This window comes from Diorhabda carinulata, chromosome 4, assembly GCF_026250575.1.
Source record: "Diorhabda carinulata isolate Delta chromosome 4, icDioCari1.1, whole genome shotgun sequence".
NCBI lineage: Eukaryota > Metazoa > Arthropoda > Insecta > Coleoptera > Chrysomelidae > Diorhabda > Diorhabda carinulata.
The window spans coordinates 6,605,196-6,893,553 of record NC_079463.1 but is presented as its reverse complement, the minus strand read 5'-3'; the positions used below and the strand labels follow the sequence as shown (position 1 = coordinate 6,893,553).

At 32.5% G+C, this 288,358-nt stretch overlaps 6 protein-coding genes across 20 annotated transcripts; 2 read left to right on the top strand and 4 right to left on the bottom strand.

Moving 5' to 3' along the window:
• Nucleotides 1-75,419: 75,419 nt before the first annotated feature.
• LOC130892425 (gustatory and odorant receptor 22-like) lies at nt 75,420-87,141 on the bottom strand. Its single transcript, XM_057797847.1, has 7 exons — nt 86,956-87,141; nt 83,083-83,395; nt 82,393-82,631; nt 78,704-78,853; nt 78,403-78,612; nt 77,275-77,364; nt 75,420-75,669 (listed from the first exon to the last, which is right to left on the bottom strand). Exons 1-7 carry the CDS (start codon nt 87,139-87,141, stop codon nt 75,589-75,591), a joined length of 1,269 nt encoding a protein of 422 aa, XP_057653830.1. The 3' UTR covers nt 75,420-75,588.
• A 4,599-nt stretch (nt 87,142-91,740) lies between these two features.
• On the bottom strand, nt 91,741-150,557 carry LOC130893488 (probable phospholipid-transporting ATPase IA). 11 transcript variants are annotated; one of them, XM_057799671.1, is made up of 20 exons: nt 150,341-150,498; nt 137,441-137,570; nt 127,861-128,017; nt 126,183-126,366; nt 125,914-126,074; nt 125,161-125,358; nt 124,342-124,619; nt 122,939-123,045; nt 122,564-122,785; nt 121,720-122,020; nt 121,335-121,559; nt 120,574-120,812; nt 119,775-119,972; nt 118,186-118,397; nt 117,721-118,117; nt 116,838-116,956; nt 115,909-116,043; nt 115,469-115,567; nt 102,412-102,497; nt 91,741-97,637 (listed from the first exon to the last, which is right to left on the bottom strand). In XM_057799671.1, exons 2-20 carry the CDS (start codon nt 137,538-137,540, stop codon nt 97,540-97,542), a joined length of 3,516 nt encoding a protein of 1,171 aa, XP_057655654.1. In that variant the 5' UTR covers nt 137,541-137,570; nt 150,341-150,498; the 3' UTR covers nt 91,741-97,539. The 11 variants fall into 11 exon arrangements, with proteins under 11 accessions (XP_057655654.1, XP_057655653.1, XP_057655658.1 ...); XM_057799670.1 differs by lacking the exon at nt 150,341-150,498 and adding an exon at nt 150,101-150,267; XM_057799675.1 differs by lacking the exons at nt 102,412-102,497; nt 150,341-150,498 and adding exons at nt 143,134-143,286; nt 150,101-150,260.
• Nucleotides 150,558-151,378: 821 nt separating this feature from the next.
• LOC130892290 (40S ribosomal protein S10-like) lies at nt 151,379-153,655 on the top strand. Its single transcript, XM_057797643.1, has 3 exons — nt 151,379-151,460; nt 151,658-151,858; nt 153,322-153,655. The coding sequence occupies exons 2-3, from the start codon at nt 151,659-151,661 to the stop codon at nt 153,593-153,595; spliced, it is 474 nt and encodes a 157-aa protein (XP_057653626.1). The 5' UTR covers nt 151,379-151,460; nt 151,658; the 3' UTR covers nt 153,596-153,655.
• A 1,400-nt stretch (nt 153,656-155,055) lies between these two features.
• On the bottom strand, nt 155,056-156,092 carry LOC130892576 (anaphase-promoting complex subunit 10). Of its 2 annotated transcripts, none has more exons than XM_057798046.1 (3): nt 155,888-156,092; nt 155,539-155,775; nt 155,056-155,386 (listed from the first exon to the last, which is right to left on the bottom strand). In XM_057798046.1, exons 1-3 carry the CDS (start codon nt 155,985-155,987, stop codon nt 155,175-155,177), a joined length of 549 nt encoding a protein of 182 aa, XP_057654029.1. In that variant the 5' UTR covers nt 155,988-156,092; the 3' UTR covers nt 155,056-155,174. The 2 variants fall into 2 exon arrangements, with proteins under 2 accessions (XP_057654029.1, XP_057654028.1); XM_057798045.1 differs by having other exon boundaries at nt 155,879-156,077.
• Nucleotides 156,093-157,877: 1,785 nt separating this feature from the next.
• On the top strand, nt 157,878-285,046 carry LOC130892452 (uncharacterized). Its single transcript, XM_057797880.1, has 25 exons — nt 157,878-158,086; nt 159,336-159,500; nt 175,892-176,031; nt 180,243-180,439; nt 183,507-183,712; nt 184,816-185,004; nt 202,037-202,158; nt 215,412-215,586; nt 219,525-219,682; nt 224,113-224,704; nt 225,206-225,442; nt 226,566-227,161; nt 228,632-228,831; nt 233,388-233,980; nt 235,071-235,313; nt 245,913-246,073; nt 249,141-249,390; nt 252,332-252,596; nt 258,590-258,773; nt 264,813-265,023; nt 265,138-265,317; nt 282,273-282,374; nt 283,025-283,254; nt 283,723-283,955; nt 284,560-285,046. The coding sequence occupies exons 1-25, from the start codon at nt 157,951-157,953 to the stop codon at nt 284,876-284,878; spliced, it is 6,084 nt and encodes a 2,027-aa protein (XP_057653863.1). The 5' UTR covers nt 157,878-157,950; the 3' UTR covers nt 284,879-285,046.
• On the bottom strand, nt 168,901-286,414 carry LOC130892454 (RWD domain-containing protein 2A). 4 transcript variants are annotated; one of them, XM_057797883.1, is made up of 3 exons: nt 286,139-286,414; nt 173,845-174,410; nt 168,901-169,267 (listed from the first exon to the last, which is right to left on the bottom strand). In XM_057797883.1, exons 2-3 carry the CDS (start codon nt 174,404-174,406, stop codon nt 168,975-168,977), a joined length of 855 nt encoding a protein of 284 aa, XP_057653866.1. In that variant the 5' UTR covers nt 174,407-174,410; nt 286,139-286,414; the 3' UTR covers nt 168,901-168,974. The 4 variants fall into 4 exon arrangements, with proteins under 4 accessions (XP_057653866.1, XP_057653864.1, XP_057653867.1 ...); XM_057797881.1 differs by lacking the exon at nt 286,139-286,414 and adding an exon at nt 239,162-239,207; XM_057797884.1 differs by lacking the exon at nt 286,139-286,414 and adding an exon at nt 210,131-210,181.
• Nucleotides 286,415-288,358: the final 1,944 nt, after the last annotated feature.

Genomic DNA, 288,358 nt, shown 5'->3' with positions numbered 1-288,358 from the left:
TTTTTAAGCAATTCGGTAACCTTCCTACAATGTTGCGAATCACTACAGATGTTATTACTTCAGAACTGGATTTTTTCCTCTGGTAGAGATTGCAGCTTTCTTTTTATCAACTGTACGTATGTTTCTGCTTCGAAACGCATTTCTGCGTTTTCACTGTAACACACACAAAGGCGTTAAAGATCCAATTGCTTCTGTTATTTTTAAGCTTGAAGTTAACTCAAAACAAATACTTACAATTTTAAGATATTTTCTGTCTTTTTGATCAACTTCAAAAGGTAGTTAATATCATAATACACATTATTGGACCCGCCAAAAAAGAGATCAAACCACCTTGGCAAGCATATAATTGCTTATCAAATGTGACAAATTTTTCTATGAATCATATAATCAAATAAATTATAGACATAGAAATAACTGAATAATTCTATTATTCAACGTGTTAATTTCAATCTATCTGGAAATTTACAACCGAATATACCTGCTAAGCCAAGCTAAGAAATTTCAGAAAATATTTTATTTGAAAAATGTAAAACTTGAAACTTTCTTGAAAACCAATCTTATGAGCACTGGAGTACCATTAAACTAAAGTGAAGCATTCTATCCAAACAGATTTTCACATCAACAGCTATTATCTGGAAGTATATCTAGATATATAAAGGTTACTATGCAAATATCTCTATCTAAATTCGCTATTTCTAGTCCTTTTGTATATCCAGTTATTGCTACCGATTTCACCAAACTCTCTGAGGAAAAAAAGGAGAAATACAAAGAGATATCGACGTGAATGCCACGGAGTTTCACCTATTTGTTTTGCCGGTAAACGCCTAAAGGGGAAACATTCATCTAGACGGATAAAGAAAAATCTTGATAGAAAAAAATAGCAAACAATGGCTGCCATTAAGTTTTATAGCGGTATACCCTCTCTTTTACGATTCTTGCCACCCGCAAATGAGGCACTTGAAGTGTTTTTAATGAAATGGCACTTCAGGGGTTTGTATAGTGTGTATGTGTGCGGTTCCGAGACAGCCTTGTTTTTAAAAATGTGCTTTTATTCAGGAACAGCAAACATAAACAATGGAATAGTTGATGATACTTTTTAAACGGGAAATTTTTATTTTAAATCATCACACCAGAATGTTTTACCGATGATATGTTGGAGTCCTCAATACAGAGCATGATGTTAGATCTGAGTATGCTCTTTAAGTTATTTCTGCATTGGTAGAGAAGATTTTTTTCATATGTAAAATATAATTTAAGGAGCTATACTTTATTTGAAGAGAATTCAAAACTGGAACATTTTTGGCGTGCATGGATTCTTTTAAAAAAAATTGTTATGAAGTTATTATTTGAAAATGACAAAAATTGAGAATAGAATTTCCTATTTCTCATAAAATAGTTATCAGACATTTCATCTATATTTCCAACATAAGTGTGAAATAAAGTTTCTTTGAGTTTGAATATCATGCAAGCATTTATTTTCAATTTTATATTCAATTATAAGCTCTGGGTTGTGAATAAGTTGCATTTCCGATTGTATATCTTTGTATTCGGATGCATGTAAATTGAGCGAAGATGCTTGGAGACACCTAACACTTCCATTAAATCTCGATATATCCACCTAAGCACAAGTTCTCTAATTTGTTTCCTCAGATGATTTTTACACGAGACATATAAACATGAAATTCTATTTGCAGTCGTTAACAAGCAACTTTCCTGATTTTTGTTGTTTAATTTTCGAAAAATACTCCTTGACAAATTCCAAATAATTACTTCTGGTCAGCACTTCTAGTCTTCCCAATTAATTTCTGGCAAATTCAATTCAATTATTATTAAATTTGCAGTTTTCAGGCTGTTTGCCTATTAGACCAGAAAATCCTTTAGGACCTGTACTCTGTCCATCATGTAACTCATTTGCTTGTACTAGACAAATTATCCATTGCAAGGGTGTTGTTGAAATTATTGTTGACCCCTCTCCAAAGTACGAATCCAAATAATGCCTACATATAAGATTATCGAGTTCAAAAACGTACAAAACGTTTATCGCTAGTGTTTGTCTTCTTCCAGTGATTACGAACGCTTCCGTAACTCAATTTCTACATAATATTAATACTACACTAGCTAATTTTTAAAAAATTGGATCATGCAGATTTCGAACCTTGCAATTGAAATGCAGCAACTGTTGAGTGATACAGCATTTTCAAATTAACTATAACAATTATATGTAAACCAAAAGACGTTATTTTGATTATGTGGCACGGAACTGATCCTGCCTGTATTATTACCAACAGCTGAGTTGCATTTATAATAAACATAAATGCATAAATGAGGTAAACCAAACTCGAAATTGAATATCGCGTACTGGAATTTATGCTAAACTAATAAGCTTGCATAATTGAAATGCATTTCAACTATTCTCATTAGCATGATTCACAACTTGACAATAAGCCGATGCGGATGGATATGATTCAGTATAAAAATTTAATATCCGTAATCGATTATTGAGTGAACAATTTTTTTTCTGAACAATCTTGACATAAAAGTGATGCATGATTTATCTTTACAAGATAAATGTCTAAAGTAGTACCAAAAGTGCATAAAAATTATCCACTTTCTTTACTACTAAAAACAATTATTCTACAAAAGAAAACAATGTGTAGAATATAGATTGGAAACAGACAAACTAATGATAGTATATTTTTACTTAGAGATTTAATTAGAAAAGACAATTGATTATTAATTTATCTCAGAGCAGCCTTCAACACAATAGAAAGAACAGAAATGTAGATTGGGATGCCTTATTTATGAATATCAATCTTTTCTAAAAGTTCGAGGTATGACATGGCTTCAGCTGTCATAGATCTCCATTTTCCATTTAAAACTCTCACTTGAGTTCCGTAGTTTCTCGCATTTCAAGAGAATGTCTTCTTCTTCTTCTTCTTATTTTAAGACTACGTCTTGTGTTTCAAAGAAGCAGCCTAAGTTGTGACTCCGAGAACCAGCTCTCATACCAGCGCTTTGGTGGTCTTCCAGGCGGTCTACTTGTATTGGGTCTCTCTTTCTTTGCGATTTTCGCCAGTCGATCGTCGTCCATTCTATTGATATGATCTCTCCATGCTCTTCTTCTAGTTCTGGCCCATCTCACTATATCCGGAACGTCACACATTCTTCTAATTTCATTGCTCCTTATTCTGTCTCTTAGTGTTTTCCCTGTAATTGAGCGTAATGTCTTCATCTCAGTCGTTCTAAGAATCCGCTTAGTAGTTGCAGTCTCTGTCCTCGTTTCTATGGCGTATATCATTACTGGTCTGACACAAGTTTTATATATCCGTGTTTTGCTTCCGATACTTAAAAATTTATTCCTCCATATCACGGTTCGAAGGAATCCTGATATCCTAGATGCTGCTGTTGTTAACCCCTAAATATTTAAAAGACATAACCTGCTCTACACTTTTATTATAAATTGCCAGTTTGCATCTTCTTGGTTCTCTCGCTATTGTCAAGGATTGTGTCTTTTGTGTCGATATGATCATTTTGAATTTTCCTGCAACTGTTTCAAATCTGTGTAGCAGTTTTTGCAGATTATCCTCATCTTCGGATTTCACAACCGCGTCATCAGCGTAGCAAACTATCTTAAACTCAAGAGAATGTGGATAGAAGTTTCGTCTTCTATATAGCACAATTTGCACATTGGATCTTCTACAAAACCTAGCGTCTTTAGGTGTAGAGTGAAGTGGTAATGCTCCTACAAGACTAATGTTATCAACTTGTTTAGGTATTCTCAAACTAACTAATGGCTGCTACGCTATAGAAAACGATTATAATCTCTTGATGAAGCAATCATTCTTCATTTGATTATTTTGTATAACCGAATATAATCCCATATGATCTTGATGTGGGGGTGAGATAGAAATGGCAGAATTGATAGTTTAGTTGGTACTCTCGATATCATCTGTTTTTCACGAGGATAACTATCAAGTAAGTTGAATACTGATGAACGTAAACACGTGTTTGCTGCTAAAAAACTTCAAACTAAAATATGACAACTCACTCTACTATTATATGAGCATAATTTGTACCCCTTTGTATGAAAAGAAGCGCCTGAAATTGAACTAATGTAATAATATACTTATTTTTCAACAGTTAGTTTGAAAATAACGCTGTTAACTCTGCATCAACTACTAAGAGACTTTACCAAACACTGGAATTGGGAGGTCTACTTTCTCGTATCTTATTAACTCACAAAAAGAAACTTTCGGTGTTTTTGGCTCTAAAAAAAGATTGCAATCTATGAGAACAAATTTGCATAAAAGTAGAGAGGGTGTATCACATGCATATCGAAGCAAACTGTGAATAGAGGCAGTAGAAACAATATAGCAGCGACGAAGCAGCTTTTAGAGGGAGCTTGAAGGGCTTTCACTAACTACCGCTTCACATTAATTGTTTGGAAATTATTCATATCTCTAATCTGTGGACTGATGGTATCGTTGTTTACTCAGCTTCTTCGTTTAATAGCCGCGTGAATTCATAGGATTTTACTTTGATAGCGAAATTAAAAATGAAATCAATTTTATGGTAACTAAAATAATCATTATTCCACTAATTATTTTGTTTAAAATTTATTATCAGATAGAAAGTTATAATTTTAGGAAAACTGAACAATCTATAGTATAATTTGTTCCATATTTGCACTAGGAATATGTCAAAAGGTTTGAACAAACATATTTGTGATAGTAGATAAGAGATAGTTTATTTTTTTCTCACTCAACCAAAACAGTTCATATCATTACAATAACTTTAGGTCTCACTTTAACTACACTATTCACTAATTTATGTGCATTTTTGCAATTAGAACCCTCGATGTACTAGTAGTTACAGCTACTACAAACTTTCTAGCCATCGAGAGCAAGAAATAAAATCAAGTACTCTCAAATCATAACGAGATATCCGAGGTTTTCCGTTTACTTGACGACGCCAAATACCCAGTTGATATTTTGATCTCATCAAGCCAGATTATATCTGATAATTAGATTTGGCACAGAAATCTAGCATCTCATTTAAATGGCCTTGAGCGAAAGGGTTGTACTAATGGCGACTCCATTTTCAAATTGCCTCTCTTAAAAATCAAATTGCCTCCCAGTGGAGCGTGGGTCCCACAATGGAAAACACTGATTCAAACACTAATGATAACTGGAGTTGATAATAATTGAAATGTTTTCTCAAGATTAGGTATAAGTTGAAGTTAGGACTCCTTGCAATAAATCAATTTTAAGATTTTTTCCAGCATCTGTAACAAAACTTTTAGTAGCTTATTTTGGATGATATTTTGTTGTTTTTACGTTATAACTGCTTGGTATTTGCTATGTTTTTTTGAAGATGCAGTTAATAAGAACTTTTTTTTATTTTTCCCTGCTTATTACCTTTCGGTAGTAAGAGGGGATCGTAATGGAGATATTTATGCTCTAAATCATTTACTCAATGACTATGAAACATTGAGATTATCGAAGATTTTCTCAGAATAAAATATTATTCGTGGGAATTATGTATTCGATAAATAATCATTATGTTTTGGGACATGGGACATCTAGAAATGATATATATATATATATATATATATATATATATATATATATATATATATATATATATATATATATATATATATATATATATAAATATTTCTAGAGCTTTTTTTTGAATAATTAGAAACAAGATAAACTGTGAGCTATACTTAAGATAAGCTAACAAAAAAATTAATGTTTGCAAATCAAAATAAACTTTAAATACTGAGAGAAATGACATTTCAACTAGAAAACATTTTTACCAATAGTCTTTATAAAATGTATATGTTTGAAAAAAAAAATTAATGCGTTTTCGCCAAAAATTGAAATGTATTTATACAAGGTGGAATATTTCGAACAAGTATTAACCTATCTTCCATGTTATCCATTTATTCTGTAAGTTCAATGAACAGCGTGCTATCAAAACCTGAACTCGTTTTTGATGTTTTAAAAATAATCGATCAAACTCCCGTCACTTGTACCTATTATGAAAATTAATTAACCGCAAAATGTGTATGACAGGTTTAACAATTAAATCAATTATCATGAACACTAAACATATCACCGAAGCACGTGAAAGAATTAGAATATATCGACATATTAACAAACCACTTATTCAGTAGAAATTTTTGGTGGTGACAGGTAGTCAGAAAATACCGGATAGCAACTTGTCGGTCAATTTGAAATTCATATTTGATTGACGCTGGATTTTCTTTTAGAGTAGATAGAAGTAGGTGGAATTCACGTACAACTGTCATTGACAGATATATTTAATAATGATTGTTGCATGACAGATGGATCAGAATGGGAAATGAATAATCAATTTATCGAATATAAACTTTTTTTTATTTATAATATTTGACAATTTATAGTATTTGAATCAAAATAATTCATCGAGTTACTACATATTACTACAAGTTGAAAATTATACTTAAAGAACATATCAAACAAGAGTTAGATATAAGTATCGATAAAGAACACGTTTTGTTTGTTGTATAAGTAAAATTAATTGTGAAGTTTGAACAACCATTAACGTTGCATATTAGTGCGAAAAAGTTAGGAAACTATCATCATTTTGTTATTTTGATTAAACTTGCTGCATATATAATCAAATTTCAAATTGCGACACAACATTGGTTAGAAATAAAAGCAATAAACCACTTAATGTTATGATAATTTTATGAAGGGAAAAACTTCTTTCCATATCAACTGATGCAGTGGAGGCATTTGGAAAATTGTTTCAATTGATTCAACATTTTCCCTTTTAAAATATTGTTGAAAAATTTGAACCATAATTAGATTTATGAATTTTCGAAAAATAATGCCTCCCATTTCACAATTGTTTAATAACAAATTAGAGTCCTCTATTTCTGTCACTGTTCTAGAAACAAAGCTAATTGGTTCAGTGAGTTGTTTTATTTCTGTTTTTCTCGAATAATTTATCAACATATGTGAGGGACTGGGAAAAGTCGTCGAACAATTCTGAAATTAAATCTTTTCACCAAAATTTTCTCAATGAAAACAAGCGGCTTTCCATGGGCATCTGTACAGATCTCTCTTTGTTTTTCAGTATTCTCTATACTTCTTCTTTGAAAACTGGCCTAGATATCATCCTTAATATTCTATTTTCTCATGTTATCAATTTCTTCCGGGCGTGTTTTGTATGCATGTCAGCTTCATACAATAAAACTGGCTGTATTATGACTGTATATATTCTTATTTTCGAATTTTTTGGCAGCAGTTTACTAGGCTTCAAAAACATCTACTGCATATACCCTCTTCTGTATTTCTTCTTCTATTTTATTGTTGCTCTTCAAAGTAAATCCTAGGTACTTAAATTCTTCAGTAATTTCAAAGCTGTATCACATAACGTCCAGCGTTGAATGATTGGACTTTGCAACTTTTCCCACTTTCATATATTCAGTCTTATCTTCATTTATCTCCAATTTTACTTTTGATGCTTCTTCGTCACTCTTACCGTCGGCTGTTAAAGCTACATCATCAGCAAAAGCTAAAATATTTATTTTCCCTCCAATATTTGCTCCTCTTGGAATTGCGTCAGCTGCTTTCAAAGCTTTTTCTAGAGCAATGATGAACAGGAGGAGGGACAACTCCATATCTCACTTCTGTGATGATATCAAAGATATCTGGGTATTCTTCTTCTAGTCTGACCTTGTAGTGACAATAAAGGCATATCCATTTATAAATATTTTTTTTATTTATATATCACAAAACATAAGTAGCAGCCCTCGTAATGTCCTGGTATGACAGAAAAATGTTGAAGAAAACAGTGATAATTTTTTCCATTGTGAACCATTTTGAAATCAATATCAAAATTATTGGTTTGTCGTAATTTATCACTTAGTCAACGAACACTATAAATTTTCCGAAGGAGCGCATCGGTAAGATAGTAATTTCCATCAAAATAATGACCAGAAACGATGAAACGACGCTAGATTAAGTGAAAAATTCAATATGAGGGAAATGGGGCATTGAAATCTGCCGGACGAGATCGTTACAGTTATGGATTTATACGTATTGTTATCTACCCTGATGTAATGTGAACCCCCACCACTACCGGAAAACGTTACTTTCATGGAAAAGTGATTGCCAGATAAACTGGTTGAACAAAATATAATTTTCATTGCTCGGATTATATTTATAAATGAGAAATATTAGTATTGATGAATTCCTCCCGAGAAAATAATGTGATAAATATATCATACACAATAATTTGGTAAAAGTGATACGAAATAATATTTTATTAGTTGATATTCTCGAGGTGAGGTTTATTAGCAAGTGAATTGAATCATTGAGTGAATAATAGCTGATTATATGCGAGTAGTGGAATGGATAGAATAAAAATTAACGGCAGGACATTAAACAACATACATTATATAGATGACACGGTTATCATTGCAGATAATCCAGAAGCCCTTCAACCCCTAATCAACAAAGTTGCTGAAGTGGGAGATCAACTAGGCATGAAAATTAATGTAATAAAAAACAAAAGTAATGGTCATAACAAGACATGTTCAGGAAAATATGATATGTTAAGAAATAGATATACGACTGGAGCATACCAAGTCGCTGATGGCTCAGTGAAGATGCTCCGTGTCCTCCAGGTCCCGTATTCGAATCTGGTCTTTTCAATATTAAGTACACATGATAAAATTTTCCGAATTGATTGAAATTTGTGTATCCAAATAATTTAATACAACTAAATCAAGGAGGTATCTGACAGCAGTTATAAATGGATTCATTGATCACTACCGTGAATAATTGGTATTATTAAGGTCAAGAGAACAGACATATTATGAGTACTTTATACAACAGTCGTAGATAAAGAGTATGAAGTGACAATATCATAGTGAGCTTATATAAAATGATCAAATCATCAATCTTATTATTCATTCTCTTTAAAAAACACGACCTATTTATCATATTTACATTTATACAGTTCTGTAGAATGGAATGTGGACAAACCAATACAATTTTCGAACTTCTTGAATGATATACAAAGAACCATTTGTATTCTTCACCAGTAGCATATTTTATATCGTTCTCTGGCGACGTAGATATCATTATATCGTTTCGGTTACGATTTGGGTTGACCACCGTGTTATTGCTTAGCTTGTTTGCCATAGGATGAATATAAGAATTACGGATTCCGGTCACGCAGTCACTACCAAAGATATTGTGCCGCCACGTTCAGCACTTCTCGCGCTTTTTTCCACAAATGAAGGGATTTCCAATGATTCAGAGCTGCAATTTTAAATGTACATGAAAGATTCCCGGGGGTAAAAAGGGGGTATACGAAAATTTATAGGTTTTCTTTGAATAGTTGGCGAGAGTAGATACGTGGGTTTATTGTTAAACTGGGCTATTGTGTTTTGTTGAGTTCAACTCAATATAAACAGCATTAGCATGAAATTTACTACAAAAAGATTCCTAACGTTTATTTTCATGTCAGCTGAATGAATAATTTCGATATATAAATTCTATTAGAATCAATTCAGTGTACAATAACTTCTTGTAGCGATATCATTTTGAATCGATTTGGAAATATACGAGGGCCGGTCATTATATATCATTAAAATTCCACGCCAACATTAAGAATAAGAAATTGAAAATAATTTAGAAAGTTACTTTTTTGTATTGGTTGAGTATAAAATTATAATATGGTTCCCATAGGCATCATACTGAATAATTTTCCAACATTGATAGATTAGGCAACGAACCGTCTACTTATCAGCTTCTTTCTGCGGATTTATATCCGATGACAATTCATGTATCCAGTCTTGAAAATATGGATTGGCAAAGAGAGACTTTAATAATGGAATAATCTTACAAAACAAAATGATTTTTGATCTTAAAGCGTGTGTTTCATTCATGTATATCATCCCGATCTTTGAATATCTTCTAGATATTTAATGTTCATTCCTATTTTATCCAAAAAAGTTTGATAGCATAGGGACAACATGTCATAAGTAGAGAATTCACATCCAAAAAGGGGTTCATTGATCAAACAGTTCATATACCAGCAGAATCGTGGGCATTTACTCCGAAACACGTCGATTTGAACGCTACTCAAAATCTAAGGACTAAATCGACGCGATAGAATCCTGAGGAAGGGATATTGAGTGGAATCAAACGGAGTCACGTGCTTTCAATTGGAGAAGTGGGTTGAGTAATTTGGTAGTAGCAACCCAATGTTAATTTTTGCTGAATCTGGAACAAACCTAGAACAATGTTTCAAATTTGTATGAAATCTATGGATCTTTGGAATATAATTTCTTAAAGAACAAACAAATGTCAAAAATTAACTTCTCAATGATCCATGGAAGGTTTATCTTATTCACTGAATATTTAAGTGAAATTTGAAAAATACATATTTCCTAGAATTTAAAGAGATATATTCGACTCCAAATTCAAGACAAGACTAATCAATAGAAATAAGATTCATAATTTGAAAATATTTATATCTCCTTATGAATTGTTAACAGCAAGCTTTGTTCTGATTTGTCGTTTAAATTTCAGGTTTTTACTCCACATCGCTTTTTTCCAGACACCTAATAATTTTCTGAAGAAAGTGAAGTGACCCAGAACCTTGAAAGGGGATGAATACGATACTATTTAGAGGCCTCTTTAAACAAAAAAAATCTAGAACCAAAATTCTTAGATCGGAGCAATTAAGATTTTTTCAGGCAAAAATATATGCAATTGAAAAATGTGTCTAGCTTAACTTGAAATGTGGTTATCGCCAAGAAGAGATTATTCTCTTAAAAAAACATTATTTACTAGGCAAATCTAGAGGAAACGAGACAGGAAAAAATACTACTGGGAATTTGTAATCATGGAAGATGTTATTAATGTATCAATTTAAGTGGTAACAGCTTACGAATACTAACCTTATTAGGAAATTGCAGCCTCAATGGACACCTGTAGACACTAGGTTTAGCAGAGGATAAAATTTGACATACAATACAATATTCAATAGCAAGGTGATAAATTAGTGATTTAGAAAAAATTGCCTGGAAAAATTAATTATAACATTGTCCCCGACAACTTTAATAAAATGGAAAATATATGACATGAAATGACTGTTAGGTTTTATATGCTCAATATAAAAACATCCAAAAGATATGGAGACCTTCTTCAAGATACCTACATCATAATAAAATATCCCACATTTTGGTTTGAAAAATATATATATGAACGAACATAAAAATATTAGGAGCATGTTTCAATTACTGGACAATATTGGAAAAAGTCTCTTCAACAAATATATTCAAATTATTCACAAACTGGGTATTAAAATGATACCAACTGTTTATTATTTAGTTTTAACATAAACGACTCGAATTTAAAAATCGATGCAGTACCTAGCAATATCGTCAACAGTTTGGTCAGTCGAAGTGAATCATCCGTTTGTTATATAATGAGCCAGAGCCATTTATCGGTGTTAAATAAACAACGTATTAGGGGCGTATGTGCAGCCCTTCTCGGGGCACAAAAGGGCAAATTACGCCACCTTGTAATTAATGATTCGCGCATAGTTCGGTCTGGTGATCAATTCGACTGTCTGGGAAATTGAAATTTAACTTGTTTTGAGGTAAAAGCTCCACACGCTACTAAAAGGAGAAATTGAGGGGTGGTTATTAAGCGAGGATTCTATTACACTGCAGTAGTCTGGCAGGATGAATTATACATATATTTTCAAATCTATACAAGGGTTTTCTCAAATAAATCCTACCTAATAAAAAAATACAACACTCTTTTTCATAATCATGTTTATTTTTAACATTGTTTCCTTCTAAGTCTTCTTCACACTTTTCCCAGCAATGCTCTAACTTTCTTAAACTTTCAAGTAAGGAAGCAAAAAAAAAGTCACTGGTGGTAACTCAAAATAATATTCGTGAATTATAGCCGACGTGTGGGAATTTGCCTCAATCTAATCGAAAAGTACTTACTTCCCTTACCTTATCAAGCAATTATGCGTAATATTCTCCTATTATTGTTCCATTTTTTTCCAAAAACGGTCATCACTTCAAACCCTCTTTACCTTTTTCACAACAGGTTCTTTTTGTGAAATCAATTATCTTGACTATTTTTTCATTTTAAAAGAGTAGTGTTATATCCAGGTTCCACCGACAGTTATACGTTGACGCAGAAAATTCGACATGATCTACTTCTTGGAAAAAGTTCATTTGAATGCGCTTTCGGTCCAAACTTATCAAAGGCGGCATAATTCTTCTTCAATTTCTTCAATCCTTTGAGGAACTCTCTCGATAATATCGTTGTTTGTCGTAGATCTTGGCTGTCTCGAACAATTGTCGTCAGTCCACTTGATATAGCCAAGTTTGAATTCAGCTGCTCAAAATTTTAGAGTCTCAAAAGTAGGTGCAGACTCTCCATACACACTGACTAATTCATCCTTCATTTGATGAATATATTGACTTGGTACTTGCTAAGAAACGGCAGAGACTTCTAGATCGACTCAGCATATTTTCTTAATGTTTTGAGTATAAACCGTACCAATTCTAAACTCTTACTAAAATATCTGAAACTTGTGGTGAACAAGGTCGCTTAACAAATTACTTGAGGACTCTACATTTATCAAAACATAATACATTACTGGTGACTGGACGCTTATTAATATGAGTCGAAACTTGCCAACAATCAAATTAAATTCGCTCCGAAAACGGGGCCGTAAAAAATTTTCGAAATTCAAGTTGGTACTCATCGTTTTTTTCAATTACTCTGGTGTGCTTTACCATAAATTCTTTCCAGAGGGTCAAACGGGAATAAGGAAAAATACTTAGTCATTTTGAGTCGTCGTCGTGAGGCAATTCGCCATAAACGATCAGATTTGTTAACAAAAAATTTTGACTTTCTGGCTAAACATGAAACACAATTAACATTCTTCAACAAACTTCAACTGCACCTACACCTACATAAAAAATTATTGTTCTACTGAAATGATTCGGAAGGTGTCATTTTTATTGATTGATTCAGGAAAATATTATGACTCTATCTCAACTGAACATTTGAACCAATACGATCAGTTAGGATTTCAAATGAACACGTCCAAGCTGTTTCATCTATATTCCATCCATTCACCTAAAAATCTGTATTTTGTGGTACGATCCTGTTCTAATTATAATTTTGCTGACAAATCTGAAACCCTCGCATTGGGATGCAGCCTCTGCGAAAATCGTGATGTTATCGTGTGAATTTTTCAAGTTGGTTGAAAATTCAAGCCAGTTAAAGATTGGAAGCGATTAATAAAAACGCGTTGAATATTCCTCATAAGCAGTTTGTCATTTTTGCGAGTCTCAGTATATTTCTGGTTAACGACAAATGCGATTTGTATGAAATTTGTATAATCATGAGACACTGAAAATCTTGTAACGACAATAATTCAATCACTTATCCAAGTGTCGATTTGAAGCGATAGAGCTAATATTTGAATGCATTTGTGGCAGAGGGCGGAAATATATTCTTATTGCATTTTATTTCAAATAAGATGAATGAAAAATTCGTTTTGGAAGATCCGACTATCAGATATTCCATTTAAATCTTTATTTACTGTATTTTATGATACAAAAAAAGCTGAAATTAAATTAGTTTCGTCAGAAGTTTGTATTTTCAATCAATGATGTAATCAGCTTCGTTTTTAAAAAACATTTTGCTATCTAGTGTTCATTTTCCGTGAACCAGAATATGTTTATTTCTAATAGTTGAATACTTGTCAAAAGAAGATTGCTCATAATAAAGATTTGCACTAAGAGTTTTATCCAGGTATTAATATTTCAAAATTAAGGATTCCATGTTTATTCTACCAAATACACTGAAGCGACTTCTTGGTATATAAACCCATCTTCGTTTCACTTCGAACTGATTCATTTGGAGAAATCTTCGGATAGATCATTAGAATCCTAAAACCTGTTCTGCTCATTCTTCCATTCTGCTGCAAATGTTTTTGGATGATTAACCAAGGTTCCTTAAGGGTGAGAGTTTCTCAACCATACCATGCTGTTGGTTTTAATGTTCAAAAGGAATTAGTGTTTCTCGTCACGTCTTAACTTGATGAGAACGCAGTGCATTTCACTTTTTTTCGTTATACTAGATCAGATGATTGTGATTTTTTCATTCATCTGCGTTGATTTGTTGCTGTGACCAAAATTTGGAGCGCCTCGGGGTTGTCATTTCCATGCAGCTGTTTCCCATGCCTTCATGCTACTCTCTTGATAACTGTCAAAGTAGCAGCTTCAATATTTCTGGATGTTGAGCTTTGGAATATACCATCTACGATATTTCGGAAATTTTTAAATTATGGTAATATTGTTTTTTTTTGTGCATCTACTTAACAGCTCCAAATAGGCTCCATATAGGCTCAAATATTTGCTACAGTGGTAATTCATTTTGTACAAATAACTGTAAGGAATTTTACTGTATTTAATATCTAGTTTCCCTCTTCTACTTCAAGTATTTTACCATCTTTAGGTTGCAGTCCATATTCATAGGCATGTATTTATCAGCTTTTTACGTGGAATATTCTATACACATTCTACTATATCCAATATATAATCCCACAATAATAATAGCAGTATCGTATACTTGAAGTTAACATTGGTACAAAATCATAATCAAATAAATAATGATTACAATTCATATAAAGTGATCATTTTGCCATATAGTTTTTTTGCCTCTTATATAGAGACTTGAACAGTCATTTGACTCCAACTAGCAATTTTGAGCTCGCTCGGTGAATAGATCCCATCATTGCAATTATAACATTTCTTATTGTCCTTGCGGTTAATTGTTGGCATCCAATTTGTCGTCAAAATGACATCAAGCCCCTGAAAAGGTCGATGCGGGCAACAGGTCATGCGAAAGGGACCGTATGAAAAATAAAAGTAACTCCATAAAACGTTCTGTCGGTAGAACAATGGCTTCATTTATTCATGGGATGTAATTTAGCGGTGGCGGGTTAGCTAATTCATAGAAGGTCACTCTCTTTCTCTCCGAGTGCAAATCGCCTGGTTTCCTATGCTATTTGGTCGTAATAAAATGTCTTTAAAGTCACCTGAATATCGGAGAGAATACGTTTGACCATGAACTGGATTATGGTGGAACAAAATGACATTTTTTATGCTATAGAGGAAAGAATATTGAAATAAGCAAAACATCCTTCTTAACAATGTTAACACGAGTTAACATGAGCACATTTAAATAACTAGGGACAGACAAATATTACTGAAAGAATCATAAAAGCCATAAATTTATATTATAACACAAACAACTGGTTAATCAGTAGAATAGGAGTCCTAATAAGGACAAAGCTAAATGTTCATAAAGTAATACATAAACCAATATTAACAATTAACAGAAAGTATCTTGAGCATGTGACTGGAAAGATTAGAAAGGATAGGTTAACAAATATCCAAATACGACAAGATCTGTCTATTATGAAACTTATGAAGTTCATTGAGCGAAGAGACTTAAGTTAATGGGACCATTTACAGAGAGCAGAAGATTCAAGACCAGTGAATAGCGTATGTGAGCCCAGAATAGACAAAGATAAAAAAGCAACATAATATAAAGTAGTTGATTCTTTACTTCAGAAAAGAGGCGCAAGCTTAAAAAAACGTATGCCTACATTTACTAACCAATAGTGTTTTTTTTTAGTCTTAAGTGTAGCTTAAATGACAAAATAAACCAAGTCATCCGTTCCAGAAATATGAACATTAGTTAAATTTCAACTAGAATGTTATTCTAGCTATTAACTTCTTTATCATCCTAAATATTTTCCACTATTTTTACCTCATTTTCAAAATTTATTTTAAAATTACTTTCTTTTTCCTTTTTGATAAGTAGAAAACTGAAATCGTTCAGATCATTCGTCATAGTAACAGGAAGAAATATTCGTACCGCTAACGTTCGCTATGAATGTATTCAAAATTTTCGTAAAAAAATATCTGAATATAAGAAACGTATTTCTATATATATATTTTTTCCTCAACAATTCAGTCGGGTGGTGTATGGAGATAGATCAAAACAATTTCCTATTGTTTGTGAGACACCCTACAAAACACATCAATTTGTACATTAGCCGTACATATTTTTTCCACAAAATACAACTGCTTTCTATTCATGTGCGCTCAGAAATTTTGATTCCCGGGGGAATTTCACTAGCTGTCGGCAATCGTTATTCCTGTTTTTTTTTTATTTGAAAGAAGAAAAATAGATTGTAATCGACGAGTTGAGGAAAGTGAAAAATTACACTGCATTTATTTCCGACCTCATCTGTTCCATGTTGAGTTTATTAACGATACCTCCCCAGCATAATACATCAATTCACACTAAGTGGCGTGTTGTGCTTATAATGTTCTATTACTATGATTGAACATTTTCTACTATTGAGTTATAATTTATTAATATTCAAAATAATTGGAATTAGGTCTACACGCTAAGTACGTTTATTATTGATAATAATACGAGTAAAATATGTTTTAAAACAAACATATTAACAATCAAAATAGTTATACATTATACAAGTTTTTTTAAGACACTAGCACGACGATCGCAGCGAGAAGTTTAGATCATTCATTTGTTAGCATTCCAAATATAAAATATTTCGAAATTTTTCTTAAAAATTCATGACAATTTCATCAGCAGAATACATCCAGACATACTGCATCCCGACATGACAATCTATTTAGCTATAAGGAAGATTTCAGTTACATTATTCCCCGGATCTATCGAAATATGTAACTTTTTGAAAAAGGATCAGCCAGATACACCCAGACATTGTGAACAATTGGGTACTGCATCTCTATAATGCATCTTGTCACTGAATGTTAAGTGTTTAGCTATAAAGAAGATTCCAGTTACCCTATTCGCCTTATCTATGACTTTTTCTTCTATCCAAATTAAAAAAAATGTGAAAAGAATGCATTAAAGGCATCCAAGTAACTGTGAAAAGGGTGCTGTCTTACCATTCATCAGAAATGCTAGTGGAAAACTTACTAGTTCCGATATAGTAATGCGAAAGAGAATTACTTTGGTTTTCACAGCATTTATCGCTTCGAGTTTCATGAATTATGAGCAGGAACCATAGCACAAATCTCATTTCCAAGCCTAATTTGCCAATCATTAATTGATTATTGGAGCACTTGGAGTGTTAAGAAATTTGATACATCGGATCTCTCAGGAACCTGATGATAAAAATTTCTACCTATTTAGAAGTACTTTCGATTCTAAAATATTAAAAATTGATGATGACGTAATATATTATAATCATATATTATTAAAAGCGATAGGAATCTTCTCAAAGCTCTAGTGGCTGAAAATTTTTCCCAGATTTCAAAAACTAGTATTTAGTCACTATAATATCTAGAGAAAAATGACACAACTGCTAAAACTGAAATTTTACAGGATACCAAAAAGAAGAAAAAAATCATTTAAAATAATTACTGTGAAAATTTTTTTCTCGAGTAAAAAGTAGAAAACATTTGAAACACTTACTGTGAAAATGTACACTCCATACAAATCCTATAAAATCAATTAATTTTAAATCATCTGATTTAAGACGACCAAGCAGTACAAAATTTTACTCACACAAATCCCATGGGCTATTTTCACAGTATCACGTTGCCATGGATATATATTGATTTATTTCGATTTTGATGTCTCAAATATTTAATATTGCAAAATGTCACGATTTGGTTGTAATACTGACGAGACAACGAGCAAAGACAACGATGTATGCGCTGTGAATATCTTCTCGAGAGTTTTCTTACAAGTTATAACAGAATAATTGAGCTCCTAATATGCAAAATTGGAGCAAAGTCCTATAAGTACACATACTGTTATTCTGGAGAACTTCACTTCTTGAAGGAATCACCAGATATATTAAAGAAGCATAATCATTTATATTTCGATTAAAATCTCGTCGCTGTTTGAAATAGAGTGGACATAACCTAAAAAAACTTTATTGATACTTCCAGCTCTGTCTGTAGGCTGCAGACTCAGCAATATCTAGTAACATTTCCGGTTGAAATCCGCTTAAACTTCCGGTCATCTAAACTTGAAGTGATTTCGTAGATTTAAAAGGATAAGTTTATTGAACCGATTGCGTTCTCTAATTGCTTTCGAATCTCCTAAATGATACAATTATGTTACATCCTCTGTTATATTCCAGTGGTTAACTGTTATTTTGTTTTAAACTCATTACAAATTTTTTCTGACGATTAAACAATTTAGGAATGAAAAGAGAACTAAAAGTCAATATCTGAACCTTACAGTTCATCAGCTTTTTCATCCATTTATCAATTTGTTTTCTCTATAGTCAACAGTTATGATTTTTCCAGATAAATTTTTTTGAAAAGGCAGAAATTACAGCATCGAGATTGAATTATATAAAATAATGGAATTCTAAGACATGACAATATTTTTTTCAGAAAATCGGTCAATGACATGTAATTTTTTGTGAAGTCGGCTTTGATGTCTGTTTCAACGGTGTTGTGGAATCAGACTCTTGTTTCCTAAAGCGATAAACGATTGTTTTATTGATTGCTTTAGATTGAATGAACTGATTGTTTATCACCAATAGATCTGTCCTCTGTTTTTTACGTGAGTTTCAAAGTGAAAGATAATATCCGATTGGCTGATGCCTGTAATTTTTGTTTTTGATTTTAGCTTTCATAAAACACAGGCTTCATATAAAATAATCTACGCTTTTTCTCTTGTCAAGAACAAAGATACATAAATGGTAATGGAGATTAATAACTAAATTAATTAAACGTGCAATCGTCTTCTATTATAGAATATGATATGAATTATTAATTTGACAATCAAACTAGAGAATTTCAAATTGCGTTTCAAAAATAATGGAAAAATTGTATGTTGTTATAAAATACGAGGGTTGCTACTTTTATAGTTTAAAATATTTGAACGCATCAACCGTTTCTTCGGGTGTAGAAAAACGTTGATTTGTGCTTTTTTTGATATGCGAGAATAAGAAGAAATCGTTAGGTGCCACACAAGTACTGTATAGCGGATGACACATAAAGACTTTTGTCAAACAAATGCTGGTGCACCATTTAGAATTGACCGTCAAACGTCACTCCAATGAAATCATTTGCATCGAAGTGCTTCGTGCGCAAACAACTTTGTTGGATTTGACTCCTCTTGAAAGAACCATAGAGTTGATTCTTTTTTAGTCCCGGGTTCATATGCCTAGATCCCTAACTTGTCGCTTCTGACATTTTTTAAAGCGCAGTTTTCGAATTTTTTTACAATTCCTTTGTACCAATCGAGTTTTTTGAGCGTTCATGAAACTTGTATGCGAGTGGAACTAATGCCCAAGTATGCCTCAATCTCAATGAAAATACGATTATATTTTTTGGTACTTGATCTATTTTTTACCGCCAGCGTTATGGCGGTTAACAAACGCTCAATCTGTAGGAAGTTTTTCGAATTTTTAGGCACTTAGCACATTTTTTATTTCAAGTCTTTAATGGTAACATCCGTCTAGCACAAAAATTGTAGTAGCCTAGCTTTTATTGGACTACAAGTTCCACTATTATTCTTGTTCAAGTTTCAGTCACAATACTCGGACATCCATTCTTCACTTCATCAGTTAACTTGACCTTTTTCCTCAATACTCACTCAATACACTATTTCCAGATAAAACGTTATTCATCTTTCTTTTTCTATGGATCTCATACATTTTTCGATCAATTTTCAGGTTTTTGATTAACATAGAGTACACTCCATTACTGGGTTTTAAATTGCAGCGCTGATTTTAAATTTGAATATCGAGAACAGCCAGGGAACGTTCCTGTTGTTATGGCAGCACGCCGACTGAGAATTAAAAGCGTTCCTTTCAGAATATACCTCATAAAAAGCTATAGAAATTGCCAATAGGTATGAGGTTTGGAAACAAAGATCTTTAATTCGTCATAACGAAACAAAATTTTAGGATGAAGTCTCTTAAGATGTGACTATATACTGAATTCATCAGGGACTAAAATGAATAGAATAAACTAACTAACAGAAACAAAAAATTGAGCCAATGTTTAATGGCATGTAACATGTGAAAATATTATTGTGGGGCTTTGAATACCAACTGTGGAAGAGGAGTGAGAATATAATGACTCATATAAACCCAAAGAATTTCCAATTTTCAGCTGTTGGCAATAAATATCATATCTGACTACGAAAGAGAGTCCAGTCATATGAACCAACGCATTATTTCATCCCTTTGGTAGATAATTCATCGATTAGATACAATAATAAATTTTATGAATAATAATATCGTGTTAAGTATTTACCTTCACGTTTATTGGATACTAATATGGATGGTTCAATCTCAAGGTTAGTTTCAAATACAGAAATATCAATTTTGTATATCCGAAATCAAACAATAAATTCTAATACGTGTAGAAATTATTCAAATCACTTTTTATAAAGGAGTTTTTTCTATAAATTATACTGACAGCTGCGCTGGTTTCGACGTCGGCATCGACATCGGCCTCGATGTATTCCACCATGTCTAATTCTCCTTGTATTAAAATATCATCAATCAAATCATCTATCATAAATCTTTTGAATTTTCTAATATGTTTTTCACAGAATAATAATGGGTGACTATGGTAATAAACTCTTTGAACAACTGCGAAATACTAGCGATTATCAATAAATGTCAGAAATATCCCTTTGATATAATCGATAATTTAAAGAAATTAGGAAATATTGATTCAAATGATGAACAGCTTTGATATATTTGTACTATTCTTAACTCAGTCAATCAGGAGTTTACCAAAGATTTTTGGTCCTGGCAACCAATTGATATCAACGTGTAAAATTAAGTCAAAATCAATGTAAGAATCGATTTTAAAAATATGCTTACACCTGGTATTTTCTATGGAGTTGATGCAAGTGCAACATTGGAAAAAAAGTAATTAATATAACTCAATATAACATTTATACTATTTATTATGTTATAGATACAAGGTTTGTTATAATTTTAATATCGCGTATCTAACGGTACGTGGTTATTAACCGAATCTTATATTACGTTTCTGATTTATCTAAACCTACAATTATTAACCTCACTATATTTTAACAACCTTCTGGTTTAACAACTGTTACATCATGGGTGTTATGGGAAACCCTACTAAGGACAGTCGAACGTAGTCAAAGAGAGTTAGTGTCATCGTGCAATGGAGCAGCTATTGATAATAAAGCTTCGTAACAATTTGAGAAAAACGGTTACAAAGACACATGAAATGTTGGTGAAAGTATATTGGACTGAAGCTGTTACTGGAACATATGTTTACGCCGTTATAACGAAGTCAACGGAGGGCCTGAGGCTGCGCATTGATCAGCTCGGTTGTCGACAAGCTGAACATCAAACATGATTGAGCGAGAATAGCAGACTTGTCGGCTATCCACGGACATTTGACATCAGAGATCGATTCCGAAAGAAACAGTTTTCAGAAGCTTTATGAGAGATTACTTTGAAGGCCAATAAATGTATTTTTTGTATCTCTTATTTCATTTTTTCCGCAAAACTTTTTATATACTACTTGTACTTATATACAATCATTACCACTCTGAAAATCTAGTATTTTATCCTTGAGATACGAATTTTTTCCGGGGGTTTTCTCGGTGGAGTTGTTTCCCAGGAGAAGACTCGCATTGGCACGAAAAATTTAGTATATAAAAGACAAACTAGGTAAGTTTAAGTTTATTTTGGGTCTTTGAAGACATTAATTAAATTATCGCCTATCATGTGATTATCAGTGTTGTGTGGTGGTTATAAACGATATGTTAGTATGATAATCACAATAGAAATTCCAACTCTCTAGTCGGTAAAACTGAAAAGAGTTGCAAACATAATATAACCTAAAATTTGATGCGATATAAAGTGACTTTTTAAAAGGTGCTGTAAAATCCGACTTATTAGTGTCATTTTAGAAGGTAACAACTTTATCGCGACAGGAAGAGTCATGAGGAACTTTCTATACTTCCCTCAGCGAAAATATCATGTGGCTAGTGAAAAGTGTCAACTCCTTTTGTTTATTAATTTACAGAATGATTTTTATTGATATATCGTTCTTAATGTTATGCTTTTTAATAATGATTTCAAAAAATAAACTCTAAATAGGCATTATTTTCATTATTACTTCTTAAGTAGAATTCAAATAATCACGTTATCATACATGGATACCCTCTCCTTCGTTTTATTTTAATTGTGAATAAATTTTTTATATTCTCACCATGTAAATTCCATAATTTCATTTTAAATTCAGCTAGCAGCTCTAACAGCGAAAATAACAATCTTTCCTTCCTTCATAGTGAGAAAGCGACGTCGTCATGAGGCGTTTCTAAGAATCGGTATCGGAAGCGTCGATCTTGTCATTCGTGTTTTTAGAACTCTGCAAACATATTGTCATGGAACGAAATAACGACATTAACTACATGAAAATTTAAGTCTGCCGTAGATCTCTTGTCATAAAATTTAACGAAGCTCTGTGTTACAGGGTTGGACTTCCATTGTGGAGTAAAATTTTCTTTTCAAAAAACATTTTAAGCGTAAAATAATAAAATTCTTTTTATTAATAAGATTAAGACAACTTCAGGTCAATATATTCCGAAATAAAGCAAATAAGGAGTCCAACACTTATGTTGGTTCGAGAAAGTAGATAAAAATTGGATAAAATGAAAGAGCACACAAATTTCTTGAAGTAGATAAGCCTTTGATACTGCCTATACCCTTTTACCGTACAATAAGAAAACTCTGTGATGCCATATCATATAATTTCCTCGATTTTTATGGAAATATTTAATGAGGCAACTTCAGTAGTTTCTCTAATTTCTGGTGATCTTAAATAAAAGTCACTCTCATTTTCAATATCCATTTCTAGCATTTTTTAACATAAAGTATTAAAACACTGAGAAATATAAACAAACAAAAATGTTGTCAGGTTAGTGTTAAATTTATGTCTAGGAAAATTAGATTTTCTCATTGTAATTTTTTATGTGTACAGAACTAAATATAAAATATTTAATCATGTTATACATGATTAAATTATAAAAATCGATTTATTATAGCAAAGGCATCTGACAGCAGTGATTAATAACTCATTAATCACTTTATCTTTGGTAAAAAGTAGTGATAGAAGTATATGAATAATATACTAACTTTGACAAATATATTGTTAAATTTCGGAGAAAACACTGATATTAGGTTTAACGCCTGTTCCTTCTCCGATTTCTTTCCTTATCCTGGCTCTTGATTTTAACTCCACCTGTCTCGTGGTCGACCTCTACTCCAAGTTCCACTTGGAGATTTATCCCTTTGCTATTTTATCGTGTGTCATTCGACTTGGTTGGTTTTTACGTTGTGATACTCATTCGTTAATTTTAACCACATCACATAATCGTCTGATGTTTTCGATTCTTTCTCGGTCTAATAGTGTTTTTCCTGGGATCCGCCTGAGAATTTTCATTTCTGTGGTCTCCAAGGATTGTTCCGTTTTTGATGTATAGCTCATTATAGGTCTAAATGTCACTTGCCTTAAGTATTTCTTTCGTCATACTACGTTCTGAGGACATCCCGCGACCTTATTTGCTCTAACTAACCATAACTGGTTATATCAATTCCAAGGTACTTGTATTTCATTTTTTGTTGTATTATTTGACTTTCTTGCTCTATTTTGTCTCTAATATTCCTTTTCAATGTTATCATGCATACGGTCTTCCCAGTATAGATTTAATCATCAGTCGCATCATTTTCATTGTCAGATACCCATATTGACAGGTATGGGTTTTGTTTGTTTACCATAAATACGAGAATGTTTGAGTATATGTATGGTATGAATTTCTATTGTACAATACACGAATAACATCTTCCACTTTGATACGATCGAAGGGTTTTGTTAGATCAATGAAGTATAGTGGTGCTGGTTTGTTATATGTCTCAACCAGTTGTCGTAGGATAAATACTAAATCTACGCAGGATCTTCTTGATTAAAATCCTTGCTGATCGTCTTCTAATGTTGTCGGTGATAATTTTTTTAACGAGTTTCCTCTGCATGCAGTGCTACTGGATGGACTGGTGCCCAAAAAAAAGAGGAAGGTTGAGAAGCCAAGTTAGCAGGCTACTTGAACTGATGTATATTTTATATTAGGTTGACGATATACAATTCAGAAGAGTCATTATATAATTAGAAAATATTCAATATTATATTAACTTTACTTTAGATTACTATAACATCAAATGATGGAGAACGTGTTGAAATAGACACAATATTGGAATAAAGACAATAACATTTTTGGTATTGAAATATAAACATATACGACTTTATTGGATTCACTTGATCTACCATGTTAACAAAATATCATAATTTTCCATGCGTGAGAATCGCTGAGTCTGAGATTAATAAAGATATATAGTTGACGGTTACTACGTGGTAAACAAAGTTGAGCTCATTTATCATCAAAACCAAAATTAAACTCATCTGAAACTCAGTCTAAAGCTTAACAAACTTCACCAAAATTGGTCTATATCCTCACAATATGATTTTCGATTAGTTATTCGAATAATTATAACAATCTAAGTTACAAACAGGAGTGTAATAGACAGTGAAATTTCTAATTGACAGGACGATGAAAACAAATATCCTCATGGAAATAGGGAAACGAATATATATATGAAATACTAGTAACTGTATACTCTCTGAGAGTATATCAACTATACAATATAATACAAATGAATTATTATTTGGGAGATGTATCTCTATTAATTGTTATGATATCAAACAACCCTTCAACCGTATAAACTAGCGACGCACATTGTTCATAGCTGAACTGTTCGCAGCATTATTTGTAGTTGGTGAGATTTCAATGTTGCCGAATCGCTCAAGTTAGCGTATGTTGCTTTCAAACAAAGAACTTTGTCAGTCTATTTAATCAGTCTTTAATTTTTTATCGTAGCTTGATCGAAATATGATGAGAGAAATGAATCTCACGCTAGACACTATATGATGCTTCACAAACACAACAGTGGAGGCTGAATATATTAGGCTGAGCTTATGTTGGAGCTGCGATAAACCAACGAAGCAAAAAAAATGATTACATTATTTTATAGGCAGGTATTTATATTAGATGGCCGGAAGGTTACTGTGAATGACGAGCGCTACCGTGTAATGATTTACTATTTTTTTGCCCAATATGGACGAACTGAACATGCCTGACATGTTTGAGGCCCGTCAATTGGCCGCCTAGACTGTAAGATTTAACGCCTTTGAATTGTTTCTTGTAGAGCCATGTTAAGGCTAATGTCTACAGGGATAAACGTACTGAAAGCCAAAGATTATATACACAGATAGATCTGTCACTCTGTATAAAAATTTGACGACATGTCTCCGACTGGCTCCGTACCAGTTATTCATTTGATACTTAGACAAGAAAAAAAGATTTCTATAATCAAAGATTTGATCTAAGGTTCATATCTATGCTTACGCTGTAGATGCGCGGACGTTTTGAAAATTGGCTTGCGCGGGATATTTGAAAATTGATTCACAATTTCGCGGGAAATTTGAAAATAACTCGAGTAATTTTAACTGCCTGAAGCTAGTTGTATTATGCAAAATACTTTCATTTTGCTAACATTTCAAATTCAAATATTGTTTTTTACAAGAAAATATAAATACCTGAATTTAAAATGCTGTTTAAATGGAGTATTCTGTAAAATATTTTGGTTTCATTTACAATTTATGTGACAGCCAGGTCCGACCATCTAAATTTCACTAAAATGGTTTATACAAGATATAGGTAGATGGAATATTGAAACACAGGATGATTATTATAAGTTTTATTTTGTTTTTGACATTTTATAACTATATCCACAAACAAAAAATTTTCCTTCACACTTTATCAGCAACAAATAATAACTTTTAAATGCACTTCTCCTATACCCTGCTGAAAGCCAATATTGGAGCATTTATTCGTGAAATACCGACCGATATGTTGGAGAGAGTGTGCCAAAATTAGACCTTGAGCATGGGTTATCTAAAGCAGAGCCGTGGCCAATATTTGCATGAAATCAACTTCGAACATTAAATTATACTGATCGTTCTATCGATTCCAAAGAAGATTTCATCAATTTTTTTCAAATTTTTTGTGATTTTTTTTCAAAATCAAATCATTTACCTTTCAAAAAATCACTGATAATAAGGTATAAAAAAAAACAATAATATATTCGTATACAATGAAAGCAATTTTTGCAAATATATTTAGGTGAAAAAATATTTTCAATAATAGAATGTGACTCAACAGATTATGAGTTGCCATTAGCAATATTTTAATTCTTTGTTTGAAAAATAACCAATGATATCATATCCAAGATACCAAAAATCTATACGAACATAAAACTAACTTAACAATGTCCGTATTATTCTAAGCTCAATATTTATAACGTTTATGTATAATCCCTTTTCGGCTTATAGATCAATTAGATTAAATAGAAATTAAGTAACCAAAAGGGTGAAAGGACAGAATAGGGACCAAAGTCAGTCGTATTGCTAAATCATAAAGTTAATTTCAAAAGCTTACAATGAATGGCGTCTTATCAGTGGGAAAGAGAGCCCTTTTTGGCCCTAAGCTTCTTGTTGAGAGGTCTACATATCTATCTGCCTCCACAGTTAATAACGAAGTTATCATTCGCGATAGCAGTGAGGTAATGAAACTGTCCCATTTTCGGAGCATCTCTACTCTCTAATATTGAGCACTAAATTATGCCCTACTGGTTACCTAGTTAACTTAAGACGTACAGGGCCGGAATGTAAATATAATAAAATACCTTATAGTTCCATATAATAAGTATAATATCAAAAATAGTATATTTATGATAACCAAAATATGTATAATTTATCTACATTTATAAAATCATCTTCGAAAATACCTTACCAATTGACACTACGGTTCTTGAAGAGCCTTGGCGATGTTTTACTTTTTCTGCCAGTTTTGGACGCCGAATCCTTTGAGGTCCTATTGGATCGTAAATACGCCACAATTTGACAGCAGTCATTGTCCAGGTTTTAGAAGAATATATTACAACTAGCCTTATTACTGTACGGTTCATCTTCATCTTTTGAACACGCCTAGTTTCCAGGTTTAACTCTCTCCTGTATCTTCAGTGCAGTCTCATTGTTTTCAGTTATGAGAAATCCAAGGTATTTGAAGTTGTTTACACGCTCAAATGTGTAGTTATTTACTGTAACGTAAAGAATATGCCTGAATAGGTTTTGTCTACCTTATGTTCATAATGAAAGCTAAAAATTGTCTTTTCTCCTGTGAAAGTCCTTAATATATTGAAATAGAAACGATTGCAATCAAAGAAAATATGGAAAATTGAAAGGAAAAACCTTTATATTCCCAAATGAACATGGAGGTTTCCATTCTTTATGATATTAAGTATTTTTTTTTGTTAATAAAGGGGAGTATGCGCACGCAATGTTTCCGAGACTACCACTAATTATTTGAGACTGTAAGGACCATGATTAAAATGTCAATATCACTAACTAACGAACAATCACTTTATTACAGTGAAGCTTTTTTGTATCATGTCTTCTTCAGTAATAAATCCACGTTGTTCCTATGTGGATATGTAGACACTAATAAAACATTTTGCATGCCATATTCCAATGAAAAGTTTGTCATTTCGTTTTTTGGTAAAGCAGCTGTAAATGGTGGTTCTTATCTTGATACTTCATATTTTCTTATTTGGAACAGAAATGACGGCGCCCCATTTCACTGACAAAACAAAGTACGTGATGGGTTGAACGTGTCTCAACCCAACCGCTGGATTAGCCGCGAGGGTTCTAATGACAGGGGTTGTTTTGTGATTTGTACTTTTGAGGTTCAAAATATATTGTGTATAAGAAACGGGATCGATGTAGCACTTAGAGACACTGTTCAACATTTGATAAGAACTCGCTGTATGGTTTGACGTGTGATAAATGTTACTTATATAGAACACTCGATATTGTATGTGAAGCTATCTGAGCTACTTTTTTTGTATCATTTATAACTGTGATTTTAATGTGATACATCCTATAAAGTTATCGATTTTCAAATACCTGATTCATCATCAAATATGTTGGACTACTCAAGCTGTTTTCAAGTACAAAAGTCCACAACAAATTTTATAAATGTCTATATTTTTACCATGAAATGTATCGTTTAAAACTCAGAGAATTTTCAATTTATTTCTGTTAATATTTGAGTAGCATCTAGCTTAACTATGAATGCACGAGTAGTATATTTTTCGCATGAGGCTATTCTCCATGGGAATTTTGTTTCAACTAACCACATACCTACTTTAAAATATGCTCTTATCCCCTATACACCGTCAGTAAAATCTCACCGAACCATTTCTATTCGTCTCGGGAAAGAGTGTCTATGCCGTTTGTGTGTTAATGTCGATTCCATGCCGGCCTGCAGCCAATTTTCCGGCTCGTTGTCTGCCAAAGCAATCGCAATGCTCTCCGACCAAAGCTACCGCACACACTACTACTACAGCTCCAACCTCCCTTATCTCCGTTTATATTCTTTCTCTATTTGTTTCATCACTTTTGTTACAAATAACTCAAACTCAACGAATTTTTGAAAGTTCTTAACATTTCATGTTCCAAAAAACGATAGATGAATAATACAATATAAAAAATTAATCATTCGTCTAATACGTCTATTAAATGAAGTAAATTCGCAATTATATACAACTCAACTGCGCAATTTATATCAAAAGTATTAGTTTACTGCGTTTTGTTTTCGTAGTTAATTGAAATTAATTCTAAATATATGATATTTATCAATTGTCAAATGTATAAGGCTTAATATCGAGCATCAAATAGTATGAACTTGTGCAAAGAATATCGATTTGCACATGGGAATAAAATAAGGTGTTGTACAATCTTTAAAAAAACTCTCTTTAAATCTCTTTAGTCGTTTTTATCAAAATTTCATCGAATTTTTCGACTTCTGTGATGAAATAATGGATTGCAGAAACTATTACCACACAAAAAAAAATATGAATCAGAGGTCTTCACTATACTTTGACTTTGACAAAGAATATTCGAACTGTGTCACTTTGAAAAACGTTCTTCAGTCAAAAATTTTGGGGTTGATTTATACACATACAATGTTTCTTTAGAAATATTTATGAAAACATTCAGAACATAATCTAAACACGTTACAAAAAGTAAGTAATCAGTAAATAAATACAAAAGTAGCCTTTAGCATCACGGTCTATATCAGTGGACGAGTTTGTAACAGTATGTCGAATTAACAACGATTTGAACTCGTAAAAAAGACTGATTTTCGTACAAGTAACATCGAAAGAGAGTGCAGAGCATGTTCGTGGATGCTAGTACTTCTTTCACAGCTTTTCATATATATACTACAAGGCGACTGAAAAGTGTTAAAAATTAATTTTCATATTAGTAATTGAAAATGTATTAATTTAGATGTTTAGATGCACTATCCCATCATCAATTATTGTGATTCAAGTAAGCTTTTCAATTAGAGCAGAATACTATGAACTAATAGTACATTCATCCATAATGAAAGTTTTCAATTTGGAAAGCATTTGAGGTGTTCGAGTACATCAACATTCAAATCAAAATTGTGACTCCATATTGCGTATTTCCTAGAAAATCAACAAACATATTAGCAAGAAAACTGAATAAAGAATGCAATTAACTATAAAACAGATCAATTTATATGTAATAATTTCATTCTGACAATTTTTTTGTATATCTTAATTCTTATATATTTGAAGTACTCCACTAATTCATAAGGAACATTATCATAAATATCTCAAAGCAACCTTGCGTTGGGAAATACGGAATCCTCGGTAAATAAACATCCACCATAAGCATCAGCTATATAGCTTTTACAGCTACAGCACCTAACCCCTAAATCACGGAATTGAATTTCATGAACCATAAAAATGTTTTAACGTTATAGGATCCCTAAATAATCCTTTTAAAAGTTTTCCTGGTTCGACTACGGCGGAATGTTTGGACGTTGATGCCGTTTCCAGCTTAAAACCTTCGATGGCGAACTAACTGAAATCATTAACAGAAATCCGTCCAGTGATAAAATGTGTTAAGCACACTTGTGTCCCTAAAATCGATATTAAACTGATTTAGAACCTGTTCAGGTTGAGTTACAAAATAAACGTATAAGAATTTAAGAAAGAATTATACGACGGGTTACTTTGATTTATACTAAATAAACTGAACAGAAAATATATGATATCTTGCATTTTTCGGTTTTTATCCTTTGGGATACATTTCCACTTCTCGTACTAGGGTTATTTGATGTTACTTTTACGAAGATTTTCCATAATTATTCTTATTTCTCAGTATTTCATCCATTTTCACGAAAATATGCATGTCAAATAGAAACTTAACGTTTAAAATGGCTGAGAATCTTTGAACGAATGGGTGAATATATTGCCATCTCATATTAAGTGCTGATATCTTCAGTTTGAAGCCTCAAACTTTTCAGACAATCCTCGTTTCTAAGTTTTGTCTATTTTATATCTTTTTCCGTCTTTTATATTGATTCAAAATTTGCTTGAAATTATAGTGTCAGTGTTCTTAGATGTATTTTGTTACCTGCCCTCTATTCAGGTAGATGAAGAATCTATATGGACCAATAGTTAGGGTTTATTAAAGTTTATACAAATTGTTTTGTTAGTGTATTCTGTTTTATTTCTTCTCTTCAAACGTTCATCGACCGATTTTATGTCGTATTGTGGTGTCTGGGATAGTTCATCTGTATTTCTGCCATTCGCAAGCTTCAACGCTAGAGATGCAGAATAATTAAGTTTTTACTTATGACTAAATTATATTATAGAACCTTTTTTCAATCCCTTTTTGAAAATTTTTAACTCTTAGAAATCTGTATTTTATGGTTATATCAGTTTTTTCACGTAAAATGAATGGTGCAGCTGATCACCATAGCCTATTTTGTCTTTCTTATTCCCAATTTTCTCCTTTCTACTCAAGTCCCCTATCCCAATTACCAATTATCACAGAATTCTCGTAAATATATATGATTCTGGTTGCTGTGAGGCTTCAGAACAGAAGAAACTAAATATTTTAGTGAGTAGTTTTTTCTCTCTTTCTTGTTCGTTGTATTGTTCTCATATTTGTTTAAAATAATGTGACGGCCGCAACAAGGAAATTTTTAATTCTTATTGAACAATAAATTCCATTTTCAAACTATTAGCAATAGTTTCAGTATAAAAATCTGCCCTCCACATTTATACAACTAAATTGTGACAAAATTGGAATACCTAACGATACTGACTTCAATAAAAAACTCTGTTTTTGGGATTGAATCAACCATATTATTCTTTTATCTGCTTTCTATATTCTATATTCCAGAAAAACCATGTCAATCAGAGCTAAAACTCAATCTTTCACCTCTAAAAGTCTATTCCACTAAAGTTACTTACAATGTGTTGGTTCGACAGTGTTGACCAACTAAACTTAATGAATATCCCAGATTGGGGTAGCTAAGAGCAGTGAAAGAATGTGATAATCCGTGATGTTGATAAGGGTGAGTGGTTTTAATTGATTTTCGAGAAAAAGCTAGACTGATAGATCGTGAGAAAGAAAAGAATTCCATGTGAGATTACAAACAAATGAAAGTTCAAATTAAAAACGTTTGGATTCTAAGTTGTACAATTAATCATTAGAAGTCACACTAATACAGTGACAATGGGCTTTTAATTATAGTCCAATCAATGACGGCAAAAAAAGTGTGAACTGTATATTTGTATGTAGTGCTGGTACCAGTTTTTCTTTGACCCAAAACTTGCAAAGGGTCGCTCCAATATCCTGGTGGTAATCTTAAGAACTAATTATAACATGCCTCCGTTTTACATTTCCAATTATTAATTTACGAACAGTACAATGTCTGTCAAATCCAAATTTTTGTTATGTATTCGTTTCTCCACTTTATGAAACGAATACTTTCCATCACTGCTTCCCTTTTAATCACTTTTTTATAACTGAAAACCATGTTTTCTCGAAAATCTTCTTAGTATTCGTACCGAACATAGCTCAAGGATACATTTCCTTTTCAGTTCTGTAACCATGAGTGTTTGATACGAACATACAGTAAATTGTTTCGTATATTGAAGTTAACTCATCAAGTTTGATTTTCAAAAAATATTCTGATACATTCCTTTTCCGTCTCATTGTTCATGCCTTACATTTTTGTAGAGTGTAGCCTGAGAAGTCAAAAACATTTTTTCCCGGATAGCATCTCACCTGGACATTTTTCTACAACAAAGTGTTTGTATGAAAGAAAATGGTTTGGAAGCAAATCCATCAGCCACAGAATTTTTCAATGATTTAATATCTTTGATAAAATTTACTAATAGATCTAGAGTGAGTCTCTTTTTGATCTAGGCTCTAGTAATACAGAATCTGTAAATTGGCATGTGTGGTTGATCTTAAGGCATCAGTTATCATATACATTATTATTCAGGAAACTTTTATTCAAAAATAATTTGTCCTTTAATGCACCGTCCACTTGAACGGCTCACAACTACTGTCCGTGAGGCGGAAAGCCTGCTAAAATTTTTTTAAAATAAATATGTGATATCGATTTTCAAAGGTGAATGTAAGTGTGCTATATTTTGACAACCAATATATATTTCCAGGTAACTAATCCGAATTATTAAGTAACATCTCAAGATTTTCCTCAGTGTGCAAGTTTTATTTAAATAAAATATTAGTTGAACTTTCAGAATTCATAATTACGAAGATATCTTGTTAGCGAACAATTTCGTCGTTATCTTACAGCAGTTGCTTCCATAGCATGTTTTTTCTATATAAAATGCAATTCTTTGAGAGTTTTCGAAAGTTTAATTTCTCCCCTGTCAGGTAAATTATAGCCTACTTGGTATCATGCAAAATATTCGCTTAGGTTAGAATTTCTTTTTTAAAACAAAGTTTATATTATTTTAGTCTCGTAGCGTATTCTTTCCTGGAAATTGAATTTTCTTCCTCCTTTCAAAAGATTGGGGATTTTTGTTCCAAAATATTATACAGCGTATATTATTCGAGTGGAATAAGCTACATATATACACGTATTTAATAAAAAAGATTATCCTCAGTATATCTAATGTGTGTAAATAATAATTAGAATCGAATGCAACGTATTAATATACGAGGTGTGGCTATATAATAACGAGACGAGAGAATATACCCCTCTTCTATCCCTACATCGATCCATGTGAATCTTTCATTGTTCGAACAGTGCAGGAAAGTATTTGTCAGTCAGTTCCTTCAGGACGCGTGTCGCCTTCTCTTTCTCAGCTTCAACAAACTCAAATCTTATTCCTTTTGATGCATATTTCACACCTTGAAAAAAAAAAGAGGTAGAAGTTGCACGATACAAGATCCGACGAATAAGGTGGATGATCCAGCACTGGAATGTTGTACTTGACTAGAAACCTCTTGACGGACAGTGCAGAATAAGGCACCAATTTTGCACACACTTTTTGAATATTAGAATTTCCATGTAGAATTTGCAACACGCGTTCTTTGTCAAATCAGCAATCGCACAATCGCTTAGCCGACGGACGGTCAGTGCGAACAAGATTACTGACTTTTTCGATATTTTCATCATTCGTTGACGCGGAAAATCGCTTAAACCACTTAAAAACACGTCTAGGTGACAATATTCAATGTCATACACTTTTTTTCGCGTGAAATTACACAATCCTTTGCTCAATTTTCACGTCGATCAATTTACGGCACTATAAAAAAGCAGCCCTTATACAAACGAAGGTTACTGCTACACCGGTTTGTCTACAGACACAGTAGACATTGCGTTCGATAGAGTAGGTTTCAGGCTAAGCAGATGATAGTAGCACCGCTTGTCTCAATACTTAATAGGCACATCTCGTATTGAATTGGTTCTCTAAGATAACATGGACAACAGTGTTTGTCGGTGGGTTTCTTATGTAGGTGATTGAAATATAAGCGCGGTATGTCTATGGGATAGCTCAACTGGTGCAGCTCCTAGCGCGTAACCATTAGAATTCATTAGATTAATAGATATATAGATAACCATTTCGGATCGCCCCAATTGTTTTTTCGTTACCGAATATTACTCACTAAGTAAATATTTATTTTCGTTTATTTTCCCTTCACCTAACGGTTATATCGAAATTTAGAAGTCGTTGGCACTTATTATAACTTTTTATTAGTTTCATTCCGACATTAATTTCCTCATTATGCCAAGGATAACAGGGTTTTGAAACTCTGTTTCGTCCTTTGGGTTATAGTTCAATTTCCTATGCCAAACCTGTTTTTAATATGTAGAAATTTGTTTGAATCTAATCAGGAAAATCAGATATTCTGATCGAATTATTACGTCAAACTTTGATAATTGTTATGTACGGCAAAATTGATACCAAAAAGTCAGTTATAAGCTCAACATCACCTAGCTGCAGAAGTGTTTGCTATTACTAGCTAATACAGGAGACCTTCTTGAAAGCCGTCTTATATATCAGATAATTAGAACTTCGGAACTGGATGGAAAATTATGAATGGAAACTGTTGTGATAGGGGAGCGGTTTGTACCATTTTCTCTTTGTATAATCCAAACCTAGAGACTCCAATAAATACTATGAATAAAGCATATTCAAATTTTGAGTCAACAGGATAGGTAACCAATTTTTTCCTATTTCTCTAGGAATCTAGGACACAATGATAAATATTAGCAGCAGGAATATGGTATTTTTTTACCCAAAGATCTATCACATTGAATTAGAACAAAATGAGAGCTGAATTATTAGTCATCTTGAAAATTTTTATAGAAATATATGAATGGCTGTTTCAGCTAAATCGGACTCAATCAGCATAAGAATAGATATACCGAAATATGCCGCTGCATGAAGAATACGCAGGAATAGCATAAATATACTATAAATGAATAATGTCATTTTCCTTCTCTATATTTTTATAACATATATTACTATTTTCAGTAACTAAATTGAAGATTGATAGAGTGAAAGGTGCGAGCGAAAATAAAGAGAAATAATTTGGTTAATTAAACATTATTGTGAATACTTTGCAATTGATTACCCTCAATCAAAATTGCAAATAAATTCTACTTTTCTTCGATTGCTTCAAACACTCTGGTAAAGAGCAAGGGTGATGTTTGAAGATAAACATACCAGCTAGTTCTGCGCAATTTGTATTGTTCATCAAATTTCCTCATAGCAAATCACAAATATAGATCATTATGTAGCTAATTATTAGGTTATAAGTTAACACATTCTAATAGAATCGTTTTCAAGATCACTTTAATACATAATCAGCTCTAAAAGGATTCACCTTTCGCTCTAAAATGTCTACAACATAACTGTGTAATTTCCCGAAAGCTTTATCTCAACAAGACCTTTTTCATCCTATTCTGCCCTTCCTTATTTAATCCATTGGGGACGTACAAAAATTAAGATAGTAAAGAGCTAATTGCACTCAAGCAAGACAAAGCGTGAATTTATTTTCTGTTGGCACCGCTAATGAATTCATTTCTTTTGTGCCCCTTACTCTCTCTTTAATGAATTCGAAATATTATTCTAGAACAATTGTCATTTCTTTAGCTAAGTGAGCCAATCGCTGCAAAACACAGAGAAAAATGAGTTGATTTATACAGAGGTTCAAATTTATTGTCCATAAACAATACCATCCTCATTTAAGAAAGTCAACTGATATACCCATTCTACATTTCACAAAAAAGAAAGAATATATTTACATATAAACGTTCTATCAACAAATTCCACAGTTATAGATGAGTTACTTACTATCTCTTAGAAGTCGTAATATATCAGCATAAAATTAGTATATAGAAATGTGGGGCGCTCAAGAACTCGATAGAGTTACTGAAGAGCGCATTCTAAGGTAAATACGATACATATTACATACATAAATTTGGTATTTTGTCATTTTTTGAAATTTCTAAACATCTTACATGTATAATCATATTTGGAAGAATGTGTGTTCGTGAATTAGGGAACAGAACCCTTCTGTGGTAATTACCGGGACAACCTATAGGGGCTGAAACAGGCACCCTCCTGGGAAACTATATCTTCTGAATGTATCAGCATAAGTAAGAGCAATCTACGTATACTAACAGGAGTCCTATCGGGGCAATGTTCACTCAATAGCCAACTAAAGATGCTTGAACTAGCAGATTGCAGATTCTGTTGCACATAGGACGAAGCCTCTGTCCACATTCTCTGAAGTGTGAGACACTAAGGAGCTCCAGAGCACCGTAACTGGGAACGTATGAAATAGAAGATGAAGATTTCTGACAGCTACAGCCATCCCATTCTGAACTGAGAAGTGGGATTAACACATCAGCTGTAAACACTGGGTTTCCCAGTATTGCAGCAAGAAAGGGGGAGAAAATGGATCCTGTCGGTTGATATCCCAATATATACAAAAAATTATAGGAAAAACAAATTCGAAATCAGAAAAGACCTAAAATCAAGAACATTTAGAAGTAGCACTTTTCGTAATAATACAAACAGCAGCAGCACGTTGTGAAGAATGCTTACTTAGTGTCTTAGTGCCTAGTGCCAGATTTAAAAAAGTATTCAGGGATTAAGAAAAATGTATATTTCAAATATTAATGCGTATTGTTTACCTACTTGACCTGAAATGATACAATAAAAAGCCACATATGGACTTTGGCGCGGTTTAGAAACTGATAAGTTTTAATACTTAAGAAGAAATTTACGCATTTTTAGTGAGATTTCTGAATAATTCGTAAATATTTCGATAGATTAAGATAGATTGAAAGTTTTGTTTGTGTTTCAGAACAATTCTCAAACGTTGACTCAATTAAATGATTACATTTTCTCTTTCATTTGTCTAATACAACATCATTCAGAAAACACTCATGTGTGTTCTCGAAACCGTCCGGAAATCCAATAAATTTCATATTCAAATGACGTTTATTTACATGTTTCTGTAATTAAGATGACCAGAGAAACTAGCGTTTGAAATACTGGATGCATAATACATTAACATATTCTAAAAACAATGTGCTTTGTGTGTATACAAGGGATACTCGTAATTTTATTTGTTTTGTCTTCCATAACACAACTTCTACAAAACGTGATATGTATAGTGAATATATCATGCAGATTTATAAATATGAAAAGCATTTTTCAGTTCATATGTAGAACAATATACTATTCAATATAATAATTTTCGAAGTAATGGGCTCAGTTATAACTGTAATAAATAGGATGTATTGCTCAATTTTAGAACAAGAAGCTAGTAAAGCAGCTTCATGCAAATCACTCCCATATGTTTTGAGATATTTTACTATTTGAATAACAAAATAAACATCATTAAACATAATATGGATGACTAATTTATATTAGAACTAAAAGGACACCAATTAATTTTTCGATTAATTTTACGAGGGCATTTTAAAAATCTTTTTTCAAATTGCTATAAAAATAAATCTAGTACATGTCGGAAAGAAATTATTCATATCCTACAGGAAGTCAATAATAATTGGAATAGCAACGCCATGGACAGAGCATTTGTTCCACTAGACTTTAGTTTAACTCATTTCCAGTACAGTGCCGTCTATGACGTGCGACATGGCTTGTTGTGTACGTCGGTAGCGTAACTTATCTCGATCCCAATTCCAAGTGAACAACCTTGTTTTCTATTTAGTGAAGATGCTGATAATACTATTCCAATATTGAAAACTCAAAGATACGAGTGTTGTGTCCAGTTTAAAAATGGCAAATGATAACAAACCGAATTGGGGATGCCAATCGTATATTGAAAAAATTCTAGATCTTTTGCTCTATTCACAGAATGTTAAGCCTCGGATTCTAGCTGAAATCAGTAGTACAAGTTTTGTAATCAATATTTAACTAATTTATCATTAACCAGTCAACTTGAAATCTACGAATTAAATGACGTATTAGTTGTAATTAAGTAGTTAATATTTTATATGGAGAAATTTGTTTATTTCACCAATAATTAAAATACCAATTTCGGTTATGAAGGAGCTCTAGAACAACGATGAGCCTTTCTGTAGAATTAATGTGCTACTGTTCAGAGATATGATGTAGTTACCACCCATCACAGGCAATCAAGTCTCTCAAATCCAAGACCACGACGTCTGGGAAAATTACTGGACTCAGTGCATTTGTATAAAAGACAACACTTTGATCAACTTATCACCGAATCGTTTTATAATTAATTAACAGACGTATGATTTTCAGATTCTTCTCGACGCTGATATCATTGTTTGATTTATTTTTTATTGATAAAACAATATATAAATATTGAAATCAAACTAATTGAAGTTTGTTTAATATTCTATTAGACCCGAAAATGTTACTTAACCTACCTCGTATATTCGAAGGTAGATAATAAATTAACATATCCTCCAAAAGAGTTTCTCCCGTAGAGGGAATAATTTATTTGCAGCGATAAGGAATTCATGCTGGGCACAAATTTACTGCATTGCCCAACTACCAACGATACAATAATTTTCTAACATGAAAAATATTTATCCGCATGGTGAAAACGACGTTACGTTGTTTGGTGCTGCACTTAATAGTACACTGATAAAAAATTGGAACGTTATATTCCCAAATAATGAGCAGGGAATAGACACAAATATGATTTTATTTCATCATTTTATATATCGCGCTCAGATTTGATATCAGCTCACTAATCATATAGAGAAAATTGATTATTATGAAATATCTACATTTTTCACTCATTTTCCTAAACTGTTTTGGCCCAAGGAAATGAAATTTGGAATCAGTCTTTTGGGAAACTTGAATAGTTGAAATTTTCTACATGGGGAAGAAAATACAGCTGATTTACCATCTCGTAGTTATTGCCCTATATTTCTATTGAATCCAGATGGTTGAAGGAATCGTTATTGTTTAAAAAATCACTCTCAAATTGGTGCATTAATATAATAGAAGATATTCTTTTTGATGAAGATGCTAAAAAGCAGAACAATCTGAAGAATGCATTTTGTGGTTAAAACTAGCATCTGGTTTCACATTGCATTCTAATGTTATCATAAAGTTGTGTGTTTTATTGGCTGGATAATTTTTTTTAAAACTGTAAATTCAGAGATAGAAATTTTCATGTTTGACGAATAGTCATTAGCAGAAAAGATTGAATCGATTCAGAAAGCCTTTAATTTAGAAAACTTTAGAAAACGATTATCAATCGGCTATGTTATGTACAATAGATGAATAGGGTTTGATCAGAGTAGAGACAAATATATCAGAAAGTGGAGATATCGGGATGTTTTTGTATCATTATGTACTATCATGTAAGCATGAAGTAGTCGAAAACCTAATTTATGAAACTCTCTGTAAGACTAATAATACTGGAAGTGTTATAATAACAATGAACCTTCTGAAACAACGGGTTTTCATTCCAATATATAAAAAAACACTTAAATCTACAATATCAAAATGTAAATTATACGAGGGTTATTATTAAGTTTTGAAATATGGCAACATCTGACATCGCCATTATAAAGTCTGACACTTTTAATGATGAATTTATCAGAACGTATTGACATACGAGTGTTATTTGAGTTGTTTACAGATACTTGAAACATTCATCTTGTTCAAAAAATGGAGTTATATCGCGAACATGTTAGTGCAATGATTTTCTATAACTTGGATTGACGTGGAATAAATCAATAGCAATGTAATGTGACCATCAATCCGCTTCGACTTTTGGTAATAAGTACCAACTCCAGCCACCGTATTTTGTATTCTACTTTAGCATTAATTCCATTCAAAAAAAGATTTTGTCGATTGGTGCAAAGAAATGCTAATCGCGAAGCTCCAAAAGACGTGACAAGCAAGGAATCATGGATCTGAGCATATGCAACTGTAGATATATGATCTAATGACAATCAAGAGAATGACGAGTACATAAGAGTTCTTCTAGAATTTGAAGAGACTCTTATTGGAAGCAGAAAAATCATTCAACTAATATTACTAATGCAGTTACAATCTATTTGGATTCTCTTTCTAGTTTTAGAATATTGGAAACTGTTTTTATAGATTCTGTGTTGCCGTTATTAAATTTTAATCATATAAACGTTTGTTCTGTATTATTTATCGATATACATGAGAAATTTTTTACTAAAATTTCTTCCCTGTCTGTGAAGTTTTTGGTAACAAAAGTTTCGTAGGTAGACTGTTAGACTTGCTAATTTTGTTCCAACCTCAATATATGAGAAAAAACAAACCCGATTTCACAGTTGGAGTGTTTCTATCTCTGTGCGTTTTTTGTCATTGTGTGAAACACAAAGGTTAAAATCCCAGTAAAAGCTAAGAGAATATGTACCGAGCTTGAATTTTCAACGTAAAACTACATTTTCAATGCAAAGTAGATACGTAAATTGTAAGCATTATTTCTATGGGTACAATTGTTAATGTTCTAAACAATTCATTAAGTGAGTTGTTTAGAAAGTAATGTAATAAATTATATATAAAAACCTAAAGTATTTGCTTTTAGCAATAATCAAATTGAAACGTAAAAATAATTCTTGTTATGAGAATTAAATTATTGATGAGAAAATGAATGTCATTGTATGCTTATGAGATGCCAAACACGTCGACTTCATAAACAAAATTAAGAAAAGAATGCTTTTACAGAACTGGAGAAAATATGTAACGTGTCAACTGCTCAAGTTGAGGTTGGCAAATATAAATTCGCAATACCTAAAGGAGAAACTTAATTATAAAAATGTGAAAAGCTTTGAGCAGCTTCGTCCTTTCGTCCTAAATAGGTAGTTTTTGCTAATGATAGATCCAATTAAACATAATACATTTTCAAAATCTATGCTTAATAGACACATTCTCTCTTTTATGCTTTAACAATGGCCTACTCCAAGATCGACGTTCACTTTTATTCTATAACTAACTCTAAAACCTGTTTCTCAGTTTTTTTAAACTCTATATTTTAAACTATGATTCATTTCTCACTTTTTAATATAACTAACTTCAAAAGCGTGTGTCTCAGTTTTCTTAACCTAAACTTTTTTTGGTTTTGCTATGCTATTTTCGTACAAACGATACAAAAAGAAATTCTTTAATCCTGGTGAATCTAAGTTTAGATTAAGTCAGAGAGCTTAAAGTAAGACAAAATGTCAGTTACAAGCATACAGCTGAAACAAATTAAAGCATGTGAAAAAAGAAGCGTATGGGATGTTGATTTGTATTGAAAGTCATTTGGAGAAATTATCCAAAAAAACAATTTTAAGACGTTGTTTTTCCAGCCCATACTCTCTACAATCCCATCTATGAATTAAACATACAATAAGCTCTAACTTAAGCCGAAGATTTATTTTCTGCTACTGACATCCCTTTGGATTCATCCTAAATTATATTTATCTCCCCTAAACTTTATCGCCAAAATCGATATGACCAATCTTTCATGAAATCCTCTCGATCCCCTTGTTTATATCTCTGTACCCGCTGTGTTGTCTAGACACATCCTATATACATGAATCCACACACACACACACACAAAAAAACAACTTCATCACAAATAATCTTGTCAAATGTATAATTGTTGTAAGTGTGATAGAGCAATTAACTGCATAGACCTGAGAACAGCATTCGACTCAATCCAAAAAAACAACATGTGTAAGATATTAATATTGCGTAAAATGAGAATAACTATTACAAACAGCTTATATAGAAGAGTAAAAGGGAAGGTATAACTGAATTGTTGAAGATCAGAAGGCTTTATGATAGTGATAAAACAAGAGGGCAGTCTATGTCCACTATTGTTCATATTAACAATGGATGAAATACTAAAACAATGGTAAGAAACGGATGAGACACCTATGAATAAATATAGGATACTTCAACATGACCTTAATAAACTCGGAAATATGGAAGAACTAAGAAAAAATGGAATAGAAGGGATAGAAAACTGCAATTAACAATTAACGTAGACAAAATCACAACTTTTGAATATCTTGGAACAGCAATGGAAGAGAACGGCAAAATAGAAGCCGAGGCTACAAACAGAGTAAAAGGAGCAATAAATATATACTATGCATTGAATAATAAAAAAGTGTTCTATTAGAAGGAGTTATCAAATAAAGTGAAACTCATGGAAGTGAAACGTGGTAACTCACATAAGATAGGTAGTAAATGGAATCGAGATAAAGTGCAGGAAAATATAAGGAAAAACCAGGATGAATAGAATAAGAAATGAAATTTTAAGGAACAATTCACAACAAGAAATAATCAAAAACAGAAGAAATAAGAGAAGCTTAAACTGGTTTGGGCATTTAACAAAATATATTAACAAAACAAATATTGAAAGCAAGAACTATAGTGAGAAAGAAAAGTGGCAGAAACCTAAACATGAAACGAACAAAAGGCAGATATAGGCAAGAAACAATAAATCAAATGATAAATAAAGATAGAGTTGGACATGACAGTGCTGAAAAATGGATGGAAACATAAAGGCATAACTCAACCTATTCCTTTTATCACTGGAGGCAGAGATATTTGTGCATTAATTGAGAGTCTCACTTAAACTTGTGCCATTTGGGGTGCTTAGTCTCTGTTTGACAATCGTATAGGAGGGAAAATGGAAAAAATAAAGTATCTAGCTGTCATTAAATATTTTAAAGGCAATACGACTACGCAAATGAGATAGGAATAAAACACTGTGTTCAGAGACTACACCATATTTTACAGGAAAAGTTTGGGCAGTTGAATTTAAACGTAACCATATCAGTTTGAATATGCCGAGCGTTCAGGACGGATGAAAACTCTAATAACACGCAATATCATTGATACTGGACGACTGTTAGTTTAAGGTTAGAGAAATAGAAGTAGTGAGGTTATCGTCAGGTTATTGAGCATGCGTAAACCATCCTTGCGTTGGGTAACGCATGGACTAAAAGAGCATTCGAATCAACATTTCCCAGATCTGATTGACGTGATTCAAGCAAAATTAGTCGAATTATTTGCAACTATTCCTATCTGTAGATATAACCTAGATCGACCACTCCTTTCTCAAACGAAAAAAGACAGTAGATTGCAAAGGGCTAGCCTACTCTAAAAAGGTAAATGTAGTTTCATCTGACTCAAAAGTGATAAAGACTTTTTATGGGATAATCATGGGATAAAATGCATTGATTGCACTTACTTGGTTGATGTCTTACCTTACTCCCAGGTTTGGTTCTTAGCGACTTTTTCCTGTTTCTCAGCAATAAACTTTTACTTGCAGTAGAAAGATTTTCATGAGATGAGGATGCAAACACCTATTTTGAGCAACTGTTACCTGTAAGAGCTTAAAAGCTTAGAGCAAAAGTGAATAAGTTATAATTTCATGAATTAACAAATTAGATATTTTGAATTAATTACATGAAATATATCATGAATAAGCAATTTGTTGAAAACTATTCTATTATAAATTTGTGTTTGGATATTCATTATGGTAAATCAGCACTTACAATGCGCAATATGGATCTAATTTAAATCGAAATTAGGTATTGTCTCACGGGAAATTATTTGTAGCGATTTGCTTCTATTCAATTACTGCAAATATCAGAAAATCCCATGTAATTACATCAATTTCAATTCTGTGTAAATACAAGGTGAAATCAAAACAAGTTTGAGAAATTTTTTTTATAAAAAGCAAGCATAAGAGGGTAAAAGCTTCTACACTTAAGTAATTCGCGTGGTGCCCGCCGTGGGGATATACCTGTGGATATTGATCTTGAAACATTTCGTTAAGAATTTAGAAGACTGGGGTATGACATACCCCAACTCGATTTAGGTGTCACGTGCAAGCTTCAGGGACAACCGGTCAGCTCGAAAAACACTGCGAGGGCAACAACGGGTTATTCTTAAAAGATATGTAGAGTGGAGGGAACAATAGATTACTTTAAACAGAGCTAGAATAGACAGTAGCTTGCCTGGGGTATATAACACCCCCATGGTTAATAAGAATTATGTAGTGTCATCTTTAATTAGGCGTACTAAATATTGTGTGTAATTATCTAGTTGTTTCTTCAAATACCAATGTAACATATTCCAAAGAAAAATTATAGCTAATCAGTATCGTGTATAATAACAATTATATAAGTGAGTGTTTTATTTATTGAACAATTTATTCCGCTCATGATAGTTTAATTGTGCGCCCATGATGGAATACATGTGAGGGAAAGTTGTTCTTTTCACACCAACAGTTTTGTGGATGTTTACATGGATTTATCGAAATTCAACCTAAACGTCCCTCACTCGAGTTCCCCTATTTACAGAGGAAACGCCGAGATTACTTATTTTACTTAAGGGAGAAATATTTTTAAGGATAATCTTGTAAGTGAAGTTTTTCCTCAATCCCCTTTTCGGCAATGTATTATGTTGGGGGAGGCACACTGAAAAAAATACAACATGAGACCTTTGGTTGCTATAAGCATTTAGGATTGAACGAAGGGTGTTTGGGTTGCAGATCGATTTGCCTAATGGATTTATACGATTTGTGTTTGTGAAATATTGGCTACAGTGGTTATATTATATAAACATCTTATGGGTGATGAAAAACAATTTTTGTTGACGATAAGATTAATAAGAATGTTTGAATACTTAAGTTTCGGAAAACATCTTTGTACGTGTTTAGCGTATAAAAAAAAACGGGATTATTAATCATACGAATATACTTCTCTCTAAGTATGTGGAATTATCTTAAAACAAAAGAGAAAAGATATGAAGTATATGATTAAGAGAACATATACATAGTATCCTCAAACTAATTATTATCTATTTAAGTGGCACTTAGTCCAAAGTGAAAAACATTCAAGTTCAAATAGCAAACAAAAGCGTTCAAAATACAAACATACCACGTAAACAAATATTCAACGTAAAACATATGTTCGAATTAGATCAGACTGAGATATTCACCACCCTTTCTCGCTAGTGAAATTTTGCCAGCCGTCGATGCCAGCGGCTTCGGAACGATTTATTTATTTTATTCATTAACTAATTTACACCATCCAATAGCCTAAGGGTTAATTAATGAGCACATACATAGAAGTTCATGAATAAAATAATTCTAATGATATTGATAAACAGTAATACATTAAGATGAAATGTCAATAATATAGTGATTTAATAGATTTGAAACACTAAGCCTAAGCTTTGCCAATCAAATTATGTTTTATAATCAATATACTGAATAAATAAATTTCATCATTTCTTGAAAAGATTTATTGTATTATATAAATCCATAAAACCATCAGATAAGAGCGTTTATAATTATTGGTTTGCAGAATTATGTCGTGATCGTGCGTCCGTCAGTGATGAGTGTCGAGAAGGTCGGCCAAAATAGATTGTCATTCAGAGAATCATCGATGGCGCTTCCTAGAAGATATCGCAGACTGCAAGACAATCGATTTTGCTTGAATATTTAGGTGTGATGTTCCAGATGTATTCCGCATGCCAGCTCTCATGAAGCACCTCAAATTAATGAATATTTTAAGAAAATAAACCTTACATTATACTTTTCTAAACACACCTTGTCTATATCGATTCTAACAGAGACATAAAGGTGTAAATTTGAAACCAGCGGACATATTTTTCCGCATGTTTTACATTGAGTAATTAACCAAAATGTGACTTTTCCTATATACAATTTTGTTTCTCATGTTTCGTTGCAGCTTAAAATCCTTTTTCCAACATGATTTTTTCACCTGTTTTTGCTTGCATGTATGAATCTGATTTCGCCGAGAATGCGACGACTTTTTTACTTGCTTCGATTTTCGTTTGAAGAATTCGTTAAGTTTCGCGTATTTGGAAATGTCAACACGTTTTCTAATAGTTATGATACTCCTCAGCATCGAGTACTGGAACCATAATCTTGATGGTTGTAAGTTTTTGATAACTTGGTTAAGGGCCAAATGATTTTGAGAAAAAAATCCACTTTAGCTTATATTTCATGAAATTGCAGTTCCGAAAGTTACCATAAGTGTATCATTTTATCTTGATGTGCTTGGTAGTAAATTATTGAAAGCATCGCATGCTTTTTAAGAATACCTGGGGGTGTATTTTTAAACTCTATATCTTGTTCTCTAGTATTATTGATATTCAACTAATATATCTTGCTCTAGAATAAACAACACTCATAAAACAATTTGGAAAGATGTTTTAGTCATATTGTTAAGGAAATGGCGGTAAAACTTGAAAGACGGAATACTTGCAGCTGTAGAAAAAATAACTTTCCTAATGAAAACAATAGAAAAACTTGTGATGTACGATTAAACTTAGCTTTTCTATATGTTTTCTCTATTTTTTTTAATATTACCGAGGTATATTTTGATTTTTTCCATTTAGTTCGTGTACATATTTGAAACCACAAAGTGTAATTTATCCGTGGTCGTAGTAAAAACAGACATGCGAGTTAAGTGGAAATAACCCGAGGCAGATTTTTACATTAACTCATTTCCCACCACAGTCCAGTTTCTCGTTAAGTGCTTCAAAATCGTTACAGCTCGAATTACTGCCAAAAGTATGGTTTGTTAACGATAATACTCTGATGTAACACTATACTCTCCTCCCACTGTTTACTTTGTTAGTCTGCGTTGTTTTCGTTCGAGAGCAATCTATTTTAGAGTTAAATCGATCAATATTCGAAACAGATATCTTTTTTGAAACTTTCTCCATGATGAGTCCGTAAAATATAAAAAAATTGGAATCGCCCTTTTGATTCAATTGTGTGATACTCTTCCAACTTTTTGGTTCTGCTTTTCCTTATTCAAACTACGTCACGCTTCAGTGTGTATCAGCCTCCAAGTTTCCAATAGCAACGACAACCCGAAAAACGTGAAATTTAGTCAAAATATCACTTTTCAAATGATCGATCTACAGGGGTGATATTTTGTAACGTCAATTAGAATTATCAACAAATATATCAAAAATTTTAATCAAATATTCAACAAACGAACATAAAAGTATTTTTCATCTTTTAGTCATTGTCAATTTGTAGATTCGATGTTGAATTGACAATCGAATAACTCCACTCCATCATGTATTTACAGAAGCATGTTGAAATCTAATCCAGAATAATCCCAACAAGGAAAGTATTCTCGACAAAAATCATTAAAATTTTTATTACTATCTTTTAGCATCTACTTAGTTTAGAATTAATTGAAAAAATCATACGTAGTTATGTATACTTAACATTCTTTTCGTGAACTACAATTGAAAGTAACCTCGTAGTTATAGGTATACGCACTAATTACAATCATTTGAAAAAATCCTAGAAAAAGCGACACTGGGGAAAAGAGAACAGGTAAAAAAGGATTAGAACTAAAAAAATTAAGATCAAATACACTATCAACGGAAAGAGATTAATAAAAAGGATGAGTAAAGAAATAGGAACAGTTTTGGAGGAGTGAACAGCTCCAAAAACTTATAAACGAAATAATCGATAGATCAGAAAATATATATATATATATATATATATATATATATATATATATATATATATATATATATATATATATATGAGCGAATACAATCTGAAAATAACAGCATCCTAAAAATAAGAAGAAAAAATAGATAATTTGATTATTAACGAGTGTTTGAACACAAACATGAAAGACATATAAATATTACATAACTTTAATACTATGCATTTTGAATCAGTTATACTATTCTCGTTATCACCCTGACTACCCATTACATTTTGTGAAGAGATGTAGTAAGTAAAATTGGTTTTTAGATTAATTTAGTTTCAGGGCTGATCCGGATAAGTAGAAGCAGAAGTCCTTAGAGAGATTCAAACTGCCTTAATACTGATATTATAAACTAGATTATGACTTCAACATCGGGCGAGGGTATTTATATCTATCTCATAACTAATGGCATATTGTATTGAAGTCAACAATAAACAACATGCTTAGGAAAGAATTCTATATTATATATTAGATACAGGATGTTTGAAAAAATGTATGAATTGGGTCTCCAGAAAATATACGCTTACATTTTTTAACAAAAAAATTAAGTCAACTTTAGTTTTCATATTCGTAGGTTTTACTGATCTTGAGGTATTCTTTTTCCTGCGAAAATGAACTTTATTAAATCCCGATGAACTGATTAAATTTGGACAAATGAAGTTTGCAACAATGAATTGATATACCTTGAACTATTAATCGTGATATTTGTTATTCCATTGTGTGTTCAAATGTCGAAGGTCACTTTGGTCAAATTCAAACCCTTTTATCACTTCAAATAAAACACCCTGTATATTTTTAATGTCCTTTTAGTTTTCTATCATAATGTACGATCCCTATTGACAGGGATATAGTGAATCGATCACAGCGCTCGAAGTGATCAGATTATCATAAAATTATCTTAATATAAAAAAACATGTGAACATTTAATGAAAAATAGTTCATAATAGACGTTGTACTGTTAAGTAAAAAATACAGATAAAGACAATAACTCTGAATTTTACATATTTCCAGTAGCTAAGTGGAAAGTTGAAATAATAAATAAAATACAATTTTTTGAGTTTATTGCAAATTATTGATAATGTTCACTGTAAAATTTTGCTTATCATAAGTTAATGATAAGAAGTGATTGAAATAAATTTTTTGTGAATTATTATAACATATATCATATTGTAGAAATCAAAAATTGATTAAATATAAGGGGCTATAAACAAAAAATCGTATTTTTCATTTGTTACACTATTGTTGGGACAACCCGTTTGGATGAAAATGACTTTGGATGATAAGCTTCATATTGTAGAAAATTAAATAACTTATAACCTATCAATCCATCACTCAAGAGCTATCGACGACTGGTTGAATAGAATAAATTATGTTACCTCTCATTTCAAATCTAAAGAAAACATTTGAAAAAATAACGTGAAAAATATGGATGTTGAGGAAGACAAGATTAATTTAACAAAAAAACCATTTTACAATTAACTGTGACAAAAACTAACCATGACTTCCCAATTTTCATTTATAAAATATCCGAAAGCTTTTAAATATTCTTTGAACCTCTGTTTTCATAGAGAACGGAATACAAACAAACTCTGTTACGACAAACAGTAGGTACATCGCACATTCATGGCTAATGTGTACACTTAATTTAATAGAAAGGGGCATAAAAAATTACATTACCTATTAAAACCATTTTATCAAAGGAAATTGGTAACATTAAAATTAAATTTGAATAGCTTTGGCCGTGGTTTTGAATCACATGACCTTTGCTTTTATGTTACTTATGTGACATTTAATTGATGTGAGAGCCTATACACATTTTTTATTTGTTCATTTGCTTAGGAAAATGAACCCTTTTTTATACCAAAGAGATTCTTTCACTGTGGCAGATATAAAGTGGAAATGATATTTTACATTTTATTTGGAGAAAAAATATCAGTCCAAAAGTATAAATACTAAAAGTATTCACAAACAAATTGTATTTACGTATATCTCAATTCTTCGTGAGTTATATTCAAAGTTTGAAGCGAATTCTATAACAATTTTCGTTTTTGCTACATTGATTGTGAAAATAGATCCTTGATATTCAAAATCTGTAATTTGCATACAGTGCAATTCTGCTATACCACAAGCACCCACATAACTCATTGTTTGAGCAGTTTAAAATAAATTATGTAATTGACTAAATGATATAAGCAATTGAATTATTATGTGCCAAATATATTATCTCATCAAGAACTTCGTTCTTTCAAACATCAAGTTGTTCTGAGAGAAAATTTTTTTCCTTTTCACCTACATTTTCTGTCAATTTGAAAACATAACTGAGACTGTCTCTATTAAACCAGTTCAGCTTTTTGGTAAAACAGTGATGCGAAGAGTTAAAACTATAAGCTCTGATGTTACTTAGAACTGGTTAAAATCGGTTCAACTATTTTTCCTTACAAATTTGACGTACCAACTGATATAATATAGCTCAATTGGCCATTATTCTAAGAATGACTTTCTATAATTTTGATACAAAAGTAGAAATGGTAAAATTGGTAGGGACAAAGATTTCATAGCCTTATGTTGTAAAGATAGTGACATACCAAACTTTGTGTCTCGCCATATACACCAACAGCAATTTTGTGAAAAGTTTTTAGTCTGAACAATATCACGAAAACAGTAGTCAAAGTAGTAAATAACATAAGAGCGTTTGCACTTCAAAGACAACTGTACAGAGAACGAACAGAGGTACCTTACTAATCTAGAAGTTTCCACATGGCTAAATGATTCTATATTTCTCATTGATATATCCGAATAGTTAATGATTTGCTTGCAGTTTCAAGGCAAAGATGAGATCATGGTTGGAACTTTCCAAAAAAGCTTGAGCTGCGAGAAAAAACTGTTATGAGCACTTACCTACTATAAAGATTGTTAACAAACAAAATCTTTCGCAATACGACAGGAATAACTAAGAATATGATTAGTGACAATTCGTCATCATGTGTCGATTTTTCAAATGAAATGTATTCAACAACCTTTCTACTATGGGCTTCTGTTTTACAAGGTAAAATCTACAATCGTAATTCAAGCTGCGTTGATTTTGGAAGCTAATTTTTCGTCTACTTTTTTCTGTAGGGGAACAGACATGGCGATGAAAATTTGGAAACCTGCATTGGAATAGCTGCTCCAAACTTCACTTTGTGGTAAAAGAGCTCCACTCTTCTTGAAATGTACTTTTCTCTGCACTAAGTATCAGATATGTAGTTTTTAATACTACAAATATATGTTTGTAGGCATATTGATTCCATTTTGACTAATTTAGTTCGTCCATTAGTCACTCGCTCTCTAGAAGATTTATATACGTTATGCCAGCTCACAGGCTACAAAGTTTAGCAGTCACTGCGTTAAGCCAAAGAATTTGTAAGTCAATTGATTGTACAAGAACGATCGTTTCCTTAATATATGTTTGTAATAAACAGTATTTATGGCTCTCGTAAGTTTTGATTACTTCCTACTGATTTAGTATCTGCATTTAGAAAAGAAATAGCTATACTAGCTGCTATATTCATGCTGGCAGGACAACTAATGGGATAGAGACAGTTATGTACTTCGTAGTACCATCCACTAGCAATTGAAAACCATATTCTACGTATTCAAAGATAGCTTTTAAAGCAATTCAGTCACTAGCAGCCATAATGACGCCAAGCTATTTTGATACCTAACAAGCCCACATATCAGCTAATAACAATTGGAACATTTAACTCCAATATTGTTTAGAATATTGCTCTGACCTAGCTATACTTCTTAATTTGAAGTAATAATACTTGGAAAAGGACGATAATTTGGCAACCAAATGGTATAAAAAACTTTCTCCAAATAGAAATTGTTGTTGTTGGTCTTTAAGAAAAACTCTACACGGTCAATCATCAGTCATAATCATCAACTGTCAATCCTAACTACAATCTTGAAGTTTCTATATAATATTTCCGCTCAGTTGATATTAAAGCACAACATTACGGATTCAAATGATGTCTAGTTAAATTTAATAAAGATAAGACTTGTTTGGTCATTGTTCTTGTATCGGACTCTAAGAAATCAATAAGATACAAAGTGTAGTTCAAGGAATCATTAAAAAAACGTAGGTATCTACTACAGCCATTCAACATTCATAGATATCAGTAGGCAATACTGAGGATAAAAATATTTCCAGCATATTATACTCCATCTGGACCCATACAATTATGAAAGATGTAATACTAGTTCGTGGTTTGCGACTAGATAAGAAATCTCCTGTCATATTTCTCAACAGCGGAAAATGTTCATAACTTGCTGACGACTCGTTAAGATCATCGGCAAGAGTCTTCCGTAACTGCATTATCACGACTGAAGAGAAGAACTATTGAGTCACTACATCACCATTCAGACTGTCGGTGAATCCAATGAACGTTATTGAAAGTCAAACTGCACGATATTTTGCAATTTGTCAGTTCATCTGTTCTGACCCTAGTCTTCCATGGGAGTATCAATTTTCGCTCTGAATGTTATTATGAAAAAACGTGGGAAGCCTACTTAATAATTATAATATCAACTGATCCTGATTCTTTTATTTTCGTCCTAAGATCGTTATCAGAAATATTCGATTTCCCGTTCGGTTCATTACGATTTTATCATTAGTGTTAGTAAAAATACCGAAGTTACATCAGGAATTAAAAAGAGATTTTCCTACCAACGTAACGTCATTACCATTATTTTTGAACCTTCTCTTTTACGAACACTAAAACAATATCGAACTTTTAATTAACGATTAAACTAATACAACATGCTCGTTAAATACAACCCTTTAATCACAGGGTTTATTTCTGATTGGAATATAAACCAAGTTGGAGAGTTCCGAATAGTATTAATTGAAGATCGATCCGAAATTACTTTTAAGTATACGAAACGAACGTGAAACTACAGAATGATTTTGATTGGATTCACCTGATATCATAATCGATCTATGGATGATACTTTATTCGCAAATTACGTGGAATAGAAAAAGAACGAAATGACCCTGAACATTTTCTATTGGTCAATTGTTAGAATAAAGGTATGAAAAAAAAATTACAGCAGTGTGTCATGCCCCACCCAAGACTTAAATTTGTTAACTAAATACGATGACAAATCTACATACAGATTGGAAATTATTTGTTTTAAATGAGCTCCAGATGATCCACAATGCGATACAGGGTGTCGATTTGTTTTATTATTTGATTAGAAGCAACCATGAATAACATGAAGGACAACTAGTATATTTCAGGGCTCAAAATGTGCACCTCCAGCCAAAATGTAATCTACTGGAATAGCCGAATATTATAGCCTTGTATGATCCGATGTTGAAGATCTTTAAAGTTTGATATCGGGGTTACATGAATGAGTTATTGTCTGGTACTTGTTTCAGGATGGTAGTCAATAATTTGAAATATCTGGTTTTCCATTTGTGGAATTCTCACATTTTTGAGTCGTCCAATAATATTTTTTTATTTAGGAAATGTTTCGGTCTCTTGTAAACAATTATGTGTCTTAGTGAACGGATCAGAACATAGTGAACGATTATTTGGATAACGCTGCGCATACATACGTCTAGCCTATAAGTCATTACCATTCTCTAAACCATACAAAAAGTACGTATTAGCCATTTCAGTATCAGTAAACGCAGACAAGACTTATCACACAAACACAAACTTTTCGTTTAAAATGGAATGACGAAGTGCCCACTAAAATATTCTAGATTACCTAGGAAACGCCTATGTTGTCACTCACTGACTACATCAAATCTCTAAGGTATTTCTAGCAGACAAAGAAGCTTTAGATCTAGAATACAATTAGTGCTTTTCCATATATATCAACTGTATAAATAACTTATATGAGTGATAAACAATCTAAAATATTCCAAAACAAGTGACGATCAGAATAGGTAATTTGAATAGGAAAGTTCTTGGTCATTCCTCGAAAAGCATTTAATATTGATCAAGCAAAAATGCAAAAATACAATTCGCTTTTATGGTTTGTACATTACGCCATATCACTGGTTTACCAAAAGGCATCGCTGAATATTGTCAATTGAACCAACCGGTCTCTGACATGAGATGTGCAGTACCCGATATTTATACTGGTTCCGAATATCCAGGTTGAAATATGCATAGCACTTCTTAATTATAGGTATAATAGCCTTTTTTGTGTATATTCACCGCAAATATAAGAAAATTGAGGAGAATTAACTTCCAAAGGTGGCAAATATAATTGATGATACTCTGAGCTACTTACAGAATTTTACTGAAAAGTGACAATTTGGTAAAAGAAATATTTAAACGATTTTTGACGGGAATGACAAGAAGGCGCTACCACTAAAATGCGCAACAAATTTGGTTCGAGTAACTTCGAATATGGCCCAATATTTTTGACCTCTTCTCTACAATTTTTTATTGATAAACCTTGATTTTAGGTGTCTTTCAATTGTATTGACTTTTTTCGATAAATTTACCTTCAGTTCTTATCGAAAGAGATACAAATATTAAAAGCTATTAATTTTGAAATATATCAGTTGATTACCGAACTTTTAGAGAAAGCAATGCTCAAAGTATTATCCATAGTATAGTTTTATATAAAGCATTGTCAACCAACGTCAAAATAAGGACTGTGAAATTAGACTATCTCAAAGTTTCAAATTAATAAGAATGAAAGGATTATTGCAAAGAAAAATTCTTTATAATTAAAATGATGACAAATTAAGCATTTAAATGGTAGCCACGTCCAAAACATACCGTATAAAAGAGGTATTCAAAAATTCAAGCAAGCTAATAAATGTAATGAACCTATTCGAAAACAAATTAATTGATATGAATATAGAACACACATCAAATAGTTAAGTGGAATCTTCGAATAATGAACTTATTTCTTATTTATGTTATACTCCATTAAAGTTTACGAGTCCGTTGAACAAAATACGATAAAGTGCATCAAGCTTCAAACTTGTATCCCTCTTATTGCATACATATTTTCTTTTTATAGATTTCATTTTGTTAGATCTAGTATGAGAGAGAATATTCACTGGAAATATAAATATCGAACAATATACGACTAAATTAGAGTTTATCTTCACAGAATATTATCAAGTAAATATCAAAGAATATTGGTTTTTGGATTTTTGCTATCAAACTCACAGTACATCACTCAGCTTGCGGCAGGCATAGCGAGTAGAAACATTTTTTAATAAATTCAACTTTATTCATAAACATAGACACGTTCTAGAATGGCATAATGTAGTTTGCTCTAGTAGAAACACGTAGACACCATATTAAAGAAGGCTAGCTTCGTACTCTAGTCATGCATAAGGGTTTTCGGTTGAACACAGGGTCTTTCGCTGCTCAGACAAGCGCGAAATTCGACAAGTGATTGATCTCTTAACACCTTCTTCATCCTAGAGGCATCACGAATGCTGGTGCTTGGAGAAAGAATGAACTGCAGATTACGTCATCGATGATACTCAACACATGGGAGGTTAAAACACAAACAAAACAGTTTGTTCGTGGGCTGTCTATAGAAGGCAATGCATTGGGGTGCTTCTGAGAAAATGATAAGTTTGATTTATACAATCTGAATATCTGAATCCAGAAATGTAGTTTACTGAATCAACGAATTAGATTTAAGGGAAACGTTTCGTTTTATGCTGTCATTCGTGAACTTGGCATAAATCCAAGTTGTTGGATACCTCCCTTCCAAAATATTTCAAAAGCATCTGAGGGGTGGTCAGCATACTTAACTCCCAATCAGATGATTCGGCTCGAAGGACCAATGTAGTCATAAATGTGAATATTAGAACTCGTATTCAAACTAATTTATTGCAATATTAACTTTATATAATTGACCAACATTGATAGAAAAGTAATTACAAAAATTTAATTACCGAGAAAATATTTGTGTGCATATAACACTCAACCTTTCAACCTCTAAACTTTTTTTGACGATCTGTTGAGCAATTCTGCTATATCTCACTTCGTTCACTCGTTCTTGGGCTGTCATTCATGTTTCGCTGTCTGTCGTTGCAGCAATGTATGAAGTAACTCGCGACGTAGCGTATGCAACCAAACTCCACCCGGCTGAGAAGGTTCTATCAGAATCTGAGAATTACAATTCACAATTGGTCTATGATATTCGTCCTTTTGAGTACGAACTTCTACTAATCGAAGCAGTTTATCTTCTCCTGGTTTCAGTTCCATTATACGCGTTAAATTACAAGCTATTGGAGGGATTCCATCTTCTTTCATTAACACTAAAACGTCCTTTTTAAGGTTAAAGGGTTTTTGAGACCGTTGATGTTGTAACCTCTTAAAAGATTCAGAAGATCTTTGCTTCCAGAAACGCTGTTTCTTATTCTGACAGTGTTGCTAAATCTAAAGTCGATTAATGGGAGTTGCAAGGTACTTAGGTCATGATTTATTTCAATTGAAAAATGACTAGGTAGGACATAGCTGAGATCATTGATATCAGATGATGTAGGAGAAATAGATCTTGAGTTAAGAATAGCCTCTATTTGGCACAGCAAGGTTGATATTTGTGTAAAGTTATAAGCCTGATTCAGAACAACCGTCTTCGAGTGTTCAAGAGTTTATTTGATTTAATTCCTACCTTTTAGAGACCGCCCTAGTGCGGACTGTCCATCCAGTCTGTAAAGGAAAGGATGGTGGAGAGGTATCATTCAACTTCTACTAAATACAGAATACTGACAGAGAGAGACATATATAAACTTATATTTTAGACATTTTTGCTCTACTGAAATCGATCAGGCGGTAGGTAAGTTTCATGTTGTATTCCAAGTCAAGTTTGCATTTCTAATATCTAGAATTGACCTTCAAACATTCAGATTTCCGATGAGTTTGCTCTGCAAAAAACTTTATCCATGAAAAGTTAGTGTACCAGCGTTAATATAATTTGCAATCCCACAAGTAGTCATGAGTATAATATGTTTCATTAATCTGTACGTACGGCGATAAACTTTTAGAATAAATACTTGAAAACCAAAAATATCCTTAGGTTGAAATGTTCTATAATTCTCTCATAACATTTCTCCTGTATTCTGCAACGTAATCAACAATTTATATTTGTAGCTCCCATTTTTTTTATTCTCCCTAAAATGAGTTCACTACTTATAATCCAGTAGCACTTGTAAGAACTTTATTGCCAGGCCGTTTTTCTGCTCCAGAATGGCAAGAAAAAGAAAGCTCGGCGTTTATTCAGGTGAAACAGTCAACGAAGTTCATTATTCCTCTCCTTAACAACCCTCTAGTCTGTTTGCGAAACCAATAAAAGAGTCGTTCAAATAATAAGAGAATTTTAGTAACCGTTGTTTTGTTCTTTTTATTCTAATTCGTTCAACCACGCGAGGTTACTTCAACAAGAACCTTAAGGTTTAATTTGCAATTCCTATGATTTTATTCTAATTATCGAATGTATCTGGATATCTTATCATGTTGTTCATCCTTCCAAAAAAGCTCAATTAACTCAACTTATCTGAATATGAAGGTATATTTGTAGCCAATTTTGGCAAAACAAATTCAAAATCTCACACAAGAAAAAGAATAATTAAAAAAATGATTTTGTTCATTGTGACGATTCTAAATTATTATAAAATACGGTTTTTGAACCCATGAAGCTCTTTTGAAAATTGCTTCGACTTGTTGGTAAGAATTTGCCACAGTGATCTTCTACGTACCATATTAAGACAATATTTTCACTTCCAAGCCTACTTTTTTAGCATGTATAAAGTAATAAAAAGTCAATATCTAATCGAGTATTTCGATTTAATTATTTCTATTAAGCAAATCATCCTCATATTATCTATTTGTCAATGACCTTAATGAATAAGAAACAATCAATTACTTGGAGCAATGACAGGAAAATATCGTATTCTCGTAATAATTATGAATACTTATACTTCTATATATTCTTGATTTTAGGTCTCTTCTGTTTTAAAATTAGTTTTTTTCGAAAATTTTTTAAAATAAAGATAAAAATTGACGTTTCGACTTATAATTTTAAAACAGAAGAGACCTAAAATCAAGAACATATATAAAAAGTGTAAGAAATAAGAAATTGAAGTAAAGTATGAATACTTATACATCTATTCAATTAAAAATGAACCTACATTTTAAAAACTCAATTTCTAAACTAAACAAAATTTAAATGTAACGAGAAACGACACAATTGATAAACTAATTGTTCCCGGTGAATCAGTATCCTGAATAGGTTCCTAATCAAGCATGCGCATTACATAGTTCCTAAAATGGTTACCGACTGATTCGAAAACGATTCTAAATCGACCCGCGAACAAAGTTGCCTCTAGCTGCCACGAACGAGTCTTTGTGATCAGCTGTGATGGCGTCATGGCAACAAAAACCAGAGTGGGGACGAAGTGAGAGATAGAGAAAGAATCAGAGAGGTATAGAAAAGCGTAGAGGAGATATATACAGATATATCGCGCAGCTGTACGCATTAAATTTTATCGACGGATTTTCGTTACTTCGGTTGGTGGAAATCGTCAGATTATATATTTTTCGTTATCTTTTCATACTTTTTTGTTTATAGATCTCCTCGTTTGACCATTTGTTTTTTGCCTAACCACGTATGTCACTGCCACCGAATCTTCACTGTTCTATCCATGTACAAATATTTGAGATCATGTTTGTTAGGAAGTCATATCTTCGATGATTATTGAATAAATTCAGAAAAAATCGGAATTCACTTATGCATGACGGAATTATCGAATTATACTGGTAAATGGTCGCAAGTTAAGTGAAATCAATGCTTCATATTTCCATATTTGAATTCCGTTGTTCATATCGCTCTTTATATTTTCAGTTCGGAGTAGTCCACAACATAATCCTGCATGTTGATGAATTCAGCGCGTCCGGATTTGAGCCTGCGGCGAGCTATGAATCATAAGATCAATTTAACACTCAATACGAACGTTGTAAATATGTGATAAATCCTGTGCGGCTCTGTAATAAAAATCTTATTAAATCGCGTTTGTTTGTATTTACCTTTTTATTTGGTTACATCAAATATTTATCCTTTGTATCTCTGGAATATACTTTATTAAAAAATGAATATTCCATTTGCTATATTGTGAAGCTTTTGAGATGTATATAGGTATACAGATTATCCTGAATCCATTCCATCAACTGGGATTATATATCACATTGAAGACAATAAGTAAACCTGGGGAAACAACAAAGTATATACCTTTGATTAATACGCAATATCCTACCACTCCTCAAACTCATTTGTCCGTAACTTTGGTGATTTTTAGATTCCTGCCGACTCCAACTTTTATTTCCTTGTCCCAACTACTCGTTATCTGTTTTTGCAATTACTGTAGTGATAATTGAATCACGTCATCAAAATTACTTTCAAAATGTCTGTTCGTTCTTGGTACAATATGTTTTACTACAGCACACAATACTACTTGCCTTCGGTCTCTGAAGATGTCAACTAGGTTATCGAAACACGCGTTCTAATGTAACGTTAATGCTAAATGGTTTATTCAATATTCAATCATACTTTGGCAATTTATCTTTCCCCATATTTTTAACCATTTTCATTTTGTCTTTCATGAAACTTACAAGTAACTGGTAGATAATCAATTTTCAGCAATCTATTCCTTTTACAGCAGTCTCAGCTTTGCTCTCTCTACACCTACATAAATTATTGATTCATTTGATGGAGGTGTACAATGAGTCACTTGCCATGTCATAACTCATGATGTTTGACATAAATATTCTTGAATGATTGTTGAAAATGAATTGCAGGTTGGAGTAACTTGCCATTCGAAAATCTAGACGCTTGCAACTGTAGTGTAACATCTAGTCATTTTCATGGGCAATGACTAAATAGTAGCTGTGACTGATAGAAACAAGCTCCCGAGGAGCAGTTTCTTACTGAAAACATCCGATTATTGTTACAGTATGGTCTGTCATAGCAGCTGAAGACATGGGGTGCTTCTACATTTTGGAAGAGACCATGACCCTCTCTGCGGGATTTGGCGCTATTCTTCAAAGCAAAAAGCATAACTGGCTGTAAACCGTAAAATCGGTGAAAACATACTAAACGAACCAACGACAAAGAATTGATCACCATCAAGGGACAGTTACTTATGGAATCACATTATAGAATTCCAATAACAAGCAAAGTTCGATATGAAGAACTTCTTCTGATTTGTGTTGATCGATATTTCTCAGAAGAAACTTTTTTGTTTTTGAACTAAAAATCTGCGTTCATTCGGCCCGTCATAGCAGAATTCTTGCCTTCTATACGGAGCATCTTCATTGAACTCCTGAACCAACTGAAAGTTGTAAGGGTGGTATTTTTCTTTATGCAAAACTCTCACAATAAATGATTTACTCTGATCATTGCTGGCGAAAAGTTCTCGAGTTGTGTTATATGGATTTTCCTCAATCTAACTTTTTTTCATCAGTAAATTGAACATTTCTACTTGGTTTTTCAATATTTTTTGCATTTCCAGTTTTTGCCAACTGCAGACTGCGAAACGTGTTGACCAGGGTATTTATTGTTAAAAATATCACAAATTGCATTTTGAGCTTTTGGTTTTCACCACAACCAATCCTAATTAAAATGTCTATAGTTTGAGTTTCGGACAAATGAGCCATAATTAAATTTAATACACTCATAAATATTATACTACATTAATAACGTGGGGAGCTGGAACAGCTTATATTCAAACACAACACTAGTTACAATTCTTTGATAATAGTTGGTAAAACCTTGAACTTTTCAGCAATTCATTTAAAAAGTTCTTCATAAAACTTCGCTCCATTTATTGGCACACTTGTAATCATAATGACATATTAACGATCTCGAAAACCATTAGCATTTCAATGACGAATATAATCGATAATAGGAGAGCTCCAATTTATTCCAGAGTGGCGAACATTTTTATCTTCTAGTAAATTTATCGTGCCTGGATCGGATACCTTGGCTATATATATCTTTTTTACAATTGCTTTTTAGATAGCCCAAACTCTACCCGATTCAATTGAGACTTTATTCCTTTAATTTATCTCTACGGGAAATACTTCTTTGATTTACGATTTGTCTCTTTTGGGACAAAAAATATTGTCGGTTTTTGATCTCAACAGAAAGAAAATATTATGGAAATGTTAGTTGATGAAAGAATAATTCTTTTGTTTGTGCAATTATGACAATAGCAAGTGAATTACGAAGGTTTTTAATAACACATTAATCACTGGAAATGGAAACATTCATTTATTAATTATTATGTGCTCCACATTTTTCTTTATTTTTCATGAAAATTAGTATACCTGGAAAACGCTATAGGAATATCAAAAAGGCTTTAGAATTAATAGATCAGGAATTAGATTTTTTCCCTTCAAAGAATCAAAAACTACTTCGTATATTCAAACTAAGTATACCAATAATAATGATAAGACAAGTAAGGATGATATTGAAAGAAAAAAGTGGAATAGGTATATCTAAGTCAGGTGTTGCCTTTCCACTATATTAATAATCTAATTCTGGTAATTGTGATTTGATAATCTCAATTAAATAACAATGGAAAAATTCTTAATAACGATTACAAATATCCAGCTTTTGGAAATGATATGACTCTAACGGTTAAATTCCAAAATAAAGTATTAATAAATTTTCAAGAAGAGACGAGGCAAACGTGATGGAATTGGAGATAAATCAATGAAAAACAAAATCTTTCTTAATAACAAAGAGGTAGAGGATTATCTATCCTTTATGTTAACAGAAGACAATCAATATAAGTTCGAGGAAGTTTGCATGTCTAAGCGTAGAAATGGATAAAGGATAAGTGAAAGAAGAGACAAACAGGAATGGATAAACATCTATTAGACAATTGAAAGCAAATTTTCAATTGCAAACTGTTATTCAGATTTAAAATTTGATAAAATAGAGCGTAGACATCGTAACTCGACTCGCTGACCCTTCGACCTATTGATCTATTGTGTACCGCCTAATATTTATCAGTGAGTAGGTAACTTCGGTGTTTCATTCATTTCCTTGCAGAAACGACGAGAGCTGTCAGGAGTTTCTAGTAGATTTGGTTGTTCAAATCTGTATCAAAGTAATTTTATTATTTGCTTACAATGAATTCACACACTGCAAGCTTTTCTTACTAGCTTTGAATCAATTTTACAATGGACTGGAAAATTTTTAACATGATTAGAGGTGTGGATATATTTTGTACCGCCCGTTCTTGAGACCCGTACCAAATAGGTGCTACGTCACCATGCCCGGATGGTGTAGAAGAGCGACCGGCTTGTTTGACGGAATGCTACTGGGTATTATGACAACAAAGAGTTGATTTGTTTATAAAAATGAACTAAGGTTTTGCTCATGGTCAATCAGAGCACTTTCTCCAAATAGATTCACTTTCAATGGCTAATTATTTTGCCACAAATAACGATTTCATGACTGCCGAAATCCGCGGCATATAAGCATCAGGTTATAAATTCAAACTGTATATCAGCAGTATCAGTGTTTTTTGATCGCAGAATTACTTCCTTGTTTGTGATATTATCAGTTTGCAATTATTTAGATCGTGAGAAGTCTTTTCTTGTAATTTTTATTATTTCATGTCTCATATACTCAGTACAGCAGTTGCGCTTGTACGAATAGCGTATGTTTTCGCCGGGAACATAGAAGGTTCTGGTTCTGAGCCCGATGACACAGCGTTCTTGATTCTTGAGCCATATATGTCTGCCCCTACTAGTTTATTTCTCATCCGCACACGGCCATTGCTATCAAATTGTTATCTTAACATGAAGCATAATTTGGAAAGAATTTCAACCGTGACCATATCTTTTAAAATGCTTAGATGCTCAGTTGTAAGGCATATTAATATATAAATGATAACCTCACAAATAGTGTCGATCAGTTTCAAATACTGGATATATTTTTTATGATTTTTGTTAGTGTAATTTCAAATTACATAAGAGAAAAAGATATGCCGCTGTACGTATACACGAAGTCGACATCGGCTGGCATTAAGAGATAAAAACTTTTCAAATAATTCATTTTTTATATAACTGTATTTAGGATGTTTGCCTTCAATATCATAAATAATTTTTTATCTGGACGTCTTTCCGTTTTTTAGACTACGCTAGAACGAGACGGAAAACTAGGAGAGCCGCTAATCTGTCGAAACGAGTAGCATCCCGTTTTCCCTCACTTTCAATTTCGATTTCCCCTATCTAAATCTCTTCAAACCCTCGGTATTAAACCATTTTTGAATTCATGGGTTAGAGAATAAATAATACAAGGGATATTCCAATTATACCAGTCATTGAATCAGAAACACAAATATAATTGTTGTCAATCCAATATATTGGGTGCGATCCCATATTTTTTTATCAGTGTTACTTAGCTGGAATCAGATATCTGTAAAATTTCATAAATTTTTAATAAAAGTATTGATACTAGATTAGAAATTAATTCAAAGAAGTTCATCATTCATAAATAAGTGAAGAAGTAACCTTAAAGTCCCCATTATTTGTCCAGTTTTTTCTCTAGAAATATATTAGTTGCTCACTTATTCATGAAATTATAAATTTAATGGACCCTCATGTATTTCTAGAATAGAAATAGCAATGCCTCATTTTAATATTGCACATTATTGTCAAAATATTGGCTTACTAGCATAGACTTAGCATGGCCTACTCGAATCATTATACGTTTATCCGGTTATCGGCGAGGATTTTGCAACTGGACACGTTTGGTAGACTCGTACAAAAACAATTTAATGATTAAGGGCTTCGGCGTTTTTTTAAAATGGCATTCTGCTTGACACATGAGATTTAGTTGAATAAAAAACAGGACAGTACAAAGTCAAAAAGAGCTAGTGAGGGAGAAAGTCGCAAAAATTGACCTGAAATATACAAATAATAGAGAATTGTACAATTTTCTCCTTGGCATTAGTATAATAAGGTGAACTGAAAATGAAGCCCGAACGCTCGATGATAGTTAGAAGTAAAACAAAGCGTGTCTGACTAATGTTTAGTTCAATATTATGCAATTACTGTTAATTGAATGCCACATATCTATTTTCCGGTATATATATTCTATTTAGATATTTGGCATATACCAGATCAAACATACCCTGATAGGTGGGTAGGACTTGAAAGTCCATTTATCTCGTCCCCAATAAGAGATTTCATGTAAAGAAAATGATGGACATTTTGAACATCCAGAACGACACTAGTTACATAGCTAGTTATCTAAGTTGTGTTAATTGTCAGATTTGTTACAAGGTTTATTTAATGATTTGTTTTCATTGCTAGTAATATTAGCTTTACATTTAGATAACGCCATTTCACGACAATAATATTTTTATGAGGACAGTTCAAATTACTACATGTAGGCAAATGTTAGAACTTTCCATTCGGAGTAAATTTTTGATATGCGGGACAAAAAAAGTTCGACATGCGGTTTACGCGACATATTTTTTATACAAGTTGTACCAAGCTGTCTCATAAAAAATTAAAAATTCATTTTTTATTTCTTAGATCAATAGCACATATATTTTCCTTAAATTCTTGCAAGGAATCAGTCTTCGAGTTTAATATAAGTTAAGTTACCAAATAATTTCTTAACTCTCACAAAAGTTCTCAAACCTCCCAGAAGTCGAGTGGTTTGTCACTTCTATGGAAGATTTGAGTAAAGTACTTAAAATAACACATATTCCTAAATAAATGAGGCTTTGGATACTTGCTTACACTCCTCAAAGCAGTCAACAAAATAAAGTTAAATAAAAATTAATACTTTCTAATAAAGGTTCGGCGTAAATTTGATAGTTGTTATGGCGTCTTTGTCCAACATAGTAATAGGAAAGTTTTTTGGTGTTCAATTTCACCAACACAATATTACTAACTTGAAGCTTCCGTCCAAAACAATAACATCATCTTCATCGACATATTCTTCTGAAAATGTAACGACTGTTTCATCAGAATGATAATCATTTTCAATTTGGTCATCGTTAATGATTTCCCTCCCATATTTTCGTCTCGATTCCAACTATTCATCAAGTTTATTTTTTCTTTTTTGTCATGAATTAGTGACTTTGTTTTGTTACGTTTTTTGATCATTTTTATTTGCCTCTCTTAGTCTTCCAATTCTATTAATCTCTTCTCTAAATCTGTTAATGGTATTTTCTCTTTTTCGTTTTATACCAATCAGTTTTCCGGAGCCAGCATTCTGATGTGGTCTTACGAAATCTGGAGTTGATTGTTTGCTTATTATTGATTTCATTTGTTAAGCTCCTGCTGCGGAGATTTAGTCTGGAAAGGCCCAGATGCTATCATATTGCTTAGAATTTTGAGATTTTCCCTGTGAATTTCTTTTAGTCGGAAGAAGTAGCTCATAAATTGCGATATAGTCTCTTTTGCAGTAGTACTCGTATTATCTGTTTCAGCCAATCATCGATCAGTGACAGAAGAGCCGATTCAATCTTCATCCCCAAAAATGTTCTATTTTATAAGTCATATGAGGTTTTCTGATTTTTCTGTTGCCCGAATGTATGTGGAACAGCAAGTGTATTAGTCTAAGTACCCCATAAGTTGTAACTGTTTTGTCTGACTTTCCTATTATACAGTTTGTTAAATCTATACTATAATAGTTGTTTTCTAAGGATTCCATACTTTTTGCACGACCTTGTATACTAATATTATGCACGCACTATTAATAAGAAGCTTATTCTATTAACCTTCGTTCGATATATTCCAGTGAGCGTCTCATATTCAATACAACTTCTTATCGTTTATTTTTTCTACTTTTTTTGCGTTAGTGAAGAGCAACACCTTAGTCATTCTTTAAAGCACATCATCCATTTATCGTTTGCTCCCAAACATTCTGTCAATAGAATATTTATCCCTTAAAGCTTCCTGTAATATTCAAAAAATTCCCGTCACGCGTGTACTGCATGTAGTTTCCAACGACAGAATACAAAATATGGAATCAGACTGAAAAGTGCCTCAAAATACCCACATTTAACGGCTTAAGCAGCATGTTCCTATCTCCCGTTGAATTTTTACGAAGGGGCGTATTAAACTTTTGTGAACATAAAAATATTTTCATATTATCGTACATAACAAAGGGAGGACTGAAATAAACAAACCGTTCTCATAATATTATTATAGAGTAACGATAATTTTTCATTTAGAAGGCTTTTATTTGTCACTAACTGTTCTTCATACTCTAGCGGAGTTTGCTGTTCATTTAATTTCACCGAGCTTCAAACCTCAAACTTTGAGTGATTTCCCACAGTTCACCCATTCAATTTACACGTTCTTCATCTCACTTCTACCTCTTAATCTCATTTTGACCTCTCAAGAGAGGTTTCTTAACTGCCACCTTTCCAAAAAGTCTTCTCTCAATCTTGTTTTCACTGTAGAACTACTCAAGTACAGATTTCTAGATTTCTGGGCCCGTGAGTCGTAAATCACGTTTACTGAGTATATCTTATGCGGTTGTGGTTTTGTGAGGCCGTCCTGAACGTTTTCTATCGTCAAAGCTCGTGGTAGATGCATATTTTTTCACGTTGTGGTCTGCGTTACGTCGAAGTCCTTTTGTCTAGACTATGAATATTGGCGATTGATGCAAGTTTCAACCGTTAATTCCTTACTCATTTTAAAACGTACAAATCTTCAGCACGTTCTGTCCACAATCATAACATTATTTTGCCTCATAATAAAGTTCTTATTGGTCTTGCAACTTTCTGTGTACTTCATGTTTATTTGGTTTGAAATCATACCATTTTCCAAGAAATTTCACGACTTTTTGGGGGTAGATGTATAATATTTCTATAATTCTGGTAAACTCATAACATATTCTGAGGTATAATATGTTTTCTTCTTTCTCATAAGAAGTAATTTGAGCATACGGGTGTTTTGAAAATTGCATTTTATTGTATACAAATACAATTATTTTCAAATGTTTTATTCTATTCTTCAGGGTTCACTACTAATACGTGCATTGCATGTTTACTCAGTAAAGGTTTCACAATATAAATAAGGAAGCAATTTTAAACCTCATATATATTTGAGCCAGAATTTCTGCAACCGTTGTTTATGTTCATACTAAATACACTCTTAGACCAATACTCACTATTACCCTCTATGACTCGTGTTTCGATAACCAAATTATCGTCTTCAGAGACCGAACGTGAACTTACACAGTTTGTCCTAAATATATACTAGAGTTTCCGCGCCAATGTTACTTTTCTCCTGGGAAAAATTCCAGAGGGAAAACCCACCCTAACGGGAGCACTTCACATTTAATTTTCATCTAATAAACTATGAAGTGGTCTATAAGGAATTTGTAGTTTTTCTCTATTTTAACTATTTCTACAACTAACTTGTAACTACTTTTCTTAACAAATGTTGAACAACTTAAGTTGATTGTCTTATTGTAACTGATTGTAACTAACAAGTTCAACAATACTCGACTAATATGTTTGTATGTTGAATGAACTTCATGCTCATAAAATTGACAGTGATATAAAATGTAACACATCTGCCCATAGTACCATTATCAAAATGAGTACCACTGTATTCTGGAAATTTATAATTGGTGTACAACATAATTGCAATTATTTATTTATTATTAAGATTTAATGTCAAAATTGTAAACTATTATTGCTGATCTAGTCGTCACCAATGATAATAATAGGAAATGTCCTCGCAATTCTTCTAGACGACATCGATTAGTATAAAAATTTGGAATTAAGCTTATCTTACCCTCTTCATCAAAATTTATATTTTTTTAGGAGTGAAAATTATACCTTCGCATATAAACGAAATTTTGACAAAATCTCATAACCATAACAATGAATATATATTATATCAAAGACACCTTTACGACCAATAAAACTTGTAATGATATGGCATCACAACAAAATTATATTCTCTTTGATTTAGATATGATATCAATTTTTAGTAATTTCACTTAAATACATGTCTAACAATTTAAGAACACAGCTTTATTACGTCAATAGAAATAGCAAACTTAATAAAGACTCTAATGGGCTCTTTAATATACTAGCAAATTATGTAATAGATTACATTATGTAAGTATGTAAGTGTGAAAAGTATGCAGATGATATAAGTCACTGACTTCTTCTGGCTTCACGAGTCTTTGGCGTTCAAAGAACCTGGTGATACTTCTTAACTGGAGCTGACTTCATGTCCTCGCCAAACTTTTCAATCACCTTAATCTCTTTCACTCCATCCACCAGCTTCTCTCCGAACAAGTAACTACCTGTAATTTTTGTATTGCTTCAAAATATTTGCCTTTTTTTGGAGCAGATTCTTTCATATTTACCGCCACCTTATCATTTAGAATCTATGGCTCGAATAGAAGCATACCTTTCTTAAGGTATTTTTCCATAAAGGAATCCCTCACCTCCTTCTTAAGACCCTCTGACAGCAAGGCGATAGTATAGTGTAAGATGAGCTCGGGCTCTTTTTGTGCAGGATTTTTCCCAAATATACAATATACAAATAGCATCCGCATCTAGTTTCGAAGAAATCTCGTCTGCAAGTAGTGTAACACAATCTTTCACATTTCTCGCAAAAGTATCACCTACTTCTGTAGATCCATCTTTGTGATTATTAGTTTCTTTGGTGAAAGGATTTAGATCTATGACCTGGAGTTTCTCTGAAACAACATGTTGTTTGCAGCAGGATTCTGGTCCTGCTCATTGGTCTCAGCAGACAAATTGAATCAAATTAATTTCGATGCCAATCGCCGTTAATCCGTTTAAGAAAAAACAAACACGGTTAGTTTGTTTACTGTACTCCAAACTTATCTCTCGGATAAGACAGAGGAATTTAATCTTTACTTAACCGTCCAGATGAAGTTTAATTACCATGTGAGAATTATTTTACCTCCTGGGAAAAACCAATCACTCATAGAAACATAAATAAACCATCCATACTGGAGCGTCTCTTATCAGAGCAAAACCCGTTGCGATTTCTTTTATCCTGTCGTCTAATTTTCAAAGTCCTTTAGACGTTCTTTCTCTCAACTGAACTCGGATTGTAGATCTAGTAACCTAGAGGTGATTGTATTTTTTAGCTTTGAACTTGTGCGAAAAATCCTTAACTTTTCTTGATACCAATAATTAATTTCACTCTTGTTTGAGTAGAAGAACCAAAAAAAGCACGAATTTTCCCATATTCTTGCTTATTAATTAGGTACTTTTATGCTTTTTGAGAGAGTCATTGGAAATACATGATTAATTTAAAAACTTTGTAAAAAATACAATAATACCTAGTTCATGAGACATTTTAACAAGCAAACAAAAACTTTTACTGTGGTCAATATAATTTTAAACGTTTACTACGGATGATTATTTTGGTTCCGTTTCCTTTTTCAAACAGTAAGCCGATTACTCCACGGTTTTCGTGAAGTTTTCTGTTCCAGCAACTTACAACTTTAAAATAACTTCAATATACATTGTTTGCCTACTTCTCGAATAAAGAGGATTGTATTCTGCAGAAGTTTACAATTTACAGAAATTAAAGGTCAACACCAAATAATCTAGTTGTGAGTTTCAACAGTATTTCTATGTAGTCCGGTTTTTTATCAAAGGTACAAATATAGTTCAAGGAACGATTTTAGAAAGTTTCTATTATAAACGGAAATGTTTTCTAATTACTGTTCATAATAACAAATCAATTTTGATTCACTTTGAACTTAAAACACCCGATAAACTCTTTTTTTATCGATTTATTAGCGTAAACTTTTGATTCAACATAACCCTGAAGTCTATATGTATTAAATCTGGACTGCACGAATGCCCTATTGGTCACCTCATCTAGAAAACAATTTGTCAGAAAAAATTCCTCGTGGTAGAGATCTATTAGACCTCTCGACCGACCTCGACTTGTGACTTATCCGCCACTACGGTTGATCCGATCATAGTAATATCGATATGAATAATTGAAAAATATAACGTAGATAAGCAAAACAACAACACACATGAAATCATCAAAGACCCACAAAGCGTACAACCAAATATCCCTGCAAGGGAAGTTGAGGTAGGCATAGAAACTAATGAGGAGCTCATTGACGACTAGATTATTCTGTTTTGAAAAACAGACACTGTGAACGAAGATTCGGATGATGATAATGATGAACTCCCTACTCGGATTGCACACACTGATACCTAATGGCGCGATTGATATTGCCGTTCAGTACTTAGATCAAAATTAAATTTCAACACCAATGAATATTTTATGGATCAAGAAATGGAGGAATTTTGCTGCTAAGTTTAGAATGTCATTTGCTACAGAAAAATCTATAGCCCACTTTTTTCTAAGTAAAGTAAAATATATTTCTAATGAATCTAAGTATGTAATATGTGTTTAAATTAAAAAGTTCTGTATATTCTGATAATCCGACATTTTTCGGGTTCCTACCATGCCCCTAGCCTTAAAGATGATGGATTAGAGACGTTTCGTCCTGTTAAAACCTTATTCTTTGATTATAATCATCAAAGCTCTGCAATTCAAGCACTAAGAAGTCGTCTAACATCTGTACATAACGCTCTGAATTGACTGTAACTGTGCGAGCCCTTTCACCTTGAAAAAAAGGAAGAGCCTATAATTCCTCTTGCTGATATCGCAGCCGTATGATCACTTTAGGCGAATTTAGGGATTTCTGATGTTTGAATTTTGGATTGGTTGCACTCCAGTAGCTGCAATTTTGATTGTTGACATTTCTATTAAGATGGAAATTAACTTTATCCGAAAACAAGAAAAGTAAGCGCTCAATCATCTGATTTACTAAGTCAAACCTCTTTTCAGCACCCTAATGCTTCTATTCTTCCAGTAACTGATTTTTGTAAGGGTACTACCCCAAATTTTTGTGTAAAATACGATATACCTTTAAAGTATCAGCATTCTTTTAAATAGACAAGTCAGTATCGTCACGGAAAGACCGAGTAACAGTATCATTTTTCGACAGCTTTAGAAGATCTTGGACGCTTATATTTTGATGTGTTCAGTGTTAATCCGATCTTTTCAAACTTCTCGAACCATGTTCCAACCAGTCGAGTGCCTGACGCATCATTTAAGTGAATGCAATATTGCAAATATTGCAGAATTTTCTATGCACAACAGTCGCCGAACTAATCAGAATCATAATCAAAAAGCAAACTTATAATCTATTCGATTATTGGCATAAAAAAAAATTGAATATTGAACGAGTGTTTGCTTTAAAATTAATCACTTTAAATTTAAACAGAAAATTAATGAACGCTTCTGCTGTGAAGGAAAATTTACCGACTGATTATAGTAGAAAATTTATTTTTCGGCGTTAACCTATTTACGAAAATTTTAAGTTACCAGCGACAGCGCTTCAAAATATAGTTAAAAGTGGTCGAAAGCAGGCTTTTCATCAAATGTTATATTTTAGGGTAGCGCCGATGATATGAAAAGGTCAGGTATTGATTATAAACTTTTTGGAGTATATATAGACTATGAAAAGTGTATGGAATTGAACTTAGTTATTATATCCACTAATAAGTTTCTGGTCACAAATATGTCACAACAAATAAAATAATTGGAATTATTTCACTTAGCACTTCATTTCATTATGTAAATAAAAACTTTATATCGGTTATTTCATTGGAAAAGTTTTTATTTGGATAAAGACGATACTTGTAACGACTATTCTAGCCTTTTGTTATACCAGTGATTTTCAAAATGGTGCAGAGGAACCATGAGAAGTTTTCGGAAGACTCGACAGAGGGGTCTATACAAATTTATATCGTTAATAAGTAATTCCTATAAAATCCTAGTGAGAGACACGACAGGGGTCTAAGCAATTTTCATTAGTATATTTTCACATTTGTTTACGAGCTTTGGGAATGTAATAGAAGTGTAGTGGCAAAGCGAAAAATAAGCTGGAGCACCTCTATTTATAGTACTAAGTACTTTATAGTACTTATATATAATAAGTCTAATTGCTATATATTTAATTTGACATTGATAGTTACACACTTAATGAGATTCTGTATAAAAATGATCTTTGATTCGACCTATTCATTCATACACATTTGTATTATTTAGTCATTGAAGGTTTAGGTAATTTTAAATAACTAATTTCGAAAATGACTGCCGTTTTACAACGGACGGATAATCATTGCTATCGTCGGAAACAGTTCTAGCTTTGGAAGCTCTTGTTTATCAAATAGATTCTGCCTTAACCGATAGTCTGGACATGCTAAAGGCTGGACCGATGCCTGTATGCATCGGTCGTTTGTGAAACAAGCCTTAAACGTCTTGACTTTTTTAATTTTTATCGATTAGTACTATCAGCGCTTCTACAGATGTTGGTTTTCTAGACAAAGAAGAGTCAGATACAGATTTCTCTATATTGCTATCAAATTATATCAATTAAAATCGATATCGTTATAAAATTGTCTTATATAGATTGCATAGTTTATCAAATCAGAGTGATATTTTTCTACTGTTCTTTACCGATGCTACTTTATACATCAAACGGCGTTACCTTTGAAAATATCGTCAACAATGTTGGAACTTAATTGAAGAACGAACCGACAGCGTGTCATAATTGGGAATTTGGCAAAAGCCTCAGATGAAGACAAACTGTGTAAACTGTGGGTATAACGAGACGGAAGAGAGGTAAGAAGTGAAACGCTTATTAGATTGTATCCCCTTCTTAATGAAATTAAATCACAAGTTAACGAGTACCAACAAAAACAATCGGGAAAGTTTTAAGGTCAACTTTTTCTTGACAAGTTAGGTTCTAGGGAGATTAAAGCATTTTCCCTAAGTCTTGAGGGAATCTCAAGTTTTATTTAATAGAGGTTTTTTAATAAGGATCGGTGGAAATTAACTTACTTCAATGTAGCAAGTTTATATTCGAATTTGGATGGCAATTTTCATCAAATATCAAGAAGACATATACCAAATCATATAAATAGCATACATATGACAAATCCACAAGACTCAAGTAGCAAATATAGCAGCCGAAGTTCCTGCTTCTTCGAACTCAATTAATTTATACAGTGTGAAACAGCCAAATGGAATAAAGACAATAAATAAATGAGAGCGTATTGGGAAAAATGGTTGGACACGTCTATTTGTATTTTCAGATGTGCATGTTTTTCAAAACAAAATATATAAGGTGTCTCATGTGACAATGGCCAGAGTAATTATTTATTTTTTTGGATCTCTTTGGAGAACGTATTTTTATTGACAAATGATGGCAATGTTACATAACAGTTAGGATATGTTTTGTTTTCTGTCATGTTCATATAGACGCAGACGCAGAACATACGCAGTATCCTGACAAAGACTCTCCATTTTCCAGGCAGAAAAACTCGGTTTTATTTCATGCACAGCTCGTTGCGCACAATATAACTACAGTAATGAAAAAAAAATAATTCTGTCATATAGCAAAGCATCTCTACAAGCACTTGGCTGTCAAGAAATCGGTTTCAAGCTAGTATGGGTCTGCATAAATCTTTGAACTCAATGGGAGCCAATAATAAAGTTAATCTTATGTGCGTACCTGGCCATACCGTACATGACAAAGAACTTGCCAATCATCAGGTGGAAAAAAGGGGCACAAATAATACCCCAGGTCTAAAATAAGATATTTTTTTCTATTCCACCAGCTGGTCACAAGAAACCCTTTCATTGAACAAAGAAGAGCTAAGGAGGGCTACTTTTGTGATTACTGGACACTGTCCGGTGAACTACCCTCTGAAGAACATCGGAAAAATTCCCGATAGTTTTTGTCATTTCTACAAGGAAACCGCCGAACACTTCTTTTGGAAGTGCCTGGCAATCCATAGAGAAAGACTACGGTAATTAAATTTAAACTTTTTAAATACAGATTAGGTTAGCCGCATAGCCCTCGGAGAGGTATCTAGCTTTGAAAGGTCGTTGCAATCAGACTAGTGAACACTCCGGGGTACACAATATATTAATAGCTCAAAGTATTAGCGAGGTAGATCTACGGCCTCTACGCACTAGCTCATCTGATCTAAGTAACTATAACCTAGAAAATGGAATTCAATTTTGAGAGGACAGTTTTAGGTTTGTCCCAAATAATAAGAGTTATATAAAATCGTGAATTTATTCAAAAAATATTATTACTGTTTATTTTCTATTCTGTTTATCAATTCATACATATAAAAAAGTGTCTGCGCTAAATCAGCGACAAAATCGAAACCAAAAAGATGTTTGGCGCCACGGTAAACGATTTATTGACATCCTCCAGTGGACTATAATATCAATAATGCATGAATTAATGGCACGATTACTCTGGAATATTCCAAGAAACCATCGGGTAAGCGAAATAGGATAACTGAATTGCCGCAAAAGGAGGAATCTCTTTTCTTAAAATATTTACAAGGTCTTGTTCACAGAAACGCAATTATATCATATTGAATAGGAGCATGCAATGTTTAGCATGAATTAATCAGAATTTCTTGGAAATCTATTTACGTAAAGCACAGAAAAATTATAAGTATCGCTGAAAGTATGAAATAATAGGTCAGTAAAACGATGTCACACGTATTATTTTTAATAGAACGAGTTTCAAAGAGATATTCATAATTCAAATTAGTCTAGTTTTTTTGTTTCTAAGAATAATTTGATTCAATTTTATGAGTGACTTGAAAAAATATATTAAGATAGCGATTTTCACAATTTTAATTAAGCAATCTGAACGTATAGTCTCTGGAGAGTGAGTGATGGAAAAAGGCTTTGTATATAGTCTATAGAATTATAACATTCAATGTCAACTAGAAGATGCAATTGACAGTATAAGAGAAGATGTATACCATATTCTAGTACAAAAAAGGGTGTATTTTTTGCCTCGGGGACACAATAAATACAAAGATTCTGTCTCGATATTAGAATCAAATAACGTGACATGCTGCCTCATTACAACCATCCACAAAAAGCTAATTGAAACCAAGATTCGATTAGATCATTGGGTTAGGAACAACTTGATCATTCTCTCTTCAGTCTAGATCTAGCTTCCAGTGATGAACCTAACAACATGTCTTTCTTTGAAAAAAACAATGAGGCCTTGAGCTTCACGACTAAGTTGATGTCTGTTTTGGGATGGTTATAAATTACTAGGGTGGCAGCTTTATTTGGAGACAAAATTTGAAAGCTAATTAGACGATAATGAAAAATATTGTACAGGCTTTCGTGTGAAAAAAATTAATCTAAAGTCTGACCTCGATGTTATTTTTTCAATTCTAAAACAGTACGTAGGTTCTTAAAAAATACGCATCGTATAATTTTAACAATATAACAAAGGAATTTTATATAGTAACTCAAAATAACACCATATGAAAATTAATTTCTAAACATTCTTCACTTTTATCTCAACGTACGTTAAATAAATTAAATTCACCTCAAAGTAAAATTAATCCCAAATATAGGATATACATTAGAAGCGAATGTAGAAGGCTTAATATGAAGCGTCAAAACTATGTATTCGTGCAAAAAATAATTTTTTATAGAAACTCAAAATTGGGGATTTACTCACAAACAAACAAACAAACAAAGTGAAGAATATAACGCAAAAAAGAAAAACCATTTATTCAATATATTATTAGTACATTCGAAGTTTTTCTTGAAAACATTAAAAATTCAATTATTTTCTTAGTGATATGTTCCAATAATAGAGAAAAACAGAACTATTGTATATAATATTCACAACCAATGGATTCTAAAACACCGGTATTTCATAGAAATTTGCTTTTACAAATTATTACTGTTTGAGGTTTTTTCATTTAAAAACTGAACATTAGACAACATACATTCAACTGCAACAAATTACTTCAATCAACTGACTTTGAATTTATAAGACTAATTTTGAACTGTAGCAGAACTATCAAATATATAGCTATTGTCGATACGCTCTGAAAAAGAACAAATTAGTATATGAAATTAATCCAAATGGTTAAAAATATCTAGCTCTACATATCAAAAATCAAATTAAGCTCATATTAATCGTATAATTACTATAAAATCTCCGTGATCTCTCAACCAACATGGTTGATTCGTACCCTAAGAAAATTACCTAGTACCTCGTTTTACTTATCAAAATCATGATTAAGCTCTAATTCTCCATTCTCTATTGGTTCCACATGAGTGTTACCAGGAGTGGGCGGCTATGAACTGTTGCAATCATGGGCATCTTGATTGATCTGTCGCGCCTCAACTGAGCCTGGTGTTCTTGGAAAAGCTAATCATGCATTTTGTCTTGATATCACTGAGCAAGCTGTGTGTGAAGCTCGCTTGGGTAAGTGCTGGGCCCTCACCGATGATATGGTTTCTAGTGTTTGCTTGAAATACCACTCAGTATAATTATTATGAGCCGTAGAGACTTACAAGAAGACTTCTCGAATTTGAATAATCACTTTTTTATCAGTTGTACAATTCATCTTGTGAGGTACAATGATTGTAAACAATTCAAGTGTATTAGCCAAAGGGTTTGATATTAGAATTGTCATCTTGCTTATACTATTGGCAGATATTGTCTGATATTTATTTATCGATTAAATATTGGTTTATTCGTTCCAATTGTTTGAAATAAGAATCGGCATCAATAGTTTCTCCATGTTTCAGCACAAAATGAACAATTCCACGTATACTTCACCAAATACACAAAAGCACATTTTTGGAAAGTAAACTCGACATTGCAGTCATATGGTAACTGCGTTTTGCGTTTTGGATTATCAATATTTCCTATTTTTCGTATTCATTGCTTCAGAAACGGCACCATTACAGTAATACATTACATGTATTGGTTAGGTTAGGTTAGGTTAGGACAGATTATGAGGAATTCAAACAGCTGCTCAGCTTATTTTTTAGGCTGCTGCAAATGATCTTAAATCGTCGACTTACATTGGATAAAGGTACTTAAGAGTTCTTCGGACATGTATTTGCTGCCATTCTTAACACATCGTTGTCTAATGTTATTGGTTAATGCTGATTAATAGGATTCAAAGAGATCACCAGATCTGAACTTGGAGAATCATCTTTGGCATTTACGAACGTTCAATCTACTTGTTGGTGATTGTTGCAACTGTTACTTCATTATTCTTACTAAATTAAGCGACATTAACCTCTAAATGTCGAATTAGGTACACAATGAGCTGATAAATGACGACATCACTTTTGACTCCATCATTATAATTCAATCTGTGCATTTTCTTTATACACCAACCGGATATTAGATAAAATACGAATTATTTTTAGTTTGGATATAGATACAGACTATAAATGGAACGAAGGATGAGATAATGAAATAATTATTATATTGTAATGAAACGAGATTAAACTGTAGACCAAGAAAAAAATAATTTGGTTGGTATCGATGTTATGGACACACGGACGTATACCAATTAAGTATTTTTAATGTTATCCCGATTACATTTGCCAGAATTTTAAGGTTAAGTTTCTGTTTAGACGTGGAGACGTACGAAATTTAATTAAAGCGCCTTGAAAATAATTATACTGACCGACGTAATTAATTTCCTGTCAACATCTGAATATCCTTTGAGAGATACCGTTGGTGGGTTTAAGCGTATCGCAGTCAAAAACAGATCAATCTACAAGAACAAATTATTCATTTAACATGTTTCGGTTTTATTGGTTCTGGTCAGGGGCGGATTTAAAGATTGGCCATCTGTAGATAATTTATCTTTTGCCGCCGCTACTGATTCGATATCTTAGCTCACAATTATTCGAATTATAATTTTTATCACATAATTTGCAACTTGCGGGATTTAAATTCACAAAATCATTAATTATAATGTCATATGTGAATTTGACCGTTAGATCTGATTCTATGCATAAAAGAGCTAAGGCGTTGAGCATTTCTTGACTTGAAGTTGATAGTAAATAGTTCTTAATTATTTTCAAGTAAGAAAAGCTACTCTCTTCTGAAAAATTTTTAACTAGTGCTCACAGGATGATTCGAAGAAAGATAGCTTTAAACTCCAACTCGATTCTAAATATTAGCGTCCAATCTTTCCAGGAAACTACCTTTTTCGTTAGAAACAATGATAACAATTCAATCAATTCTATAAGAAATGAAAATTTCAAGCTAAATCCGTTATAAGCCTCTTGCCGCTTTGCTTACTATGAATACTTATGATTCTATCTATGATAATGTGAAACGTGGTAGCTCCATCGCATTTTCTTCGAAATCCTCTTGGTTGGCAATGAAAAACTTGACTCATTAACATCAGCCAGATCTAAATCCAGATCTGTGAATCTAAATAAAATAATTTTGGACAAAATTTGCCGCTTTTGAAATCTGCCGCTCTAGGCTACAGACTACTCAGCCTACAGGTAAATCCACCACTGACTCTGGTTCTCAAAAAATTTTAAAAAAATTGTAAGCAAGTTTTATTTGATAGTCAGGAAGCCTGCAACACTTCGCTTCGTGACTTTAATCAGAAAATCTAATTATTTAACTGATCGATATCAATAATATTGACTATACAATTATTTTAAAACATAATATCGATTTGGAAACGCGAAAAGGTGCAAATAACTATGCAGAGCAATACAGAGACACACTTACATCCAATTGTACGTAATTAGGAGGTTTAGATATGTTGGTATGATCTATCATATCTTACCTCTTTAACAGTTGCCACATTGACGAAATTCAATTTGATTTCCATAAGAGAAGCTTGTACTTTACTAGCTATATTATCAGAAGCTTCATGAGAACAATTACAGTAAATGCAAAGCAATACCAAGCAATAAACGCTAGCCACTAATAAACCTACTTCTTTAAAAGAAAACGTTACACCATGTTCCATTATTTCCGAAATGAATCCATATGTCTGAAAAGTATATCACGTGTTGTGTTAAAATATTACCTATATTACAATTAAGGTAGAGGGTAACTCGTAGTCTACTTTCAAATTTACTTACAGCGATAGTAATATTAGTAATCATAAATAGGGAATACGTAGCATAAGTTCTCGCGTAAGCATTTCCAATAGCTTGCAAAAGTTCACTAAGCTCCAACCATAATACTCTATAATGTGAGATTATAGAACTCGTACAATGACTATCGATTTCCTGTAATATTAAGCAGTAAACTACTGTTTAGTTATTATGCTATATATTTTTAAAAAAGTCTGTTATATATTGAACAGTTTTTGTGTAAAGAAACACCCAGAATCGATCAATGAAACTAACTACCTACTAGTGGATTGCGAGCGTCTCCCAAGCGCGCAACGATCTTGCCGCGCACGAGCAGCGAATTCGTTGCGGACGCGCAACGAGATCGCTGCGAATAGCAGCGTGGACGTCATTTTATACTGTCGCGTACAAACGCCAAGCCCCGCCTCACTTCAGTCCGTAACGAGATACGAATGTGAGAGGACGTAGGTACTCACTCGTATCATCATATACAAAATTATTTATAAATGGAATTCAAAATTTTTACGTAATATGGACAAAGGATGGACAAGAGGATGAATAAAGAGAGAAAAAGTGGTGAAAATGAACACGAATACAACTCTGGTGGAAGATTTAAAATCAATTCATCCAAACTATAAAACGGATACCAAAATGAATATCATAGGAGTTTTGACAAAATACAAGCATATGTCGAACAGCTATGCTCCAAACTATCCAGGATATTCTACAAGTCCAGAGCCACTCTGGAAAAATTCATTGCAGCCAATTAATCCATCACCAAATATTTATGACGAGAACAGTAGCGCTGAAGATACAATTTATAATGATTTTTTTCCTGAATTTCCTAAAACCTGGTACTTACCACTATTTATCCATTCGTTAATGAGTGTATTGTGCGCTAAAAACACGCGAAAAAAACATTGCATTTCTGCCCCACGTTAGCGACGTCCTCGCGGCGTGTTCGTGACGAATTTGTTGCGAGCCCGCTCTGCCCGCAGCCGCTCGCAAACCGCTAGTATGATAAAACTATAAATGTATGTTTTTGTTGTTTCAATCTAGTGTGGATAGTTTCCTATCGTGCTAACTAATAATACCTCTTATCGAACATTACTGAAAGGAAAAGAAATCAGGAGAAAGCGTTGACTGTTTGTTGAAGTCATCCAGCTTTCGAATTTTTGCAGTGAAAAATTTTTACCCCAATTGAAATCCAATGAAATCAATTTTCAAGTCATCTGAGACAACCAATCAACTCATTATAGTGAAAACAGATCCCATGGGCGGTTTTTACGTTATCACGTTGCTAAGGATACATATTAGCATAAATATTTGTAATCCTGACGAGAATATTATAGAATCAAACATACTAAAAAAACCGTTCACAGTAGAAAATTTGTATGGAAAGCATTTATGGACTTTTGTATTGATAGAAACTATCAATTGGATGGAAATCGGATGGCGGAAGAATTGGCGTTGATTTTAAAGGATTGGGCTATGAACATGAGAAGAAACTATGGTACAGAGTTCAAAGAAACTACGATAGAAACCATGAGGAAGCGTTTAAAAGAAAAATTTTATAAAGAAGTGAAAGTTATTATTGACCATCCAAAAGTGTCGTATTTCAACAAGCGAGAGCTGTCCGACGAAAACTGCAATCAAATAATAATAAGAAACAAAGTTCGACAGCATCAAGTTCCGTAGCAATAACGAGAATGATAAATGTATGAAATTAGATATATATATATATATATATATATATATATATATATATATATATATATATATATATATATATATATAACAATATAGGACTGAGAACTCTGCGACAACTGTAAACCGGATAAAGTTTATTGAAATTGAAACTTGGAGTTCATGTGCAGACGTAGATTGAAGAAAAGTGTTATATCTAATAGTCCCAGAGCTGGCTACATAAAACTGTACCGATAAAGTACACGACGTTTGAGTTCGTAAACCCCTAGAAAATAGTTGTGATATTACCAAATGGCTGTTCTGCCTGTTCGGACAGGCCGCATATGAAAATACCAGTCGAGTTTCCACGTTGAACAAATGTGCCTAAAAAACCGATGGGGTACACGCGTGAGAAACACGTCACAACTATTTTCTAGGGGTTTACGAACTCAAACGTCGTGTACTTTATCGGTACAGTTTTATGTAGCCAGCTCCCCAACTATAATATTAGGAGAAAGATTTTTTAAACAGTGCAAATACCAGACGAAACTTTCATGGAACTGGATTTGTGGTCAAGAAAATATTATTGATTTCAAAACTGTTAGTGAATGAGTAAGCATCAAAAGATTAAGAAAGAAACTCTTCAGAATATCATGTTTTAACATTCAGCAACAAGAATATCATAATATACTGAGGCATAATATTAAAATAGTTTTTAGAGGTTTGAATTCGGAAGTCGAAAGCCTACAATTGAAAATTTTATTTTAGTTTAGAATTGTTCTTGCTCCACTTTAATGAATTTCCTCATTATGCGTTCCAACCAAAATTTGAATAGAGTACTAGACAGTATATCACCCCATCTTCATTCCGTGTTATTTCTTGAGAGTTTTCTTGTGTCCGAACTTTTGCTCCTGTACAATCCATTTTTTTCTCATTATTTTCCAGTTAATTAAAATTATATTAACTTTAATTCAACTCAATTTACATAATCGCATTTGACGATTCTGATACTAAAAATCTGATCAGTCGTAGACCTCCCAGTTCTGAATCCACACTGGTAGTCGGCTATTGTTTTTTTAGCATAGGGTTTTTATCTAATCATTATAATACTTGCGAGTACTTTGTAAGTGGTATTCAAAACTGTAATCACCAATTTTCACAATCACCATTTTCTTATGTAAAAGGCAAATAAGGCTATTTCGCGATCCACACAATTTTCAGAGAACGTTGAACGTTAAGATCTATCATAATACCGGTAACCTCAGTAGCATGGGGGCACATGAATGTATAGATTTATCGTTCCCTCGGCTCGGACCTCCCACTCTTAGGACCGCGAGGGAATGATCGTAAGACTCAAGTCAATATGCATCAAGTACCACCGAAAGAGTAACTCTGGAACTTCATAAGCAAGTGCCGAGTTATACGTCGAGGTCAATTATAGAGGAGGCGAAGGACTACTCGGATTCGCGCTTTTTTTGCCGAAGAAGATTAGATAGCTTTTAACTGGAACATGAAACATGTATAGACACCGAAGCTATCCCTTAATGGAACGAAAAAAACCTCTCGAAGCTTCCCGCATAATTAAAGAAATACAAAGAAAACCACGCGCTAACATCAATACACGAATTATGATAAGATGCTGTCGTAAAGACAACGGAAGATGGAATGTTTTATTTCACATACACTTGAGGGCATTTTCCAGGGGTGGAAGCTTAATGGGACGGGTTTTCTGCGTGCGGGTGTGTGTATAAGTTTTAGTTATGTTATAGAAGCGCGAGTCAGACAGTATTTATGTGAAATTGTGAATGTTGGTGTAGTGTTCAGTATCAAATCACTTAACAGAAAAATTTTACGGTATCACCGAAAAATATTATTGACAAGTAGTTCGTAATTTAAATACGAGCAATTACCTAAATCCATCTGTGTGAAACGTTTGGAAATAAAATTAATAATTGTTTTTTGATATTTGCAATTTATTATTTGGAAAAAACATTGGGAAATACACATACCATTTGAAAGCTTTTAGCCAACGCATAACTAGCGTTACCGATGGCCCTACAATTTATGTACCACAAAGCTGAGGACATGTTCAACATCGTTATAATGTGAAAGTAAGCCGTAGTGTGATATAACGTGAAGTCGTCCAAGAGTGCACTTAATATCAATAAAAATGCAACAGCAAGTACGAGACATCCTAAACTAATTATAACTATCAATGTGCTCAAATAGGGAAACTCCAAATTTCTTCCTGAAAAGAGAATTTGTATTGAAAAACTAGATTGTTATTTACAGTGAGGTGTAGCAGCCGTCTAGTCGATTATGTAATTGAGAAATAATAGAATCACATATTTATTAAATAAGAAGTTAAATACACTTTATAATACGGAAGTATAAAATTTTGGCAGGTAAACAGAAATAACAGTTAAGTAAGATTATTATAAATATATTCTCAAAACAAAAAGCGTAATAAATCTATCAATTGATCCAATTCCATAAACATAACAACAGGAATTCAAGAATTAATCGTTCCAATTTAATATCTGTATTATTGATATTTTAATATCAACCCATTTTCAAATACGTCTAAATGAGTTTTACATGGCGTTTCTTGATTATCCAATCAAAAGTGATAATTAGAAATTACTTTGTGTTGTTGGCACAGCTACCTGAAAAAGAAGGGTGAGATTTAAATAACTCACCCGTTATTTTGTAGTAGTGTAACTGGAAAGTACCCCATCCATTTTTATAGTCACAAACTTCTCTTGCAACCCCCCAACCTACGAACGGTATCCAAAAATGAGGGACAAGGAAAATTATGAATATTATGGAATATATATATTCATCGAATTTTTTACTCTTATTCAATAATATATCAACTCTTTCGCATCCCACAAAAATGACTATGACTGTAGTGACAGCGTAAAATACGTAAGCATACAACATAGGTACACTGAGCCAACCAAATGTTATTTTTCCAATTTTTCCACGTTGGATTGGCATCACAGCTAATATCTGAAACAAAAAAATTTCTTGATGATAATTCAAGCAATCAAATTTCCAATACTTTTCCAAGCAAGGTCCACTTAAAGTGTCGTAGGGAGTTTCTTCGCTAGGGTTTAATTTTATCTTTCAAATGTATTTTATAATTTTCCGCAACTTTAAATACATACACTTACATCCCTGTGATATTTTTCTTTTCTAAATAAATTTTATTATGCTAATAAACAGAGAAGGCTTCAATGTGACGGTTCTACATAAAATCGTCCAATCAGCTCGTAAACATCTATTTACAACCTTGTCGGTACTAAGTTTTCAATACTTACTCACCGAATTACATGGCTAGATGTGACCCTGCAATGTTCCAACTTCTTCGACCCATCTAAATATACGTTTTTTCGAAGTTTGCAAAGTAGAACTCAGAGTCAATAAAGACCTCCATACTCTGCACGTCTAGTTTGAAAAGAAAAGTCACGCAGAGCTAAACTTAGATTATCCATGTGAAAAAGTACATTTTTTCTTCGCAAATTAAGGCCGATTATTTCCTAAAATAGGCATTGAATCGGTTTAATAATTCGGCATAGTGCCTTTTTTGCCTTTCTACTAGTGATCGATGTTGATTACATCTTGTAAATCCCAAAAACCCGTGACTATCCCATCTCCGTACGATAGGAACATGTTCGCCAAGTACAGTCAGTCCTTTGTTTTGACTGTTCATTGTTGATTTTTCGTCTATTGTCTTAGATATTTTGCGTACCTTCAATCGACGAAACAAGATTGTGGATTTTTGTTACATTATCGTCACAATACACTGTATCGAAATGCTCTTTGATTTCCTTCCCAAATATCCACTTAAACGCCCATCAAAACAAAACTATAAGTCAGATCTAGCTGGAATTATGGCAGTAACCGTCTACGAGAATGTATTACACGAAAGTTAATTACTGGTGCAATCGGGCGAAAAGGCTATGTATTTATCAGAATACACTCGTACATTGGCACGAATGCCGAGACTGAGTGCACAGCTATATGTAAACACCCCAATAATTAAGGGCCGGATCCGGATGTTTATCTAATATTATGTAGCGTCTCTCATGTCCCATCAATTCTCTTATACAATGCTTAATTTGAGATTTTTTTCTGGTTTCATGAAATCTACCAAACCCTACTATTACATAAAAACTCATAATCCCCCCGTATGAATTGGGCCTGTAAAAACTTTTGATTCGATATAGTTTAATTTTTTTCGCCGCAAAATTTAATCTATGTATGTGGTTTTTTCCAAATCAGTGCATTCCTAACGTAGAGGAAAATTAACAGTTTTGATGTTTGGTTGAAAATTCCGGATACGTCAAAATTTGTTTCCACTTTATTCGACTTTCATAATTGGATTTAACCATGGTTAACCATATTTGTATGCGACACATCCTTTATAATAATTCCAAACAATTAGCACTAGTAAATACAGAAACCTTCTATCACGTCACATTTCTTTCTTTTATCAATTTAAGTTTAAAAATCCTCAGTTCTGACTCAACGACGAACATCTCATCTTCAATTACAAACAAAGTTCTGATTGTTTTTGTTATCTTTGTGGACACTCTGCTGAAAATGACAGAATTGCTTTGAAAAAATCAGGAGTATTGGAATTTTATTATTGTTACACTCCTAGAAACTAAGAAACATATAAAATATAGGTTGGTTTAATTTTCAGAAAAAGAATTAGAAGATATGTTAGTTGGATTTTGCTTGTTATCAGTTTTGGTTCGGCTCAGATTCCGAGTACACAGTTTATATGTTTTATTGAGCGTGTGAACAGAAAATTGATCTTATTTGAAGACGGGCGCAGTCAGAGGTACGTTAAGAATATATAACTACCCAAGACTCAATTAATTATCTGTCAATTGTGTCCCGGGTAGTCGCGAGATGGGTGATTCCGTTCTAACTGTGATTTTTTGTATTCAAAATTTCAAGATTTTAAAATTTAACTTTTCTAACTTTTTTATGCATATTATTCATCTATTTTACTGTAAAAATAAAACTCTAAGAGGAATTTACTACAACTTCAAAGTATCACGAGCAAGACACAAATGTCGGATTTTGAGTTCCACGGTACTGACTCATTTATCCACGGTACTGACATGGTAACTTAAGATATTAAACAACAAGTGCATCAATTTTCCTCAGTTTGATCATAAACATTAGAATTTATAAGGTAATTAGTTTAAATCATTTGTTACGACAAAAAAAATTAATAATTTATCGGTAAATTCTAGGAATGGACATGACACGGTACTGACATTCAAGTGATGTAGTATAAGTTTTCTTTAAGTGGCAAGTTATATTGTATAAAAATAATGTTTAAATATCTTAAGAATTATTCAATTAACACAAAATTTTTATTAATTGATTATTAATTAATGACTAGTACAAAAAAACAATACAGGACATTGAATATCACAGTTATAATGGAATCACCCAGATATCGAGAGACCGGAGGATATGATAGGGTTCGCCATCGGCTACTATACCTGCAGACAATAGATTTATAATACTACAAGATTTACGAAGAAGACATGTAATGGCAAGATAGCTTCAACAAGAGTTAGCTGGCGTTGGAAATGTAAGAGTAACTTTATAACCGTGAGAATTGTTTTGAAAAATGCTGAAATTAGAGCCAGAATAGCTGACACTTCTCTTCAACTGACCAGGGAACACCGTGCAGCTCTGTTAAGATTCGCTTGAGGACAAGCCAGCTGGATTTTTCATGATTGGCGTAATATGCTTTTCAGGAACGAGTCCAGATTTTGTTTATGTACTACAGATTGGAGAATACCTATGTATAGAAGAGATGGTGTATTTTATAAGACCTTCAACAAATTTTGGAGGATGGTATGTTTTGGGGTTTAATACACCCAAATTAACTGTTCATGGACGAATCAAGGATCTATGCATATGAACCCTAAACTAAGCCTCAATCAGCTAAACAACAATTGATGGTATAGGTCTTTCAAGACTAGCCAAATCCAATAAAACATTTCGCACACTAAGCACTTCGAAACAAATGGTCGCTTGTTTTTCCGGAATAACTGAACATGTCGTCAATGTTTCATTAGAGCAACTTAGAACCATCAGTATAACACAGTGTTCGAAAAAATCAGGAAAACCAATCGGACAAGACAAATCATTATCCAATGTGAGCTTTCAGGAGAATATTTTGAAACACAATATAGTCATATCCAATTATAAATATTTGTTTTATTTGTCTATCCCAAACTTGAGTAGTAGCTTTGTAATAATTCTGAAAAAATCGAGAATCCCGTTTTTAAAAAAGCAAATCGAGAATCTCCACTGGTTGATGTTTGTCCTAATAGATAGTTCGCCATTTTCCTTTTGATGAAAAAAATAGGAACAACTGTTTACAACAACACTGTTTACCATTCATATCTATCAACATTTCCTGTGCTAATATGTCAGATAACATCATATATTTGACACTAAACAAGTGGTGGTTGATATAGTGAAAACGGTTTAGTTGATTATAATTATTTATGAATTAACAATCAAGTACTCACTCTGAATAAAGTGAGAAGTAATTTATGGTCCTTATAAAATTGATCATGATCATCAATAGTTTGTCCATCAGAAGAATCCAATTTGGATCTTTGCGCTATAGCCAAAGACCTAGCAGAATTCTTCCTTATCATATTTTTCAATTGGAGTTCGTCTCCATATAAATCTGCCAAATCTTTGATTTCCATATTGTGAATAACCTGGAAAATATAATAAACGAATCTAACTTTCTGAATTTTTACTATAAATTATTGGATTTCAGGTAGTGACACCAGATCAAAACTTTGTGATACTTTATTTGGATTTACAGTCTTAAGCATCAATCACCAATTGAATATTTATGGTAACTAAATTGTAGAGAAAACATCTCACAACTATTTGTATTGTATTGTATTTCCAAATGTCAAGATGCTATTTATATAAAATCAATGCTTTTCATATAAGCCAGATTCATTCGAAAAGTAGCCCAGCAGATGAGTAATTCTTATATCAGGGCAAAACCCAAAAAATCCCTTCTCCAACAAGAAACATGTCCTCAACCAATCCAAAATAACCCAACGAACCTCCCTCTGTATTCAACTAAGTTAGTAGACATCCAGTGCTAGTTCTCTTCACATAATTATTGTTACAAGTGTAGAGTTTAAAATAGTAAAAATCTTTATCTCTTTTCTCTAGGAACACTGAAGTAACTAGTCTAAAAATCAGTTTATTTATAAATAAATTCTTGTTATCAGATGTTGTGAAACCTCGAACAACTGTATATAGTTCGAATCAAAGAAAATTTTCTCTCAGAACACCAGTATTATAAAGTACTCACCTAATATCCTGAAGATGTTATTACAAATTTAAGTTTCTGCTTTCTAATGTTTTATGAATATTGCACCCTGTTCTGCCTCTACACGAACACAAATTAAAACGGTAGGAGCCATTATATATTTTTGAAATATGAATTTAATTGAAGTAATATTGACTGAATTGAAATGTGTATAATTGAAAATCGATTTTAGATTGGCGGGTGTACTATGGTTGAAACGACAAAATTGATGTATTTAGGGTGAAAGGAGATTAATTACTGTAATTTATTGTACAAGAGTTCACGTGAATGGTGATTCGTTAGGGGTAAAGTGGTCATTACTTAGCATCATTTGTTCTCTTCATTTCAACTTTCTATATAACGGCAGTGCAAACATGACTGGAATTTTAATAACAGAATTATAAGTAGAAACTCTTTGATATTGGATGTCATTCGAAAATATTACTTTTTGACATTATACACTTAAAACTACAGTAACCACTCTAGACTATGAGAAATGTCCAGCCTTGTTTTTTATCAGCTTTTTTACATAATTTGTAAATGTTAAAAAAAATGAGCAGTGACTATACGCAAATAACTTCCAAAATACTTCTTATCTACCATATTCTTTCTCAATTTTTACTCTCGTATTACTTAGCACAGTGGTAGGATCATCATGGTAGTGGTGTGGTAGTTGTTAAGGGACACGTTTAAGGCATTAGTTTGGCAAACCAATGAAGGTCAACATAACTTCTCGACGAGGACTTGTTTGGCGTGCATGAAGCTATGATAACATGCCCAGCAAAAGCACTAAGCAATGAGAGTATTGAAAATAAGGGACCCTGGTTTCCCTCCATCAACTACATTTGACGGAATTCCCCAACAGTTTTTATCTGTCTCGTGTCCGTGTATATTATAGATACAAAAGAACAGTCTCTTTAATTTGGGTTATGAAGGAATCAAACCTTACGAAGTGGACAATGCACTCTCCAGAAAACGAATACGATTATCTATCATTTGCCCTTAGCTTTTCTTGGGCGTGGTAAAATGGTTTTGATAAATTGTTTATTGCACGTATTTACGAAAATAACTCACTTTAGAGACTTTGTAGACAAAATTTTGTATATACAACCTTCGCCAAAAAAATCAGTCTTCGAAAACTAGTTCACGAGAAGAACGCCACACAAAAGCTTCGCATACTATATAGCACATAGCTTTAGTATTGCCACTACGCACGGTGCTAGAATCTGTTACGACATAAAATTTATCATTTTGAAAAAAATATTAAGAATGTTGATAATTTGGTGGAAGAACTCAAATATTGTTTATAAAAAAATGGTGATTTTGAACCCTCAACTTGTCAATAATTTTATAACATTTTTCTCTGAAAATCTTTGAGCACATTTTTATAGTATGTAGGGATTTGATTATCTCCACGTGATTCTACACAGTTCAAAGCATCAAAATTTATTCTTACATGGTTTCTCTGAAAAATTTCCGACATAACAAAGAAACAAGATATTTTTTTTCATTATAATTTCTTTTTTCAACAGTCTCCTTCCAAGTTCAAGCTCTTCTCTAAGCTTCTTAAACCTTCCAAATTGCCGTCTTTCTCGTTTACATATGAGATGATTTCTTCATCTGAGGAAAATCTCTGCAAGGGAAACGTTGGAACAGAAAACTGTAGAGAGTCGCTAGGGATCTTATCTGTTTGATACAGTTAGTGATCAACTTTATCGAAGTGAAAATCGTGAATTATAACCATGACGATCATCGAAGTCGGAGTGATTCGTTTTCCCACTTTCAATTTCTTCAAATTAGGTCCCTTTTTGCAGTTTCATCCTTCATTTTATCTCCTAAAATACAGTCGCCATCACTTTTTCATCCGATGAAACCACCTTTGCCTCTTTCAAATCATGTTTGCCCTTTGCAACTGTCTTGACTGTTGTTTCGTTTCAGTCGGCATGTGGCAAATGCGTTCCTTTGGTATGCCGATAACCTATCTCTCTAAAATTAATCAAATAGAAGCTAAGCATGCAACATGGTTGACAATTTTGGCAAAATCTCTCAACGCATGCGCAAATGTAATTCCCAACTTATATTGATAACTGCTGACACCATTAGATTAAGGACAGAAACTTTTCAGATAATTCTCGTGAGTTTAGGGATACACTAGGTCTCTTTTCTTGGCGACAATCACACATATGTATTTCTATTATAAGTAGTGATATGATTTATTGAAAAATCCGCACTCTCCTTTTTAATCCATCAATCTAAAGTTCAATGTTTTTCTAACTTATAAGAGCTTTTACGATTTATTCTTATTTTACTTGTCAAACAAGAATAGTCGTCCTTCCTGTGAGACTGTCATGTCAGTGACAATGCACATTTAGCTAAATATATTAACGACCAGAGAATGACTAGAATAGTGAAAGTGAAAATTCGCAATATCATTGTAGGTACATGAAGAAAAATGAAATCATGGTTATTTACAACTCCAAAATAAAATTCAGTCTTTGAGTAAAAAATGAGCAACTATAAATAGGTAAGGAATGACTGAGACAAATATCAATTGATAAAACATGGTCCAGTCGCAAGAATTTCAAATTTTCAACTTTATAAGATGTCGATTCTCATTGGTTCTCAATTGTAAAGTCATAGGTTTAATAAAAACATTGAGTAGTTATCTGCTTGATGACCACCAGGTTATCGTTACCGGCAACATAGCATGTGCTATTATAATACAGTTTTTATTTATTAGTTACTTATAAATAGTACATTTTCCTATATATAAGTTAATAAACTTTTTATACTCGTAGGTCAATTTCTTACATTATTACATAATAACGTTAAAAATTAAAAACATAAAGAATCCTCAGTTTACTCAGAGATAAGAAGACAACAGCAAGTAGAGCAACAAAGTATAATGAGAGCAGCTGAAACTTCTCTTCAGGTAAGAGTTCAGACAGAAAAGCTACGCTGCAGGGAGCTAGAAAAGTGATGGAAAAGCTAGAATAATCGCGCACCGTCTAAATTTAATTGTAACTCTTGCTTTCAATGTTATTGATTCATTTCTATTGTAATGACCTCTAATATTTATTTAATGGCTTTAATGCCAGCGAAGTCGCGGGGAAAAGCTGAATCTCACTTACATTAAAATGATCCTGGCAACAAAAGTAAGTACATCTCGCGGGATCGTCAAAACGACCAACAGTTTCAAACCATTTGTGTTGTAGTATATTCAAATTTCTTGGCATCATAAAAAAACTTTATCTGGTGTTCTAGTCGTGGTATTTTTAAATTCTTGCACAAAACACAATTTATTTACCATTTTTCAGATCAATAATTAATTTCACGTAATACGGCGATCTTACTGAAATGTTTAAACTACTTACGAATTTTTTTGAATTTTCAATTTTTTCTCTATAAATATTGATCAAAGGATTAAAAAAATTATAATCAAAGTTTTATAAACTATTTTCTTCTCAAACCATGCAAAGACCCTATTTATCCAAAAGTTCTTTGAGATGGAAGTTGGTGATCAAATCACTAGGTAGTCACGCTTTTTATAACCATATGACAAATATTTATTTTGAATATTACGTCATATGTAAGTGAAATTTAGAAAACGTCGATGGTTGCCTGGAAAATTTCCAACCTAACAAAAAGACAAGACATTTGTTCTCTATAATATTTCCATCAGACGATGTCGTTATGCATACGTAAACAGCTATTTTGAGAAGAAATACTGCAACTATTATTTGGAATGATTGGAAAGGTTAAAACATCACTGGACTAAGTGTATAGCAAGAAAGAAGACTTGACGTTGACGTTGACAAATAAAAATGTGTATGAAAAATATGTCTTCTTTCTTTGTTAGGTCGAATACTTGTCAGACAAACCTCGTAATTGTAAACATGTAGACTATTGAAAAGAGTCGTTTTGATATTATCCTGGATACTAAATAGGAAAGGGAAAAATAAAAATACGATGATTGAATGTTTCACAACATTTATTAAAATTTTCAAATGTAATTTAAAGACATGTAATGCTGATATAAAAAATACTATGAAACAAAAACAGGTCTCAAGTAATTGCAGTCTATTCAATTACAATATTATTATTACCAATAATCCACTAATAATATTGGTGTCAATAACATACAGAGTGACAAAAATGTATTTTTAATCATAACTACAAAGTGTTTGTTTAAAAGAAACTGTGACATAGGCAACAAATGTTTTAATTTTGTTTTTTTTTGCAATCAATCAAGGTATTCATTGAGCAAGGCTCAACTTGAAATATGAATAACGATACTGAGTGCTACAGTTTATACCAGTTGTTCATCCTGTCGACTCTACGAATTCAATGTAAGTTGAGAAAGACAGAAAATGGTACCAAACTTTAAATTCAACTCATTATATGGTGGAGGAGCCCCCCTAGCATTTTCAAATCCTAAGTTTAAAAGGAATACACCAATCAGAAGTTGGTAGTGCTGGTAAAACTACTTGATGACGGAAGCATATCTTTTCCAACGGCGTTTTTCGACCATGTCTACCAAACTGGAGAACTTCCAAAAATCGATCTTCATCGACTTAACCATAAACAACAAAGCTAAAGGTTTCAATGACTTCCGTTGAACTAGCCTAATGAGTCACATTTTAAAATTACTCTTAAACATACTCCTCTATATAATTTATGCCAAATTTGGATAATATGGTTTTAGTAGTGGACTAGACACGCGCGAAGACCTTTTCTGCATAAGGGCATTAACTTTTATTTATATTTGGCGAGGTTTTATAAGGCAAGGCAGAGAGAGAATTATAAACAATGTAAGTTACGCAAATGATACTACGAACATAGCAGGAAACATGGAAGACTTGAAAATACTGCTGCACTGAGTGCATGTGGCTGGTCGAAGATGGGGTGTCAATATGAACATAAAAAAACGAAATGGATGACTGCGAGTAGAATAAACATAGAACCAATTCAGATTACAATTAACAACATTGAACTGACATCAAATATTTAGGTAGCTGGTTGCACAATGAGATAACGTACGATGAAGGGATAACAGCAAAGATTGAAATGGCACATTAAGCAAATTCTCACTAATAGAAACCTCACAGTTCAGAAGCGGTTAAGAACATTCTGCTGTTATGTATGCAGCATTTTTTAATGAATGGAATAGATTCGAGATGTAGTGTTATCGAGGAATCCTCAAGATTCCGTGGATCGCACATACCAGCAATGAAGAGGTACGCAGAGAGCTGAATAAGTATCGAGAACTTCTAAACACCGTAAATAAAACAAGTAAGGTCAGTTATTTTGGGTATATGATATAAGGTACTTAATATACCTCGCCGGATCATTCAGGAAAAGGATGAGGGATAGGTTGCAAAACTATTAGAAATTGGACTGCATTGAGAGTTAAACAATTATTTTGAGTGAATGACAGATGGAGACCAATTCAACCAAATTGTCATAGAGATAGTCCACGCTTGAAGACAGGCACGGTACCGAAAGAAGAAGAAAGTAATCTTCAAGCGTTTAAAGTGTATATTGTCCATAATTTCGAACATTATCTATGGAATGCGAGTTTAACATTAGTAACATGCCTGTTACATTTTTACCAAATATCTTTTCCATTTCGTTTAATATTGTGGCCCGTTAATTTAGAACTAAAAGAAATTGATTTGTCAATACCCCACTTAGACATTGTAAGTTGTTTGGAGAGTCGTTTAGGATTTTCTGCCATTTTGCACATATTTTTAGAAAAAAATTTTTACAAGATTCTACATCCCATTGTTTTATTTCCAAAATATATATTATCCTCCTAAAGAAGAATACACCCTACATAAATTTGGATCTATATAGCTGGCGAAGTTTCATTTTGAAATGATTTTCTTCACAGAAGTAACATAATCAATTTATTCAGATCTTACTGTGGAGAACTTATCCTTATAATGTTAGTAAATCATGTTTATTTCGTATAACTTTATTTGCGTTCGTTTGAAAACAATCTTGTTAGCAAAGTTTCTCTGTTTTAGTTTTTGTAATCAGTTTCATCTCGGAATGTACCAGATTTCTGCCTAGTTATGTATTAAAAACGTGAATCAGGAGAAAAATATTTATATATATAGCGGGGGTCCTACAACTACCTTTGTCGCATCCCGCATTTCGTACGCCACACTTTTCAATATATTCTTTCGTTTCCTTGGATAGCTGTGTTTCGTGGATCGCTTCTTTAGGTGTAGAAAAACGTTGATCTCGCAATTTATTTTTGATCTTCGGGAATAAGAAGAAATCATTGGGTACCAAACAAGGGCTGTACGGTGGATGACCTATCAATTTGATGTTTTGACTACTAAAACGTTTTTGTTTGAACTGATGTGTGAGAGCTCGCATTGTTGTGATGGAGTATGATGCGATTGGTTTCTTTGATTTTTTCAAACACTTCTGGCAAACAAATACTGGTGCAATACTCAAAATTGACTGTTCTACGTTGCTCTAATGGAACGATATGGCGACCATTTGCTTCGAAACGCTTCGTACGTGAACAATTTTGTTGGATTTAGCTCGTCTTGGAAGACCCACACAGTTGGTTGTCACGATCTTATCGACGTCTTTTGAAGCTTCGCTTTGATATTTGTCTAGAATTTCTTTGTTTCAATCGACACGAACTTTACGTGAGCGATGGTCAAATTATGCAGTATCCAACACGAACAAATCTTTTTTATAGTTAAGCTTCCAGGAAGCTTAGCTAAAGGAACTAATGTCCAAATATGCCTCAATATTACGGTATGTCATGGATTTGTCTTCTCTGAGTAATCTTAATATGTTTTACAGCATTTTTTTTAAGGTTTATAGAAAGATTTAATTTTCATATTTATTTTAGTCTTTAAAACCCTTGCAACCCTACTGCCAAAATTAAATCAATCTCATGCACATCATCGATATTTTCTGTCACAGCAACCCAATTTGGAACAACAAAATTGGTCCTATAGCGAAGTGCGACCCCGTTGGAATTTGGAAAACCAGCGAAGCACGGTGGTTCGAGATGGTGCTTCATCACTAAAAGTCGAAGAGAGTTGATTAGCACACTGTTGGTTTAATCCACGTCGAAAGTCATAGAAAATCATCGCGCGATTTAATTCCATTTTTTTTACCAAGATGAAGATTTCAAGAATCTGTAAACAACTCAAATAGTACTCTACGTTTGAGTAAGTTCTCCATTAAAAATATCAAACTTTGTGATGGCGATGACATATTGACATCAGTGTTGCCATATCTCATAAATTAAGTAGAAATCTTTAGTTGATACAAAAACACTTTTAACCAAGTTTAATCAAGAAAATACATGAAATTATATTTGTGATTTGATATTGTCAGCTAGGTGCAAAGCTAAACTAATACGGAAAGGCACGCTGATGTAAGTGAAAGTTTAATCTAAAAATATATTTAAAACATGTTATAGAAATTATTTGACACACTCGTTAATATCAGAAACCGTATTGTTGAGAAAATGATACATACATTTCATATTTTAGTTATACAAGTTTAAAGATCTTTTCGCTATAACAACGAGACTCATTTTTAAAGTCAATGTCATAAGCTCTGGTAATCAATTTTCAAGCTACTAGATTTTTTCAAATGATATGTACGATTTGAACGAGTTAATTTTGAGAAACAAAGTAGATGAATTTAATAAAAAAATGATATAAATAAATTCAAAATTAAAACGATTAGACCTATCTTGGAATTCAAGAAGTTTCTGCAATCTAAGAAGATTAATAAAAAATTCCATAGACAAATATTAAAAGCATAGAATTGTGATGAGTCCCTCACCAACAAACTGTGAAAAGTATATTGTCTATATCAGGAGGAAAACAGGGAGTTAACGCCCGAAAAGATGGATACAGTTTTAATTGAAAGATATATAATTGTAATCGATCAGGCTGCTTATGATTTTGTATTTTATATAAACTGAATAATAATCAGCATATAGGAAAAATTTTAATAAATTGGATATACTATTATTCTGAATTCTGAAAATAAGATATTAGTTTAAAAAAATTGAAAACTTGAAAATGTACATATATTTGGCTTGTATCAATTTCAGAACAATATGGGTACCAGAAATAAGCTACCTATTGTAACAAAAAAATAACAATTACATCAACAATAGAAAAATATTAAAGTCTATAAATAAAAACAAATTTAACGTTACACAATGTCAACAGATAATTAATTCAATGTTTATATTGAAATTTACATGTACATACATTGATAACTAAACAATAATTTGTCAAAAAACATTCAATCACAAATATCAAACAGAGAAACAGTTTCCTGAATACTACTAATTAAAAAGAGTAATCTCTGAATTAAACAGCGGCGAAGTCGTACGTAAGTTGATACCTTATAATGGAGAGTCACAATAAGATGAAACCGCTCGGTATATGACTCTTTTTAATTGTAGACAAAAGAAGACAATTTCCGGATAAACTAATTCAATAATCTTATGCTGAGGAGGCAAAAGAAGATGAAAGCGATCAGTAACTGATACTTTTCTCCTTTTAATTGCAAACAGAAGGGTACAATTACCTAGGAAACTGATTTTATAATAATTTTTGAATTGAAACGCTCTGCGATCATATTGCTTTTTGTTTAGCTTAAATCTTACTGAAAGAGAAAGTTGGAAATTTACAATGAGGAGTCAGAAGAAGTCTGAAACGATCGGTTATTGATGTAATTCTCTTTTTAATTGCAAACAAAAGCTCAAAGTTGAAACGCCCTGCAATCTTATTGCCTTTGGTTTAGGTGGAGTGTAGCTGAACGAGAAAGTTGAAGACGGAAACGATCGATATCTGATTTCTGAGGTGTTGAGGAGGCACAAGACGATGAAACGGATCGGTAATTGATGCATTTCTCTTTTCAATCGAAGATACAGATAGTTATTTTCGTGAGAAACTGATTTAGTGGTCATGTTTCAATTAGCACTCATATTGTTATTTTTTCGGTCTACGACACAGCTTATTTCTTATGCTGAGGAGGCACAAAAAGATGAAAGCGATCAGTTTTTGATGTTTTTTTTTCCTTTTAATTGAAAACAAGAGGGATCAGGGAAACTAATTTAATAGTCATCTTTGAATTCAAAAGCTTTAAAGTTTAGTTTAGTGTTCCTGGACAAAAAAGATTATATCTTGTACTGAGGAATCATGAGGCGACGAAAACGATCGGTAACTGATGCATTTCTTCTTTTAATTCTAAAAAATATTGATAGGAAAACGACTTTAAAATGTGGAAATTTTAAGCTACAAATATTCAAATATCGGTGATTCATAATAACTTAACAAGAGACTAGCTAAAAATCTAATTTTGTTAAGAAAAAACTTGAATTTTGTATAGTTATAATTTTGAAAATAGATTGTTGTTTATTATTTTGTGAATTGTTTCTTATTATGAATGTATTCAGAAAATTTTTCTTACTCTTTTATAACTGTGACTGAATGTTTCTGATAGTAACAAATGAAACTATTACTATTACTTTATATATAAAAAATGTACAAATTAATTTAAATCATTTAACAAACAAAAGAAACTTATTTATAAATTTTCTGTCCTAAATTGTTTACGCTACAATAAAAAACCGAGTTATTTTTTATAAAACAAAAAAGGAACACTCATTAACATGACATATTTTTATCTCCGCCACAACTACAAAATACAAAAATTGTAAGTACTCTTCTAATATATTTTTCATCTTGATATATTTTTCAGTTTTCATCAATTACATTCCATCTGGTTTTGGTTTGTTCGTGTCGTAAGCTCTTATAATAGCCGACTGGGAGACTGCTCCTCCTTCTTCTTGAGAAAAAGCGAAGCCGTCTGTCAAATATAAAATTGGTATTAACATAAATTGACAAAATCATTAAATAAATGGTTGTAGAGATTTTTACACTGGGATAAATTACTCATCAAATAGTTCTTAAGACGGTTATCATCCAAATTTGACATTAATTCTGGTAGATTTTAGGGTAATTGAAAAAAAAACAAGTACATTTCTAAATTGATCTAATCACACACTTTATTTATATATCTGTTCTTGTTTTAAAAATTTCCTTTTCTTCAGTACCACAGCAAGCAAATACCAGTAACCCATTTTTTGGTCAAGTTTTATTATGCCTTTAATTATCAGTATCAAATAAAATTGACCATTGATGGGGTATTCTGTTCTAGAAGCTTAAATTTTAGGAATTTTTGTAATTAAAGTTAAAAAAAATGGAAAACATTTTTAATATCCAGTTTTTTGATATGATATTCATTGATTGTTTAAGATGCACCCTGGTTGACATGATTCCAGCCCTTGTAGTGATCCGGAAATAAATAAATTTGAAAAATTTTTAATCTGTGCTACCGTATTGACATTAGCCAAAAAAAATCACAAATGGCGTCAGCAAGAAATATCATTTTTTTATCCATTTTTCACTTTTACGAATTTTTTAAAAATACTCGCAAATTGATATTTTTGAAAACCAAGGCAGACGTGATAGAGATATATAAAAAAGATATCCATCAAATTTCAAAGAAATCGGCAGGATAAAACTTAAGATATTATGTCATCCACTTCAAAAAAATGCATTTAAAGTTTTGTAAATGCTTTGAAAATATGTGAAAAAATCGATTTTTAAAAGTTTCTAGACCAGAATACACCCTTCAAGGTGTAATTAAATCATTAACAACATTGCAAAATCATTTGAAAAAAAATTAAAATACGATTTTTCCACATTTGTATACCGTTTATACGAAATTTTTTTTTCAAATTTATACCTCACTTTTTTTTATTCTGATGAGTAAGTAATAAGACTTTTTTTTATTTCAACGTTTGTGGTAAGTTTACTCTATTCGCACCAAATGATCCAAGAACTAAAAAGGTCGCATGTGCAAGTCGAAAATGGAAACGATGCTCATCTACGTCTTGCGACATCTGTAGCTTGATCCATAATCAGTATCTTGAAGTAATCGATAGACTTCGGACGAAAAAGGTGCGTCAACATGGTGCATGCAGACAATTCATCATGTGCTACATCATGACAATGCATCCTACCACTGCGCATTAAATGTAATGCAATTTTTAGCGTCCAATGGTACCACAACCAGACTATTCGTCGGATCTATAGCCAGACAACTTCTTTTTATTTTCCAAAATTAAAAACGTCGTAAAATAAACAAACTTAGAGTTGTTAAGAACATTCATATATCCGTAAAAAGAATATCCTCTGAGATTGCAGTCAAATACTTCCAAAATTGCTACCGCCCCTGGAAAAGTCGTTGAGAGGGATCATGTTTCCACCTAATAAATTTATAATAAATAATTTTGACAGTATTAGTCTCATTACTCAATCGTCAGAGTTCTTAAATAAAATGAACAATATAGTGCACCGTTTTTTTGGTTCATATCTTTACCAATAGTATGCCTTAATGTAAAAAAAAACGTGAAATAATTGTACTGTACTTGGCCCAATAATATATTTTAATAGTTCCGTCAAATCCTGCAATTGCATCTTTGAAAATAAATTTCTCTCAAATATATTGTTGGCTACCTGTTTTAAATTAAAAATGTCGGAATTTTACTTCAATAGAATATTCAATTATTAAATCAATTTGTTAGTAAACCATTCCTCCCACACTATTATTCACTTTCCATAAAAAAACTACACAAATGGTTACAAGAAGCAGACAGACAAAAAACTTATTCTATAAAAATTCATCTATAAGCAATATGCTTCCTATTCTTGTTAGTATATTACATAATTATTACAACGAATTTAATTATCAATCCAATAAATTTTTAAAACGGAAATTTGAATCTAATACAAATGATAAAATATATGAAAAGTAATTGATTTGTTAAAAGAGGAATTGAATTTAAAATTTATGTAATCTTTTTACATCTATTTGGGTCATTAAAACTGAAATTGAGAATTTCTCCATTGAAATCTAATTTGAAAAATGGTTATGTTTGTAAAAGTTGCTAGCCTATCTCTCTATGAAGCAAGATGGATAAAAATATATCTTATCATGCTTCTTTGAAGCCACTACATCACAAGTGTCTCTTATTAAGAAAAAAAATCATATTTCGCCAAAGTTCTGAGAGTTTTAATCATCATAACCTCCTAATAGAATGTGCAATGAGCAACCTGAGTGATTTTAGTGCCACGGTTAGTTTATAGAAAGGTTATGATAACTAGATAACCTATTGAATCATGTTTTTGGTATTTATTCATTTCCTCACAAAAAATAAATATTAGTTTACCTACAAATTAACACAAAATTGTTTTGTTCTAATATAAAAATCAAGTATTAATTGATATTATAAAACTAGTAACCAACACCTACATAAACATGATGAATCACCAAATTGGCTTACTCCTAATTACACAATTGAAGTTTTGGTAATTATCTAGATTAGGTTACACTCCTCCGATTTCGTTGAAATTTTAGTATGTTATAGAGAAAATTATGCTGAAAAATTGTAGGGCGCGGAAATCATCCCTTCACATAGTTTTTCAACTTTGAAGTTCCAGAAAAATAATTTATATATCATAGTTTAGCTTCGGATGTCTAACCTAACCTAACCACGAATTCTAACTAAGATAATTTAAAGAATACCAATCAATAAATAGCAATACACAAAAATTCATAGAATTTTGTCTTTTTTACGGTCAAACACGAATAAAAAAAACAAATATTGATAGATTCACTAACGATAGTTGTATGTAAACAAACTAGACTAAATTATCTGCAAATTTTAAGATACATGATGTCACCATTACTTCAAAGTTGAAAAACCATGTGAAGGGATGATTTCCGCGCCCTACATACCAACATCAAAATTTTCAGCATAATTTCCTCTATAACATACTAAAATTTTAACGAAATCGGAGGGGTGTAACCTAATCTAGATAATTACCGCAGTTGTTTTAATTATAACAAATTTTTATTAACAATCAGAATATTTTTTATATTCTCTGGGTTAATTTGCTTGCGAATGTTAGATAATATAACATCTATAATGTCTTGGTGAGGCTTATATCCAGTGATGCAACCTCTTATACCTCATATTAGGTCTATTGGTCAACTTTTTTTCAGTCTTTTCGCGTTTCGTGGCGTTAAACAACTCCTCTAGTAGTAGATTTGGGTGGGTATCTATAGTTTTCTGGTATTTGATGATCCTATTTTGGATAACTTCTTGTACAGTGGGCACTCCCTAGTTCACGTGAATGGTGTGATTTGTTACATACCATGGAGCATCACTAGTTTAGTTGAAAGAGTATCTAGATTAGGATCTCTGAATAATATTTTTAATAGATTTGGAAGCGCAACATCACAGCTCCATTCCATATGTCCATATAGGCTTGATGACAAATTTGTAGGTAAGGATTTTGTTTTCAAGTGAGCCTTTGTATTTTTTTCCTATCAACCAATGTAGTTCTCTTGCTGTAATATCAAGTTGTTTTCTTTTTTTTTATGATATGTTGTTTCCAGTTGAGTTTTTTGTCTAGGTGGATTCCTAAGTATTTAGCATTATCTCTTGTGGTATTTCCGTATTGCTTAACTTAACGTAGCGTGAATGTTACATTTATTGATTTGGTCTCATTAACTTTAATCCTCCATTTTTGTAGCCACTCCTGTAATTGGTCAAGATGAATCTCTGGACATTTTTAACTGCTGTTTTTGGTTCTTGATCAGTAGGCAGTCAGTCTGATGTATAAAGTATGTAGAATAGCGGGCCTAGTACGCTTCCCTGTAGCACCCTTGCTGCTATAGTAAAATTTTCGGACTTTTCCTCATCAATTTTTGTTTGGAAGGTTCTGTTGGTTAAGTAAGATTTTAGAAATGGGTAGTAGTTTGGAGAAATTTTTTATAGCAGCCCTTGATGCCACACTCTGTCAAATGCCTGTCCGACATCAAGGAAAACAACGGAGCAGTATTCTTTGTTTTCCAGTCAGTGGATTTGTTGTACTGTCGAAAGCTTTTGTCGGAATCCAAATTGATGGCAGGGGATCCAATCCTGTGTCTTCAGTTATTCTATGTAGGAGTAATTTTTTAAAGAGTTGGGACATTGTAGGTAGAAGGCTTATTGAACGGTAAGATGACACGTTGGTTGGTTCTTTGCCTGGTTTACCAATCAATATCATTTGTGCAACTTTATATGATTTTGGCCAGTATCCGAGTCTCAGAATTGCATTGTAAATGTATGTTCGTGTGACTACCCCTTTTTGTGGAAATTCTTTCAGCATTTTGGCGGTTATTAGGTCGGAGCCCAGTGCTTTTTTCGGGTTTAGTAATTTTATTTCATTTTGTACTTCTTCTGGAGTCAATGCTTTTATGGGGCGGGATATAAATTGTACATTCGAGGAGTTGCACTTCAAAATGTCCCTTTTCCATTGAAAATAGAAAATCATAATAATGTCACCGTAATCTAGAAATTTCAATAATATTTTTGAAACTATACACATTTTAATTTCGAGACACTTGTGAACCTGATACATATATTTTATCATTTTAGCAATTGATTTCAAACATCATAACAGTTCAGTTAACGAGAAACTGTTTATCATTAATTATATTATGTACAACAAATAGTGACGAAACTCACGTGACAGCTCCACATCCTGCTCTATCCTCGGAGCAGTACTTCTTCTGGTGAAGACGTTCCTCAGCAAACGGGCAGTTTCAGATAGTCTGTAACCATTTTTTTCATACTCTAGCGCTATCTAGCTCACATAAGCCTTATTTTCTCTCGCCATAACGGACGATTTTTATTTTATTATAGATAAATCGTATTAATATAAGCGCATGCGTACAAAGCAGTATACTGTGGAGGTGAATCAAGCTGGAAATATCGTTAGGTAATAATGGCGACGTATTGTTACTGTTAAAATTCTCATATTTCGATTGTAAGTCAGTTTTCGTACTTAATTCGATCAACTCTCGTCACTATTATATTATTTTATTTTTAAATGCGTCACCTGTAAAATGATATATTAAGTGAAATGAAAAAGGAAAAAACCCACAGCAAAAAAAATATACGTGACGCTGACTTATTTTATCTGTAAGTCATTCAATTCAATTTGGAATAAACAATGGAAAAGTGACTGAAGATTCTGCAGTTTGTATTCAGATCTGCAATTTGAAAGTGAAGTCCCATAAAATTTTCAAAAATGATTTCAATAACTTATCCTAGTGAAGTGAAAAAAGACATTGAAAAAAAAGTTAAATACATGGAAAATAAGTAAATGTAACAACGTATATGGAACTAAATAGTTTGCAACAATATAATCGCCATATTACGATAGTTAGTGACTCAGTGTGCGAACAAAAAAATACCCATCATGCCAGTAAAATATACTTACATATTGCAAATTGTTCCAACGCATGCAATGGTCTTGCAAAACAAACAAATTCATTACATTACACAAACTTATAAAAATTTATATACCGATGAATGTTATTAGATGGGAGTTTTGCATGAAATATATTAACTTATAATTTGTTTTTTTATAAAATAGAGGAAAACATATATTTTTCGGAATGCAGATAGTGGAATATTTTGCACCGTTAGATTGTTGGACACAATCCACTCGAATAGTACATAAAAAATAAATTAAGTGTCATCGTACAAGTGAAACGAAGGGATGAAAACTTATCGATTCCAATTTTTATTTTATATGAATATTATAATAACTACACACATAAAATTCTGATTTTTTAAATGAAAAACTCAATCCCTTAATTCATGACAATGGTTCTGCAGTAATGTTTTGTAAATAATTTGTGATGCTCTTTTAATAAGTACATTAAGTAGTTTTCAAAATTATAGGCAATTTAATTCAGTCTTCCCTATTATCTTGGATTTGGAATGGAATGATAGACCAAAAATGAATGATAGACGAAAAAAAAAAACGACTCAAGCGACACCTCTCCAATCGCAAGTAACTGACCAAAAAACTAAAGACGAAATTGTATTTAGTAAAATCTCGTTCTCACAGTCCGACAATATGATCAATATATTGTCAATAGTGATAATTGGGGGTAAATGAACTTCATAAAAGGTTATTTACCTGACCCTAATATCCGAAAGAGATGACCGATACATTCTCAGCACATCCCTGGAAAATTGAGTCCTCGCTGGTGTTAGAGTCCAACAAGAGCTCAGAGAAACGCGAGGAGTGGCTGGATAGTCATTAGAAGGCTTAAGACAGCTAACTTTGAGCCAATAATCCAGATAAGTGCCCCAAATTATTCTCAGCCCACCAAACAACCCGTCTAGGATTTGCCAGAAAACACGTTAATTGAATTGACAAACAATGGGATTCCGATCTCTTCTCAGACGAAAGCAGAGTGTGTCTGCATGGTAGTGATAGAAGAGGACGAGTCTACCGAAGACCTGGAGAAATATTCGCTCAGTGTTTCGGTCATTTCAATGGAAGCAGAAACCGAGTTGGTTTTTATTGAAACTGGCGATGAAGCGGGGGATTATTCGGCGAATCGATACATAGAAGACATTTTGATGAATCACGTCGTTTCCTATGTCAGTCTCCTGATGCAGGACAATGTCCATCCATATACTACAGAATAAGTTTGCTATTCTAATTACTCTGAGCAGTGATGAAATTGTAGAATCTCTAATTAAGTTTCTCATATTGTCTTTGTTTTTAATGGGATTTGAATATAACCAAAAAATCCCAAGGGATTATTAACTGGAGCTAAACGAGCCATTAGAAATAATTCACTGAAGATGCTGCACAGCAGCTGTTATTAAGATCTTCTTAAGAAAGCCAACGTGACCTTAGACAAAATGTTTATTTCAAAGGTTTAGAGATATATACAGGGAGGAAATTGATATGGAAAATGGTTAGCACATTAGCTAGTGATTATCAGTGTAATCTTATTTGTTAGTTGAATTAGAATGATAGACCAATAATATATGTTAGACAGTTTCATCAAGTATTTGATGACTCTACTAGTTTTCATTGAGCATTTTTTTAAATGAGTTATTTCATTCTAAAATATAGTACTTTTTTTAACAGATGCAAAATTTCAATATCTGCATTTTTTAAAAAATAATCGCTATTAAATCACCAAATTGTTTATTATAGCATGCTCCAGACATTGCAAGTTCAATATTTGATCATCTTATAAAAATAATTCCATTCTCATTTCATTTTAAATTGGTTTCTTATAATCAATTAAGGAAGTGTATTGAACAAACACAACTGAATGAATTCTATTTCCCTCCAAAACAAATATACAAATTACAAAGTTCTATATACTAAAAGACTTTTGTATGATAGAATGAAAATACCACAATCTAAGTAAAGTTTAACTAAACATTATTATTGATTTTTTGGAATATTTCGCCTCAAGAAACAATCTAGAATGGTACAAGGAAATATCCATCCTAAAGGAAACATCACAAATCAACACACTCTTTTACAACTATAGTTTTCGAATTTGTATACTTGTTCAGATTGACAAAATTTATCTTAATAATATATCAGATTTTTTATAAAACCACTCTCGAAGTGAGAAGACAACAAATATTATGAAAATAGTCTGTTTCAAAATTATTTTATGGAGTTATCATCGTCCACATTTGTTTCAAGTTGTAATTAGTGTTTCTACGTGTTTATCTATGATTATCTATGGGTCTTTTCGAAGCTGGATGACTACAATTGTACCATAATTAAAGTTCAGTATATAAGGATGTGAGACATGGTCGCTTAAAGCTGACATCATCAATAAAAAAGAATCGTTCGATGTATGGTGTTATCGGAGAATTGTCAAGATCCCTTGGACTCCACATATCAGTAATGAAGAGCAAAATATGGATCGAGAACTCCTGAACATCATAAAAAAATGGTCGTTATTTCGAACATGCGAGTTACCAAATATCATATCCCTCGCGTACTCATTCAGGGAAAGGTTAAGACCAGAAATATTAGAAATTGGACTGCATTGAGAGTAGAACAACTATTCCAAATGATGACAGATAGAGATCAATTCAACCAAATTATGATAGAGATAGCCCACGCTTGAAGACAGACACGCAACCGAAAGAAGAAGAAAATGCATTCTAAATAGACTTTCCTTTATTCGAGAGTTGCAGTATTCAAATGCTTTTTCAGCCATCATTATTGTGAGTTACAAAGAAATAATAAAATAGAAAGATACCAGCCTAATACTTTTTCAGATTCTTTTTAGCAAAAGATTTATTTGGAATTTGTTGTCTTTAATGTCTGACACATCTCTAGAATCAAATGATAAATCATATGCAACTAAAACCACAAATGATGTACAATAATAAACACTAATTTATGACGGGCAGTCGAAGTCATTAAAAAAGTCATGAACAATGATTATAATCAAATTTTTAGAGCAATATCCATTTCTTTGGTACGATAACTTGAAATATATTTACGTCTAAATTCCTTGTATCAAATTTAAAATACTTAAACTTGGAAATTTTGTCATTCTGTTTAGTAGAGAATTCATCAGAAATATATACTCGATCTATTGTGCATGATTTTGTGCGTATCACTTTGTAAATCTTTTGGTTGAATTCTATATTTTTTCTTAAAATTAATATCACATCATCAATTCAGTGAAATCACACGTGAATTTACAACTAAAAACACTCTAAATGTGACAATTTCTTGATTTGTTCAAATGTTCGAATAATAAATACACTTGTGACGAAAAAAAATTACTCAGGTGATACCCCTGCATTCGCAAGTCACTGACAAAAAAATCGAAGATAAAATTGTATTTAGTAAAATCTCGCTCTCACAGTTCTACAATATGATCGCTAACCACCCTTTTTATGCTTGTTATCAATAGTGATATTTAGGGTTACGTGACCCATAGGTTATATACTTGACCACCACTATCAGTTAGCTATTAAACGTCAACCATTAACAGCAAACAAGAATTCGACCTGAAAATGGACACAACAAGTAATAAAGATGCTCAAGCGGTCACTCGCTGGTGTTAAAGTACAACAAGAGCTCAGAAAAACGCAAGGAGTGGCTGTACAGTCAGTAGAAGACTTAAGACACCTAACCTTGAGCCAAAAAGGCCCGCTACTTTCGCCAAATTATTCCCAGCCCACCAAGCAACCCGTCTAGGATTTTCCAGAGAACGATATTGAACTGACGAACAATAGGATTCCGATCTCACACAGAGTGTGCCTGCATGGTAGCGATAGAAGAGGACGAGTCTACAGAAGACCTGGAGAAACATTCGCGCAGCGTTTCGGGTATTTCAATGGAAGCAAAAACCGAATTGGTTTTTATGGAAACTTGTGATTAAGCGGGGGGATTGACGTGTAACCGATACAAGGAATCACGTCGATTCTTATGCCAATTTCATCGGCGAATATTCATCCTGATGCAGAACAATGCCCATTCAAATACTACGGTATTTACAGGATGTGACTTGAATCCCATCGAGCATTTATGGGATGAACTTAGCGAGACAAGTTCTGGCTTTAAATCCTGCACCATCCACGAAATAGGATCTCTAAATGACGCTCATTGGAGAATGGAATAGTACGAACAAGAACGAGTAAAGAAACTTGTTCGATCCATAAAAAAGCGATTAAAAGCTTTTATTAGTGCCAACAAATATCGAAAGATTAATTTATGCTTGTTTTTTATGACTCTTTCCCATTGTTTAAGATTCCTTTTCAGTTAATTTTTTTTTATTTCCCAAAAAATAACTCAATAACAACATGGACCACTCATAAAGCTAAGACTATGTAAAATATGCCATTCGGCTTGCATTTTGAATATTCCTTTATTCACGTTTTGTGGTACAGTAGTCACTTCGGATTTCTTTATTCTAACATTTCAGTTTTTGAAGAAATTGATTTGATATCGACCTCCCACTCAATTTGTGAAATTCATTTAAGCGTCGAAATTGATTCGAGTTATTACTCTTTCTATCTACACCTTCAAATCAAAGTAAATTTTATTAAATTTGTGGTGATTTTATTCTTTATATGCGCTGGTAAGTTTTTCCTCATTTTTATCATTGTGCTCAAAAAAATTTGGGTTCTAAAAGAAGCACAAACTGAACATTTAATCACGTAGCTTTAATCTCAATTCTGTTCGGGGTAGGAACAACAATTTTCCAATTAGATAAGTGACTAGAAATTGGATTAGACGGGAAAATATGTTTTTACAAAATATTATTGTCAATCTCAAATGTAGGGTACGAATCAGCATTATGTGAGATCTTTTTTACCATAAAAGTATACCAAGTATCTCACAAAAATAATAGAAAGTTCGGAGAAAGAACGGGATAAAAAAGGATGGGACATGAGTCTCTGGTACAGTGATGGAGAAAGAAAGGTTCACGTTGGCAGGATCGCATAACCTGAAGTAGTAATTCTTGCTGGGGGTGAGAGGGATGGCGAAGAATAACTACCCGCTTCCATATGTGAACAAAGGAATATTCAAAATATTTGAAGACAAACGTAACGAGTCGAATGGCATGTTACAACTGATGGTTTTAAGATGCTAAAGTTAGCAACATGGAATCTACTGATTTTTTTTTTACTTTTGACCGCGAAAGTGCGACTTAAGTCGATTTTTTTGCTCACAAGTGTGAATTAAAATGATTATTCAATTACATTACTGATAAATTCAATCTGTCTCTTTCAATATTATTTGGTATGATAAATGTTATAGAGAAGAGTTATTCAATGATAGCTCTTCTAAATATCAACGTGAAAACATCAATTTACATGCATCAGCATTCATCTTGACATTGCCTTAATGCAATAATGAACTGTTCATTTTTATATTTATGAAAAATTTTGGAAAATATTGAACTCACAAGAAATGATCACTATATGTTAATGTGGTTTTCTTGTTGTATATTGAGAATAAATCACAACTAAGTATAATTTGAGACTAGATTGTCATATTTGTGTTGATAAATTGTCATGATTTTAATAAAAAGAAATAAAATATAGATATAAGATAAAAGAAGCTAAAGAAGATTATATAATTCGTTTATTTTTTAGTTCAACATTAGTAGATAGTAATTAATTCAAATGAAGAAATTTGTGAGAAATATCACAAAATGAAGAGAATGAGGCCAATTCATTATATTAATTTACTCCAGACGCAATGAACTATAGCTATTTACCCTCTGCAGAATTAAATGACTTGGTTAGATATTTGAACCTATCGGAAGAGGAATATTTAGACTCAAAATCTATGTCGAAATGAAAATAGATCTTCTTTAATCAGTTTTTCACGCTGATTTCAAAAACGCATTACGTTTTGTTATGCCACGTCTGGTTAACTTACAAATCGATACTTTCTATCGTGAGGATAAATTTACCCAAGCAGAAATAAATGATTTGGTTAGAGATTTAAACTTATCGAAAGAGGAATCTGAAGTTGTAGACTCAAAACTGAAATCAAGAAATCGCTCAGCACCAGGTACATTATTTTCAAAGGATCGCTATAGAGAACGAGATATACCACTTTCCTTGACGAAAAAAAATTCAAAAGTGTTCTGTTGTGTTGTGACATTCCTGATCTATTGAAATATTTTGGAATCTCTTACGAAACGTCTGAGTAAAGACTTTTTATTGATTTCTTTCAAAAAAGTTTCCACTTTCAGTTGCTCATACTGTTCACTTGAAGGAAACATATAAAAATGTAAGAGACCTGTTGGACAACATCAAATATGCGGTGCACCTCTGCTAGATCAACAGCTGGATTATACAAAAATACCATGCTTCTTATTTGAATAGGACAGTGGACAAACAAAAAATGAGGCCTAAACGACAAAAATTTGTATCTGGTATGAAAAATATCCTACATGAATCGTTGATTGACCCTAAGAAGTTTTACTGCCACTACTTTATCAAAAGATTGCGCCTGCTTCAAGTATCTTTCCCCGCTTTACCTCAGAAAAAATCAAGGCATAAATTTTCGTTGGTCCATAAATTTTTGGAAAAATAATGAATCAGAAAGAAAAACTTGATCATGGATAAGCTTTAAAAAGATTGTTAGCGGTTTTATGGGCAACAAGAAAGGTCTCGATTACAAAAACCTGGTAGAAATCATGTAACGACATTATAAAAATGCTGGATACAATATGAGCGTGAAAGTGCACTTCACACACTCCCACTTTTCTTGAATATTTCCCTCAGAACCTAGGGGATTACAGCGAAGAGCAAGGTGAAAGGTTTCACCAAGACATAATGGAAAGAAATGGAAAAACGATACCAAGATAGATAGAATTAAAATATGGTACTGACTACTGCTGGAATTTCAAGAGGGATTGCCAAGACACCCTAGAGGTGAGAATTCAAAATACCTTCAAGAGTTTCTTTGTATTAAGCAAAAATTCATCGTTTGTTCACGATTCATTTTGATTCATACATCTCTGTATACATAAAATAATAATGAAAACAAAATTTGTATTGTTGATGTGTGAAAAAACGCCTTTTTCTTCATAAAATACATTTCACATTGAAATTAGATTACGAAATTGTGAAAAATTTAAACGTGATAGGAAAAAGCGGAAAGCAGATATAGACCTAGCAAAAAAACGTTTGAGAAACAGTTATTTTCATTGAATCATTTGTAAAAAAATCTTTTAATGCTTGAGAGTGTAATAGAAGCTTAGAAGTAGTAGAGAGAATCAGAGCGACAAATAGAACTTACTGGAGGTGTGTAAAGTTTCTATGTAGTGAAAAGCTGAGCAGACAAAAAGTTGAAAATTGAGAGAAGGAATTAGATCAGTCATTACATAAATGGAGCCGAAACCAAGTTCCTGTGTCGGCCGCAGAGGATCTGTTTTGAACTTTTTCAGATATTGTATGTAAAAGTAAGATTCTAGCCTCAAATTTTATTAAAACGTGCTTGCATATTATATTTAATTATATACATCGCCACTATCAAAACAATCTAAATATATTGACAATGATACAATTACTAATATTTCCTTTATAGATCTTTCCCATTTGGTCGAGTCGGGATGACTACGTTATATCTTGACCATCTTATACCCGTAACTGTGCTGCCACAAAAAATTGTAACAACTTTTTTAAATATTTTTTGAATATAACCAATTATATACACTTTACCTAGGTTTATAGTTAATAATTTGTAATCCAGAATGACAGCTAAGGGTCGTAGAACTTGTACAAATTTACTAAGTATATTGTTTAGACGAAAAATGACTTGTTTATAGTTTACACCGAACTTTCTTTAATATGCGAAGGCCGTTTTTTCCAACTTCCGATCGCTCCGTGCAGACGCTACGCGGGCAGAAGAAAGCGGGCATGCGCTGTAAGCGACTGCGAAGCTCTCGCACTACACACTCCTCCATTGTTGACATTCAGGCGTCAGTCGGCGTTGTGCTACAGCCACGTAAACATGTGAGCCATTATTGATGCTACCGCCAAGTGTGAATTGCGCAATGTGATTCGTTTTCGACAGGCTGAAGGTCATAGTGCTGTAGAAATCCATCGGAGAATGAGTCATGTATATGGGGAAGACTTCATGAGTGATGGTGTTGTGCGTGATTGGTGTCGAAAGTTTAAAGATAGCCTTAATGATGTACATGATGAAGGGGGCCAAGGACGCAAATCTGTCGTTTCGGTTGACCTGGTTCCACGAGTTGACAGAATGGTTAAAGAAATCCGCAGATTCACCATTACTGCTCTCATCTTTTTCCCGAACTGAAGACGTGGCTTGATGGAAAGCGCTTTCAAACGCATGAGGACCTTCAAACCAACGTCAAGCACTACTTTAATTCATTGGCGGCAACTATCTAACTAAGAAGTTATTGAAAAACTTGTCCACTGATATGACAACAATCTCTTTGGTGATTATGTTGTAAAGTAACCGTAAATGTACCAATCTTTTGGTATTAAATTATTGTTTTACATGAACTTGTCTTTTATTTATAGCCTATCGGAGGTTAAAAAAAAACGGCCCTCGAATTTTCAATGCAGGCTCAGCATACAGTCAATTTTAGGAGCCAATTAAAGGCTAATATAGGTCCGGTTCGACTGACTGCTGGGTAACCGGTTCGGGAAATACAGTTGACCGTAATAGGGCTTGGGGAACAAACATCATTCTTAAAGATGAGAGGTGGTTCATTGTTTGTCCCATATATTTTGTTTGTTGGGATATCTCAGTAGAAAATAATATCCTCCAATTTTGAATAGTCCCAAGTAGAGTGAGAACGGTTTAAAAAATTTGAATTTGTTATGAACAGGAGAAATGTTAAGAGATAAAAGTTGAAAATTACCGGTACCTAATGAATAATTCCCGAAAATATAGATCATACATATCTGAAAAAAGAAATTGAAGAAAAGATAAAGAAGCATCACATAGTATGTGCGAGAAGTATACTCTTTCAAGAGATTTGCACATTTCAACCCACACAATTCTGCATAAAATCCCCCAAAATAAATAATGACGTGTCAGAAGCCTTACTCTACAATGGCGCACCTAGTGGCAAATCCTTTTTACGAGCCTGGATTGTTTGGGGAATGGTTTTAGCTCTCTCTGCATCTAAAGTTCTGTCTCCAAAATATGTTGACTCCTTCTAAAGGAAGTTAATGTGGTGGTTTTTTATTTGTTCTACTTTTCTCTATCTAATCATTTTGCTGAAACGGAAAGAAAATTCGCAAACTAATTCTGGTGACTCAAGGACATGCTCGCAGAATCTGCAATCGTCGTCCTCTGCCGCGTTTATCGTGGTATTTGACGGGACCGTGACTTGTGTTAACCGACCACCAATCTAATGTCGTATAAACCTAGGTAAATTATCATCTTTTTTTTTACAATAACAATTATTTCACAGTGTGTAGGTTGGAATTTTTGGAACAGATGGTGATATTCGAACTGAACACACTGTTTACTACCGTTACACCAACAATCACATACATCGTCTCACGCAGTCTTCTATAACTGTGTATAAGTGTGAACGTATATTTTTTGCGTGCACAAAATCAACACAATATGAAATCTCAACGTAAATAACAACAATTTGCAAGAACAAACATACCAAACCATAAAGTCGATTTAAATATATTTTTAAAAACAGTTTATTGATATGAAGCCTGTAAATGTATGACTGTGAAAATGAAATGCAATCTGCAATCAAGTTGTTCCAATGTCCTATCGAATATCTAAATTTCGTTATCTAATCTCTAGAAATTAACTTTTGAAGAATTCATACAATAGGCCTCATTTTAGAAAATAGTCAACTGAAATTTGGTATCCACACTCTCAATTTTTTGTTATGGTTTCGATCTATACATTCCTTTTAATCCCATGTTATTCTTTGTCCCTTGAAAAGTGATATTTTGAAAATGTTAATGTTCATTCTAGTTCTCCTAGATAGAGATTTTAAGGGAGAATATTTTAATAATTGGTTTGGAAATTATATAGCAGAAGATAAGGTGCTGTATATTTCGACCTAAAACACCGTGAAGAAGCAGCTGCAATAAATACTCTTTTTCTAATGAAATTGAAAATTTTATCAACAAATTGAAGAAGCAGCTGCAATAAATACTCTTTTTAAATGAAATTCAGCCTTCCTGATGGGAGCAGTAGCTAAACAAAATTAAAAAAATAAAAAAGTTGTATAAGAGATTAGACTAACATACTGAACAATTTTGCAATATACTGGTGCGGTTTTTCAACTCTATTGGGCACAATGTGATTGTTCAAGTGATTCAAGTCAACAAAAAAAATTATTTTGACTTAAAAGGCTACATGTATCACTGTTGGTATTATATTATTTCGAAACCTCATACACTGGGCCACAGATAATCAATCTTCATTTTGTTAATCATTTTCAAGACCAATATTCTCAGATCTGAGATGGTGTTTATGAATATCGATGGATTGCTGATTAATGATAAACTTTTTTGAAGAAGAATTTTGGAATGTAACACATAATGGCTTAACGTGTGACGGGATGTGTATTTTCAGCATCTAATAATAATTAAAAAAAAATTATCATTGCGTGAATCAAAAAAACAAAGTATTTCAAGGACTCAGCCTCCTTGATGCGAGAAGTAGCTAAACAAAATTTAAAAAAAGAAATAGAGCGATATACTAAACAATATATTGGTCCTATTTTTTAACTCTAATAAGTCGAGTATTGATTGTATGTTTCAGTTGACTTTAAAAAGAGGCCCATGCATGACTGTAAAGCTTGAAATACGATTTTCTTAAATAAAAAAAATATCGAAAGGTCATTGAAATCACAGGCATCTACAGCATGTTAATAAGTAGCATATTTGCATAATATGTTCCATCTTGATTTCAAGTTTCGTCCGTTCTTGCTTAAAAACAACATCAAACTGCTTTTAGGAGCGAAATGTGCTGGATGTGAGAAATTTAACAATTAAATTGATAAAAGTATGCAAACACTATATTGCCAAACAATTGCGTTTCAGTATTTAGTAACGTTTCAATGAAGATGAAGAAACAATTCACTATATTACTATAACCAAAAAACAGAAAATAGTTTCAAGATCGGTAACATTATAATTATTTATTTAAATTTCCTATTTCTTTTCGTATCACTCTTGTAGTACCTATTAAGCATATCCACAAATGACGATTCTAACCACTAAAAGTTTTTTCAGAAAAAAAAATAGTTAAATGTGATAATTTTCACTTTCAATTATACAACTTGTGTTTAATGTCATCTGGCAGTCATAAATGTGGTAAATATATAATATAAAAAATCATACAATCTTTGATGCAAAATTTAAAAAAAAAATGGAACTTAGGGACCATTTCGCAAAAACGGGACATTTAGGGACCAAAAATGAAAACGGACTTTGAGGACCTCACCAAAAGCCCCGAAAGACTAAATTTAAAATTCTAAACAAAAACCTTGTTAACTCACTTGCAATGTTATTCTTCATCATATTTCCAGAATTTGATTTCTGGTCACTATTTTAAAACAAGTCAAGTCTTCATTCAAATTTTTCCATCGTCAACTTTTTTGTGTCCACTTGGTGACATATATTATACAATATACAATTATACGGTTTGTGACTTAGTCGACTAAATGCATCATAAACATGTCACTGTTTGGTGTACTTTTTCGAAAATGAAGCTGGTCAGGCAACACTTTACACACAATTATTGCATGAGATATTTTCAGGTCGAGTACTCCCTTGTTTCGGTAATCATAATAGGCCTCCTAGATCGAGTAATTCAACACCATTAGATTTCTTTTTATGAGATTATTTGGATTCACAAGTCACGTCAACAGGCCACGACCACGCGTGCGTTAAAGGAGGAGATTCAAAGTTACATCAACGACATTCTACCACGTTTAAGCGAAACGGTCATTTTGGGATACTCGATATTTTAAACTATCCGTAGGGAATAAAAACTGTAGCTCACTTGGTTGGAAGCTTATAATTTTAGTAATGAGCTTTTGCTGTACCTTTATCAATTAAACTGTCGAAAAAATCGTTTCTCATACAACGATTCCAGCCGGGATATTTTGAATAGTTTTCCCCACAACGTTGGTAACATTAACCTAAACAAAAAGCGCCATGCTTTTGACGAGAAACATTTACATTCAAGAACAAACTGAAACTGTAATCACATTTTTGAAAAATACGCATCGAAGATACTTACGAATTTTTCGGCTCTCCCCTATACATCGAAGGATCACTTTTCTTTATATCGTTTTCGCGAACTATGTCCGTTATTGATTTAAACATAGTCCCTTGTACTCTGAAATAAGTAGCAAAATATTAGAAACATATAAGGAATATTTTGATTTCCTTGTTTTTGTTCTAGTAAAAATAAAAATAAATAAAAATTGATTAGCCTTAATAGGAATGTTGTGTGGTACCATCAGAGTATCTCTTTCCATATCCATATAGTGATCCAAAACCAAAGATAAAAAAATTTAGGACGCAGTAATACATTTTTTAACAACGGAGATTTAACAATATAGAATTGGATTAGGTGAAAGGACAAATACTTCAGTAGGATATCGTGGTAAAGGGATTTGTAGCTAAAAAGGTAGGTGGATGTTAATTGTTAAGAAAAGAAACATCGGTAATACTCACATTTTAACTGTAAAATCTGGCAGAGCGGTAATAATTGGCACGATAAAAACACCCAACCAAAAGACAGTCGACGAAAATAGTAGTATATACATTCGACACATTACAGATCCGATTGGTATTGCTGGCCAAAATAAACTACAAAAAAAATTAGTAACACCATAAACATTCAACGACATAGTGTATATGATTAAATTGATTAGATTGGGTCGTTTTGGCTTTCCAGCAGTTCTGCATCTAAACCTACAAATATATAGCATCTCATGAAGTTATTTTTTTAGGAGACTTCTTGTTCTACTTCCCAAGGGGTTAGCACTACTCCTTCGAGGTACCTAAGACTTTTGCTGAAATAATCAGGTTATTCTAGATCATCTGCTGTCTCTAATGCTTCTTCACAGAATCTTCAGTTGTCGTTCTTTGTCATACCTATCGTATTAAGCTATTATTTGACGGTATTTGTCAAAAGAATAGACCAAAAGAATAATTTAATGTCGTTTCTAGATATCTCGAGAAGTTCTTCAGATTTCTCAGCTGATTTAATTATGAACACTTTGGATTGTCTTAGCCCTGGAGTAGTTCTCCAGTAAGACTGAATATTTAACCGTTCACTTCGTTGATTCGACATCTCAGAAGATTCAGGTCGGAGTACTTGGAATAGAAGACGCAGATCTCTGGAAATTAATGCCATCCTACATTCTAGACTTTTTAAATGGAGTGGGATTAATGGATCAGCTGTAAACACTGGTTCTGGTCTAATATATGGAGTCGTTGCCTCTTTTTTGTTCAATTTTATTCGGCTTTTATTCTAACTAAATCTTTTTGAAAAGAACTGGGTCTTTTAATAAGAGTGGTATATCAGCAAATTTCTTTCAAGTAATGAATCGAGAATTCTATAAATTTGTCTTAAAATTTACTCAAATGTTTTACCATACCTGTATACGATGACGAATAAAAACCATAGCATGATCGATCCCCAGATAGCACAATGTGTTAACCAGGTCCATGAATTGGTAACTAAACCAGCTTTTAAACAAACTGTCACCACAACATACTAAAACATAGTATTCATTACATAATTCCTTGAAAAATATATATAATAATCTAAATAATATATACAGGGTATTTCGCATAAGAACCGCGACAGAGTAGGCGTACAGAGAAGCCAAAAAAATATGACGATTGGGGGTAATTCACCTCTATACCAAGTTGCATATCTGAGGAGATAATGGGCCTCACATTAAGTTCCAAAATTTCGTAAAAAATTAATTATTTTGCAACATTTCAAGAATACCAAATTTGGTACATGGTGTTAAGGGCATTAGGTAACGGTAACCATTCTAGGAGATTAATAAGAGGTGACCTAACCTTAAAATTTTCTTTTTGTTAGTTAATTGAAAAAATTATTTTCAAGAAAAAGTAAAATAACCAAACACATGTTTTCAACAATGTTATTCAAAAAGTTACAAAATAATCAAGATTAGACAATTTGTAATTCAGCTTTTCTGTTGTTGCTAGTTCTGTTGTTTTGTTTGAAGCGATAAAGATCAATTTATGTCAGTTTCTGAGAAGTTCCCTTGTTTGGTAGAACAGATAGGCTGTCATCATCAAATAGTATTACCAGCTCTATAGGAATTTCATAGAGTCCAGGAATTTTTCTTGCTTTTGATTGGTGTATTGTTTTTTCAAATTTGGATTCGACAATTGAAACTTTAATTTAAAATTTAAATTTTGAATTATTCTTTTTATAAAAAAGTGTGCAATATCTTTGTTTAACATCAGGAAACATAGAAAAACAGAATTAGATAATGAACTTACGGTATATACACAATTTCCAAGTACCAAATAACCTCCATCATGCCCATTTAACCATAGAGTATCGTTTTGGGTCGCCAATAATGGTAACCAAAATAAAAGAGCGGAATGTATCATACCATTGATAATCCAAACCCAGAAAACTTTGATGTTAAACAATTCCCCGCTTTGTGAGGGTTTGTACAATTTCGGAAATTGCATCATTTTATCTGAACTGCATGGTTTATCGAAAAGTCCCATCGCCAGAGGAGGAAGAGCCGTAAATATGACATTGTACATACCAATTGACCATCGTTCGAAAAGAATTTGACCTGACCATCCCGAATAAATGGCAAACCATAATTCAATTACATAGAGGCAGATATTTTTGTAAAAACTATAAAGAATGATTTTGCATATTCTGAAATAAAAATAATGAATTAAGTTTGATAATACACCAACAAATATAACTTCTTTCAATTATATTACCTTGAATAATTCCAGGCACCATGAACGAACAGTAACCTTAACAAAAACCTGAATTGTCCTATACTATAATCAGAAGCACAGGCAGCTTGTAAACCTTCAACGCCTGATATTCCAATACCAACATGTGCTTTTTGTATCATAGCAACATCATTTGCTCCATCTCCAATGGCTAAAGTAACTGTCTTAGTATATTTGGTTACATACTCCACTACCTAAAACAACAATTCTAAATGAACAATCAATCATATCATATCACCTACCAGTGATATGAGTTATATGGGCAATGGAATAGATCTCGACTTTGTGTAAATATAAAAGGTCAAACTGATTTTCCAATCTTTGTGTATTTTCTAACTATTACAAAGTAATATAAAATATATATTAGTATATAAAGCGCCTAGAATCAAAATCCGCCAAGTTCATCTCAAGAAATTTCCGAAAAGTGAAAAAAAAACTGTCACAAACAGACCAATCATAAGAAATTATTAATTTTTTTACCAAAAAACAATAATTTTTAGTTTATAATAGAGACAATGTATGATCGAGATCCACAAAATAGTTTCATAAATATTTAGAAAAATTTAAAATCAATATTTGGACTTGTCGGATACTGATACTAAGATTGGGATTTGAAATAAAACTAAACTTAGGCTGTAAGGGGATTGAGCTATAAAAACTATACTAATTGTAATTTTTACTTCACTTATAGGCTTTATTGTTACACTAGATCACACAATATCTGTATCAATTACCTAATCAACAATAATGTTTTCATCTATTTCATTGTTGAGGTCTCCGGCTTCATTGTTGAGACCTTTGGCTTCTTGGTTTTCAAAATCTCGATTAAATTTTAACGTCTCGTAGTTTCTCCACCCTTGTCTAAAGTGCTTTGGTAGCAGTTTAGCAACATCCTTTATTTTTGCAAGTTTAAGGCTGACCCCCTTGTTGATGGCTTTTGGTTTTATGTGAGACATATTAAACTTTAGTTTTGTAACAAGTTTCAGTTCTATAAAAAACTTCACCCTGGACCAGAAGTTTTCTTGTTATTCTTTTATTAGCATAATTCTTTTTTATGGATTGAATTTGAAGTGCCACAAGTTCGGTTTTTTTGCATTTCCGATCTTTGACCAGGATAGTAACTCCAACATGATAAACGGTTCCATGTTTCCCCAGAACTTCTTCATACTCTTCTGGCTTAAGAATAGTGTCCTTCTTATCTACTAAACTGAGTTTTCAGAGATCTTCGTTGAGATCCTTTATAACTGTCTTTAAAAATCCTACCACGAGGATTGATCACGAGCCAAACCCCACCTATATTTTTATCAATAAATCAATACTTCAAGTCGCGAATCAACCATTTGTCGTTAAAAATGAATCTAGCTATAAGAATTTTGTAAAACAGAGCGGTCGCTCTTCTACACAATCGGCGCTGATGATGTAAGAACTTTTGAAACGGACCTCGGTATAAAATATATCCAACTTCTGAACTTTGTAATTTTTTTATTCTTATTCTATAGACTTGAAATAAACACCATTATTATTGTAAAATTAAGTTGTATTTATTTTCGTTAAAATAAAATATGGCTCACCTCTGCTTTTTGTATCGGGGAGACGCGACAACATATAACAACTTTACAGGAAACGCATAGTTTCAAAAAATCGTTTCGCAATTCGCAAGTGAGGCAATAGGTTAATGTTTTGCCGTCTACAACAAGCCCTATTTCATTCTGTTTCCCTAAATTGTCTCCCAGATCTTCGCAATTTTTAAGAATCGCCTCTCTAGTTTTCTGAAACAATATAAAAATATTGTATTTCAATAGAAATACGTCAAAGAAACTTTGCATGAATGAATAATCTTTTTCACGAAGTTGACTTACTCACTTTAATGTATAATTTAAAAAAATTTTTAACCGCCGTGGACAATTTTCAATATCCTATAGTAAAAATGATTGAAGAGGAAGAAAAGAAAGCTGAAAAGCGGTTTTCTTACACGCAAATAGAGCACAATTGTTTTCTGTCTCAAATAAAATCCATCAGGAATATAAAGAATAAAATTCGTTGTCTTTCGAACATAATCACACTTGTATTATATCTGTGATTATATAGAGTCAAGATGAACTTAAATAACAAGAAATATGTTGAAGAAAATATTTTTTTTCAACTACAAAGATGTATCTCCAGCATATAACGTTAAGAGGGGGTTACCAATCAGAATGATCGATTCATCACTTGGGAGATATTAAATAAGGGATAACTTATAGGTCTAGCAGTAACTGATGTAAATTATATGTTTTCCTTCATTAAAATGACAAAAAATGTTGCAAATTGTTACATCAGATCATAGAAGTTTAACGCAAATTGATTAATGCCTAACCTCAAATTACTTACATCTAATCCATCTTCATTGAGTACAATCAGTTGCATACCCTGCGATAAAAGTTTGCACGAATAACCAATATTTATTGCAGTCTCTTGTTTATCGCCTGTTAAAACCCATACGTTGATATCAGCCTGTAGAAGAGCTGCTATCGTTTCGGGTACACCTTCTTGTAACTTATCTTCTATCGCAGTTGCACCAATTAGTTTCAATTTCCTTTCAATGAGGTTAGCTGCTTCTTCGATTTTCTCTGAAATATAATAGTTGATATACATAAAGTGATAATTTTCTCAATTGATATTTGTAATTATAAATTTGAGACGGTTTGTATTTATTTGTAATGGAAAAGACTTTCTCAGCAACTGAAACTGTGTAATATGGAGAGAGTATTGTAGGCAACTACACTGGCTTTCAAAAGTATTGTTGTTGGAAGGAACAAAAACTTTGAGCTGAAATATAAAGGCTCTTAAAAAGGATCAATACAAATAAAACATATTTGAAAAGGTTTCGGACTAAAAAATGAAAAATTAATAAACATTAAATCATGAGATAATTTATTTCGTGTCATGGTTAATCACTCTATTGTATTGAATGATAACTTTTAAAATCAGTATATTACAGAACAGAGGAAAATGAACTGGTGAAGAGTTCGGTGTACAACAAAACATCCGTCCTCTGTTTATTATTGGGTCCCCATAATAGTTCCTGAAATTAGCCACCCAACAGCCCAAAAAAAAACAGAACTACTTATATATTAAAATAAATTACTCACCCTCTCGATGCTGTAAAGATATACTAGCTTTGTGATATAATTCTTTCCAATGTTCATAGTCACTTTCTTTTAAATCAGTGACAGCACAGCAGAGTGTTCTCAATCCTTCGCTGGCAAAATTTTCTAAATGTTGTAATAAAATTTCACAATGCTCACGTCCTGAATTGTTGTCTAAACGTTCATATATGATGGAGTCGGCTCCCTTACAAAATAATTTTATTTTGCCTATATTATTAAAAAAAATTAGTTTAAAGTTGCAAATTAATTTCATTATTGATATATTTTTAGGAAAGAACTAATGCAACTAAGGATAGATCGACATGGCACCTTTCAACTACCTATGCAATATATCCAGACCACAAGTACACTCAGATTGAATACATACCTTTGGGATCCCTAACAATCACGCTCATCCTCTTCCTAGCTGAAGTAAATTCCAACACTGTCAATATTTGATATCTTTCTCTGGTACCTAAAGCATCTATTTCTACATAATCTGGAGTTCGACTCTCAAAAACATATCCGAATTTAGATGCGCCATATACTAATGCTCTTTCATCGGGAGAAGCTGCGTGATAAATTATTTCACCGTCAGCAGTTTTTTCTGGTATTACGGTATGACACACCGAGAGAAGGACGAGCATGTCGCGCATTAAAGCTGTATTTTTATGGTCACTACGTAAATTCTGAAAAGTATGAATTTGAAAAACACTCTTTCTGGTTAGTAGTATTCATACTGAACGAACTGTTTACACTACCACTAAACCAACACTAAAAGTAAACTTCACTCTCTGAAGACGATAACTTGTTATCAAAACTCACGTCAGGCAATGTAATTGAGAGTGCTGGTGTAGTGGTAGTGTAAACAGTGTGTTAAGTATATTGGAAACACATCGTTGAATCAAATTTAAGATGACTATTTTAACAAAAAGATGTTCCCAATTATTTGTATTATTCCTCAATACATATCCTTTCATTTGAGCATAGGTTAATCAATTGGGTTAAGTTCATGGTGATAAGGAGGTTAGTTGAAGCATATTATTTCTTTGGTTCTTGTATTTTCTATGTACCTTTAGGTAATAGTTACTTAAATGGTGTCTGACAACGTTTGCAACTATCACAGAATTCACAGTTTTTAAACATTGGAATCATTTTTTCTTATCATTTTTGTTTGATTATAACTTAGTAATAATGAATATTGTACATAAATGTGATAAATACTCAAGTACCTTAACGAGAGTGGAGTCTTCAACATTTTCAGCGATGGTATATAAGTCTGGACCTATAGCGCACCTTTTAAATTCCATTATATTTCTTGTAAGTGTTCCAGTTTTATCAGAAAAAACGTATTTTACTTGTCCCAATTCCTCATTTAAATTAGAAGTACGCGCCATAGCTGGTGTATTGGTTTCTGTATGATACATTTCCACATCCATATTTATAAATATAGCCTGCAATAAATTTAACACTTTTTTATGAACACTTCTATATTTGTGACATTTGATTAGTGACAGCTCCTGTTTACAGGGCGACACCTATGATGGTGCTCTTGTTTTAAGTAATATGAGTCTAGACACCAAACAATATAATGGAATGTGACTTACCTGAATAAATCTGACGACTTCCAGTGTAACTTGTAGGGAAATTGGTATTAAATTGTTGAAAAGAATCAGAAAAGTTAGTAGATTGTAGAATAAATTATTGGATTGGCCTAAAAATAAATAATAAAATTTGTTATTTTAATAAACTACTGATTCTGTCCCAATTATTTGGGACAAATGACAAATAAAAAAATGATTTTTTGTAAAATTTCAGTTCATCATATTCTGTAACCACATTAAAGAATCTATATATTAGTGTGAAGTACGTCCTCATTTGGCAAAAATGACATCAACAACACACACTTGGCATTGACTACACCAGTTTTGTACACATGTCCTTCATTACATAATTGTCAACCCATACTCATATGTTTACTTTAAGAGTGAAATTCATCTTAACTGAACGATAATGATATTATGCCATAATTTCTCTATTGGATTTAAATCTGGTGGATTATCAGGTCAATCAAGAGCTTTCAATCTATTTTCCCAGATGAAAATCTGGACCAATTTCAAATTGTAACAGAGCCAAGTGATGTTGGAACTTTTCAACAAATGTTTTCACGAATAGAACGATCCTACGACTTCCCAATTTTGTGAAAAAAATAGCAAAAAATCTGTTTAGAAGGGTGTTTAAGACTGTTGACTAGGATCTAGTCGAAGAGGTCGCTTTCATTTCATCTAATAACACTTTATTAATATCCCTGTACAAATGAATGTGTTTCATCATTGAAAATTACTTTGTTACAGGGTTTAACATTCCAAGACCGGTATTTTTTTGTAATGCCATCTTTTTTGAGTTAGAAATTGTTTTCAACGGATTCTTGCTTTTCGGTCAAATTCCAAAAGCGCATTCAAAAATCTATAATACCGGTACACTTTCATTTACATTTTTCATCTTTCAACCGTTTTCACCGAATAAATTTCTCAATAAAACAAAAATTCTTCGACCCGTTACTGACCGAAATCTGATGCAGGGAAATCAAAGACATTTTGCTTTTATAACGTTCTTAATGTCCTAATAGCAAGCAATTACCTTAATACTTTCCAATAAACCTCATAACGGGTTTTAGGAAGAACCAACACAACTACATCCTTCTACCTTCTATAACACCCCCTTCTACCCGTATTCGTCATGTTCATGAACCCAGACGTTAAGCAATCTCCCTCGAGACAGCGAAGCGGGGAGATCTCGAACGCTAAGATCTCAGCGGAATTACGCTGCTTTTAGAGATTCGGCAAGCGCGACTTAGTTTAATTTTAAGTTTTGTATATATTTTTGTGAATATTGTCTAAGAAACTATTTTTTTCATCATGATAGTTATAAAACTTTGATGTGATTTTATGGTTAACAATTTTTTTACTGTAATAGGTTTGATATAGTTCAAAGTGCAATGATGGTTTACCTTCTAATCCAATATACCAGTCAGTGTCGGTGTGGTTATTGGTCCATAAAACGTTAAATATTGAACAAATTAAGCACATGGCTACGAGTACGCCAAACAAAAGAAGAATTTGAACGTTGGTCATCTTATCGACAGTAGAACGCTTGAGTGGTGCAAGTGCGGAATTTTTCATTAATTTTGATTCATGACCAGTGTAAATAACTATACCGAAAACCCAAGATGTATTTCGTAAAATGGCGCCTCGTAAAAGAATTTGATCAGGTCCTAAAGCTTCAGGTCTAAAAAAACAAGATAAAAAGAAATCACTGAAAATCTATAGATGCAACAAACAGTTTCCCTCCCCTCCTGGTTAAATTCCGTTCTTTCTTCTTCCATTTCTATATATTGTTACGAACTCGTTCCCGACATAAACCGTGAAGCCGGTCATAATGAAAGTCGAAAGCGGAATTCGTTTGAGGTTTGTTTTTATATAAATTTTTATTACAGCGGCCATTTGTTTACATTGTTTTTTTAACTAATTTCTTGGAAGGTGTTTTTATTTATTGGTTTTGATTATTTTCTAGAATTTTGGAGAAATTCGTTTTGGATATATAAACGAGTTAGTTTACCGAAGTTGGTTAGTTAATACTACGAATTAGAAAATTAGCCAAAGAATTTAAATAGATTATGTATGTCAATTAAAGCTAGTGTATTTAAATAAATTAAGTAAGTGAAAGACAGCGTTTATAAATTCACCCCACCAATAGAAATAGTATAAATAAATGAGAAAAACATTACAATACATTCAAAATAATAAACAATTGACAAATTATTACTTACGATTTGCCTCTCTGCCTAATGACACCATTGAATTCATATAAATGTTTATTTGGAGGCTCACATTCTATAGTACCAAACAACTGTCCTAGTTCCTGTGTACTTGTTATAGTGGCTGTACTAGGAAGTGCTTGTCTGATTTTCAAATTGGTTTCCCCATCTAGATTTGCTGTTTCGATGAAACTCATTCCTTGTGGTTCACTAAAAACCATATTCAATAATAAACTAAATATTATACGAACGATTAAAGAAATAGAACATTTGAATTAAAAGGGAGGAACACATTTCAACAATACAAATGTTGTTTTTAATATTAGTTTACGTGTACAGAGATGTACTATTGGGAAACTGTAATCAAAGAAGATCTGTTAAAAGTGGCAACCTAAGTAAGAATCATTTACTAGGAGTCTTGTCGGGGCATTGCTTCATTACCACCACATTCTCTCGAAGCACTACTCCTGGGAGTGAACAAAAGAGATTATAAAGATCTTTGGCAGCTATCACACTTTCCAAAAGGAGTAGAATTAATACATTAAATATTAAAATACATATTAGGGTGGGCCAAAAGGACTTTTTCTCTCACCGGAAGTTCGATTAATATTATTATATAAGAAAATTTGAGAGCAAATAAATTCTTGGTAGAAGAAAAATTACTGGATCATAAAGTTTAATGGTTGGTTTTGATTTTTCAACTGCTGGAAGTCGATATTAATAAAATAAAAAAATAATGACGTTGAAGACTGAACAGTTACTGACCTTGATGATAGCAACACCAGATCTGCCGGAAAAAATGTGTTGTTCCATACTTTAACAATGTCCCCCACTACTAAATTTTTCCATTTAATATTTACCCAATTTTCACCTCTAAGTACTTCAGCTTTTCTGTGATTCGTTTCATCGTCTGCTCTATGCCGTTTCTGTGAAATTATATTAATGTTCATACAAAACGTATCGAAATATTAAAATATTTGATATTCAACATTTTTCATTTCAATATATTTTCATTTACCATATCGGGTACTTACAATATCCTCTATAATTTCCTTGACGGCAGACACTGTTAGTATAAAAATAAGAGGCACTAAGGTGGTGTATCTGCCCGTTGGTGAAACATCTGGAATTTGCTGTAGCATGGCTATCATCAGAAAAAATACATTGGCCCATCTTCGAAACTGTTCGTAAAGGAACAGCGGTATGAATCTTACAAGACTAAAACATACCAACAATAAAATAGGGTACTTACATGGTTCCACAAAAAAATAGTTTTCGATAGTTTATATAGAACTTTTATTATAATTTTTATGAAGAAAAATGGGAACCAACCTCATAGTTAAGTGCTTCCAAGTGTCCCTTATTTGCGACTAGACACTTGAGGTTCCCTTAACGTATCAGATTAATTACTTTTATCTTATATTGATCTGACTCTAGGCGAACATAAATATCCATTTTTATAATTATTTATAGCTTTTTATACAATAAGATTTAGTATTTAGGTAACTTGTACACGGAGACTGGGTTCTTGATAGTTTGATATTCGTTGAGTACATTAGTCGGATTATTGAAACCAAGTTTAATTAATTATTTTTTTGCTTAATAAATAGTTTTATCAAAGTAATGAATTGAGTTATTTAACTTTAGGTAAGATTAAAGGAACCACTATGATAATATAATTCAGAAAAACAGTGTGAATTATATTTTTACACATTTAGGTTTATGGTATTTTCATTATAGCGTCATGGGCATTATTCCAATGATAGTGTAATATTTAGTGCATTTTGTGGTTGTTTTTTGCACGAAAACGTTTTGTTTCACTGACTTGTGAGTGAAACTCTCAACTTGAATCAAACTGGTTAATCAATAAGCGAAGTCACAACACAAGAGGACAATTGTAAATTTAAGGAAATAACATACAATGGTGGGCTGTTTATTGTGCCTAACGAGTGCGATTCCTTCCATTTTTTCATAGCAGATGTTTTAATCAACTCGTTATTTTTTTTCTTCCAACAAATGTTAATTAATTACAACTATCATTAAGAATGAGTTTCGTGTTTTACGTATAAAACAAATTTTTAATTAGAAGGTATGTGACATTTTTTTGCTGCTCCTTATAGTTTTATTATAAAGGAATGTCGTCGAGAACTGATTGGTTGACAACGAAATATCCAATGAGTTCGTACATTGTAATTTCAACAATAGCATTTGATCTCGGAAATACTAGAAGTGAATGCGTATAAAATATCAGCCTTGTAATGATTGTTCCGCCATTATCTAGGACAGACATCTTAGTGTTTAGAAAAGAGATCAAAAGATCACCAATTTGATATAAAAATAGTACGGCAATAACAAACAATGACATATTCGATCATAAAGAATTAAAAATTCTTGAAATATAAGAAAAATAGAATTTTTAGAAATGTTTCAAATGCAAAGGAATGAGAAAGTTGTCACTGATGAATCCTATTTCATAAATTTCAGTATAACTATGAATAATTTAATTGATGGACGAGACTTATGAGACATTATTTATTGCCATTAGAACAAAATTTATTTGATATTCATGTTGTAGTTAATCTGGTTGTCAATGTCAAATTATATTTTGATACAGACCGAAATAGATCGAAACATAGTTTACTTTACCAAAAAGTATTTTTTCAACAGAAAAAAACTAAAATTAAAACGATATATCTACAAAAACTTATTCACCTATATTTGGCTGTTGATACTCTATTACTAATAAATTTGGACACGGGCGGTTGGGTCCTATTTATAAATATCACACGTTGTTCGGCATTAGCTCTTTGATCAGCTGATGTCTCAGTGTCTCTATCAAGTGCAGACGATATTGTTCCGTCGTTGTCATCTGAAACATGAAAATTATACTTTCGCAGCATTAGTACCAATCTGAAACGTAGTAGTCTCTTTACATCTGCATATAGAGCTTTTAAAAAAATAAATATTGTATTTCGATACATTTATTTTCCTACATCACGATAGAAAACCAAAGCAGACTCTACACATGACACGAAAGTTTATATATTATGGCTAACAAGAATATTTTTATCACATCTTTCTAAGCTCCTAACAAAAACGGATGTGAATCCCATTTCCACTCACTTAAATTACTTACAACCGTATCTTGGCCTATGGCAACTATCTGGTTCAAACAGACTAGCTCTATCATCAAAAACCAAAGGGGAAACTCACCCTTCGGCTACGCATCACTAAATTCCACGACCTACAAAGGATCTGCCTCGGGTTTATCGACATTTAACTCAACTCAATCAGATACATTTTCCCAAATGACGTTTATGATGGACATGGGAAGCTGTTAAGTATTGTCTAATTAGGCTTTAATTTGTTAAAAACTTTTTGGATAGATTTTTTATTGTTATCGCCGCTATTACTCTCCACATTCTCTTATTTATGCAAAAACTTCATCCTTTGCCTCTGTTATACAAATGCGAGGCTTCATATTTTCATACACCAGAAAACTTTTCAACAGAATTATTTTATTTATGTTCGAAGTAATAAGTACCTACATACGAGGATTGCTACTTAAGTTTTGAGATATGACAACATTGATGTGAATATGTTTGACATTTTTCATGGTGTACGTACTCAGAACGTGGTGTCATACGAGTGCTATTCGAGTTGTTTACAGATACTTGAATAAAACATTCTTCTTGGTAAAAATGGAAATAAATCATAAACATTTGCATGCGATGATTTTGTATGACTTTCGACGTGGTGTACCGATCAACTCGCTTCGATTTTTGGTTTAGAAACACCATCTTCAGCCACCATGTTTGGCTGGTTTTTCGAATTCAATCGTGGTCGCACGTCGCTATAGGATAAATTTCTTGAAGGTCGTACAAAATCGGCTGTTGTAATAGAAAACATGTTGTGTGTGAGATTGAGGCATACTTTGACATTAGTTCCCCTCGCATACATTCAGTGTTACATGAAAATTCCAGCATTAGTTTGCCAGATGTGTTCGAGAAATCACGACTATGCGAGCTATCACATATCATTTCAAACAAAAACGTTTATGAACAGTCAAAACTTCGAATTGATGGATCATCTGCCGTACAGTCCTTGTTTAGCACCCAATGATTTCTTCGCATAAACCAAATCTTTCACTACATAAAACCAAGTAAATGTTTCTTTAGGTTAAATAATCACCAGATATCATACAAATCACGGATTTAGTGATGTTTAATGTTTGTTACATTAACATCATGTAAAACTGTCTGTCACTAATATTGGCTGACTTAATATCAATTTTCTGTACATTCAGGTGCAGGTTCACTTGCTTTCACGTCGAAACAAAACTGCGTACATAACTTTCTTAACAGAATAGTAAGGCAAGGAGGCTATTAAAGCCTGGAATTGTTTCTTATAATAGTGGACATAATAACTAAATAACAAAAGAAAAGCACACATAGTATTGAATAGACTGCAACCAATCTACATAAAAAATCTAATGTACGACGGACGGACAACCTAGTACGGATAAACACAGAAAAGACAGAAATAATGAAAATATCGAACAAAGCAGAAGAAATAAATGTGCAAGTAAAAGAACTGGAGAAGAGGAGCGTTAACAAGCTAAGGTAACTAGGGACAATTGTAAGACCAGATGGAAGAATTGACGAATAGAGGCAATAAGATAATATCCACTACATAGAGTACTTTTAAACAAAATCGAGAGTTTACGAGTCAATACAATTACCAATGTTGATCTATGGTTAAGAATCCTGGGTGCTAGCGAACAAATTGAAGCAGAAAACAACAAGGTGTTGAATGAAGATACTGAGAAAATAGCGAACAGTTGAGATGATTTGGAAATACAGTGAGAAGAAAATAACAGTTAAGGTGATATGAGGAAACGAAATAATAAAAAGAAAAGGATGGAAATGGAATAAGGAAATAGCAAATAAAGTCGAAACAAGCGGACTGCACTAGAGACGGACTAAACAGGAAGCAAAGGATAGAACTATATGGAGAAAAAATATCATCTTTACACCTATGGTAGAAGGGGTTGTAATTTAAATATTCAATTTTTTGTATAGATTCACTAAAAATGAAAGACACTTTTTGAATTTTCAGTTAACGTAGACCCGCTTATAATAAAAATATATAAATATCGTTTTTGAAACAACATGTAATCGCTAGTGCCAAAATCTGAACAATATGACTTTCATTAGCTATTCGATGTTGTTGCAATGGCGGCCCTGTGATTGGGTACATCATGATGCAACTTCGGCGTAATTCATGTAATTTTGGTACTAGATTGGCATCTGTATTCGTAGCTTCAATTTAATATTACGCCAGCATCCCAAAATGCGGTTAGCACATCCTTCAATGCTGAAGGTTATATTTGGATTTTTTCGTTGGTTAGGTTCTGCATTTTGTTCTTCAAATCATAATGATAGTAAATCGTTACTAATGTAACAAGACATTTTCTTCGTCTTATCTATACTGCGTTCAACGATGTCTTTTCGAGTTTGCTCATATGTTTCAGTTCACATCCGTGAACTATCACTATATTATATAATATTGCAGATTTTCCTGATGTATCCACCAAATAATTAAATACATCATTTTAATGCTACATACTTTTAAGAAACTTATAAGAGTGTTTATAAGACCAAATACGTTTGTTTGGAATATAGTAACGCCGTTAATAAAATCGAGGAATAAATTAAAGACATAAATCATAATAATTGTTCTAGTTTACCATAAAATGTTGATAAAAATTCTAATAAAGACAAAAATAGAACGGAAATGGAAAAATACTATACCTTAACCGATTTTCTTTTAAGAAAAAGTAGATAAATAGCTTGCGTGTTCGTAAAATTGCGGCACGATATTCAAAATAATTCCCTGATACAAATCAAGCATTTAGATAAATAAACAAGATGATCAAAAACAAACCTAGAGTATATTTCAATCAAAAATATAACAAATTGAAAAGGAAATTAGTAATCTACATACGATACTGATTACGTCTTATTACTATATTGGAATATAAAGCTCAAAATCACCAAAGTTGCAAATGTCAATATTGGTTATCAAAAAATGATGACAGTTTAAATTATTGCATAATTGGTTTTTTGAAAAAACTTGACGGAGCAGCGCACAGAATTTTATATTTGCATCTTACAGAATACCATCGATTCGAAGACGTTTTTCTGAGTTTGAAATGAAGTGAAAAAAAAAACAAAACAAATTATATTACTTGAACATTGTATCTATATTATATAAACAACAATACCATATTTTTAATTTAATTCTAAGTAAGATAATCGTGCGGTGATAGCTGTTTCAATGTGGGGTTAAAGCATATACTTTTTTCTCCACGCCTTTTTATCTTTAGTTGGCTCTTTTATTCTTTCCCATTTTATCCCAATTTATCTCATTTATTTATTTCATTTTTTTCATGTTAGTTTAATTTGCTGTATAAACCAGTCGTGAAAATATACAGATGTGTTAATGGTTGCATCGCGATTTTTTTATTATCATGCAAACAATACAAAAGAAATTTATGAATCTTGATTAATCCAATCAGGATTATAAAATATTTTGATTGAATTATTGCATTGTCGGCTGACTTTGACAAGTGTGCTAAGATTAAATTAAATCTGATCGCTCAAAATCAAGGCCTCAAAGTCAGTTACAAACAGGTAGCGTGTTTTTTTTTCAACTATAATTTATTTTTATAGAAGCATATAGAAAATGAAAATGTATTTTGTTTAACAACAGAGAAGATGCTAAAGTTGCCTCAATAAATTTATTGCCGGAAAATACAAGGAAAGTATATAATATGGCATATGAATGTTTTTTCAACTGGCAAAAGGAATTACTAATAACCTTCAATACATACCACCATCTTGTGAGATTTGTTAAGCTAAGCTACATAAATTTCTGTTTCACTTATTATATTATATTTTCGATAGATATGTCTAGCTTCTTCCTAACATGGATGACCATATTAGTAGGCTACAGCCTGTTCATTGCCAGCAAATCTTCCCCGTAAGACGAAGTCAAGCATTTTCATCATCGTTTAGGTAATTGTTTCCCAACGTGAGGCCACAGGGCGACACGAGCTTAACCCTTTCGCTCCAGGGTAGTATTCGGTGCCAAATTTGAATATTAGGTTGCTTAAAATTGATTAATTATGTGAATCCAGAGTTGAATCTTGTTCATTGTATTATTCACAGGGAAAACTTTTTGACGTACTACATTCAGTAAAAAATGTTTTAATGCTATAAAAGTTTTTTTCTTTTCAAGCTATTTTGTTAAGAAGAGAATGAAGACTATGCGAGACTTTTACTTTCTACTGTATATTTTAAAGACTTGGTTAACCATGGAAAATTATATCATTATTATCAATATTTATGAAAACAAATCGTCGAGACTAAACTTTTATAAACATTAATTATAAACATAACGAATCTATTTAATCGTTCTATTTGTTATTTTAACGCAAATAGTTACGAATTCTTGAAGATATAGGTATTAACATGTCTTTTTCATAATATTGCATACTTACTGCCAAAGAATCTGCTATGAAGAAAGTGAATTAATTCCCTGTACACCGACATGGCATTTTTTCGAAATGTCTTTTCATAATTGGGAAACATCGTAAAATTTTAACAATCGAAAAATAGGCTCCATGGCAGGGAGCTTATTTCCACAACTGGAAAATCGATTTTCACGAGTTTCGCGCATGTCTGCAGGGTGTTGTAACGGAATAATGAATTTTACAAAGTACGCAACTTTCAAACAAAAAGTGAATGTAAATAATTCACAATTCTAGAATAACTAACAAGAGATAAAAAAACATCGTTGAATTTAGAAAATTTTTCAACAGCAAACTCGATCGCACTAATTGATTGGTGGATTTTTAATGATCTTATTCAAGACATCAAAGCTAATTGATTTTCATTATTAATCAAATCGATAATGAAAAAAATGTTAAAAGATGATAACGTCTGGCTAACAAGCTGAAAGACATGACAAAAATAGATTGTTTATAGAACGAAATTTGTCTGAAAAGTTTGTGACCTTAAATTGAAGATGTCAGCAGTTATCTATATAAGTTGAAAAATATATTCACGTATCCGTTGAGAGATTTTCTTTCAAATTTCTGCCATTTTGGACACTAAGTTTTATTTGAAAACCGTACAAGTAGGTAGTTCTGAAATTTTTTTCAATATGAAAAAAAAATGAGTATCGAGTTGTCATTAATTATTTAAATTTGAGCAAAAACTGCTGCAATCGTCGGATTAATGTTATGTGATCACTAGGTCAAAAACGCATTCGTACGGAAACTTTCCAGCCCTTATTGGCATCTACACTAACATTCCCGAAATGAGAAAACAGTCAGAACAGTGAATTGCTAAGGGCGAACCTTCGCCAAAAAGGCAAAGATGCTTTCATCGGCGACCATGGCACAAAGACATGAGAGTTTGTCCATCGATTATACTCAAAAAAGGAAAACCATAACAGGAGAGTATTACGCAAACGCATTTTAAGCTTTTCCATCATGACAACGAACACTCCGGTGACAGTTAAGACTAAACTTCCCGAATTGCACTTCAAATTGGTTAACCATCTACCGTATTCAGAAGATATGACCCCCAGTGACTTTTTTGTGTTTCCTTACTTTGAAAATTCAGAAAGAGATGGTGTCATAAGAAGAGAACTTTATAGCATTTTAAGGAAAAAGTCGACAACTCATTTTTGCAAGGGTTAAAAATGTTAGATTAAGTGAATAGACTCAAAAGAAGACTATATTGACCTTGATAGGTTGGACAACCCTCGCAGATTCAATCTCATAAACTTGAAAAATAGTTTGGGCGACAAAGCACAAATAAATACATATTAAGTTAATTAATTGCTCTTTTAAAAATTGTATTGGGAGAGTTCTAGTGCTCATACTGACCATTATTTACGGAGAGTCCACCTAATGCGATATATAGATTTTGAAGCGACCTTAAGGACGGAAATCTTAGCCGTGGCTCATGGCAATGATTCAATTAATAATAAAATCAAATTTCAGTTTTCAGACCGTGAAATTTTAGAATCAAGTTCAATAGCAATTAACTAGTTTGGAATTGAAAATTGTTAAAATTGCTAATAATTCACACAAACTGAATTAACATTTGGCGCAGTTTGTTAAAGTTATAGGGTTTTCCAGTCTTACTTTTTGCCTCACATCTTATTATAATTATCACCAAATACTTGTAATACTTCACCACAAGTTTCAGTCGCCGAATCGCACAAATTGATTAGGACATGTTGCTCGAAATTTCGTTCCTCTACCATTAGAAAACATATTCAAAACACACACATGTCAAATCATGTCGTGGAAGTTTCGTTGTTCCAGAGTTAACACAACGCGACAGCAAGTCAGTCTCATTACTTGTCGGACCTTGTATTATTGATAATATCATTCTCAAAATAGTCAATTTCCTGTACAGCACATTAAAATGAATTATAGTCAGAGTAATCTGTATAGAACATGACTTCAAGAAATCTCTTTTATGTATTCGGAAAACGGCTACGTCTAAGTCGTGATTTGAATTGAGAAAAAGAAGGAAATAGTCAGCTGGAGTTGAATCAGTGGTATACGCTGGTTTAAAAATATGTTTAATCAAAATTTGATTCAATATGATAGCTTAAGGTGGCCAAAAGACCATTCAAAATAAATTGTACTAAAACTTCAGCGGTTGTCTACCTTAGAATCAAACGACGATTTCGAATTATTATTTTCTTCAATTTATTGAAATTCACATAAAGAAGTTGCTGTCTTACGACATTACGACTGATTATGAATGGACTTAGAATTATGTTTTTTCTTTTACAAATTTCGTCTATCTTAAATATCTATGTACTAATAATATTTCTTTGAGTATTCTACAAAGTAATGAAATAAGCAAGAATATTAAGTTACGTTGAAATGAAAGTTCACGTAGGCGATGAATTATTCAAGCTTCTACACCTTTTAGCATCTATGTATGTTATACCTACTACTATCAGTATCGCGCTATGGAAAAATTTCAATCGGAAAACGGGTGGAAAGAGCAACTACTAATGAATAAACAATAAAGATAGCTTAGAAAATATTCATCGCTGTATTATCTTGAATATAAATTAACCTGCAATTGAATAAAGTGGAACACCTGATTACGTTATACCGTTATTCCTAGTTGTACGGTATTTTGAAATTTAGTCATAAATGGCAACACTGCGTCACTTCATCTACATTTGCGTATTCCTATTTTTTGATTATATTATTGGTTGCCGAACATTCATCGTCAGCCAAGTTAATTCGATCACGTTCTAATCCAGCTGCACAATATCTCGGTCGCGATTCATGGTGCAGAGTATCCATACACAATACCGAAATCCCATACCATTTGGGTAGGCGTATTAATTTAAATGTATTTCCCAGCCTATATTAATAAGCGCTGACTTGTTCTGCTTGAGGTGGGACACTTCTCAGGTAGCATAAGTGTATGTCATAAGCACGCGTGTTTAAATATAAGCGAAGCGTTGAACAAAGGAGGAACGTTCAGTTGCAAAAATTTGTTACACCATATTAAGAGCGATCGCAGAAGCTGATTGAGCCAGGAAATCACTTGAGATTTGGATTTAAGTTTGGCTCTGAAATCCGTTAAGGTAGTCAGCAGTGGATGAAAATGGGTTGAGAGAATCTAACAGAAGAGAAGATATCCAATTGTTGACTAAATCCAATGTTGCTCATTTTATTTTGTTTTTAATATCCGCATTGTTAATATGCAAATCGAACTCACCACAAGGCTGAATCTTGCACCACAACTACACACCGACCTATTCCTAATTGATTGTTTTGACAAAAAAGCATTTTAACGAATCCGCACCCACCTCATAGTCCTTTTTTTCATTTCCCACATATAAAGTTAAGCCTTAGAAACTCATCATGGCGTAAAGCAGGATAAAGAAGCTATAACCGTGGATCTAAACAAGTTTTCGGTTACTAAAGATGCTTTGAACCGCGAAAACACCATTGATCAAAGTTGTATGTAAAGTTAAATTATCAGAAATTAGATGCCACACATGGTATATCAAATTATGACAATTCATACAGTAAAATAATTAAAAAAATAAGTAACTGTGATGCATCCTAAATCGTGAATAACATCGTTGCATGTGACGAATCGTACATTTACGCGTATGATTTAGAAAGGTATTTTTGTGTTTCAAAATTTCGTTCTATCAAAAGTAAATTTGTTCCTTCGCGGATATACCATGTGGAGAATGTACGTAGTGCGATCCAAGAGTTCTGGGCCTCATGTAGGCGTTGGCAAAAATTTTTATGCAGCCGTCAGTCACAAGTCTCAACAACCTTCACAAAAAGTTACAACTTGCTCCTTGTTACTGAGGCAGTTGCGTCATGAAATTATCGACAACAGGCACGGCACAAACAACCGAGGTGACCTTTCTGACTATATTGTTTCGCAAAGCTAAAGGTCAAGGGGTGAAGCACTTAACATTTTGAGTCTAAAGAAGCAACTTTTTTTATTGTGACATATATAAGCCCTATAGACACATAATCCCAATTTTTTTCTATCTATAATCTTTTTTTCTATTTTGAGCTCTAAGAACTCAAAGACCTCACTACGTACATTGCCTTGGCATGGTATAGAATTATTTGTTCACCAGTTTTAGTCGTGAGAAACCAATCCAATGAATTATTTTGCGTCACACACCGAGAGCATATTAGACAAGTCTATTTTGACACGACTTTCACAAATCAAAAGTGGAGTGCGTGGACACATTTTCAAAATCCTAGAGAAGCAATGAAAGCTTCCAAAAAGTATATCTTATAACTGTCAAATTACTTTGTAAGATAATTCGATCCAATGAAAAAATGTATAAATATGGAAAAAGGAGACGTAGATTTTTGTATTCTCAACGAATGATAAAAAGCCCTCGCATTGCCCAATTAAGCGGTGTAGTAATAAAGGAATGTGAAGATAGTAAGAAAAGCTACGAAATTTTCGTAAAATCAATTTAGGTAATTCAATACGTTTCTTTTATGTTTATGTTCACAAACAACTACCAATTGCTAAAAGGCTGTTATTTTTCACAATCCAAAACCCACACAACCAATTTAACTACGAAATAGTTATCAGCAGAAACTTGTAAAAACAGTTACGATATTGATAGTTAAGACAACACACCGTACATACAGTTAGGAAAAAAGGAAGCGTTTACGTTAAACCGTAAGTACCTGTAGGATGTAGGCCGTTGTCATCTGCGTTTCTGGTAGAGCCATTGGTGGGGCTGTTGGAAGACACTGGGCCGATCTCGATACTCTGCTGTCTCTGCATCCGTCCTTTGAAACTGTTTCACTGAACGTCCTGTAGACAATCACAGTATAGCAATATAAATATAATTTCTAACTGTGAATCGCATAGAGATGGGAAAAAATAGGAATTTCCCGTAAATTCCATATAGACCCAGTTATTTTTTCCAAATATTAGGTTTGCTGCATTATAGTTATAAATGTATGTGAGTGTATTCATTTTAATTTCATTAAATAACCTCCCTTTATATTCATATGATCTAAATTACAACCCTTGTAAAATGAAGAATCATTTATTTATTGCATGATTCATTATCTAACCTCGAATCTTAGTGACGAGTCGCTTAATTATAACTCGGTCTTAATGGTACTTTAATAGTTCTAAGGATATAATTCGCAAAGAGAAATCGATTCGGACGGAAAATCTTGTTGTGTGTCTGGTGGAATTATGGAGGTCTGGTATACTTCCAAATCAATCCAGATGATTAAGATATGAATACAGTATTTAGTGGATAGCTGATACGAATGTATGTATTGGAAAAATATCCAGATTTAGATAGCTCAAAGCAAGTTTTCTTACAACAAGACAATGCTAAACGACATACTGTGCAAGTTACGCGGAGTAAGATAGAAGAACTTTGTGGTACTAAACTCCTACTATATCCAGCATAAACGTCTTGTCACAAAGTCGATTGAAAAATTTATCTTTAGACAGTATTGAACATGAAAATTAAAGATTTTGTTAATGTAAAAGCACGAAACGTTAGCATTTCGAATTAGGTAGATATATGTTATAATTTTATGTTCATTTGTGTGATTACCTTCTGTATTATTTCGGTTTCGAATTAAACTTTTTTCAAATAACTGCAAAGTTGTGTTCTATTATTTTTATTAACTACGGTGGATTTACATAACTTTCATCTATATTCCCTTATATTCTGTAAGTTATTTTCATTTGTTTTATTTATGGTTTGACAAGAAGTCTAAGTCGTGAGAAGCTTGATGCGAGCCCCAACTAGTTGTTTCCAGACAAATTTTCGAGGTTCTCTGTTGAAAATAGGTAAGTACTAACAAGGCTGCATTCGATATTAAGGCTTTCTTTTTTTATAATTATTTAATAAACAATCTGAATATAACTTTTGTGTCGACTTCTTATTTTTAAGCAACTCGAATTTAGTTAGATGTGAAGCGACACACAAACTGTGTGTGCGGTGATCTTTTACGATTATAGCACATGAAAAATATAAAGAATTTAATATAATTATAAACTAGGAGAATAATCTCGAAAAGATATGACCGAGAAAGCTTGGGCAGTAGTAGCCAGTGAAGGCTACGGATTAGTTATTTGTATACCAACACTGTTGATTGACATAACTGTTGAAAGACGTTACTTTAGTGGGACAACTCAATATGGTATGCTTGTGTCATTTTGAAATTATGTCGCTGTTGCACTGCTTTCTTGGGATAATGGCCTTCGAAAGAGATCGAATTGTTAATCTTGGAGAAACTGGATTATCGATTCGAAAAATAGCTAGTAGAATCAACAGAAGTTTAGGTACTGTCGTCAGATGGTTATAAGGACGAATACGAAAAGCTAGCAGGTAACAACAATTCAGTGGTTTGCAGAACATGGAAGAGTCCTTGAAATACGAAAAGTTTGTAGTAGACAAAAATAAGTATTTCAAAACATTATTCGAGAAATTATGTGTTGAAAGTTCATAAATAATAATAATAAAAAACGTAATTTTCTATATATAAATACTGACACATGATTGTTAAGGTGGGTTAAAAATATCAAAAAAGGTCGAATGTAACATTAAATTTCAATGAAAACGATTTATATTGTGTATAGCACAAATTGTTTGCTTAATATTACATTAACAATGAATTCATACAAATTTTTGATTGATATCAAATTCTTTATCGATCTCAATTCATGATAATTATGTTTTTATATCAAGTATCTCTTATTTTATAAGAAAAAACAAATACTTTGATGAACTACTGCAACAATTTAAAAAACCTGAACACATAAATAACATATAAGGGTTGTCTGAAAAGTTTCCACCGTCTAGTGATGGCCACTGTTGAATCCAGCGCTTCATTGACAATTGACATTCTATGTTATATTTGTTCTTGGGTTGTGGAACCGACTTTGCCCAAAGCTTTTTCATCGACAAATCTGCGTAACTGAATAGAAAGATAAAATGGAATGAGCACATTGACCGCATGACGGAAGAACTAATTGTGAAAATATCAAGGGACAAATCACCAGCAGGACAAAGAAGCCTTGGAAGACCTAGGAAAAGATGGAGTGACAACCTCCCAGGTGACTGAGCAGAGGCAATGATGTGAAGAAAAACAGGCAATAATGCCTATACACAGCAGGAAGATGAAGAAATCTGCGTAACAGTTTCACCACTGATATTCAGTTTCACATAGAACAATGAGAGTGATGACCATCGCGAATCGAGGAGATCCATTAGACTTAGAACACTTGCACCAATCCTAACAGCAGAAAAATGACGAAATCCATAAAAAATAAAAATTGGATATATGTTAGACTCACTTATATACCAATTCCAAGGAACGTGACACAATTTTTCTTTAGACATTGTTTCAGTAAGTAAGTAAGTTAACCATTCAAGAAAAAGGAGACGAAGGCCGATATGAATAAATGTTATCTTGATGATAGTACGGTAAAGTATATAGTGATATATTATTTTTTGTTGTAATAAAAAATGACATAGTTTGTAATATTTAAAAGTTGTATAATTCGTACTCTTTTTACGTTTTCAAAAAAAAAAACACGTACTTCTATTATATTGAATAAAACGGAACGCTTACGTCAGTAAAATCGTCGTCAATTTTAAATTGGGATCCGGTATACTGCATTATTTATCCTAATTGTAGTAAACTTGGATTAAAAAACATAAACCGAAAAAACCTGATAGCTTATTAGACAGAACCACATTCAAATAAATATTCTTTCGTATTATTTCACATTTTGTAATACATAAGAATTATTTCTAGCGATTATGCCCTTATTCATGGAACTTTTAATGGTATTGATAAGTAAATAAATACACTGAGTCCAAAGTTAAATCATGTTTGATATTAAATTGTAACGTAGAAATTAGTTTAATTCATTCATTTACAAGGTGATTATCAAACTTACAAATGCTGTTTAAATTTAAAAGTATTATTGTTAATTTTGAATCGAGAAAACTGTGATTTTTCATAATTTTTATTTTATTTCCTTATATTCCAAATTATGGCAAGATGTTATTTTATATCAATCACGTACATTAATTCTATTTTGAAAATCTAATTTAAAATGTTGACGCGAAATAAAGAGGCAAAATGATCAGATTTTTGTTTGCAGTATAGTTACAATTATCGGTTTCAAGGTTTGCCTGAAAATATTATTTTGTTTGAGGAATCCAATTTCACTAATTAGTTGTAAATGGAAAATTCAAGCAATTTTATGAGCCATCTGTACTTTGTGAAAAAAAATAGAAGAAAATTCTCTTAACAACTTGATAAATATCTGTACATCTATGGAATTATAGCAATTTCTCTAAATTTTGTATACGTTCTATTTTTCTTTTCTTTTCTATGGAAAATTGGAAAAAACTCTCGAATATACTTCAACAGTTTGAACAATTGAAACAATTTCTATAGAGTTTGTGAACGTTCTGTATTTTTTTGGAAAATTTTTTGAATGTTTATGAACGTATTGATTTTTTTGTGAAATAAGAAAAAATTTTCCAAAGTTAGATAAAAATATGAGTTTTGATTAGTTCATGATTACTTCAAGAGAATTGGAGCAATTTGTATAAATCTTGTGCATGTTTTAAGACATATTAAAAAAATTTTTCGAAAATTCGGCAATAGTTTGAATATTTATTTGAACAATTAACGGTATATTTCTAATATTTATAGAAAATCCGAGCAAATTTGGAAAGTTTGAGGATGTTATAGTTTTTTATAAAAAAAGTCGTGACAATCTGAATTTTTCTTGAAAGTGAAATAGGTACACTTCTGTTAATTTATGAATAGTTTGGAGCACTTACTTTACATTTTGAGAATCTTCTAGATTTGCCTTGAAAATTGAAAAAAGTTCAGCAAGAATTTGTATTTTTCTCAAAAATTTAAATCCTTTAGTTATTTTCTGAATATTTATGTGAAAATGCGACAATTTCTAAGAATTTGTGAATATTCTGGAGTTTTCTGTAAAACTAGAACAAATTCGTGAAATTTCGGCAACAGTTTGGATGATTTTCTGGAAATTCCGATAATACTTTGAATTTGGATTGAAATTTGAAAAGTTCGCTAAATTTCTGATTATTTATGTAAAAATCAAAGTAAATTTTTTAAACTTTCCGCAACTTTTTGAGTAATGAAAAAAAAATTCTCCACATTTCAATAACAATTTGAATTTTTTCTAAAAATTTGAACAGTTTTTCGACAGTTAAGTTAGTATCTAAACATTTAAGAACAACTGAAACAGTTTCTGTAGAGTTTCTAAGAATTTCTATAAATTTGTAAAAATTTCTCTTTTATTCAAAACCAGTGTGGATCTTTTTCTCAAAATTTAATCAGTATTTCGATAGTGCGATTAGTACACAAACATTTGAGAAATGAATTAAAGCAGTTTCTGTGGAGTTTCTAAGAATTTCTAAAGAATTTTTAAAAATTTCTCTATAATTTAGTTACATTTCATTTTTTTTTACTTCCAAAATTTAGACAATTCCGAATATTTTTTGAAAATTCAAGCAATTTCTGGAAACTTTGGGTACGTTCGGAATTTTAACCTTCGATAACAGTGTCGATTTTTTTCGCAAAATTCAAGCAATTTCTCAGCAGTTCGGTATTATTCTGTAAAATTCTAAGAATTTCTCAAACACTATATAGTTTTAATAACATCGCTCATACTGAAATGCCATAATTTCAAGGTAATCTGAAGTTACGATTGTACAATCAAAATTAATAAATGACATTTTTGTTTTTTTTTAAATATCCTACATTTTTATTGCTTCAAAAACTGGATAAACTACAGAAATATATTCAAGCTGTTCTAAAATCGACTTGACTAATTTTTATTTCCAATTTTTAGAATTGTGTATTAACTTTGTGGTACAGTGTATCATACCATCATGAATTCCAAATAGCCACTGTATTACGTATTTTTTTAAATTTCAAATTGTATTTTTTGCTTTTTAAAATTTTCTCGTCCGGCTTTCACAACAGTTCCATTTAAATCACAATGATAAGTTGAAAAATTAGCGTCATACATTTATCCAACCCCACACAAAAAATTATTGTTTCACTAATTTCACACATGTTGCGCTTTTCTAACAACTAGGATAAAACGATACAAATAATTTTGATTTGTTTCAGTTATCACAGAATTTGTCGAATTTTCACTATAATAATTGAAATAGTATTCGCGCCATGTACGGAATGTTTGTTAATAAAATGCAACATTCCGTATCAATATTTAGTTGAACACTTGGTATAATCAACAGGAAACGATTACAGATTCGATAAAAGTTTCTAGGATACAACCTTTACTTTTAAAAAGTGAATTAACCTACAAAAATCGTTACACTTACCATTGTTTAAAATTTTCCCGGTCGTATATTTAGAAAAACACCATACTAACGCTTACAACTCATCGAGAACAACTAGATACTACCTACATTTGCGTTGGAAAGCAAGAGGACGACGTCCTTCGTTATTTCGCTGTACTTGTCAGACGAAACGAACTAAAAAATAATATAGTGGAAAATTGCGATCATAGCGTCCCTCACTCCTCCTGCTGGGTCCGAAAAACTTCAATCACGAATCGAAAAACAAAAGAAATAACTATATATACTTTTCTTATGTATACGAGGTGTGGCGCGTACATTTTCAATCAATAGACCCAGGACATGGAACGCCTCTATTATTTAGAAAAAAATGTTGCTACCGGGTTTGAAGCAGAGTCCAAATTACCGTTGTATTTACATTGTTGTCTAACCTTTCCTTTTTCTGACAATATTTTTATTTCCGGTGTAAGTTCACGTTGCAAAAGTATTTTACAAGGTCATGTTAAATAAACTATCAAAAAAAACCGTCAAAGTGAATATTTCCAAGAAATCCATCAAGTAATTTGTATCATAACACTTGTCTCAAATATAGAAACAGAAGAAAACAGAAGAGCGTCTGGTAAATAGAATGCAATAGAAAACAATTTGAATACGAACTCCACAAAAAGTTGTTTTGGTCCAAAAAATATAAATCACATCACGTTCTTACGTCGGACATGGCATTCTTGGACTAAACTACAATCATTAACATCAAAAAAATTATTCACAGTTATAGAATAATATACAAATCAGCCGGTACTTGCAAGTATAAATTTGTTCAAGTGTATTATTTTGAACACCTAATGACTTTTTTTTGAAAAAATTGAAATATATAGACGAATTTTTATCAATTAGCGACGTAAATATTTAACGAAACTTTTCAAAACATATAATGTAAAAGTAAAAAATAGCAGAATTTTCCTTTATCTTTCAAATCCGTAAAAAATGATAACATTAATTAAAAGAAAAAAGCCAAACAAAACTAATACGAAATCTATGAATAATTAAACACGTGGTTGTATAGAAAAGAAATGCTTCTCAGACTTAACTGGCGTCGCGTCGGTTAACGAACCCGTGGAGTTTGAGACAGATCTTGACTTACAGCACCACTTGTTTGACATCCGAGTCGAGTGATGTCTCTGCGAATTATTTAAGAATTTACTTTTCTCTTTCAATTGGGCACCGGAATCTAGCATTACATTTAAATCGCCCAGAGCAAAGGGTTAAACTCGTGTCGAGTCCATTTTAGAATTGTCTTCCGTTACAATCAAATTGCCCCCTGTAGGGCGTGGGCCACACGTTGGCAAAAAGGCTCTAGACAGTGATATACGAGGATGTATTGATATCTAGTTAGCCTATACCAGTTCTCTGCATAAACAAAATAATGCGTTACCATAGCAACGAACAATAACTTATTAGGAGTGTCAGTGTAAAGTTTGACGTCAATAAAGTTACGCAATAAATTAAAAGGAAAAAGATGTCAACCGAAATTGTGAAAATCGAAAAATTGGAGTATCGAGCCATCATCAAGTACCTGTACTTAAGAGGGTTAAGAGGTAAGCAGATTTACGAAGATATGCTTAATACCCTTCGTATACGACCGTGAAAAATTGGACTGCAAGCTTCAAAAGAGGTAAATTTTCCATTGAAGATGACCACCGATCGGGAAGGCCATTTTCTGTATCAGTCCCCAAAAATATCGTGACATGATTTTATCAGACCGTCGAATATCTGAAGCACTATTTTATACGAACTCGTTCATCATATAGTTCAAGTCAATTTGAACATAAGAAAGATTACTGCAAAATGGATCCCCAAATGTTTGAATGTTGACCAAAAGCGTGCAAGAGTAGTAGCATCGCGTTCGATCTGTGCTCGATTTGAAAACGATGTAGACTTCTTAAGCCGAATTGTTACTATGGATGAGACTTTAGTACATTTCTACGATCCAGAAACAAAGCAACAATCGATCGAATGGTGACACTCTGTTTCTCCAAAACCTAATAAATTTCGTGTCCAAAAATATGCTGGAAAAGTTCTTGCTTCAGTTTTTTGGGATTGCCATGGAGTAATCATGGTTGATTTTTTGGATAAGGGTAGAACAATAACTGGAGATTACTATTTGACATTACTGAACACTTTACGGGAAAAAATTAAAGAGAAAAGACTCGGAAAACTATCTAAAGGTGTTTTGTTTTTTCAGGACAACGCCCCTGCACACAAATCTCATATTGCCATGCAAAAAATTCGTGATTTAGGGTTTGAATTACTAGAACACCCCCCTTATTCACCAGATTTGGCTCCGTCCAACTATCATCTCTTTCCTCAACTGAAAAAAAGTATAAAAGGTCGTAAATTTTCGGGAGGTAATAAAAGCTGTGGAGGTCTGGTTTGCAGAGCAAGAAGAAACATTTTTTTTGGAAGGTCTAGAGACGTTGCAGGTTCGAGGTAATAAATGTATTCAATTAAGAGGAGAATATGTTGAGTAATAAAATATTTTGGCATTGAAATTTTGTTTAGTTCTATAGTATGCTAAGAATTTTTCAATATATCCTCGAAAACATTGAAGTACTGAACAAGAAAAAATGCGTGGTATCCACATATCATTTTTTTTCTAAACTTATCTTTACTGACGCCAAATAATCAGAGCTATGTCCTTTAGTATTCATCTTTACATACAAGAATTCTTTCGCGTGAATAAAAATTATGAAAATTGATCATTAGAATGTATAAATATGGATATTTTTAATAAATGAACTTCATAGAATAAGACATGTTGGAATAAAATATCGTAACAAAAATAATTTCCTGTTGAAAAATTATGATAAAAAGTTAATTGCTGATAACACAAACTACGACAACTAGCTATTAATCTTGTATAAAATGTTTGGAAAAATACTTCCCGCATGGTGCTTCGATGTAATTTTAACGATCCGTAACATTTTTTATGACATTTTCTATTTTCCGACCAAGGAAAAGGTGATGATCGATAAATAGAACAAAATTTACTACCTTCTGGGTATGTTGACTTTTCAAACAACTCGTAAAAACCACGGACTCATGCCCTTTCAATATCAATTTTCTGTTCAATAAAAATATCATGTTATATAAAGAGGAAAATCGTTGGAGTTTGGAAAACTTAAGGTATACGAGGTTCGAAAATTGAGAGATAAAACCAATTCTTGAATTAAACAACCGTTTTCTTATATAGCTACAAAAGATTGTTCAATTCAGGGAAAAGGAACAATCATGGAAACTTACAGATAAAAATCAGTTCATTGAAATTACAATGTGACATGGCGCATCGTAATGATGCAAGATACAAATATTCTTCATATTTGGTATCACGAGAGTTTTTAAACAATTTCGCTTTGAAAGAATTCATTTACTGTTTGGCCTTTAGACACAAAATCTTTATGGACAGCTTCTTGGTTAACCAATAAAAACAAATCAGGATGCATGTTTGACTTTCCCATTCTTGAGTTTTTCGGGATTTGGGAAGTTTGGCTTGATGACATGGCTCAAAAAATGAGGATCACTTTATGTCGATCTCAAGAATTAAAAGCACATGTGCCTCCGTTCTTTAATATTAATAGCACATAAAGTTTGGTGGACGCGCGTCGTACGAAGGTTATAAGGCGGCATCCTCTGTACAGCTTTTATAGGATAATTACATCGTGTTATACCTGTTAGGAAGTTAGTAAATAATTGGATGTCATAGTGAACAAATCGGAATAATAAAAACTGTGAATTTGAATAAATTAGTGTATAAGCATTTAGTGATAAGTTCATAGTTTAGTGAAAAATAAGTGTTGGTGAATAGTTTAGTGTATTTGGTGTTATTAATAAGAAATTAGGTAAGATTATAATCGCGATTTCTCGAAAGTGTAATGAGAGCTCAGACTTGATAATTAACGAAAAATTATTCTTTTACGATATATTTAGGAACCACTGCCAGAATCCCGAATTAAAATGCAGTATCAGCTTCAAAATCGTTTTTTTTTCAATTTTCAATAATTTCATTTTCGGTCCTATATCTTTTTGGAACAAAGTAGAACAAATCTAGAACAACATTCAAAATTTCAGAGTGTGGTTCCAACTTCTTTGGAGTACTCATATTTCACACACTTCTTATTCCTTATTATATTCCTACGAACTCGTTCACGAAATAAACCGTGAAGACAGTCCTGTTCGGTTATGATGGAGAAGGCTAAAGTTTGGCGGATACGAAGAAAATACTGTTTACATGTTTTGTATTTAAACCGGCGATTTGTTTATATTGTTTTTGTAGAATCAATTTCTTTTATTTGTTGGTTTACTTTCTAGAACCGATTTATCGTGAAATTCTTTTTGTATAAATACTCGTTTATTTATCAGCGAGCAAGTTATAAATTATAAAGTTAGTGAATGGTAAGTATTAGTGGATAATTATGATAAATAGTTAAGTAGTAAGTAGTGCCTATTATATTGTTTTTTTATTGTAAGTATTCACCTCACCGTTTAAATAGTTTAAATAAATCAGAAGAAAAACATTACAATATACATAACTTGAGCACTGTATATATAAAAATATTTATTTATACAATGAGATATATCAATATGGATCATTGTTATCTAGAATTATTCAAATATCATATATTTCGTGTGAGTAAAGGATGAATAGAAGCTTGGATTGATTTTTATATCGGATTTCTTAAATTTATTCAATTATATTGTATATTAGTATTTCCTATGTCTTGTCTTGTTGGTATTTGTGATTTTTTCAGTCGAATACTAATTAGATAAAATGATGAATAAATGAAACAAGATGCAATCACACTGACCTCTGGAAGATGTGTGTTTTCTATGAAAATAACATTTTTCATGGATATATTTTCATCAACAAAACGTTAATAACAAATTTCTGTTTCTACTGTCTACAAAACTACACTTTGCACATCAAAACAAACAAATCGTTAAGTTATGAGGAAAAAGACATTATTTACAATATTAAAAATGAACATGTTATTATTATTATGACGTATTTATATTACACCTAACTATGCTCTCAAAGTGACAATCAATGTGAGAAATCGAGAACTGTAACCTGATTCATTTGCAAATAATGTCGTTATATAAATTATTTTTTTCTAGCCTTGTATGTTATTTCGCATATTTAACTTAGATCGTAAAATTTCTATAGTCTTTATAAAAAAAATTAGAATGATCTAATGTTAAACAAAAATATTCTAATCTGTGTTTGTCAATTTCCTATAAATCCTGCTGATGTAAATATATTTATGAAATCATCTTCATCAACATTGTTAATTAAAAAATTTTTTTTTATCATTTTCTTCATGAATCCTATTAATCGTTTTCTGGATTCATTTATATATTTGCACAAAGTCAGAATTATCCTTGAACTGAAAGACACTCCTTGAATCACTTTTGCCATCTGCTAGTATCTGATTTGACATCTACTGTCTCGCCCAGTGTCACTCAACAAATCTCTCATTTCTGTTAATTTTATAATGGAAAAGGGGCTTGGTGACCCAGGCACGCAAACAAAAAGCTGAGGGCTAGAGCAAATAAAGGGGGAAAAAGTGAACAGACCTTGCACTAAATACTTTGGTTTCAAGTAGAGGGAATGTATAAAACATGGTTTATATAAAATGACATGTTCAATAAAATAATAATTTTAGAGTATGTTAATATATATATATATATATATATATATATATATATATATATATATATATATATATATATATATAGATAACAAAGTTTGCTTCATGTACATACTTCTTATATTAAAATGTGTTGTTTTATTCTTGATTTGAAATAATATTTTTCTATTATGTTATATACAAATCTAGCAATTTAAAGCTCTTAATTTTAATAGGAATATCCTCTGCATCGCGTAATCTTTTCTCCAGTCCTATAGAAAAAAATTCATACCTCATCATTAAATGCTTGAAGAGAAAAATGTTCTTGGGGAATTTTTTAGGAAATTTATATTTGGAATGATATTGAAGATTTTTTTGGGAAAAATTCCATTTTTGTTTATGAATTTTATAAGATGACAATAAGTGACTATTATAAAAAGCACAATACAAATTTTTTGTACAAAATGAACTGCTCTATAAAAACTGTATTTTATGTTTTAGTGATTAAATTGAGCGTTCAATAAATTATTCATCATCAAACTTTTACGTGTACTGATTTTAAGAGTTTTTGATTAAATAATAAAAAATTCAACTCAATTTATAATTTTGAGAAAATTTTCGTTACAAATATAATTTTAGACAAAAAAAATGTCCAATCAGTAATAAAAAAGTTATTTATTTCAGTTTTCAACTGTTATTTTTCAAACAAGTAGAGTAATTTTTTCAATGCTCTTTAACAACTTTAAAGAATATATACAATTAATTAATTATAAGAATTAATTTTATTCTATTGGACTGAGAAAAAAATAAAAACTGTGATACAAAGGCATTAAAGCTGTTAAAATTAAAAGCTAATATTTCATTGGAATTTTTTAAACTGTCTAGCAAGCCATTTTTCCGTGCCACTTGTAAAAAAAATAATTGATTTTTTTGACCCACCCTAGCCAATATAGAATTCAAACTTAATTGTTTTTTAAACTGAATAATACACTCGCAATGTAATACTGTTAATTAGCAAGTAATATAAAAGTATTTAATTATGAGCAATATAGAATATATGCTTTATTTTGCTATTTTTAGTGTTCATTTAATTTTCACCACAAGCAAATGTAAATAACCCCATACGTTCTCTAGAAATTTATATTAATACTATCAGCAAGCAAATTATTAAGTATGTCATACTTAAATGGTGACCCCTAAATTTCACAAAAAGTTTTTAAAACACGAAAAAAACTATATATACTAGGTAAGTATAAAAGTAAGTATAAAAGTAAGTATAAAAAAAATAGAATTATATAAAAACGTACCTAAACGCATCATCGTCATTTTTGGCTATATTTATTCATTGATAATACTTAGATAAACCCCGTATCATTCTTTTTTCTGTGACTATAAAAAGTAATTTTTAAACTTTGTCTGCTATTAGAATCCAGATAATTTTCTAAACATATTTAAGCGACTATTTTAACGATAAACTTTGAAAAAATAGTACATATGAAATAATCTAAGGATTGTGTTGATAACACTTAACCTTCAAAATAATTTACCTTTAAAGCTTTTTACAATAGTGCTGTAATTTCTTCTACCGTTGTAAAATGTTAACATAATCTCACCGCTTGCACAATAAATATTTCTATTCCTAATAAAATTTCATTACAAAAATAAATATTACACTTTTAAAACTTAACACATATTTGACATTTACATTTAAACTGACTGCAGGCACTTTTTTACACATAGTTAGAATCTGGTTGTCGGATTGGCTGGACATATAATATAGTATTATGTTCAATTCCATAATAATTCAAGTTGTTTAAATATGCATTTATTCATCTACATAGCATGACATATTAAGTTAAGGAAAATGAGTTGTAACCTAAAAATTGTGCTATTTATTTCTGTTAGTATACGCTAAAATCTGTGTAAACAGGCCTTAAGATTAATTTATTGTAGGGTTGCATAACTTGTTTTTCTTTTTAGCTTTAAGAACTTTGACGGAATGTTTTTTCGGGAATAATTTAGAAGAGGTTAGGGTTGTTTCATATAGAATGTGTTAGATAAAAGCATTTTAAGTTGCATAAAAGATGAAATAGACTCCATAGTCTAATTATTTCCACGAAAATTTCAGATCATTTTTGCTAGAAGTCCCGATGACGCTTCATATTCAACCCATATAAAATCGTTACCATATTACATCCCAGGTACCATTGACGGACTTTTAACATAAATAACTATTCCCCATGTAAAGTTGGTAAATATGTGTGTTGCTGATTTTTCAATCTGTCCATTTGGAAACTTATGTTTTACTTTGAACAGAAAATGGCTCTCCAATGTTTTGGGGATTCGAGAATAAGGGGTAACAAAAAAGATTATTTACATCTTCGGTGACAAAATGTTTATAAATAATCTCAAAATATATCGTTTTTTCTCAGGCAGTTCTTTTTAATAAACTCCTGTGTGTCTATATTTTAAAATAAATCATAAAATATTACGGTAAAAATTCTGAAAGTTTGTATTGAAGCCAATAGTTACCGATCTAACATAATCTACTCGCCAAAAATCGACTAAGCATTGACGTTGACATCTATTCTTCTCTCAATAACAAGCTCTTCTCTATTGTCAAATCTCTCTTTTTGACTTTTGACAACCTGGAAAACAGTGTTCAAAGTAAGTAATGTTGAAAATCTTTTTTAATTTATAACATCTTACAATTTAATTATTCAAAGAAGTGTTAAAAGTACATGTTAGTAATATAAGTGTAATTGTAGTGTATATTTCTGTACTTTGTTTGAAACAATCATATTTCTTATTTTATAACCTTTAAATTTGCTCTTTGGACATTAATTGCTTCGTTTTTTTTTTAGAATGTTGATGCCAAAAAAGAACAGAGTTGCTATTTATGAATACCTCTTTAAGGAGGGTGTTATGGTAGCGAAAAAAGACTACCATGCACCAAAACATCCTGAACTAGATACCATACCCAATCTTCAGGTTATTAAAGCTTTACAATCTTTAAAATCAAAGGGATATGTAAAGGAACAGTTCGCATGGAGGCACTATTATTGGTAAGTCCATCTCTATTGCTTTTATTCTTAAACTATTTATTACATTCTCTATTAACAAACTTATGTAGATTCTACACAATTTGAGTAAAGTTCCTCTATTATTACTGAATACATAGAAACATTGTGATGTTGTTTTCTATTATATCGAATATTAATGAACTTACAAAAAATGGATACACATTTATCCAATTGGTTGTTTACTTACTATCCTATTGTACATAATCCATTAACTTTTTTGCTTGTTAATTTTTTTAACAACTGCCCTTGATTATTTAATCCCTCTAGTAATCATAAGCTATAAGAAATCTGTGCATATGTGCTGTTGTATTCTTAACATGTTAGCAGTAATTTCACTACCTTTTAAAAATATTTTATATTTCTGTGAAAAACTTTTAAATTCTATTGACTTCTATTCATTTTTAAAGGAATTCCTTAAATAAGAAAGAAAGTTTGATAGTTTGTTTTCAAATTGTAACATTTAGAAATAAGAATTATACAGTAATTGAATAAAATTGTTCTAACCTAGTCTGTGTATCCATAAAATGTGTTTTGTAATTGCAGATTTGAATGTTGACAATTTATTTCTCAAGCATCCTGTAGAGCTTTTGTATGTAATGTTTCTTGCAATGAGGGCCACAGTTTTTATGCTCAATAGCAAAGCTTGAATAAGGTTTTAAAATTAATTATTATGTGGGTGACACGGAGTTTGAATGAAGTGGAGTTTCTATAATTCAATGCCAAGAGAAATGGAAAAATTTAAGATCTATCGAGTTTTCAACTAAAAAAAAACTTTGAGCTATGTGCTGCTGACATTTCAACTTACAATTTCTAAGGATATTTTTTTAAATGCAGTGTCAAATACATATTAAAACTATTTAAATATTAGTGAATCTGTTATGTTGTCATTCTATTTTACTAACTACAACTTGCAGAGCCTCCTTTTTGAAATTAAAATTATGAGTATAAATATGTATTATCAACGCTTTCTAGTGATAAAACATTTTGTTCAAGTTACAAAGGCTAAATAGTTTGAGATACCACATATTTAGAGATTCAGAGGAAGGGAATAGTATTTTTTTACTTACTGAGGATTGGGACATAATGAGGTTTAGGTTACAGACTATAAGTATGCAAGTTCTAATGAACCAACAGCTAAAGAGTTATTTGTTTTGCTAAATATATATAACAGTTGTTATTTGTTTACAAAATAAATGATAGACATCCACATTATTATTATTTTGGAGAACTAATTTTATATCAGCCAGTGCATTTAGTGGCAAATTCAAACATAGTAGCCCTGATTTATTTTAGGAGTGTATTAAAATCTTGTTTTTAATGGGAATGATATATTATCAACCATATTCAAATTTTTTTTTAAATATGTAGAATAAAAAGTTTGCTTTTGTTCAGAAGTCATGTCTAATTATTTTTGGGAGAATATTTGATTTTGGTAAATTTTTTAGGTACTTAACTAACGCAGGTATTGAATATCTTCGAACATTCTTGCATTTGCCACCTGAAATTGTGCCTTCAACATTGAAACGCCCTGCAAGAGCGGAAACTACACGTCCTAGGCCCGCAGCTCTTCGGTCAGAAGGCTCCAAACCATCAGAAGATCGTGCTGGATACAGAAGAACAACCGGTGGTCCTGGTGCTGATAAAAAAGCTGATGTTGGTCCAGGAACAGCTGATGTTGAGTTCAGGCAGGGATTCGGGCGTGGAAGAGCACCACAATAGATAGAATTTTATTTTAAGTTTTATAAAATGATTATCCAATAAAAAAATGGCACCAATAAATTGTTTTATACATTATCAGAGTTCTTGCAGGTTTTTCTTTAAAAAAAAATTCAGGATATTTCCAGGACTAATCATGGTTTCCATGACACTTTCAAACCAATGAAAGTTCCAAGTTCATCACTTGTAATTTCATTATTTTTTGGTGCACTTACTGATAAATGTGACAGGATAAGTACAAGATTAAAATTTTTAGAAATATTTGTCAGTATATGATTAAGAATAAAGGTCTACCCAAAAAATAGCCTCAATTATATAATTAGGATCAACTTAATAGAGTCTTCCTGCACCACCGTGCAGACGGTGTAATGTTTTTTCGGGCTTACCAATGATGGTTGACCATATTCTTCATATTAAAAACTACTTTGCTACTTAATAACAAAAATTTTAATTCTTAATTAATAACCAACAACAATCTCATCATTTTGGTGGTAGGTTAACATACATAAGTTGAAAAACTCAATTTACTACTGTGTCTAAGGGACACTTGGAGTCACTTAAACTATGATGTTGGTTTCCATTAGGAGCGATCAGTGTACAACTCTTAAGTACCTAATCTTAACTAATACAATAATAACTAGAAATTAGGTAGGTAAATTTATGGTCTTTCACAGTCACATTAATATAAGACAAAATTTAGGTAATCCGAGACGATACGTTAATGGTGGGCAAAACTAGGCACTAACTATATGATTTAGAGATCCCAATGGTTTCCATTAAGAGCAGTGAGATATTCACACAAGAGCTTGTATATCTGAGTTACATTCGTGCAATGTTGCCTAATTTTATATTTCGCTGGCAGAGATCTTTGTCTTTTATTTCATACGTACCCAGGTGTAGTCTTTCACACTTTGAGAGAATGTGGATAGAGGTTTTGTTCTCTGTGCAACAAAATCTGCATATCGCTTTATCTGCCAAGTCGTAACGTTTTTAATTGTCTATTGAGACTAAAGTGCCCTGATAGGATCCCTGTTAGTATTTGTAGAATGTTCTTACTTGGGTTGATACATTCATCAAATCTTCTCTAGTTATAGTTTCCCAGGAGAGTCTTTGCATGTCTCAGCTCCTGTAGGTTGTCCTAATAATTGATTTTGCTCCTATATACCTTCTTTTTCAGTAGTTATTCCATTGTTCTGTAGCAGATAGCACAGAAGATTTCAGGTCCCATAAAGGGCTTGTTAGCCCCTACTTTAGCAAGTAACAATGAAAATTGTTGATTTTTCACAATGCAACTTGTAATGTCACAATTTTTAACTGTAATGTGGGGAACGGTGGTTCCCTATTCGGCTTAATTATATCCAACTTTACTAAATTAGTTTCTTTCTACTTTGCATCAATAATTGCCAGTGTGTCCAGCTAGCTAAAGAAAAATGTGGAAACAGGATTCAACAAAAAAACCAAAATAATACCAAATTGTTTAATGTAAAAAACAATATAAATGAGAACATATCACAGTATTTTTTCTATATTCGAATTAAAAGAAAATGACAATTATCTGTTTTTTTTGTCAAGTCCACTTATTTTATCTTATTGTAGCATGCTGTTGAAATTCTATAGTAGAGAAATTCAAAAAGTTATCTATAGGTACTCCTGGGTTTTCTATGGGACTGTGTATTTTGATTTGCCTCATATGAGTATCTCGTCCATTCTGATGGTTGCTCGTTACAGCTATTTGTATCATAAAAACTCTTATTGGTTTATCCCTAATGTCTTTAATTGGTATATGCACCCAACCTAAAACAGTTTTAAAATTTATTAAGAAACTAGGGTATGTGTTTTGAAATTAAACTTTGTTCTATCTATTTTCAATGAAAGAAAATGATGTATGGGAATGTATAAAAGAATTGAAAGAAGTATTAATAAGTTCAACAGACATTTGATATTACCTGATGGTTCAGTTAACATTACAACTTCAATTTCTTGTATATCATTAAAATGAGTCCCTACTCTTATAGAAATTCTACTTGGTGTGTAGCTCTCGTCCAATTTGTAATCAGTATATATATAAATATCACTAATAGTAGTTTTTTTTTGAAATTGAATGTTTACCAAATGAGGTAACTGTCCATCGGACTGCCAATATGTGTCTGCTCTATCGTCTCTAAGTTGATCCACTCCAAAACCTACAGAAAATATTTAGAAATTATCAGTGATCAAAAAATATATAAATTCAAATTACACAAATATTTTTAGTAATTGATTAAGAAAATACTTATAAATAGGAACCTGGTTTACATGAGGATAAGCTCCAAATAGCTTGTGATCCAACCTCTCTTACGTTACCAGTTCTTTCGTTTTTAATAGGATCAACTTCTCCACCAGTTTTCAAAGACATTTTGATTAATAACGCTTATGAAACACGCTTTACAACTTGTATATTTAATATTATTATAAACATCCCCGATCAATTTCTAAATAATCAGAATTTCTTCTTCTTTTTTGATATATCAAGTATTGTCTGTCATATTCTGTCCTATCTAGTAGGCAACTTAGCGAACATTGTTGAATATGTGAACAATTATGATCGAAATGATTTTGTTGAATATATTTGATAAAGGTATAATAATTGAATATGAAGAGCTGAAACATCGATTATAACCATATGACCGTTGAAAAATTGGAAAAATTAATCTTATATGATGGAATATATTGATCTAACTGAAAAAATTGATGAGTTAAAATATATCCTCTGAATCTTGTTGACGCATTATCTGTTTTGAATTTTAATCTAAATATATACTTTATTCATTTATTGTTTGTAATATGTCTCTTCAAGATGAGGAAGGACAAGGGAAATTTAATTTTTTTTCTTATTCTATGTATCTATACAACAAGCAAAACTTATCATAGAGTATGTGAGACTGATTTGGGATGTTTGGTGTTCCCCTCTCCTACTTGTCATGAAGGTGAATTTGGCCCTTCTACATATCTCTGGTATACTTATATCCTAACTCTAAACTGCTCTGACTAAGGTGGATAAAATGAGTAAGATTTTTTGACTTGAACAATTGAAAGATGTTCATAGTCCAGTTTATTTTGTAAACTGCTGAAGTTTTTCTCGTAGCTATGCTACGTCTCCAAGTTGTTTCCTGGACACGTACAGTCGTTTCTTGGAAAGTGAGTTTTTAACAAGAGCAGTGCTTTGTCTTCCTCAGCTTTCCTGAAGCTGCCATCTGGTTTTCTCAATGCCATAGTTGCATTGATTTTAACTTCCGCCAAAAACTTATGGAGTCTAGCAGTCGGAGGTTTAATGTCAACATTTTTGCAGACTTTCATATAACTTTGCCGCTTTGCTTTTCCAATTCCTCTCTCGTTGTAATTCTGCTAATCCCCAATACTCTTTACTCTATTAGAAGAGATGTCGTGTCTCGGAACTTAACTTGGGACAGAGAGTCATTCCACCAAGGAGCATCGCTACCTTTCTTGCTTTTTCGTATGGGAGAACTCGATTCGCATGAATTGAGTTCACTTCTTCGAGATTCTGCTCCAGGTTCAGTTAGTTCGTAGCCGATCTGATTTGAAAGCATACATAAATTACCCTGAAGATTTGCATTCCCATCAATTAACTGTAAGGATAAGTATATGAAGTATAGGGTTAAATAGAGCGCTTGTACAAAATAGTAAAGCATTTGATAAAATACCTGATAATATTCAAAATATAGAAAACTGTAGGTTGTTTATGAGAAAATTATATTTAGTTAGATAAATTCTTGTGATTTTTCCGGTAACTATAAAATGATTTAAAGCAGATCCTTAAGTACTGATGAAAATTATATATATCGTTGTATGGAAAAAGTTCAAAAAAAAGCAAGCGTTAAAGAAAATGATAAACAAAATTCTAATTCCATATGATAATGTCCAAATATACACCTAACTTAACCTAACCTAACCTAACCATACTCAATAAATTCTTCATTCAGTCAAATGGATGGTTTACTTATTAATACTTATTAATAAATAAGAAATTAAAGAAATCTACAGATTTTTATATGTTCGCAGCTTAGTTTCTAAAATAGTAGAAGGCGGGATTCTATGTCGAAAGAATTTCAAAGTTTGCCTCAGTATATTTGGTAACTATGTAGAAGTAGATGGGGACAATTTTCTATTAATTTCTGAACGTTCCTAATTTTATGAAAAGCCCTTGTATTCTCACTATTATCTATCTTAGCTTGATCCTATTTTAGTAAAAGGCAATGCACGCCTCTGGCTATTCTTATGGGTTTTTTTTCTAAATATCCAAAAACTTGGATAAAGTTTATAATATAGTTTTAGTTTCAATAGTTTAAAATAAGTACAAAATGTTAATATCAATATTTATTATATTTTTATTTAAATTATCCACAAGTGAACAAAATCGTTTATTCTCGAATGATCATTTCGGAATATTAACAGAAAATTTTATCGAAAATTTACGAGCGGATCCATTTTTAATTGGTAAGTGTAATTAGAGAAAATATGTAAAACCATATAAATAATAGAAATCTCCATTTTATATATTTATTTACGTATATATTGAATTAATTCAAATAATGAATATTAACTTCATTGGCATTATCACTATTTTAAACTACAAGTTATTAAAAGGACAAAAAAGTTCCTAAATTTTTTCTATATGTTTAAAATATTAGAAGGTAAATTTATTTTTATATCAAATGAAGCTCTATCAGAGGAACACAATGGTTAATTTGTAGAGTTTTAGATGTCATGGTACAACAGAATTCACATGGTTTCTTTCCACGAAATTCTGTTTTTTCCAATAAATAACTCTTTCAAATACCGTATAATATTGAGATGATTTCCTTTATTTATTAAAAGCACACAGCGTGGTAATAATCGAAAATACACGCAGCTTGGACCGAGTTTAATGTCCAATTCCGTTTTATTTATTATCGCAATAGTGCAAGGCAAATTTTACACCGCATATTGCTTTTTATTACATCTATTGCAAGTATCATTTCTGAGGAATAACCTTGTATGTATTCATCTCAAGTCCTTGGGAACTGGATGCTATTAATCACTAAACCACATATGCAGTTACTATAAACACTAAAAGAAAAAGCCTGAAAATTCAACAAATTTCTATTTGTGATTAGATAATTTGAAATGAAGTGGAATATGAATTCTGACATTTATATGTATATGTTGCTTGCAATATGACTTTCAATATATTCAATGGTACCAATTGGACCTACAAAAGTTAGTGAGGATGAATTTCAACCGGAACAACTGCGGTAGAGTCACTTAACAATCAAAGTGATGCTAATCGTTTTCTTAAATTCAGGATGAAGTTTATAATATTCGTTACGACATACTGGGGAGTCATTTAAAAATTCATTCAATAGTATTAAGTTATTTGTGTGAAAATTTTCGTCATAAATGTCTAAATTTGTGGCAAGATAATTAACGGATTTCATATGGCGATAACGAATGTAGGATTTCCTTTACACATTATCGACACGTTATTCACCTAATTTTGCTCCAGGTGATTGTTTTTGTTTCCCTCCACTACATAAAATCAGTTTTCACTTCAATGAGTTAATCCAAGAAAATCTGCAGATGGAGCTGGAGTCGTTTGATTGTAAGATTGGAAGCGGCGTTTGTATAGGTTCATTATTCCCTATACTTCAATATAAAACTTTTCAGCTAATTGAAAATAGAAAAAAATGAATAGACTCTTTTTCAGGTGCATCTAAACTATCCGAAATACCTAAAACTGCTAAAGAATTCATTAATAACCACACCGAACAATACAGTGAACTCATACTAACTTCTCAGCAAAAGGAGTATTCTAGATCAAAGAGAAGTTTTTTACATGGTTCAGAGAGTAATGCATCAGATAATATTGCAGGTAAGGCTAGGTATTCTGTATAATATATCGATTTTATGCTTACTTAGTTCAGCGTATACAAGGTTTGTAGGGTTGATTTATTGTGAGTTATTTTGAAAAGAACATTTCATATAAACATGTGTCTTTCTTTTGATTGAATTGATGGTTTCCATTGCTCTCTTATAGAAACGATAATATTGAGCCTAGGCATATTGAGACTTACAATTTCTATAACCACTTCTCAAGTATAAGACGCATATACGAGAAATAGACGGATTGAGTCCTTTTTAAAATTGGTTTTAGAAGGTAAACCAAAATGTGTAGCTTTAATTTAAGATTGTTTATATTTCTCAAAATATTAGATTCTCCATATATTAACATCGAAAGAAATATGGATATTTCGATATATAGTGTGGCCCTGTTTTCGGTAATGAGGGATTAGGTTCAAATCACTAGTATTACTTCTTCAGCAAAGAACATTAAATGTAGATCTTCAAAGATGAATTGATTCAATAGTTAACCAGGAGCGCCATGCCAATACTTCGACATGGAATGGAAACTGAAAAATAAGTACATTGTATGAGTTTAATGATTTTAAAAATTTATAAATAATAAAATCAGTGATATATAACTAATTTTCGGTATTCACAAATTAAAACGAAGCTGAAGGTAGTGCTTACCAATTTGTTTGAGGGTAAACTTGCAGAGCATAGTTAGTACCACCAAATCTCATAAATAAAATAGCATCCACAAACAAAATTTTCCAACAACAAACTATAGAAACTTTTTAGTAAGAGAATGGAACAGTTCATCAGTTTTCAGTCATCATTTCTACTCAGGATTCTCCTAGGCAATTACTTTATTCAACCTCTAACCCTCTGGTGTATCGGGCAGAATGTCTCTGGGGTTACTCGTATCAGCTCAATTAAGGGCCAATTTCACAACCTAGAGTAAAAATGATGATCACACTTAAGTTTAAATTATGCTTTGAACTCTAGTTTAAACAAAGAACAAACAATATTTTGCAATTTGTATGCAGTAGTGCTTTTTGAAAAAATACAAGGAAAAGAAATTAAAAGGAGAAACATTAGGAGGAATTGGCAAGGGAATGATGAAAATAACAAAACTGGTCGTGATTTCGATTGAACCACAACAGATTTAAAAAATGTGGAACAATGTAGAGATTCACTTTAGAACGAATAACTTCTTGTTTTCTAGGCGAGTCGACAATTTCTTCATCGTCATCGTCGAGTTCATCAAATATAAAGTGCAAATTTTCAATAATACTACCAAAACCTTCTATAATGTTAACAGTTTGAAAAAGTTATGTTCGGATCCTCCCTTTCATGTCAAACTAAAGTTTAAACCATCCCTAAATCGCTGAGTAACGTTTAAACCGAAGTTTATCATTAAACGCCATGTGTAAAAAGTTAAAAAAAAAACCGTATTTGTGGTTTAAACCGACATTTAAATTCCACTTGTGAAATTGGACTTAAGGCATAGGCTAAGAGTTGACCTTAGGTAGGATGTCTTATCGGTTACTTAAACAGCAGCGTAGTTATGATCAAATTCCAGAGGGTGCATGAGATATTGGTCATTCTGGTTAATTAAAACTCATGGTAGCAGACAAGTGTCCATGCAACTTCTAACATAAATGCAGGCACTACAATAAAAAATCCGGAGCAGCCAAGATGGCTTCTCTTTTCTGTCGTTACTCAACATCCAGTCCCCATTCAATTTCTATAATAGACTGGGATATTGAGTTCGAAAAAATCAGGAAAACCAATCGCACAAGACAAATTATTCTTCACCGCGACAATGCGAGCTCTCACACTTCAGTTGAAACAAAAACGTCTTTAAACAGTCAATACATCGAATTGATGGGTCATCAACCGTATAGTATTTGATAGGCACCCAATGATTTCTTCTTATTCCTGCAGATCAAAAATACATTACATGGTCAACATTTTTTACCATCTGAACAAGCGGTTGATGCTTCCAAATCACAAATTTTTGAGGTACCTCAATCGAAATGGACTATTGGTTCAAACGCATTCAAACGTATATTGATCTCAATAGAGAATATTTTGAAAAACAATAAAGCCATATCCAAGAATAAATATTTGTTTTTATTTGTCTCAAAACTTGAGTTGTATAATATGCAAAATATGCGGTTTGTATATTTGGGTTTCGTTAGTAATAATTCTTATACGAACTACTTTTCTTTATGTTTATGTATCTATATGTACACAATATACGCAAGTTCTGTTTACAAATTAAAAAAATAATTTATATTTATGAATTCGTACAAAACATTTTGCGTATAAAACATAATAATTTCAAGTTTTGTGAACGATTTTTATGCATGTACATCATGGTGTACAGAGCTCTAGGGTGCTATTCTCATTTCATTACATTCGCCGGAGAGCGATACGTTGAGGGAGAGATTTGATTAACGCTCCTCACGCTAGTAACAATAACGTATTTTGTGAAGCCACAGTGATAGAGAAAGAAATTGAAAACAATACTAACATTGAATTCGATTGTATTCATAGAGAAGAACGCAGATGAAAGAGCAGCGAGAGGTGGGTCTTTTGCAGATAATAAAAAGTATATCATTGATAATTTGACGTCATATCTTAAGGGTAAAATGCGACAATCATTGCAGGAATTGTTAATATAAATTTTAGTTTGTAAGGATTGTCGTTTGGATTTTGATTTTTTTATCATATTAGTACATGGAATCAATACAATTATGTATAAACGGATTGTCCCAGAAGTACTTGGCTTGACTGAGAGATGGCAGTATTTTCTTTAAAAATACCACTTTATCAGAAAGAACACAATCTATAGAGTATATGTTTCAAGTTTGAATATCCCACATTTTTTAGTATTTGTTTAGTAGTCATCAATAGTGTACGTTTGTAAACATTGAAAAAATTGGTTATCGTTATGTGATAAAACACTTCTAATTAAAAGGTCTTGGCCCAACCAATATAAAAGCTGAACAAGATACTTCCCTCAAGGAGACTGCTCCTTCGTTATTAACAGTAAAATATTGGGTAGCAATTTATATTAATCTTATAGTAAACAATCTTTAAACTTTTTTTAGTATACACCTTGTTTGTTTAAATAGTTCCTTGAATATAAAAAAAACACTTCTCAATTGCTTTTTTTTTTAATATTTCATAAACATTTGATTTCTATCAACTTTATTCTCGGCTTAACTTCATTTCAGTTCGTAATAGTATGTCTGACGTTCGGGGTTAATAACCACCACATGCTAGACAGCTCGGAACAGCATCTGCTGTGTAGTATGATCAGCGACGTTTCTTCTATGCTCTCTTTGTCCAAGATTTCCAAGGTCAGCTCTGGGTCGCTCATAAGTCGAATAGTTCTCTTCTGTATTGAGTCGAATATCCTAAGGCTAAGCTCCAAAGATAGTCTGATTTTGGCCTTGTAGAGTATTAGAAGTTGCTGGGGGTATAAATCTTTTTAGACTCAAAGAGGGCTCTAAGTTTTCGTCAAGTTGCATTAGCTAATTCGGCCACGCGACTATACCAGGACTTATTACTTCCTACCTTAACGCCTAACAAGCGAAGTTGCAGATTACCCACCCCAATTCAGAAAATTTTCAAAATGTGTATTGATGGTGGTGATCTATTCCTGCTTACACATTTTGGTGTTAGCTGAGTTTATTAAAGCGGCTGATTTAAACGACTACACCAGAGTGCTATCCTCGTCGAAGCTAGGTATATATCGAGTTGGAAGTTTTGTCGAGTAGTTCGTTGTATAGGAGAAAGAGAGTTGGTGACAAGCCATTGTCCGTTATTTTTTTTTACTCCCAGATTCACCAAATTACTTTTCCTGAGAGTATAAAATGTGCTAAAAGAGCAGCTTTCTCAAATCATTTCTTTATATTGGGAAGATCAATCACTCAAAGAGTGTTGATGAAAGCTATGCCGAAAGAAAGTAGAAAGAATTCAACATTGTGATAAACATATTTATAATCAAAGGTAGTACCTCAAATTAATTCATATTCTTCGATAATACCTCGTATAAAATAACGTTATATTATTTATTATCATTCTATTTAATACGTCTTTTGTATCCTAGTGGAATCATATACACGTTCCGAGATTTTCTATGTAGTATAAGAGGTATCGAGCTCTTGAGGAATTTTTCGAATATTCAAGCTCAAAGAAGTTAGCGAACTGCTCAGTTACTTTAGAAAGTATAAAAGAGTTATAGAACTGTCACCGAACTTTCGAGATATTGTTAGAACTTTCCAGAAAGTTATCGAAATTGTCTAAAATTTTAGAGACAAATCCAAAAGGTGGTGAAACTTGAAAAGCTGTTTAAATTTTCTATAAAAATTCGGAACGTAACCAGGCTTTCAAGAAATTGTTTCAGTTTTGTGGAAAGTGTGAGTTAATTCGATTTTTGGGAATTGTAATTACACATAGTTTCAAAATTATTCCCAATTTTATCAACTTTTCGCATGTACCTCGTATTTTTGATATATTTTATGTATTAATAAGCAACTTTCGATGAAGCAGTATTCATTCTGTGAAACTTTTACATTATCCAGAAACCCGTTACCTGTCTGTTGAAGTTCAAAAAAGTTTGCTCCAAATGTTTGCCACGGATAAATTTTAATAATAGAAAATAATGTTCATTGAGGACTAGTTCGAATTCATTCGACGAAATGCTTATCGGAGAAGATTTTAAGAGAAAACTTCAATGCAAGAAAGTTTCGTGCAAAATAGCTGAATATTTAGATTATTTCGCTTGTAAGGAACTAATAACAAACTTGGATTCAGAATGTTGGATTTCAAAGATCAAAAGTTCTATTGGTACGTATTTCACGTTATTTCACGAAATAAATATATATTATTAAATTTGGTAGAAGAAGTATCATCAATAACAATTTTCATAATATATAGCAAACATAGTATACGAGGACTTAATGAGATTTTGTGTTTGTGGTATATCTGAAAAAACAAAACTTCTACCCATAATTTTATGTCATACCAGTATATTATTGTGGATTTTGTCGTTAAATTATCTTGATTTTAGATCTCTTTCAATCAAAATTTAGTTTAAAAGCATAAAATCTTGACGTTTCGACTTCTGTCTTTTTCGAAATATGTATTTTAAACGCACAAAAACAAAACGGTTTTATTAAATTATTCCAAATTAAAATTCACTTTTATATAATATTATTTCGTTGTATTTACTTAGAATAGATAATTCTGGAGGGTTCTCCTGATAGCTAAATTTTCTTCAGCAAAAGATTGACTCATGATTCAAATTCTTTGATGTAGAGAGATATATTCGTCAACATCCACATTTTTTGAGGTTTTGCTAAATATCTTTCAACAACTGTGGTACTCTTACATTCACTATATCACTTCAGCTTAGTCATAGTCCAGCTCCAGCTTCCTCTAAAGGGTTGGACTTAATCAACAACCGCTGTACCTTTCGGAGTTGGCAACCCCAAATATTTTGCAATTATACACATATGCTTTTTCTACCAGGTTTTAAAGTACTGCGGCTTTTTCTGTAGGTTCAAAATAGTCTTTTTCCTGTGTAAACATGTGGCCGTATAAAAATCTCTTATCAACTCTTCATTCATTCTTCATAAACATTGATAAAAACTTGTTTTCAGTCAGTTTTTATTTTTGGCACCATCATAATAAAGACTAATGTTTATTTACATATGTCACTAACAAAGTTCTGGGCGTCGAAATACACCAATTACTCAAATAATAATACGATCTTGTTTTTTAAAAACTTTTTGGTTGGGGTCTCATGAATAAAACAAACTAGATTTCTTTGTTTGGCATACTTTAGTCCTTTGATATGAATACTCACATAATTTGTGGAAATTACGAATATTAATATTTTTATTTACCATTGAATATTTTGTCCTCAGAAAGCTCGGGGGAAATTTTCGTCCCAAAAATAGTCTTCCACTTTTAACACGCTTTTATTTGTTTCATCTGTTTTTAACTGATATTGTTGGCTCCAAGTTGCCATACTTTGAGCAGTCAGAATTAATTTAAACTCAAAACACTGGTGAAAGACTGACGAAATCCAATAATTTAATCAAAATATCTGATTACCCAGAATTAATCAATTCCTTTTTGTATGTTTTGTATAAAATCGAGATGCAACCATCAACACATCTGTACATATTACGGGTTTCAAATAGCGAATTGAATTAAAAAGCAAAAAATAAAACAAGGTTCTATCAGTAATCAAACTAAAATTAAAAAATGATTTGTATAAGAATAAATTTACTGACGAGAACATTCATAAAACTATTACCAAAGCAAGGGATGCTTTCTATGCAATTTTTATACTAATTAAAAATTTGGACATCCCCCCGACTGGAAATCTATTGATTACCAAGCGCAAAGCTGGTTTCAAAATGTCGTAAAAAGCATCCCTCGCTTTTATTACGGTGATATTAATTTTTTCATAACTTTTTCTTCTTTGACCAAGAATTAGTTGATTATTGATTGATTGATTATTCCTTGAAGCGCGTTGTTTAGTTTTCTAAATTATAGTTTAATACTTTTTTGACTTTAACAAATTCAACATTTTATTACTCACCTCCCTATCTACAGAAACGCAGATAATAATGTCAAGGAAATATCACAGGTAAAAATGAAAAATTGTTAAAGAAATTAAATAACAAAATGGTATTATTCAAACCGAGCTGGTATGAAGTAGAAGTTTGTATACACCACGGCTACTTATTATAATATAATCTACCCTTGATACATAAGTAACTACTTGAGCAGTGTTTGATTATCAGACCTCGTATTATTGTCTATGACTCACTTTTTAATTGATAAATAAACAGTGAAGTGATGAAATATTTATTTATTACTATCGATAAGTATCAACTGATTTCAATCACTCTTCCCACTTATCCATTGTATAAGTATATTCGATAGCAACTCTTCCTCTAAAGTGAATAACATGTATTCAATACAACGATTTATCCACAATCAAATCTATTTATAATCATGGTATGACATTTTGATCTGACAGTTGTTGTCACCTTCACAAGATGGTGAAAACAGAAGCTCCAGACGGTGTTCAGAAACTATGATCGGATTAAGTTGTTCACGATCTGAATTCACGTTCATTGTCCTTCGGAAACTGAAAGAAATTATTGGGTCATGCCATTTGATAGGATTCTGTATTTATTACATCGTCGTTGAATACGATCAGTTGATGGGTTGTTTTGTTTGTTTTTGTCTGATCGGAAGGATTCAAGATCAAAGATCAAGATCAAATTTCCTTTCGAGATTAAAGAGTGATTTATAAAAAATTCGGACGATTGTAACCAATAATTTGAAAATGTTTCTAGTACGAGTTCCAACACTGTCATAAAAAAAACGTCCAGCATTTTGCGGGGCCGAGTTCAGAGAAATAGCAATCGGTATCCGTGCAAAAATAAGGTAGCCCGGGTCTCCGCTTCTAATTTTTGCTCGACGATAAAGTTGGATACAAAAAAGGTTTAATGTCACTACAGCAAACTGTGAGTCATGTCCATTACGAGGGTTGTCCATAAAATAAGATTATAAAGGAGCTGCCGACACTAGGAACGCTGTTAGGTGGGATTTGGCGAGATTGGCGTGTAGCTTGGCTCCCTTTCTCTTAATTTCCGCCTCGGCTGTCTACAACGTTTATTCTTGTCTTTCTAGCAATAAAAGATGGAACTTCCGTTAGATTCCCACTCCAGGTGCAAATTACGCTCATCCATTCCCAACTATGTGAGGTGTATACTGTCCCAGAACCCTCTTATCGCCCAGACTTGGCCTCCAGTGATTAACATCTATTCCCTGAATTATGAGGTATGGATTTCAAAATCGACGGAGACTTGAGAGAAGAGATTTTAAGCTATCTTCACGGCGAAACAGCTGACCTCTATGACTCAGGCATAAAGAAGATAATACAATGCAAAAATGCATTGATGTGAACGGTGATTACGCCGACAAATTGGGGGAGGTTTAAGCTTTCCAAACTTGTATTATTCAGTACCAATAAACTTCTTTTTTATTGTGAAAATTCGTGGGTACCTTATTTTATAGACAAGCCTCGTAGAACAGCAAAACTTGAGGGACCCGGACAAAAATTACCAGGGTTCCGCAGAATTATTTAATATCTCGTAATCCAGTAGATATACATATTATTTTGAAACAGGAACGTCCAGCCTTATAGAAGATTAGACAAGAAAACGAAATAAAAGAAGAACCGTCACAACTGAAAGTATCGTAAAATAGCTGAAATCATTGTCAGATTACTTTTTTGACACAGTTGTGGATATTAGATACAGTCTAGATTTTGAATTATATGTATATTTACAAAGTTTATTGGTTTATTGGTATTAAAACACAAATTTGAGTCTGTATCTACGAATGCGTTTTGTGGTAGGAGTAAATACCCTGGAGTATACAAAAAGGTCATCTTCATTTTCCTTTATTTATCACAATGTATCTATGAGAAGTGGTATATAAACATAAAGTAATTAAATAGTTACACAATTCCATTCTTTCCATTAAAAGTTGAAATTAGAAATACTTTTTCACTATTGAAATATTTCTAACAGATGTTCATACTGAATACACTGTTTACACCACCACTACACCAACATTCACAATTACACTGTCTGATACGCGTTTTGAGAACCAAGACAATAACTTGATTATTGAAACGCACGTCAGACAGTGTAATTCAAAGTGCTGGTGTAGTGGTGGTGTAAACAGTGTATTCAGTATGTATATCGCCAACAATTCCAGAAATTCCAACTTAACAGATGTTCATGTTCTCCAATTTGTACTATTTTGGATCAAGCTTCAATAAAATGTGTATGTTTCGGTATTTTAAAAGTTTCGGAGCTCCTGTATTAGAACGTCTTACATGTGATTATTGAGAATGATGACATGAACTGCGGTTCCATCCTCCTCTGTACACCATGGAAATTCCGAATAATCGGTGATGGTTCCAGCTTCCGATTGAAAGACTAGTGACCAGTCGTATTTCGCGCCTGTTCAAGTAACACGTTTTATTAATAAGACATGCAGAGGGTCCATCCATGTATGAGTTGAGCTTGTCTCATGCCAAGTGCTTCCATGAATCTCATGAGAGATTGTATTACGAGCTGACTTCCCAGTGATAGCTACACTTTTGGTTATACCAAGAATGCACTTTGGGACCTTATTGTTATTAAAAACAGGATCATTATTTAATTCCTATCGTACTTTGTATTTATTTGTTCAATTCTGAGTAATTTCTGGACGTACCTAGTAATATTCAAAAGTATTAACGGCGTGTGTTGGTTCTTCTATCGTTGTCATAGAAGACAGCTTATAATTATTATTTATCATTTTGAAACATAATGTTTTTATTCAATATCATTAGTAATTTTTATTAGACAATATTTTACAGGCACATATCATTGGACAAAAATGTAAACTATTCCCCACTAGATTTAGTTTCAACAAAAATTTCTTTGAAGATATATCCTAAATCGTGAGCTTTCATAAACTTATATAGTTCTCCCATATCCATATGATTACATTTTACTCCGTTGCTTTGAAATGCGACTTCCTCAAAGTTGTTGAATTTTAAAAAGTTACCACCCGCTTCTTCTTTATCGTCTTCTACAATTTTACAAAAAATTTTCTTCCAATTCATTGATTTTATCGTTTGCCACCATTCTGACACGTCGGAGTAGGAACCCTCCACACATATCAAACCTGGTTTTCCTGAAACAAACTTATACATTTAGAAAGTGAGTTTGAATCAGTGTATATTATGTTTATTTTCAATATTACTTTTAGAATTTTATTTTCCTAAACCACAAAATGAACTCTTTGTAGTCGTTTGTTCGCATATATATACCACAAATATACGAGGCTATTTGTGACGAAAAACAAGAACAACGTGTCAATCTCAAATTTCTCGTTAGATTGAAAAAAACTCCGCGTGCTATAAACTGTTGCAAGAGGCCTTTGGGGAAAATTCTCTATCTCGTGCTCGTGTTTTTTACCGGTGTAAGCGCTTTAGTGAGGGCTGAGAGAGCAAATCAAAATTCAAGGCAATGTTGATCGTTTTTTTCGACATTAACGGTATCGTGATGACTGAATGGGTTCCAGAGGGTCAGATTGTCAACCAGACTTACTATTTATCAGTTTTGGCAACACTACGAGACCTAATTCTCGAACACCCGCCGTATTCACCAGATTTGGCACCGTGCCACTTTTTTTGTTTCCGAAGATAAAATCTGCTTTGAAAGGGACCCGATTTGAGTCGACAGAAGCGGTAAAGCAAAAAACGGCAGAGCTCCTAAAGGGACCCACCAAAGAAGATTCCACCACTGCTTCGATCAATGGAAAAAACGTAAGGAAAGATAAGGTGTGTGGCAAGGGGAATATATTGTAGGGGAGCATTCGAATGTGGAATAATTTTTATAATAAAACTATAAAAAATTATAGAATGACTTAAATTTTCAACGCAGACCTTTGCGGATCCAAAGGGGAAGTAAATCGATAAGTCATAGACAAATACAGAGTCCAAGGAAATTTTTGATAGAAATGTGTTTTCGCTAGAAAAAAGAGAGAAACTATACTGTTAATATTCTATTTACATGAAAGATGGATCAATGAGGGACATACACCAAATAAATTTTAGCAACATGAAACTGCTACAAGATAGTCTTTCTTAAATAATTTATCCACTGGTTCAAATCCACCAACAGGAAACGAGAGCAGACTGGTAATATCACACATTGGCTTTGTTAAAGTTATTGACTTTTGAATCTACTCGTTCCGGTGATTATCATGAGGACATAAAAACTGATGTTTTGAAAGAATGGTTCAAATGATATTTGGATAATGCAAGTTATCACTCGATACTTCTAGAAAAATTGCCCACGCCCAAGCGATTAAAAAACTGTATTCTTTTTGTTCCCTTGATGCAACGAAATTGAACGAATATGAAATTTACAGAACTGCAGAAAACAGTAGAATAATGGTTGTTACATCTGCACCATATCATTGGGAACTAAGCCCGACTCAACTGGTATGGGCAAGATAAAGTTTTACAAGAAAATATGTTGAACAGATATTTTTGGAGGCACTGAACGATCAGAAGCCTGAAAACTGGCAAAAGACAGTTAATCATACGATAAAAGAAGAAAAGAAAATGTTGACCTTGTGAAAGAACGAAACATTTTCTTACCTCCAGCTTTTTGGAGGTTATGAGCAGATTCATTAGGTGAATACATAATATATGTATTATATATTCATTATATTTATATGGATGCTATAAGTATAACTTCAATAATACAACTGTCTACCACTAGTAAAAGAAGCGAACTACGCATGCTTCATCAATTTATTACTTTCATAAAACGGTACCCTCGTTTTTTGGATCAAGAATATCGAAAAATCATCCGATTTTCATGAATTTTTTGCCAAAATCTTCGTTTTTACGGCGGATTTACGGAAAAAATTATGAGAATAAAAAAAAATGAGAACTTATATTGGTTTCAGGGCTTTAAATGTTCTTGAAAATACACTCATTCACGTATAATTGTTAATAACTTTTTTCCAAATAATCAAATGAAGTTGTTATTTTTTTTTCACAATTTACACAAAAAATTGAAGAAAAATTATAAAAATGTTGATTTATCATATTTTTATAATTAAAAATAATAAAAATTTTTCTTAAAATTGACCTTTTCTCACATATAAACGTTTGTACCTTTTTTATTAAGTAATCATTAAAGTTATATGAACAAAAATATTCTTGAAAGCACTTATTGTAATCGAGTGTACAATATTAAAAGTTAACTTTGAAAAATTGAGAATTTTCACAATTAAAAAAATGGTATCTTACTAAGGTTGACTGTTAAAGAGAATTTACAGACATAAAACCATACAAAATCTTCAAGTGAGATGTTTCCTATATTTTTTCACATAAATTCGCTGAAAAAACGAAAATTTTTAAAATAAATTCATCGAAATCGGATGATTTCTCGATTTTCTAGAGCCAAAAAACGAGGGAACCGCGAAAGTATAAAATTACCAATAATTCTATAAAATATTGTGGGAATATATTTTCCCTTCTTTTTCCATATTAGATGTCCCTCTTTGCTTTTCAGAACATAAGATGCTTTCTCGTTTTCACCTATTTCTATTTCTTGATAAAGATATTTTCATTTTTTATTTTCATAAACTACTTCGAATTTGAGCAATTCCTTATAAAAATAAATTCTATTGTCCTTTTTGAATATCTATTTATTATATTCCTTTCTATTATCTTCACGATATTTGAATACTTTTTGTCTGGTTTTATCTCTTTTTTACAGAACCCATTAACATCGTTCCGATGTTATAGCGCTAAACACAGCGAAAATAAGCCGTCACTCAACATAACTCTATAATTGCGTTACCGATCTTGTACTATTGATACATCCCGGCTAGCTCGAACTTCTCGAAGTTTTCGTAATGAAATCTAAATCAGCGACTTGCTTTCTAAGTTTATTGGCTTCTGTGATTGACAAACTTCACAGCAAACTTCATGAAGCTGTGAACCTTATCTAGAAGCAGTCAGCATATATTGACCGTGTCCCCTCATAATATCTGCATTTGGCTGATGTAGGTGTCATGTTAGTCGGCATTTACTCCGTTTAGTATCAAAGTATTATGAGCGGATTTTCGTTGTATATACTTGCAAATTACCAAAGTTTCCTACCTAGCCTCGATGCAAACTACGTCGTTTATTCCCTAATCTGCGTAGGACAATAAGATAAAAACTTAGATATTTCACAAATGATATAACAGAGAAAAATATAGTGAGTGGAAATGTCATTAATTAATTAATTATTCAACACAATAGGATATGATAATGCATTCCCACATATTTAGTCTATTTGGTTGTTTAAATTCTACAGTTACGAGGGTTGCTTCTGAAGATATCAACTCGAAGCTTGACAAAACAAACGCAACGAGATGGGACTGTATTGTAGAGTCTCTTCGCAAGATGGGCGTACAAAAATATCTACAGAAGATAGTAGCCAGCTACGTCACAAAAAGAATTCTCAAATACGATACAGAGAACGTCTCCAATGAGTACAAATTCACTTGTTCCCTCAAAGCTCAATACTAGTTTCTTCTCAAGCATCGTGTATGATGGGCTACTAAAGATGATTCTACTGGAGTAGGCGAACCTCGTAGCATTTGGGGACGACGTGGGATTAGTTATTGTGGAAAAGAGCCTAGAAGAGATCAACTTCACTTTTGATACATTCCTAGAAAAGATCTCTAGGTGGATGGGCACAGTCGACCTGAAACTAGCGGAGCACAAAACTTAACAGACTTAATTTCAAAGTCCCCTGAGAGAGAAACATCTTATCTCGGCTTATGCCGAACTTAGAAGGTTCAAAGCAGAAAAGATGGACCCAACGGCCGTGCGTGGACACTTGGTTAAGTCGCCCTCACGGAGAGGTAAATTACTATCTGACCAAGATGCTCTCTGGACGCGGGTGCTTCAGAGAATACCTTCACAGGTTCGAAAATGAAGATTCTCCTGAGTACCCAGCCTGTACAGGAAGAAAAGAAAGTGCGAATAACGTATTTTTCATATGCTCGCATTTCAGCATGATTCGTTACACCTGGAAAGATAGAATAGAAGCAAGTTCGCCGCTGAGGTGCTGAGGAAACTTAGCTCTGAAGAGAAAATGAGGAAGTAGCAAAATTGAGAATGAAGAAGCAACTGTTGAACGAGCTGTATAGCTAGATCCTCCTACTCCGAAGTCGAATGGCGGTCGTGCGGAGAAATGAGATGTCAGAGATAGAGGGGATTTTTTATTCGGTATGGGAAATGTCCCGAGTCCCACATACCAGGCAGAACACAAAGATACGTAACAGTATTTTTTTACCCGAACCTTTATAACAAAAACACACAAATCGTGTAGTATAGTGAGTGACTATTGACGATCGCGAGATTCCGTAGGTCTGGTATTTTCGTGAGTGGTCGGTGTACTTCGATAGAATCATGCTTAGAGTCGAGTGTTTACCATTATGCATTAACTTATAAAATACTAAATTTGTATTACTATGACCAAACAGTTAATGATCGTCTGTGAAAAGATTAATGCTTTTCTGATTTGATATGCTGGCTCATTTATTTCCAAGAAACACTGCATCTAAGCAGGGACAATTTTAACAAACGCGCGGGACACAGGAATAACCCTGTATATTCAGGATTATCACGTTCAAACCAGGATTCATGGCAAGTCTAAATAAAAATGATTACCTACTATAAAAATTCTACTCACCTGGCATACAAAAACCAGTGACTTTCAATTCTTGTGCAAGTTCTAGTATTTCTCTTCTTTTAGTCTTACTATAAATGTGATGGGAGTAAATCCAATATCTAACAAATTTTTCGTTCCTTTCCTCTTTCTTTGAAGGTTGTTCTTGTTCAATTTGTAAATACTCGTCAGCGTGATCTTTCAACCAACAAGTCGCAGAAAATATACAGGGTTCGCCCTTTTCTTGACCGGCCACAAACTCATTCAGGTCTTTGTTTATTTTAACGTGTTGTTCTCGGTTGAGTTTGTCGTTTCGTACGAATATTTCGGGTTGGCTATAAGGGTATTTATGAGGTAGAGTCGCGCATAGTTCAAACTTCATGTTGTCGATATAGAGGTTGATAGTTAAATCGAGATAAGGTGGAGGAATTGTTGTTTTATCGTCCACGAAATCTTTTACGTCAGCCAAAGTGCAGATATCTTCAATTTTCAATTCTCCTGGATTGCAAAAAACTGACTCCAAACTTTCTAATTCTGCCAAGTGTATTCTGAGATTTTCTCTCAGTTGATTTGGTGATAATTTCATCTTCCTAAAAATGAAATTATAATGAGTTAATAACGTTTAAAAAAATTAGTTCTACTGTTACAATTTCTTGAAGCAAATATGAAAATGTCATTTTTTTATATAGATAAGGATGAACAGTTTGCGACAAATATACAAATAAAGTCGGCCAAAACATCATGGACTCCATCGAAATAGAAGACTCACCATACACAGCATTTCAACGTTCTTTGATTTTACAAGTAGTTCTATTTTTTTTCATCTTTTTAAAACCGCGCTGAGGTTATATCAGATCCACTGCATAGGTGAATTCATGAGTTTTATAATATAGATTTGATAAAATCTTTGCTGATTGAATCGGAAGCAGGGGTCTAACTTCCGTTATAAAATTGAAGGATGTACTGTTACATATTCACAAGTAATCTTGCGTTATAATATTATGTATTGCACGCGGTTATAGTTGAACGCATAATAAAATATTTGAAAGTAAAATAAATTGATGCAAATTTTATGCACCAAAATTTTTTAGATCTTTGATTTTCAATTTGTTATGAGGCGGACAAGAGATTTTTTGAGACTTTTGGAACAACAAATTCAGATTATCGCGAACGTTTTTCCAAAAGTGCGTAATTTGCTGGATCCATTCATCTAAAGGACTCGCTTTCAGTGCGTCTACCTCTATAGCATATCTTTATATTGAAGGATAAATGTTTATAGTGTCCTCCAGCACGCCATGCAGAGGGGCCTTCAGTTGTACTTGGGGTTTCACCTAAGATTCTCCACTGGATCTATAACTCAATTGTCAAACCTTTTTGCACACACTAGGCCATCGTGAGTTGGCCCTGTACGGAGTAAGGAAAAAAAAAGAATGCAACTGAACAGAATCCAGCGCCTCGAGTATCTCAGTATCACAGGGACCTTGCGTAAGGCCCCAAGGGTCCTTGACGTCCTACGGGGCCTCTCACTCTTGGATTTAACGATATAATCCGAAGCCATGAGGACTGCATACAGGCTAAGCATCCACAAAGACCTGCGTGCTGGATCAACTGACCATGCAAAAATCTGGACGCGGGCCACAGATAAATGCCCAATCATTTCGATAGGCAGCGAATAATGGAGCTAACTGGTACACAGACGCTTCCAGGAGGAATGTCTTGGGCCGGGCTTCTGCGGAGGACATTAGTGATCGATCTTTTAACCGGACATGGTCACGTAAGACGCCGTCTCTACCAGACCACGTCATTTTTGAGTGCCCAGCACTCACAAGAGTGCGGTTTAAACGCTTGGGTAAGCCTTACATCTTGCCTAAAGGGATCAAGCCAAAGCGCCTCTCAAAGTACATCGGCCTAACTTCAAGTAGAAAATTTGTAGGCTTATGCGCTTTACGGTCCCTTGGTCGACTACAATGATGGTATGAACTATGGTATATATTCATTGGAGAGATAGAGTACTGAAAAAAACCCCCAATAAGTGAATGATATATTTTTTCACAGTATTTTTTTGTTTCAGTTATATCATTATACCCTATATCGTTTACGACCCCATCAAACGATATTAGCATTTTCAAGCAAAATTCATCAGTGTATCTGGTTATATTGCAAAAAACATCTCAAAATGGTTCGAATTTGATGATGATTATGAAAAAACAGGTAAGTAATTCTAATATACAAAGAGCCAAACTCATGTAAGAAGTGTGATTGCCTATGGATTAATATAATTTCTTAGAATTAAGTGACTTTTTGTATGACAGATAATTCATTTATAACTGTGAATAATTTTTCCCAGGCTTGTTCCAGTGGACAACTCTGAGCGCTTCTTTTGGATATCCTCTTGTGATATGGTCAATTTTTGAGGTTTTGATACTTAATCAACTAGGTCTCGGAGACCTAAAATCAAAAGTATTTAGAAGCTTATCATATCAATAGTTCTAAGAGATAAAAAATTAGAGAAACTACGAATTTTTTGGGTATTAATTATTATTTTTCTTATGATGTATTCAATATTTGTGGCTTCCACAAAACGTATCAACCTTCCTGGTACATCGGACTCGTTAATGATAACATACGGTTATTTAGGTCTAATATTTGGTGAATATGAAGAACATGACAGCGTAGATTTTGTAATTTGCTTCTATTTAGTGAATATTTTCCCAATTTTAAAAATTCAAATTCAAAAACCATATTCAAACAATTTTTTATAAAGTAATATAAATAAAACACGGTTATGTGGAATGAACCAGATAGTTGAACAGGGATATTAACTCAACCGATCCATTGTTATCGAAATTGATTGTTCACGTAATGATATACAAGTTCTACTGATATGTCATACAGTCTCTCTCCTCTTGCATAAACTACATGTATTGTTTAATGATTGATGTTTAATTATCTAACAGATACATGATACATAGTTTTTAGAAAATTCAGATAGAAGCAATCGTTAAAATCAAGTGGTTTTATCGTGGATTTTCCACGATAAAAGTTGGTTATTTATTTCCCTACGATGATATATCATTGGTCCATTAGTTCTGAATCAGATTGTTAGATGCCACAACAAATTACATTCTCACACTCTCAAATAGTTTGATTTTCAGAGTTATTTTAACAATGTGTTGATTCCATTCCCCGTTAAGACAAAAACATGGTTCGAAGACCACAACGCTATTTGGAAATATTAAAGCTAAATTAGAAGTGTTTATTTTTCAAACGTTATATACTTTGGTCGTATTCTCCGTCCCCGATGATGAATATATAGTTATTCGAAATCTCGAGATATAGGTTAAATCTACACAAAGATATTGAACAATTACCATTTTTTGATCCTAGATTTATTAGAAATCGAGATAATAAAATTTGAATCTGATAAGTCCTGGAATATAATTCATATTCATTTAAATAAACAGATGAAAAATAGTCCTAAACTATTTCATGAAAACAAGCATCCTTTATCTTTTTTGAATTTCATATAATAATCAACATAAGACGAAGCTACATTCTGGAGGCACAAGAACCAAGCAATAATAATTACAATAATTGATTTATTGTAATGTATTAATTCATCTATCACATTTATAATGTACTTTCAGATATTCACACCCTATAGCTTGCGTGGTACACAACAAATAAAAACGATACGATTTATTTTGTTATTCAAGTTCTGAAGAACATCGTTAAGATGGTTCCACAACAACTCAATCGGGTTGAGTTCGAGCGGGCAAATCATTACTTTTAGGACATTCTTCCTTTCCAATTCTTTCAAATACTCGTTGTCGTGCTGGAATGTAAAATTTCCGTTGATCAAGCGTTGGTCACAATGTACTACATTTTTCGTTAATAATTTTTTATAGCATTCTTTTCTCAAAATCCCTTAAATTTTTAACAGGTCTCCAGTCGCACTTCCTCCAAAACATCCCCAAACCATCACCGAGCCTTCGTCGTGTTTTACAACCGTAATTACACATAAAAGTCGTTCTTACTGTGATTTGCACACGAAAGCTCTTCTCTTAGATCCAAAAACCCCAAACAATTTTGCCTCATCACATCATAAAATTTTCTCCCAATCTTCATGCGTTTTGATGTCTTAAAAGGGGTTTTCTCACTGCCATGGTTTGTCGCATACCGGTAGTTTTCATCCTCCTGTTCAGAAAATTGCCTCTAGTATTTCTGTCCATTAGACTTTTGATTGAAGATTAGTGCTTTCCGATACTTCGACTACCGCGGATCCAATAATTCCTCTTCTTTATATCTATCAATTCCTAAATCATATTAAAGCATTTTAGGAACAAATATTTAATATCATTTTTTTGTATTTTCTGAAATAACTTCACAACTTACTGATACGGTAGTCTAAAAGAAACTAAGCATCCAAAATGGGTTGAGGGTTTGTGCAAATATATTTCGGTTATATTTACAAGTGCTGATATCTTCAAGTTGAGGTGGGAGACTTTTCATATGTAATTAAAAAGTGAACAACACATAGTTTGAAGAGGAATAATCTGGTCCTGAGTGACCAATCCACAAGAGTATAACGGTCATAAACATACAAGAAGTTATTTTGATTGACCTTGTATTATTCATTTATAATCTTCGTCCCAAAATTAGGAATCCACTTCTACTAATTAATTATATTTTATCGACTCATAAAGCACTTGAATTGTCTGACCTTCCGTTGATTATCTTATCAATGTTTTCAATTTTCGATGAATTCCATGCATTTCAAAATATTTGTTGTGTTTTTTTGGTATACCTTAAATTGTTTTATTTCCATACGAATTTTAGATTTCTAATATCGATAATAGATTCAACTACTTACCTGATTTATAAGTTAAAACGTAACTACGATAAAGAAGTATTGTTTATATCTTTCGAGCTGATTTACACTCAACTTTTCACAGTGAACACTGGAACCGAACTGAACAGAACAATTCTGATTAGTCTTATGAAAATATTTCGTTACATTAGCAGTATTAGGTATTGAGGATCTATATATTGCAGATAATGGGTCTTAGAACTATTTCGGATTTAAAATTAAAGTAACATAAATTTTGCAGTTTACCGCACGTCTCTAGCACTCATAATAGCGTTGATATAAATTTTTAAAAGTGTAATATTTCTACTCCGCCATGATTTTTTCTTGCAATGCACCAATCGCTTGCTTACGTCACCAGCGCCGATAGAAATTAGCCCGACAAGTTCCAGTAGCATCAACACTACGTTGTTTTGTTTTACCATTCTATTACGTGGTAGTAGTTGTATTTTTTTGGTAGGATATCGAAGCCTAGATAGAGAATGGTTCATTATAAATATTGTATTGTACCAAAATGTATCAACACTACTATTACTACATCAAGTAGAGTATTTTGAGTATCCTTAAGGGAGAAAAATTACGGAAAAAAATGGTGTGATGCAATGAAAAAAGACATTAAAACGAATACTTTTTTATCAAGTACAAGTGATCGGTTTTGTTGGAAAGATCATTTCAAGGTAAATAGCTACTTTCATTGTTTAAATAGCATATTCAAAACTTACAGGGTACCTTGACGTATTATTGTAATAACAATGTAGTAGTTTTGAAGCAAAATAGAAAAGCAGTTTTGCGAGTATGGTCATGTAAGACAGATAAAAATAGTAGTTGCTAAAGCAGTAAGTGATTATAATGATCTCTTGATCTAACGCTATTAGACTTCTTTTTGTGGGGATATCTGACAATTATTGCATACAAACTTATCAGCTTAGATGACTTAAAATAACGAGTCACGCTCGCTATTAGATCAGTCACGTCTGATATATTTAGGAACGTTAGAAGGCATATTTAATGTTGCAAAAATTCTTTATTAGGATTTTAGCGTTAAGTACGGAATTCCTGAAATTTCTTAAATCTTAATTTTTGTAATAAATTTCCGAACTGCATACTATTATAGCACCTTTTGGGTTGAGCAGGTAAAGAGAATTATGTAAGTAGTTCCCAGTTTAGATATCCTCCGCTGATTTCCTAAATCGGAAAATGAATTGAAATGATACGGTTTTTTAAATGTTTTCAAAAATTAACCTTCTAAAGGTATTGAATGTGTTCATCTTTCATTGAATGAACAATCTCCGTGGTAGCCGAATTTTTTATTTGTAGCTTATTTTGATCAGCAGACTATTTGTTTTTTCTCATGTTAATCTTTGCGATAAACTTTGAAATATTTTCAGGCAGAAAAACGATATATCACAAGTCTATGCATCCTTTTAAGACAATTATACCTTTCATTCGAAAAAGGTTATATTCACGCTTAATATTTAAGAATTTTTGTTAATCTTTGACGCATTTCGTTATTTGATAAATTATAAAAATTAATCTACCTCATTTAACGTCGTAGGAGAAATCTTTCAAAATTGTAGTGCAAAAGAAAATTGAGGATGGTGTTAGAATGACTACGTTTTCTTTTGTAAATACGACACTCATCGTTGTCGCTCAAAACAATAACATTACGAAGATTTTTGAATTCAACAGTGAAGAAAAAATAGAAACTTTAGAAACAATACAAAAGGATGGTTGTAAAGATATTGCCATATGGTAAGTATATACACGACTTAATTCTTCTTAACGGTTCGGTTGAGATAGAGATTTTTTCTCCATTTCTATTACCTATTTCTTTAGTCGACGCGACTAAAGATTATTTTCGAGTAGTTACGTGTCTCACAAGCCCTATTACTCAGTGAAAAGGGTGTTTTGTGTTCATTTTAGAGAATAACTACTCGGTTGAAGTTAACTGCTTTGATTTATTAGGGTATGAGCTGGAAATCAGAGAAATATTTGGTATATTTCGTCCACAAATTTAAAAAAAATAGAAGCATTAGTTACATAGAATTTATATCAAAGGAAACATAAATAAGAATATTATTCAGGTGTCCAATTGCCTTACCACTTTTGTAATTAAAAAAAATACACGACTTTCATATTCTACCAACTGGTTCCATTACTACTCTATTACTACTTTTAGCGATAACATACGAACAATTCACCATCTCCCGAAACATGAGTGATGACCCTATTCGAGTCTGTTTTTCTACCCCTCAGCTGTTATTCTCCAAACACGGGAAATACAAGTACACTACAAAAATTATATTATTTCTACTTCAAAAATTATGAAAAAATTCATATTAAAATGAATTGTTTTATTAAATTCTGATTCATCATTCCTAGTTCGTCAGGAATCTTCGTTTACTGTTTTAAGATTTACGAGGATGGTCCCAGTAGTACCTGGCCCAACAAAGAGAATCGTCAAGCTCCTCAAAATAGCCATTAACTGCCGATATCTCTTCATTGTTGGAAAATCTTTGACCGAGCCATTTTTTCAAGTCTGGGATCATAAAATAATCCGAGGAGACTAAATCCGGCGAATAGGGTGCATGGGGTAGCAATTAAAACTTTAATTAAATAATTTTGGCCATTGCAATAAACCATGTGTGAGCTATTAATTTTCTGGATGAAACATGACTTTCTTCTTCTTCGCATGATATTCGTCGTTGATAGTTTTTCAATTTATCAAAATAGTCAATGAGAATTATCTCACGCGCATTCCAAAAAACCCACGCCATGACCTTGCCTGCAGATGGAAGAGTCTTCGCCTTTTTTGGAGCAGGCTCTTTCTTTTCAGTCCATTGTTTTGATTATTCTGTTGTTTCGGGTGTGAAGTGATGGACCCACGTTTAATCCATGGTTATGAAAGGGCGCAAAAATTCGGCCAAACAAAAACTAAACGACGAGGCAACTTGAAACATATGCTGTATAGATTGTGTAGTTTCTAAAAAAGTGATACTTTTCAAGCAACTACCGCCAGATACTTCTGGGACCATCCTCATACCTATACTTATGTTTTATCTATTACTGATATCTATCAATGATTATTAAGGCAGGGATTGTGTATATGTTAGTGTAGCCTTCATAACGTATGTAATAAAAGTTTTCGGAAAAAAATAGTTGCCTTCAATTTAATTTGAAATAATAATTTGTATTTAGTTTAAACTTATTAAAACCTCCCAAAAATTGGATAACATAAAGCTATGACCAATGCCCAATCAAATAGATTGATGGAATGTGCAAAAGATAATATAGGAGCATATCTAGGAAGTTTCTTCTTCTTCTTCCAGTGCCTGCTGGGTTAGCAATCATCCTTTGGAATTCCTCACAATCTTCAGTCATGCCTATTCGATTTACGGAGGTTGACTCGTCAAATTTGGGTCTCCTTCAAGACCATCAGTGGAGAACTAAAGAGAAAGGAAGGTAAACATTGAAAAGGGAAGAAATGTCCAAAATATGTTGTGATCGTGGGTGACGAGAAACATTTCACCTTTTCACACTCAGAAATTGAACGCCATCATGGATTTTACACATAGAAAATTGTCTCAATATCATAAAATGTAAATACAAAAAGATGATTGAAGATGAAGTTTTGGTTTGGAGTGCCATATCCGAAGCAGGAATTTCCTCATCCTCATGTATTAGTAAGGATGCAGTGGGTTAGGAGATTTTAAGCGACTCTATTTCATTTTAAAAAAAATCAACAGAGAAAAAAAGCTTGAGAGGGATATTTATGATAATTATGAATTGTCAATCGAAGAAGCAAATTCAAAATTCAAGTTCTATCTACAATAATCACAATATAATTAATAAAACAATTTCAAACCTAAAAAAAGTGAAATACCTTCATTCGATTTAATTCAACTTCAATAAAATTTTAAACCAACGGTTTATAAAGTTTCAGTTAGCTGTTTCAGTAGAAATAAATATTGTATCATTGTCAGCATTAAAATAAGTGCGGATTACGTTGGTCGAAGAAATGTATAACTAACCGGATGGGTTATAAAAAAGCTTCTACCAAATATCTTACAATAATCGATTATTTTTCACTCGTAACTTGACGTAATCCTTGAAATACCACTCGAGCTATGCTCCCATTGCTTTTCACAGATTATTATTTTCAAAGCTCTTGTGATATAACTGATTAGTTGACGTCGTCGGTCAACCGAGAAAATTTAGTTGAGGCATTTTAAATCTCATTAGACAGTGTGCATAATATTTTCACTGAAGTGTACAGAAAGCTGTTCGGCAAGTATTGCCTAAAACATTTAGATTAAGTGGATTAAGAAACTCGTGAATTTAAATACACAATAAACAAATTATTTTTCATCAAAAACTCTTCCATGCAGCTCAAAAAACCATCATGAAATTTAATGGATTGGACTTCAAACTCGCACAACATCCACCCTATTTGCCAAGCTTAACTTCCTCTGACTACCGTTTTCTAGACCTCATTTGAGAGATGGAGTATATAAGCTACAACTCATTTGAATAAGTGCATTGATGTTCAGAAAGAATAAAACATGTTTCAGATCATAAATTGTGTTTTTCTTATCGAACTACAAAACTTATAGAATAACCTGGTATAATATTATGATAAAAACATAATGAAAATTAATTAAAACAACTTTACAATCTGATTTATTCAATCAGGAAATGTCGGTAATGATAAGGATAATTTTTAAAGTGTATTCCCAGAACGCCATCTGGAAAGTGTGAGCTCCTACAACCTCCATTTCCACGTCTCTCCATTATGAGAACTAATTGAATTTATCCTTAGGGAGGACAACGGGAACGTATTTATGTCGCTTGTCGGATTTATGGGAAATTCACCAGTTCCTAGTTCTTATTTTCCACGATTGTACAAATGGCGTGGAAGGCATTTTGATGACCTGCAGGACGTCCATCCGGGGGCCACCAGGATATCGCCTTTTATGATTGGAGATTCGGGATTTGTCGCTGTCGCCTATAATGTATCTTATAATGGTGAGTATTTATATAAAAGTTTCGGCAACAAATAACTGAGTCAGGATAAAACTCCTCACCATCAATCGAGGACAAGTTGAATAAAATTATTTTTTGTATCGGTTGACGAAGTTAATCTAAAGAGCAGCTGTGATGACTTCAACGTTTATTATAAGGAATCTTGTATTTGATAAACAATAATTATTGGAATTATACAAGATTACAATATAATCTATTTTCAACTTTTAGTCGGCATTAAGCAATAAGGGTAGGTAGATTTTTCATATGTAACCTTTCTTGCAATAAATTGTAAACTATTTCGGTTGGAATATTTATTATATTGGTTATATCATGTAGTGGTTTGGAAAAGTAAGGTCGAAAAATGAATTGTAGTATTTCACACTCATATTTCATTCATTTTGCTCGTACAAACAAAATTTGGAAAGCAAAATGGTAGAAATTTCATGCTCTATAACACGATGATACAAAATTTCCAAAAAAATGTAGTTCTTCAACCATCTTATCGAAAATATATGAAAATTTTGGACACAATTTGTTTATATATGCTACAATGTCAAGTCATATTTTGTTCAAGACCCAAAAAGGTCGAAATGTCAATTTGAACTAATGTAAGCTTCGGTGATGTAACCAGGTGAATGAAACCAATGATATTAATTGGGACCTTATGGAAAGTAACACCTCGTTTGAATGGTATTAAGAATACCTATTCAAACTATTTTTTGAATTTAAGATGTTTTGATGGTTAACAGATATAAACACCGAAATTTGCGTTCCACTTTTAATAGATAAAGTGAAATTATTGGTGGGATACGAATAAACTTACAATAAAATATGAGATCAAAACCAAAATATTTAACGGAAATGTATTTTTAGGATTGATATTTGTGAATTTATTAACGTCATCAAAAAATTTCTTGTTACTGTTACTACTTTTTTGTTCTCATGTTTTTGTTCAGAAATATGATAATTTCAACAAATTTTACTAGCAGTTAGAAAAACAAACATTATAAGACAGATGTAATGTTTGAGGAAAGTCTGTATTTCGCTTTCACCTTTTAATAAAATATAATCGATGGTATAAGGGGGTTGGTTTCTACTTTCAGGTGATGAAAATGAGAACGTCTACTCGGAGATATTGAAATACAACGTGAACACTGAGAAGTACGAGCTATTTCAAAAGATATTGACATACGCCTGCGACGATATCAAATACTTCGAGATTGATACCGTCGAAGGAACGAGGGAAAACGAGAAGGATAGATTCCTCGTCGTTGCAAATTCGTACAAAAAAGGTAAGATAAATATCAGGATATGGATGGAAATCATCTGCATTGGCAAAAATTTTTTCTATAAAGACCGAATTTACGTCTAAAAATCAATCATTTCTATAGAAAAATATATATATATATAGGACGAATTTTAGTGTGACTCTTATATTATCGACATTATCTGATAAAGTTTTAACATGATCCTTATCGGGAAAATTTGACGATGTTAATATAGCTGCGTGATGAAAAAACATGTTTTTTTGAATGCAACGATTTTCTTTTTCATCGAAAAGTTTTCCTGCCTTCAAATGTCTATGGAAATACCAATTAGAACGAATTCCTGGAAAAATATGATTCTTAATTAGTAGTACATTTGTTTGATTTATTTTAATTATCCTCATGAAAAATTCAATCTATAATAATTCGAAATCTGTCCATTTGTTGCTTATAAGGCGAAACAAAAATTGTCTGGTTAGCTAGTAGACAATATATAGGCCAAACTTTAATATCCTTATACAATATAATCATCTCAGTGAAAGTAATTGCAGGTTACATCCTGAAAGATATTAATTCAGGTCTTCATCATATGCTGTAAGCGTATTTATAACTAAAACTAATCCTTGAAACGGTACTTCACCCAATTGGATAATTGCATAAACAAACATCTGACATTAACCAACTAATTGAAATTCCCCTAACATGACCTGAAGTCATGAACGGTAAGTACCATTTGTTAATGATCTGTGGTGAGTTCCTGGATGATTTTAATCTCCAGCATACCTTTACCACATGAACCTCTTGTGTTTGTTGATAGATTCGTGGGGAATTCTAGCCTCCAGTAGACATTAAATATATGATTATTTCATACTTGTTGATCAAAATAGGATAAATAAACGAACAAATTATTTATTTTCTGGATAGATTTGAGCACTAGATGGTAACTGTCCTTTCTCCTGGATGATAGGTTAGGTTTCCAGCAAATTACCTCCCAATCTATCTTTTAATTAGGTGACATACAGACATCACCTAATATTAAGTGTAATTCAATAAAATTTTAAAAATACAAGTGATTCTTTCTAATAATTTAACATTTGGTCTTTAAAAACTATTATTAATCCAATGTGGAATATAATAAAATGGCACCTCTTGGAACCATTCGAGATTCACAATGATGAATAATATAATTGAATTTTCAACATCTAGGAATCCACCCTCAAATTAAAGGTAAGTTATCTGTTATTATGTATGCTTATATGTGAACATGGGTGAACATGTTTGTAAGAGTGATGAGATGATATATCCATCCTGCGGAAACAACGAAACTACGGATTAATATGATTACTCTTCCCTATAACTCTATACATATTTTTTCATCTGTATGTACGATCATTATTCTTCGGATACACTTATTAAACAATTCATTGATATAGAAAAAATAGGCAACTGGAATTTACTTCTTGACACTATCCAGAAAATGATGATAATATGGTTAATTTTGACAATTATCTATATTTGATTTGAAGCAGAAAATAAAAACCAAACAATAAGAATACTTTATAATTATAAGTCATATTGAAACGACTATTGGTATGATTGGTTTATAAAATCAGCATATAATAGTAAATTTAATAGCATAGCTACCCAAAAACAGCAGGAAGACAACATTCATTTCGCACCTACAACCAGATTCAGTAGTGTTATGGCACTAGAACTTCCAGCTCCAGAAAAAAGGATGTTGAAAAGTTGAAAATGCAGAAATTACTACTTAAAATATGTCGTTATATGCATCACTTGTACTGTTGGTTAGATTTGCAAAGTTCATCACATGATACCGATGAGGAAGAAGAGACTGAAACAGTTTTAAAGTTAAATCGTCGAGATTTCAAATAGACGTGATCCATCTCTTAACGTAAATGTTCACTTATCTATGGCAACAGGAAAGATCAACACTATAAAAGTGAGATATCATCTACGGTTACGTCCGCTCCCAGACATTGCACAAGAACAACTAAAAGACAAGCTATTGAAGACAACGACAAACTGTGTAGTGAGCGGAGGGCACCATACAACAGAAGTGATAAATGGTTAGTTCAAGGACGTGAATAAGAAAGCGATAAATAGGTGTTAGAAGATAAGAAAGCGCTCAGACATCTGAGCGATTGGTAGCTTACGGCGTGTTGAGAGTGATGTAGATTTGAGCTTTCAGAATGATTCCAAAGCCATCTATTCGCCGGATCTACTACCCTGCAACCTCTTTTTTTCCTCAAAACGTCGTAAGAAGTGCAGTTTACTTTGGTTTGGAAAAAGAAACAACTGCGAGGAGAAAATGTTGCTACTGAATAATTTTATGATACATAATTTTTCAGCATCAGTCTCCTCACTTAATTATTCGAACTCCTACCTAGTCAATTTTAATTATATTATGTCAAAGAACCCCTAAATCTGAATGTTTTTTTATGTTCACCAATATCTAGAAGTAACTATGATGTTCATAGACACTCAGATATTATCATGGTAGCAGAAATTTCATAAACATGGAAGACTGCTACACATAATTGAAACATAATTTTCTTGACGTTAATCGTTTTGCAGTGGTTAGGGTATTTAGTGAATAAACAGTCTCCTCCTCGGTTCAGAGGTTTACGTATTAGTTATTTATGAAAATTTATTATTTACAGAGTTTATTCCTTGAAATTTTCAATTGCTTTTAATACCCTCTCTCCGGAAATTCTGTTTATCTTTGTATAAAAATATGGAACTCGGCTTCTTTCTATCGGTTTCCGTTAGATCCTACTTCATATTAAAAAGGAGGAATTGTCGATGTTTCTCACGTACCAAACATTACCTCCCCCAAAGTTTACAAATTTCTGAAACATGAGCCATTCACTAGTATTACAGTCTAGACGAGAGTTTTTTTGTACCTCTTCACGTTCTTCTGAATTTTTAGGAATCTCCCCTTAAAATATTCAGACGTTATCACGTATCCAAACTATCTAGCGGCCTACCTTGTTATCATAAAAATTCTATCACATCGTAAATCTTGAATAAAAACACCAGTTTTTGTGTAATACTAGAGGATCAAACGTAGCCAATATACGGGGCAATAAAAACCCCCATTTTTAAGATTTACATAAACTTTGATTAAGGTATACGATAGAAAAAAATATATAACATACTTGAAAGGAGACGATTGCGAAGAGAACGACAACAGAAAAATAATAGAAGAAGGAATTTCTCCAGAGAGAATTGGAAAAGATTTGGAGCATAATTTCGGATTATATAAATCGGGATATAACCTGTATTCGAAAAATTGCTACTAAATCACTGAATTTGAATTAAATTTAAATTTAAAATAAATAAAAATCAAATCATCAAACCTCACGTACTTGATTAATCCAGAATCCTTTTTACCTTTTCGGATGTAAGGCTTTTTGAGTCAATACGTGGGCTCCCTCTTCCACAGCCGCTTCTATTATTTCCTCCTATCCTGTGTCTTTTGTTTAATTTCCCGCCATCTTATTCCTCGATTTTCCCCTGCTACCTTAATTTCTTCTATCCAGCTCCACCTGATACTTTCTTCCTTTTTTCGTGCTTCATATATCTTCCGTACTTCTATTCTCATAACATGGTCAAATTCAATCAAATAATCTCAATTATCCTTTATTTATTTTGTTTTGAAATGGTTTTAAATTGGAAATCTCTTATAGTGTTATACCTTATTTTGTCGTCTCTTAATTTATCATCTATTTTCCTCAGAAATCTCATTTCTGTACTTTGTATTTTACTTTTCAGTTTCTGTGTGAGTGTCCATGTCCTGTTGTTTCAGTTCTCTCTTTTATGTCTTCTCCTTTCGGTGCTTATTATCATCGACTTAATAAGTTTGTATTCGTTTATTTTCTTATTCATTTTGACATAGTCTATTTATATGAAGCCTTCACTCCGTTTAATAGTTTTTCTTGTATCTTTCTGTTTTCTAGGAATTTCTATATGTCATTTCTATTAACTCTGTCGGAAGTTTTTTCAAGTTCTATAAAACATAGATGTATCTCTTCTCTATCTTCTCTTATTGCTTTTACAGTTATTTGTCCAATTATGAAGTTTGCATCTGTTGTTCCTGTTTGTTGTAAATCCTTGTCAAAAGTCTTCTATGGTTCCATTTCGTGTCTTAGTCTATTAATCTCGTATATACCTTGCTGACTTCCTGGTGCCTCCACAGATTCGGTTTTTGTATTGCCTGCTGTATTTCTTTAGATCTTATTCTATCTTTCGTTATTTGAGTTTCTGTTAATCCTTCGGGTTCTGTGGTCTCTTTGTTTTTTGTATCGTTTATATCCTTTCGTTTTAAAAGATCCTCAAAATATTGTTTCCATCTTTCCATGATATCACATTTGTTTGTTATTACATCTCCTTTTGTATATCTTATGTCGATGAGGAAGTTCTTATTATAATTACTTGTTTTTCTGGTGTTTTCAATGGCACCAAAGAATAGTTCTCGCCATGACTTCTGTTTTTCTTCTCTCCTTTCTTTTTTGTATTTTCCGTACTCTGATTCTGCTTTGGATGTTAGGTATTTCTTTCATTTTTGTTTTTTATTTTCAATTACATCTTTTATGGTCATTGACCTCCAAACCTTTGGAGTCCATTCATCAATTATTCCATAGTTTAACACTATACAGTAGAGTTCTACTTGAGCTATTGATTTATAATTAGCAAATATGTGTGTAGAATTCAGGGTGCTATATACACTACGACCCAAAGGATATATTGTGTCTCCTTTTTCGTTGTGGAACTGGGAATGCTAAGTGTTTAAAACTGATCTATAACTCCTACTCCTTCCAGAAAGTTCTGCTATAGAAATAATCTTCATATTTTATTTAATTCTACGGGTGGTGTTTATTGGTTATGGGTTATTAAGCAACCATAACTTATTCATAAACCTCTGAAGAACTGGCCGTGTGATCTGTTCACAGTTGGTTAGATTTTCTTCCTAACCATAATGACGACTTCTTTGTAGAGAGCTGGACGAAGTTGTGCTCCTGTATTCGTGTTTTACGTTTATTAAAATAATACCATTGAAACATAGATCTCATACTACGAAATTTTCATATACCCCTCTAATTGGTTTTACTTAAATAATTTAGTGATATACCTTCACTTAGTTTAGATTTAGTGAAGAGTGATACTTCATTGTGACAGTGTTAAAGGTCAGACAGTCAAGGTCAGTGTATACTAGAGAGTGGTGTGAGGAGATTAAAATAATTGAAGATGCATAGTATCCATTGAAATGATCTAAACTTCGATATAAAATGTATTCGTTAGTAATTATTCATGTGACAAATTTGATAAGCTGAATATAAAGTTTCGATGTATGACACCAATCAACGATACAATCCAATTAGAGTCGAGAAAGCTTGTAAATATAATAAAAAAACATCAATATATAACAAATAATGATACTAAATCCATAGCAACTAGTAGATACACATATTCATATACATCGCAGTTGAAAATGTCAAACTGATTCATATTTCGCATTCAAATATATTATTTGAAACAACACAAAACTTTTATATGGAACGGTATAATCCATAGAGAATTATTAACAAGTCGTATTGCCATTGATTGAAAATATAGAGAATTGAACAACGTAATGCGTCAAAATTTATGTCCACTTTAATTTATTAGTGAAAACAATACTCCAAACTAATAGTTGGAATGATTAGTACGAGGATTATCTGGAAAGTTTCTGACTGAACATTAGTTTCTGTGTAGCAATTGTATAAGTGAGTTGCAGTGAATATTTTTTAAAAAATCAAAAAGTTCAGTATCGATCTGTCATTAAATTTCTGTTTTTAATAGGCGCTATGCAAATGAAAGAGGACACCGTGTACGGAGACTACACTATCATTAACGACCGTAAAAGTTACGGCAGCTGAATTCAAATGTGGTGTTCCGATCAGCTTGACTAACGACGAGCGTTCGGGAGACAAGTAATATCATCGAAAAAGTTCACCAAATGGACTGAACGATCTTAGTATAAAAGTTAGAGAGATACAAGATGAAATGGCATATCAAAACAACGTATATGTCAAATAATGACATATATGTCAAATACATCCGTCAGCTATCCGCGCGTCGAGAGCCACCTTTACTCATTTTCCTTCGAATTACGGCAGGTCTGAAACGAAAAAACAATCAAAACAGTTGAATTCAAATGGCAACCTGCCCAGAAATAGACAAACACGGTTTAATCAGACTGAAACGTTATGTGCGAATATTGTAACCTCATTGAAATGAACAGAGGTGCTGCCTAATTATACAAGTAATAATAAACCACAGAGAGCGGGAGAAAAAAATTATATGTACTTAGGATAAATTATACCGTATGTTATGCTTTTATATGAAACTAGCGTCTATAACGATCAGAAACACTCTTAAAAGTTTGTATTTATTTAGATATATTAGATCGACGGCCCGTCTTAAAAATTTATTTACATTGTATATAATTCTACGCTGTTTTTGTGTACTGTAATTTCTCTGCCTTCATAACTTTTTACCGTGATATTTGGTTCATCTACAGATTTATCCCTTGTCATTTTTACCAGCTTATCGTCGTTATTCAACTTATATAATGGTTTCTTTGTTTTTATGCAGTATTACCCATGTTATCTAAGTCAGATGATCGTCTTATGTTTTCCCTTGTTTTGCGTTGTTTTTCCCGAGATACAACTGAGAATTTTCATTTCTGTATTCTTGTTTCAGATGTATAGGTCATTATAGGTCTGATTGATGCTTTGCAATTTCGTGCATTTCTTTCTTATCATAGGTGTTTGTTTCCCCATACTACGTTCTGAAAAAGTCCCGAGACCTTACTTGCTCTTGTTCTCTCACCTCTTCTTCTTGTCAATTACAAGATACTTGAATTTCATTGACTGTTGGATTATTTGTCTTTCTAGTTTTGATTCGCATCTAATGATGTTGTCATGCATAAAGTTATTATTTTGTACAAAAAAAGTAGTGGAAATTATTAATAATGAAGTATAGTATTAAATTTAAATAATTTCATAATTTTAATATCAAAATATTTCAATTCATCTTCAATTGCTATATTAATAGCATCCGTTTGTCTACACCAGCGCTATTCTGGAAGGCTCTTGGAAAATTATTTATTTTATACTGCTGAATACTTTTGCAGCTTTTCTCCATTATGAGACACTCTTCTCTACCTCAACGATTCATAGTAACTCGTAATAGTACTTTGTTTGACATAGAGAAAAACGTTAGTACAATAAAACTATCTTAATATTTTATTGATATTGTCTAATAGAGACCTTTTGACATAGAAGACAAGAAATTCACTAAACTTTTTTGTACCGATGATATGAACTAAAATATATTCTATCAAAGATTGCAACGTCATAAATGTCAATTTGAACTATTATTTCCTATTATTTTTGTAATTATTCCATCTCTTGAATAACAATCATTAGTTTTTTTCATTTATTTCACATCAAAGGACCCTACGGCTCGATTTACTTGGTTGATGAATAGCACGTGAGGGTAATGCCAGAGAGTGTTGAACTACATGAAATAAATAGCAGCGCTGATTGGTGTCCTTTTTTCCGTTCGAATTAAAGGCCAATAGGATACCGAAGCGTTCTGATGAGATGCAATAACATCGAAACAAGTCAGTAGATTTCGTCTCTTTTTTTGTAATCTCGAACAATCCCAAATAGAATTTAATATTCATGGTTTTATTAATTAGGAAAGTAGTTGTTTTCTTCTTGGAGAACGGTTTTTAATTATTGGAATTCGAAACAATATCTGATGTGAAATTATTAATTATATTTCAATATATTGGATACATATTTACATCAACGAGAAGAAGCTATTCGTACAACTTCATTTTAATAGATGAATATCGCGAATTTTAAGAGGCAAAAGCATTTCCGAGTTTGTTCAAGTACGGTCAACAAGTCATCGGAACCCTACTAGCCTTGCACTTTTCATTTGCCCATACTTCTGATAAAGGGTTGGTGAATAAATATTAATCTATCAAAGTAATTAAATTAACACTAGAGTCATCAAAATAATTCGATTTAAGTAAACACACGACCGAGGAAAAATAATTTCCAATTTCGCCAAAGCTTTTAAATCCTTATTATCCTCTCTCTATGTTAGAATATCATTTAATTTGGACTCAATACCGTCTGGCCTTCAGCTCAAAATGGAGGAAAGAAGCATATTGTGTCGCCACCGCATAGCTTTCAAATTATCCTTCCTTTCTGCATCTTCCCTTTCTCTCTCTATCCCAATGGACGTTTCCTTAAAACACTTAATGACACAATGATTAAATAAATGAATAGCCATCCGAAAGTTCTATAACGAAATGCATGAATGTATAAACGTGTAGGTAACGCGAAATTTGCATCGAATACTTGAAAAGGGCACTCGCTATTGGATTTCATATGCTGATGCTGCAGCCAAGCATTTGAGATCTTATTTTAGAGTTTAGTCTAGGAAGTCTGTTAGTTGGTGTTGAAGAGAGTGTTTATCTGACCGTATAGAACAGCCGAATGGAGTGAATCGTTAATAAATAAATGGGGGCATGTTGGGAATAACGTTGGAACACGTCGATTTGTATTTTCTCCTTCTAATTGAATCATATTGTTATGTAACAGTTCTATTATTTGTTCATAATAATACGTTTTCTTATCGAAATTTTCTCTCATAAATACCTGAGTTGGTGTTATTTTATAAGGATGAACAATAGTACTGGCACTGATTACGACTGTCATATAGGCAGACAAAAAATTGTTTAGGTTATGAGTTTTGACTGAAAATAAAAAAAGGAAAGCTGGAATATTGCAGAAGAACTAATCACGTCAATGAGAGCTAACTGATTGGTAATAAATGAAAAAATACTTGTCTAGAAACATATATCATTCCAATCGTACGATAAGAAAGAGGATATTTTAATTTTCTGGAAAAAGGTGACGAGTTCCATTTTTGATTTTATTTCCTCCATACTTTATTATCACTTTGATTGAATTATCATATCAGGTGGTTCACAATTTTCCATTTGTTATTATTGCTTCAGTTATATGAAATAAGTTTAAAAAATATAAGGTTAGAAAATACTAAGGGGGACTAAGGCCAAATATTTACGCTTGAACAGAACTAGTACTACGAACAAAATGTTGGACTTCACACAGAAAACAACTATTTGAAGTAGGAATAATTTCAAACTATTTATCGGATAAACCTTCAGTAGAAGAAGGACTAAGACAAGTCGAACCATAGAGTATGAAGCAATTGTAAGACCAGTAATTCTGTATGGATAAGAAACATGGATGATAATGCAAAAATATTTAAATAAACTTGAAATATAGGGAAGAAAAGAATATTAAATTGACGTCCCAGGGATGGAGCATACCGTAACAGGAGACGATCGCCAACGCTATGATCGGATGATTTGAGAAGGATATCTTCCTAATGAATCCAAGATACCCCAAGACCGAGCAAAATGATCTAGACTAAGAAAGGTTTCTCCTAACAGTGGACGAGACAGGCTACGAAGTGATAATGATGATGGGAATGAAAAATCATCAGGAAAATATATGTTAAAATGGCAGAAAGTATCTGGAGAAGAAGTGCAGACAGAGAACTAATGATGATATAAATAAAGCTGAAAATAACTCAAATAGTTAGGGCTCAAAAAGTAAGATGGTTAGGACACATTGCCACAGGAGTAAGTTATGAGTACGACCTGTAGCACTGAACAATGTATATATTATTGTTTTAACTTCCTCTAGTGTTATTTCTGGTTCTTCATTATTATAATTCACTGAGGAGTTTCGTTTACAAAATGAAGTTTCTCTAGTAGAAGTTTTTAACTACATGTTTCTTTGACTGATTAAGATTCTCGCCGTATGTTAAATAAGTTTTTATATTCATCCTATTATTTATGTTTATCGTGCTTTTATTGTTTTATGTTGTTCATTTGCTGTAAATGACGGCTTCATGACCTTACTGTTAAATCTTAAATTTTTATATACGAGATGTGGCTACTAAATAACGAGACTGGTAATATAATTTTATTTTAGTTTGATATTATGAATATTTATTTATTTTCTTCTTCAACATATACCCCTCCACTATTCCTACATAGCTCCACGCGAACCTTCCATTTATAGAAACAGTGCAGGAGGTTTTTTTCTGTTTGTTCTTTCAGGAACCGCGTCGGTTTTCCTTTCACAGCTTCAACAGACTCAAATCTTGTTTCTTTTGAAACATATTTGACATTAGGAAAGAGGTAGAAGTCGCACGGTGCAAGATCTGGGGAATTAGTTGAGTAGTCTAACACTGGGATGTTGTACTTGACTTGATGGACAGTGCGGAATTAGGCACCAGTTTGGCACACACTTTTTGTATGTTGAAATTTTCATGTAATATTCGCACAAATACGTTCAGATCGAATAAGATTACCGATTTTTTCATTCGTTTTTAATCTTGAAAGGTGACCCGAACGTGAATCATCTTCTCGGCCATAATAAAAACGCTTAGACCACTCAAAAATAAGTGGATGCGACAAACATTCATTGCCATACACGTGTTTCAATAAATTACGAATTCCATTTGCAGGGTTTCCATGTTTCATGTGAAATTTCATACAGCTACGGCTGTATGGTAAACATCGCATCGAATGAGTAAGCTTCTGGCTAAACAGCTACAAGTCGTTGACCTTTAGCTCATGCGTACTTTTTCTGTAGCAGCTAGTTTCGAACAATAAAATCTGTACCATGAAATAAGCAACTTTTCTGATTCCTAGAGGTGAACATTATTCTATTAATTTTTTTGTGTCTGTACATATCTTTTTCAAAAACAAACTTTTTAATAATTTGAGTGGGCGAAATTTATTCATGTGACATTATTCCCTTTCAGCCAATCGGCTTGTGAAGGAGTACAGACCAACCTTGATATCCTAAGAATCTATTATGATGAGTTTATAGATACTATCAATTTTATTAATTGCTCAGAAAAAGTTGAATAGTTGAATTGCAATTAATGAAAAAACTTGATAAATAATCGATGAAATTCTCCTAGACTATATACTGTTCCGAGCAAAATGAGAACTACACCGCACCGCTTAGGATAATAAAGAAACAAAGGATTCGTTTTCAAATTAGGATAATGGGTAACGGTTGGAATTTTCCGTTTCACTCACACTCTCATAACAAAAACGACAAAATTCGGCTTATAACTACCAAATTAGCCGGAAAGAGAGAGATAAACTATATGATAGGATTTTAATTAAAAACGTTTTGTTTAACTAAACTTATGAATACAGAAAATTAAGTAGATTGTGGTTACCATAATAAGTTATTAATTTACGGCATGCTATAAATGTGTGTATGTCTTTTTCGGAATTTCTCTAAATAGACCAGGATTGAACAAGTGGTTTTATAATTCCTGCCTTTCAGAGTACTGAAAAGGTGTAGGAAAAATCATTGAATTTCCGTTAGCATATTCCTGGAAAAAAATTGTCTTTCGAAAAAAATGGTTCCTGTCGCGATGTTCTGATTCCTGCCTTGTTTAGAAAACGTTAGTTTACATCAACTCACTTATTTTCTGAAATGACTTTTTTTGGAAATTAAAAAACAAATATTAAAATCTAGAAGCCTTTTACAAATTTTCATACATATTTTATCATCATATTTCTATAAACATAGGAATCAGTAAATTACGACAGGACACACTTTATTTTGGAAAATATCAATGGAAATTCAAGGATTTTTCCAGGAATCGTAAATACTTCCTATACTCTTTCAGTACTTCAAAAGAAATAAGAGAATCGCACCAATTCCTCCCAGTCTAAGACAATACTTAAAAAATTCACGGAAATAAAATTTAAATAGACATTTTTTTAAATAGTGTCCAGATATAATTCATTATCGAAATATTATAAAATTTCATTACAAAAAAAGTATACCACGAACGGATGATATGTGAATGAGAAACTATAGGTTAGAATTTTCTGAAAATTTACATGGGAACTCATTGTATTTGAAGAACTTTCAATTGTGTACGACTTGAATGATTTGAATTTCTTTTGGAAATATTTCTCTATATGCCCGGTATAATAAAAGTTAATTTGACGTTTTATCAGCTGCAGAATCCGCAGAAATCTAAAATTAGTACTTCAGGTTTATCAATAATTGCATTGGTTCACTTCCGGTTCGGCTGTTTAAACTGAATTCATGAATTACAAGAAACGGAAGTACTTATCAATCACACAAACATAGCATTTTATATGAAAACCCATTATAATAACCTAAGCTATACTGAACTTAACCTAATCAAAGCTAAAGTTAATCTAACCTAGCCAAACCTGAAAATACTTCGTGCACTTTATAATCAAATACAAGCATAGGACTTTTCAAGTAGCTGTCACTTGAAAACGAATATGAATGATGAATGACACAGTTTACTTTTGTTTAAAAAGTTCTTAACGATGCCCCCATTTTGCGCGATGATAAAGTGTGAAATCTTGAGATCTAAATGTCGTTCAAAAATAAGCAGTATCTTAATTTGCTACCCAAGAAACGGTGGCTAGTTGCTATAAAAATAGTAGATTTAACATAAGCAAAAGCGAAATATAAAAGAGTATGCTTCAAACACTACTATAGGTACGTGCATTTTATTAGTAAACTGTTGAGTGCTTTGCAGCAGCCTGGGAAAAATGTTCTCTTGATTATATGCTAGCTAGCAGTTTAAAAATGGATTATAAACCTTCATATCTGCAAAACAAAGACAAAAGTACAAAAGGTACAAAACATGATGAGCTGTAATGTAGAAAATGTAACGATCGTGAAGTACGTATGTCACAGTTGGTTAGAAGAGTAAGATACTTCATACAATAATCAAATCTATCTTTGTGAAACGTTACCGGAAAAGATGGTTGCTGAAGCCTACTTAATACCTGAATACCTACGTAATTAGGCAGAATTAGAGTCAATATTATCTTTGTATGGAAGAATGTCGTTTTACTAGAAGATACTAAAACTCCAAATACAAGTCCAGAAAATTCTCAATGCAGACAGATTTATTACCAGAATATATATCTAATGCTTTTACTAAGTTAGCTAGTGTTAGTGCATTATTGAAACCCACCCTTTCTAGGGAAGCTTCAAGACATGATGAGGAGAGAAAGAAAAAATTCGATGGATCGAGTGTGTTAAGTGTGAAGGTGATTATGTTTTGATTGAAAAATCGTTTTTCTGTCAAACCTTCCTGGTACATCGCTAACTTCTAGCATAATTTAAATTAACAAGTATATTACTGAACTGCTAAACTGATTTTTTATGATAACATTACGTTATTTATAGGGTCAATGCGACTTAATACTCCCGGGTAGTTGAGTCCAAAAATTCACATCGTCTCATAAAATTTCTTGATAAGTCTGCAATGTATATGGAAAGAAGAAATGGAGGTCGGGGCGATATTGAAAAATTAAATATTTTCTCAGTGAAATAACTTTTTTATTGAAAATCCATTCTACCGTCGAACAACCTTCATTTATCGGGATCGAATTGTGTAGATTGAATATTAGATGTTTCCTATCAATTTCATATAACTAATAATTAATCGAAAACCATTGTAGTAGAATGTCAATTGTATCGCATATTTTTTTCAATGAAGAATAATTTTCCATCATTTTTATCAAAGCTAGAACAACAGCGAATATTTGTTTGATCTGCAATCATAACAGTTGACTGACGACACATGCAAAGTATTGTTTTGTGTAAATGGATATTTATATTTCGCACTTGTTCAATTTAAAAATGCATATCATAAAATTAATTGCTTTAGTTTTGACCAGAGAATAATTGACAATGCTTATTTTACAGCATCCCTATTTTGATGTTTACTTTTTTTACAAAATAATAGGAAAGATCCTTCTACAACGCCCAAAAATAAGTATGAAGAGTGATAAGACAACAGCGAATCTCCCGGACAGGATGGACTCCATAATGAACTTCTAAAGTACGGTGGCAAGAACTTACAAATCTAACCTGTCAGATTTGTAAGTTCTGGTGCTACACTGTTGGATACAGCAATGAAATTCGTTCCAAAAATTATTACTAAAACAATTTAACTCGATCACAACACTAGAAGACGAGCAGAAAGGATTCAGATCAGGAAGATTCTGCGTATATGCAGCACATGTCACAAAAGCGTTTGATATATACTTCTGTTATACCATGATATATGCCAATATTGAAAATAGTGTACAAGATTTGATTTTTCATGTTCTGTCCTATCCACTATTATTGGAGGTTGGCGCATGCTTCTCTGTCCGCCGCTGTGTGAACCAGATCTTCTATATCTCCAAACTGTATTCCTTCCTTTAAATCCTTTAAAATGAAGCTGTAAAATAAGACGATTATGTATTGTAATAAATGGTTATCACAGCGTGAGTAATAATGGAATATAAGTCCAATCACAGACGATAACAAAAGATAAATCTCCAATTGGAACACGAAGGAGAGGTCGACCACGGAAGAGATAAAGGGCTAAACTAGAGCCAGGAAAAGGAAATATATCGAAGAAGGAACAGACATGGTAGAAAGAAGAAGACTTTTTCTATGAGAGAGTCTTAAATCCATTTGCTAAGGAAGAGACATACCTGCTATGAGGCTCAAAATAGAGGCGTAATGATAAACGATGCAGACAAATATTATAGTAGTAGAAGATCTACTACAACGAACAAATACAGGTCGAAGAATCATCCTTAAACTTCAAAATTTCAGCGTTGAATTAGGTCCAGACTAATTGGATGGATAACATAATTTTTTCTCATCAATTATTAATATCAAATTTTGAAACTCTAAATCATATTAAATAATATGATTTAGAGTTTCAAAAGAAACTTCCAGATATTGTTCAAACAGCATCTGAGATTTGTTCTAGAATAATCAAAAACTTGAAATTAATGAAACTCAACGATTTCTAGAAGATGTATCTGATGAAAATTTAATGTCAGGCTCCTTAAGTTATTGGCCTCAAAAAAACATTCTGTTGTATTGAACATTGAAAATTAGAAATTCAAGAAATGGAAGATTTCAATTTGGCTCTTTTGCTAAAATAACTTGATAATAAAGCCCAAATTGCTAGAAATTCCACAGTCACAGAAGAATTTTACTAAATATACAAAAAAACTTGGAAACCTTCGACGATATACGACGTAAATACCCTTTATCCTAATTACCAAAATGGCGATTATACAAAACAGACAATGGAAAGAAATAACTTCGGCAGCATGGCAAAATATTTGTTATTACTGAATAACGAATTTTATACAGACCTATACACTGTTTCCGAGGGGTATCTAAGAATATTTTAGTTAATGCAGAAGCAGATTTTCCATCTCTAAAACTTCATGGGGGCTGGATATTCAGCTATGTTGCTGAATCTACATCGATAACTCTATGGTTAACAAGGTATCCTCAACTAAATGATGAAAAGACTTATATAAAATATAACAGCCAGTTATGTGGAAGACAGAATTTTTTTGGCTTGGTGCTGGGACCCACATTCTTGAACCTATACTATAAGAAGCTATTATCTTACAAATGTCAGATATCTGCAGTGCTTAATAAATGATCGAACACTAAAACGAAAAGAATCAAGATCTTTCACTATAATTAGTGACTTTGAGCAAATGTTTATAAAAGTGATCTCTATCTACTCGCATTCACAAAATTCGGAATTATATACGGGGCACTGTTTCCGAAGGTCATTCGCGACGATCCAACTAAATATAGGATGTAAATTGGTCTCCAGATGATCCTGTTACCTGCATTTCAAAAAAAGACGTAAACTAATGACATGTAAATTCATCGTCGGTGTTTTCTTGATTATCTATCTGCATCTGTGGGTATGGGATAATATATTTTTTCTTTCGAAAGCTGAAAAAATGTCAAATTGAACCGTATGTAAAAATAAAAGTTGGTATATTAGTACCAATAACCTAACCTAACCCAAACTATTATATAAATGTTGCTTTTGGATAATAAACTAGTCAAAGTAAAATGTACCATTTGTTTTTTTTTTGGTTCCACTATAAAACCCTGGGGATCAATTTACCCATAGAAATTAAATAAAGCAGGTAATGGTGACGAGTTAACCACCGCCTGTGGATAGAGGTAGCATTGTTACAACCCTCCAGAGACATGGGGGTTGAAAGTCGAATACAGTGGCAGAAGGTTATATAGAAATATGTTTAGTAAACTAAAGGAAAATTGCTAATTAGCATTGAACGAACCGTCGCCGACGTATTCTAGGGTTTTGGTAAAATAAAAAGCAAAAAACAGCTCTTTTCAAGAAATATCACAAATTATAAATCACCAAATCCCCCCTTTCAGTTTTACTAGAAATTCATGTAGCTGAGAATTACGGGGGTATATAAATAATATAAAATAAATTTCAATTAGAAAATGTTGTGTCGTGTTGTGGGGTTCGTGGGAAAAATATTGTACATAACTCGTTAAACACACGCGTGTGGTTTCCGAAAACATTTCTGCTCGTGTGTTAAATACTATTACTTTCTTGTCTGCACCTTCACCTTCACCAGTATTCTGGTGTGATTTATAAAGTTCCGCAAATTCAATTGAGTTTTTATTTAGACTTGTGCTCAGGGATTTTCAATGTTGGTTGTTATCAGATATTTGTATATGATTGCGACATTGTAAATTTTCTTTGGCTCCTATTTATTTCTTGTACAAATCGAATTTGACGAACCTGAAGATCATCCAGTTAATTGGACCATCACTTGCTTTCGAGTTATAACTTCGACAGATTCAAGTGATAGATGTGACGCTTTGAATTTAATATTGTGCATATTATTGTCATACTCGAGTCTTTTCGATGTTATTTTAAATTCCTGTTGAAGATTATTATCATCTACTTTCACAATTATTCAAAATTTCTACAATTACGTGTTTATTCAGAATGAATTTATGAATTTAGGAAAATCCTATTTTCTTTATTGCAGATTCTACTGAGAAGAGTAATAGAAGAGAACCTTCAATCATCATCTATAAGTTTGTGGATAATTATTTCTATCCGTTTCAATCTATTACTTCGGATGGAGTTTTTCAATGGGAAATTATAAAGGTAATTTGAATCATGATGGAATAAATTTGCGATTATATAATATCTCAGAATACATCAAAATTCAACCATAAATTGACATTTTTCAACGTATTAACTTCAACACCCTTATACTCAAATTAGTATAGAAAAAAATCATGTGAATACCAGAATTTGCTACATTATACCCTAAAAATGAAATGTGATACGTAGTTCTTCCTAATATAGAAATTAAAAGGTTATTGATGTTAAAGATATTAAAAATACATCGTAATGACCATGGTTTCCCAATGTTTGTTAATGTGTATTATTTTTCAGTCGCATTCAAAATATGTGAACAATATAATTAATTGTAACAATTTAACGAAAATAAATTGAATATGTGTTAGGATACACAAAAAATATTTGAACTAATTTTAAAGTGGTGATAATAGAAGGGAATCCAACTGTAAGGTCTCTGTTTGGAATTGTGTGGAACGATTTTGAGCATTTCTAAGGGTATTGGGTTACATTTACAAACTTAGTATCATTATTTTCTCAACTTTACTTTGTTATTTGTTTATATGTGAGCACACATTTCATTTGAATGTTGAGGCACCCAAATACCTTATATCATTGTCACACAACTATAGACTTATGAGGGTGAAAAAATGTTGTGACTTCAACTTGAAGATATCAGTTGAACTGCTAATAGCATTCAAAACCTATGACAACCAGCGGTTTCATCAAAGAAGTTCACCATATGGTATTGGTCAACCATCTGATTAAGGTTAGGTTTTACATATGCATTTGCCATATGCCGACTGAAGAAATATGCATTCGTCAGCTATTCGTGGGTCGAATGCTGCGTTTGCTTACTTTGAACCAAAACCGCTTTCGAATGGGGATTTCCCAGGCCTTATTAATGCGGTTTGAGCAAAATGAGTTGGATGTAGATGCCAGTACACTCCTGAACAGAAAAAAAGAGTGTATGGAAAAAGCTGATCATTTTCCAAGTCAAGTTAGAATAAAATGAGTTGGAAATAGAAGCAACTAAGATCCACCCCTTCACTCTTGAAACGAAAAAATAGTTAAGGAATTGGAGGGCAAATGCCGAACCTGCTCCGAAAAAGCTAGACAGTACCAATGGCTTAGTAATGGGGTTTGAACAGAATAAATTGGATGTAAATGCCAGTTTACTCTTGAAACGGAAAAAAGTCAAGAAATTGGATGGTACGGTTTCATCTGTTGGAAAAATAATTGCGACTGTTTTTTGGGATAGTCATGATATTTTGCTCATCGAATATCTTCAAAAAGGTTAAACAATAAGAGGACTTTCTTTGATAATGTGAAGAGAGAAAATGAGAAAAAAATAAGAAGTGCTTTATCTTCAGGACAACTCACCCCTCAAACTTCAATGATCGCAAAGTCTAAAATTTCACTTCGAATTGGTTGAACACACACAGTTTTCACCAGATCTCACCACCAGCGACTTCTTTCCTGTTTTCTAACTTGAAAGTTCCACTTAGAAAGGAGAGATTTTATTAGACGAGGACGTTATTGTATACGCCTATTTTGAGGAGAAATGATTAAAAAGTTTGGAGTATCATTGAAAAGTGGACTAGGTTGAAAAATAAGAATGATTATGAGAATATTTCTTTGTTATGTCGGTCGCTACAAAGAAAACTTCCATAATTAAATGGAAAACTTGTTTCCTATTGTGACAGTAACAATGCCGAGACAAATAAATTACAATAAAAAAATATTAACCAAATTTGTGCTTTAATAATTTTTGTAATATCACGTTTTTTTATTATAATAAACAAATAAAATTTGAAGTTAAGTTGTTCGACCATGTAATCAGAAATTTATTAAGTTGTGATAATATTTTGCCGAAACAAAAACTCAATGTTAAGAAAGAATTTTTACTATCGCTGTTCTAGTATGAATTTTCCAGTCTACTTTTGTCAAAACTAATATAGATAAAAGATACTTAGAAAAATGAGCTTATCCAAGCAAACGTACATTCGCAATTCTCATTTTATTAAATTCCTTCATTTTTGGTTTCGAATCAACATTCTTTGAAGTTTTGGTCGAGATGGTTTAGTATTTCACTGTCATGTTAAGAGTTATCTTATTGAAACTGAACTGAATTTAAAGGGAAAAATTGAATTGTTTTTATGTGGAAACTTGGATTTTAGATCGTCGAAAAGCTGTATTTATACCTTTAAGAAAAAATACATTTATAAATATTCACAATCATATAAGATAATAATAATATTAAAAGTGTGGATAACGTTAAAACAGACTTTGATTATTTACATTACGTATAAACTATATGAAAGAACCCAGATATGTCGTCACTCGGATAAAGGTTTTTATTTGTCACTCACACAAGGTTTAAGGGAAGGGAGCAAATAATTTAGTGAAAATTAGCTAATTTGATCTTTGGTGAGTTTACCTTCAGCGTCTGAAGACGATAACTTGGTTATTGAAACGGGCCTCAGACAGTGTTATTGTGAAAATATTCTAAAGATGGACCAATCTGTATAGGATTAGAAACTGTGGCGGAGTATATAGCTTTATTGTCTTAAAGAAATTTCGTGAAGCTTCCTTGGCTAAATCGACCATGAGACTACGCCAGAACATATTGCTACCAACCTCAACATACAACAAGCGATGGTTATATCCAGACAGAAGCAAATCCTGAGCTGCAGTGCCAATTTTCTTTGTAAATCAGATTGTTTACACCCCAGAATGTTCTCAAGATCGGTATTGATGGTGGTGATCTGTTGCTGTTGCGGTTGATTTGAACGACTACACTAGTGTGATATCGTCGGCGAAACTATATATCGAGTTTGTAATTTTACCGAGTGGATCTTTGTTTTACAGGAGAAAAAGTGAAGATGACAAGATTCATCGGGATCGGTGTTAGATAATGCTGAAAATGCGCTGAAAAAATAAGTAAAATGAAAGAAAACTCATATTTTCGATTTTTCATGACCAAAAATAGGATGAAACAAATATTTACTAATTATTTTGACTTCTTCACGAGATTCATACGTAAAGTGGGTTCTTTAGTGCGCTACATTAATTTTATGCTGATTAATTACGACTTAATACATTCATCAATATCTGCGGCTTTGTTTATACATTTCGATTCGTCTTGTTAAAAAAATTCATTTCATTCAAGTATTTAGGCAATCGAATAATTACTAATTTATTCTTATCAGTTTCTTGAACCAACATTATTTTCCTTATAAAGTATAATGAAACAATTAAAAATCAAATTAAAATAGCAATTTTCTAGAGTTTAGTTTGCTAACAATGCCGACCCTGACTTTGTTCCGAAAACGCCTGTCTATCGGAGCGATTCCATTAAAGGAACTCCTTTCAAGAACAATAATTAGTTTGTAAGTTGTAGCCATCAAAACCCGTATTTGCTCACACAACGTTTCTTAAGAAATTCTGTATTGACTCTCCGTTTCCTAATTTTTATTAGAAAAAGAATCGAAGGAAAACGCTTTTTCGGTAGCACGGGAAAATTGAATGAAAGTTAACATCTATTCTTAGAAGATGATATACACGAAACACTCCTTGTTCGAGATAAAAACTTTGTTAATGCTAAAATAATAGAGAAAATCATATAAAGAGAACTGGTATACGTGAAAATGAACATTTGTCAAGTATTTGGTATTTACAAAATACAAATAATTATTTTGAATACTGTGGAATAGCTTTGAAAAACATCGAATACAATATATCATAAACTAGAGGGAAAGTTCAACCCTATACTACCAAGCCTCACTAATAAGAAATAACATCAAAATGATAACATTGTAGAGTATAGAAATATCTACAACTTTTGTATTCACAATTTCTTCATCTCTAAATTTATGCAAAAAGTTTCGAGGTTTTTATTTGTATCTAGAAAAAGTAATTTTCTGTAGTAAATTAGGTAAAAACTTACCTTTCTATCGCCCACACACGCTGTTCTTTTTTTGAATTAAAGTATTCATTCTTAACTTTATTTTGACTTAAAATCGAAAAACACTCTCAATTTTGAATCGATAATATCGCACTTTTGAAAAAATCTGAGGCCTTTTTATTCGTTGAAATATCAAATAAATGAAAAGAAATAATATTTACATGCAGATATTTATTCTATTCTGCTTGCCTCAATTCCAAATATTTTCACAAGTATTTTTGAATCTGCCACGGCAACTAACCTCCAACCTCGTGACAAAAAGTATGACTTTAGTGCGTTGATACATAAGTAACTATTTATGGATTTAGGGAAGTGATACAAAATTTCATTAGGGAACTAATAATGTCCAACATCTTATTTTCGAAGCTCTCCATAATGATGTTGATGTTGTTGATATTGAGGCTCACCACCTTCAAGTTATGTTAACATACACGTTCTTTATTATACAAAAATATCATCAAATTAGCATGATTTTTTGCTTTAAGAAGTTTTTTTCCGATGTTATAGCAATAAAATGTTTTCCCTATTTTATGTTGCATGAATAATTAGTGAGAAACAGTCATTTACACTAATCAGGCATCCACTAAATCTGAGCTAATTCATGTAATTTTTCTGAACAGAGGTTACAAGCGAGTGATTATTAGTTGAAGCGAAAAAGACGCCTTATCATCAATTTTCCCAGTTTCCCAGTAAATTCACTTCTTTCACTATTGGTTTCGTGCTTTTTTTTCATCACTTTTATATACGGGTGCTACTCAAAATACGAGAAAGAACATGGAGTTTTTTACTGCTTAGACGGAGATGATAAAAGAAATACCAAAACTATACAAATCTGACATACCACTTTGACCAATTGTTCCAATTATTCAAAATTCTTTCAGCCCATTATATAATTATCTGAAAAATATTTTATAGACAATTTTATACTAAAAAAATATGAGATTGCAAAGAAAAAATTAGAAATATGAATACTCCCCACGAAAATGTATATTATATATAGATATATTAGATGACGTTTCTTTATATACAAACCTCAAAAAGAATTTATGAAAGCTGTAGAAATAACACATACTTCAAATATGAAAATGAGATCTTGAGTAAACTGTATTAAGAAAACTTATATAAATATCCCATTTTTCATTCGCTATATAAATGATTGCATTACTGCTGTACTAAAAAATCCATTTAAATTCTCAAGCTGGTGTTTATTTCAAGTCGTTAGGATTAGTATTCAGAAACTTACAAAGTTCAGAAGTCTGGATATGTTTTATACCGCCTGAGATACTTTCCAAATAGGTCTACGTCATCAGCGCCTATTGTGTAAGAGAGCGATCGACCTTTTTGTCAAAATGCTATGGTCTAGAGTGACTTGTTGCTATTTTGATGGAAATTGATTTGTTGACGAATATTGAGCAGAAGATTGTTCGTGGTCCGTCAGATAACTTGTCCCTTGAAATGGCCACAAATAACGATTCATGACAGTTGAAATACGCGGCATAAAGGAATCGAGGTAATTAAGTTCAAATTAGCAGTTATTTTCGAGGTGTTTTTTGATAGCAGAGCATAGAACATCAGATATATTTGCTTATGTCTCATACGAGCAAGATTAGGTCCATAATCAGAGAGGTGAAGTGGATCGTTTTCAATACCACTACCCATTCCCATGAGTTTGACGTCTGTATGACATGTGATGATGATTTTAGAGAATGTAAAAACTAAGAAGTTAATTTCTTACGTTGAAAAAAATTATCAATGTCAAGTCATAACCTACTTTGGTCTTTATAATCTAGATAAATCATCAGAAGAAACATGAAAAAATGTCTAAGTACAACAAACTTATCATTTACATCAGAAAGAGTGATTAATTTTCTATTTTGCTCCTCGTACTTCTTTGTTTTTAAAAACAAGTGAAAATCGCGAAGAAGAAGATTGGCAATATAGAACAGATGGGGATAGCTTCAATGAATTTCAAAAAAATTTCCCTTTGAGGACTATCGAGAAAATGTATTAGAAGCACAGCCTTTGACTACGGGCAATCGCCGAAATCTTTTTTGATGAAGATTTGGGTAACTATTTTTTCAATTTCTTGGGTAATCTTGTATGCACATCTAATCCAAGATTCGTCAAAAATTACGATTCCATGAAGTGATCAAATATCATATCTGTTTTTGGAATCTACTTATATAACTAGCAGACCCGGCCACGCGTTGCTGTGGCTGAGTGATTTGATTTAAAATAATTCTAATGACAATACAATTGCTCTCTCTTCTGCTTGTTCAATGAAATTATACTGGTATCGAGTTGTTACACGTCCTTCACAATTGCCCATAAAATAGATCTGAAGAAATTTTGGATCTTCAATTGGCAATGATCCAATTTTATTATATACCTGGCCTGAATTTTAATGTTGTCAATTACATATATATGCCAAGTTTCATGAATATCAGTTGACTCGTTTTTGAGTTCATTCGGAACATATACACGGACACTGAATTTTTATACATAAGATGTTGTACAGCGAACGATTTCTAGCAAGTTGCGTCGCAAACTCGAGCGAAATTTATTAGAGAATTTAGGAAAATGATTGTGGGTCCATTATGTTTTCAATTGAGAACATAATACTCGTTATTATTTTGGGTTAGTTTTTGCCCTCAATTTACTGGACACTTGGCTTTCAAATAGGTGGACAGATTTTGAAAAACTGATGTTCTCACTAATTTCTTTTTGTGATGGATTAGAGTTTTAAATCTTCATTGCCAAACAGTATTTTCGATCATATAGATCCATTTTTAATGCTATGTTGCATTACATATACGATAATTCGCAATTTCACGATAGTAGATTTTTCTCCGCCGTTCAGAAATGTTACGATGGTTTCTTAATATTTTTTGGTGTTAATTATTTTAAGAAGCCGTACGACGATGGTTGAGCCACAATAATTTCAACCTTCACCCTATATCTTCTTAATATAATTGTTAAAATCAAAAGAACGTCAGATATCTTCAATCAATGCAAGTAGTGAGTGTCTTCTTAACTGATTCTTCTAAAATTGAGATAGATAATAATTATACTCATACGAGGGTTGATTCAAAATTTCTATGTTCGAATTGATTATGTGTTACTAAATTCATTCATGGTCTGTTTATTCCCGCAAAATAGATTCTGTTATTCGAAAACCCTAAGCGTAAATTGAATATTATGTTTTCCTAGTTTATTAAATTTGCTTCCTTTCTCGTAAATGCTGTATCCTGATATAGAAAAAAGGTTTATAAGAACTTAAAAGCTTTTTGTGAAATCCATCAGTTGTATAAACTTCCATCCAGTACTTTTAAGATAAAACATGATAGAGCATATGTACATGATCTTATGAGTTTCGTATATTCCCTTTTATCATTTCTATAGAGGAGCTGCATTAATAAAAGGTTTCGGATACGTATATCGATCAAATTCTAAAATTTGAGCAGATAAAAAAGATTTTAGTATATGTATATATGTGTGCAAGGTCTGTCCAAAGACCTATCAAATAATTTCAATATATATGAGATTACTACAGGTCATAATATATTATCGAAACACTATGCTACTGCAGTTTCAGAAACTGGTGAAAAATCTGCTGTAATAAAGTCAAAATTAATTGACGGTGTGAATATTTATTGTTGTATATCACTATTCATAACATAACTTTTAGGCCAGGAATCAGCGGCAAAAAACGTTAAAACTCTTGAATTTTGTTAATAAACGTCGATTTTTATGAAAATTTGGATCTATTTACCCTCTTATTCAAAATTTACCTCGTGCCGTTTATCGCAAAAAATTTAAAAATCTTCCATTTTAGCATGTATTTTAGTGAAATACAGTTTAAATGAATTATACGTAGATCTGTAGATATTCTCAAAAGTTTATGTTTAATCGCACACATGCAACCTCCCCAAAGACCATCTTCTGAGAGTAATAATATTGAAAGATTCTTTTAAAAACAATAATTATTATCTCGATTTTCATGAAAATTTGAATTAAAGTTCTACTCACCTCCTTCTATGAAATATTCCCTGTGCCAAACTTGAATTTTTATTATTTGGGGGGAGTAAAAACTACTTCTTATTTTAAAAAAATTTAAAATCTCAGATTTTATGCATGTTTCGGGTTAAATGTATTATTCGTAGATCTGTTGACATTCTCAAACACTTTTATGAACAATCAGATTAATGCAGCCCCTCCAAATCATCACCTAATCATATGAAAAGCTGAAAATATCAATTTAAAGAAATTATAAAAAAATAAAAATATATTTAGAATCAATAGAATTTTTATTTGGAAAAAAACAATTTCGAATAATTATGTTTCATCATCACTAATATCTTCTTCTTCTCGTTCGTGCGAGCTGATGCTTGATTGTATGCTCCACGTTTCTTTTTTTCCAATGCTCCAATTTTCAAAAAAAAAGCAGTTGGCGATAGCTCGCTCAATTTTAAAGCTAGAAACTTTTTTAGAAAACAATTTTATAAGGAATCTCAAGTACTTCAATGTCATATCAACTTATTTAGGCCCTGGTTTCGAGAAGCCACATTTGGTACGCGAATGCAAACTTTGAACTAATGTATATCCTTCAATTTTTATGATACATAAATATAAAAAAACTGGAAATTTTTGGCAAGAAAAGCCCTATAATTATTATTTGAAACATCTTTTCAGAACATGAATAGTTTTTGGTTTATTCAAGGAAAATTCTTTTATTTTTTCGAGATTACGGAAATGCAGTGTTCAATTTAATTAATTATTTATTATTTTTTCTAAAACAAGTATTAAAAACCGGTCAAATCTCCTGGATCATATCAATAATACATAAATAAAGTTAACTGCAAGTTGATTACGATTAATTTCAATTGGAGTGGTAATGGCGAGTATATAATTACATTTTTTCAAAAAAGGAAAAAAAGAAACTTTATTCTTATGCAAAAGACTTTTAACAGTGCTCAGGTTTTTCTATATGCCTTGAAAAAGATGTTTTTTTCAAACATTTCCTCAATTTTAAGGTTAAATATTTTCAATTTCGGGGTTCTCCAAAAATAGGCATCCTTCAACGAACAATAATTCGGTTATTATTAAATTCCCAGAAATCGTTAAAAAACGAGTCTCTTTGTTTTTTTATCATCTACATTTTTGTTCTTCATAATTTTCCTGATAAAATGGAAACTTTTTAAGTTATTCATGAAAAACGTGTATGCTGAATTGTCACGCATGACGTCACGCTGGAATCAGAATGATTTCTTGGCCATTAATGTTACACTTCACATTTTGATTACAATGTGATTTCACATGTTTCAAATTTTGAGAAACAGAACTCCACATAATATTTCACAGTATACAATCATAAATACTATTACATGGGATTAGGTTTTATTGGCGCATCAAATCGTGAAAGAACAAATTATGACAATTGTTTCCTAGATTTTGATGGGTCCAAGTAATTAAATGAAGAAAAAAAATACTTGTTCCAACTTCGTGACTTCTCTGAAAACAATTCAGTTCTTGCACTATAATATTGAAATATTTATGAAACGCTTCTCTATTTCAATGAAAGCATTTATAAAAATATCATTTGATTTAACGAACACCGACTAACATACTTATTGGGAGGTGAAACACTTTAAAAGTGCGAAAATTACATTTTCGTACACCTTGAGTCAAGTTCAAAAATGATAATTTGAAACTACTTTGAAATAAGAGTTGATAAATAAAAAAAATAATTCTGAATTATTCATTATTTACATATTTTTGATGTGAATATTTACGTTTTTTTTGCTCTCCTGAATCATTTCAATATAAGATTACTTCTCGCATTTCAATGAGGATAAGTTTCAAAGATTTTCTTATAGACTACTACGATAAGTCAAATTGTAGTAAAAGACTTATTGTAATTTTGAAATTTTCGGATTTGATTATAGAAAAAGCATTGCGTTTTTTTTAGGGTGAAAACTTTGACAAAACAAACTTTCTTATTTCAAAATTCACTTCCTGTGTGAAAAAATTCCGTATCCCGACCGAGAAGTTTTTGTGGATAGTCTTGATAATATAAAACAGAACTTTTCTGCTAATATTTCATCTAACTTTTGAAACTTTGAACATCCATTAAAAACGAACTAAAGTCGACCAACTAATCGAAATTGTTAAATTTTTCTAATTTAAGCTATAAATCCAGATTCAATAGCCTAGCTTAGAATAATAATAATAGATGGAGAATAAAATGATGTTGTATAACAACATTTTAATAGAAAAAATTCTTTTTTTCAATAGTGGAGACGTAGTTCTATAGATAGAAATTGACACTATAAAAATTATGAAGAACCAGGCACTAATTAAATTATAGCAAATAAGTATGTACATATGCGTGATGAGGTGATGATATCCTGGGACATAATAGATCCATTGTGCCACTTCGACTATTCAGTCTCCGGGGAATAGCTATGAAACTAGTAGTTTATTACTGATCCTTCTATAAATTCGCCGGTTTTAGTCTGACCAATTCTTGATTCTCTATTATATACTGCCAGTTGCCGAGCTCTGAGATTCTGTAGTACCTTGTAGTGTATTGAGACTGCTAAAACTCTTAGTCATAGTTTTCCAGTTGTTTTGTCGGTTGTTTCAGCTCTACTACATTGTACCAGTAGAGCAATCTTTTTTACGTTTTTTTTGTGTAAAAAGCAAGCACAAGAGAGTAAACTCCCCTGCCTTGAACTTGTATAGGTTGTAGTGCTCGGGAAAGACGTGCCTTGGTAGCTGATTCCACAGGCTTGTACTCCTCCAAAGAAATGAGTCCTGCAAGACAGCTCGAAAGAGCTTTTGACGTGGTAGTATCGGTAAAACAGTCAGATCGGTGACCTCTATTCTATGCTCTAAGCCGTCCAAGTTTCTAGTCAAATCTGGATCGTCTATAAGTCGACTTTCTCTGTTCTGTATTGAGTCGAGTATTCTACAGGTATACTTGGGAGCTAAGCTCCAAATGTGCGAGCAATATTCCAAAGATGAACGAATCTGGGCCTTGTAGAGGGTTAGAAGCTGTTGCTTTATGGTCTTAAAGAGGGCTCCAAGTTTTTGTAAAGCTTTATTGGCTAAATCGGCCATGTACTATGCCAGGACATATTCCTGTCAACCTCAACACCCAATAAGCGATTATTGCGGTGATGGTGATATTTTATGTCCAGATAGGACCAAATCTTGAGCTGCAGTGCCAGTTTTCTTTGTAAAAATATATATCTCATTCTATTCTATCCTAATATTTTCTTTTACCTACAAAAAGGTTCTAGTTTGTAATATAAAACCTGCTCGACATATTTAAGATATAACACTCTTCTTTTTATATTGGAACGTTACTATTCGGAGAAATCAACATCTACAACAATGCACTTTTGTAGTTTTCGCAACTTGAAAGCTTGAAGCTTATTGATTGTTACATTATTTGCACGTAAACATTGAACTATTTGCCGTGCAGAGTGTGATGATGCATTATCATGATGCAACATTGAACTCTGAACATTGACTGACTTAAGAGCTGCGGTTAAACATTTTGTAGTATATGTAGATTGCTGTAACTATAAGTTGATCTTCAAGGTTAATTGTTTCCGTTAATCCTCTACTGCAGAAGAAAACTTCACACATACTTTTGTTGCCAAACCTTTGCTTTTCTCTATTCTCGGAGTGATTGAATTTTCTTGAATCAACCCACAGTTATATTGGTGGAATAGCATATTTCAGAAAGAACACAATGTCCAACATTATTTGATATTTGGAAATCGTTAAGCGTATGTGACTTCCAACGAGTAAAACGTTGTTTCACATGAAGATGATGAAGTAAAAGTGAATTTATTGCTACTTATCCAACACCAACAAGGAAGTCAATAATTTGATAGGTGCATCTTGGATCTTTATGTACCCCTCGCGGTAGAACGGTCCAAAACTGTTATCATGACAAATGCAGTGACTCCACTGCAGTCAGAATTCACTACTTCAAATCCATCGAATTGAAAATGTATCTAAAAATTGGAAGCTTGGAAGATGTGGTGAGACAAATCAATAGTCAATATATTTTTGAGAAAATCTGGATTTAACTTCTACATTTAAGACGATTTACGTGATTTTGAATAATAAGCGGAATGAAAATCGAGATATTTGGCGACAATTTAAGTCTATACACCTAATATTGATATAAGGTGAACACTTGATATTGAACACACTATTCATTATCACCACAACAATATTCGCGATTATATTGTTTGAGGTGCGTTTAGATAAACAAGTAATTGTCTCCAGAAACTCACTTAATATTTATGTAAATTTTCTGCTCCAATGAATCTTTTCGGTGAGCAAATTTTCCTATAAAATAAACTTGTAGACTGTATTTCCGAGTTTGTGATATCATATTTACGATGTGAAAATATTTCTCGATCTTTTTGCAGAAGCGGGAGTGAAAAAATACTAAATAGATTCCGTTTGTTTTTCATTTAGATTCTAAGAAAAGTAGATTTCTTGAGCCTAAGACGATTAATCAACTATCTGTATTAAGCACGGGTTATATCCTTAATTAAATTATTTTCCTTGTTGTATCTTTCACTACTAAGTGGGATATTAATCAATCGTGTACTAGAAAATGAAAGTTGTCTATTTCTTGTTTACTACAACCAAGATATACCAGTATGCAGCAGTGTATTTTCTTTATATCTCTAATTCTATATAAAAATTCCGCTTCACATGGAGCAAGATATGTCAGATCTTGCATATAATTTCTTGCAAGGTGAAAATATCGCGTGGATGTTATGCAAGTCTCTTGCCATTACATCTATTAGTGAAAGTAACAAATTCAAAGCCTCAAATATCATTTTTTGACTTGAATTTTATTTTGTGACTTGAAATGAAAGTAACAAAGTTAAGTAAAGTAAAGAAGAAGAAAGTGGTCGGTGAATCATTGGCAATAACTATATCTGCCGCTTGCTTTTGCAGCCAAATGGACAGTTTGATTTTTGAACCAGCAGTGACTAGATTTCTCCTTAGAATTTGTAATCAAACGCGAAACCTATAATGTTGCTAGTGCGAGATCTTGCATCAAACATTAGTTTCTTTGAGCTTTGGAAATAAATATTCAATAGTAAGTAAGTAATTGAGCCACAATAATTGATTGAATACAAAAGATATTTGACAAAAAACATCTTGTGTCGTAGAATGATTTGATGAATAAATTTATGCTTTACTTTAGGGGCGCACTGTATAAACATTTTTCAACAGTTTCGAAAAATTTGAATATTTTCTTCATTTACAGAATCGAAACGGTGATGTACTTCTAATAGCACTAACTTTAAAAGGTCTAAAAACTTTTGAATATGATGGGTGGAATTTCATAGAAACAACGATTGAATTTCAAGGTAGACAACTGAAGAACATGTCGGATGTTAGGAGGATACGCACTTTTATAATTGAGGATAAACAACTATTAGGTAATTTCTTTAATTAATGAACAGATGCGTCTAATTGGTGACATTACGAGGGTTGCTACTTAAATTTTAGAATAGACAAAATAATTATTCATAATTGTTTTTAAAAATATTTCCATTGTAATCCATTTGCATGCGTTTGAACCAATTATCAAAGCATTTTTTCCATTTCGATTGAGGTACCTCCAAAATATGAAAGCATCTTCCGCTACTTCAGGTGTAGAAAAACGTTGACCTTTTGATCTACAGAAATAAGGAGAAATCATTGGGTACCAAACAATGACTGTACGGCAGATGACCCATCAACTCGATGTTCTGACTGTTCATAAACGTTTTTGTTTGAACTAATGTGTGAGAGCTCGCATTGTCGTGGTGGAGAATGATTCGTCTTTTGCGATTACTTTCCCTGATTTTCTCTGGAAAACAAATGCTAGTGTACCATTCAGAATTGACGGTTCTACGTTGTTCCAATGGCGACATGTCCAGTTATTCTGAAAAAACAGGCGAGCAATTGCTTCAAAGTGCTTCGTGCGCGGAGAACTTTTGTTGGTTTTGACTTGTCTAAAAGATCCATACATTCGGTAATTGTTTAGGTTTGGGTTCATATGCATATATCCATAATTCGTCTTTTGAAGCATAGCGATTTGATTTTTGATGCATAATCACCGAAAGTCGAAGCGAGTTGATCAGCAAATTGAGGTAGGCTCAATCTACGTTGAAATTCATAGCACGAAAATGTTCGTGATTTGATTTCATTTTTGACCAAGAAGAAGTATCTATGAACAATTCAAATAGCACTGGTATGACAACACGTTCTGGGGAGGTTCACCCTTGAAAATGTCAAATTTAAGTAATAACCCAATCTTGTGGATGTGAAACTGAAGATATTTCAATCGATATTTTGGATCAACTGTGTGTTATCAACAAAAGGTGGTAATAAGAGTGACAGTACGTGTAGTTTCATTCGGCTAATCAAATTCCCTAACAAAGGGAATGTTTGTTTCTTTATTGGATTTATCAGTTTTGTAGATTGGACTTTTCAAACTACCTAGATCTAATATTCATGAATTAACATATTCATAACCACTACAAACGTAGAGCAATTTGCCTTTCCAACTTTCATTCCAATTATTGGTTTCTGATGAGTGAAAAAAGCAAAAAGGTTACTTCGAAATGCTACAAAACATGAATAATTCGTTCTACTGCACCGGAATACTACTTATAGTCGGGGAGGTGGCGTTTAAAAATTTTGTAGAGGGTGATTTTCATTGAAATATCAATAAAATTTATATCCAAAGTACTCATCTACTACAGAACATTAATCTAAGAATTTTGTAGCAAAATATGATGCTACAATATGTCACAAAAGATGTCGAAGTGATTATTTGAAGCTAAAATTTAGAATACATTGATAAAAATGATAAGAATAATAAGGAAATTGGTCCGACTTATTGACTGAATGTAGTTTACTAATCAGGACACGCACCTTTTCCCACTTCGTCGATCAATATGTCTAAAATTCACAAATTGTACTTAACGTACTGAAACGATTCACCATTTCATCAGATTTGGACTCTAGTGGTTTTCTTGTGATTCCTAACCTTAAAGTTTCACTTGCAGAGAATTTTCATCAGACGAGGAGGTTATTGCATACGCAATACTAGAATTTTTTATAAAGCATCATCTTTTAAATCTTGAAAATTGCTATAACAGATGATGATGATTTTTATACCACAAGTGTTGCAAGTAGTCTACTACGAAGGATAACGTGTCAAGCATACCCGGCCTCGTATTGAAAGACACGTGGATAATCTCCTGTATAAAATTTGGATGTTGGCGCGATTTTTTAGGATGAAGAAGTTGGAGAATTTCTGCGTCAAGTGTACTCCGACTTCTCCAAAATGATCGTGTAGGCTAAGTACTTATCGGACCCTTCATATAAAAGAGTTCTATCTGGAACTATCTAAAATCCTACTGCATTTCAACTTTTATCTTTGATTTCATTATCACCATGTAAATGTTCTTGTTTAGAAATTTAGAAAACAGCCGGTAAACGCTTGAGGTTAAACATCAACTAAATCCAAGCCTCTCTGAACTATTTTGGCAGTTGCGAGGGCGGCTCTGTGGCTAGATACGTTATTCTTATACAAAAGAGAACCTCTGCCTAACTTCCTCTAGTGTTTTTCTTTGATCATGTTATCTTGTTTCCGCTCTTTTCACTCTACATCATAGTGATAACACTATGCTTAATCTATTGTTTCTAATCAGGTTCAAAGTTTTCAGTTTCTTACATTTTATACTACAAGCTTATACAACTATAGTAATTTTCATTGAGGTATTGTAAAATACGTAATTTTCTGCAGTCTGATTCTTGCATTTTTGTTCTACATTCAAAACACACTTTGAGTTATACTTTAAAGATGATATTTAGTATTATACCCCGATGCCTTGCACCAGTTGTCCTGTTATCGGACATGCTGGCTGCACATAAACTTTACACCCCTAAAATATAAACCAATCTAAAAATATGAGCCTTCAGAAAACTCTTGCACATTTCCGACGCCAGCTCTTGGATTCATACAGGAGATCGGAAATTTTTATATTCGATGTGTACTTGATAGTGGTCGTGACTAGAATTCATTTACACATCAGGTATTGAGAATGCTTTTAACCATTTGTAAATATTTTCTGAATTGAGGTCTTCATAAACAGAGTATACCTTGCGAACGAATATAATATTTTATAGATATCTGCTAGATAGTTTATAATTTTGCATTGATTGTTGTAAAACAAATGATATGATATTTGACATATTCTAATAAATGATTTAAAGTCAAATAAAGTGATTCAAAGTTGAGATAGGGGTCAGTCAGTAACCATTACACATATTCCTTATATTTTCCAATTGAAAAACCAGTCACCAATCCTATTTCGCGCCTTGTGTTAGCTTGTCTCATACTAGGTATCTCCACTCATTTTCTTAAAGACTGTCTTAAAAGCAGACTTTTCAGAGATGTGATAGCAACACTTCAAGCTACACAAATAATGGATCCGAACCTGCTGGTGGTTTTGATCATTCCAGCAAAGCTAGAGAATTAGCATCGCAATTACCCTCAACCAATACTTTGGTTTGAAAGACTTGTTTCCTAATCGAGAGAAATCTGCTCATTTATGTGCGTCCTCTGCAACAGCTGCCAAGCTGAAATCGTGGATCAGGTGGCTCCAATATTTAGAATTGTGGTACATCATCCACTGTTAGTAAAGTGTGCTTTCAAGCTCTCATTATTAACGGTCCAACGGGCTATTTCGTCATAACTCATCAAATTATTCACTACTCTCTGTCATCCGTTAAGAATCCGTTAAGCTTACATTTCATCCTCATAGCTTCGAATTTTATTATAAAGTAGGAAGGTATGATCTAGTAAGATCCTTGTTGAAGTCGTACGCATGAATCCTGTGGAGGACACGCGAGGCGTTTAGCTTTATCAGTAACATCTCAGTTTTTATTTTTTTCGTACATAGCTACCAAACCATTGTTCCATATGTAATAAGAGGTTCGACGATCGAAATGTTTGAACAGTGAACGATTTAAAAAAACCCAATGTACAACAGGGCTCTGCATTTTTTGGATTAGAGTCTTCATGAAGCAAACTGCTATTATTTCACAGTATATCTGCTAGAAATTTCACATTTTCTCATTGATTCTTCTTATGAATATATATTAAAATCAGATGTCGCCCTTTTTCGTTCTTCAAGTGGGCACTATCATGTGGTTTGTGAAATAAACTAAAGATTTGCTAGTTTAGGGTTGTCACTTTATATATTCCGAATCAACGGCCACAAAATTCATTCCGTAATGACATTATGATAATCAGATTCTATAATTGAAACCTAGTTGCCTTTTTGAGTTGTACGGATAATCTTCATAACTGATATTTCAGTTCTTCCACGGACCAGTCCAAATGAAAGCCTATTCCAAGTTAATTATTCAAAAAAAGACAAACTGAAAGAGCTTCATGACCAGCTTTTAACATGGTGTCAAGAAAAAAAGCAGGATATGACAAAAAGAGTTGAAATTTTGCAAAAAATTAGAAAAAGGGTGAGTATAAAAAAAAGCACTCGCACACGCAAGTTTTGTAACATAGTTCGAAAAATTATATTTATAATACTAGAAAAAATATTCATAAAGCACTAGTACTTTTCAATATGTCCTTTAGATTTTTTTTGTTCGCAGGTTCTAACTTTTATAAAGGATTATTGAATTAGCCGATAATTATAAGTAGAAATATTTTATATAGTGAGTTATTTATACTCTTATTTCGTTAACATTTGAAATTTGAAGACAATGGTTTTGTGAAGTTTCTCCTGAAGAGATTTGTGGAGAATTTATATTGAAGTCATAGGCTAGACCATTTTCTGAAATTGTGAAAAAGGCTCAAAGCAAAAAGTGGGATCCCCATTTGTGTGGTACCGGGTGTACATGTCATTGGTTCAGTAAAAGGGATGAGATGTTTATTTTTCACAGTTCCAATGGTGTGGCTAGATTCCACCAACCATTTTGAAAACTATCAGTATTACCAGCATCAAAGCACCTTTGTTTTATAAAATATTGCTTAGGGAAATAATGGCATCAATCTTCAGGAAGCTCTGAGGAACACATCCAAATCGGCCAGCAACATTTGATTATTCAAGAAGAGTTGGGTGATTTGGGATTGTCAAAGCAACTGTTGGTTTACGTCTTAAGAAGTAGAACTTACTTGCCAAAGAAATGAAAATTACAACTTTAAAAAAGAAAATGCCGCGTTTTAAAAATTTGTAGTAACCACAAATAGTTGCTAGGGGTTATTGGGTATATTTTTTCCATTTATTATTTTTTCCTGAGAATTTGGGAGCTATCAGCGTCGGTCAGGATAGAAGATTCCACCTAGATATTAAAAGGCAGAAAATTCGGTATCAATTGTGTTCAAAATGTATCGTCTTCGTGTTCGCTAAATTATCAAAGAAAATGTTTCTTAATTTATTCATTGCGTGAACATTATCCCCGAAGTTCAATGGATAATTGGAAATGGAAAAGTCAATTATTGGTAAAGCGGGTTGAAGATACTGGTTTAACGTTTAATGTATAAACAAAATATCATCCAAGAATATAAGGCAATATTGATAGTATTATGCAGTCTGTAAGAGAAGATGCACAATTTGCAACTTGCAAGAGATCGTCTGTTATAGTTTATTATTGTGAGCAAACGCGGTACTCATTTTGCACACAGCCTTCGCATGTCCAAATTTTCAGTTTCAGTGCGATGTACCGCACTTTTTGAAATGCCTACTATATCTGCTAGATCGCGAACTTCCAGTCGACAACCATCCAGTACGAATTTATGGATTTATGGTGTCGTTACCTCTTTTTTCGCAGGTCGCAGGTCGTATAGCTTCGTTTACACTCTGCTACCTAATATTTTACTGTTGATAACGAAGAGCAGTTTACCCAGTTTATAATTTAATTCAGCTTTCATATGGGTTGGGCCAAAACCTTACAATTAAAAGTGTTTTATCACATAACGATGACCAAGTTTTTCCATGTTTACAATTTCACTAAAAACTTTCACTATTGATGGCTGCCAAACAAATAATAAACAACGTGGCGTCTTCTAACTTGTAATATATGCTGTATAGATTGTGTGCTTTCTAATCCATTGGTATTTCTCAAATGACTACCGCCATCTTTAGGTCAGGCTAGATACTTCTGGAACCAATCTCGAATTGTAGTAAGTTTTGTCGAATTGACTGGTTTAAAGAGTCCACCTCAAGTACACCTGACGGTTTTATGGGATTTTGCAGCTAATGAAGATAATTTTAGCAATTAAATTTTCCCGGAATGAACACTCTACTCACCTATTATGTGGTTGCAGAAATGTAAACATAGCGTTGTTAGAAAAATGTATAGAATTCAGGAAGCCAACGGAACACATCATTATACGAACGCTGAAGTTCATTTCTGAGAAAATACAAATAGAATTGTGCTATGCTACAACCTGAATTTAATTTTCATTGGAAATTGTTTTGATAAGTTATGAATGAATGAACGTAATATACACCTCGACAGCTCTGTACAACATTAATTCAAACTTATATTGTATTTAACAGTAACTAGCGCAACTTTTATACGCTTCAGATTTTTCATTAATTAAAACGTTGCAATTGACAATTCAATATCAATATCTGCGTTCTTTTTCTATCGTTAAAATGTCAACATTATTTATTTCAAACGATTTCCTGGTATCGGAACTGATCTAGTTTCTTAGACTACTCAAACTGGAAATTAAAAATTCTGGAGTAACAAAAAATCGAATAAGTCAATTACTATATCTGAGCCTGAAAACGTTCGAGCATCAGTCGAATACAGATTTGTTTTATTTAGAATATTCTGATCTAATAATTTCTTAGCTGTTACGTTTAACAGAGGTAAAGGTAACTATTTGAACAAATCCTCTTGATTTACATAGGGAAGTACATCTTCCATTCCACTACCACAAATATATTGTTAATGGTCAAAATTCCTTAGTTGAAATGGAAGTTATATCTTTTATATAGATGAATAGAATAGAAGGTATCAAAAAATTTCTAACATAAAATTAATACAACGGGGCAAATTTGGGAGAGGCGCTTGTAATAAATATAATGCCGATCATCGAATAGCGAAAATCTTATCTTTATAAAAAGAGATAAGAGACACTCCACTGCAAACTGAATAGTAAACAAGTTGTCCAGGTCCGCAGTACACTATTTAATTTTTAGAATCAGTAAATTATTCAAAATTATGGATAAACATCAACAATATACAAAAAATTAATGCCTTGGTTTTCCGAAATAAAAGTAAATCGAATAATACTAAGAATATTATAAATATCAAAATATTTTTTCCATAATTATCAGGAAGGTACTTTCAAAAGGGGTTTCCGGTTGATAATCGGTAGTTAGTTGTGAGCTGTGCGAGTTATTCTTTAATTATTAATCAATATAATCAAAATTCTGGGAGCTATGTGGCAACCATAAACATGTCAATTTGCAGATTCGGTGAACGTCTTAGTAGAACCTGGCACAGTTCTTAATTTACAAATTCATCTTGGTATTTGATTTTACCGAAATTATCTTTGCTTGTTGTATTAAGTACAACTCTGTTAAATTTTTAATAATGGGTTCCTTATCTACGTTTCTAAGCCGATTATGCTTGTACAAAGCACGAACATCTGTGATACGAAGGGTGCTACTTAAGTTCTGAGATGCCTCAATCTCAAGGTATGTCACATAACAATATCAGTTAATGCATAGAATCGCACTGGCACTGGTTTACTGGCACAACATCCGATTTTGGACGACCTTCACGAAATCCAACCAGTAGCGAAGTGCGATCTCGATTGAATTCAGAAAACCAGCGAAACACGGTGGTTAGAGATGGTGCTTCATCAACAAATGTCGTAGTCAGTTGATTGGCACACTGTTGGTTTAATCCGCGTAGAACGTCATAGAAAATCACTGTACGAAAATATACGCGATTTAATTCCATTTTTTGACCTAGAAGAATGTTTAAAGAGTCTGTCAACTACTCAAATAGCACTCGTATGACAACATGTTCCAAGTGCCATTAAAAATATCAAACTTTTTGATGATAATATCAGATTTGACATTTACATCAGTGTTGCCTATATCAAAACTTAAGTAGCAGCCTTCGTGAGATTTTCGCTATTTGACGACCCGCATAATACCTACTCATTACCACAAAGAATAAATGAATTTTGGTAGTTTTTGTATTCTTAGTCACCCAGGTAAGCGAGTGTCGCTCAATAACACATGCTCCTAGAAGTGTTGAGATAAAAGAGCCGGCTGATTATTTCAAAGAAGCCATCCCATGCCACACTGATTGAATGAATCAGATTTTTGGTGTTGATTCATAATTATAGATAAAACCTGGATCCGCAACTTTACTCATGGAAAAAAAATACAGTCAAAACAGTTATCTACAGCAGGCTAAACTGCTTCGAAAATTCAAAGACGGTTTCATCGGCCGGAAAAGTGATCGATGGGATTGTGTGCATCGACTACCTTCAAAAGGCTAAAATAATAACAGAAGAGTGAGGAATATGGCAAGACAAACAAATACGTCTTCCTTAAGTACTTGGAGGATACTTAAAGAGCAACAGCTACATCCTTATCATTACAGACAAGTCCAAGAGTTCTTTCCAGACCATATATCGGTTTTTAAATTTTTTTTCTTGTTTTTTTTATGCGGCAAGATATGTTTAACTTCCACAAAGCACACTTTTAGTGTGATGAATATTTTTGGATGAACAAATATGAGTTTAGTTTTTCTTTTTGGTGAAATGATTACTTTTGGAACACCCAACAGAATAATTTCAACAATGTCAAATTTTAGTTTTCAAAACTTTTCTCCGCGGTAACGACGCAATGACCAAAACAATTTCAAAATATAAATGACGCAACTACTCTTGCATATTACCTAATCTGTTACAGGAACTTCAGTTTGACTCCCAGAAGCAAAACTTGGAAACTTTAATCTCGACTATAAGCTCATACAACTCCAAACTATCCACTATACAAAACAGTTTAAAAACTCGACTTAACCGAACCAATATTATTGAAAGGAATCTCAACGCTACACTATTGTTGCTAAATTCGACCGGAACGTTCGAATCACTTTTTTCGAATACAATAAATGGTATTGAAATACCAAATTTCTTGGAAAACAAGATAAATATAAATCGTGAAATAGTAATTGACGCTGAAATTGAAGCAGATTCTATACAAACGAAATCATCTTTGATATTTAATAACTTCAATAATCACTCAAGGAAACATTTTCTCTATACAACATCTTCATATGAGTTAGAAGATGTGGACATACATGGAGATGCGATTTTCAAAGACACAGTTACTATAAGAAATAATCTGAATAATATTAACATATCAAAAGAAACAATTTTACTTAAAAATGGTGATCAAAATTTGGAAAATTTGAGAGCAAATCGGATCGATGTAACCAGACTTAATACTGCAGCTATTAATGATAAAATAGTTGAAGAAGTTATAGGCAATGCGAGAGAAGGTATAGTATTCAGAACCATTTTTAAATGTTTTTTTTTATAGAATCTTTAATATGGAACTAAAGAGCCCCAGTTTCACATCCAAAGACTCGCATGTGGTTCGCGAGCTGCAGATTCCGACCCCTGTTCTAGAACAAGGAAATATTTTAAGAGAAACTGATATAATTGCACTTAGAAGTTGAGAATAGGGTGAATCAATCCTAATCCGTGGAAAATTAATGTTGAATATTTATTCTACATACTCTAAATATACCATTATTCTCTGTCACTTACAACTTTTTTCAATTACAAGTTTTATACAACTGCGAATCGTTTTCTTTACGCACGTCACTCAACGGCGATATATTCAATTGGCTCTGTATGAATCACTAAAACTCAGTCTTCCTTCATTTTGTTTCTGTAAATTTCGTAAATCTTGAGATACTGCCGTGATTTATCGTTATCTTTACAAAAGTAACTGCCTTAAGAACTTAGTAGCTTGATGGAATTCGTTTTTTTTCCAGCCGCTTCGGAAATCTCGAACGTTCCAGAAAAATCGAATGACAATACCCTTAAGGAAAAAGTGGAAAGGATTGAAAAATTGAAAGTGAGAAATTTAAAAGTAGACGGTTTTATCAATGATGTAGATATACCGATATTAGAAAAATACGTTTTGAGAAAAGCCGGAAAACAGAATATTAACCAGACGTATTACATCGATAACGTCGAAACCAACTGGGTGGAAACTGATAGAATGTCAGGTAAAACGTATACGAGTATTCGTTGAATTTCTAATACTTTGAGTTTCAAAATGGTTCATAGATACACTTTTTTCAAATCACGTTATCTTTCCGTAGAATTTAATTCAAACGACAACTTTTTAATGTCGTTTTAACAACACCCGGAGCCAATTTTGTGTCGCACAAAATTACTGCCCCTTGCGTGTTATTTTATAAAAGTTTTGAAAGTGCCTTTTGTATAGCAAACAGTTTTGTAGAATATATATTTATATGACGGGTTTGTATTTTGTGAATATAAATTCCACATCCAACTCAAACTCTCGACTCCCTGTCGTTTTGTATTATTTATTTACTACAATAAATTATTTCCGTAAATTATCCAAATGCAAATGAATGGAGACTTTTGATACCAACTAGGGTATTATTATATGATAATTTACGGAAATATACTTTATGTTTTCTCAATACACTGCTCGACATAACTAGACTAACATTTTTACGTTTTAATTTCCTTATATTATAACATTTCGGTCGAAATTTCACACTTAAAACATGATCAACAAGAACTATTTTTTTTGTGCGTTAATTATTTCAATATATTTATTTAGTTTTTGAAATACATAGATTTTGCAATGGTGTTTGATACTAATAAGCTATTTATATGCTGAAATCCCGAAAACTATTGGAACCGTAAACTCTACTATCCTTTCAATGTCGTTGCTTATGATAATTAACGTAAAACAGCCATTTAAGAGAAATGAATAATTTCAATGAGTTCAAAAAATCATAGACAAATGAAACAACCCGTCAGCTCATTGATAAAAAATCAAAATTGAAATGGATGAAAAACACACTAAATAAACCAGAAAAATTCTCATAATCTCGGTACTAGCCCATAGAGCATACATTTAATCTTTCCAGGTCACAATGTGTGTGCAAACTCATTAGATTTTTAATCTAATTTTGTATCAATAGAATATATCTTTTCTTTGCGTTTTTTTTTTAATTTTTCGAAAAAATAACTAATGGGGCGAAGAATTGTTAGTGAATGTGATCTTTATTTAACCTAGCACTAGAAACTGTCCAATTTTCTATCAATTCATTCAATTATTTGCCAAAAATTGATAACACAATTTGTTTATAGGAAAAAAGATTCCAGAAGATTTGATCGCAATCGATAATGGTAGCATAAGTATTGCGGGTGAGGTAAAATTTGAGAAACCTATTTCAACAGTAAGCCTTCAAGTAAAAAAACGTTTAAACAACATTCCCGTAAGGAAGGGAGGAAATCTGGATATATTATTCAAAAATTCTTCTAAAAATCAACAAGTAACGGGTTTAAAAACTTTCGATTATCTGACTCTACTACATCCGATCGACATACGGAAAAAAATAAAAAGCACATTTTTTGACAATACTGACCCTATGAAAATAATATCCTCAAATTTAACATTGAATAGAAAAATTACTATATCAGGAAATGTTTCGGTAGAAAATATATTGAAAGTAATGGACATTATCCCTCAGAAAAGTCAAGATTTTCTAAACAATACTCCGGTATCAAATAGTAATAATACCCAAAAGATGGTTACATTAGATCATCTTTCGATGGCCAAAGTAGTGCACAAAGGTGTTAAGCTAGATGAAATAAATATAACTATTCCTTTGAAGTTTATTAGGGATATAAACACAAAGAAGGTTTATACGAAATCAGTCAACGGTCTTGATCCTTCTAAATTTGTAAGTATTACAATATTTTTTAAGGATGAAATTGTATAAGTTGATTTCACACGTAAACTTAATTACACCATTTATTTCACTAACTACAACACGACAATTATTAACACCTCAATAAGATATTACCTATGTACCGTCCGGATTCTAGACTCTTGAAGTATCTAGTGATTAACAACTTCTGTCTAGAAATTGGAGTCCAGTTACAGTTAACTTCTTCTCCGATATAGTTCACCCAATAATAAATGAAGTCACCCGTCATCTTTTATATTTCCATTACATTGAATAATGATTGGCGCCGTTAGATGGCGGTCAGCCGTGTACCCGTCAGATGGCATGCGTTTGTCTACCACTCACAATATGTTATTAATTGATAATATAAGGTGTGACAGTTAAGTAATGAGACTTATTTTTTTCTTTCAACGCTTGTGATAACTGAAGATTAAGTTATGGAAAAATATTTCCAAAAATTTTTCAGAACAACAAAACAATTTCAAATTTCTTCATTTTGTTCATTGATATCGTTATCAATCTCTCTTTGTAGGTTGCATATTTGCAATTTTTTATTCTGTATATTGTACACTTCTTCATTTTCTTCTATATTTTGCACGTTTGCATAACTTTCTTCTGTACATTGCATGCTTGGATTATTTTCTTTTGTGTCTTGCATGCTCGAATGATTTTCTTCTGCATTCTACATGTTTGTATCATTTTCTGCTGTATCTTGCATACTTTTATTATTTTCTTCTGTATTTTGTATATTTCCATCAGCTCCTTTTGCATTTAAGATATTTTGAATATTTGTTTCTGTATTCTAGATATCAATCTCACTCTTTTTGTATGGTGCATATTTGTAGTAATTTCTTCTGTATTCGGTATATGTTTATTACTTTTTTTTATACTCAGCATATTTAGTTTACTCACATCACATTTTTTTATTGTGCATGTTTAGCATATTTGTATGTCTGGATTCCTCGTTGCATATTTGAATTATTTTATTTTGCATCCAGAATTACCTTTTCTTATAATCATTAATACATCTTATTTTGCATACTTTGCACATCTACATTACTTTCTGTTGTTTCCGCTATGTTTCCGAAGTTATTTGTCACAATTTCACTTAATAATATGACGGGTTAAATTTAATATTCTTGTAAAGAAAAATGCGTTTATTGTTTTGTGAATATAAAAATACTAAATTTCACGTGTCACTTAAACATTATTTTTCAAGTGGAAACAATCGACAAAACTGAAGAAAAGTTTCGTTAAAATTATCTTGACAGTGCTCGACCCCATTAAAAAATCACTTTTTAGTCAAACCACTCTCGAATATTTTCTCCCGGATTTATCCAAAATATAACACTCTTTAGATTACCACAGATTGTTAAGCGAAGTGGCTTCTTTTTCCTCTTCTCCTAATTTATTATTGTGCCCATTATCCATTCTGATAGTTCACGGTATATAACAATTTTACAGGTGATCATGAATTTGGACCATCCTGTAGATATAACTGGTGCGAAGATATTCACAGGAAATTTGAAGATACTTGGTGACATTGATATAAAGCAAATAAATGGAATCGATGTATCCAATTTGGAAAGCACAGATTTACAAAATTTTACCGATCAAATTTTAGAAGGAGATTATCATATAAAACATGTGAAAATTAGAGGGAGGTAAATGCTGGTTTAAAAATTATTAAAGAGATATTGAATACTAACATGACGGTATTGCATCTATACACAAGTAGTACAAAGTAATGAAAAATTATTTAAAGCTTAAAGGACTTTATTTAGTTCAATTCATTCTTCCTGGACACTTAAACGATGAACTGGTTAATAAAACTTGCTACTTGCTGTAAGGATCAATTATGCAATGCATTTTTTTATCTCATTAATGGGGAGTTGGTGAATACGATATATTAGTAGCGCTATCGAGAAAATTATAAGCAATTCGCTCTATCTCGACCTAAACTCGTTCAAGGAAGGCCTTGAACCATCAAGCCTTCATCTTTGATCCATCAATAATTATGGTGATAAAGATATCTCAAATTATCTTGAAATCAGGGTTTTAGATTAAACACTATGATCTATGTAGTTTTATACAAGTTCCTTTGTGCGAGTCTGAACAAGTTATTCAAGCGTATTATCACGAATAGGTTAAGGTCTAAATTGGATCTTCATCAGGTCCGAGAACAACCTAGAGTATGGTACGATTGGTCGAATGAACTTCAACACAAAATGTTGACAGTTTTGGCCCAGTTTGGAATATATTGCAGGTATATAGCAATAATAAAACATGTATACTACAACACAAAACGATGTGAGACTTCACGAAAACATTACCAACTCTAATATAGAGAGAGGATTACGGCGCGAGTTGACATCATCTCACTAAAACTGTTCATTACTCTGCTAAAATAAATGATATCAAGCAATGATCAATTATTTTTGATTCACCAATGACGCTGTACTAATAGCAGACCCTGTCGATGATCTCAGAGGTATGCTTGATGATAAAAGTAAATGAAAATGATAATTGAAATAGAAACAAACTATATAACAAACCTCGTAAGTGAAGTATAGTATTAACAAGGAATATCCTACAAAGATTTGAGACGCGAAATCCGCATTGGTGGATATGACCAGGCATATGGAATAAGCAGACGGATAGGTTTAACACGGGCCGCGTTTGGTATGTTTAATCATGTCCTTAGATCCGTAATTCCTCTTTAATTCTTGGAAAGTAATGTGTTCGAACAAACCATTCTACCGGTGATAACTGTTTCCTCTACAAAAACCACTTTAAGCAATATCCAGGTAATACAGCGAAAAGGTATTACACAAAAAGTAAAGGTTTAACGTAATGCGCACGGACAATGTGGCCAGACAGACAATCGGTGGATCAGTGGATTGAGTTGAGACAGAAATTTCCTAAAAACTAGAGAACGCCCACCACCATTCTGGTCTGACGATATTAAGATGATGGTTCCCAGCTGGATGACAGCTGCTAGGGACCGTGAACAATGGCAAAAATTAAGGGAGGCCTATGTCCAGAAGTGAACAAGATTGACTGTTTGATGATGATGATGATTAAATCTGAATTGACGCGTCATTCCCCAATTTTATGTCTTGCTTTCTAAGAGCATTCCACTATTCAATTTAACGATGGTACCACCAGCAAAGTTACAATTTATATGTAAAAATACAAAATCCAATATTATTTCTATCACGATTTTTATATCGATATTGAACATTGATAGAAATATGGGATGAACACCCTGAGGTTTATTGATGCCCTGTGACGACGAAAATCACGAGAATCACGCAGTGTGGAAAAAAGGTTATTGAGTAACTAATGGAGCGGTCTAAAATCGTTAATAGCCGTCATTTCTACGATCGTCGTCGATTTTTGGATATTGCGAGAATATTGGGGTAATTAAAGGGATCGAAGGTAGAAACTGTGAAAAGGACTGAGTACATTAAGATGGAAATAGTCGTTTCAAGAGACAGATAATTGTGGCGGGAGTAATGGACAGTATAATGAAGATAAAAAAATAGATGGCTACAGAATTGATACAGAAATATCTCAATTACAAATACAGGTTCTGTTTTGAAAGTAGTAGGACACTTTATAACCTTCTTTATCGACACATTGCTGCCAATAAATTTTCTAGTTTGACTACGCTCGGACCGATTATTTTATTTTCTAAAATAGAAGAACTTAAGGGGCAAAGAAGATTCTGATAGGTCGTTTTCCGGTTCACCTTTTGCTCTTGTAACAATCCTGACGGCATCAACTTCGCGAAAACTTTCCTCATGGCAAGTTTTCTGTCAAGATATCCATAACTTTCTGATACCCCTCCTACGATCACTGTTCAATAAATTTTTCCCCAGCGACAAATTTTCATTGGTTTACTGGTTGAAGGGCGTCCAGAGGGGTCATTGACTTCCACTCTTTCTCTACCTCATCAGAATAGCTTGTCTCACTGAAAAACATCCAATATAGCCATGACAGTGTCATCAGGGACCTTCTCAATCATACAATATGTCTTGGTTCCAGTTTTAGCAAGATTTACACAAAATCTGTATCGCTGCTGCAGTAAACGCTTCATGATTCTCCGTAAGGAGACTTTTTTCCCAAGTTGCCAATATCCCTCTCCTCTAATCATGCGCGCGCTGACCGTTATATGTGTTATTCAATATTATAGAAACAATTTATTGAAGTCAAGGGATGAGTTGATTAATATTACTCGAACTTCTCGCCTGGAAAGTCAACGTCTAAACGAGATGGAATGAGCACCGAAGACGATGCAGGCATCAGACGCTCCAAAGAGGTTGTCTCATCAAAAAAGTCCACAAGATAATGTCGAATAACCATAAGTGGACCTGATTGAGATAGATCAGACCCCAAAAATCAAACCAACTTTAAAACGCGGTAGACATATCGTTCATTTTGGTATAGAAAAGCTCTGTTGAAAGTGGGTGCCATGCAAGCTCACAATCGACCAAAAACAACAACTTGATGATTCTGAGCAAAGTTTGGAGTCGTTCAGTCGTAATAAACCGAAATTTTTACGTTAGTATGTGACAATAAATGAAACATGGGTCTATTATTTGCGTATTTAGTATAATATTCATCGACTATGTGAAAAATGAGAAACATAAATATCTACTATTACGTAGCGTCATTGGAGTGTTTGACGGACGAAATCCAACTTACAGAAAAAAACAGTGCTATGTCATAAAAGTCATATTTAACCCAATATCAGTGTTTCGCCTATTTTGACTGACCCTATATATAGGTTGTAGGTACTCTTTTAATGTTTTATCTCCGTTAGAAGACAGCGTAAATCGTTTTTTCTTCCCATACTATTATTTTTTTAGTTCCCTGCCAATTAATTTATGAAAAACAGGATCACATTTTTTTGGGTTTTGTATCGTAAGTTTTACCAAAGAAAATCAAATTTAGACAGGAACATTATCATTGCTCATTATGCTGTGGAGAATTATTTGTCTATAAATGAAACGTTATCACACATAATACATACATATATTTCAAATCGAGTGAATTCAATCATTATTTCCATCATTTTTTTTCGAAAACTTTCATTAAACTTTTCTTTCTTATATAGTTCTCAATACACCATCAACGTTTTTTCGAAAAGCTCTCTTTTATTAGTCCTCTGACCCTTCATCGTGTTTGGTAAAAAATTGCCTGGCATAATATATTAGACAGCTGCCATCGGTTGTTCAGGTTTCACTTGCTTTCGATACGAACGACAGCAGAAGATGTATTATTCAAAAATATTAAACTCCGGATTTTGCCACACTTTTTATTCATATAGGGTGGTTTTGAGACGATTTTACATACCCAAAATGACTATTACAATCAGATGAAATTTATACATGTTTCAATTGTATATAATCACTATTCAGCGAAGTATAAAAACTCTTACATTCATAACAACAAGTAAAGCGATGATTGTGAACGTTCTAATGACGTTTTATGGCACAGAAAGTCTCATTATAAGCGATAAAAATCTGCAAATTTGTAACTAAAAGAGATACAAAATATTGTTTTTTTTACAAGTCATACGATATCAAATAATTTTCCCCACACTATAGAATCGTAAGCTATGTATTTGATAATGTGATGATTTAGCATAGTTGTGGCACAGGTATCCCAGTGGTGGAATTATGTTTCGAAGATGGGTACGCCAATTTTCAATACAAATTCGTCCATTGTTTTCGTTTCAATTCAAATGAAGCATGAACTGTCACAGCAATATATGAAATTAATCAGAATGCCAGTGACGTCAGTCGAAAATTGGCATACCCATCATTCTTCTTCGAAAAATAAATTCACCACGACTCGGTAACGGAATCGGACTCTCAGTAAAGAAAATAATGACTGGAAAATTCAAAGGTGAAGACATACCGTTGCCATCAGCATGAACTGTCACGACAATACATGAAATTCATGGCGTCATTTTATAATAAATGTATAATAAATAAATGAAAACTTTCACTCATAGTTGTGTAAAAAACCCTGGGAATGTCATGGTTTTTTCCATTTTGTGGCTCTCGCTCTACATTTTCGAGACCATAGATTTGATTATGATCATTTGGTAACCAAATTCCTTGACCACATCCGTCAAAGATTTGTGCTTTCTATTTGCCACTGTATTATCATAATAAATATGTAATTGAATTGAAATACGTCTTTTCAGCCTGAAAAGTAACTCTACCAGTTTAGGAAAACATCCATGGAGAGACGTGGTAACTGTGGATACAAATCAAACGTTGAAAGGTGTTTGGACATTGTCACATCTTATTGCCAATACAACAACAGTTGAGCATATCAACATAAAAGGACTGATAAACGGTATAAATTTGACCGAATTTCTGAAGGATGCTGTGCCGAAAGACACAGAATCAAAAATATTTGGAACGAAACATTTCGAAACATTTAATGTTACTAATTTATGGATTAACAATAAATTCGATTTAGATAAGCGTGTAAAAGATATCGTAGATGGAAAAATAATTTTTCCAACTATTGAGAAACTTGATTCAATTTCGGCTGAGAACGTGTACTTCGGAAACAAATGCAACGGAATAGAGAAGAGTAAATTTGAGAAACCCGGTATATCGGTCATTAACGAAACCTTAATAGTAGACGACTTGAATAAATTTGATAAAATTATTGTAATGGGAACTGTATATGTAGAAAGTAATAAATTAAACGATGTAGATATGGATGATTTGGAATTTAATACTGCTAAAATTGATGAACCAACATATTTTGAAAATGCTGATTTTGGTAAGTTCTAAATTTTCAGTAATCTTCAAAATAATTCAACTTTTTAAGATTTTTAAATTATCTAACTGAAGGTAATAACTGATTTGTCTAATTTCAAGAATACAATTCTTTTTTAGTGTGTGAAAATTTCATTTAATTTATGTTGACTCTAATATGAGCATTATCAATCATTGTAGAAAAACAACGTGCATCATTGAAATATAATTTCTGAATTTGTCCGTGACTTCAGACTTGTTATTATATCGTAACTTCATGGTTTTTTATACAGCATAATAAGGCAACCTTGATGGACTTAGAACCTTCTGTCTTCCAGGCGAAAATATACTCCTTTAGTATACACAATACACATATTGTGTATACTCTATGAGACAGCAGTACATGACCTCTTGTAAAATTGTGTGAAAGTAAGGATGGGAATGCATACAGTCTCTGAAATCACTGAGAGCAAAATTTACTCTGACCTGGGTATCTAGCCATATGAGGGTTCACAGCAATGAACGAGCACTGCTGTCATAGGAGTATGAAAGGCAATCGGATATATGGAGTAAGACTCCAGTTCTGAAATAATCGAAGCTCGTGATCAGCGATCTCGAAAGCCCCCAGGATGTATGTATCTGGCCAATTTCATAACGAATTTCCCCGAGACTCCACTAGAAGATGTAGATGTCGGCCAACCTGGGCACCGGGTACCTAGTAGAACTTTGTTTAGTGACCTCGAAAACCCTCGATTAGTAAAATTGGAATAATTTTCCAAATATCATTTTCCATTTCTTTCTGTCCACAAAGTTTCCTGTGTTTCGCTAAAATCGAATACACTTTGTTGCATCTTGATACATCTTACTGCTCAGAAATTCATGAGTTTTGTTATTTTTGTGCTTTATTTTTTCGACCAATTAGTTTTATCGTGTATCAATTTTGTCTACCCATGCTACATACATCAAGAACTATTGTCGAGGTAGAAACTTCTCCTCTTGAGAATAACTAAACCTTACTGTTCATAGAGAAATTTTGTTTTAATTGTGATAGTAATATATTTGTATGGAATAATGTACTCATTATTTTGAAATTACAAGTACGATAATTATTTTAGGTAAATCTTTAACTGTAACACCTCTAATAACACACCACGGTCAAATAGAAAATTTAGATTTGGATAACGTATTTGAAAATAATAAAAACGAAAGTCAAACAATTCTGAACCAAATTATTTTCAAAGGAGATGTTTTCGTGAATGGAACTATGAATATTGGTGAATATCTCAATGGGGTAAACATTTCAGACTTGTGCGGGGTACTATCTGAATTCAAAAGACCTAAAAAACTAATTATTGAAGGTAAGCAAGCAATACTACAACAAGTATTTATTAGTTTTGCCCGTATGTATGTATCTATCTAAAACATTAATTTCCTCCTGTTTTGCGCTCAGATCAGTTTCCAAAGAACTGAACTTGTTCCCCTCCTTAACAGTTTATTATGCCCTTATTGAGTCACATCTCGTATATACCTTTCCCTTTTGGGGTACGTGTGGTGCGACGCAATTTGAGTGAATCCTCAAAGTACAAAAGTGAGCCGTTGGATATTTACTTGGACTAAACAGCAGGGCTCACTGCAGAGACCTCTTTAGAAGATTAAAAATTCTGTCACTTCCTTCCTTATTCATCTTTGAATCCGTTTGCCTAATTCTTAAGCACGTGTCCCCTTAGGAACATTAGAATTAGTTAAGGGCTCAATATTTTACAATGCAAAAAAATGCACAATCACTTGCCGATTAATATCAAATCGATATCGTGCCTTCTACTCTGTGAACGACTTCTATTCTAATAATATTTAATTCCGGGCATACGGCATACTAGTTTAATTTTTGATTGATGTATTTTAAAATTTTATTTTATTTGTGTCTTTATTTAGTTATTTGTATGTTTGGTTTATAGTTTTTACAAGCTTTTGTCCCCCCATTGTAACAATTTTTTGACAATAAAGCATTTCTCTCTCTCTATTTGGATGTACAATAATTTGATAAATTTGTACGTTAATCCCTGCAGGAACAGCATGTAACGGAATCTTTGAGACATTTTTAGCCACTTTAAACGATCAGATAAAGTCTAAATTTTGTATACTTGTCCAAAAATAGATGATAATGTAATAATTTCATGAATTTGATCGATTATCCTTTCGATATTTCGTATTTCAGAATGAATTAAGTGAGAAATTATTTGCTTCTATAATAATTTTCTCGACAATCATTTTATTCTCCTATTAAAATCTGAGTCTGGTTTGTTTGAGATACATTCGAGAGAACGAGAGAAAGTGTTCTAAACAAGCTTTGGAGTTTTACGTAGTTTCCGGTATATTCATCTATCATTATTTATTATTCCACCTGTAAATTAGTTTGGATAATAAAAAAGTTGTTAACATGTTAAAATTGTTTCATGTGCATGTAAGTTGGAAAGTTTTATCTGTTATAAACACTGGATTACTGTCATTTAGAGACATTATTTTTTATTTCTTGTAAGACTGATAATTATTTTCAATATAGAGACAAAGAAAATCTTCAAGTTACATCAATATTATTTTCTGAACATTTGATCGATACGTCGGGAAAAAATATCAGAGTTGAATCTAAGCGAAATCATAATTTTCTCAATAAACTCCTCTTCCGGCCAATTTCCCCAAACTTCCATCGTCACTCTCCAATAAAGAGACAAATCTCTTTATGTGCCTCTGTCGTGCCGTTACCAGACTTTTATCAGCCCGAAGAAAAAGAGAAGGAGACACTTTCGGTGCTAAATCCTGTGAACGGTGGACCGTGGAGAAGACCTAATGGCTTTCGGACAGCCGTAAAAAATTATTACTCCCGAAAAAGAGGAGCATCTTCTCCAAGAATGAAGGAGAGATGGAATCGCCGGGTAATTAATGGGTCACACTAGTTGGAGAGTCTGAATGAGTTTAAGATCCAGAACGATACACCGCTTTTATTCGGGGTGTCGCTAGCATCCGGTGCTATACTCGAGATGCATCCGAAATATCCTTTTAAGTCTGAACATCTTCGTGTATTAGTTAGCTTAATAAATATGTTCTGTACGTAGAAAGAAAAATATGAGACATGAAATACCTCATGTGCAGACAACTCCATATTTTGTGATAAATTATTTCAACGAGTGATATCCAAGACTTATTTCAATGAGTGATATCCAAAACACCAAATCATCAAGGACAAATGAATCTTTAGATCATACGAGGCGGTACCCAAAAGAAACTGGAATAGCATTGGGTGGAGCTTTTGTAGTACTGATTTCTGCCGCTAGGGCTTGACCTGCCACGTTTGACCATTTTTGCTAGTGCTGTTTCACTGCTGCTGTGAAATTTTGTTTTCTACTCGGTAAAAACGCTGTTGAAACTGTTTTAATGTTAAAAACTGCTTGCAAAGATGATGTTATGGGTAAAACTCAAGTGTATGAGTGGTTCTATTGATTGATGACAAACCTCGCTTTGGACGTTCATCAACTGCCCTAATCGATTAAAATGTTGAAAAAATTCGAGAGCTTGTGCGCACAGACCGTCGACAGACAATTGGTCAATTGTCTGGAATCAATGGAATATCTTGGAGCTCGGTTCAGCAAATAGATGACTGGTTCTTCCACTATGACAACGCACCTGCACACACAGCCCTCATTGTTAGCCAGTTTTTGGTTAAAAATAACATGGTTCCGCTGCCCCACTCAACTTACTCGCCTGACCTGGTTCCGTGCGACTTTTTCTCGTTTCCACGCATGAAAAGGAACATAAAAGGACGGCGATTTGAAAACATTGGAGACATAAAGAAAAGAACGAGACAGGAGCTTGCAGCCATCTCTAAAGATGAGTTCAAACAATGTTTCGAACAGTGGAAGCACCGTTGGGACAAATGTAGTACTTGTAATGGAGAGTATTTTGAAAGGGATAAGGTTGTTTTGTAAATATATAGCATTTAAAAAATAATTCCGGTTATTTTTGGGTACCCCCCTCGTACACTGGGATGCAAGGGACATTAAACATGTTCAAAAATCTGCTTCTTGGATAGGTCACACGAATAGATATTTCAAATAATAAAAATTTTCATTGTTGAATTTTGGAGGAGACCTTGAGTTTACTAAAATAAATAATTTTCCAGAAGTTTATTTCGGTCCTATGTATACTAAAAAAGTTACTCAACGTTAAAATTTTGAGTTTTTTGGACTTTCAAAGTAGCCAATAAGTTTAAAAAAAATATATTTGACAAATATTGTAGATTTTGAAATATAGAGGGTGTCTTATCAATAATGTCGAGTTCCAATAATTATATTATGGTTTTAACCTAACGTTCAGTAAGTTCTTTGAGAACTTGATGAAACCTTTCTTTGGGCTTAGATGCAAAAACTGCCTCATTGCATTTTCAACATCTCTTTTGAATTGAAATTTTTCCTGCGCAAGAATTTCCCAATGGATATAAATAAATATTAATTCAGCTTTTGTGAACAATTTTTTGGCAATAAAGCATATCTATCTCGCTCCCAAGGTCTGGACTAAGTGCCAGATGTAGTAGGAGTTCAAAACCACCAATTTTTTCAATCTTATTCCGATCAACTTTTGCACTATGTGGTGTAGTATTGTCTTCTTGTAAGAGAATCCGCTTTCGGTTAACTGAACCTGGATACTTCTCCAATATAACCTCATATAGTCGCATCAGATTTCTACTATATACGTCGACATTGATAGCTTCACCACCTGGAATGATTTCGGAGTACACTCAACCTTCATAATTCCACCAGACACACAACAAGACTTTCCACTCGAATCGACCTCTCTTAGCGAAGGGTTCTGGTAATTGTTCTTTGCCCTCTATTCCTCTATTCGACGTTGTGTATGCTGTTTGTGGTTTTTCTTTATTAAAATCAAACTAATTCTCATATTAATAAGTTTGTACGGATTATTTTCATTATTGTTATAAACGATTTATTTGAAAACAGCAAATTCGTATTCTTTTAAGTTGAATTTGTTTCCATTGAATTTTCAACTGAAGCGTAACCCTTAGATAAATATATCCGAGTGAGGGTCTACATTGGGGTAATTTACGAAATCGATATCAGACCAAAATGACTCGATTCTACTAAGAGGCAATCGGACTATTTAACATTTAAACGAATTTTTTCTGATCGAAACTTACTCCATTTCTGCCGTAAAAGTTTCACTCTATTCCAAACCGATTTTCTGTATCTGCTCGTTTCTTTTGCTTTCATCAGATCCCACATCTGAAATTTAAATTTTAAATACACAGAAAGATAGACACTGGCAACAGAACCGAAATGGGTTCTTTGTGTTCTAGAAGAATAATTAAGTTGAATTTGAAATTTTCTTAAATGATGAATTATTTTTATTAGAAACTGACTGGGCTTTTTCAGCCTATTATTTATTCATTTGTATTCGAAGATTGAAGCTTCTTAGAGCTGTGCTAATTCACAAAACTAAATTACTTGATCATATTCAACAAGGAAATGCAAAGAAGCATGGAAGCTCTGAGAGTAATCGAGGAGTTTGAAATATATCAGGATTATTGTCTCAAGAAGCTCAAGAAGCGAAAATTTGTTCTTTGAAGCTATGTTACACGTATGGAATTTGACAGTTTCAAGATGCCCCGATATATTATTACCTACCAATATGTTCGGTTCTCGTGTAGAATACAGATATGAACAGCATATAAAATCATTATATGATTCTCAATATAAGAAAAAAGCTTATATTGAGAAACGATCCACTATGATGAACAATGATTCAACCTTCCACATCTTTACCCAGCTTTTGTCGAATAATTCGTGGTCAAGATGGCGGTCAAGAGCCGTAGTACACACAAGCCTTCTAAAAGGTCCCTCTTGAAACAACTAAAAGTGGATGCCGTTGTTTGATGAGTGAATGTAAGTTGGATATTCACCAGATCATCTCGAAATGTCAGCAACCATATGGTGCACATCACTGGTATTTTATTGCACTACTGATCAACACTTTTTTTCTAAACCACAATTCATTGTTGAGACTTCTTGATGAATCTCAGGTCTGTTATGGTCATGAAAGTTGATCAATTTACATAATAGAGATCGCTGCTTCATATTAAAAAACCTGACTCGAATGACCCTCATTTTTATTCAGCAGTCAGATGTTTTCTCAATATGGATAGAGAAAAATTAATATCAACTAATACATTGTTACTAATAACATGTTTTAAGTAATTTTATTCAAAATTCAAAATATAAATGAAAATAATCCAGTCAGTTGCACAAACGGGGCATTATTTTTCTCAATTTGTTAATTTCGTTTTTCTTTCACTTTGTTATCGTTTGTGGTTTTTTATCATCTCTATTTTTTAACTAATTACACAAAATAATGTCTGTGACAGTCGACGACATGGCGAAGAATCCATTTCAAGAGAAGTCATATAATATACGAAAAGCGCGCGAGACTCCAGGGATGCCTGATCTTCCGATTATCGTGAACTCTCACGATTCAATGTTCAATCTCACATCTCACAATATTTGTTCTTATTTTTACTTTTTTTTAATTTTTAAAATATACATTTGATATCCATAAGCAAAACTAAAAGTATTTCGTTATCTGTACAATTAGAAAAATTCAGTATCATCGATGCAGTATGAAATATGAAGTGATCTATGATTAAAACGTCTGACAAAGATCAAATAATGCTGATTACAGAGGAAATGGCGATCATATAGCATCATAATATTTCCCGAAATGTGATTGTCATCTATATTTTACGGTACGAAATATTGACGCTCGCCAGAAGATGGAAGTTTACCGCTTACCAAAAGATTGTTTTCACAAGAAAATCTTAACAATTCTTAGCTGACGAATCCCCTTAAAACCACAACGAAATGATTAGTTTCAAATAGTAGTAACTGCTACAACTCCACTAAGTCCACAGATATAACAAAATTGAGTTTTGCAGCAATAATCCCAAAAATAGTGGTCCAGATTCGGACTGAATTAATCTATGCTTTGTTACATTCTTATATAATATTACCTACTTGTGTTTTCTACTTGTTAATTTCTCTCCAGCATCTTTATTTCAAAATTTCACAGTTTCCCACAATTTTCTAACTACGAATCTCACGATTTTAGCTTCTAGCTATCTGACATCCCTGCGTGAGAGTAAGTTGCTTAGAAAACGTAAGCACCGATCTTTTAAGCTATTTTGTAAATCCGAAAGCCATACGGTTTCCAGAAAAGAGATATTTTGTTTAAAAACTCAAAGACGACGGATAGCTTAAATCTGAAACTTAGATGTAGGGATATACTATTATTTTATTTCTTTTCGTTCATATTTCATAGGTCTTTTGTTCCAAAGTTTATATCGTTAACGTTTTTTTGGTGACACAAACTTTTCATCTAACCTACCGACTCGACTGTTTTATTCTAAATAATACCCTAGACACCACGAACTTATTTATAACCCTAACATTATAAATGAGATGACGTTATTAATAAAAATTATTACAAAATTTGCTGTTACTGTATTTTGAATGACATATTTTTGATTATTGTCATAACCACACAATTCCATTGAAAATTTACCTTTCTATAAGCAATAATAAAGTTGATAACGCTAATAAACATCATCAAGTCTATTTTGGCATGTTGTGCGAAGTAGTCTTTTAACCAGAATCACAAACAATTAAACTGGATTTGAGAAAACTAATAGTGCAACAAACTTTATATACATTCTATTATACTTTTTATAGAAGTTGGCATCGGAAAACTGTGTATTCTCTACGGAAACTTTACGAATCGCTTCAAACTTCAATTCCAAACTTTAAGTTAACTGCAGTTAACAAGAATATCATAATATTTTTTATAGAAATTATAAAAAGATAGAAAAAACGTCTGATGAAAGATATTTTTTTAAATATACAGAGTATTATAAAAAAAAGGGTGACTTTAGGATAGGTACAAAACTGGAAAATATGGAAATGCTTAATAAAAAATTTTCTTAACGCCGTCTGTATTCAAGATAGAAGGAGTTGAAGAAAAATAATTTATTTTCGATTTTGCCTTCTGGTAAGATTTCAGGAGCTCATACATAACATGTATAACATAACAGTAGTATGGACCATTCCCGAATGACGTCATTGACAGTTCGCACAGTTTGGTTTGTTACATTTCTAAACATTTACAAGGTTTTAATTATTATATCTTTAATCTCAGGAAAATTAATTCAAAAATAGCATATTATTGTTGTGTGGTAATTAGTTCATCGCGTGCTGAGCGAGAGAACTTAACGTTTTTCCAATTTTATGCCATTTTGAATGCACCAGCAGAAATCAAAAGAAATGCTTGGGTTAGTGTTTATTTCCATTATGTAATAGAATATATTTCAGGCTGAGTTTAAAGATGTCAATGAATAAACGCCAGTCGTTTGGTTCACATTGTTTCAAGCCCCTTTTTTATCAGTAAGTCTTTGATATTCGAAAAAAAGGTAATACCGTTTTTTCGGCCTCGCCGTAATTCTTTCACGATAAAAATTTATTTTAGTGAGGGAAGCCAATTTTTCGTTGAATCTAGATGTTAACAATTCTGGATCTACATTAGATATATTAGAAACATTATCCAACTCCTTTTGGAAAATGTATTTTGACTTATTTGACACACCTGGACTTACAATGTATTGTTCTAAAGGTTAAGATATATTTTAAGACACTGAAGAGTCGAGTGAGAGCTGTACTGGACGTTAAGCACAACGAGCACTTGGATACTGCCATTTAGCTCGATTTTCAGTGTTTATGCCGTTTATGTTAACACTACAAAAATAACAGACTTCGAGTTGATTCCGTGATTCTTGCCAAATGGGGGGTAATACAAATTTAAAGGCACACCGCTTACCACTTTCACATAATATTTATTAGTACCCATATGATTTACAAACACAATTAGGAGCTCAACACTTTTCATTTTAAGCCAAAGGCATTCCAAAATACGCAAAGGGTTTTTTCCAGCTCTGATACTTTTTTATCTGAAAACTTTGAACTACTCATGACGCAAAAACATTAGATACTAATCTTACCACTATAACTTAAGTGTATATTATCAACTACAAAATTCGCGGAAATAAACAAAACATTCAATTTTGTAAAAGGATTAGAGTCTCTCTAATCTCGAAGTTTGCACCTCAGTCGAATTTCGTAGCAATATTGAAACTTTATTCCATATATTTCAGAATCAATTCGAATACCATCTTTGACTAACTAGAAAATTTATGTGTATACTTAATATCGATCTGAAAGCAGATGTTGCATTTATTTCTTCTACATTCAAATCATTAATTGGTCGGACGCGAAGCCCTTGACAAATCGAGTATTTCCTGAAAAGAAATTAATTGGATTTTACATATTGCTTTACCCGCCGTAACCGCGACAACTGCAATTTGAATTTTTCTGGGGTGTTTTCGGCGTACTTAAATGTCAATTTGGGAAACATGGAAAATCGATATATAAATTTATAGTTGAGAATATCTTTTGTTGCATCGAACGAAGTAACGAACATCATTATTGTAAAAAACGTTAAGTTCAATATTGTTTAGAGTACTTTATAACAATATGTTTATATTTTTTCTTCATACCTCGGTCGAAAGTACGTTCTTTCGTCCCTAGTAGCAGGGACGAAAGTTCCACATTTACTCCCTGTGGAAAGTACACACACGTCCTCCATAACAGCGGGAGGATAAAATTTCCCATGCGTAATTACACCCGTAACTTGTAGTGTAATATACTATTTTATTATGTTGCGTTTATCAAACAAATAAATTAAATCATACATTCTATTGAGAAAATACTTGCCTACTTTCAGTTTTCACAAGATGTGGTCTTCAAAAAATGTATATAGACATTTTTAATATCATTATTAGGAGAAGTCATATTTCGTATTAGTTTATGTTTGGCTTAAAATTCATAATAAAACTATCAGATATTATTTTTTCAGTTGTATGCGAGGTATGTCAACAAATATTGATTAAGAATAAATAATTTTCATTAATGATTATTTTAAAAGTTTTTTGAGAAAATTCGGAATGCATATGTTTTCCTTCATGCTGTAGAGAAATGTTTTTTAAATTCATTCAAATCTAGAAAAAATGAGATCAATGTTTTTTAGAAAATTAAACTCTAGAGTGAGTATACCGAAATAGAAGTAACTAATCGAAAATTAAATTTCTCTCGGTGCGGTCTATGAGTTCTGAAACTAACATAGAAGGATAGGTTATAAATAAAAGGAACTACGATTATTTTTCTTTCATTTCCACACACTTTTTAGAACGTCTGATTAAAGCTTCTGTGCTACTATAAAGATATGATGCATCTTTAGATTTTAGCTTTGCGAACGAAAAATAGTCGTTATAGTGAAGCATTATAGAGTGGAGCCTTGTGATGAAACAAGCGTAAAATATATATTTTACGTAACTGCCTTAACTCAAAGTAATATGCTGCGTTCATGGTTGTATTTGATTCCTTAAAACCAATCAAAAGGATACCCTCGCAGTCCTAAAATATTGTAGTTTTAGGTGCTTTTCGTGACTGTTGCTTTTATGGCACAAGTTCTTCTCTCCGACACCCTCCATAGAATCTCTTTTAGATATGGAATCATGATAAAAGACTATAGTTTCATCACCCATTACAATTGATCGCAATTACACTTTCTTGGTTCTCTCGGTAGAGTTCTAACAATCGTTCACAATATTCTACCCACCTTATTCTTGTCATATTTAAACGCTATTGTACAATCCTTAGAACACTTGTTTTGAAAATGCCAGTCTGTGTTGCAAATCCTTTAGTTTTTAAGCGTCAGTCATTATTCCTTCCATTAATTTATTGTTTTCTAGAGTAGTCCCCGCACCTTCCACACTTGAGCCATCTAATGATTCTGGTCTCCAGCGAAACATCTTTTTAGTTGTTAAAAATGATAGACACAAATCATCACAAACAGCCTCCATTCTGTTCATGTTTTGTGTTGCTGTTAACCCTTCTCTAGTCAAAAATGTTATAATAGCGCAAAATTCAGTTTGAGACCTTTTGACTGAGTCCTCGTTCGAACTTTACTATAATAGAATTGATCGAAGCGGATGAATAGATGGAATTTTGTGTGAAACTTGTTGATACCTGCCACTCTATTTATTTCATGAGGGTCGCACTATGTAGGTACGGGAATGTAGAGAAAGGTTGATCATATAAACACTATTTCATTCTAATAATTAGATGTAATATCCGTTATGGAGTAAATTGAAATATAGTCTATGCACTTTTTCCAGTAACTATTTCATCTTTTTAACCCTCCTAAATCATAGAGTTTCTGTCTTTTTCCTCAAAAGGAATGTATCTTCGTCTGATGATAATCTCTTTCCTACAAGTAGAACTTTGAGGTTACGAAAAAGAAAAAGTCACTACGAACCAGATCTGGTAAATACTCACCGAAGCGTGAGAAGGTGAAAGTGAAGGTCTTTGCCTTTTTTGGAGCAGGTTCCCCTTTTGCAATCCACTGTCCTGACTGTTTGTTTGTTTCAGAAGTGTAGTGGTGGTTTCAACTACAATCACGAATAAACGCAAACAATACGACTCATTATGTGCGTTTTAAATAAAAAAGTACTATATTTGGGCTTAGATACTTCACTCATTATACATAACAAATTACTAGTGATGATTGGGGAAAGGGAAAGAGTCCAAAAATGAAGACAATTTATAAGGAAAAATTAAATAGTGGAAGAAAGTTATTTTTTGTTCCATCCTATATCTAGGTGATTGATAAAGGTGTATTTCCGAACAGATTTTACGTAAATGGATTGTCGCTTTCATTCCAGATTGAACACTTTCTAAATTACAACCTAGTCGGTGAAGTTGTATTTACATAGCTTATTCTATTTACAGGAAACGTTCACTTCACAAAAGGACCACGAATAAAGATATTTAATGGACTCAATGCATCACATCTGGAAAATAAGATTTGGTTTACCGATTATCCTGCGTCTTTATCTGGAAACATTGCTTTCAATAATAATGTCGTATTGAGAGATGTTTTAACAGTAGAAGTAAGTTCTATTTACTTAGACCGTAGTTTGTTATATTCATTTATATACTATTTGTCCCCGGATATGTGAAAAGACTCTTCTAAGGGATAAATGTTTTCTATTTTCTGAGGTTCAGCACTGCTTGATAAAATAAAAACCTATTTTTACAATGAACATCTTAGCCCCGTATATCAAATCGGTAGTCAATTATAATTTTCAATTTCTCTTATATTAAAAAATCCTAATGATATGTTCTACGACGTCTTCTGACCTTTAGCCGCCATCTATATCTTTTCTGCAGTAGGTGTTCTGTTAGGTCTCTCGCATTTCTTTATATATGCCCTCTCTCTAGCTGCTTCTTGGTCTTCCTCTTCTCCTTTTCTCTTTTGGTATCCAGTTTAGGACCTGTTTAGGTATTTTTTGTACATAACCACACCAGATTATTGGTTTGGTTTTGATTTCATCGCTTAATGCGTGTCTGACGTACCCATACTTTCATTTCTCATTCGGATCCTCCGGGATTTTTTTCTCTTTCTCCAGAAGTCTTTTTTGGCCGCAACATTTCTTCAACTTGATTAAAAAGTCTTAAATTAAATGTTAGCCTCCATTAATCTACGCATTTTTCAATATGTTTTCGGATTTGTCGAAAACCTGCCTATATTCGTTATCAAGTTCCTCTTTTTCTCAATATTCCAATATCATTCAAAATTTGTTCTACATATTAGAATCCTTTATTGTAAGAACACCGATTATTTAGACCATCAGTATTCCTAGTCTGAGTATGTTGATTGCAGAAGTCTTTTTTGGCCGGTTTTAGCATTTTCCCGTAGACTTCTTAATCTGCCACACTTCACTGCCGTTTTTTCAAGGCTTTCAAGGATCGTCTTATATATTGGTAGTTTGTTGGCTTTCATATTGTTTGGTCCCATAATTTTCCATTTATCATTGATATAGCTTTTCTATCTTGTATTTCTATCTCTTTGACTACTTAAATTAATATCAATTTGATTAAAAAGTCTTAAATTAAATGTTAGCCTCCATTAATCTACGCATTTTTCAATATGTTTTCGGATTTGTCGAAAACCTGCCTATATTCGTTCTCAAGTTCCTCTCTTTCTCAATATTTTAATATCATTCAAAATTTGTTTTACATATTAGAATCCCTTATTGTAAGAACACCGATTATTTAGCCCATCAGAATTCCTAGTCTAGAATGGGTAGTTCTTCAATAAATATTTATAGAATTGTTAACTGAGTATGTTGATTCAACGTTCCTTCAGTAAAGAAAGATCCGATGATTTCTAGCTCGTATGACATTCAATTTTTTGAAACATTGCCTTCTTGATACAATTACGTAATGGGAATTGCCTTCGCTTCGGTATCGATAGTTTGGGGAAGACACAGAATACCATTAGCAGTAAAACTATTTTGGTTAAAAAAATTATTAATTTATGAGAATTTTCGTTGTCTAAAATTAGCTCCCCCAAAGATAAACAGACCTGCAATCACCTCGCTTCACGATCTTCTTCTGGACTGTGACGAATGTGAGTGAGAGTATTACTTTGTACGATGAATTTGCTTTATAAATATGTTTGTGATTACCCTTAAATCCATACGTAAAGGTGACTGAAAATGTTTGTTATAAGTGTAATAAACCGCGATCTCACATACAGATCAGGAACCAATTTACCCAAAATACATGAAGGCTTAGTTCTCTAGTTGTCCATATTCTAATTATTTGAATTAGCCATGGCGTGGCGCTGTTTTCTGGAGATGGTAAAATTGGACGTAGGTAGGGCACACGGTATGTGAGACCATAATGAGGTAGGAATGAGAAGTTTGAGAAAAATCATATAACCTAAATTAGGCGAATCTTATATATTAAAAAAATTGATTTCCATTCCGAGTCCGTTCAGGCGTTCTACCCAACCGAATTGCTTAATTTTTTATTTTCAATGAAAGGTATTGATGCACAGATCAGCCATCAACCATCGGATTTCATCTAATTTTCACCATTCTCAAGTTATACTCAAATGTGATTTCCCCCTGTACATTACTAATGGGAGTTTTTCACATACATACGTTCTATCCTCAATATATCAGGTTCTATTCAAGATAGAGACTTCGTTTTGGTTTGAGAACACTCGCTGAAACACCCTCTTTCTTTTGACCATTTAAATCGGTTGAGTTGGAGAGGAGCTAGGCGCGTACATTCAATGTGGAGTTATGGATTTTTGTAGGTTTTTGGCAATTTTTCTACATTCAAAGATCTATATATCAGGTTCTTATATAGCTACAGAGTTCGTTTTAGTTCAAGAACACTCGCTGAAACACTTTCTTTCTTTTGAGTTTTTGAACAATTAAATCGGTTGAGTTGTAGATGAGCTAGGCGCGGACATACAATGTGGAGTTATGGATTTTTGTAGGTTTTTGGCAATTTTTCTACATTCAAAGATCTATATCTCAGGTTCTAATATAGCTACAGAGTTCGTTTTGGTTTAAGAACACTCGCTGAAACAGCCTCTGTCTTTTGAGCTTTTGACCATTTAAATCGGTTGAGTTAGAGAGGAGCTAGGAGCGGACATAATAAAAAAATTAACTTAGTAAATTCGAAAATCGGCTTATTTATAGCCTTTAAGGCGGAACAGAGTTCGCCGGATCAGTTAGATTGTTATGAAGTATCAGGTTATAAAGTGTCGGGTTTTTCATGAGTTAGAATTTGAGCATATTTGTATAATACTTACATCACAAATAACTTTCATACAATTACGTTATATATTCATAACAATTCATTACTTAAAGAAATGAAAATAATCATTATTATTAAGTGAAGTAATTCAGTGCCCGTGAAATGTACCCACTCCGCTACTTTCGATTCCAGACCTGTATGCAAGACCGTGGATAACACTTGCTTTGTTTCATTTATATGTATGTTTCATTCCAGTCTCTTCAAAAGAGATAAAAACTACGATTTGAAAATTTTGAGGTTATCATCTCCAGTAAAAACATGTCCGAATTAATAATGAGATATATTTCGAATATTTGGTCAAAAATTTAAATCATATTGTCTACTACTCTCAATTTACAGGGTCTTTTGAATGACGTGAACTTGGATTATCTGTCTAATAACTATCTGAGTAAAAGTAAAGATCAGAAAATCGTGGCACATATTGAACTGCTGAACGAAACTATTTTCAAAGAAGAGGTTGTTTCCCCCATGGTTGCCGTAGGTGGTCTAGTGAATGGTATTAATTTAGACAAGTTTTTGAAAAATACCCTTCTACATAGATCACAGTTGTTCGAGAATATGCCTTATTTTGAAGAAATATCAGTAAAACGTAAGTATTGATAAGATGAACAATCGTTTAAGCTATTTATCGACCGATTTTTCATGATATATAACAATATTGTATTTTTATACTGATAATCATTATATCAAATAAATTTCCTGGTATGAATACGTGTTAGTAGATCGATGTTGTACCGACACAATTTTCTCGGCAGATGTTTTTATTGTCAGTTAGATTACAAGAAAATACCGAACGACAAAGGAAAGAATATGTTTTTCATTCCTAAATGAGCCTTTTGTTCAGTTACAAACATTGTTTTCCGGTCATCAGTCACATGACTAAGGATGACAGTGATAAAATTTTTAATTTCTCTGAAAATGTACGATAGAAATGGAAGTCAGTGTTCCAGAAATAGAATAATCCATTTTACTTAGAGGGGGCATGAAATAACTTCACAAAAAGAATTATATTGTGATTGCCAATTAATTATAAATCATTAAAATAGGAGGGTCATTCTGAAAATTTTAAATACCGAAACTACAAAGATTTCCTAGCTAATATAGATCAGATATTAACGAAGGTCTTCTGCTGGAATGTTTCCTATTTTACACTTTTTTTCAACCGATTTAAGTATTTATATTTTTTTCTTGGAAATTCCGGAAATACGAAGAACGTCCGGAAAGTGAGTTTTCCCTATCAAAAAAAGTGCCACTTCCAAGAACATATTTATTGACATACTACAGCTATTTTTAAAGATAACCACTATTAGAAATGAGACACTTGTACAATAGGATCAACTTTTGTATCCATCTGTCGCCTGTGAATAGAACCAGCGTATAACAGAAGCCTTCAGCTCTTGCCATAATACTTAGCAATGGATGGGAATTTATTGAGGTACAAGAAAACATATAAATCGTTAGGAACAAGATCAGAACTTCCCCAATTGTTCTTGTCCAGAGCTGCCCTCTTCCAAATGCGTATCTTTGGAAAACTGATTGCGTCTTCTGCAACTTACTCGAGTAATGGGCATCTTCAGAAGTTGCTTGCTATTCCGATTGATTCTGGATGAGTACAGGGACATTTTAATGTAGGATATGGTTAATTTTAGGAAAGGCCCGGATATAAGAAAATTCATTGTGTGTGTGTCCACCTACCACCACGCAAGGGATAAAAAGTCTAAGTAATGGGAATAAACAAATGACTCACCAAACCAAAGACCTTTTGGACTGTATTATTTCCTGTCGTCAGTTATTTGACTGATAAAAGGGTTCACTAGGTTACAGGAAAACTGCAGAAAACCTGAAACACCAACTATCAATGAGGAGGAAATCAGGCAAGCTGTTTTTCCGGGATTTCTTCGTAAGACGTCGCTAGCAGCCGAAGCAGAAGATAAGAAAGTTTTTTCTTGGGTTCAGATGAGTTTTGCGTTATCTGTTACAATTGTTCGTGTCTTTTTTAATTCCAATAACCACTCCATAATCTACTGCTATCAGTTGTTGTGGCAATAAGTAGCTGTTTAGCTGTTTTTCCCAGGCAGAAATTGACTTTGTGTTTTGGTATTCATGGATTGTTTTGTATTGTCCACATATACCTTTCAACAAAATGCAACAGACTTCTTAGTTCAAAAGAGGATTCTCTTCATCATTGGCGGATCTTAAACTCCCAAAAATGTCCTTTGTTGATTTCTATACTGTTTTTGTTGTATTTTCTTAGTAAACTCCTAATTCTACTTATGACTTTTCGAAAAGTATCCTAAGCTGCAGCATATCACCACCATCAATTGAGTTTAATGCAGCAAATACCCTGGCTGCTATTTTTACGTAGATACATACTGTAGCTCAGTATTTTGTCCTGTCTAGATATAAAATATCAGCAATATTTCCTGACATAGTCGCGTGGCCAATTTAACCAAGGCAGCTTAACATAAACTTGGAGCCCTCTTTAAGACCAGAAAACTATATACTCCGCAACAGTTTCTAATCCTCTGCAAGACCCAGATTCGACCATACATGGAATATTGCTCGCACATTGGGAGCTCTTTTTTTGGAGAAGTGCAAATCCGTAGAATCGGCTACAAAGGCACGTCTTTCATGAACACTACAGCCTTCAGAAGTTCAAGATCAATATTCACAGCCATCTTCACACGGCAGGCACCGCTGGAATTATTCAAGTGTGCTTGCTTTTTGTTGTTGATTTATTACCTTGTTTATTTCAGTTGAGTAGTGACCGTTAGACATGAAGTATGTTTTAGGTGTGTCAATTCCCCAGTTCGCAGATTCGTCTTGCTCTTTAAAAAACTGCCCAAGACATTTTTGGCTAAATATAACGAATTTGTATTCCTATGGAGTAAGTCTTGTATGAAGTCTATAATTTAGACTGTATCGAACTTTTATCTACTATGATAAGTTTTTAATTCGAGCGATCTATTGATCAGCATTAAGCGCTCCATATTTATCCAACAACCAATGCGATTTGTGTTTATATTTAAACTAACATGTTCTATGTAAAGTTTTGACAGATGATATGATGAAGCATAAAATAAACGTTTCCAAATTGTTTTCATAAAAAAAGTTAAATGCGGCGGTAAGCAGCACCGCGCGTGATTTTGAAGTATATTTGGGCCAAATCAACCTCAATTCCTTGACATATTTTGTGTTTATAATCAATTACATGCAGAACAATTTATGCGACTTCTACTTTTCCTTAATACAAAAAAATTCATCTTAGAATTCAACACTAGTTCTGGGTTGGATAGTGATCATTTTAATATGAAATTAATTTTGTGACTCATATTGAAATGATATATAGTAGTTTGGACCATTTTGGTTTATTACTTACTGACATGAACGTATTTCCGGAGAACAAAGACCCATAATCTGTTTTTGCATCCAAAGATATTAGTTTTATTAAGAACAACGCCCACAATTTCATATTATTCTGAAATTGCGCTCCACCCTCTATTTATACCAACATTTCTTTTATGTTTCAGACTTGGAGGGGAATTATCTTGTGAACAAATTGAATCTAGATTCAGAGGTGATGAGATACGACAGGCCGAATTTGATTACCGGCACCAAGACGTTCGAAAACCTTAATGTAGACGTTCTACGTCCAGAAGGGGAAGCAGCTCTGACCGCAAAAATACAGGGAGTTGATGTACTACATTATCTTCAGAATGTTGTGTTGAACAAAGGCAGTTTTAAAATAGGGGGAAACAAGAAATTCAAAAATATCGAAGTTAGAGAAGGAACAAGGTAACTTTATCTTTATTCAAGTGTGGGATATATTTTTTGTTGTTGTGGAATATAAGCTTCCAGATGATTCCAAAAGTTTTTTTCTATCTTTACTCTCCATAAATCGATATTAGTTGGTAATGGAATCAGGTCTAAGCAGAGAATGTGCAATCTTGGTTAGTATTGAGTCCAATTTATTGAAAGATTATGATCATTTTGAAGCAATGCTGGCTTAAAATGGTCACGATTGAAAAGTGCAGGATTTAAATAACATTAATTGGGAAAAATGCGTCTTATGGCAGTATTCAACCATCGAATGTGTATATTAGAGAACAAGCATATCTTCAAACTCTCTGCTGAAAGATTTGTGCAGACTGATGTCAAAACTAACAGCTACTTTCCTGGATATCAAGAAAGAATTCGATAATGCCACTATCGGCTCAAAAATCAACGAGGTGAGTAAAAAAGGCACACTAACTGTGATATGATGATTAATAGAGAACTATCCAAAAAAATATAGTAGAAACTTTTTCAGAACAAGCCACTAACAAAAGCCGTTGCCTATGAGTACTGTCACTGAACTGTTCTGGTCAATCTTGGTAGACAAACTCTATACTAAACTATCTACGTCGGATTTTTATCACCTAGGATACACATAGTTATTGGTTTAAGAGAAAAGTTAGCTGAGGCGGAATGGAGAAAACCCTAAATATTGTGACGTGGCGTCAACAAGATAGGTGTATAATCAGTGCTTAGAAAACACATGTTTACTTTACTTCACCAACGAACGGACACTACCGGTTAAAAGCATTGGTGTCAACCAAGATTGCATTTTCCAATTTATAAATTACCTTGGGGAATATTTAGATTTATTATGAAAGGTTACTTACTCAAAACCATATAGAAAGCTGTCGCTAAGTCAGAATATTTGGTACGAGCTGGGGACTCAATCCTTGAAGAGTTTTATACAGGTGTAGTTCATAACTCATGAAATGGGAACTAAAAGCTATTAAACAAGCTACCACCTACACAGATCTTTTCAGAATGCACAAATCAATAGATCATCGGCAGCACATACGTCGGATACAAAGTACGGACTACATGAAGCTATTCGTGGTACTGAAAAAGGACATTGAAATGGCAAGGTATTGATGTAAAAATCACAAAACATAGATTAACAACAAATTTAGGTAAATAAGACTAAGGTACATCTATACAGGTAGAAACAACCTGGTAAAAGAATCACACTAAGACGTTGGAAGGCTTGGAGCAAAAGTAGTGGAGCTGAAATAAGAAATCAAAAGGTAGGAGAGATCATATCACTCAATTCTCGATTTTGTAGTGGTTAACTCTAAGTTGATACGTGATTGTGTGTGCGCTTTACAGTAATGAAGTCACGTTAGCCTGGGTTGCAGGGTACGGTGGTCATAAAGGGCGAAGATATGGCAAAAAAACTGCGTTAATGCCTTTTGATGGTCAATAACCCTTGTGCAGTGTTGTACAAAAAACTAAAGTGACCACCAAAACATAGAGAGTAGAGTAAAACTCTATGCTATGGTAGGAGATATGACTAGGTCAAAAAGAAGGTGAACAGTTCATATTTCAACAATCGTTAAATTCCACGGTAGAAATGATAAGTAAAAACGGTCAAAAGTGTTGTAGGTCTGATAATAGGGAATTATAATCTTGAAAGGAGACTTTGTGTAGAATCTGTCGATTATAAAAGGGAGCAGACTACATACTATGTTACTGTGATAGTTGAACAAGCGATACTAGATTAAGGAAAGTGAATGACAAAGAACTACTTAAGAGATTTATACCCCTAGCTAATGGACTGAATCAATAAAGCTAGAGAATGTGGTGATTTGGATTTAGTAGACGAAAATAGATATGAGAAAGTCGCAGCGGAATAGACGACAAAGCACCTCAGTAAAATCTATCTATTTAAATTTCTCCACAATATTGTATATATATATTGAAAACCAAAATTTGTGAAAAATGTCCAAGTCTTCTCCACGATGAATGGAACGCAACTCTGAGAAAATGCTATAGTATTTGTAAGTAGCAATCGAAGACGCAACAAATAATTTGACAGGAATATATGACGCACTTTTATGGAAAAACATCTGTTTCCATCGGAATAACAAGACAAGTGTTTCTAATTTTTTGTATTAATCACAAAAAAGCAGTGGACACGCTTTATCATATTCCTTATATTGAAAATCAATTGTGACATTCAACTTTAACATATTATATTCCATTATAAAACACTCATCTGGAACCGTCTGTTATTTCTCACGCCCGAATGGCACAGTAGAGAAGCGGACAGGTAATATTCCACTAATGGTAACGTTGAAAGCAGAACTTTAGCAATTAATGTCGAGCGTAGCATTATTGTTAAAGTAAGTTGTAAATGTAGAGACATGAGGATGTGGACCCAACCTCAACTACGTTACGTATCGGACGTTGGTTCCAATATGCTCTTCTATGGATATCTCTGTGTTTGTTGTCTGTTAATAGAATGTGTTTTAATATAATTTACCTTTGGCGTATTCCATTATAGTACATTTAAGATAATTTAACAGTAACAACAGTAGAGATATGACAAAAACTAATTACGAGCCCTGTCTCTGTGAAGTTGGCCTTAACTCCCCAAAACATGATATTTGGACTTCATTTCAAAACGAATTTAAATATTATCATATTATAGTTTTGATTCCTTTGAATAATTATACTACAACGAATACAATAATGATAACGTTCATAAGATTATTTATAAAGTATTTCAGGTTGAAATGATCTTGTTTGAAAATGCTTAGTATATAAAAATTAGTTGTAAGAGATGTAAGTTAAAAGATAGGCTTCGATGAAGTGAAACCAATACTAATATTAAATTTTAGATAACAACCCCTAGAGGTAGGTAAACAACTTTATGAAATAATCAACAGGCAGACCAATATACTGGATAGGTGATAGACATAAGATACTGAATCTATTCACTTTTTTATCATGAAAGGTCTCTCCTTAGTCTATTCAGTCGAAAATCCTTCTTGTTTTGTTTTTTTTTTGACCAAACTCCTGTACCACCTATATTTCGTCAAAAATTGAAAGACTTCTCTTGAAAAATTTCATGTTGATCCATTGTATTATCATTTATTCTAGTTTCTGGAAAATTCTAATGATGGTGTTAAGCTGATTTCGAAAGAAGCTAGTGACAATCACTTGGCTCTGTTTTATAGTCACGAAATTATAGTTTAACCAGATATGTGATAAAATTGATTAGAAAAGTACATAATTATATTATTGATAAGAGTTTGAAATTCATTCTAATAATTTTTAAAAAAGAAAATTACTTTTCCCCCAGCCAAAACATTTTATTACTATCCAAAATGAAGTCTGAATAATTGCCGCATTTTTCTACAAACTCATGTCTCATCAAACTGAAATAAAATTAGTTTCATCCCTTTAATCGTATCACGAATCGTTTGTCATTAGCATACGTCAATGTTGGTTGTTCATTATTCGCTGTTTGTGTATTTAGTTGGCAATTACAGTTGTCCGTATTTTATTTAGTGTCTGTGTGTAGTTTTCAGAGATAATTTAGGTTTATTTGAGTTTTGTGTCAAATGAGAGCAATATATTTACATTTAAAGTACATATCGCATATCTTTTAACCAATTTCTTACGCCCATTCGAACTATGAGAAACCTCGATGTTTCTCTTAAATTTGCTTAATTGAAAATGTATACAGAAAAATCCGCATCTATGAAGAGTTACTTCCATCTAGAACGTACTATAAAATTACCATTAATTCATTGGATTCAATCCAATTATTGATTTACAAGATATCCAGCAATTATTACCAGTAGCTTACGTGATTGCCATGTAATATTTCTGGCATGCTTTGAGGGGCGGCAAAATTTTTGAAATGCCAAAATTTCAGACACGGAAAACGGTAAAATCAATTCAGATTAATTTATGTATAGAATTTTCTATAACTCTATCCACCCAACGTTGAGAAACCTTGGTGCATAGTATTAATTTAAAAATTAAGAGTCTTTCTTAAACTCGTTGGTCTGCTCGACATGATGCATTTTAAGCGTAAGACAAAAAATGGTCTGCAATAATTGATGCACTGGAATTTATTGCTGAAAGCAGATATGAGAAATCGACTACACGATCTGAAGTTACGGGACTGCAGCGGAAGTTGCAGCGTTTAGAAACAGCAATTCTACTTTTTGGAATGTAATTTTAGATCAATTTAATGCTGCTAGTAGGAAGCGTCAATGTGAATCGAAGTATCTATGTTGGAACTAGATGCAATTGTATTAAAATAAAACAATTTTATAGTGTATTAACAGTTCAAAATATTGATACACACGACAAAACCCTAGTTTTTTTCAGTTAATATCAATCCACAACGATACTGTATTCCTTGTAACGATTTATTCTTCCGAAACGAATTATTATATTAGAAAAAAAAAAGATTTGAAAAATTTGTTCTATCATTCTTCTAGACTCTCTAAATTGCACATTGTGATAAGCCGTTTTAGTCAAGCGTCGAAAGCATTTTGAATTCTGAGGATCTTATTTTTCTGGTTATTAGCCTAGACTGGTCGTAGCCTTGTACAGAGAAAGCAAAAACTAGAGTGCGACTGGACATAGTTGAACACCCGAGAGACTTAATATCACAGGGTTCATGGGTACGGTCTTAACTACTGCTCTTGAAATACTTTGCATGTAACAATACATTTTGAAGCCATGAGAATAGAAAGCAGGCTGACTTTCTCTGAACTAGTGCAGGCTGGACGCGGTTGAATGTTCAATCATTTTGATAGGCAGTCACCCAATTGCACCTACGTCCGTTAATAATATGTGCTTAAAGGCATACATCAGTGATAGACAGCAGTGGATTGGAGGCAGAGCATCTGGCATTTGATAAATTAGAATAAATAATTTAAACTCTTATATTACTAAAATTGGAATAACTAGTTACAGATCGTGCTTTCCAAAACATAGAATTAGCATTTTTTTGCAGAAATCTTGATACAATTGGTCTTTAAGAATGTTCAAATGATGGATGCTAATACTGTCAACGTTGAAAACGTATATCGTGAACGTATGAGTACAAAACTGTAAATGAAAGTTGGTTGTTTAGGAACTAGCACTTTCTAATAATTTTTAGCTATTAGAAGGAACTAGTTCCGGTATGATCAACTTTCCTTTACATTCCTGTACCTCATAATATACTTTTCAAACTTTGTCATCATTGTTCAAAGTTCAAAGTTTCAGTCAGATTTGAATCTGCGATCATTTGACTACAGTGCGACGACCTAGCACCGCGACCGTCAACGTATTTTAAATAAATCAAAACATAGTTGTTATTCAACAGTCAATGAAAAATCAAATCTCACCAATGCTATTATATAGAGCAAATTATTTTATCTTGTTCATTCAGTTTTTATTAGGAGCATAGAGCCATCTTCCGTTGAAATTATAGATCTTTTTTGATTTTTGTATCGCACTCTATTAGTGAAGTTTCAAAATTTGATTTGAAAGTTCTATATATATAATTTTCTTTGAATTTCTGTACCGTACAACATACTTTTTATACTGTATCATCATCTGCAACTATTATTTCAAGCATTCTTCAAGTTCTAGTCAGACTTGAAACCGTGATCATTTGAGTGCAAAGCGACGACCTAATTTCGCGACCGCGAACGCTTTGTTTTCATTAGTAGCCCATATTTTATTGAAATAATAGATTTTTGTTGTATTTTTATAATGCCATCTATATTGATGACGATTCCCAGCTTAATTTAAAAAATCTGTAGCATATTACATTTCACTAATTCTTTATTGAATCATGTATTGTTATCAAAAGCCAGAAAGTATGAGGAATTTCTACATAAAACGTTAATTAAAAGTGAAAATTTAATCACAAATTCCACAGATTAACTAATAAAATGAGTTGAACGGAGTTGAGTAATAATTATTATTTTTTGTATCTACAGTCTCATGGGTCATTTTAATGGTATTAAATTTGATACTGTCACAACTATGATGAGAAATAACCACCAAAACATCACTGGGAAAAAGTCTTTTGTTCCAAATTCTCCAAGCGGAGTTCGATTCAAAAATCTTAAAGTGAAAGGACTTGTTAATGGTGTGAATTTGGAAAAAGTGCTGAAAAACTTGGTGAGTAGTATTGAAAATTACTGTCGACACAAATTGCAACAACAAAGTTTCAATTTGTATTCGCAGCCGTTCAACAGTATAACCCTTCAAAAAATGTGGTTTCAAAGTTTTCTACGTCTCCTTTATATCACTATTTTAAGTATTATAAAATACTTGCTCATTTTGACTACTGTCTTCATTTTCATTGAAGGATCTTGGATTTTTTAAATAACAGCGTCTCATAGGTGTAAGCGACTGCATATGGGTGATTCCGTTCTAACTGTGATTTTTTGTATTCAAAATTTCAAGATTTTAAAATTTAACTTTTCTAACTTTTTTATGCATATTATTCATCTATTTTACTGTAAAAATAAAACTCTAAGAGGAATTTACTACAACTTCAAAGTATCACGAGCAAGACACAAATGTCGGATTTTGAGTTCCACGGTACTGACTCATTTATCCACGGTACTGACATGGTAACTTAAGATATTAAACAACAAGTGCATCAATTTTCCTCAGTTTGATCATAAACATTAGAATTTATAAGGTAATTAGTTTAAATCATTTGTTACGACAAAAAAAATTAATAATTTATCGGTAAATTCTAGGAATGGACATGACACGGTACTGACATGGTAACTTAAGATATTAAACAACAAGTGCATCAATTTTCCTCAGTTTGATCATAAACATTAGAATTTATAAGGTAATTAGTTTAAATCATTTGTTACGACAAAAAAAATTAATAATTTATCGGTAAATTCTAGGAATGGACATGACACGGTACTGACATTCAAGTGATGTAGTATAAGTTTTCTTTAAGTGGCAAGTTATATTGTATAAAAATAATGTTTAAATATCTTAAGAATTATTCAATTAACACAAAATTTTTATTAATTGATTATTAATTAATGACTAGTACAAAAAAACAATACAGGACATTGAATATCACAGTTAGAACGGAATCACCCATATACACATCTGTTTTAACGATCTTTCTAATTAGAACGACCTAACCTACTACAACTCGCTTTATTTTTATTTTGGTAAATGTTGTTATTGTATAATTTCTATATCCGAGCGCGATATTCCACTCGAGTATAACAAACTAAAAATGAAATTAGTCAGTTAAATTATATCGAATGTACAAGGCCGTTCGTTCAGCTGTAGCAAAGGATTTCCGCCCGTTTTATGCTCGTAACAATGGAAAATTTATCGTGGGTAAAAAGCAGTTTTATAAGGTTTCTATTTCTTCAGCTTGAAAATCATATAGATTTCATTAATTTCGAAGATAATCTGCTACACTTTTAGTTGAACCTGGGGAAGACTTGCGACTCTAGAGAAACATGGCGGTTGGAAGTCATCAACGGTCTCTGAAAGATATGTTGATGGCACACAGAACAGAAGTAGCTAATAAAATATTTAGAAAAAGTAGTAGTGCTTAAATAACACCGGATTTGCAACGTACATCAACAGGAGTGGTGATGGCAGGAAAAAATTTAAATTCAACAAAACAAAATTCAACTATTGTACCGAATAGTTTAAGAAACGTATCATTCATGCAAAGCACATTTAATAATTGTACTTTTGATATAGAAGAAATGTAACTTTATCATATATAATTCAATATCAACCTTTAATTATGTGTCTATACAATTTCCGGGAAAAAAGTACTGATTTGTTTGTCAAGGAAAAAAGTAATTTAATAAAAAGTGACATTTTCTTACCTGTCCCGCCCTCATTACGGTAAAAAATATTTAATTTTTTTTTCATTTCTTATCATAATATTTCATTTTTCATAGAATTTTTATGGATGGCAGTATATGTACAATTAACGTTCAAATAAAACCGTATATATACGCTCAACTGATTTGTTAATTTTCGCAATCGAAGGACAATTCTACTTTGTATCAGTCAAATCACTCTCGATAGTCTACATGACAAATTCATTATCATGCCACGCTCTTTGAAAACATCCAATCAAAAAAATTACTCTTGTTCATCGTGTCTGACAATTTAACATCATTTCCATTCCCGCTCGAAATCCTTATACGGAATTCATACAATTTTAATTTGTGCTGAAAATTAACTTGCAATAGTAGGTAATTTCAATTTTTATTATGCCTGAAGAGAAGAGGAATAAATTCATAGTTTATCGTCTAATCTCAAAATAAAAATTATATCTTTCACTTTGTAACTTATTCCATAACGTATTTCGTTTTTTGTTACATCAGTTTCATCAATATAGTTCCCATTCTTCTTTCTTTCGCACCGTCTTCCGTAGTATGGATTTTCTGAAAATATTCTCCACTATAAAGTGGAAATACTAAACAGAATCGGTCCGATAATCTCATTCTACATTTTTGGCTTTACATAGTGGTGATTTATTGGAATTATAAGCATGAATATTTCATTTTCCACTGAGATAAGTGACCACTTAAACCCGTGTCATCAGCAGAAGACAATCATTGAAGACGCGGATACGAGAAGAACGACCACAATAACCCAAACGAAGCGGAGTTTAACGGCATCAGAGGATGTACTCTTCTCTGACTAGATATAGCTCCATTTACCACTACTAATATTTTCCATAATTTTATCAAGCGAAAGTAACATAAACAAGACAACCCGTGTCCTCAGCATGAAAGATATTTCTGATGAAATGATCACAATAACCAAAACGGAGTGGTACTGTTAAATTATTGAAAAGTGTGTGTTTCATCAAATAAAGTACCTACTGTTTTTTAAGCGCAGAGTTTTCTTGCAAATTTCTACTAAATAAAACGTTATGTCAGTAAATTGAATATCTGAATCAGATTCCGAACAGAATATAGTATTAATAACGCTTCAAGGAGAGTTACTGACTGTGTTGGGGTCCATCGGTTGTGGAATCTCTCCGACTTTAATCTGTGCAGTAGAACTCTCAATTCTACTCTCAGTGAACATTTACGCTAATACTTTGAAGGGCTAGATCGATATTGTATGACCATTGTTAGATTGGTGGATCAGGAACCGTTGCACATTAGGCCTTCTGTCGTACTTTACTTAAAACTACCAAAGGTCTTTGTCCTTTGAAAAGCTATTCAAAAACCTTAGCTTGAATCTTTTAACGCCTGTAAAGGAACTGTTAAAATTGTGTTTGAACCTCGTCTCGTGTGACTATTGTGACCTCCGTCAGATCTGCTTCAGTCCTCAAGGGTCATTATTAAAAAAAGAAGAAACTTGTAACAGACTTTGTAATTTTGATGTTGGTGTAGAGTTAAGTATGAATATCAATAACAGTTCGTTCAATTTCAACTTCGTATTAACATAGATGTCAAAGATTACTTCATCGTATACGCTACATAATGTTGAACCTTTTGTTCCGTTGAATTTTGCAGCAGTAGCACAAATCAATCAACCACTCTCTCAATTAAAATTCACATACAAAATTTTTTATTACAGTAGAAAAAAAGCCGTTTTGCATGTATAAAATGAAATATTCCACCATGCATGCACTTATCTGATTACCAATAGAATATGTTCGGCTCAGCGCGAACACAACCATAAAGTTTGGAGCTTCATTTAATCTTAACGAAGTAATAGAGGATATAACTTGATATGAACTTTGAATACCACACACCAGACTGTATAATACGTTGGTAAAATAATCATACTGTCTTATAGTTTAACACAATTTATAAAGTAACGGTATTCTTTGGTGTTGGGTATTGGGATTCTTTTTAATTAATTCAGAGCCTTTATTGGGTGTTTCTTAAGTACTGTGAGAAATTTATGTTTGTGTCATTTATGACACTCAATGAGATGGTTGACAACAGGAAAGTGGAGCTGCTCTGGAACTTAGGTGCAATGAAATTGTCGACAATCAGCCCGAGCTTCTTTACTTAGGTGGCGCTCAATCTTGATACAAACTGACATGTCAACTTTTTGATAGAGGTAATGGAGTTTGATAGTTTTGTCTTTATATACCCATCGGATGTTCTACAATTTACTAAGAGATGCGGCAACAGATGTAAATCTATTTAAATCAACATTTGAAGATCAGAATTTTCTGAAAAATTTGATACATGAATTATGTTTATATATGTTCTTTGAATCAGAAAAGCTTGTACAGCAAGAACATAGAAGTAATATCTGGTACAGAGTATCGTTTTTATATTGTTATATTTCAACACTATCGCATACATTCAATATAAGTTTTTACATCATTCATTGAATCTGAAAGAAATTCCTTCTTCTAATTCTTTTATAATTCCTTTGTTCTTCTTGATCTAATTTTTTGTTTCTGATTACTATCAGCTATTTGATTTTTCTACCACATTAACATAAAATATGCCTTGAATCTATTGCATAAATAATAGTTTTTGTTGAATTGAACGTACATTTTATCTACCTAGTTCTGCATCAGTTCTAGTAATTGGAATTTAGGATCCATAACAGATTTGCTAGATGTTGGAAAGTAGCCAGAACTTGCAGGAAGTAAAGTAATTTCTTGTAATCTTCTTTACCAAATATTAACAGCAATAAATCTACTACAGATAGAGTTCATTTTCTTGCTAATTTAATTTACTGACGCGCGTTTTTATTGGCGCTACTAAATCCATGCATGTGTAAACTTACCGTTACGTAAATAGGGAAATGGAGAAGGAAATAGAGGAAGATCTACTTATTGAGTAATTTTCGATCAGGGGAAAATTATTCGGACGACCCGGAATAGAAATCGAACCCATATATACTGGTCACACGCTAGAAGCTTTATCAGTTAAGCTAACCTAGAAACACTTTTATATGTTAGTTACATATCTCACAAAATACATTACTTTTCGGCAACAATCCGGAAAGTTCCTATTTACGGGACGATTTTCCTTTGAGAAAGATCGTTGTTATACATTAATAAAGCAACGACTTACCAACTTACTAATTTGATCGCAATCATTGAGTTTTTTCAGTGGTTTTTGGTTGCGATTATTTAAATAATGGAAAGCAGCATTGAAAGCGAGGTTGCGAATGTGCCTGACGAAAATACTAATGCAGCAGCTACTGCTACAAAACAATTACTACAAAAAAAATAAAAGTTGAGGTACGAAAGTATCTATACTTTATTCACGAAACGAATAAATAAAATACTATTACGGATGACATAATTTTGGATTATTTGGGAAAAAAACATAGGTACGTTTCCGAAAATTATTGCATTTCTTAAAAGAAAGATCGTTGGATATGAAATTAAGAAATTAGAAGTCTTCATCAGAAAACAAATTATCAAATTTATTGGGGAATCTGATGAAACCTACCTAATGCTAAAGTTGATTTAATATAAAAACAAAAAACATTTCAACATAATTTGTTTTTACTTTCAAAAAGTAGGGTTGGCAGGTGCGTGTAGACGGAAAGAACTAAAAAAGAATTGATCATATAAAGAACTTTTGTTGTAATTGGACAAGAAAATTTGATGTTATAGAGATAATGTTTGTCAATACGGAAATCCCATATTTCACACAACAAATTATCAATAAATTATAAAAAAGTGAAATATTCATTGCTGATGAAGGTGGAAATATCAACAATACTATCAATAATTTAGAGAGACATTCTCTATGAAAACAATCATCATGATTCGGTTACTTAGCCTTTCAATATAAATATAAGCAAGGATTAAAATGTTCCTAATTTTGTTCTATAAATGAATAATGTACCATATATATTCAGCCTTGATAAAAATCAAATAGAAGATCGAAACGTTGGCATTTTAAAAAACTCTTGGACAGTTTTATTTGGAGCAACAATAAATGAATAATATAAAGAACAGTGCTTCACTTATTTCTAAATAAATGTTAATAACTAATCTGCACGGTTACCGAAAAAACAATGTGATTAACACGACCGGAAACTTTTTTTCTGACTACCAGGACTGCCTGTGGCTCGCCTTAGAATCTAGTTTTTTCGAACTATAATTAATTATCATGAAGAATTCTATACACACGATGTCACTTTTTGTAAACGATACTCTTAATTTATTATTAGCACGCATAACATTGATTCATGTGAACTTTGCAGGCCTACAAAAATGAAGACAATACGTTTACCACAGATTTACAATTTTGTAATAATATTTCCACGAAGCATGTGGAATTCAAAACAAAAGTTTCCGGTATAAACGTATCCAAATTGCTGTACGATATAGAAACACTAGGGACCTTACACAACATCAAAGAAAAATACGAAGCTCTGAATGATATGGCCAGCCAAGTAGAATCATCATTGAAAGGTACTTCTGTCGTTATTCCAATTATTGTGCATGACAAAAATAATGACCTGATAATAAAACATGAAATATTTAATCGAGCCAATGTTGTTCTTCATAGATTTGGGGTTTTTTCAGGTCAAGCTTATTTTCTGGATTACTATAAATCAGTTTTCATGACATTAAAAGTTAATGAGCTATTTTTAATGAAATGTTTTGGTTCTGGTATAAGTATTGTTAGTTTCACGAATGAATCGAACACGAATATTGCAAGATTCTTAGAATGGGATGAAAAACAAGAAACGTTTGGTAAAATCAGTAAGTACTTTTTATCACTTTCTCAATATATTTATAGCATTGGCCTGACTATGTTCTGGGAAGGAGTTGGTAAGTATTAGGATGGAGAGCAAATAATTATTAATTTATATTAATTTTGGAACCTACAATATTGTTGATTGATGACCCTAACGGGAATATCTTTGTATGCAAAGTAACAAAAATCAGCTTCTTGTAGATGTAGATGTGACGTATGAAGGGTAAAGTTTGAGAAGTCAAAATTTATTTAAATGTAGAAAAGTACAAATTGATTTATTTTATCTAGTATTAACCTTATGTTAATTACGTGGATAATAGTTTCTTCCTGTACTATATGGAGTTTCCCGGACTTCTCAGCATTCTATTTTATCATAGATATGTAATATTTTAATTTACATATTTATAATAATTCAAAATTTGAAGTATTACGAACATTTACAATTCTTTTAGGTATAGTAACAAAATATTGTTTATTTTTCAAAGTAAACTTAAAATAATAACGAATGCAAAATACTAGCATTATTGTAAAAAAATACGTCGGGCGCTTGATGTACGAGAAATATGGAATAAAGCGCCTCACGCTTTTTTCATAATAATATTCGTATTTATCATTCATTCGTATTTATTGTTTTAAGCTTATTTTAAAAGCGCGTTTTTTAGTTTCTCTAAACTATATTTATTCTCAACTTTTTGCTATATATCACCCTCGTACAAGGGCTTCGTTGCTTATATACATACATCTCGACGAAACTTGTATCGAGCCATAACAGTGTAACTGGTAAGGTTATCGAAGTGCTTAATTTCTAGCGTGGAGATCGGAGGTTTGAATCCTCTGCCGAAAAGAATGAAATAAGCCACTCATACTTAGTCTAAAGGAGAGTTACAGATAAACAAGTCCACAAACAGGTGAAGCTAGTATAAGCGTGTTATAATAGTACTTTTTGCAACTAAAAGAAAACAATCATCTTCAGGTTAGCCTAAGAAAAAAGAATCTCTTTACTCTAAAATCAAGGGCTTAGCACAAATAAAAATCAAGAACAAGAACTTCGTGAGATACTAGTTGGTTGAAATAAGTACCATTTCTAAAGAAAAAATGAAAGTGCTGCGACCTTATTTGTACTCAACTTAATTGCAATCAAACTTGATCTTTCGATTTTTCCTCCTCTTACAGGAGAAGATCGTTAGCGTTTCTTGAACTATTTTGTTATATAAGCTATTTATACGCTCGCAAGAACACCTGGGAGTCGGTGCGTTGATTTTGCGGTTATTCAAGTGCTTTTTAATCTAAGTCATTCCTAATTCACGATTAAACTTCCTTGTATTGTCAGTTTTCGTTATTGAAAATATATAATTACAGTGTTGATTCCTCTATGATTGAGCATTGAGAACAAAAAGTGAATGACTAGTGTTTGCTGTCTAAAATGCGGTGATTCCAGCTGTATGAGTTTTCCGAAGATTTTTAATTTATAAGGGTTAATTAAACACCACATGGTTCACGGAATGTTGAAACGGAGTTTGGCCAAAGTTTGGATATTTCCATGCACAAAATTGAACGGTGATTGCTTGGGAAAAATGAAAACTGCTTAAAGCTAATCTTGTTTTGCTCTATGTTTGAAGAACCATGTGCTGTAGGTGGCCAAATTATTAGGAATATTACTTAAATTCTGTATTTTCTGATTTGATTGAATTTTTTAAGCAAACACATCGACACGTATAGATGTTGGTATCAATATTATTGTTTTTGATAAGTAGCATCACAAATAGTCTGACTTGATTGTCACATTTCGTTGATTTTTGTTAATATATACTGTAAAAACACCTTTACAAAAATTTTGTACCTTTTTCTCAACGTAAATATATGTATATGCTTCTTTGCGAAGAACAAACGTTTCGTTAAAGTTATTTCGTCGGAGAGCGCCCTAATGAGTAATTGCATCTGGACTGCTTTGTTTAAAAAAAATACTCGGAACTTCCAATTAGTGTCACCACGGTTTATTATCTCAGCTAAACGCTTGTGGCGCCTATATATTGTGCAAAGAACCAGGAGACAGTACAAACAGGTACCACAAACTCACCTTCTGTCACAACTCGAAGAATGGTTCTCTGATGATGCAGAATACATATTTATGCTCAATTCGGCACAGTGCCACAATACAACTATTTCATCATGATCGAGCAACTTCCCTGATTTAAGCTCCATAGAGAACCAGTGGGAGCACACTGAACAGGCCATAGCCAAGACAATGGCCACCACCGATATAGAAAGTGTCTTCTTCTGATAGAGAAATGGTTAAGAACCAAGCAACTTCTGGAGTTCAATAACTTACTAGAGAACAAGTACAGGCAACTTCTGGATAGTTTCAAAAACGTATTGAAAAATGCGCAGTTATAGGAGAGAATAAGTGGATTACGAGATTTGTTATATGGGAATTAATATTGATTCTAAGCTACTTTTCTCATTTTTTTTTATATTTACCACACAAAAAAAACTTAACAGACAAATACGTTTTTGGAAGTTTTTCCGGGCATATTTGATTATTTAAGATTATGAAATTAGTGTGCTTTAAATGAAGAAAAACCTCAAAAGAACTGACTGTAGAATTTTTTTACTTTTACAAGAAATGTGTATCTAACCGGGACAGGTTGTATAATATTCATGTAAAATATCCATGTAAAAATAATTAATATATCCATAAAAAGCACTGATTCAAGTTTACCAAAAGAGTACAATGTATTACGTATACTGCATTTTTATGTTCGCGTCTGTTAGCGGAGTTTTATTAAAAATGTTGCAGTCTTTAGACGTATTATCCTATATCCCACTTTAATTAGTATGATGTATTTCATTTACTCCATTCCCAAATCATCAGAATTATGTCATCTATGGAAACTTTGTGGTTATTTTTAGAGAATTCGTATTTCATATCAAATATGAATCCGAGATAAAGAAAATAAAAATATGTTTGAATTCAATGTAGCAATCTCTTTCCTACCCATTCAGGAACGCACGTACATTTTAATACTTTCAATACGAAAAATAAAGTTTTTATGAAGAAACATTTTCAATAGCATATTTTGTATACATATATAAAATAACTTCTAGACAAATTTTGAAGATATTGCATCGCTTCAGTACAATTCACTATTGACCTTAAAAAACTATTCGTAAAATTTACCGGGGTGGATTCTTTTCACTAATTTCCGGGTCCTATTAACGAGGTTCCTAGTACATTCATGACCTATACGTGAACGTAGGTGTATAATTATACTCGAGAATTTGATTTTCAAAAAGTGTCCTCAATTTTACGACGGAATAATGTTACGTGTATACGTGGGTAATAATAGTGTCAGATAAATTCCACTCTATCAACAGTAGAGTCAATAGTAAGAGAATTTTTTGTAAAAATTTATTATTTTTGTAGTAATAATCAATCTTTTAGTAAAATTTCGGTAAGAAGACCTTTGTCCAAACTTGAGTTGCAAAGAAAAGTTGAACGAATAATGAATGAAAAACATATTCTCAGAATTAGGTAGTAATAGCGGAAGTGATTGGGAAGAAGATAATTTGGAAGTCGTAGAGCCTAATTCAGATGACGATAATAGCAGTAGGTTTGACGAAGATGAAACACCTTCGCACCATAATTTCCCGGGTCCATCTACGCAGGGAATTTTAAAGGCGTGCATTTTAACACAAAGAATAGTTTAAATAGGGACAAAAAGCATGAAATATCCCGCCGATATGGTTTTTCTGTTCGATATTTTTTCACGGAGAAAAATTTTTTCGAGGAAAAATTTAGTATAAATAAGTAGGTCAAGTTAATGAGCTTCGGTTTACATTCATAATCTGTCTCTGAAGACGAAACGAGCCTCAGACAATGTAATTGTTAGTGTTGGTAGTGCAAACAATGTGTTCAGTACTACATTATTGAATAAATATTAAATTTTGAGAAAAACATATGTTTATAAATTTTGATTCTGGTAGTTTTCATAGCCTTCCTCAAAATCTACCCTGTTTCGAAGTTTGCTTTTGCCCTTGGACCCAAAACGGCCCAGTTAAGCCCTCGTTGTCGACCACCAGCCTCTAATGTTCAGCATACAGCAAAACTTCTATAATGACAAATGTAAGATCGACATCTGTTCATATATATACAAGAAAAAAAAATATTTGCAATGACTTATGCCCCAGCCCTTGTATAATGAGAGAAGTTCAGGTTATAAAATATTTTTTGTTGATTTGAACCGTGATATCGGAATCGCTGACTACACGCTCGATTATACAATTTTTCCATTATCATAAAGTGTCCGAAAAAATATTTAGCGCGTTTCCATGAAAAGATTTATGAATCCTGGATGTAAGCTTCTTGTTGGACAAGAAGGTACCGTCAAGTCAGAGATTCCTGCGGTCAGGATTCCAGAATCCGTGCGAATCCTTCCTGAAAATCCTTCTAGTATGGATGTGTAAGCGAGAAAGATAAATGTTGGTAGTTGGCATCGCAGAAGGCGAGTGGGAATCATTTAGAAAATTGGCCAAGTCGGCAGATTTGTTACTCGATATCCTTATCCTTCGTCTTTGCTTGTCCTTATCCAACACGACGAAACGGTGAAACTCTACCAGTGCCGTTCTCCATGCTAAACTAAACACAAGTTGGGTATTTTTTTTAATAAATAATATTCCGGAAATAATTGAAGTACGATTTGTTTCTCAAGTGTTGTTCTGCTTCTAACTTCTTCTTCTTCAAGTACAATACACTTTGCAGCGTGTAGGTGCACGACTAAAAATTTTTTCCGCACTCTACATACCACACCAGTCTCTTGAATTCCGTAGCCAGGAATGTTATTTACGCCCTGGTCCTTTCCTTCCGTCGATTTTTCCCGTCATTAAGAGATTGAGAGTTAAATATCTCGGTCCTCGCAGGATGTGTTCAAATAAGATACTTTTCGTTGTTTAATTACCGCAATCAGTTCTCTCTCCACATCCACTTTCTGATCGTCTTTTAATGTCAGCTGAAAAATTTGTTCTACGTATTTGTTAAATAGCATGGGTGAGAGAATGCATCCCTGTCGGACTCCCCTAAGTATCTGAAGGTGTTCCGTAGTTAGAGAGTCGTTAGATCTCAATTCCGCTGTTTGATCTCCATACAGTTTTTTTATGATCCTGGTGTCTTTACTATCAATATCAACGTCCTTTACGATGTCAAACAGTAAGTCATGTCGAAGGGAGTAAAAGGCTTTTTAGTAGTCTATAAAGCAAACGAAGACATATTTTCTATGATCATATCATTTTTCAATTTGTAACTGCATACAGAATAACTGAAGAGATCGAGATAGATCGTCAAGACATCGCTGATAAAATGATCATCATCCATCAAAGAGGTTACACTCATGGATTGTATGCACAATTGATGATAAATTCCTTTGACCCTACTAGGAACCCAAAAAAAAAATGTTGTGATCTTAGTAAAACTTGTACGGAATAGCAAGATTGCATATGATGCAGCTTCATTATACAGAACAGAGAAAAAAATGGAAAGAGCATTTTGTAAATTAGAAGCTGGATAAAAGTAAACTAAAAATATGGTACTTAGCCAAAATGTGGTCAACAGAAAAAATACGTGGAGATTGAAGCGGAACAAGAGAGAGAAAATATAATATAGACAAAGTTTATGAATTCGAATCTTGAGAGTTACACTAACAAATAAAAAACAGAACGAACTGAAAGAAATAAAAAACTAGCAAAAGGAAATAAAGCCGTGGGATTATTAGGCAAGTTAATAAGGTCACTGGAGTTATCTAGAATGAAAGCCAAAACACAAAGAGGAAGGCCCAAGAAAACATAGTTGGATACAATGTTCGAAAATTTTAGATAGGTAGAAACAAATTGGATGGCAAAAGTTCAGAATCGCGATCTGTAGAGAAGAACTGTAAAAACAGATGATGTCCTATGAGAGAAGAAAAATACATCTGGGTTTTGAAGGATTGCTGTAAATATAAAAACTTTATTAAACCCAAATAACTCTAGATAAAAAACGTTTGAAACATGGAAACCTCGAAAGCATTTTGACTTGCCATGAGATGCTATGTGTAAGGAATTATACACTGGAATTCCGTATCTGATAAAGCGGTCGATTTAGTAATAAACTATCACAAATTGACCAAATTATAGCAGATAATTCGAAAGAACTCTCCATCTTTGCCGAATCGCTAAGCATAGCCAAAACTTGTCTCAGAATGTGTGCAAAATTTTCCAAAATTTTGATTTATTTTATGTGTTTGTTGATTATGGCCAACTAAATCTTCAAGTAAATCTCCCGAAATTGTTAGTTATGCGCAAAAAAACAAGTTTAAATATTATTAATTTGTAGAGATGATACATTAAAGCCCTCAAACAAACATTGATACTCTACACCAACGTGTCAAGTGACAAACTCGAATACGATAGCCCTCATTTGATGGAGTGTAGTCCGTTTCTAAAGTACACATGACCTCTTTCAAACAATTCATATAGTAAATCCGACGTTTCCGTTTAAATTATTACAAGGAAATTTTCTTATTTCATTTGTTACTCTGCTCCTTCGACTTTATATAGCTGCTTCAAAGTCTTTCAGAGATGTTTTTTAGCTCTCCTCTTATAAAAAGACTGGATTCCTTAATTGATCTCTTGTATATTTCTCTTTAATCTTAAGCTATTATTATTTCCATTGTGTCCTCTGATGTATTTAGAATAATTTCGAGAAAATATTGCTGATTCAATCGTCATTGTCGACTAAATGTGAATTTTATCTCGAGGCAATCGTCTATTAAGATGTTGAAAGAGAAGAAAATATTTTATTCTTATTTATACGCCTATGAAGAAGCAAAACTTATGGATATTCGGGATAAATATTGAAAAAAACTTTGATGAATAAGTTTCTTTTGTTTCTTCATGATAGCAACGATATTTATAAATTAAAACAGTAAGTATAAGTAATGAAACGCAAATCGCAATGTCCTGAACAAAAATATACTCAAATCAAGTAGAATTGATCTCTTAAGACGATGGTCGCATTCGAAACCATAGCGGAATCGTTCATAGTACATACACTACAAGCACGATTTGGAGGTGCTTGGTGGCGATACCGAAACTGAAACGTGAGAAAAGTGAACAAAAACTGAGACAGTGTCAGACCAAAAATCAACCTATGTAGCCTTTTTGTAAAAAATGCCGATACCATATGATGCGTACAATGCTTCCAACGTTGGGCGCTGTTATGATTGTACGCATTGTGTGGTCGTAATGCGCATGTTTTGCTCCCAACGTTGGCCAACATTAGAAAGAAGTTGAAAGCAAAACTTGTGGTACAACTACACACACTTCTTTTCCTCTTGCGCGTCATTGCTACGTGTTTTGTATGAAAAACCGAAGTATCATCCAGTTTATTTTGAAGGAATTTATTTCTCTTGTATGCTATTCATCATTTTTTTGTCAGTTAAGTTTTGGAAAGGTCGCAGCCTTCGTCGACGTTAGACGCATCGTGTAGTACTGGCTTAAACGCTAATGGCAAATCCAAATATCAGTCGAGTCAGCTGATTTATTCGGCACAATTGTAAAACTAAATTTTTGTATTCCTTGGTGATTCTAACGTGATTTTTGTTTCCACCATTGACATTATTTTTAATTTTAGAAGCTTGATACTTATCAGCCAAACAGAAGATAAAAGATATAGTTTTGATCACTAACAAACTTTATGCAATGGCAAGAGCCTTTCATAATGTACAGCCACGTACAAGGATCATCATTTACAATATTTTGATCTTGCAGAAAATTGCATAAAAGTGGTTCAAAGTTGTTTTTGCTCTATGTCAAACGGCCTTTATTCAACAATAGTTGAAACGTGTTGTGAAGATTTTGAATTCGGTCACATCCTTGTCGCCATTAATTGAGTTGAAAAACAGTACAAATTCGTTTAGGCCCATAGTATATCAGAGTTGCATAAAATAGCTGAAAAGTCTCTCATCAATTGATTGAAATTAGTACATTAGTTAGACGGAACAACGCAAAAGTCATTTGAGTATTATATCTTTCCAATTTTAAGGATCCTGGTCTCTGTACTCAACATAGAAAGTTTTCTTTGCCATTAAACCATCAAAGATATTTATATTATCTACTTATATTTAACCAATCCTTTTGATAAAATGCATTCAATCGAAAATTATGAATAGAACAGAGATTATGTCATTGAATGCATCTAGATTGTGTATATACTATATGATACCTTCTACTTGACTAAACTCTTTGAGAATGCAATGTATTCTCAGAAGAACTTCCTATCGTTTCTAAATCTCGTGTCTTGGAGGTCATCATTTCGACTTTTCTGGGTTTAATGTGTCCTGTGTCTTCCTTTCTTCGGAATACTTGCACTCTACTGGGTTTACGTTTATTTGGCTTTGTGCCCTAGGAGATCCACTAGCCTTCAGTCTCTTCATGAATCAGCAGTTCCTTTAACAGATAGTTCCTCTTCATTTTTAATTTTCGTATTTCTTAGTGGTCAAGGTGTAGCTTTTAGTAATAGAAGCCAAGCAAGAATGTCACAAAGAAATACTTGAGTCACATTTGTGTATGTTATACAAGTCTAGATAAAATACAAAGGTTTTAGAATAATCTATTATGAAATGTGATCAAGGTTTCTTAGTAATTTAGAAGCAGAGATCATTGAGAAGTTTGCAGAGGATCATAAGTATGGACTGTTACATTATCGGTTTGTCGAATAATGGAGTTTGAATATCAAGTTAGAGAGGATAAAACACTTTGGTCAGTGTTACAATTAGTGATAGTAGTATAGTTAACGTCTACGAAGAAATTAATGTAATTGATTGGTTTTTTTTTATAGAAAGATTTTAGATAAAATGTACATTCATTTACTTATTTATTTATTCTGAAACATTACACAACTGTTCGTTGAAAATAAATAAAAAATAATGTATATTTCAATTTGTAAAGAATAATTTTTCTTTGAAATTCGTATTTCAATTTCAAATTTGAATTTCATATTTCTATACTCATTTTAAGAATGATTTATCTTCTAATCCATCGAATATATACAAGAGACTTAAGCGTTTGGTAATTTTCGATCTAGTCCTTTTATTGGAATTTTTACCTTCTGTTTATTCTTTGGTTCCGTCGCTGTCCAAGACGTCGGTAGTGCAGCAATAGAGAATCCATTACGTAACGTAACCTTAAAATGTGGCTGTTCGAAAATACACCGATATGGGGCTGATTCCGGTGATTCCAACAAATGGCCTTCTTAGCTTCAGTTTCGTTTTTCTTACTACTACGGAATCGATTACGAGGTGTTTTAAAATTTAATCCTTTCAGATCTTTTTTTTTTCTTCAATTTTCTAACGAATTTGTAATCTTTTAAAATATGTATGAGCGAAATTTTTGTGGTTTTCCAAGGAGAATCATCTGAATAAATGCTAAAAAATTTCGAATTTCTACGTTCTATGTTCCTGATGTCTTACTTATTTTTCAAATAGTTTTAGATAGGAATGTTTATTTTCATGTTTTGATAAATTTTGATTATAAAAAAAGTGGGTTGCGGAATATACTTTTAAGAAAAATATACGAAATATATGTTGAAGTCGTCCAAGATTAAAACTAAAAGATGAGTTACTTTTCTGTATTTTTTTGGTGGCTTAGGTATTGATTGCTTAATGACGAACAGGACAAACAAAATATTCTTCGTAAGCTTCATAAAGAACGTGAGATATCTTTAGTACGTATTTTACGTACCAAAATTTAATAAATCGACCACATATATAACAGAATGCATTAGCAACATTCACGCAACGACTTTTTAAGTTTTTATAGACTTGTACAAAACAGCTGCTGGTTTTTTATTACTTAAGTACCATCTAGCGACACTATTTGAACGTAATAACACCACTATGAAAGTGTGGTATTTTGGATCTATTAAGGTTAATTAAAATTTAGTTAAAAATTAAAAAATGAGTATATTATCAGTATAATTATCATAAAAGCAAACTTTATACCGAAAACTTTATTTTTTCTTAATTTTCGTGCATAATTAATCCGAAAATCATGAAATAAACTTCATAGAAAGAGCGAAATTTTTTTAGTATAACTTTTAGATGCATGTTTAACTTGTTTTTGATAAACGGATGAATATGATGTTGAATTTGATTGGTATTAAAAAAAATCGAAAAAATTTCCACATTACTATCCTACGAGTTGAACTTTTCAGTAATCAACTGAATAAACAGTATTTTTTATGTGAATAAAAAAATGTATGAATAAGCCGCTCGTAGCGCATATTTTGTTGGCTCGGTTGCTAAATTCCTCCGGGATACGTGCGAAAATCCTTTTTTTGTTGTTGTTGAGGCATTAAAGAATCTCGCAGGAAAAAGTAATCCGCGTGTTTTTTAATCGCGTTTTTCGTGGTGTTTGCCGAATGTTTTAGGAATATATAAGAGTTTTCCTTCTATACAAACTGCATAAATTCTAGTAAGCTTTTTAACGGTGAGATTTTCAGATGTAAAATCATAATTGAATCACAGGAGGTGGAAATTTTTTGTATATTCTGAAAGTTTCTACGCAACTTTATCATGAGGTGAATTCATAGATTTCTCATACAAACAGAATAAATGGTGTCAATAATCGTCGCGAAATCTCTTATACTCATCCCCATCCAAGTAACACATCATGGAATACCGCACATTATAGCCCATAATCAATTGTACTTATCGAACGATTCCACTTTAAAATACTTGAACACTGTGGAATACTCAAAACAATTCTTCTTTAAAGAAGATAGCTGTCAAAAACCGATAGATGTTCTCATTTGTCATCTGGATACGTGTGACATAGACATTGATACAAGGTTTACTATTCAAGTTTTCAGATAGACGAATACAAAATATATTTATAATTGGATATGGCTTTATTGTTTATCAAAACATTATCCATTAATATATTGATATAATAAATACATTTTTGTTTGAACCAATTTTCTGACAATTTATTCCATTCAGATTGGGGTGCCTCCAAAACATGTGATTTGAACGCATCAACCGCTTCTTCAGGAGTAATTTTCCTCACAATTTATTATGGTCTGCGGGATTAAGAAGAAATCATTGGGCACGAAACAAGAACTGTACAGAGAATTCGATGTTTTGTCTATTCCAATCACCTCTGACAAACAAATGTTGGTGAACCCATTGATGGCTTCATCACCAAAAATCGAAACTTTTGGTTTAATTCCCGTCGAAATCATAGAAATCATCATAAAAAATCATCCCACGAAAATGTTCACTAATTAATTCCATTCTTGATGAATGTGTCAAGGATTTGTAAACAACTCAAATGAGTATGACAACACGTTCACGCTCACAATTAAAAATGTCATATTCACAACAGTGTTGCCATGTCTCAAAACCTAAATAGCAGCCCTCGTAGACCTTTACTAAACAACTACATTAGAAAGTAGAGAAAAACTTGTAAGTCATCATCAAGAGATCAAAATCAAGACATCAAAGAAAATGCGAGGAACGAGAAACGATAAACTTCTATATAATATATACAAACCTTCCACTGATGTTTATCATATAGTGAAGTGACCATTGATACCAAAAAATACAAAGATGCATTACAAAAACGTGAAAAACTAGCCAAACAAACCTAATATGAATCCCATATAACAGATGTTGTTCCTTCATACTGATTCAAGCTGTACAGTTTCATTATCTCAAGGACAACCCAGGAACAACATCAATCTAACTAGCTAGAATGCAAAGTAATAAATATGACTTCACTATGATCACCCTTGACCATTAGAATAAGAAAGAAATCAAACAATTACATTAGAAATCCATGAAAGAGTTCAAAGCATCTATCCACCAATCTGCCATCAATAAAGCAGATTCTAGTTGGTTACGTTAATATATTAATCTATATAAGAATAACTACAGTATAAGTATTGTATAAGCTCTGAAGACCAGTACAATGACTTCGAAAGAGCCAGACATCCAACACGAAGTGAAACTATCAGCATCAATTTTGTTCGTCTCTCACCAAACTTCTCCTGAGGATGGAGATACTTGGCTGAGCCGTGGATCGAGCATGGTATCGAGCTTTATGCTACCTCTGCAAAAAAAAAGTTGCTGCGAAATTATCATTATCATTTTATTCAAATTTTTTTTTTCTATCATGATTTTCACATACTATATTAACACAATGAGAAATTTGGAACCCATAGAAAAACCGTTGCGTTGGTGATATTTACACTGAACACAACACAGTACACCAAAACTCACAAATACACTATTCGACGATCGTTTCGATAACCAAGCTATCATCTTCAGAAACTGTTAACTTGAACATTCTATAGTTATCATCATAACTTTCATTTTATCTCTTTTTTAGTAGAAAAAAAATGTAATAAAAGTAAATTTTGTGGTATTCTCAGAAAGACGATTCAATTCACAAAGAAAATTTCCTTATTCGAATTCGCTGACCGACTCATTGCTACAAATGTACCATTTAAGTTTCCAATAGAGCGAGTGAGTTTGAAATATTTGAATTCATTCATAAATATCCTGGAAAGACGTTCAGTTTTCCAGTGGAAATGTATATACAATATGAGTGTAATTCGGAATAAATTCAATAATATAATTTTTTTAAATGTCGGTCAGCTGTCTCAATTTATGGATACGACGTCATTCATGGATTCATAAAATTACAATTATCATTTTAATGATGGTTATTTTTATGGGACGTGTGAAGTTCTACGTAACTACCTAATATCAACTTAGCCTAGTGCTCTTGTTTTAATAACCCTACGGTGCGATAAAACCATAAATCGAAGCGCACAAGTCAATAGCGGCTATCACCAAATGATCCACAACCGAGAAAAGCTCTCATTAACAAGTCGATGGTGAAAACGATGCCTGCCATGGGTTGTCCATTAGATGCAAGTTCCAGTTGAATAAATCGTTAATGAAGAGTTATCTTGTGAAACAGTGCAAACAAGTTAACTCAGACATCGCAAACAACGCCTGCTGTAGCCGGAAACATTATAGTCGTCCTGTGATCGTCATCTGAGACTTATTTATATTCCCCAAAATAGAAAAAGTGCATTTTGGATCTTGGATTTTAGGGCGCTGTCAGAAGTTTCAGAAAACATTTGCTACAACACTAGGAAACACCGCTGGAATTTATTATCGTGGAAAAGAATGAAGTTGGGGAGGCGTATATCACCGAGTAATTCATTTAGAAATAATTTTTATAACATCGGTGCTCTTGAAACTACCACGATCTGTTATTCGTTATCTGTCTCTCGGTGATAATGGACCTATCGTAGTAGAGTCTAAAATTTTGTTATTTTAGAGCACCTTCTGCGGTTTGTACTTGTGGTACGGTGTATAGGTATAACTAAGACCGAACTTGTTGGTCAGTTTCTGGTGGACGATGTTATATACTTGATTATGCCGATGCAGATAGTCAGAATTAGATAACACACTACCAGCAGATGTTATATGTTGAATGGTCTCTGATGTTTGCTGAGACTTTCGGCATTTGTCGTATTGATGTATTAATAACTTGATCCTAGATAGCCATCATGAAGCTTTCGGCGTCTAGAAAGTACTCTCTTTTAGTTTCTTTTTCACTTCAGTCTTTTGGTGTATTGATACTGGAGTCTAGCTTTTGCCTGCTTGTTCTCCAAAAATCTATTTTGAAATCCAGATATTTCTAGAGTTCCCCGTTTTCAATTGCCTGTATGATATATCCGTTGAGGTGTGCTTAGACAATCCAAAGTCCATATATATATATCATCGGAGAATCTATATGTTATATCGAGAAGGTGATTGATTTGACGCTTGTTAGCTGCGTATAGCTTCATGTCATTCATGTAGAGAAGATGGGAAATGGTACAGTTGGTGTATAAGCTTCGTATCATTGAGCATGGTGAGAATCACCCTACGAATGGGTATGATGAATGATTTATCATCATTACTATTAGTATTAGGCACTTGTGAGACTACGTATATGATAAAGTTTATTCTCGAAAGTTCGAAAATTTACTTACGGAAAATGGCACGGTAGCTTCATTAGACATGGCGGCTTCGGGGCCTACACGAGTATGTAATTTAGAACTTTATAACAACATACTTTTTCTTGTTTGTACCATAGTTTTAAATCAGTTTTCTAAATGAGTTATAAAATAGCGTAGTTGATTTTGCAATAAAATTATGTTCGTTCCTCACAAAGTAAATTGTATATAGTCTAAATACACTTAAAAGCGTCCCTTTGGTATATTATCTAATTGTTTAAAGAAATAGTAGACTTATCTAAATTGCGCGCTTAGTTTTATTAAACAGACAGAATAAACAAAATCGGTACAAACTGCTCTCAACGAACGAATAAAATGTTGAATTCAAACATGAAACGACTCTTTTTCTTTTTGATAGAGGAGATAAAGAAATTACTTGTTTTTTTTTTGTTCTGCTATTAACAGAAAAACCGACAAAAGTAATAAAATCGCCGATAGTAAAGCTATCTGTCTCTCTTGATTCTGACAGGCTCTATTTGCAGGCTTCCGCAGGATAGCCATAGGTAACGATTGGATCAATGTTAAAAAAAAGGATTTACAGTAAAGATTGGAATTATATTAATAAAGGATCGTTTAATTTTGTCAAGTTAGTTAATATTCTAGTTTATTTGCAAACAATAATCTAATGGAAAGTACGAGGATGGACCAATAAGTTATTTTTGAAATAAAATACAGATTTTTGTATAAAAATTATTTTATTTTCCGACGTCATCTCATTCAATTCTTCTATTCTTTCCAACAAGTGAAATTAATCGATATTAACAAAACAGGTTTGTTGAATGATTTCATCTTTGGAGTGTTAACCTTATATCTGCCTTTGATTCTTTCACACTGTTAACGATAGACATTATTGATCATCTCACCATGACTTCATCCGATTTACACCCATAGCTTGATTTACTCGTAGAAATTTAATTCTTAAGCTTGTAGACGTCGCGGTTGTAGTCGATTGTAAGCAATGGCTCCACGGAAAGTTTTCTGATCTCGAAGTGATTAATCCAAATTCGTAGCATTGAACCATATAAGATGCCTATGGCCTCCATATTCTTTCACACTTTTTATTTCTGATCTCTATTACACCATATCGTGGAATTACCAAACTGTTTTGGGTTTAGAGACGTCAAACGGGAGTTCAAAACGTTCGGTAAAGTTCCTATAGTATCTAACAAGCTCCCTCTTAGTTTGAATGATGGATTATTCTAAAACAATAAAGTTTAATGAGCATACGAAGTGAAGTTCTTGTAGTATGCTGTCAGTAGCTGTTGAACACTAAAAACCATTGCACTAAATATATAGAATCTTGATAATCGGTTGATGTTTTTGAAACAGTAGTAAACAAGAATTTCTGCTCGTGGTCACTTCTTTGTAAAAGTCCTCTTTTGTTTGAAGCATGAACTATGATTTTATGATCTAGTGTATTATTTAACAGCTTATAAATTAAATACATAGAAGTATTGGTGCTGTTATGTTAAAACGTGTCCCAAAATTATAAACGAAACAAAACTACGTTCTAAAATACTAGAGAAAGCCAGTAATCAAAATAACGATTGAAAAGTTGAATTTAAACCAGACCGAAAAGGGTAAAGCAGCTTCAGGTTAGGACCCAAAATAATCAACAACGTGGCATCAAATGGATGCCAGATTTCCTGGTCTCAACATCAATTATCTACTAGTCCAGGATATGCTCTAGATACAACACACAGATATCTGAGCTACGAATTTGTGTTTCAATTACATACAAGCTTAACTGGTGAAGTCTAAGATTACGCAAGCAATTAAGACCCCATTTTAATCCAGTATGATGACGAAAATAATGGAGAAGAACTAATAAATGATACTATTTTCAATATTAGATATCTTTTTCACATTTTTCTTGGAAAAACTTGAGATGTGGCTGCGACAGTTGAAGCTATCGTTATAAAATACTGAGTAGTGATTACAAGCAAAAATGCTTGTTTTCAAGTATAGAATAACATGTTGTTACTTCCAGAAAATAGGTCGATCCTCTCGATTCCATATATTCAATGCTATATCCTTTAGTTTCTTTACATTTTAAATGAAATTAATTCACAGTAGTAGTGTTATGTTTTGAAAAATTGGTATGGATTCAAAGAGTCTTATTGACCCAACCTCGTACTAAACAATGAAAGAAACAGTGTGCTAATCAACTCACTTTCGTAAAGGTCGTCCCAAACCGATGCTGTGCCAGAAAACATCAATGCTGTGAGTAAACTGATATTGCAAGATCGTCATATAACATACCGGGATATTGAGGCATATATCCAAATCCAACGAAAGTTTTCCAAAGCAAATGGTCCCTCGTTTTTTCGGAATAACTTAACATGTCGCCACCGTTCCATTAAAGAAACATCGAACTATCAATTCTGAATGGTACACCAGCATTTGTTTGCCAGAAGTGATCGACAAAAATCAGGGGAACCAATAACAGAAGACAATGAGAGATCTTACACATCTGTTCAAACAAAAACGTTTTTGAACTGTCAAAATATCTAATTGATAGGTAAAGTCCTTGTTTGGTACCCAATGATTTCTTTTTGTTCTCGCAGATCATAAATTAATTGCGAGCTCAATGTTCTCCTACACCTGAAGAAGCGGTTGTTGTGTTCAAATCACATATTTTGAAGGTACCACAATCGGATTGGAAAAAATGCTTCGATAACTGAGTCGAACGCATGCAAAAGTGCATTGATCTTGGAAAATATTTTGAAAAACAATAATGCCATATTCAATTATAAATATTTGTTTTTATTGGTCTCTATCAAAACTTAAATAGCAACCAGCGTACTAAGAGTTTTGACAACCTCCATGATTAACTATAATATTATTTTTTAGGTTCTAAGAAAATCATAGGCTCTTATCCTAACTATATAACAAAAATTCCAATGGGAAATATGGATCGTGTCTACATAGAACATCCGAATAGTTCAACTGAAGGTAAAATGCATATAGTTGAAACAGCAATTTGATATTCAATATAATCTATTCATATTCAAATATCCATCACGAATATGTCTAATCCAAATACATAAAAGACCTTTCTATTGATCTGATTATGTGAAACAAATTCCGAGAATTAGTCAGTTGATTATTTGCTATATAACCAAAGAAAGTGGCATGCAATGTATATTATCAAAAATAGCAGCATACAAAAGATATAATTTTATTATTAATATTACAAAAAAAGTTATTCTTGATAAATTCAGAAAGCTTTATACGAGAAATTAACTTTTAAGAAAGCAAAAATAGAAAATATCTAGTAGCCCACACATCCGTAAATTTATAAAACATACTCGTATCTTATCTATTAATAAAGAATTCCTGGAATTCATCTTCAATGAATGTTAAAGAATGATTAGTTAAATTAAATAAGAAAAAAAAACATAAACAAATATTTGCTGGTTCATTTCGTTATTGAAGTAATCAAATTTGGAATTTTTTGTCAAAAAATTTGCAAAAATCTAACATATGAGACAATAATTAAAGATTTTTAGAGAACGAATAACGGGTTTAGGAAATAAATAGTGATAAGAATACCATATTGAACCAAAATTAATAAGATATAATAGGTATATTTCAATTTTCAGACAGTACCCATATTGGAAGATTTATGGTTTGCAACAAGAACAAATTGGAGTTTTTGCCAGTGCCATTTTTAACGAAAGGATCACATTTTTTGACATCTTTCGAAATAAAATCACAAAATACTTGGTGTCTGTTATTTGTAGATTTCGATTTTGATATTAATATTATCTGTGGAGGAGAGAATGGAATATTCAAGCAACAACAAACGATTAAAAACAAGTCTCCTATAATGGTACGTTAGAAACATAATAATTTCATTTTCCTTATAAGTTGAACTTAATTATATCTTATCATTAGTTTTGGAAAAAAAATCAAAGTTCTATTCTCACTGTTTACAGCTTCAAAAAAATTGACAAATACGAATATAAGGAAATATTTGATATTTGTTTAGTTTTTAAGGTCGAGGGATGTTCTGATCATTCATTTATCTTATATCATTTTTCTTCTAAATCACTCATAGAGTTTTTAAAGTATAAACATTGGCAACATTCACCGATTTTAGTACCTTTTTTCAGCTAGAAACATAATTTAATTTATTTAAGATATTCACAAAATTTATTTCACTAAAGCTGTTATACTAGCAGACTAACAAGCCAAAACAGTTTGAAACTTGTCACTACTTATTTCAACGCATGAGAGTATATAATATACAAGTCAAAATACACTCACTGCATTTTTTGTCACACCTTGTATTTTTTAGGCTTACATCACCACAATACGAAATATTCCAATGCTGATAACTATTCATGGAGGTAATGACAAGAAAACTGTCATTTGGATTTTAAACAACGGAAAATTCGAAATTTCTCAAACATATCGAGAAGGAGAAGCAATAGATGTATCTGCAATTGCTATGGAAAACGAAACGTTCTTGGCTATCGCTTATAAACATTTGCCTAACACCAAGTATTTTGGAAGAGTAGTCATTAGAAGGTAATTTATAATAAAGAGTGGGGCAGAGCAACTTATTTTGTCATATTATGGAAAAAAATCTGGGAATGCTCTTAATCTTTACGCTGCTTTGAATACCATACCACACAACCAGCTTCCCTTCTGGAGTTTTCATCAGCTCATTTCTCTATATCAATTGCTACAACCAAGTCATATGTAATAAGGTCTTAGACTACAACTAATTTGTTCAGTAGAAAGACTTGTTGTTATCATTACTGTTTGTAGAAGTCTAAGTATTTTTTTGTTTCTCTTTTTTTTACATCCCCAAGTTTCTAAGGTTGTATATCCAAAAAATTTATGAGATGTTAATACATAGTTTTACATAAAAATTTGAACTCAGTAATAGACTTTTTTTGTAAACTTTTTCTGAATCAAAAAAACAAAATAAATGAAAAATCATCATGGCATACTTACAGTTAGATATCTATCAAATATTATACCAATAAGAGAGATAAAATAAAAAATTTCTGTAATGTATAAGAAATTATAACTAATTTTTTATCTAATTGGTTGTTTATCTTAGTAATTTATTGATGACACAGTCGCTTATTTTTATTATTTTACTAATGTCAAACATCTTTTTTAGAATCAAGAATTTGTCTAAATCATTACCAATATTCCAAACAATTGACATTTCAACTCCAACCAAGGTTGAATTGGCTTTACTTCCTTCAAAAGAAATCGCTCTATATATTATCACTGAAAATCCATCAGAACCTTTGACATCATATATTTACAAAGGAGTACAAGGTTTTTTGAAGAAAATTGAACGACCAACTCTTCCAAAAGTTTCAGATTTGAACAGTTTTTCTTTTGATAATCACCATTTTGTTGTATTGAAGAATGATAAAGAAGTGAAGGTGTTACAAGCAGTATTTAAAGGATCAAAATTTGATGATTTGTGAGTTTGTTCTTGCAATTTTAAACTAATATTTTGTACATGAAAAAATAAAAAAATAATTTTGTTATTGTGATTATATATTTAGTTGTTAAATGTTATTTAATTGTTATAATTGTCATAGCATATTTGTCCATTAAATATCAATTTTTTTAATATAAAGATTTTTTTTAATTCCTACAGTATTATTTCACATATCCTATACCATGAGAATATTGTGGATTTATCAAACTTTGCCTCAAAATGAAGTAAAGTATAAAAATCAACAAGCACAATTTTTTTGAGATTCTAAAGATCTCAAAAATGTTTTTCCCTCATAACCAAAAAACAAAAAATGAAAGGAATGAGTGTTGTGATGGAATCTATGGCTAATTTTATTTGAGTTCGATACTGACCTTCTCTGAATGAATACAGCTAAAAAAACTTTGATTTTGACAGCAATCATTATATTTTTTTAAAATTAGAACCAATTATATCCTTTCATAAATACATACAGAAAAAAAAAAGGATAACATGATCCTTTAATATGAATCATAGAATATGAATATATCACTCACGAGTATAAATATATCTTTCAAGTTTATCCCTTAAACTTGATAGATATGTAGATAATTTCAAACCAATTTTTCTTTTCAGCAAAAAAAAATTAAATTATACCAAGAACAGAGGAAGTAGCGAATGATCATGAGCAATATAGCTATAGAGCTAAAGTAAATAGATCCAATAATTAATCCCACAAATTCTACTCTACTCATGACACAGCAAACATTGTACTTTCTAGGCCCTCGACTCATATATTCCCAGATTGTTTGCTGCCTTTATATAAGCCTATTATATATTCTAAGTCAATTATAAATCCTTAAGAAAAGTCTGGACACATGCTTTTACTTCAATTATATTATTAACTTTGGCTTTTACTATCTCCCTTTATTATTTAATTATTGCTAAATTCCACCATGTAGCCATTTTTTATAAATTCTCATTTAAATCTATGTTTTTAATCATGAATTAATACATAATGAAATAATTTTAATTGTACAGAGATTTGAAGCATAAGGAATTATATCCTTGAATTTGATTTATTTAAATAATTACTTTGTATGATAAAATAAGAATAAGGACAAATATTTATGATGAAATTAGAAAGTAAAATAAATAATATACATAGATATTCTATAAACTCTCTGAAAAAAAAACTTAGCCCAATTACTTATATATAACTTGAATAACATATTTATACCAAAGCAGTTTGCTATTAAAAACTTACCCAAAATGTTTTCCAATCAATTTGTAACGTATCACTAGTTTTCTAACACAAAAATCCTTTTTTAACAAAATATCAACACGAAAATCTGTTTACACTTTTACTTTTTAAGACAGCATACTGTTTATTTCTTAGGTTATGTTGTTTACTTATTTGTCACGGACTCGACATAAGCGCCACATAGTTATGGTAAAGTAAACCTCAATATACCTAATTTAGAATAATTATTAGTACCTGGATGACCGCGCTTTGCTCGGTATTTTATGTTTTTCAGAATTTATATTTAAATATGAATTATATACTAATGACATATGAATTATATTTTTCAATCCGCCACTTTTACGAGGGCTGCTATTTAAGTTTTGTGATGGATGAATAAAAACAAAAATTCATAATTGAACATGGCTTTATTATATTCTTCATTAAGATTAATACACTTTTGCACGAGTTTGAACCAATCATCGCACGAAAATGATCGTCATTGAATTCGATTTTATGACCGAGATGAATGTTTCAAGTATCTGTAAACAACACAAATAGCACTCGTATGACAGCACATTCTGAGTACGTTCGTTATTAAAAATACCAAACTTCATGATGCAATGTCAGATTTGACATATTCATATCAGTGTTGCTATATCTCAAAACTTAAGTATCAACCCTCGTACAGACTCGTACAGTTAAATGGTTAACAAATATTCTAACGCTATGGTACTAACCAAATTCAATGAAAATGTGTTGTTGTACGAATACACTTCCAATAAATGATCGAAGGGGAGAGATTTATTTGGAATATGATTTAACTTCATTATTCAATCCAGTAAATCAGTTAAACAGTGAAATTTCACGTTTGTATATAATACAGAAGTGAAAGTTTCCAGCATAAATCGATAAATGTTGTTATATGTTCAATTAGCATCTGGTATAAACATCTAAAGTTGATCGGAAGTTTTGTTCAACTTATGGTTCTAAGGAACTGAATTAAATTCACCCTAATGAAAGTTCCCCAGCAATAAATTCCGAATTCTTTATGATGATTTCGAAAAGTTTGAAGGTTGGAAAAATTACGCTAAAAGTCAAACATTAATATTTATATATGCGCTTAAATTGAATTTTGCGTTTGAATTGAATTTTTGGTAGACAACATTATTGCTGTATCTATCCCTGAAATAATAAATTTCATCCCAGAGATAACACGACTACAACTAAATCCTTCTTTAAATGGAAATATGATAAAGATGAAGAGCTTAACTAGCTAAATTTAAATCTGCTTCTTATTGTTTGCTATCACGTATATAATTTTTTTAATTTTTATTCCACATACCTCAAAATTCTGAGTTTTTGATGTGATCCTAGCACTAACGCCAATTTGTTTAGTCTGCTCATCGAGATATTCGTAAAACCATTCTGTGGGTTTAGATATTTTGGATTCAAATTTTTTCCACGTAGGAATTTCGCCATGGAACTGAATAAATATTAATCTGACGGTGCCAGGTCGGAAATAAGTGTTGCATCTAGTAGGAGCTCATACCCACAAAATAATTTAAGTAAAATTTTCATCTCTATTCTGTAGCTGCTACATATTTTTGAGATGTGAAAACTAAAGAAAAATAAATTTTACTTGTAAAACAGATTTCTAGTTCGATTTTATTTTTATGTTGATATTCGTGGTGTCGGTGATCTATTGATTAATATAAATACGCAAATCAGTCAGTGTCAAATCATATTTTGATAAAGACTGAAAGTAGTCGAAACGTCAAGTTTTTCTGTGTCCTACAAAAATTATAAAAAAACTAATTTTAAAACAGAAGAGACCTAAAATTAAGACGATTTAGAAACATATATGAAAGGTCTAAGAAATAAGAAATTAACTAGATTTTTATATTATTTTGAAGGTTATTAGCATTATAAAAATATTTTTTCCTTCGACCACTTATGAAAATGATAGATTGCACACTCATTTTTACCTAAGAAAGTAGCTTATTTCACACGTATTAAAAAATAACAAAACATACATGTATTTAAATGCTTCTTTTTCTTATGTTATATATGGTCTCGAACGATAGAGGGAATATAATGGCCACACCTTTAGGCGTTCTTCTGCAACAACTTTGGTAGATGCAGGAGCAGATCTTGCTGGCATTAAAACGCCACGGAGAATGGAAATCCTCTACCGTGGCTGAGCAGTACATATATGACTCTGCAACTAATAGATTAATGACT

What these genes read in the sequence shown, in the direction of transcription:
- LOC130892425 (XM_057797847.1), bottom strand. Translation starts at nt 87,141, where the DNA reads ATGGAAATCAAAGATTTGGCAGATTTATATGGAGACGAACTCCAATTG. An exon ending in TGGCTAAAAGCTTTCAAATG is followed by an intron (nt 78,854 to 82,392) that starts GTATGTGTATTT and finishes TTAATATTACAG; the next exon opens with GAAATCGATAGTCATTGTAC. An exon ending in ACAGGAAATTAATTACGTCG is followed by an intron (nt 75,670 to 77,274) that starts GTCAGTATAATT and finishes GTTCTTTTTCAG; the next exon opens with AGCGTATCGACAATAGCTAT.
- LOC130892576 (XM_057798045.1), bottom strand. Translation starts at nt 155,987, where the DNA reads ATGTCTTTGAAAACTGGTGGAGAAGTTGATCCTATTAAAAACGAAAGA. An exon ending in CTTATCCTCATGTAAACCAG is followed by an intron (nt 155,776 to 155,878) that starts GTTCCTATTTAT and finishes TATTTTCTGTAG; the next exon opens with GTTTTGGAGTGGATCAACTT. An exon ending in AATGTTAACTGAACCATCAG is followed by an intron (nt 155,387 to 155,538) that starts GTAATATCAAAT and finishes AAACTGTTTTAG; the next exon opens with GTTGGGTGCATATACCAATT.
- LOC130892290 (XM_057797643.1), top strand. Translation starts at nt 151,659, where the DNA reads ATGTTGATGCCAAAAAAGAACAGAGTTGCTATTTATGAATACCTCTTT. An exon ending in GCATGGAGGCACTATTATTG is followed by an intron (nt 151,859 to 153,321) that starts GTAAGTCCATCT and finishes TAAATTTTTTAG; the next exon opens with GTACTTAACTAACGCAGGTA.
- LOC130892454 (XM_057797881.1), bottom strand. An exon ending in CACTGGTTTTTGTATGCCAG is followed by an intron (nt 169,268 to 173,844) that starts GTGAGTAGAATT and finishes AGTTTGTTTCAG; the next exon opens with GAAAACCAGGTTTGATATGT.
- LOC130892452 (XM_057797880.1), top strand. Translation starts at nt 157,951, where the DNA reads ATGTTAATATCAATATTTATTATATTTTTATTTAAATTATCCACAAGT. An exon ending in TATAGGCAATGCGAGAGAAG is followed by an intron (nt 224,705 to 225,205) that starts GTATAGTATTCA and finishes TTTTTTTTCCAG; the next exon opens with CCGCTTCGGAAATCTCGAAC. An exon ending in GAAGTTAGAGAAGGAACAAG is followed by an intron (nt 252,597 to 258,589) that starts GTAACTTTATCT and finishes TTGTATCTACAG; the next exon opens with TCTCATGGGTCATTTTAATG.
- LOC130893488 (XM_057799671.1), bottom strand. Translation starts at nt 137,540, where the DNA reads ATGCAGAGACAGCAGAGTATCGAGATCGGCCCAGTGTCTTCCAACAGC. An exon ending in AAGTCGTCAGATTTATTCAG is followed by an intron (nt 122,786 to 122,938) that starts GTAAGTCACATT and finishes AATTTATTGCAG; the next exon opens with GCTATATTTATAAATATGGA. An exon ending in GCAGGATGTGGAGCTGTCAC is followed by an intron (nt 97,638 to 102,411) that starts GTGAGTTTCGTC and finishes TATATTTGACAG; the next exon opens with ACGGCTTCGCTTTTTCTCAA.